The 286,354-nt window shown below is 43.0% G+C and overlaps 2 protein-coding genes and 1 long non-coding RNA gene across 11 annotated transcripts in view; all 3 read right to left on the reverse strand.

The window, feature by feature from the left end:
• The window catches only part of pcbp3 (poly(rC) binding protein 3), a 177,645-nt gene extending 177,523 nt beyond the window's left edge, over positions 1-122 (reverse strand). For 3 of the 7 annotated variants that reach the window (XM_055871012.1, XM_055871011.1, XM_055871010.1), the window contains exon 1: positions 1-118. This exon is cut by the window's left edge and continues 200 nt beyond it. The gene's annotated coding sequence lies outside the window, so the exon portion shown is untranslated. The other 4 variants (XM_055871008.1, XM_055871007.1, XM_055871009.1 and 1 more) reach the window with 3 other exon arrangements.
• A 14,249-nt stretch (positions 123-14,371) lies between these two features.
• On the reverse strand, positions 14,372-216,652 carry LOC129816476 (collagen alpha-1(XVIII) chain-like). Of its 3 annotated transcripts, XM_055871017.1 has the most exons (43): positions 216,481-216,652; positions 216,322-216,389; positions 113,011-113,552; positions 109,845-109,928; positions 109,521-109,583; positions 107,955-108,023; positions 102,140-102,221; positions 86,821-86,942; positions 85,571-85,597; positions 84,478-84,684; positions 83,786-83,812; positions 80,327-80,389; positions 79,678-79,761; positions 79,380-79,430; positions 78,611-78,739; positions 78,253-78,315; positions 76,075-76,119; positions 72,863-72,994; positions 59,094-59,165; positions 58,951-58,977; positions 58,687-58,785; positions 58,248-58,274; positions 57,867-57,956; positions 57,208-57,240; positions 46,102-46,137; positions 45,844-45,903; positions 45,626-45,703; positions 45,507-45,542; positions 34,109-34,162; positions 31,052-31,123; positions 30,900-30,965; positions 29,856-29,883; positions 29,278-29,331; positions 29,129-29,163; positions 28,501-28,632; positions 28,176-28,335; positions 27,441-27,505; positions 17,922-18,050; positions 17,726-17,758; positions 17,237-17,620; positions 16,916-17,113; positions 16,579-16,694; positions 14,372-15,897 (listed from the first exon to the last, which is right to left on the reverse strand). In XM_055871017.1, exons 1-43 carry the CDS (start codon positions 216,489-216,491, stop codon positions 15,684-15,686), a joined length of 4,167 nt encoding a protein of 1,388 aa, XP_055726992.1. In that variant the 5' UTR covers positions 216,492-216,652; the 3' UTR covers positions 14,372-15,683. The 3 variants fall into 3 exon arrangements, with proteins under 3 accessions (XP_055726992.1, XP_055726989.1, XP_055726990.1); XM_055871014.1 differs by lacking the exons at positions 216,322-216,389; positions 216,481-216,652 and adding an exon at positions 132,478-133,985; XM_055871015.1 differs by lacking the exons at positions 216,322-216,389; positions 216,481-216,652 and adding an exon at positions 133,498-133,983.
• Positions 195,458-208,439, reverse strand: LOC129816477 (uncharacterized). Its single transcript, XR_008753559.1, has 4 exons — positions 202,217-208,439; positions 199,276-199,501; positions 198,257-198,303; positions 195,458-198,151 (listed from the first exon to the last, which is right to left on the reverse strand). It is a non-coding gene; the product is annotated as an uncharacterized LOC129816477 (long non-coding RNA).
• Positions 216,653-286,354: the final 69,702 nt, after the last annotated feature.

Genomic DNA, 286,354 nt, shown 5'->3' on the forward strand with positions numbered 1-286,354 from the left:
TCTTTCCCTCTCCAACACACACACTCCCAGACACACACACACGCGCGCGCACGTTCAGAGGCAGACACCAATACCTGCAGTCACTCAAACAATGAGAGAAAGGAGTACTCGCATTCACACGCTCTACCACAGAAGAAGGAAAGGGAGAGCTACCCTCCCACTCTCTCCTAGGAGCCAATAGCGAGCCGCCAATAGACACCCCTGGCAGCAAATCAGAAACCAGGCAGCCAGTGCCGTGCCCCAGCCAATAAGTGCAATTGCTCATATCCAATTGGAATTATTACTAAGGGAGCAGTGTGAAGGAAGCTTCCCTCTGAAGGACAGACAAACCAGTGCACTTAGCCATTAAGTGTGATTTAAGACGGCAACAGACATTAGAGTAATTAGATTTTGAGGCACTTAACCCAGCACAATAACACTGCATGCTCCACTGCAGACCTGGCAAAGGCTGCCTCCAGAAGAAAGAGCACGTTTGTCGAAGTGGAGTGGAGTTAGGGAATGGATATCTCTGCACACTGACACACATGCATGGAAGTGCATGCATGCAGACATGTGCAGATGTCCCGGCATGCATGCACATGCACATAAATGAATAAACACACCCACTTGACCCATGCACTCTCTGTATGTCGGGGCTTATTTTATTTCTCCAGATCGATACCCGCACCGAGTTCTCAGCTTGATAAATGATCAACGGCACTGTCAAGCTTAATTTTCCATTAAACGCATGCAAAGTGGACTTTGATAGCGTTTTCGTATATGCGCACCGATGTGTTGAAAGGTAGATTTTCTAACTGTGGGAGAGAATTCTCGTGAGACTTCCCAGCTGTGAATGGTTGTGTCCCAAATGGTACCCTATTCCATACATAGTGCATTACTTTTGACTAGAGCCATATGGACAGCCCATGCACTATTAGGGAATAGGTGTCATTTGGAACATTACCTATGTCTCAGGATTTAGGAACGTTTCAGTGCATGGACTACCGCTGGACTCCCCTGTGTTGTCGGAGAGCTTCTCTAAAGAGAACTATCTCCTAAATACTACACAGGGGCCCAGAATTGATGGCTGTGCCAATAGGGAGTGCACTATAACACGGTCTGATATGCATAGCCAAAGTACCACGTCCAGAGGTCAGTGCCAGACTTAAGTCCCCAGAGTTAGTCTTCATCTGGAAACGATATTCACAGATATATCGGAAAATAACACCTTTGTCTTCATGAAACTAGTTCAACCGTGTCTTGTTTAATTGCCACTGACTCAAAAGATTTAAGATTATAGCACTATCAGGGGCGGTTTCCCAGACACAGATTAAGCCTAGTCCTAAAAAGCAAGCTCAATGGAGAATCAAATTTATTTTTAGTCTGGGATTGGCTTAAATTGAACATAAAGGGTTGAAAACATTGTTCAGACATTTCTGTTTTCTACCTGGTATTACTCAATCTGCGCAAATATTTGAATTGCATTCCATCGCAGATAACAAAATGTATATGGGCCGGACCTGGCACAGATCAGTCAATTTCTTCTGGCCCACATTTGGTTTGGAATTACGCTCCTGAAGTGGCCCAGAGGCAGCTGCCGTAAATCAGCCAGAAATGACCCACTGTCTAACTGCATGTCAGCCAGCAATTCAGGAAAGGTTCCCTAAATCAAGCCAGAACTAGATTAAATTAGTTTAATAGTCACATGTACAGGGTTACAGATATAATTATAGGGTACAGTGAACTCAATTCTTGAGTTCCAAGCTCCAACATTGTAGGATAAAGTGAAAGATAACAATACAAATAACATTTAAATAATTATGTATGCATATTAACAACTGTGGGAATGATAAATATCCATTGAAGTGGGGGCAGAGTAAGCAGACTGGGGTAGGAAGCCCGGGGGTCAGGAGGTAGCTTCCCTTCCCCCTCATTCAGCAGCCTGATGGTCTGCGGTTAAAATTATTGGCCAGTCTTACAGTTTTTGCCTTGATGCTCCTATACTGCCTGCGTCTGAGTGATGGAAAAGGAGAGAACAGGCTATGGCTTGGGTGTGTTGTTTTCCTTGAAGCGAGCATAAAAGACATTTAGCTTGTTTGGGAGTTATTTGTCACTGGGCATCTCACGGCTGGGTTTCCCTTTATAATCCGTTATCATCTGTAAGCCCTGCCACATCCGACGAGCGTCGGAGATGGTGTAACAGGATTCCACCTTCCTCTAATATTGTCCTTTTGCATATCTGATGTCTCGTCAGAGGTCGTAGCGGGCTTTCTTGTATGCGTCCATGTCCGTGTCCCATTCTTTGTTAGCGGTAGCTTTAGCCTTTAGCCCAGCACGCATAGAGCCTGTAATCCATGTTTTTTGGTTTGGATAAGTATAGTAACTGTGGGGACAACATCATCAATGGACTTATTGATGAAGCCTCTGACTGATGGGGTAAACTGCTCAATGCTATCGGATGAATCCCTTAACATATCCCAGTCTGTACTAGCAAAACAGTCTTGTAGCCTCGCGTCCATTTCATCGGACCACATCTGTATTGAGCGCGTCGCTGATACTTGAGCGCATCACTGGTACTTGAGCGCATCACTGGTACTGAGGTTTTGGTTGTAAACAGGAAGCAGGAAGATTCATGGTCTGACTTGCCAAAAGGAGGGTGAGGGAGGGCCTTGTATGCATTTTATGCGTCTGTGGGTAGAATAAAAGTGGTTGAGTTTTAGCACCCCCTAGTGGCGCAGAATAATTGTTGGTAGAAGTGAGGTAGAACAATTTCATGTCTCCCTGCAGTAAAGTCTCTGCCCACCAGAAACGATGCATTTGGTTGTGCAGTTTCTTGTTTGTTTATGGCCTCATACAGTTTGTTGAGTGCCAAAGTGGTGCTGGCTTGTGGAGGGATGTAGACAGCCATGATCATTACAAATGAGAACTCTATTGGAAGATAAGAGGGTCTGCAGCTTACCATGAGGTATTCTATATCAGGTGAGCAAATGCTCGAGATTTCCTTTACACTGGAAGCAGCGCACCAGTTGTTGCTTCTGAAGAGAAACACACATCCCCCTTTGGATTTACCCGAGGCTGACGTCATCCGATCGTACCGCTGCAAGGCTTATAATTTTGCAGTTTTTCAAGTCTATCTGAAAGGAGACTCTCGAACGAAGCTCATCCATCTTATTCTCGAGTGACTGGACATTTTTCAATAAAATGGAGGGAGTGCCAGTCGATTTTCTCGACGTCTCAGTCTCACAAGGCTGCCAGTCCGTCTACCAAGTCTATGCCTGCGGCGTTTTGGTAGCCCATGAAACAAAGGAATAGTTTCCAGTGTGATCAAGAGAACAGCTGAGTCAGTGGTTGAAGTCAGATTTGATGTCGAAATCAATGTTAGTAATTGGCAATCTTATGTCCAAAAGTGCTTGGCGGTCATATGTGATAATAGTATGTGCTAACTTTTTTTTGTTACAGTCTTGTCCCATCGCTGCAAGTCCCCTACGGACTCGGGAGAGGTGAAGATCAAGAGCCACGCGTCCTCCAAAACACGACCCTGCCAAGCCGCACTGCTTCTTGACACACTGTTCACTTAACCCAGAAGCCAGCCGCACCAATGTGTCGGAGGAAATACAGTCTAGCTGGGGACCGAAGTCAGCTTGCAGGCACCCGGGCCCGCCACAAAGAGACGCTAGAGCACGATGAGACAAGGAAATCCCAGCCGGTCAAACCCTTCCCTAACCCGGACGACGCTGGGCCAATTGTGCGCCTCCCCATGGATCTCCCAGTCACAGCCGGCTGTGACACAGCCTGGGATCGAACCTGGGTCTGTAGTGACACCTCAAGCACTGTGATGCAGTGCCTTAGACCGCTGCGTCACTCGGGAGGCCATGTGATAACTTTCTGTACAAAAAAGTAAAGATAAACACAAAAAAATGTATTAAATGGCAAAGTCGGGTTTGAACTTGTCAGATGTTGGCCTTGTCCATCAGCAGCATCTTTATCAAAGTTAGCTAGCTACTTAGCTTGACTACACACATGAATGGGGAAAAAACTCATTTTTTCACTCGGTCAAAACACTTAAATTATACATCAAAATGACTAGAAAACTCGGAGTCTAGGTCTCTAGATTTTGAAAATGAAACGGTGTGTACAAACCTGAAAACAGGATAAATAAGGAGACACAGAGAGCTAGTTAGCTTCTCTCAGTATTTCTGGCTTTTCTTCCAACGGTTACAGACCAACATGAAGAAGAGAAAGCAACACTCTGAATGTCTCCCCCTAGTTGTAGCCTCAACACCATAATAATGCAGGGGATGGATTAGAAATCAGAAATAAATTAATAGGTACATTTTACATACAAAAACAAGACTTGGTCTAATAAACAGACCGAGTTCCAGGGATAGGCTTCTTTACAGAAGGGCATTACAGAATTGGCAAGTCCACATTTGGAAACATTGCTTCTGCAATATGTTAAACACCACCATTTCATATGTGAGGAGAATACAATTATTTAACCCCCACATGTGAAACTGAAAATTCATTTCAATCTGCAATTCAAATGAAAACATGTTGTTCTCCTCACATGTGAAAAGGTGGTGTGCAAAAAACATAATTCCTCTTTGACATTATGGGTTATTGTGTGTAGGAAAGTGACCAAAAATCTAAATTTTATCAATTTTAAATTCAGGCTGTAACACAACAAAATGTGAAAAAACTCAAGGGGTGTAAATACTTTTGGAAGGCAGTATACAGTGGCTTGCAAAAGTATTCACCTCCTTGGCATTTTTCCTATTTTGTTGCCTTACAACCTGGAATTAAAATAGATTTTTTTGGGGGGTTTGTATCATTTGATTTACACAACACTTTGAAGTTGCAAAATATTTTTTTTTGTGAAAAAAAAACAAGAAATAAGACAAAAAAACAGAAGACTTGAGCATGCATAACTATTCACCCCCCCAAAGTCAATACTTTGTAGAGCCACCTTTTGCAGCAAATTCAGCTGTAAGTATTTTTCTATATAAATAGAATAAGTCTCTATAAGCTTGGCACATCAAGTCACTTGGATTTTTGCCTATTTTTCAAGGAAAAATTGCACCAGCCCCTTCAAGTTGGATGGGTTCCGCTGGTGTACAGCAATATTTAAGTCATACCACAGATTCTCAATTTGGATTGAGGTCTGGGCTTTGACTAGACCATTCCAAGACATTTAAATGTTTCCCCTTAAACCACTTGAGTGTTGCTTAAGCAGAATGCTTTGTGTCATTGTCCTGCTGGAAGGTGACCCTCCGTGCCAGTCTTAAATTTCTGGAAGATAGAAACAGGTTTCCCTCAAAAATTTCCCTGTATTTAGCTCCATCCATCATTCCTTCAATTCTGACCAGTTTCCGATGAAAAACAGGATGATGCTGGGATGGTGTTCTCGGGGTGATGAGAGGTGTTGGGTTTGCACCAGACACAGCAGTTGGCCAAAAAGCTCAATTTTAGTCTCAACTAATCAGAGTACCTTATTCCATATGTTTGGGGAATCTCCCACATGCCTTTTGTCAAACCCCAAATGTGTTTGCTTATTTTTTTCTTTAAGCAATGGCTTTTTTCTGGCCACTCTTCCGTAAAGCCCAGCTCTGAGTGTACGGCTTAAAGTTGTCCTATGGACAGATACTCCACTCTCCGCTGTGGAGCTTTGCAGCTCCTTCAGGGTTAACTTTGGTCTCTTTGTTGATCTCTGATTAATGCCCTTCTTGCCTGGTCTGTGAGTTTTGGTGGGCAGCCCTCTCTTGGCAGGTTTGTTTTGGTGCCACATTCTTTCCATTTTGTAATAATGGATTTAATGGTGCTCCTTGGAATGTTTAAAGTTTCTTATATTTTTTTTATAACCCAACCCTGATCTGTACTTCTCCACAACTTTGTCCCTAACCTGTTTGAAGAGCTCCTTGGTCTTCATGGTGCCGCTTGCTTAGTGGTGCCCCTTGCTTAGTGGTGTTGCAGACTCTGGGGCCATTTCGAACATGAGTATATATATTGAGATCATGTGACATATCATGTGACACTTAGATTGCACACAGGTGGGCTTAATTAGTTAAATCATTTGACTTCTGAAGGTAATTGGTTGCACCAGATCTTATTTAGGGGCTTCATAGCAAAGGGGGTGAATACATATGAACACATCAATTTTCCGTTTTTTATTTCGTATCATTTTTTGAAACAAGTAATTTCACTTCCGCAATTTTGACTATTTTCTGTATGTCCATTACATGAAATACAAATAAAAATCCATTTAAATTACAGGTTGTAATGCAACAACATAGGAAAAACGCCATGGGGGATGAATACTTTTGCAAGGCACTGTACTTGTTCAGTGGTTGACTGACTAGCATAAACTGTAGTACTATGGATCCACCATGAGGTGTTGTCGTAAACAATTATTAATTATTAATGTCGTGCCTAGAACATTACAACAATACGGTTGTACTTCTAGTACTGTCAAACATTTCTGTGTATTTAAACAAAAATCTTAACTTGACTTTTACTCATCATGTAACAACCATACATGAACAATTTATTCAAATGCAAATTTAAAGCATTGTTTTGTTTTTAACTGACCCTACAGTTATTTTAAGACACAACTGTGTCTCTTACTACTGAACAGCCTTTTGTTTTTTAACAGTCTCTTGTATTGGAACAGTCTTAGTTTCTTTGTCCGTGAGACTACTCATAGTCATGGAGGTATGAGGCTGTCTCAAATCAAATCACATTTTCTTGGTCACATACACATGGTTAGCAGATGTTATTGCGAGTGTAGCGACATGCTTATGCTTCTAGATCCGATATCCAATAGGTAAGAACTAACAATTCCACAACAAAACCTAATATCCAACAAATTCCACAGCAAAACCTAATAAACACAATCTAGTAAAGGAATGGGATAAGAATATATAAATATATGGATGAGCAGCGACCGAGCGGCTAAGATGCAATAGATAGTGTAGTATACAATATACACATATGAGATAAGTAACGCGCGATATGTAAACATTCTTAAAGTGGCATTATTAAAGTGAGTAGTGTTCCATTTATTAAAGTGGCCAATGATATCAAGTCTGTAGGTAGGCCGCCACCTCTCTGTGCTTGTGATAGCTGTTTAACAATCTGATGGCCTTGAGATAAAAGCTTTTTTTTCTCAATCTCTGTCCCAGCTTTGATGCACCTGTACTGACCTCACCTTCTGGATGTAAGTGGGGTGAACAGGCAGTGGCTCTGGTAGTTATTGTCCATGATCATCTTTTTTGCCTTCCTGTGACATCGTGTTGTTGGTCTGGAGGGCAGGTAGTTTGCCCCCTGTGATGCGTTGTGCAGACCGCACCACCCATTGGAGAGCCTTGCGGTTGTGGGCGGTGCAATTGCCGTACCAGGCGGGGATACAGCCCGACAGGATGCTATCAATCGAACACCTGTAAAAGTTAGTTCGGGTTTTTGGTGACAAGCCACATTTTTTCAGCCTCTTGAGGTTGAAGAGGCGCTGTTGCGCCTTCTTCACCACACTGTCTGTATGTGTGGACCATATCAGTTTGTCTGTGATATGTACACTGAGGAACTTAAAACTTTCCACCTTCTACACTGCTGTTGAGTCGATGTGGATAGGGGGGTGCTCCCATTGCTGTTTCCTGAGTCCACAATCATCTCTTTTGTTTTGCTGACATTGAGTGAGAGGTTATTTTCCTGACACCACACTCCAAGGGCCCTCAGGCTGTCTCCTTGTTGTTGATAATCAAGCCTACCACTGTAGTGTCGTCTGCAAACTTGATGATTGAGTTGGAGGCGTGCATGGCCACGCAGTCGTGGGTGAACAGGGAGTACAGAAGGGGCTGAGAACGCACGCTTGTGGGGCCCCAGTGTTGAGGAACAGCGGAGTGAAGCTGTCCTACCTTCACCACCAGGGGGCGGCCCGTTGCACAGGGTGGGGTTGAGACCCAGGGCCTCGAGCTTAATGATGAGTTTGGAGGGTACTATGGTGTTGAATGCTGAGCTGAAGTCAATGAACAGCATTCTTACATAGTTATTCCTCTTGTCCAGATGGGATATGGAAGTGTGCAGTGTGATGCCGATTGCATCGTCTGTGGACCTATTGGGGCGGTAAGCAAATTGAAGTGGGTCTAGGGTGACAGGTAGGGTGGAGGTGATATGATCCTTAACTAGTCTCTCAAACCACTTCATGATGACAGGAGTGCTGCGGGGCGATAGTCATTTAGTTCAGTTACCTTGGCTTTCTTGAGAACAGGAACAACGGTGGCCCTCTTGAAGCATGTGGGGACAGCAATAGGGATTGATTGAATATGTCTGTAAACACACCAGACAGCTGGTCTCTGCATGCTCTGAGGATGCGGCTAGGGATGTCGTCTGGGCCGGCAGCCTTGCGAGGGTTAACACGTTTAAATGTTTTACTCACATCTCCTATACACTTTCTTATAAACTCGCTCACCGAGTCAGCATATACGTCAATGTTGTTATCAGAGGCTACGCGGAACATATCGCAGTCCACATGATCAACGCAATCTGGAAGCACGGATTCCGATTGGTCGGACCAGCGTTAGACAGACCTAAGCACGGGCGCTTTCTGTTTTAGTTTCTGCCTTTAGGAGAGGAGCAACAAGGTGGAGTCATGGTCAGATTTGCCAAAAGGAGGGTGGGGGAGGGCCTTGTATGCATCGCGGAAGTTAGATTAGCAATGGTCGAGCGTGTTACTTACTTGTGTACTGCTGATTAGAATTTAGGTAGCCTTGTTCTCAAATTAGCTTTATAAATTCCCCAGCTACAATAAATGCTACAATAAATGCAGCCTCAAGATATATGGTTTCCAGTTTGCATAAAGTCAAGTGAAGTTCCTTGATGGCCGTCTTGGTATCCGCTTGCGGGTGTATATACACGGCTGTGACAATAACGGAGGAGAGTTCTCTTGGGAGATAATACGGTTGGCGTTTGATTGTGAGGCATTCTAGGTCAGGTGAATAAAAGGACTGTATGTTGTTATAATTACACAATGAGTCGTTAATCATGAAACACCCCCGCCCTTCTTACCAGAGAGATGTTTATTCCTGTCGGCGCGATGCACTGAAAATCCTGTTGGCTGTACTGATTCCGACAGCATGTTCCAAGCTAGCCATGTTTCCGTGAAACAGTATATAACAATCCCGGATATCTCTTTTTGAAAGCAACTCTTAACCTAATTTTGTTGACTTTGTTAACTAGGGACTAGACCATTAGCGAGTAATATACTTGAAAGCGGTGTGTGGTGTGCGCGCATCCGAAGCCTGTGTACTACTCCCTTCACAGAACAGCGCAAACTTGCTCTAACCAGAATAGAAAGAGGAGTGGGAGGCCCCGGTGCACAACTGAGCAAGAGGACAAGTACATTAGAGTGTCTAGTTTGAGAAACAGATGCCTCACAAGTCGTCAACTGGCAGCTTCATTAAATTGTACCTGCAAAACACCAGTCTCAGCGTCAACAGTGAAGAGGCGACTCCGGGATGCTGGCCTTCTAGGCAGAGTTCCTCTGAATTAAATTTGACGTCAGACACTTGCAAAGATAGGTAAAAAAATAAAATAAAAAATCACTTCCGGGTTAGATTTTCTCAGGTTTTCGCCTGCAGAATCAGTTTTGTTATACTCACAGACAATATTTGGACAGTTTTGGAAACTTCGGAGTGTTTTCTATCCTAATCTGTAAATTCTATGCATATTCTACGATCTGGACCTGAGAAATAGTCCGTTTACCTTGGGAACGTTATTTAAAAATAAAAAAATCTGACCCCTAGCGTCAAGAGGTTTTAACACACATGAGTTGAGGTACAGTTTTGGAAACATAAGGAACTTATCTTTCATATCAGCAAGAAATAATAATAATTTTAAAAAGGGTTAAATTACTACACACCTTTATAGGATTAGTGTTCCCACATGGCCATATCTCCATGCTTACACCTGTGTGTTTGCGTAACAGGAGCTTAACTGGGGAGGAAGTGTAGCGGAAGAGTAGTTTTTCGGCTGGAGATGCACAGCATGTGGATTACATTTTTGTAATTTAACAGCGCTCTTATCCAGAGTGACTTACGGTAATGAGCGCATACATTTTTGGAGCTGTTCAAATCTGCTACAGTAAGTAAGTATATTTTTTATTTGAAAGATATTTTTCATATCAGCAAAAATGTAAGGGCCATGTTTCAAAAACCGTTTGGCAACCACAAAGATTAGGGAGGTTCTCCAATGCCTCACAGAGAAGGGGACTTATTGGTAGATGAGTAAAAAAAAGAAGCTGAATATCCCTTTGAGCATGTTGAAGTTATTAATTGCACTTTGGATGGAGTATCAATACACCCAGTCACTAGAAAGACACAGGTATCCTTCCTAACTTAGTTGCCGGAGAGAAAGGAAACCGTTCAGGGATTTCACCTTGAGTCCAATGGTGACTTTAAAACAGTTACAGAGTTTAATAGCTGCGATAAAAAACTGAGGATGGATCAACAACATTGTAGTTACTCCACAATACTAACCTAAATGACAGTGAAAAGAAGGAAGCCTGTACAGAATAACAATATTCCAAAACATACATCCTGTTTGCAATGAGGCACTAAAGTAAAACTGAAAAAAATGTGGAAAAGAAATCAACTTTATGTCCTGAATACAAAGCGTTATGTTTGCTTACCAAGATGACATTGAATGTTCCTGAGTGGCGTAGTTACAGTTTTGACTTAAATCGGCTTGAAGATCTATGGCAAGACTTGAAAATGGCTGTCTAGCAATGATCAACAACCAACTTGACAGATCTTTAAGAATTTTGAGAAGAGTATTGGGCAAATATTGTACAATCCAGGTGTGCAAAGCTCTCAGACACTGACCCAGGAAGAGTCACAGCTGTAATCGCTGCCACAGGTGATTCTAACATGTCTTGACCACAAGGGGGTTGAATACTTATCTTACCAAGATATATTAGTGTTTTATTTTTCGATTTTGTTTTATTTCTTGAAATGTTAAAAATGTTCTTCCATTTTGACATGACACAGCATTTTGTGTAGATCGTTGACAAACAAATGACAATTCATTCAATTTTAATCCCGCCTTGTAACAAAATGTGGAAAAAGTCAAGGGGTTTGAATACTTTCTGAAGGCACTGTAGTTCATTGACTTCCACTGAAACAGAAAAGAATTAGAGTGGGATGTCTCGCTTTCTCTTCCGTCTCTGATGATACCATAGGGATAAGAGGAGGAGTCACCCATTCCAAAGCAAAACTGGCAGTTTCAACAGCATGCTTTTATAGAGTGGGTCTGATATGCTGTACATGACCCTCTCCATGTGAGAGGGGTGGGGTGAGAGGCCCATAAAAAATTCATGGGAGATGGAAGGAGATGTCACATTGGATATCCAGCCAGCTGGCTCTGCAGAGACAGGAGAGGGTAGTGAGCTGTGAGCTATGTATGCAAGGTAACCGTGAATCGAGCCTGGGTAAATTATGGATTGACAGTACTTTAAGGGGTAGCTCACCCACGATGTGAAGTTTTTAAAGGGATAGTTCACTCAAAATAAAAATGGTTTCTTTACCTTGGAATCAGTCTACGGACAATGACAGAGTGCAATCCATGCTTAGGTTGTTTTTACCTAGTCACTTTCACCAACTGCTGACCTTAGCATCTAGCACCTTTTTTAACTTGCCAATTCACGACTTTTTAACCACAACTATGGTAAGTTTTGGATGGTCTGTCCTATACGTTTAAACTCTTATTGCATTCCGAGAGTGCCACTTTTGCCTTTGTCCCATTTTATACTTGGTTTTGGCAGTTGTCCATCGGAAATCAGTGGAGCATCCGTTCTAAGTCAGAGTGAGAGAGAGAGAGTTGGAGTGATCAAGCAATAGCTGTGTGATGCCAGGAGGAGCCACTCAAGATAACCTCATCCTCATCAAATATTTAAAGAATAAAGGAGTACTTAAATGTCAGATGGATTACTGTGGGATTTACTGTAAGGAGTAGGACATTGTTGCTCATTATCTAACTAAATGAAAGGAAAAGTGAATAGTCAAACGTATATTTATTGTTTAAAGGGATGCCCCTCTTCAGATTTCTTAAAAATATCAAATACATTTAATTAAGAGTATCAAAAATAATGTCCTCAACCATCCAGTAGATCCACGAACTCCTCTCGGATTATGGAAAATAAACTGTGCCTCAGACCCGGCCAGAACGTGCTTTGCAATGATGCTATCCCACTTTTGATACCAATGGGGTCTTGACAAGGTCGCTGTTTTGAAATTGGGTTGATTTAGTATTTTTACACATTTTTAAATGTATTTTATTAATTTGCTTTTCAAATAATTAAATCCATTAAACATTTAATACAGTTTGTATGGCATAAATTTCAGACTTTTACCTTTGGACACTCCAATTTCATTGACACTGCCACTGCTACATTATGCATCAAAGCAGCATGGATTACACAATATGTCAATAACATATATGATTACAAAACCTGAATATATAGTTTAATGCCTCTCCTTATGAACAGCTTTGGTCAAGCTGAAAGAAAACCCTGCTTGTTAGCCGAGATAGTTGAATTCGGTCGCGGGTGAGTCAATCGGTTTGAATAAACAGAGGCAGATCTTCTGACAGACATGGCTTTCGCTTCCGCCCCAAATGTAATTAAGCCCAATATCTAGTGATCTCGCTCTTGTATTATTACCGTCCGTGTGGATCATTTGGATGTGCTTAGTTATTACTTACCAGCTCCTAAATGTAGCTCTCCCATGGCAGCTAGGCTGTTAAGATGGTCAACATGCACTTCACAGCAGCCAGCTGTACGTTGTTCTAACACACCACTCTGTCAGGGATACTACATCACTCAGCAAATTATGTTCTTTTCCCTGAAAGATTTACTCAATCGAAGACCTTGAAGAATAGCGAACAGCGTGTAATGCTGGTTATTTTTCTTTCAACCGAAGACAGCCTCGACCACATTGAGCCCCCCAGTCAATTAATATTAGCCCCATACCAGTCACACTACTGAAGCGAGATGGGTTGAGACGCTTAAGAGAAAGCTGTGGATGAGATCAAATTTAGTAGGGTGCTATGTTTTTTATTCTCCCGCTACCGTATTTACATGTTGGTTTTTATATATGAGCTGCATACTTTTGTTTTGAGCATACAGGACACTTAGCCGCTAGTAAATTGGCTTTCATAGTCATTATCAAAAAATGATGTCATCGTGGTGACTCAATGTTACAAATTAAGCCTTTTCCTATATTTTAGCAGAATCACCTGACAACCAGGCGCACCACTTTCAGCATCAGGAGCCCTCCTCTTTTCCAATCCCATCCTTCTCCATTGCCTCCGAATGGTCCTTTTGTTGTAATTTTTAACAAATCCAGTCTTGTCTGGGAAGGATCAAGAGCCCTGCAAGAGTCCCACCTTGTATGAATGTCAATCAAAGGTCACTGGAGCAACACATACCACACCATATCACTACAATGAAGTTAATGAACAAAATCATACAGATAGACAGGACAGACACTCGTCCATCTTTCACAACGATGTGTCGTTCTATATACAAACGTATCTAATTGAACAGAATGCACACATCACAATGACCAACGACAATGTGGAGGACCTGGACCACCAATCTGTATTGTATGATCGTTCACTTTACAATCATCTGGACCTATGTGCCAATAGCTTTGGCATGGACCATCATCCTGTATATGCACCGAGGGCACAAATGCAGTATGTTTGAGCCCTACTCCAACAGCCTTATTTAAGGGATCACCTACAAGGAACCTTGAGCACCCTTCTCTGTCACCAAGGACATTGATTTGTGTGAAGAGGGTAGTTGCAAGGCCACACAGCTAAATCCCATTGAGTAGGCCATAAAACAGTGCTGTTGGAGTAAAAGGTGCTGAGGTGGGATTGCAATCACATCAAAAGGTGGTTGTCTGTGACAACCATGAATCTGGATAGGGAACTAGTTTCCTGGGGCACGGGTTAAAAATCTACTTTGGAGAAAACAGAGAAGAGAAATTCCAAACAGATGAATAGTCCAGTCATTACATTGAACAAATCCAATCTCAGTTCATGGGATTATTAGTTCTATTCCTTGTTTACCTTTAAGATTTTGCCTGGTAGACCAAACATTTGTTAATTTGTCTGGTAAGCAGACAAATTATGATAACCACGCAATTGGGTAAGAATAGAAACTTCTGTATTTCTATCCACATGATAGTAGCAGAATATATGTAATGTGGAAATGGGTTTACATATTTTAAACCTACTTGCTCAGCGCATACATTTTCCACAACAAAACCAGTCATTATGTAACACTACCGTGAAATATTGGCCACACTAAACATTATTGCAAAAAACGTTGTATCCAGTGTCATGAATTAAAAAACAACATTTATTTAGTGCCTTTGAGAAATGATACAGCACATAGTGGTTACAAAAATAATGATTATCCACAGGTTCAGTCAAGACACAACAGTAGCACTATAGCCAAGAAGGTCTCAGAAATGTATCAACACAAGGCAACTTATTAGACACTACAAAGTGTCTTATTAAAATACATCTGGGTTTCCTCAACCATCACAGTCAGCAGTCACTCCAATAGAGATTAGCACCAAATTGAACTCAAAACATTTTCAAACCCCAATGGTGGGTTATTATCAATAAGATTATATTTTTGGATTAAAAGCAAAATTGACCCTTACATCAAATTTGTCTCAGCATCTGCTTTACGGTTACGAAAGATCTTGTATCTTGCGTCTTGGATATGAGTATGGTGAATTTAGTGTAGGCTATGCCCAATGAGGACATATCAAACATAATGTTCACCAAATGTAAAATGGCAAGTCGACATGTACAGTAAACTTCGACAGATGTAGGAATTAGTCATATTTATTATAAGAGTCATCATATCTTACCTTAGTTTTATTTACTTATTTTTTTTAAGTATCTTGACATTAAAGCATAATCTCTTTTGACATGCATTTCTAAAACCCCACACTCCTTTTCGCAATGTACATTTTTCCATATTAGGTTAGAAACACCCTCACCTGTGTAAATGTATGAAATAGTCTGTGAAAAAGTGCTGACTACAATATGGATTAAGGCATTTTTCATGTGTTACTACTCCAAATCAAATTGTGTTTTTTAACATAACTTCATTTAAAAATAAATATCTATTATCTTCTTTAATTCTTAAAATATCATTTCAAAGGTTGCTGTACCCTTTAGTAAACTACAAGCCTTAAATGGAATAAAAATAAAACGAACATTTGGAAAATGGTACATTAAAATGGTTGAATATACCAAATTTAAAGACAGCTTCAAAAGTAACATAAAATCAGGAATAAAATAAAACTCAAACAGACATATCATATACAAACTTATTTTTTTTACGCAAACAATAAAAAAAAATGCTGCCACAGTTAGCTTCTCTTCTCTTGTTCAACCCCTTGGAAAATATGTGCCAATGCCTCGAGAAAAAGGCAAACACCTCTGTTCAACCCGTCTCTTTGGCATTATGGAAGGGATGGAGAAGACAATGGGAAACTTCTCTGCCAGGCAAGAGCTTCAGACCCAGTTCGAAAGATGCCATATTTTTACGGGCGGAGGGAGGAAGAATGGGCCTGTTGGTACACTTGTAATGCGTTTACTTGGACCAAAGTGACAGGGATGTTTTTTTTTAATTATTTTTTGGAGTGAGAGAGAGAGCTGTTCTCGATACACAACACTATGTAGGAGCTAGAGCAACTGCTGGGCAACTGTTGTAGGAGCTGGCCGGACTGCAGTGAGGATGCTAGGCCTGTCACTGCGCGGTCTCCTGCCCTCCATGTCTCGCAGTAGTTGTCAGTCTGGCGGTGACCCTCGTTGCTAGAGCCGTGCCAGACCATTTTTTCAGGCCTGAAGGGAAACAAATCGAAGGAAATTATGTTAATCACCTTATTAGACACATTTAATTAAAAAAAATGATCCAGTTAACAGTGATAATACAGTGCCTTCATGACACTGTTATAAGCAGTATGGCATAAGCCCTGGCATATCATAGACTACCACTTGAGCTACCACACTTTATAAAAAAAATATTTTTGCTTATGGCGACATGTTATGACTAATGAGAAAGTAACTATTTGCCATAATAAGAACGATACTGCGCGGTTAGATTTAAGAAATTGCAAATTCTCTATAACAGCCAGCTTGACATGTGTAGACCACGCAGTGTTAAAAGGTATTCAACTCTATTAGAGTCAAACATTTCACAGAGAGAGTTGATATTGTAAAACAAAAGGTAACACTCTACAGTGTTAAAAAAGGTGGTCAACTATTAGAATAAAATGAAATGACTCTGGTGGAATAGATTTTTAACACTTTACACCATTGCGAATGAATGCAACAATAACAAGCGTTGGAAAACACTTTAGAAAGTGTAACATTGACTCTGTGTAGTATAATAATATAGATGTTCTTTTGTTGCTAGCTAGCTTCAGGGACTTTATTAATGGACTTTGTAGATTTAACACTATCGGAGTTGATTCAACACTGGAGATGTTACTGTGTAGCTGTGTCTGAGAGGCAACCACTCACCATGCACTGTCCCTAAGGATATCTCGGCCATCAAAGGAGTAGATTGGTGCATTTTCCTTCATCCTGCCCCCAGTCTTACTGAACATAGACTCCCAGCTATTAAACAGCACTTGGTCCTAAAGGGAGAGAGCATATATGTTCGTCAGCCAGAGTAACAAGGTTAAAATGAAAACCCACGGCAGCATTTCATTACTTAATTGATGCTGAACCGTATTGGATTGAAACAATCTCTAGAAATGCTATTGAATAGGTTACTTCACTAAACACAACGTCAATTTGGTGTCAGGAGTGGGACCCCACAGTCTAGACTTGTGCTTTCAGGAGTATGTTTACACACCTTCAGGTTTATGATGGGGAGGCCGTCTCTGTCGGACTTGCGAACAATGCTGTAGAGGTCCTGGAGCTTGGAGGACAAGAAAGCCCTGAATGTTCCCTTCAGGCCCACAGCACGGGCCTGCTGGAAACACAGGAAGTCTGACCCACGAATGCCCCGCATGTTGCCCACTTGGGGCATGTTCAGGGCGATCAGGTGGAGCTGATCAGAAAAGAGAGATGAGTTATAAAAACGGCTCAGGTCTACACACACTATTTAGATGAGACCATTTGAACAATACATACTTTCTGGGAAGGCACATTAAATAATGATCAAGGTACTCACTCCTGGCCCTGATGTGTGCAAGTGACCGGCAGGCTGGGGAACAGGTCTTCGCTGGGGGGTGACTGGGAATCGGCTTTCGGGCCGGGTGGGATACCTGTTCTCAGGCTGCACATGGCTGTAGCGGCCATCTGTCTGAGGGGGGTACCTAGCGTCAGTCTGAGGGGGATATCTGGGGTCATACTGAGGGGGATATCTGGGGTCGGGGTTGCGGTTGTCGGGTTTGGCAGGCCTGGGGATCTCCGCAGGCTTCCGAGGAGGGGGCTTGATGGGGTGGGTGGCGGTACCGCCTTGGGAGAAGTGTTCAGCTCCATTGTTGGCCGAGTGATCCTGGGACTGGGGGTAGTTGACGACAGAGGGAGGCTGGACTGCCGCTACTTCGTTGTCCTGAAGATTAAGAGCTTTATTTATTTGACATGAAAAGTCGTACTTGATAAGTTGATACATTTTCTCTTTTATTTACACATTTTTTATATTGATAGAACAATTTACCAGATCTCTGTAGAAGGGACTGTAGTCACCGAGCTGAAAAACAATAAGCATATGAAAAAAGTACATACATTTTTTGCTGAGTTGTGTTTTTCTAAGTTTCTTTTAGTCTGCACTTCAACTTTTTGAATGTGCATCTCCAGCTCCTTCCTACCTTACCAACCCATTTCTCATATGAAAGAAAAATGTATGACTGTACCAGGACTTGTTTGAATCCATCGCGGACTCGGATGTAGAGATCTGTTTTGTCGACAATGTAGATGAGGGTGCCCTCCGACTGGCGTCTTGCAGTAGCAATCATGGTGTCGTATGACCTCAAAACTGTCACCTGGGGAGACCAGTACATATTATAGTACATGTACAAGACTACATACATAAATCAGACAAACAACCAGTGAATCCTATTAGTTATGATGAATACATTCCCTTTTGACCAATGCAAAATACAGTACACCTTTACAATCTTTGAATCTGCTTTTTCTCTGAGGTTCCTCCACTGAATCCACTTAACTGAATACATCAATCTCTGGTTTATGGCACATATACAGCGCCTTCAGAAAGTATTCCTACCCCTGGATTTATTCCTACCCCTGGATTTATTCCACATGTTGTTGTGTTACAGCCTGAAGTGAAAATGGGTTATATATTTTTCCCCCCCTCACCCATTTACACACAATAGCCCATAATGACAAACTGAAAACATGTATAAAAAAATATATATATTTTGAAAATGAAATACAGAAATATCTAATTTACCTAAGTATTCACACCCCTGAGTCAATAGTTTGTAGAAGCACCTTTGGCAGCGATTACACCTGTGAGTCTTTCTGGGTAAGTCTCTAAGAGCTTTTCACACCTGGATTGTGCAACATAGGGCCCATTATTATAAAAAAAAAAATTCAAGCCCTGTCAAATTGGTTGTTGATCATTGCTAACCATTTTTTACGTCAAAACTGTAACTCGTCAAAACTGTTCCTTGGTAAGCAAGTCCAGTGTAGGTTTGGCCTTGTGTTTTAGGTTATTGTTCTGCTAAAAGGTGAATTCATCTCCCATTGTCTGGTGTAACGCAGACTGAACCAGGTTTTCTTCTACGATTTTGACTGTGCTTAGCTCCATTCCGTTTATTTTTTATCATGAAAAACTCGCCAGACCTACAAGCATACCCATATCATGTTGCAGTCACCACTATGCTCAGTAATGGGTTGTATTGGATTTGCCCCAAACATAACACTTTGTGACATAACACTATGAAAAAGTTAATTGCTTTGCCACATTTTTTTGTAAACAGAATGCATGTTTTGGAATATTTGTATTCTGTACAGGCATCCTTCTTTTCACTCTGTCAACTAGGTTAGTATTGTTGAGTAGCTACAATGTTGTTCATCCATCCTCAGTTTTTGTCACGACTTCCACCGAAGTCGGTTCCTCTCCTTGTTCGGGCGGTGTTCGGCGTCACCGGTCTTCTAGCCATCGTCGATTCACTTTTAATTTTCCATTTGTTTTGTCTTGTTTACCTACACACCTGGTTGTGTATTTAACCCTCTGTTCCCCCCCATGTCTTTGTGTGGAATTGTTTGTTTTAAGTGCTTGTGCACATGTTTCCTGATGCGCGTCGGGTTTTGTACCCCTGTTTGTTATTTCTTTATGCCGTTGGTTTTGCAATTAAACTGCTCCGGCTATTACCTAGTTCTGCTCTCCTGCTTCTGACTTCCCTGCCACCAATTACGCACCCCTTACAGAATTTCAAACCTAACATATGGAGTCAGCAGGCGCAGGTGCCCCTGGTATAGGGGTTGGGGAGCGCGTCCAGGAGCAAGCGGCAATGATCCACCATCTCGGCGCCGCCATGGACCGCGTCGTCCAAACCATGGACCGCTGGGAGAGACAGGAAGTTCCTCCAGCGCCTACCCCAGCACAACCAGGGCCTCCACTACTCGCCTCCCATTCACCCGGTCCCAGTGGGATTCGTCTCGCCCTTCCCCGGGAGTACGACGGGACGGCTGCACGCTGCCAGGGTTTCCTATTGCAGCTAGATCTCTACCTGGCAACCGTCCACCCGGCTCCTTCGGGCCGTGAGAGGGTGTCCGCCCTCATCTCGTGCCTCTCAGGGAAAGCTCTGGAGTGAGCCAATGCCGTGTGGGGAGAAGGAGACGCGGGGATGGACCATTTCGAGGATGGTGAACGTCTCTACCATCTGAGGCAGGGGACATGAACCGCCCAGGAGTTCGCCATGGACTTTTGGACTCTGGCCGCCGGCACGGGATGGAGCAACAGGGCCCTGACAAAGCTCCGCCCCTGTGCCTTCTTCTCGAGGAAGCTCAGCCCGGCGGAGCAAAACAATGACGTGGGGGACCGGGACCTGTTGTCTGTCGTCAAGGCTTTGAAGGCGTGGAGACATTGGCTTGAGGGGGCTAAACACCCTTTTCTCATCTGGACTGACCACCGCAATCTGGAGTACATCCTGGGCGGCGAGGAGACTGAACCCTCGCCAGGCAAGGTGGGCCATGTTTTTCACCCGTTTTGTTTTCACCCTCTTCTACAGACCAGGTTCCCAGAACGCTAAGGCAGACGCACTGTCCCGACTGTATGACACAGAGGAGTGGCCCATGGATCCCACCCCCATACTCCCGGCCTCCTGCCTGGTGGCGCCGGTAGTGTGGGAGCTGGACACGGACATTGAGCAGGCGCTACGTGCAGAGCCCACTCCCCTCCAGTGTTCCGCTGGGCGTCTGTACATTCCGTCTGCTGTCCGTGACCGGCTGATCTAATGGGCCCACACATCACCCTCCTCTGGTCATCCAGGCATCGGTCGGACGGTGCGCTGTCTGAGTGGGAAGTACTGGTGGCCCACTTCGGCTAAGGACGTGAGGGTTTATGTTTCCTCCTGCTCGGTGTGCGCCCAGTGTAAGGCTCCTAGGCACCTGCCCAGAGGTAAGCTACACCCCTTACCCGTTCCACAACGGCCTTGGTCACACCTGTCGGTGAATTTCCTTACCGGTCTTCCTCCCTCACAGGGTAACATCACGATCCTGGTCGTTGTGGACCGTATTTTCTAAGTCCCGCTGTCTCCTCCCTCTGCCCGGTCTCCCTACGTCCCTACAGACTGTGGAGGCCTTGCTTACACAGTCTTCCGGCACTACGGGGTGCCTGAGGACATAGTGTCTGATAGGGGTCCCCAGTTCACTTCGAGGGTCTGGAGGGCGTTCAAGGAACGTCTGGGGGTCTTGATCAGCCTTACCTCGGGTTTTCACCCCAAAGGTGGAGAGAGTTAACCAGGATGTGGGTAGGTTTCTGAGGTCTTATTGCAAGGACCGGCTGGGTGAGTGGGCGGTGTTCGTGCCCTGGGCAGAGATGGCCCAGAACTCGCTCCGCCACTCCTCCACTAACCTCTCCCCCTTCCAGTTCCAGTGGGGTATCAGCCGGTTCTGGCTCCTTGGCATCAGAGTCCGAGGCTCCTGCGGTGGATGACTGGTTACGTCGCGCGGAGGAGACATGGGACGCCGCTCATGTTCCCCTTCAGCGTGCCGTGCTGCGCCAGAAAGCCAGCGCAGACCGTCACTGCAGTGAGGCAAACACCGGGGGACCAGGTCTGGCTCTTGACCCGAAACCTGCTCCTCCGCCTGCCCTACCGGAAGCTGGGTCCGCGGTTTGTGGGGCCATTTAAAGTCCTGAGGAGACTGAACGAGGTGAGTTACAGGTTACAGCTTCCCCCCGATTACCATCTTAACCCCTCGTTCTATGTGTCTCTCCTCAGGCCGGTGGTGGCTGGCCCGTTCCAGGAGTCTGAAGTGCGGGAGGTTCCTCCACCCCCTCTGGACATCGAGGGGGCCCTGACGTACTCCGTTCGATCCATACTGGATTCGAGGCATCGGGCGAGGGGCCTTCAGTACCTCGTGGACTGCGAGGGGTACGGTCCGGAGGAGAGATGCTGGGTTCCGATGGAGGACGTGTTGGACCCTTCAATGCTGCGGGAGTCCCACCGTCTCCGTCCGGATTGCCCTGCACCTCGTCCTCCAGGTCGTCCTCGAGGCCGCTGTTGGCACGCAGCTGGAGCCTCGCGTCACGGGGGGGTACTGTCACAACTTCCACCGAAGTCGGTTCCTCTCCTTGTTCGGGCGGCGTTCGGCGTCACTGGTCTTCTAGCCATCGTCAGTCCACTTTTCATTTTCCATTTGTTTTGTCTTGTTTTCCTACACAACTGGGTTTCATTTCCCTCATTAATTGTTGTGTATTTAACCCTCTGTTCCCCCCTTACAGTTTTCTCCTATTACAAACATTAAAGTCTAACTGTTTTAAAGTAACTCATGGTGAAATCCCTGAGCGGTTTCCTACCTTTCTGGCAACTTTGTTAGGAAGGACGCCTGTATCTTTGTAGTGACTGGGTGTATTGATACACTATCCAAAGTGTAATTAATAACTTCACCATGCTGAAAGGGCTATTCAATGTTTCCTTTTTATTTTTTTACCTATCGACCAATATGTGCCCTTCTTTACGAGGCAATGGAAAACCTCCCTGATCTTTATGATTGAATCTTTGTTTGAAAATCACTGTTCGACTGAAGGATCTTACAGATACAGTGCATTCAGAAAGTACTCGGACCCCTTGACTTTTTCCATATTTTGTAACGTTACAGCCTTATTCTAAAATTGATAAAATGATTTGTTTTCCTCAATCTACACACAATACCCCATAATGACAAAGTGAAAACAGGTTTTTAGAAATACCATATTTATATAAGTATTCAGACCCTTTGCTACGAGATTCGAAATTGAGCTCAGGTTTCTATTGATCATCCTTGAGATGTTTCTACAACTTGATTGGAGTCCACCTGTGGTAAAGTCAATTGATTGGACATGATTTGGAAAGGGACACGCGTGTATATATAAGGTCCCACAGTTGACAGTGCATGTCAGAGCAAAAACCAAGCCATTAGGTCAAAGGAATTGTCCTTAGAGCTCCGAGACAGGATTGTGTCGAGGCACAGATCTGGGGAACGGTACCAGAAAATGCCTGCAGCATTGAAGGTCCCCAGGAACACAGTGGACTCCATCGTTCTTAAATGGAAGAGGTGTGTAACCACCAAGACTCTTCCTTGAGTTGGCCGCCTGGCCAAACTGAGCAATTGGGTGAGAAGGGCCTTGGTCAGTGAGGTGACCAAGAACCCGAATTTCACTCTGACAGAGCTTCAGAGTTCCTCTGGGGAGATGGGAGAACCTTCCAGAAGGACAACCATCTCTGCAGCACTCCACTAATAAGGCCTTTATGGTAGAGTGGCTAGACAGAAGCCCCTCAGTAAAATGCAAATGACAGCCCTCTTGGAGTTTGCCAAAAGGCACCTAAAGGACTCTCAGACCACAAGAAACAAGATTCTCTCGTCTGATGAAACCAATATTGAACTCTTTGGCCTCAATTCCAAACGTCACATCTGGAAGAAATCTGGCTCCATCCCTAAGGTGAAGCATGATGGTGGCAGAATCATTCTGTGGGGATGTTTTTCAGTGGCAGGGACTGGGAGACTAGTGAGGATTAGAGGTCGACCGATTAATCGGAATGGCCGATTTCAAGTTTTCATAACAATCGGAAATCGGTGTTTTTGTACACGTTTTTTTTTTTTACACCTTTATTTAACTCGGCAAGTCAGTTAAGAACACATTATTATTTTCAATGACGGCCTAGGAACGGTGGGTTAACTGCCTTGTTCAGGGGCAGAATGACAGATTTTTACCTTGTCAGCTCGGGGATTCAATCTTGCAGCCTTACAGTTAACTAGTCCAACGCTCTAACCACCTGATTACATTGCACTCCACGAGGAGACTGCCTGTTACGCGTAAGAAGCCAAGGTAAATTGCTAGCTAGCATTATACTTCTTATAAAAAACAATCAATCAATCATAATCACTAGTTAACTACACATGGTTGATGATATTACTAGTTTATCTAGCGTGTCCTGCGTTGCATATAATCGATGCGGTGCGTATTCGCGAAAAATGAGTACCTAGCCATAAACATCAATGCCTTTCTTAAAATCAATACACAAGTATATATTTTTAAACCTGCATATTTAGTTAATATTCCCTGCTAACATGACTCGTTGCGAACTGTGAAGACTATTTCCTCCTAACAAAGACAGCCAACTTCGCCAAACGGGAGATGATTTAACAAAAGCGCATCTGCGAAAAAAGCACAATCGTTGCACAACTGTAACTAACCATAAACAGCAATGCATTTCTTGAAATCAATACACAGAAGTATATATTTTTAAACCTGCATATTTAGCTAAAATAAATCCAGGTTAGCAGGCAATATTAACCAGGTGAAATTGTGTCACTTCTCTTGCGTTCATTGCACGCAGAGTCAGTGTATATGCAACAGTTTGGGCCGCCTAATTTGCCAGAATTTTACGTAATTATGACATAACATTGAAGGTTGTGCAATGTAACAGGAATATTTAGACTTAGGGATGCCACCCGTTAGATAAAATAGGGAACGGTTCCGTATTTTACTGAAAGAATAAACGTCTTGTTTTCGAGATGATAGTTTCCGGATTCAACCATATTAATGACCTAAAGCTCGAATTTCTGTGTGTTATTATGTTATAATTAAGTCTATGATTTGATAGAGCAGTCTGACTGAGTGGTGGTAGGCACCAGCAAGCTCGTAAGCATTCATTCAAATAGCACTTTTGTGCGTTTTGCCAGCAGCTCTTCGCTGTGCTTCAAGCATTGAGCTGTTTATGACTTCAAGCCTATCAACTCCCGAGATTAGGCTGGTGTAACCGATGTGAAATGGCTAGCTAGTTAGCGGGGTGCGCGCTAATAGCGTTTCAAACATCACTCGCTCTGAGACTTGGAGTAGTTGTTCCCCTTGCTCTGCATGGGTAACGCTGCTTCGAGGGTGGATGTTGTCAATCAAATCAAATTTATTTATATAGCCCTTCTTACATCAGCTGATATCTCAAAGTGCTGTTAAGAAACCCAGCCTAAAACCCCAAACAGCAAGCAATGCAGGTGTAGAAGCACGGTGGCTAGGAAAAACTCCCTAGAAAGGCCAAAACCTAGGAAGAAACCTAGAGAGGAACCAGGCTATGAGGGGTGGCCAGTCCTCTTCTGGCTGTGCCGGGTGGAGATTATAACAGAACATGGTCAAGATGTTCAAATGTTCATAAATTACCTGCATGGTCAAATAATAATAATCACAGTAGTCAGCACCTCAGGAGTAAATGTCAGTTGGCTTTTCATAGCCGATCATTAAGAGTTTCTCTACCGCTCCTGCTGTCTCTAGAGAGTTGAAAACAGCAGGTCTGGGACAGGTAGCATGTCCGATGAACAGGTCAGGGTTCCATAGCCGCAGGCAGAACAGTTGAAACTGGATGTGTTCCTGGTTCGAGTCCAGGTAGGGGCGAGGAGAGGGACGGAAGCTATACTGTTACACTGGCAATACTAAAGTGCCTATAAGAACATCCAATAGTCAAAGGTATATGAAATACAAATGGTAAAGAGAGAAATAGTCCTATAATTCAACTACAACCGAAAACTTTTACCTGGGAATATTGAAGACTCATGTTAAAAGGAACCACCAGCTTCCATATGTTCTCATGTTCTGAGCAAGGAACTTAAACGTTAGCTTTTTTACATGGCACATATTGCACTTTTACTTTCTTCTCCAATGCTTTGTTTTTGCATTACTTAAACCAAATTGAACATGTTTCATTATTTATTTGAGGCTAAATTGATTTTATTGATATATTATTTTAAGTTAAAATAAGTGTTCATTCAGTATTGTTGTAATTGTCAATTTTACAAATACAAAAAAAAATAAAAAAAATAAAAACGCCCGATTAATGGGTATCGGCTTTTTTTGGTCCTCCAATAATCTGTATCGGCGTTGAAAAATCATAATCGGTCGACCTCTAGTCAGGATCGAGGCAAAGATGAACGGAGCAAAGTACAGAGAGATCCTTGATGAAAATCTGCTCCAGAGTTCTCAGGACCTCAGACTGGGGCGAAGGTTCACCTTCCAATAGGACAATGACCTTAAGCACACAGCCAAGACAACGCAGGAGTGGCTTGGGGACAAGTCTCTGATTGTCCTTGAATGGCCCAGCCAGAGCCTAGATTTAAACCTGATCGATCATCTCTGGAGAGACCTGAAAATAGCTGTGCAGCAACGCTCCCCATCCAACCTGACAGAGTTTGAGAGGATCTGCAGAGAAGAATGGGCGAAACTCCCCAAATACAGGTGTGCCAAGCTTGCAGCGTCATACCCAAGAAGAATCAAGGCTGTAATCGCTGCCAAAGGTGCTTCAACAAAGTATGGAGTAAAGGGTCTCAATACTTATGTAAATAAAATATAGATATTTTATATAAATTAGCAAATATTATAAAAACCTGCTTTTGCTTTGTCATTATGGGGTATTGTGTGTAGATTGAATAGGGAAAACTATGATTTAATCAATTATAGAATGTGGACTATAACCCAACAAAATTTTGAAAAAGTGAAGGGGTCTGAATACTTTCCGAAGGCACTGTAGATTGCTAAATAGTTGGGAAGAGATTCCCATACCGATTCAATGGCACATGGTTTATGAGCTGATACACAAAACTACGCCGGATTCAAATGTGTAATTATAAAAATTCTTGCAACCAATAGAACCTACTGTCAAGTTACCATGCTAGCTAGCTATGTAACATGACTGAAAAATAAACCAATATTTAGCGACTCTGGATTAGTTTTAAAAGTTTTGTGAAATTAAATCAAATTCGTGTGAATCCCAATAGAAAGATTAAAAGGCATCTCTGTAAATATGGGTCATAATGTTTTTGAACCATTTAGGCTAGAGATGAGTCATTCAATAGGGATTCTCAAGCATTTTATATAATTTGACAAACCATGTGGCAGGAAGTGTCACGTGCCGTTTTAAACTAATCCCGGGTTGCTACTTATTGGTTTCATAAACAACTTTGTTCAGTCATGTTACCTAGCTAGCTAACCTGGTAACTTGACAGTAGGTCTAGGCAAATTTGTTTGCCACCGGAATATAGGAAAAGGGTCTTGCAGCATGCCTGTCACGAAACATTGCTCCATTTTCACTATCTGTCACTCTGAGGCTGCATGACAATGAACTTGCAGTCTACTCAGATTGGCCTGTACTCTTGGTTATAAAAGGTGATGAAATTATACAATGTACCAACATTACTCGCTGTGCGCGGTAATCCAATGTAACAAATGTACAAATCTAACCACAGAAGATGCATCAGGGTCTACATTTCCCGCTGGCTGATTACAGCTGCCACACATGATACGCGCATGAAAATGACGTGGATATTATTCGACCTGCACATACAAGAGACTAGTGGCTGTTGCTTAAATTCAACTGAATTTATGTACAATTTTTTTACATTTTTTTTTTTTTTTTTTACATTTTTATAACAGACGCCAGCGGGTTCTTTAGATCGCTAGGGCTGAAAAATGTGGTAGTATCATAATGGAACAGTACTACGGTATTGGTATCGTAAGTATCATGACGTTTTGGTACCGTGATATTACCATGGTACTGGTATACAGTGCAACACGAATAGAAATGTGTTATTTGTTCACTCCTGTTCGCTTCATCTAATATTAGGCTTTTGGTTGACGATCTGATAACGTTCAGGGTAAAAGATAAACAAATAGAAAGAAAATCAAATACTGTATGACAGACCGTGGGATGACCACTTACCCCTGAAGTGTGACCAGGAGTCCCAGGTGGTCCCGCAGGTCCGGGGGGCCCAGGAATATTGATGGCTGTGATGAAGAAGGAAAAAAAATGATGACGATATGATATACACTGTGTACAAAACATTAGGAACAACTTCCTAATATTGAGTTGCCCCCCCCCCCCCCCTTTTGCTCTCAGAACAGCCTCTACAAGGGGTCGAAAGCGTTTCACAGGGACGCCGGCCCGTGTTGATTCCAATGCTTCCCACAGTTGTGTCAAGTTGGCCGGATGTCCTTTGGGTGGTGGACCATTCTTGATACACGCGGGAAACTGTTGAGTGTGAAAAACCCAGCAGCGTCGCAGTTCTTGATGTAAACCGGTGCACCTGGCACCTACTACCATACACTGTTCAAAGGCACTTAAATATTTTGTCTTGTCCATTCACCCTCTGAATGGCAAACATACACAATCCATGTCTCAATTGCATCAAGGCTTAAAAATCCTTCTTTAACCTGTCTCATCCCCTCTTCATTTACACTGACTGAAGTGGATTTAACAGGTGACATACATAAGGGATCATAGCTTTCACCTGGTCAGTCTATGTCATGGAAAGAGCACATGATCCTAATGTTTTGTACACTCTGTGTAGTTGCTTGTATCTCACTCCAAACCACCACCAATGTAAAATGTAACTTGGGAGTATACCCTATTGAAGACTATTGTGACATTGTGTTTGTCACTGGTTAGGAAACTCACAGTGGTTAGGTCTATAGGCCCCTGGTAGTGAGGAGGACCCTGGGGGCCCGGGAGGACCTGATGGGCCTGGGATTCCTGGACGACCATCGTAGCCGATCCCTGGGGAGCCTGGTGGGCCCTGGGGACCAGGGAGGCCCATGATTGAATCTCCCTTTGGACCCTGTGATAAAAAAAATGGAAAATAACATTTAACTTTACTTGTGCCACATTCACTATAAGGCTCTCTTTCCATTTTTGTTAGCAAGACATGACAGATATTGTAAGGCGTCTTAATGACTGATATCAGGTTGTGACAAGTTCCTTTTATGTCCTCTCAATTTCGTACCATAAGTCCTGGGTTTCCAGGGGGTCCTGGTGGGCCTTGTTGTCCTCTAAAACGGGGGTCATAATAGCCACCACTTGGCTCTCCCTTCTCCCCCTTCATGCCAGAATCCCCACGCTCTCCTTTCAGGTCATTCTGCAAAGACAAACATCTATTAATGCTCTGTCCTGTCAAACTTACCCATCTTCTTAAGGATGATAGGAGTATGTAGGTATAGGATAATAGCATTTCACTTCTTGTTAGGTTTTTAGGTTAATTGAAGATGAGAGTGCGGAATCTGGACTGGCAGTAGAGGGCTCTTTCCACCAAATCTGAGTGGTGAGAGTAATAGAAAGGCAAAATACAAAGAGATGACTGAAATCCAGATACATTTGTATTGGAGAAGAACTCTCTAAGGCTAGATTAAAAATGCAACAACGATGTAGAGGAGGTTAAATGTTTGTAAACGCTGTTTCTGCACCTCTTTATTCTGTGAATATCTTTTAACCACCTGTTCCGGCAAATTAGTGCTTTTTGCATGAACGATTACGCCATCTCAACCAGTGTATCCAAAATGTGCAAACCTACTATTTTAGCTACTAAATCCCTGGATGTAATGCATACTGTAGTACTATTAATGGTAATACTGTACCTTGAATGTGAATATGTCTAAGTTAGAGGCCACACCTGGAAATAAAAAATAAAAAAATCACGAAAAGCAAACTCGTTGAATTGTAGCCTTAAGATAAAACCAAGTGGTTGTTGTTATCCTTGTGCTGTATTGAGACATAAAAGTCTTACCTGGCGTTCCTGGGAGACCTTGAGCTCCGTGATCACCTTTCTCCCCCTTTGTCGCTACAAAAAAACAGAACATGTGAAGAATATACACAGTTAAGAAAGTAAATATGGAAACATTTCTATTAGAAATAAATATAATTTGTATCACTGTATTGTAATGGTTGTATGCACTGCCCATGCCCAATGGCAGTCAAATGTAACTTTTTTTATGGGCTAATGGAATGGTTAGCCTTACACTAAAACAGAATGGATTTCGAAGTCTAACTCAAACTTTGACAGCGCTATTTGATGTTCCAGTTTTTTTTATAAGTAAATTCCCCAAATCTAGGTGCTTTTTATGAAAGCATTGGCCTAATCTCTTGACAGTAGATTGATCATGAATCCCTCTTTCTTCACTAGCTGAAAACAATTGACGGTTGATGGGGAACTGTTTATGTCTCTTTAAAGAATAAAAACTGCCTCTTCATTTTCAACTCTTCAATTTGTTGACTGCTGGGTATGCTCTCATGTGCCAAATGTAATCCTCTGTCTTCAAGATGTTTTAAGTTTGACGTAAAAACAACAAATTATTGTCAGCATACCTGGATAATTCCTTGAGGCGTCATATCCCTGCAATAAAATGGGAAATTACACATTAAAGTGTTCTCCAGTATTTTGCACACAAACATGATATCTTGTTTCTTATTCCTAGATGAAGATGGCATTATAGACTTTTTTTTGTGGCCAATGGCATCGATGGTACTGTACATCGATGGTACAGTTGAAGTTGGAAGTTGAAGTTGAAGTTGGAAGAAACATACACCTTAGCAAAATACATTTAAACTCAGTTTTTCAAAATTCCTAACATTTAATCCCGGTAAAAATTCCCTGTTTTAGGTCAGTTAGGATCACCACTTTTTTTTAAGAATGTGAAATGTCAGAATAATAGGAGAGCGAATGATTTATTTCAGCTTTTATTTCTTTCATCACATTCCCAGTGGGCCATAAGTTTACATACACTCAATTAGTATTTGGTAGCATTGCCTTAAAATTGTTTAACTTGGTTCAAACGTTTCAGGTAGCCTTCCACAAGCTTCCCACAATAAGTTGGGTGAATTTTGGCCCATTCATCCTGACAGAGCTGGTGTAACTGAGTTAGGTTTGTAGGCCTCCTTGCTCGCACACGCTTTTTCAGTTCTGCCCACAAATTTTCTATGGGATTGAGGTCAGGGCTTTGTGATGGCCACTCCAATACCTTGACTTTGTTGTCCTTAAGCCATTTTGACACAACTTTGGAAATATGCTTGAGGTCATTGTCCATTGGAAGACCCATTTGCGACCAAGCTTTTACTTCCTGACTGATGTCTTGAGATGTTGTTTCAATATATCCACATCATTTTCCTTCCTCATAGTTCGTTAACAAGAAATTTGCGGAGTGGTTGAAAAACGAGTCTTAATGACTAACCTTAGTGTATGTAAACTTCCGACTTCAACTGTATATGATCTTCAGGGTTGTGTTCATTAGGGCATGCACTCGAAAATTTAAATGATTGTTGGTTATTAGACAAGTCAAAGTTGTCAGTCTTCCATTTGGTGCTGAATGAACAAAACCCTGGTTTTGGGAATACGGATTCTGATAAACTCACGTTGAAGCGGTCCACAGGCACGGCTGGTCCGGGTGAACCTGGGGGCCCGGGTGGGCCTGGGACACCCTGAAAAGAGACGACATTGAGTCAGTGCACTTCCATTGGATTGTAAACCGGCCCAGTGAAATGTAATATGCACATGTCACACTTACTGGGTAGCCAAATCCGGCACCTGTGGATGGCTCTCCTTTTTCCCCCTTGTATCCGTTTACACCAGGACGACCCTGTAGGAAACAGACATGGACAGTTAGACACTACACAGGCCTTACACAAGGAGCATTCACTAGAGATAATAATAGCAGTAATAATAATTACAAGAGATAATACTAGTAGTAGTAGTATTAGTTGCATGTATTAGTAGTAGTATTAGTTGCATTGCAAGAGACAGAAATCAATCCTATCTCGTGCAACTGGCTGTACTCAATATCCAATCAGTGAGCAGAAAAAAGTTTACATGATCCGTTGATATCGTTCCAATCGGAAATCCGTCCCAGTTGCCATGTCAACACAGCTGTCAGTGCTGCGGCCAATAGCGACAAAAAATACATGCCAAATGGGAAATGTATGAACCATGGGTGTCAAACATAGGACCCGCGGGTGGTTTGAATAAAAAAAATATACAGTACCAGTCAAGAGTTTGGACACACCTACTCATTCAAGGATTTTTATTGAATTGTACTATTTTCTACATTGTAGAATAATAGCGAAGACATCAAAACTATGAAATAACACATACGGAATCATGTACAGTGGGGAGAACAAGTATTTGATACACTGCCGATTTTGCAGGTTTTCCTACTTACAAAGCATGTAGAGGTCTGTCATTTTTATCATAGGTACACTTCAACTGTGAGAGACGGAATCTAAAACAAAAATCCAGAAAATCGCATTGTATGATTTTTAAGTAATTAATTTGCATTTTATTGCATGACATAAGTATTTGATACATCAGAAAAGCAGAACTTAATATTTGGTACAGAAACCTTTGTTTGCAATTACAGAGATCATACGTTTCCTGTAGTTCTTGACCAGGTTTGCACACACTGCAGCAGGGATTTTGGCCCACTCCTCCATACAGACCTTCACCAGATCCTTCAGGTTTCGGGGCTGTCGCTGGGCAATACGGACTTTCAGCTCCCTCCAAAGATTTTCTATTGGGTTCAGGTCTGGAGACTGGCTAGGCCACTCCAGGACCTTGACATGCTTCTTACAGGGCCACTCCTTAGTTGCCCTGGCTGTGTCTTTTGGGTCGTTGTCATGCTGGAAGACCCAGCCACGACCCATCTTCAATGCTCTTACTGAGGGAAGGAGGTTATTGGCCAAGATCTCGCGATACATGGCCCCATCCTCCTCTCCTCAATACGGTGCAGTCGTCCTGTCCCCTTTGCAGAAAAGCATCCCCAAAGAATGTTTCCACCTCCATGCTTCACAGTTGGGATGGTGTTCTTGGGGTTGTACTCATCCTTCTTCTTCCTCCAAACACTGCGAGTGGAGTTTAGACCAAAAAGCTCTATTTTTGTCTCATCAGACCACATGACCTTCTCCCATCCCTCCTCTGGATCATCCAGATGGTCAATGGCAAACTTCAGACGGGCCTGGACATGCGCTGGCTTGAGCAGGGGGACCTTGCGTGCGCTGCAGGATTTTAATCCATGGTGGCGTAGTGTGTTACTAATGGTTTTCTTTGAGACTGTGGTCCCAGCTCTCTTCAGGTCATTGACCAGGTCCTGCCGTGTAGTTCTGGGCTGATCCCTCACCTTACTCATGTTCATTGATGCCCCACGAGGTGAGATCTTGCATGGAGCCCCAGCCTAGAGGGTGATTGACCGTCATCTTGAACTTCTTCCATTTTCTAATAATTGCACCAACAGTTGTTGCCTTCTCACCAAGCTGCTTGCCTATTGTCCTGTAGCCCATCCCAGCCTTGTGCAGGTCTACAATTGTATCCCTGATGTCCTTACACAGCTCTCGTCTTGGCCATTGTGGAGAGGTTGGAGTCTGTTTGATTGAGTGTGTGGACAGGTGTCTTTTATACAGGTAACGAGTTCAAACAGGTGCAGTTAATACAGGTAATTGGAGAACAGGAGGGCTTCTTAAAGAAAAACTAACAGGTCTGTGATAGCCAGAATTCTTACTGGTTGGTAGGTGATCAAATACTTATGTCATGCAATAAAATGCAAATTAATTACTTAAAAATCATACAATGTGATTTTCTGGATTTTTGTTTTAGATTCCGTCTCTCACAGTTGAAGTGTACCTATGATAAAAATGACAGACCTCCACATGCTTTGTAAGTAGGAAAACCTGCAAAATCTGCAGTGTATCAAATACTTGTTCTCCCCACTGTAGTTACCAAAAAAGTGTTAAACAAATCATAATATATTTTAGATTTTACATTCTTCAAAGTAGCCACCCTTTGTCTTGATGACAGCTTTGCACACCCTTGGCATTCTTTCAACCAGCTTCATGATGTAGTCACCTGGAATGCATTTCAATTAACAGGTGTGCCTTGTTAAAAGTTAATTTGTGGAATTTATTTCCTTCCTAATACGTTTGAGCCAATCAGTTGTGACAAGGTAGGGGTTTTATACAGAAGATAGCCCTTATTGACTGGTACTGTATATATATATTTGTGTTTTTTAAATAAAAAAATTGTGGGGGGGACTTAATATACTTCTAAATGACTAAAAGCAAATCGAAACTGTGTTGAAATGATAATTAACCAACATTAATACCGTTTTTTGACTGTGTCCAGCTCCATTAATAATCACCGAAATGAAAGCTAGACAGTCAGGGAGCATAGAAAATTGGATAAAGGTTTTTTATCCATCGTTTTGGGCGGCGAGGAAATCCGAGAGACCAAATGCGTCCGCGGGGGCAAAATGAGTTTGACACCCCTGATATAAACAACTCTAGACACCTTGGCTAGTCATGGTTTATGTACAGTATATGGTCTGGCAGTCAATAATTGTAATTTTATAAGTGAAACCAGACGTTTCTCTGTCCAGTTTTAACTGAAAATGTCTAACATGAACTGCATTAGCTAGCTCGTCACTGGCGTGGTTAGCTTGCTAGCGTGAGATGATGTCACAAGCAATTTGCATCTGCAACCGAAATTACATCCATATTGCTTTGTGTGACACTACTACTGTCACGCTACTGAGACCCTACTGTAATTGTAAAGTTAGAAATTTAGCTCCAGTACTTACAGGTCTTCCGGGCATTCCAAATTCACCCTTTATCCCAGAAGGTCCATACTGCCCCTGCACAAACAACACATCAGTCATATGTGACAAAAACACATTCACTAGAAACATTTTTTATCCGTTCGACAGGGGTGGATTTTTGTTTTGTTTTGTGTTTTTTTGTGTTTTTTTAAATGATGATTGCCAAATAATTTTCTAGGTACTTGATGTTACTGAGTAATAATTAAGCTCCACATATTATTCTAAATTCCTGATGTGCATGCAAAATATGTTTTTTTCAACTATAAAAATAATGCTTCCTTGCAGGACAAGGATTGTCCTGACTTTCAATGCCTGAATTGCTTCACCAAGTTTCACCATCCAATTATTTCAGATCTACAGGAGTGCAGGAGTTTCACCATGGCACGGACCATTGGAAATACGTTGGTGCATGGCAATTATTAGAATATGGCAAATATGTAAGGGACACTCAACGAGGGGTTATGTGTTCTATGGAAAAAAATAAATGACGTGGAAGGTGTGTGGAACTTTCCACAGAACTGCATTCTTTTCCAGAGAATGAATAGAGCCCCTTTTCTACCATGGCTATAATTTAACACATTTGTTCAACATCCACTGAAGTAGCTAGCAAGTTTACTAGATAGCTACAGTAGTTTCCTTGGTAACCAAACAGACAGACTTGCTAATTTAACTAACCAAACCATCAGTCCTAGCTTCCTATTATGGAAATCGAATTCAACAATGCCAATAATGTTTTTATATTTTGCTTTCAAAAGCAGCTCAAACATGAACAGATGAATGTGCAAGTAGAGATACTGGGGTGCAAAGGAACAAAAAAAAAATATATAACAATATGGAGATGAGGTAGTTGGGTGGGCTATTTACAGATGGGCTATGTACATGTGCAATGATCTGTAAGCTGCTTTGACTGCTGATGCTTAAAGTTAGTGTGGGAGATATGACTCTCCACCTTCAGTGATTTTTGCAGTTCGTTCCAGTAATTGGCAGCAAAGAAATGGAAGGAAAGGCGGCCAAACGAGGAATTGGCATTGGGGGTGACCAGTGAAATATACCTGCTGGAGTGCGTGCTATGGGTGGTGCTGCTATGGTGACCAGTGAGCTGAGATAAGGCAGGGCTTTACCTAGCAAAGACTTATACATGACCTGGAGCCAGTGGTTTTGGCGACGAATATGAAGCGAGGGCGAGCCAACGAAAGCATACAGGTCGCAGTGGTGGGTAGTTGTCACGACTTCTGCCGAAGTCGTTGCCTCTCCTTGTCCGGGCGGTGTTCGGCGGTCGACTTCACCGGTCTTCTAGCCATCATCGATCCATTTTTCATTTTCCATTGGTTTTGTCTTGTCTTCCCACACACCTGTTGTCAATCCCATTCATTACCTGTTGTGTATTTAACCCTCTGTTTCCCTTCATGTGTTTGTCAGAGATTGTTCGTTGTCAAGTGTTGTGTTGATTGTGTATAGGTGTGCGACGGGTCTTCGTACCCAGATTTGTTTTATATTTTTTCCGTGAGTGTTATGGAGCAGATTACTGGGACTTTAATTAAAGTACTCCATTCTACACTCTATTTGACTCTCCTGCGCCTGACTTCCTCTGCCACTTATACACGCCATTGTGACAGAATCTCTGACCATAAAAAATGAAGTCAGCAGGAGGAGGCACTTCGCTAATGGAGGTTGAGGAACGCGTCCTGGAACACGCGGCGGAGATTGACAGTCTGTGCGCTGCCATGGATCGCATTGTCCAGAGTATGGACCGCTGGGAGAGACAGGGAGCTTGTCCAGTACCTCCACCACCACCTGGAATTCCTTTGAACGTTTTTTATCCTCCGGAACAGAACAGGATCCAGTTATCCCTACCCACGGGATACAATGGAGATACTGCCAGCTGCCAGGGTTTTCTCCTAAAACTGAACTTGTATCTGGCCACGGTCTCTCCAGTACCATCAGACCGTGAGAAAAGCTTCGCCCTCGTCTCATGCCTTACCGGGAAAGCCCTGGAGTGGGCCAACGCTGTGTGTGGAGAGGATAAGGCGTTGGACCATTTTGAGGAGCTCATCTGCCATTTCCGGAAGGTATTCGACCACCCATCCGAAGGCAGAGCAGCAGGTGAGCTCCTCTATCATCTGAGGCAGGGGAAGAGGAGTGCTCAGGAGTTCGCGTTGGAGTTTAGGACTTTGGCTGCCGGCGCTGGATGGAGCGACAGGGCCCTGATCGACCACTACCGTTGTAGTCTACGCGAGGACGTCCGTCGGGAGCTGGCCTGTAGAGACACCACCCTCAACTTCGACCAACTGGTGGATATGTCCATCAGGCTGGACAACATGCTGGCTACTCGGGGACGTCTAGATCGGGGTCTGGTTGTTCCATCCTCCCGCACTCTCTCTCCCGAACCTATGGAATTGGGAGGGATGGTGCGCAGGGAGACCGGAGGGGGTACCCGCTCGAGCACCATCTATGATCGCAGAGATCACACTGCTGATCGGTGCCGGGTTGGTTCCTCTGGGAATAGAGAAGGCAGGCAGGGCACTCTGGCATCACCCCAGGTGAGTAGGCACCATACTCATCCAGAGCCCTCTGCTGCACTTATGTTTGTCTCTGTCACCTTTCCGGATTTTTCCCTGCATTCCCAGTATAAGGCGCTAGTAGATTCAGGCGCGGCTGGGAATTTCATTAATACAAATTTTGCTCATAGTTTAGGGATTCCTGTTGTTTCTGTGGATATGCCTTTCCCTATTCATGCCTTAGATAGTCGACCAATAGGGTCAGGGTTTATCAGGGAGGTCACCGCACCTTTGTCTATGATAACGCAGGAGGGTCACAAGGAGAAGATTAGTCTTTTCCTTATTGATTCCCCTGCGTATTCTGTGGTGTTAGGCCTACCCTGGTTAACTACTCATAACCCCACTGTTTCTTGGCCACAGAGGGCTCTCACGGGGTGGTCGCGAGAGTGCTCAGGTAGGTGTGTAGGGGTTTCCGTTGGTGCTACTACGGTGGAAAGTCCAGACCAGGTTTCCACCGTGCGCATTCCCTCAGAATATGCCGATTTGGCACTCGCCTTCTGTAAAAAGAAGGCGACTCAATTACCACCCCATCGACAGGGGGATTGTGCGATAGATCTCCTGGTAGACGCTGCATATCCCAGGAGTCATGTGTATCCTCTGTCGCAAGCGGAGACAGTGGCTATGGATAATTATATCTCTGAATCCCTGCGTCAGGGGTTCATTAAGCCATCCATTTCACCCGCCTCTTCGAGTTTCTTTTTTGTGAAGAAGAAGGATGGCGGTTTACGCCCGTGCATTGATTATCGAGACCTTAATAAAATCACGGTAAAATATAGTTACCCGCTACCTTTGATCAATACAGTAATGGAGTCAATGCGCGGGGCCCGCTTCTTCACAAAATTGGATCTCAGGAGTGCGTACAATCTGGTGCGTATTAGGAGGGGTGATGAGTGGAAGACGGCATTTAGTACCACCTCAGGTCATTATGAGTGCCTGGTCATGCCATATGGGTTGATGAATGCTCCATCAGTCTTCCAATCGTTTGTAGATGAGATCTTCAGGGACCTGAACGGGCAGGGTGTAGTGGTGTATATCGATGATATTTTGATATACTCTGCTACACGCGCTGAGCATGTGTCCTTGGTGCGCAGGGTGCTTGGTCGCCTGTTGGAGCATGATTTATATGTCAAGGCTGAGAAATGCTTGTTCTTCCAACAATCCATCTCCTTCCTAGGGCATCAGATTTCCACTTCAGGAGTGGAAATGGAGAGCGACCGCATTACAGCCGTGCGTAATTGGCCGACTCCAACCACGGTAAAGGAGGTGCAGCGTTTTTTAGGGTTTGCCAATTACTACCGGAGATTTATCCGGGGTTTTGGTCAGGTTGCAGCTCCCATTACCTCACTGCTAAAGGGGGGACCGGTGCGCTTGCAGTGGTCGGCCGAGGCGAATAGGGCTTTTGGTAAACTGAAGGCTCTGTTTACCTCGGCGCCTGTGTTGGCTCATCCGGATCCCTCTTTGCCATTCATAGTAGAGGTGGACGCATCCGAAGCTGGGATAGGAGCAGTGCTCTCTCAGCGTTCGGGTGTGCCACCGAAGCTTCGCCCCTGTGCTTTCTTTTCGAAGAAGCTCAGCCCGGCGGAGCGTAACTATGATGTGGGGGACCGAGAGCTGTTAGCTGTCGTAAAAGCCTTGAAGGTGTGGAGGCATTGGCTTGAGGGGGCTAATCACCCTTTTCTCATCTGGACTGACCACCGCAATCTGGAGAACATCCGGCAGGCGAAGAGACTAAATCCTCGCCAGGCAAGGTGGGCCATGTTTTTCACTCGTTTTGTGTTTACGCTTACTTACAGACCAGGCTCCCAGAACGTCAAGGCAGACGCATTGTCTCGGCTGTATGACACAGAGGAGCGACCCATGGATCCCACTCCCATACTCCCAGAGTCGTGTTTGGTGGCGCCAGTAGTGTGGGAGCTGGACGCGGACATTGAGCGGGCGTCACGTGCAGAGCCCTCTCCTCCTGAGTGTCCAGCTGGTCGTCTGTACGTTCCGTCTGCTGTCCGCGACCGATTGATCTATTGGGCTCACACATCACCCTCCTCTGGTCATCCTGGGATAGGTCGGACGATGCGCTGTCTTGATGGGAGGTACTGGTGGCCCACTTTAGCTAAGGACGTGAGGATTTATGTTTCCTCCTGTTCGGTGTGCGCCCAGTGCAAGGCTCCTAGACACCTGCCTAGAGGTAAGCTTTTACCTTTACCCGTTCCTCAACGGCCGTGGTCGCACCTGTCAGTGGATTTTGTGACTGATCTTCCACCTTCACAGGGTTACACCACGATCCTGGTCGTTGTGGATCGGTTCTCTAAGTCCTGTCGTCTTCTCCCTTTGCCCGGTCTCCCTACGGCCTTACAAACTGCGGAGGCTCTGTTTACACATGTTTTCCGGCATTATGGGGTGCCTGAGGATATAGTGTCTGATCGGGGTCCCCAGTTCACGTCAAGGGTCTGGAAGGCGTTCATGGAACGTCTGGGGATCTCGGTTAGTCTTACCTCAGGTTTTCACCCCGAGAGTAATGGGCAGGTGGAGAGAGTTAACCAGGATGTGGGCAGGTTTCTGCGGTCCTATTGCCAGGACCGGCCAGGGGAGTGGGCGAAGTTCGTGCCCTGGGCAGAGATAGCCCAGAACTCGCTACGTCACTCCTCCACTAACCTTACCCCTTTTCAATGTGTATTAGGGTATCAGCCGGTTCTGGCTCCTTGGCATCAGAGTCAGACCGAAGCTCCTGCGGTGGACAATTGGTTTCGGCACGCTGAGGAAACTTGGGAGGCAGCCCACGTCCACCTTCAGCGTGCCATAAGGCGCCAGAAAATTGGCGCAGACCGTCGCCGCAGTGAGGCCCCGGTGTTCGTACCAGGGGACAGGGTCTGGCTCTCGACCCGAAACCTGCCCCTCCGCCTGCTCTGCCGGAAGCTGTGTCCGCGGTTTGTGGGGCCGTTTAAAGTCCTGAGGAGAGTGAACGAGGTATGTTATAGATTACAACTGCCCACTAATTACCGTATTAACCCCTCGTTCCATGTGTCTCTCCTCAGGCCGGTGGTGGCTGGCCCGCTCCAGGAGGCTGAAGTGCGTGAAGTTCCTCCGCCTCCTCTAGACATCGAGGGGGTCCCGGCGTACGCTATTCGATCCATTTTGGATTCGAGACGTCGGGCGAGGGGCCTTCAGTACCTCGTGGACTAGGAGGAGTACGGGCCGGAGGAGAGATGCTGGGTTCCGGTGGAGGACGTTTTAGATCCTTCCATGTTAAAAGAATTCCACCGCCTCCATCCGGATCGCCCTGCACCTCGCCCTCCGGGTCGTCCCCGAGGCCGGTGTCGACGCGCTGCTGGAGCCGCGCGTCAGGGGGGGGTAATGTCACGACTTCTGCCGAAGTCGTTGCCTCTCCTTGTCCGGGCGGTGTTCGGCGGTCGACTTCACCGGTCTTCTAGCCATCATCGATCCATTTTTCATTTTCCATTGGTTTTGTCTTGTCTTCCCACACACCTGTTGTCAATCCCATTCATTACCTGTTGTGTATTTAACCCTCTGTTTCCCTTCATGTGTTTGTCAGAGATTGTTCGTTGTCAAGTGTTGTGTTGATTGTGTATAGGTGTGCGACGGGTCTTCGTACCCAGATTTGTTTTATATTTTTTCCGTGAGTGTTATGGAGCAGATTACTGGGACTTTAATTAAAGTACTCCATTCTACACTCTATTTGACTCTCCTGCGCCTGACTTCCTCTGCCACTTATACACGCCATTGTGACAGTAGTATATGGGGCTTTGGTGACAAAACGGATGGGACTGTGATAGACTGCATCCAATTTGCTGAGTAGAGTGTTGGATGCTATTTTGTAAATTACATCGCCGAAGTCAAGGATCGGTAGGATAGTCAGTTTTACGAGGGTATGTTTGGCAGCATGAATAAATTATGCTTTGTTGCAAATAGGAAGCCGATTCTATATTTAATTTTGGATTGGAGATGCTTAATGTGAGTCTGGAAGGAGAGTTTACAGTCTAACCAGACACCTAGGTATTTGTAGTTTTCTACATATTCTAAGTCAGAACCGTTCAGAGTAGTGATGCTAGACGGGTGTGCAGGTGCGGGCAGCAATCGGTTGAAGAGCATGCATTTAGTTTTACTTGCATTTAAGAGCAGTTGGAGGCCACGGAAGGAGTGTTGGATGGCATTGAAGCTCATCTGGAGGTTAGTTAACACAGTGTCCAAAGGGCCAAAAGTATACAAAATGTGTCGTCTGCGTAGAGGTGGATCAGAGAATCACCAGCAGCAAGAGTGACATTGATGTATACAGAGAAAAGAGTCGGCCTGAGAATTGAACCCTGTGGCACCCCCATAGAAACTGCCAGAGGTCCGGACAACAGGCACCCCCGATTTGACACACTGAACTCTGTCTGAGAAGTAGTTGGTGAACCAGGCAAGGAAGTCATTTGTGAAACCAAGGCTGTTGAGTCTGCCGATAAGAATGCGGTGATTGACAGAGTCGAAAGCCTTGGGAAGGTCGATGAATACAGCTGCATAGTATTGTCTTTTATCGATGGCGGTTATGATATCGTTTAGGACCTTGAGTGTGGCTGAGGTGCACCCATGATCAGCTCGGAAACCAGATTGCAGAGCGGAGAAGGTACGGTGGGATTCGAAATGGTCGGTGATCTGTTTGTTATCTTGGCTTTCGAAGACCTTAGAAAGGCAGGGTAGGATAGATATAGGTCTGTAACAGTTTGGGTCTATGGTATCTCCCCCTTTGGGGGGATGATCGTGGCAGCTTTCCAATCTTTGGGGATCTCAGACGATACGAGAGAGAGGTTGAACAGGCTAGTAATAGGGGTTGCAACAATTGCTGCGGCTAATTTTAGAAAGAGCGGGTCCAGATTGTCTAGTCCAGCTGATTTGTAGGGGTCCAGATTTTGCAGCTCTTTCAGAAAATCAGCTATCTGGATTTGGGTGAAGGAGAATGGGGGAGGCTTGGGCAAGTTGCTGTGGGGATCACCGACCATTATAACAGTGCAGAGCTGTTTACCAGGGTAGGGGTAGCCAGGTGGAAAGCATGGCCAGCCGTAGAAAAATGCTTATTGAAATTCTCAATTATCGTGGATTTATCGGTGGTGACAGTGTTTCCTAGCCTCAGTGCAGTGGGCAGCTGGGAGGAGGTGCTCTTATTCTCCATGGACTACAGTGTCCCAGAACATTTTGGAGTTGGTGCTACAGGATGCAAATTTCTGTTTGAAAACTAGCCTAACTGCCTGTGTATATTGGTTCCTAACTTCCCTGAAAAGTTGCATATCGCGGGGACTATTCAATGCTAATGCAGAACACCACAGGATGTTTTTGTGCTGGTCAAGGGCAGTCAGGTCTGGAGTCAACAAAAGGTCTATATCTGTTCCTGGTTCAACATTTTTTGAATGGGGCATGCTTATTTAATATGGTGAGGAAAGCACTTTTAAAGAATAACCAGGCATACTCTACTGACGAAATGAAGTGAACATCCTTTCAGGATGCCAGTTCAATTAGAAAGTTTGCCTCTGGACCCAGGCAAGGCAGTGACCGCTGAGATCCTGGTTGAAGACAACAGAGGTGTTTTCAGAGGGCAGGTTGGTCAGGGTGATATCGATGAGGGTGCCCGTGTTTACAGATTTGGGGTTGTACTTGAAAGGTTCCATGATCATTAGAGTAGATTGAGGGCATCTATCTTAGATTATAGGACGGCCGGGGTGTTAAGCATATCCCAGTTTAAGTCACGTAACAGTACAAACTCTGAAGATAAATGGGGGGCAATTAATTTGCATACTGTATGGTGTCCAGGGCAGAGCTGGGGCCTGAGGGAGGTCTGTAATAAGTGGCAACAGTGAGAGACTTATTTCTGGAAAGGTGGATTTTTAAAAGTAGAAGCTCGAACTGTTAGGGCACAGTCCTGGATAGCATGACAGAACTCTGCAGGCTGTCTCTGCAGTATATTGTAACTCCACCCCTTTTGGCAGTTCTATCTTGGTGGAAAATGTTGTAGTTGGGGATGGAAATTTCAGAATCTTTGGTGGCCTTCCTAAGGCAGGATTCAGACACGACTAGGACATCAGGGTTGGCGGAGTGTGCTAAAGCAGTGAAAAAAAACTTAGGGAGGAGGCTTCTGATGTTAACATGCATGAAACCAAGGCTTTTACAGTTATAGAAGTCAACAAATGACAGCGCCTGGGGAGTAGGAGTGGAACTGGGGACTACAGGGCCTGAGTTAACCTCTACATCACCAGAGGAATAGAGGAGGAGGAGGAGGATGAGGCTACGGCTAAAGGCTATAAGAACTGGTCGTCTAGTGCGTTGGGGACAGAGAATAAAAGGAGCATACCCTTGTATATTCTATTCTGGGCGTGATAGAATAGACAAGGGTATGGTAGGATGTGAGTACAGTGAAGGTAAACCTATGCGTTGCGTGATAATGAGAGAGGTTTCATCTCTGGAGGCATCAATTAACCTAGGTGAAGACTCTGCATGTGTGTGGGGTGGGACGAAAGAGCTATCTAAGGCATTTTGAGTTGGACCTTTGGCTCTACAGTGAAATAAAACTAAAACTAGCCAAGACAGCAGTAGACAAGGCATATTGACAATAGAGAGAGAAATAAAGCAATCACAGGTGTTGATCAGGAGACCTAAGATAACAACAGGTAAATGGCGATGAATGGGCAGAGCGGGTCAGTTAGGTACATACAGGACCTGAGTTCAAGGCTGGGGCTGACAGGTAAACCAAATGAGGTACCGTGTTATTGAAACGGTCCAGGGGGCATCAGCTGTGTAGCCGAGTGATCACAGGGTCAAAAGAGCAGCAATAGGTGAGTCAGGGTGCTGTTCGGTAGTCGCTACTACGATGGGCGAGCAGGACACACAGCGTTCAGAAAAGCTAGCGGGCCGGGGCTAGTAGATGGTTCTGTGGCGATATCGTAACAGAATAGCCTGTTGAGACCACATTGGGCGATCACGTCGGCAGTCCAGTCGTGATGGATTAGCGGGACTCCATGTCGACAATAAAGGGTCCAGGCCAATTGGCAAAGGAGGTATTGTAGCCCTAGAATTAGCTTGTATATGGGCCTAGCTCAAGGCTAACTGGTGCTAGCTTCGGGACAGAGGCGTTAGCTACCAGTAGCAGCTCGTTTGCAGCTAGCTAGTAATGATCCGGTGTAATGATCCAGAGTGGCAGAAATCCGGTGATATGGTAGAGAGAAGCAGTCCGATATGTTCTGGGTTGATATCGCGCTGTGCAGACTGGCAGGTGATTGTCCGAGCTAAGGCTGTCTGATTCCGGAGGGAAAAAAGGCGAAGACCGCTAGCCATGGCTAACAAAGACTAGCTCCTGATGGAAGTTCCAGTTATAAGGAATAAAAATATGGCTATAAGAATCAACTATAGCCACTGAATTCTACCATGCTGATACTGTGCATTATAGGGAAATAATGCACGCTCTAGAATGCACTTCAAGCCAATCAGAAATTACTATTTAACAATGCCATGGTATAATTAAGCAATAAGGCACCACCAATATACTACGGCTAAGGGCTGTTTTTTAAGAACGGCACAACACGGAGTGCCTGGATACAGCCCTTAGCTGTGGTATACTGGCCATATCCCACAAACCCGAGGTGCCTTATTGCTATTATAAACTGGTTACCAACGTAATTAGATCAGTAAAAATAAATGTTTGGTCATTCCCATGGTATACGGTCTGATATAATATGGCTGTCAGCCAATCAGCATTCAGGGCTCGAACCACCATGTTTATAATGTCTGATATACCACAGACTTCAACCAATCAGCATCCAGGAGCCAAACTACCCGGTTTATAAAATTAAATTATAGCATTTTATACATGCTGGATTTCGCAGGCTATACCTGAGAATAATGTGGGAGGGCATACAGCCTGTCGGCAATTTATTAATGTGCAATTTGCCGCTATTTGCCGTTTTAGGAGTGACATCATTACGTCCAGCTGTTTTTATCGACACACGATAGTTCAATTGAAATGCACCCTAGCAGGAAATTGCTGGATCCATTTTCTATGCAAACTTTTTAAATGTTGACAATAAAATCACTAGACAAGTTAATGGAAACATAGCTATTGATATACATGGCAGCTCAATATACTTAAGGTAGACTCAGCAATATGTGTTTACCACGGGGAACAGGGCTACTTCCGACACAAACTAAGACCGCATGAAGCGAGTGGTTGCACACGTCAGCATTTGCTGTCATGCAGCTATCCCCTTGCAGAAGAAAGACGTGAACTGTCGTGCACAAGCGAAGATGCTTAACAGTATCTGTGCTGGTGCTGACAAGTGCAGACTCTTGCCTCACACTCTCTCTTGACAATATCCCTGGCCCTACTGTCGCTCAATGCGGCCGTGCTCCCATCCGTTCAGGACACCTACACAAAACGGTGCCTGCATCATCAAGGACCCCACACATCCCAGTCACTAACTGTTCACTCCCTTACAGTCTGGCAGACAGTATAGGAGCATCTGGTCTCAGACCAACAGGCTCAGAGACAGTTTCCATCCACAAGCCATCAGACTGCTGAACACTTGAACTGGACTGACCACCCGCACTGACTCTCTGCACCTTAGCACACATGAACACACCCACCCAAACACACACATCCACACTCATACTACACACAAATCACAACTGATGCTCCTAGACCTTTCTATTCTACCAAGCCATTTACTTTTTTATTCTTGTGTATCCTGGTCATATGACTAATAAAACGTGAAACTCGACCACGTCATATCGCTGAGTCAGTTTAATTTAAGAACATAATGTAAAGTAATAAGCCTAAAAGTACTTACAGGAGGCCCAACGGGTCCAGCAGGTCCTCTGTCTCCCTACAGAAGATGGAGTTGGTGTTTAATGAGGCCAACAGACAGATGAGACAGAGGCAAACAGAAGTCAATAGTGAGACACTCACCTTCTCACCCGACAATCCTCCCAGGTATAAAGGACTCCCATCAGGCCCGATGATTAATCCAGGCTCGCCCTTCTCGCCCTGAGACGAGACACATATAAAGAAAATCTGTTAATTTGCTAACCCCAACAGAATAAACACTTGTTGGGAATAGGCCTTACATAGTGGTACACTGTAGCACTAATGATAGGGCTATGTTGCTGTGCGGTCACATCACTGACCTTGACTCCATAACCGGGCTGGCCTGGGTCTCCCATGTCACCCTTTGATCCAATAGGACCCTTTTAAATCCAACAAAGTTGAAAAAATTGCTATTTATCACACATCAAACTAGCACAACTTTTTGATTTCTTTAGTCCTTCAGGGCAAATATACACCACACTATGACATCTACATGTGTTAGAACACAACGTTAGAAGAACTGTAGCAAGACAACGTTAAGTGACCTGTAGGATAACATTAGGAAAATCAATGCTTACAGGGAATCCAGCTTGGCCAGGTAAACCAGTTCCACCCTACAGAAAAGAAAAGGAGACAACATAAAAATCGGTTAAAATGATTTATCCCTTTTTCATGACTGGTTAAGTAAGGCCACACATCGTTCCAAATATTTGGTAGGGACGTATACCCATTAAGTCAAATCAATATTTTGTGGTATTGTAAAGGATTTCCACTATCTCCCCCTACAGACTATTTTTCCAATCAACTCAAATATCTGAGGACATGAATCATTACCATGCTTTCATTGCATTATATGCTCTCAATAGGTTTTGCAACAAAATAACATTTGTTTCCTATGGGAACATGAATAAAATATCTCGATGAATGAATAATGTTAGTTATGAAAGTGACACAGGCCATTGGGAAAACTACTGCAAACGGCATCTCTTAAAAGTGGGTTGTGTAAATGTAGCTTTCGCCTAATAAACAGTACCAGTCAAAAGTTGACACACCTACTCATTCCAGGGGTTTTATTTAGTTTTAAGTTTTTCTACATTGTAGAATAATAGTGAAGACATCAAAACTATGAAATAACACATATGGAATCATGTAGTAAGCAAAAAAAAGTGTTAAACAAATCAACATATATTTTAAATTCTTCAAAGTAGCCATCTTTTTGCCTTGATGACAGCTTTGCACACTCTTGGTATTCTCTCATCCAGCTTCATGAGGTAGTCACTTGGAATGCATTTCAAAGTTAATTTGTGGAATTTCTTTCCTTATTAATGGATTTGAGCCAAGCAGTTGTGCTGTGACAAGGTAGGGGTGGTATACAGAAGATAGCCCTATTTGGCAAAAGACCAAGTCAATATTATGGAAAGAAAAGCTCAAATAAGGCAAGAGAAACGACAGAGCATCATTACTTTAAGACATGAAGGTCAGTAAATGCGGAAAAGTGCAGTCGCAAAAACCATCAAGCGCTATGATGAAACTGGCTCTCATGAGGACCACCACAGGAAAGGAAGACCCAGAGTTACCTCTGCTGTAGAGGATAAGTTCAATGTAGATACCAGCCTCAGAAATTGCAGCCCCAAATAAATGCTTCACAGATTTCAAGTAACAGACACATCTCAAAATCAACTGTTCAGAGGCAACTGCGTGAATCAGGCCTTCGCGGTGGAATTGCTGCAAAGAAACAACAAGTAAAGGCCACCAATAAGAAGAAGAGACTTGTTTGGGCCAAGAAACACGAGCAATGGACATTAGACCTGTGGAAATCTGTCCTTTGGTCTGATGAGTCCAAATTTGAGATTTTTGGTTCCAACCGCCATGTCTTTGTGAGACGCAGAGTAGGTGAACGGATTATCTCCGCATGTGTGGTTCCCACCGTAAAGCATGGAGGAGGAGGTGTGATGGTGCTTTGCTGGTGACACTGTCAGTGATTTATTTTGAATTCAAGGCACACTTAACCAGCATGGCTACAAAGACGCTTTATCTGATCAAGCTTGTGCAAAATGACAGAAGATAATCACATCAGCAAAGCTACCACCTCGACTGACGAAACACCATGGCAGGTGGAAGCTAGTAGGCCTACTTATGCAGCAGCTAGCACTAGCAGCCTCCTAGTCCTGACAGAGACTGTCATTGCCTGGGCCAGACAATGACAGTGGCCTTGCTCCTCCTCTTCTTGATCCCATCGAGAAGAGTGACAGTTCCTCTAGTGCAGGGCTCTTCAACCCTGTTCCTGGAGAGCTAACATCCTGTAGGATAAGCTGAATCAGGTTAGTTCCAACTAGGGCTGGCGCAAAAACCTACAGGAGGGTAGCTCTCCTGTAACAGGGTTGGAGATCCCTGCTCTATTGAAAGGGCCGACCCTCCTTCTCCTCTACCAGAAAACCAAGCTGATGACTGCCAGAGACCGAACGGCGCTCATAAGAGAGGCCCCACTTCTGTGTACTGTACACTGGTAAGCCTACGAGTGATGAGATGGACAGATTAAATCTACACACAATACCCCATAATGACAGATTTTTTTTGCAAATGTATTGAAAATAAAAACTGAACTTCCACATTTACACAAGTATTCAGACCCTTTACTCAGTACTTTTTTTGGTATTTGGTATTGTCACGTTCCTGACCTATTTATGTTAGTTGTTATGTGTGTTAGTTGGTCAGGACGTGAGGTTGGGTGGGCATTCTATGTTTTCTGTTTCTGTGTTGGTTTTGGGTTACCTGGTATGGCTCTTAATTAGAGGCAGGTGTTTGGCGTTCCTCTAATTAAGAGTCATATTTAGGTAGGCGTTGTCACAGTGTTCGTTGTGGGTGATTGTCTCCTGTGTCAGTATGTATGTTCGTGCCACACGGGACTGTAGCGTTTGTTTGTTTCGTTTCGTTTCGATGTCGTCTGTTTCCTGTACGTGAGTTTATGTTTAGTTATGTAAGTTTATGTTCAGGTTTCGTCAACGTCGTTTTCTTGTTTTGTAGTTTTGAAAGTGTTTTGTTTCGTTTCGTGTTGCCATCGTATTTATAATAAAGATGGCTTATTTCCCAAATGCTGCGTTTTGGTCTGAAGATCCTTCTCTCCTCACCTCATCCGAGGATGAGGAGAGCGACAGCCGTTACAGAATCACCCACCACGCTAAGACCAAGCGGCAAGGGAAAACTAAACGGAGTAAGGGACAGGAGAAGAAGGAGCAATGGACATGGGACGATGTTTTGGACGGAAAGGGTTGCTACACTTGGGAGGAGATCCTGGCTGGGAGGGATCGCCTCCCATGGGAACAGGTGGAGGCACTGAGGAGAGCAGAGGCTACCGGGGAGAGGAACCGGAGCTATGAGGGAACGCGTCTGGCACGGAAGCCCGAAAAGCCCGTAAGTAATTCCCAAAAATTTCTTGGGGGGGGGGGCTAAGAGGTAGTGGGCCAAGGGCAGGTAGGAGACCTGCGCCCACTTCCCAGGCTTACCGTGGAGAGCGGGAGTACGGGCAGGCGCCGTGTTACGCAGTAGAGCGCACGGTGTCTCCTGTACGAGTGCATAGCCCAGTGCGGGTTATTCCACCTCCCCGCACTGGTAGGGCTAGATTGGGTATTGAGCCAGGTGTCATGAGGCCGGCTCAACGCGTCTGGTCTCCAGTGCGTCTCCTCGGGCCGGCATACATGGCACCTGCCTTACGCATGGTTTCCCCGGTTCGCCTACATAGGCCGGTGCGGGTTATTCCACCTCCCCGCACTGGTTGGGCAACCGGGAGCATTCAACCAGGTAAGGTTGGGCAAGCTCAATGCTCAAGAGTGCCAGTACGTCTCCACGGTCCGGTATTTCTGGCACCACCTCCCCGCCCCAGCCTAGTACCTACAGTGTCTACACTACGCACTAGGCTACCAGTGCGTATCCTGAGCCCTGTTCCTCCTCCACGCACTCTCCCTGTAGTGCGTGTATCTAGCCCGGTGCCTCCAGTTCCGGCCCCACGCACTAAGCTACCAGTGCGTCTCCAGAGCCCTGTACAAACTGTATCTTCTCCCCCTACTAATCCTGATGTGCTTGTCCTCAGCCCGGCGTCACCAGTGCCAGTACCACGCATCAGTTATAGAGTGGGCTTTGAGAATACAGTGTGCCCTGTCCCTGCTCCCCGCACTAGTAGGAAGGTGCTTATCCTTAGCCCGGTGCCTCCAGTTCCGGCACCACGCACCAGGTCTACAGTGCACCGTATCCGGCCAGAGCCATCCGTCTCCCCAGCGCCATCTGAGCCATCCGTCTCCCCAGCGCCATCTGAGCCATCCGTCTCCCCAGCGCCATCTGAGCCATCCGTCTCCCGAGCGCCGTCTGAGCCATCCGTCTGCCAGGAGCCTGCAAAGCCGCCCGTCTGCCATGAGCCTGCAAAGCCGCCCGTCTGCCATGAGCCTACAGAGCCATCCGCCAGACAGGAGCCGCTAGAGCCGTCAGCCAGACAGGAGCCGCTAGAGCCGTCAGCCAGACAGGATCTGCCAGAGCCGCCAACCAGACAGGATCTGCCAGAGCCGCCAACCAGACAGGATCTGCCAGAGCCGCCAACCAGACAGGATCTGCCAGAGCCGCCAACCAGACAGGATCTGCCAGAGCCGCAAACCAGACAGGATCTGCCAGAGCCGCCAACCAGACAGGATCTGCCAGAGCCGCCAGCAAGCCATGAGCAGCGAGAGCCGTCAGAGAGCCATGAGCAGCCAGAGCCGTCAGAGAGCCATGAGCAGCCAGAGCCGTCAGAGAGCCATGAGCAGCCAGAGCCGTCAGAGCGCCATGAGCGTCAAGAGCCGTCAGCCTGCCATGAGCGTCGAGAGCCGTCAGCCTGCCATGAGCGTCGAGAGCCGTCAGCCTGCCATGAGCGTCGAGAGCCGTCAGCCTGCCATGAGCGTCGAGAGCCGTCAGCCTGCCATGAGCGTCGAGAGCCGTCAGCCTGCCATGAGCGTCGAGAGCCGTCAGCCAGCCATGAGCGTCGAGATTCGTCAGTCAGCCATGAGCTGCCCTTCAGCCTGAAACGGCTAGATACCCAGAACTGCCCATCAGTCCAGAGCTGTCTCTCTGTCCGGAGCTGCCTTTCAGTCCGGAGTTGCCCCTCTATCCTGATCTCCCTCTCTATCTTGATCTACCTCTATATTCTTATCTATCCCTCTGTCTTGATTTATCTCTCTGTCCCGGTGCTGTCCTTATTAGTGATGTTATTAAGAGGATTTTGTGGGAGTAAAAAGAGGGTGGACATTCTTGGAGGGAGGAAGCTAGGATGGATTATGGTGGGGTGGGGACCTCGCCCGGAGCCTGAGCCACCACCGTGGTTAGATGCCCACCCAGACCCTCCCCTAGACTTTGTGCTGGTGCGTCCGGAGTTCGCACCTTGTGGGGGGGGTAATGTCACGTTCCTGACCTATTTATGTTAGTTGTTATGTGCGTTAGTTGGTCAGGACGTGAGGTTGGGTGGGCATTCTATGTTTTCTGTTTCTGTGTTGGTTTTGGGTTACCTGGTATGGCTCTTAATTAGAGGCAGGTGTTTGGCGTTCCTCTAATTAAGAGTCATATTTAGGTAGGCGTTGTCACAGTGTTCGTTGTGGGTGATTGTCTCCTGTGTCAGTATGTATGTTCGTGCCACACGGGACTGTAGCGTTTGTTTGTTTCGTTTCGTTTCGATGTCGTCTGTTTCCTGTACGTGAGTTTATGTTTAGTTATGTAAGTTTATGTTCAGGTTTCGTCAACGTCGTTTTCTTGTTTTGTAGTTTTGAAAGTGTTTTGTTTCGTTTCGTGTTGCCATCGTATTTTATAATAAAGATGGCTTATTTCCCAAATGCTGCGTTTTGGTCTGAAGATCCTTCTCTCCTCACCTCATCCGAGGATGAGGAGAGCGACAGCCGTTACAGGTATTTTATTAGGATCCCCATTAGCTGTTGCAAAAGCAGCAGCTACTCTTCCTGGGGTCCACACAAAACATGAAACATAATACAGAATGGCATAATACCGAACATCATTAGACATGAACAGCTCAAGGAAAGAACATACATTTTTAAAAAGACACATGTAGTGTCACGACTTCCGCCGAAGTTGGTCCAACTCCTTGTTCAGGCGGTTTTCGGCAGTCGAAGTCACCGATCTTCTAGCCATCGCTGATCCTCTTTTCATTTTCCTTTGGTTTTGTCTTGTCTTCCATCACACCTGGTTCCAATCCCATCAATTACATGTTGTGTATTTAACCCTCTGTTCCCCCTCATGTCCTTGTCGGTGATTGTTTGTTTGTAAGCTATGTGCAAGTTATGTTCTGGTGTGCGAAGGGTTTTGTATCCACTTGTATTATTTTGTATATTTTGGTTTTCTGAGTTTTTGAGCACTTATTAAACTACTCCATTTATACCAAGTTCAATCTCCTGCGCCTGACTTCCCTGCCACCAGCATGCACCCCCTTACACGTAGCCTACATACACACATAAATTATCTAGGTCAAAGTAAGGGAGATGCGTTTAGCCGTGAGGTGTTGCTTTATCTGTTTTTTGAAACCAGGTTTGCTGTTTATTTGAGCAATATGAGATGGAAGGAAGTTATGCGTTGTCTTGGCTGTGTGCTTAGGGTCGTTGTCCTGTTGGAAGGTGAACCTTCGCCCCAGTCTGAGGTCCTGAGTGCTCTGGAGCAGGTTTTCATCAAGGATCTCTCTGTACTTTGCTCCGTTCATCTTTCCCTCGACCCTGACAAGTCTCCCAGTCCCTGCCACTGAAAAACATGCCTCACCGTAGGGATGGTGGCAGATTTCCTCTAGATGTGGTGCTTGGCATTCAGGCCAAAGAGTTCAATATTGGTTTTATCAGACCAGATAATATTGTATCTCATGGTCAGAGTCCTTCAGGTGCCTTTTTGCAAACTCCCAGTGGGCTGACTTGTGCCTTTTACTGAGGAGTGGCTTCCATCTGGATACTGTACCATAAAGGCCTGGTTGGTGGAGTGCTGCAGAGATGGGTGTCGTTCTGGAAGGTTCTCCCATCTCCACAGAATAATTCTCAATCAGAGTAACCATCGGGTTCTTGGTCACCTCTCTGACCAAGGCCGTTGTCCCCAATTTCTCAGTTTGGCCAGGCGGCCAGCTCTAGGAAGTCTTTTGGTGGTTCAAAACTTATTCCATTTAAGAATTGAGGCCACTGTGTTCTTGGGGAACCTTCAATGCTGCTGACATTTTTAAATGCCCTTCCCCAGATCTGTGCCTCAACACAATCCTGTCTCGGTGCTCCACGGTCAATTCCTTCGACCTCATGGCTTGGTTTTTGCTCTGACATGCACTATCAACTGTGGGACCTTATATAGACAAGTGTGCCTTTCCAAATCATGTGCAATCAATTGAATTTACCACAGGTGGACTCCAATCAAGTTCTAGAAACATCTCAAGGATGATCATTGGAAACAGGATGCACCTGAGCTCAATTTCAAGTCTCTTATCGAAGGGTCTGAATACTTACATAAATAAGGTATTTCTGTTTTTTTATTTTTTATAAATTTGCAAACATTTCTAAAAACCTGTTTTCCATTTGTCATTATGGGGTATTATGTGTAGATTTATGAGGAAAAACATGCATTTAATCAATTTTAGAATAAGGCTGTAACAAAATGTGGAAAAAGGAAAGTTGTCTGAATACTTTCCGAATGCACTGTATAGTCAAAGAGGCTAGACTGCATTGTCTGCATAATTAAAGAATCCCTAGTAAGATATTATTTTGACGGTTGACTGATTGTACTATTTGACATTAATAAACTGGTTTTATACAGCACAATCTTTCTATCCAAGCTCGGAGAGAACATGAGGAAGGCTAAAGTAGGCTATAGGCCTACAGGACAGTTGTACATAAAATACAACAAATCTATTGGTTACTGATTAGTATACTGTTGCATCGAAAATTCAATTTACAATCGCCAATGTTTGAACATGCCACTTTAATTACTGAACAAGTAAATAAATCATTGCCACCAGCCAGCATTCTCAATAGCAGAGGCCTATAGCTTCGTGAAACATAAACGTTAGGCTTAACATGAGAAAATGATGACCAAATAAAAATAAACATGTATCCATTAAAGCAAAGCTATATGCTAATACAAGCACTAGCTTTGTACCACATACTTTTTAAAATGTTTGTATTTCACCTTTATTTAACCAGGTAGGACAGTTGAGAACAAGTTCTAATTTACAACTGCGACCTGGCCAAGATAAAGCAAAGCAGTGCGACAAAAACAACACAGAGTTACACATGGGATAAACAAACGTACAGTCAATAACACAATAGAAAAAACTGTATCCAGTAAGTGTGAAAATGAAGTAAGGAGGTAAGGCAATAAATAGGCCAATAGTGGCGAAGTGATTACAATTTAGCAATTAACAATGTGTGATAGTGTGATAGATGTGCAGATGAGGATGTACAAGTAGAAATACTGGTGTGCAAAAGAGCAGAAACACAAAAACAAATATGGGGATGAGGTAGGTAGTTGGTTGGATGGGCTATTTACAGCTGCAGCAATTGGTAAGCTGCACTGACAGCTGACGCTTAAAGTTAGTGAGGGAGATATGAGTCTCCAACTTCAGTGATTTTTGCAATTTGTTCCATTCTTTGGCAGCAGAGAACTGGAAGAAAAGGTGGCCAAAGGAAGTGTTGGCATTGGGGATGACCAGTGAAATAAACCTGCTGGAGCGCGTGCTACAGGTGGGAATTGCTATGGTGACCAGTGAGCTGAGATAAGGCGGAACTTTACCTAGCAAAGAGTTATAGATGACCTGGAGCCAGTGGGTTTGGCGACAAATATGTAGCGAGGACCAGCCAACGAGAGCATTCAGGTCGCAGTGGTGGGTAGTATATGGAGCTTTGGTGACAAAATGGATGGGACTGTGATAGACTGCATCCAATTTGCTGAGTAGAGTGTTGGATGCTATTTTATAAATGACATCGCCGAAGTCAAGGATCGGTACGATAGTCAGTTTTACGAGGGTAAGTTTGGCAGCATGAGTGAAGGATGCTTTGTTGCGAAATAGGAAGTCGATTCTAGATTTAACTTTGGATTGGAGATGCTTAATGTGAGTCTGGAAGGAGGGTTTACAGTCTAGCCAGACACCTAGGTATTTATAATTGTCCATATATTCTAAGTCAGAACCGTCCAGAGTAGTGATGCTAATCGGGCAGGCGGGTGCGGGCAGCAATCGGTTAAAGAGCATGCATTTCGTTTTACTTGTATTTAAGAGCAGTTGGAGGCCACGGAAGGAGTGTGATCTGATACCCTAACAGTAGGAAGCGTGGGAGGGGGGAAAACTCAGACTCTGCGGGGTGTTCAGAGAAACTGCACTATGCCAGCGATAGCATTATATATTAATTATATACAACAAATAGAAACAGAAGGTTACTGCCGTCTCCGTAGATGTGTAGCCTAACCTTTGTTATACAAGCTACACTTCCAAAGTGTAATGAGGACCATACACAGTGGTTGTATTCATTAAGGTCCATTTTGCAACGGAAAACAAAATGACTATCTTATTGGACAAATTCAGGTCTTCGTATTTCGGGCCGGTTTTCTTCCATTTGGTGTGAATGACTCTGACCCAAGGTTTTAAGTAGTGATGTGCACCGATATGGAAGATCTATATCAATATCAGCTGCTTTTTTCAGAAACCGATATATTGGCTTGAATAAATAACATTGGAACGGTGTACACTTCACTTAAACAGCTTTAGTATCCAGACAACTTCCAGCTGATTGCCCATTAGGGAAAGTGTGAATGATCTGGGAACCTACCCAACCAGTTGGAATACAATGTAACGCCCGTTGATGGCCCATCGCCAGGCAGTTAAGTATGCTAAGTTGAGAGCCTGCGAGAGGATTTTGTGTCTGGCACATGTATACTCTTTTACATAATACTTTTACATAATAGTGTAGGCTACCAGCAAGGATAAATCGATATCAAGATATGCCTCGCTCATATCGATATCAAATCGAATGATCAATATTGGTGCCCACCACTAGTTTCAAGTTTATAGTCATTGGCTTCTTTTCTTTGTGGCTTTTGATTGAGTCGCTGGTTGGATTTCAAACATTGCCGAAATTACATCAAGCATAATGGCTAGGGCTGTCAAAGTTAACGTGTTAATAACATTACCAAGGACAATGTTCTTTACACGTTAATAATGCATATAAAATGTTCTGCTGTAAAAAACAACAACATTGATGCTGATAATCACATGTCAATTTCTTCACAGCACAGACCCTATTCTGCATGGACACTGCGGTCAGTGGCAGCTGCTGTCATGTGGTGCTTACTGTCTCTTAAACATAGAATATGCGCGCAGCTTTGAGCAACAATTTTCAAGGAAAACGTACAGAAAGTTAAACCATGAACACATTCCCAGGCGTTTGTTTAGACAACAGCAAAAACATATTTGTACAGGAGTAGCTAGATATTTATGCTAACGCTATCTAACCAAACTAATGTTTATAATGCCATGGCTGAATGCCTATTGATAAAAATCTAACTTCCCACAATGATTGTAAATCAGAACAGGAAATCCATTACATCTAGCTATTGTTTTTGTTGTACTTCTCATGTCAAAGGTTTTAAGCAAATGATTCCAATTCTAGTAGTAGCAGCTTGTGGCTAGTTCCTGTTGAAGTAGCCTCGGCTAGATCTAATAGCTGTATTACAGGAACTCAGACCTGGCGGACGTGTTGTTATTGTTTTCGGTGGAATTCATAACATTGTTGGACAGGTTCGAATGTTCTTTGTATCCTTAGAGCAAATAATTGTTTTCCCGTAGTCAACCCTTCAATCAGAAATTGGGAGAACGCTCATTTAGAATGCCTGAAGCTTTGACAGTATGTGTTTGTGAACATTGTGTCACGACTCCTACCGAAGGTGGCTCCTCTTCCTGTTCGGGTGGCGCTCGGCGGTCGTCGTCACCGGTCTACTAGCTGCCACCGATCCCTTTTCCCTTTTCTGTTGGTTTTGTCTTATTAGTTACACCTGTTCCTTGTTTACGTTTAGTGGGGCAATTTAAGCTGGTCGGCCCGCCTGCTCTTTGTGCGGGCTTATTCTTTTCACTGTGTTTGTGTGTGGTCGTGTATTTGGTAGTGTGTTTTGTTGGGTATCGTGTTTGTTGCGCCCGTGTGTGTTGGCGCGCACGATTTGTTCCCTGTGCCTATTAAAGCACTACTCAGTTCCTTCTGCTTCCTGTGCCTGACTCCGCACCCACTACGCTTAAGTGCGTCACACATTGATGGGCCTACTTAAACATTGGGTGTATTTTGTTTCTGATACAGATTATTTCGTGTTTCTGTCTCTTACAAGTAAAGGATAGTATGCCTGTAACTCAATGCACTGCTTTTTCCAGTGGAAAAATCTTTCTTTAGCGCCAAATTGGAGCAAATTCTCAAATGTACCACAGAAAATCATGCGATGAATCGATTTGCATATTTAAATAGTTTGACAGCCCTAATAATTACTGCAACTGAGCAATCAAGTTTGGAAAAATAAATGACCTAGTTCATCAATTAAACACTTAGTCGTATCAAAAGGCAGTGTCCTGTAGGTCTTAGAAAATAAGCTTTGAAGACTATTGGAGTAACGTGGCACCACATAAATGGTAACAGAGTTTTCAAACAGGACAAATCCCCTACCTGGGGCCCAGCTCCTCCAACGACACCATCATACTGCAACGAGAGAAACTAAACAGCTCAATGTCAATACAGTAGAGCTAAAAGAAGATCATGCAGAAGGATGGGTATGTTTATTTCCAGACCCCTAACCCACACCCCTAGGCACTTCATGTAGATACAAAATAGTCAGATAGGTATAAGCAATATGCTAGAAGCTAAACCTTGCCAATTGATGTGCCAGGGATTTTGCTGTTGTAACATATTGCCAATACTTTTTTTATTTTAACATTTTTTATTTAACCTTTATTTAACTAGGCAAGTCAGTGAAAAAAAAAATCTTATTTACAATGACGGCTTACTCTGGCCAAACCCCGACAACGCTGGGCCAATAGTGCGCCGTCCTATGAGACTCCCAATCACGGCCGGATTTGATACAGCCTGGATTCGAACCAGGTACTATAGTGATGCCTCTTGCACTGAGATGCAGTGCCTTAGACTGCTCGGGAGCCCAAGCCTTTCAGATAATATCCAAGCCTTTCATAACAAGTTTCTAAAGGGATTGGGGCAAGAGGGGTAGGGTCTAGAGGGGCAGGGGGGTAGGGTCTAGAGGTGTAGGGACTAGAGGGCCTAGTGTCTAGGTGGGTAGGGGCTATAGGGGTTGTTTCGGGAGGCGGCCTTACGCTGCTGGAGGTCTGGTAGATTATTTGTCCAGGTGGGCCGGGTGGACCTGGTGGTCCAGGCTGTCCGTTTCCATCACGACCAGTTTCGCCCTAAAAAAACAGACCGAAGAGAACATCAGCCTTTAGTGACAAAGAAATGCTGGCACAGAATCCATACGCTTCATGGGACTGGGTGGAAGTTGCCCCTAATAACTGACACAGGGTCAGAGATTGTCTCATCCGCCTGATGTTTAATTGCTAAACACATTGATTTCCTGGTAGCTTGTTCCATTTTTGGTACACAATATCTGTGTTAAATTGTCTTGCTTTACGCATGTAATTGAACTGTTATAATGTCCCTTGAATGACATTTTAATTCTAGGAAAACGTGAAAAAACTCACTCTTTCTCCTCTGTCCCCCTTTTGTCCCTGGAAAATGAAAGGGGAACCAAACAGAAAAACATACAATTGTGAGAAAAAAGTCCATTATTAAGAAAAAGGATGTCCATAAATTCAATTTCAGTTCCTTCTCTGAGCTGACTTGCTGAAGATTGAACCCCAATCTTGTCCCCCACTTTGATTTTGAACCGTTGTCTTTGTGTGCAAGAACAGATCAAATCTAGACAGGCGTTCATTTTCAGCCCAGCTGCACTACAAACCAGTCACATGTAATCAGCTAATCATGACCTTCAGTCTGGAGCCGAAAACCCTGCACAACCAGCAGGTCTCCAGGACCGACCTGAATTGGTGTTCCCAGATAGCTAGCTAACGCTAACTACATGTCTCAGAACCCTTATGTAGATATTGTGAGGTGGGTGGAGGGAAGCAGGTTCTGACATACATTAGGTCCAGGGAAACCGTCCAACCCTGGTCGGCCATCTCTTCCTTGTAGTCCTTCACTTCCCTTCTCGCCAGCAGCACCAGGGAAACCAGGCTTTCCCTAATGAGTGAAATACAAACCACAAGTTAAATTGAAACTGATCACACAAGAGGAGGAATTAATGTTAGAATATTGAGATGGATTGCATTGTATTGGTGTCTAAACTTTTTATTCAATGATTTGTATTTTTTCCTTTATTAAATTAAACCAAAGTAAAGCTCATACCGGTAGGCCAGGGATGCCAGTAGTACCCTGAAAGTGAACAGAATAAAAGTGGAATCAGTGAGAGAATCTATTAAAATGGCAGAATCAAAACATACAGTATTTATTGTATCTAAAATTAAATGACAGCTGCAGAGGACACCCACCTGTCGCCCGTCTGGCCCTCGGGCTCCAGGAACCCCATTGGCCACTCCCACACCAGAGCCTTCCATGTCATCCTTCACACATAAGGATAGGAAGGAGAGAGAGAGACCGAGACAGAGAGACAGAGGTCATGAGATCATTAACTTTTCCCCCAAATTTGTGTGATAAACCTGGATTTTTTCACATGGACTTACTCAGGAAACTGCCCTTTACAACAGAACCTTCAATCCAAAAAGAACATTCAAGCGAACAACCTTGAATTTGGACAAAATTGTTATTACCAAAAACTGCCAAGGACTACCGAGCAAAACAACCAGCAGAAAAATCACAGGAAAAAACTAAACATACCACCAAACCTACAACTGAGAGCTACTTTCAAGGCCAAGAAGTAAGAGAAAGATCTTAAAATAATCTCTAGATATATTACTATAATATACCTTACTATATGAAGACTCAAATGCTTCGTTAGGACAGGACGGACATCCTGGCAGCAACTTCCATTTTCAGTGAGGTGCGAAGTGAGAGGTGTGAATGCCCTTGAATACAACAATGCCAGCAGAACACAATCCCAACCCAAATGAATAGGCCTCACACCCCTATGCAGAGGCCATCAAAGTGCAGTTCCCCACATAAAAAAAAAGATCATGTACGTAAAAAGTACAAAGGTAAGCCTCTCCAGAGACACTATTTGCTGACTGTTACAAGAATGGGAACGTAAGCAATCTCATCTTCCACACAGACGAGCCCCTGGCATGGCACAGGACAATAAGAGCACACTACCCCTCTGTCGAGAGAAAAGGGTATTAACCCAGGGTGGAAACTCAGAATACTTCACATTGAGGACATCGAGACAGCCTGTGTGAACCTGTACAAGTCTGAAATGGTAATGGTGAATGGGAACCTCAAACCTTTTTAGCAGGACTTTTACAGGATCAAAGAGAGAGCACAGTATGAGAAGCTCACCCCTGGTGACGACCCCCCATCACGAACAAGACAGATAACACCCCCTCCGCAAACAGTCCTAAAGACAAGAAACCCCAATAGGAGAGTCAGCGCCCACAGCACTGCTCCTGCATTAATATAAGGGATACATTCACACAGCTGGAGATCGAGCTGGTAGCACTCAAACAGCAATTCAACACATTACAGACCCCAACAGACCAGCACAACAACCCCCCCTTAACCAGACCCATTCTGGACGGTGGTGACAAAATTCCAACAGGAGGGAGAGGGAAAAACAGCCCAGCTGAAGGAGGAGGGGAGAGTGCTGAAGAAAGTGAGAAAGCTGAAGTGCGACAATGTCACGCCCTGGCCTTAGTATTCTTTGTTTTCTTTATTATTTTAGTTAGGTCAGGGTGTGACATGGGGAATGTTTATGTTTTGTTGGTTTTGGGTGTTGTTTATGGTAAAGGGGTTGTGTATAGTATATGGGTTTGTGTGGAGTACATGTTTCTAGTGTTGTCTATGTATGTTTAGTTGTCTAGGAGAGTCTATGGTTACCTGAATGAGTTCCCAATTAGAGACAGCTGATTTCGGTTGTCTCTGATTGGGAGCCTTATTTAGGGTAGCCATAGGCTCTCATTGGTTGTGGGTAATTGTCTATGTAGAACGTTTGTAGCCTGTATGTATGTGCACAACGTTTGTAGCTTCACGGTCGTTTTGTTGTTTTGTTAGTTTGTATAGAGTTTTGTGTCGTGTTCATCTTCGTGTTGTTAAATAAAAGAAGATGGCTTATTTTCCAACTGCTGCATTTTGGTCCGTCAATCCGCCACACGATCGTGACAGAATTACCCACCATAGGACCAAGCGGCATGGAAGGCGGCAACAGGACCTACCTACACAGGATTTCTGGAGATGGGAGGACGAATTGGAAGGAAAGGGACCTTGGGCTCAACCTGGAGAATATCGCCTCCCTCGTGAAGAGCTGGAGGCAGCGAAAGCCGAGAGGAGGCGATATGAGGAGGCAGCACGGAAGCAAGGCTGGAGACCCGTGAGTAATACCCAAAAATTTCTTGGGGAGGGGCTCATGGGGAATGTGGCGAGTCCAGATGGGAGAACTGCGTCAACTTCCCGTGCTTCCCGTGCTTCCTCTAAGAGGGAACCTGAGCCAGTCGGGCTGAGATTGGAGGGGAGCAATGGGAATGATGCAGAGACTGTTAAGGATTTATTGGGGAGGTTGGAAGAGAGTGAAATGAGGGAGCTGCTGTGTTGGTGCGTGAGGCACAAGATCCACCCGACAGAGCGTGTGCGGGATGTGAGGTTACCTGAGTCAGCTCTCCATGCTCGTCCTGATGTGCGAGCTAACCGTCTGGAAAGGACAGTCCCACGAACCAGGCCTCCTGGACGCCTCCCTAGTCCTGCACCTCCTATATTAGCCCTATGTACTAACTCTCCTGTGACGGTTCCCAGCCCAGTACAACCAGTGCCTCCTCCACGCACTAGCCTTATGGTGCGTGTCTCCAGCCCTTTACCACCAGTGCCTAAATTACGCACCAAGCCTCCTGTGTGTACCCAGAGTCCTGTGCGTCCTGTTGCTGCTCCCCGCATTAGCCCTGAGATGCGTGTCCCCAGTCCGGTACCACCAGTTCCGGCCCCACGCACTAGGCCTAATGTGCGTCCCCAGGGTCCAGTATGCCCTGTTCCTGCTCCCCGCACTAGCCCTGAGATGCGTGTCCCCAGCCCGGTACCACCAGTTCCGGCACCACGCACTAGGCCTAATGTGCGCTCCCAGGGTCCAGTATGCCCTGTTCCTTCTCCCCGCACTAGCCCTGAGATGCGTGTCCCCAGCCCGGTGCCACCAGTCCCGGCACCACGCACCAGGCCTACAGTGCGCCTCAGCCGGCAGGAGTCTGCCGTCTGCACAGCGATGACTGAACTGCCCGTCTCCCCAGCGCCATCTGAGCCATCCGTCTCCCCAGCGCCATCTGAGCCATCCGTCTCCCCAGCGCCATCTGAGCCATCCGTCTGCCATGAGCCTGCAAAGCCGCCCGTCTGCCATGAGCCTGCAAAGCCGCCCGTCTGCCATGAGCCTACTGAGCCGTCCGCCAGACAGGAGCCGCTAGAGCCGCCAGCCAGACAGGAGCCGCTAGAGCCGTCCGTCAGACAGGATCTGCCAGAGCCGCCAACCAGACAGGATCTGCCAGAGCCGCCAACCAGACAGGATCTGCCAGAGCCGCCAACCAGACAGGATCTGCCAGAGCCGCCAACCAGACAGGAGCAGCCAGATCAGTCAGCCAGCCATGAGCAGCCAGATCCGTCAGCCAGCCATGAGCAGCCAGATCCGTCAGCTAGCCATGAGCAGCCAGATCCGTCAGCTAGCCATGAGCAGCCAGATCCGTCAGCTAGCCATGAGCAGCCAGATCCGTCAGCTAGCCATGAGCAGCCAGATCCGTCAGCTAGCCATGAGCAGCCAGATCCGTCAGCCAGCCATGAGCAGCCAGATCCGTCAGCCAGCCATGAGCAGCCAGATCCGTCAGCCAGCCATGAGCAGCCAGATCCGTCAGCTAGCCATGAGCAGCCAGATCCGTCAGCTAGCCATGAGCAGCCAGATCCGTCAGCTAGCCATGAGCAGCCAGATCCGTCAGCCAGCCATGAGCAGCCAGATCCGTCAGCCAGCCATGAGCAGCCAGATCCGTCAGCTAGCCATGAGCAGCCAGATCCGTCAGCTAGCCATGAGCAGCCAGATCCGTCAGCTAGCCATGAGCAGCCAGATCCGTCAGCCAGCCATGAGCAGCCAGATCCGTCAGCCAGCCATGAGCAGCCAGATCCGTCAGCCAGCCATGAGCAGCCAGATCCGTCAGCTAGCCATGAGCAGCCAGATCCGTCAGCTAGCCATGAGCAGCCAGATCCGTCAGCTAGCCATGAGCAGCCAGATCCGTCAGCTAGCCATGAGCAGCCAGATCCGTCAGCCAGCCATGGGCCATCCCTCAGTCCGGAGCTGCAGTCCCTCAGTCCGGAGCTGCAGTCCCTCAGTCCGGAGCTGCCATTCTTCAGTCCGGAGCTGCCCCTTATCCTGGTGCTGCCCCTTATCCTGGTGCTGCCCCTTACCCTGGTGCTGCCCCTTACCCTGGTGCTGCCCCTTACCCTGGTGCTGCCCCTTACCCTGGTGCTGCCCCTTACCCTGGTACTGCCCCTGACCCTGGTACTGCCCCTTACCCTGGTACTGCCCCTTACCCTGGTACTGCCCCTTACCCTGGTACTGCCCCTTACCCTGGTACTGCCCCTTAGTCCGGAGCTGCCCCTTAGTCCAGAACTGCCCCTTAATGCAATGGGGTTAATGTGGAGAGGGGTCATTTTGAAGAAGCTAAGGAGGTGGTTAGGGACTGTGGTGAAGTGGGGACCACGACCAGAGCCGGAGCCGCCACCGTGGAGGGAAGCCCACCCAGACCCTCCCCTAGACTGTGTATGGTGCGCCCGGAGTTCGCGCCTCAAGGGGGGGGTTATGTCACGCCCTGGCCTTAGTATTCTTTGTTTTCTTTATTATTTTAGTTAGGTCAGGGTGTGACATGGGGAATGTTTATGTTTTGTTGGTTTTGGGTGTTGTTTATGGTAAAGGGGTTGTGTATAGTATATGGGTTTGTGTGGAGTACATGTTTCTAGTGTTGTCTATGTATGTTTAGTTGTCTAGGAGAGTCTATGGTTACCTGAATGAGTTCCCAATTAGAGACAGCTGATTTCGGTTGTCTCTGATTGGGAGCCTTATTTAGGGTAGCCATAGGCTCTCATTGGTTGTGGGTAATTGTCTATGTAGAACGTTTGTAGCCTGTATGTATGTGCACAACGTTTGTAGCTTCACGGTCGTTTTGTTGTTTTGTTAGTTTGTATAGAGTTTTGTGTCGTGTTCATCTTCGTGTTGTTAAATAAAAGAAGATGGCTTATTTTCCAACTGCTGCATTTTGGTCCGTCAATCCGCCACACGATCGTGACAGACAATGAACAACTCATGAGAGAGTAGGGCTGTCCCCGGCAACAAAAATAAATCTTGGTCGACCAAAAGTTGTCTGTTCTTTTGACAAAATTTTTAAACATGTATTTTTCCATATATAGATTATGCATTAAGCTTACGGTTTGATGTGTCGTGACTCTCATTAATCTGATGACTGTTATTTATTTTATCAACTAACTATGTTTAATTGTTACTCGATTAAATGAATCATGTAACAATTAACTCATTAGCAATTTGGGGCACCACGGGAAAAGTTGTTTAACAAGTTACTATCTCCCAACTTAAACTCTAAAGATATATAGATATCTCTTACATAAATAACAATTATTATCAATTATTAATTATTATTACCTCATATCAGTCTCTTTCTAAACGTCGCATACTCCTTGATATCTGCAAGAACCCTAACCTCATTGATGAATCAGCAATACACAAATAGGCTTAATTATTTATTTACTAACTAACTAAATAATAACACAGAATACCCATTCACACTTACATTAGATAAAAGACACGTAGTGGACTGACATGATATGACGGCTTGTTATACAATGGAAAGGGTGTGGGGAACGATAAATAGAGAGAGAGACCAAGAGAGTCAACTTATCGTACATACATTTGGAAGTAGAGCGGCCTATTGGTCAGACTTAGAAGGCGAGCACACCATCCACTGCTTCCCGAACATATTACTCGCCAATGTCCAATCTCTAGACAACAAGGTGGACGAAATTAGGGCACAAGTTGCCTTCCAGAGACATCAGAGATTGAAACATTCTCTGTTTCACGGAAACATGGCTCACTCGGGATATGTTGTCAGAGTCGGTACAGCCACCCGGTTCCTTCACGCATCGCGCCGACAGAATAAAAAAAATCTCTCTGGTAAGAAGAAGGGCGGGGATGTATGCCTTATGATTAACGACTCATGGTGTAATAATAACAACATAGATGAACTCAAGTCCTTTTGTTCACCTGACCTAAAATTCCTTACAATCAAATGCCGACCGCATTATCTACCAAGACAATTCTCTTCTATTATAGTCACAGCCGTGTATATCACCCCCAAAGCAGATACCTTGACGGACCTGAAAGAACTTCACTGGACTCTATGTAAACTGGAAACCATAAATCCTGCGGCTGCATTTATTGTAGCTGGGAATTTTAACAAAGCTAATCTGAGAATAAGGCTTCCTAAATTCTATCAGCATATCGAATGAGCGACACGAGCTGGTAGCCTTCTGGACCATTGCTACTCTAACTTCTGCGATGCATACAAAGCCCTCCCCTGCATTCCCTTCAGAAAATCTGACCATGACTCAATTTTGTTGCTCCTAACCTATAGACAGAAACTAAAACAGGAAACGCCAGTGCTAAGATCTATCTAATGCTGGTCTGACCAATCGGATTCCACGCTTCAAGATTGCTTCGATCACGTAGAATGGGATATGTTCCAGGTAGCCTCAGACAACAACATTGATGTATACGGTGAATAGGTGAGCGAGTTAATTAGCAAGAGCATCGGTGATGTTGTACCCACTGTGACTATTAAAACCTTCCGTAACCAGAAACCGTGGATTGATGGCAGCATTTGCGCAAAACTGAAAGTGCGAACCACCACTATTAATTTTGGCAAGGCGACTGGAAACATGACCGAATACAACCAGTGTAGCTATTCCCTCCGCAAAGCAATCAAACAAGCAAAGCTTCAGTATAGAGACAAAGTAGAGTCGCAATTCAACGGCTCAAACACAAGATGTACGTGGCAGGGTCTACAGTCAAAAACGGATTACAAAAAGAAAACCAGCCCCGTCGAGGATATCAACGTCTTGCTTCCAGACAAATTAAACAACTTCTCTGCTAACTTTGAGAACAATACAGTGCCACTGACAAGGCCCATTACCAAAGCCTGTGGGCTCTCCTTCACCGTGACCAATGTGAGTAAAACATTGAAATGTATTAACCCTTGCAAGGCTACCGTCCCAGACTGCATCCCTAGCCGTGTCCTCAGAGCATGTGCAGACCAGCGGGCTGGTGTGTTTACGGACATAATCAATCAATCCCTTTCCCAGTCGGTTGTGCCCACATGCTCCACCATTGTTCCTGTTCCCAAGAAAGCTAAGGCAACTGAACTAAATGACTATCGCCGCATTGCACTCACTTCTGTCATCATGAAGTGCTTCGAAAGACTAGTCAAGGATCATATCACCTCCACCCTACCTGATACCCTAGACCCACTCCAATTTGCCTACCGCCCCAATAGGTCCACAGATAATGCAATCCCCATCACACTGCCCTATCCTATCTGGACAAGAGGAATACCTTTGTAAGAACGCTGTTCATTGACAACAGCTCAGCATTCAATACCATACTACCCTCCAAACTCATAATTAAGCTTGAGACCCTGGGTCTTGACCCCGCCCTGTGCAACTGGGTCCTCAACACTGGGGCCACACAAGGGTTCTTAGCCCTCTCCTGTACTCCCTGCTCACCCACGACTGAATGGTCTTGGTTGAGCAGGGAGTACAGGAGAGGGCTGCACGCATCCAACACAATCATCAAGTTCGGAGACGACACTACAGTGGTAGGCTTGATTACCAACAACGACGAGATGGCCTGTCTTGTCACCTAAAACACTCAAACTTTTGCAGATGCACAATCGAGAGCTTCCTGTCGGGCTGTATCACCGCCTGGTACGGCAACTGCTCTGCCCACAACCGCAGTGCTCTCCAGTGGGTAGTGCGGTCTGCACAACGCATCACCAGGGGCAAACTACCTGCCCTCCAGGACACCTACAGCACACGATGTCACAGGAAGGCCAAAAAGATCATCAAGGACAACAACCACCCGAGTCACTGCCTTTTCACCCCGCTATCATCCAGAAGACGAGGTCAGTACAGGTGCATCAAAGCTGGGACCGAGAGACTGATAAACAGCTTCTATCTCAAGGCCATCAGACTGTTAAACAGCCATCACTAACATAGAGTGGCTGCTGCCAACATACCATCTCAAATCTCTGGCCACTTTAACAAATGTAATAAAGGGATTAAAAAAGGTATCACTAGTCACTTTAAATAACGCCACTTTAATAATGTCTACATATCCTATATTACTCTTCTCATATGTAGAGTTGAAGTCGGAAGTTTACATTCACCTTAGCCAAATTCCTGACATTTAATCCAGTTAAAAATGCCCTGTCTTAGGTCAGTTAGGATCAACACTTTATTTTGAGAATGTGAAATGTCAGAATTATAGTAGAGAGAATGATTCATTTCAGATTATATTTCTTTCATCACATTCCCAATGGGTCAGAAGTTTACATACACTCAATTAGTATTTGGTAGAATTGCGTTTAACTTGGGTCAAATGTTTTGGGTAGCCTTCCACAAGCTTCCCACAATAAATTGGCTGAATTCTGGCCCATTCCTCCTGACAGAGCTGGTGTAACTGAGTCAGGTTTGTAGGCCTCCTTGCTCGCACACGCTTTTTCAGTTATGCCCACACATTTTCTATGGGATTGAGGTCAGGGCTTTGTGATGGCCACTCCAAAACCTTGGCTTTGTTGTCCTTAAGCCATTTTGCCACAACTTTGGAAGTATGCTTGGGGTCATTATCCATTTGGAAGACCCATTTGTGATCAAGCTTTAGCTTCCTGACTGATGTTTTGAGATGTGGCTTCAACATATCCACATAATTTCCCTGCCACATGATACCATCTATTTTGTGAAGTGCACCAGTCCCTCCTGCAGCAAAGCACCCCCACACCATGATGCTGTCACCCCCGTGTTTCACGGATGGGATGGTGTTCTTCGACTTGCAAGCATCCCCCTTTTTCCTCCAAACATAACAATGGTCATTATGGCCAAACAGTTCTATTTTTGTTTCATCAGACCAGAGGACATTTCTTCAAAAAGTACGATCTTTGTTCCCATGTGCAGTTGCAAACCGTAGTCTGGCTTTTTTATGGTGGTTTTGGAGCAGTGGCTTCTTCCTTGCTGAGCGGCCTTTCAAGTTATGTCGATATAGGTCTCGTTTTACTGTGGATATAGATACTTTTATGCCTGTTTCCTCCAGCATCTTCACAAGGTCCTTTGCAGTTGTTCTGGGATTGATTTGCACTTTTCGCACCAAAGTACGTTCATCTTTAGGAGACGGAAAGCGTCTCCTTCCTGAGCGGTATGGTGGCTGCGTGGTCCCATTTTGTCTGTCATAGTTGAAGTGTACCTATGATGAAAATTACAGGCCTCTCTCATCTTTTTAAGTGGGAGAACTTGCACAATTGGTGGCTGACTAAATACTTTTTTGCCCCAATGTATATCAATGAATTGGCGAGGGCACTAGATTAGTCTGCAGCACCCAGCCTCACCCTACTGGACTCGGAAATCAAATATCTACTGTTTGTTTATGATCTGGTGCTTCTGTCCCAACCATGGTGGGTCTACAGCAGCACCTAGGTCTTCTGCACAGATTCTGTCAGACTTGGGCTCTGATAGTGAATCTCAGTAAGCCAAAAAAAATATGTTCCAAAACAAGTCAATTTGCCAGGACAACAAATACAAATTCTATCTAGACACTGTTGCCCTAGAGCACACAAATAATTATATCTAAACATCAACACCACAGGTAACTTCCACAAGGCTGTGAAAGATCTAAGAGACAAGGCAAGTAGAGCCTTCTATGCCGTCCAAAAAAAAAAAAACTCAACATTCCAATTACGATCTGGCTAAAAATACTTCAACCAGTTAAAGAACCCATTTCTCTATGGTTGTGAGGTCTGGGGTCTACTCACCAACCAATAATTCACTAAATGGGACAAACACCGAATTGGAATTCTGCAAAAATATACAACACAAAACCCCAAACAATGCATGTAGAGCAGAATTAGGACTATACCCGCTAGTTATCAAAATCCAGAAAAGAGCTGTCAAAATCTATAACCACCTAAAAGGTTGTGATGCCCACACATTCCACCACAAAGCCCTCCCTTACAAAGAGATTAACCTAGAGAAAAGTCCCCTCAGTCAGCTGGTTCTGGGGCTCTGTTCAAACACAAACAGACCCCCATGCCAGCAACTCAATTAGACCCAACCAAATTATGAGAAAGCAACAAGAGAACTATTTGACACACTGGAAAGAATCAACCAAAACACTGAGCAAATTGGAATGCTATCTGGCCCTGAACAGAAAGTACACAGTGGCATAATGCCTGACCACTGTGACTGACCCAAAATTAGAAAATACTTGACTATGTACAGACTCATTGATCATAGCCTTGCTACTGAGTGAGGTCGCCACAGGCAGACCTGGCTCTGAAGAGAAGACAGGATATGTGCCTACTGTCCACAAAATTAGGTGGAAAGTGAGCTGCACTTCTTAACCTCCTGCCAAATGTATAACCACATTAGAGCCACATATTTCCCACAGATCACACAGACCTACAAAGAATTTGAAAACAAATCCAACATTGATAAACTTCCATATCTGTTAGGCGAAATACCACAATGTGCAATCACAGTTGCAAGATTTGTTGCCCGTTGCCATGAGAAAAGGGCAACGAGTGGAGCACAAACAACATTGTAAATACCACCAATACCTATGTTTATTTATCTTCCCCCACTATTTGTACTACAACTACTTGCATATTGCTAAAACACTGTACATAGCTGAAAATATAACACTTGAAACGTCTTAATCTTTTTGAAACCTTTTTGAGTTTACTGTTACTTTCTAATAGTTTTTGTTGATGTTGTTAAATTAGTTTCTTCTCACTTCTGTTTATTTCACTTGCTTGGCAATGTAAACATATGTTTCCCATGCCAATTAAGCCTGTTTGAATATAATAAAAAAATGTAGAGAGCTCGCAAGAGAGCGAGAGAGCAAGAGAAAGAGAGCGAGGCTAAGGACCGAATCCTGACATTAGAACCACACGCCTCATATTGACGCTGGCCTTCTAGGCAGAATTTCTCTGTCCAGTGTCTGTGTTTTTTTGCCCATTTTAATCTTTCTTTTTTATTGGCCAGTCTGAGATAAGTATTTTTCTTTGTAACTCTGCCTAGAAGGCTAGCATCCCGGGGTCGTATCATCACTGTTGACGTTGAAACGGGTGTTTTGCGGGTACTATTTAATGAAGCTACCAGTTGAGGACTTGTGAGGCATCTGTTTCTCAAACTAGACACTGTAATGTACTTGTCCTCCTGCTCAGTTGTGCATCGGGGTCTCCCACTCCTCTTTCTATTCTGGTTAGAGCCAGTTTGCGCTGTTCTGTGAAGGGAGTAGTACACAGCGTTGTGCCAGATCTTCCGTTTCTTGGCAATTTCACACATGGAAAAGCCTTCATTTCTCAGAACAAGAATAGACTGACGAGTTTCAGAATAAAGTTCTTTGTTTCTGGCCATTTTGAGCCTGTAATCGAACCCACAATTGCAGATGCTCCTGATACTCAACTTGTCGAAAGAAGGCCAGTTTTACTGCTTCTTTAATTAGCACAACAGTTTTCAGATGTGCTAACATAATTGCAGAAGTGTTTTCTTATGATCAATTAGCCTTTAAAAATTATAAACTTGGATTAGCTAACACAAGGTGTCATTGGAACACAGGACTGACGGTTGCTGATAATGGGCCTTTGTACGCCTACGTAGATATTCTATAAAAAAAGCTGCCGTTTCCTGCTACAATAGTCATTTACAACATTCACAATGTCGACATTGTATTTCTGATCAATTTGATGTTATTTTAAATGGACAAAAAAATTAGAATTTCTTTCAAAAACAAGGACATTTCTAAGTGACCCCAAACGTTTGAACGGTATTTTAGGTATATGATGTAATGACGCCAAATAAAAATTTGCGCTACACGTGCAACATAGCATGTGGATCGAGCAGTCAACAAGTCGAGCAGTCATTTGAAAGAGTAAGAAAATTTCAGTGAGACAACTCAAAGGCCTAATCCATTAAAGCCAAGATTGCCCTTGACAATCAACCGTTCTCTATCTTAGGTGATGTTGGCTTTCGCCGACTGGTCGAGCACTGGTACACACTACCAAGTGCGCTATTTTTCAGATGTTGCCCTACCGGAGTTACACAGTAATAGCGTCACAGCTATTAGCTTCACCACATACATACTATGGAACTCCAGTTGGGTCTTTGTGTGTCAAAAAACATACAGTAGTGCTGTCAAAGCTGAAAAAAAGAAGCAAACACCAGCCACGAACGATGTGCTTACAATACCGCATTGGTAATGAAGCATAATTTCTTTGACAGCAACCTCTGGGGTAGCTAGCTTTAGCTTGGTACCTAGCTAGCACAATACAACCAGCCTGAAAACGATGACCAATAGAAACTGCAGTCATTTTCATTATTCTTAGCAATGATTTAGGAATCCATGTGAGTAAGTATTAGCTAGGTTGCCACCTGTTGTTCGCCTATTGAAATTGAACTTCAGTTCATGAAAATAAACAGCTAGCCAGCTACTTAACCAAGTTGCCCAAAGCTAACATTATAAGCAGCCAGCTAGCTTCATTTGGCTAGTGAGGCTCGACCGGACCGGGTTATGTGTTGTGAAGCTAGCCGCAATAAGGATTTGGCACAATAGTAGAATTTGCGGTTTGCCTTCCAAATAAAAGTATGTAATTGACAGTGATGCAAATATATGCAAATAGTAGAAATATATGACATATTTTTATTTTGAAGGTTAACCGCAAAGTCCATTATTGTGGCTAATCCTTATTGTGGCTAGCTTCACATTGATGGGTCCGACCACCAATAATCAAATAAGAACTGTCTTATAAATGTGGGTTATTTTAGAAGATGACACCTTGCTATATAATTAGCTAGCTAACTATAGCTACTGAAACAGATTGTCGTTTCGCTATGTTTTTGGGAAAGAACATTGTTTGCATCCATGAGCTAGCTAGCTTTGTTTTCATGACCAGCACTGTAGGTGTGCGAAACAACTTTACCAGTATCATAGCACACGTATTGATGAATTGTTGTGACATATGAAATAGGAGTGACAGTGTAATAACTACGTACAATTTTTATGAATGCGTTAAATGATTTTGTGACGTGCAGTCATATTCAGGTCCTGATTGGTCAACAAGCTTATTTGACACGTCAAATCGTGTTATCTTTTTTGACACGCAAAGACCCAAACGGTGTTCCATAGAGATCCTGGTTGAGAATGAAACGACGGAACAAATGAACAACGAAACAACACAGCAAGTAAGTGAAAGAAATAGGTTTTGATTATGTTTTACTGGTAATGGGGATTTACATGAATGCCAACAAAATAACTTTTTGGTTAGTGTTTGTTTGTGTGTGTGTGTGTGTGTGTAACCTTTATTTAACTAGGCAAGTCAGTTAAGAACACATTCTGATTTACAATGGCGGCCTACCCCGGTCAAACCCGGACGACGCCGTGCCAATTGTGCGCCGCCCTATGAGACTACCAATCACCACCGGCTGTGATACAGCCTGGATTCGAACCAGGGACTGTAGTGATGCCTCTTACACTGAGATACAGTGCCTTAGACCGCTGCGTCCATGTGTATGTGTTAACTATTTAACTGTACTAGAATTCTTAAAAGGCAGCAAAAATTTTAAATATCGGTTATCGGCATTGTTCTTTTGGGCAAGGAAAATATTGTATATCGGTATCGGCCAAAAATGTCATATCGGTGCATTCGTTTAACACTGGGTAATGTTTACAGATCGTTTGACAAGCTAGTGAGATTCTTGTGATACTAAGAAACACTCAGTATTAACATTGGGCATTAGTAATCATGCATCGTAAAGACCACTGAGATAGGGAAACCCATCTCTCATGGGGACTCACAAAGCCAGCGTGATAGCTTGGTCCGGGGGGTCCTGGTGGCCCGGGTTGTCCCACTGGTCCCATTGGTCCAGGAAGGCCAGCCAATCCGCCCTGTCCTGGCTGACCAGGGATGCCAGTCAATCCCTGTGCACCCTGTGGAATGGGATGAAGGTCAAGATTAAAAAACAGTCAATATCATATTGATGAGCCATCCAAACCACACACTTTGGAAAATAAGGGTTCAAAAAGGGTTATTCGGCTGTCCCCCATAGATAACTATTTTTGGGTCCAGGTAGAACCCTTTTTGGTTTCATGTAGAACCCTCTGTGGAAATAAATCAATCTTTATTCAAATGGTTCTCTTATGGGGACAGCCAAACAACCCTTTTAGGTTCTAGATAGCACTTTCTTTTCTAAGAGTTTACTAGTAGGACACACTTCACACAGGTATTAATCACAGTGTAGAGCAATCTAAGCAACATTAGGAGAAACTGACCAACTGCAGATACGGTCATTGGACAGTTGAAATAATTCCCTAGCCTGAAACATGACTAAGAGTTCATTAGGACTGTCCCAGACAAGAAAACCTTGGTCGGCGAAAGTCGTCTGTTCTTTCAACCAATCGATTGGTCAAAAATGTAAAACGTGTATTTTTCCATATATAGACAATATATATCGACGACTATATGCACTGAGTTTGTCTGACGCTTTAAGATAACTGTTTGATTAAATAATTAAGACACACAAATGACTACAGCGAGTCCGACCACAATTGATTTGTGCCGGGCTGGGCTCAGACTTGCTGTGCTGTGTATTTTTAACAGCGAGTGACTGTGTGACTAGCACCTGTTGTCTCTCCTCCCTGCTGAGGCGACTTCAGCAGAACATCGACAGAGTTTATTGCGCTGTCCGTGTTGCTGTAGCTGCAACATAATTACAGCTATTTCTGACTGAAAGTTCTGTTACTGAAATCACACGAAATGTCTCTCTTTACGTGACAAATGTATTCATCGCATGCAAGTGACCAATAGGCCCTGACCTATAGCATATCATAATCACATCAATAAATTGGTTATAACAAAATTAGATTACAATATAATTCTTCTGACCATTTGGAACGATGTAAACAACGCAAAATAAATTCTAAGCGTAGCAGAGAGCCTGTTGTAATGCTTTTTTTTTTGTGGAAAGCCTTTACTTCAGCAGACTTAAAACAGTTGCATGTATTTGTGAATGCAATGGCTGTCATGTAACGGTTTATTTATTGTTCACGCTAATTAGCCTTTTCAAGGTCGCTTTGTTGTTTGATTTTAAAACTAAAATGCTCGATTGCATTTCAAATCATGAATGACTCGTATGCTGTGTGACGACATGAACAAATGAATGATTGATTGATACAGTAGCCTGTATAAATACTGAAATATAGGCCTAAATAAGTTGCGTGATTAAGAAATAAAACAGGATACGGTCCTAGGCCTACAGCACGATGGTGGTTAAATAATAATAATTATAATAATAAGAACAAGAAGGATAAAGGAGTGTTAATATTATTATAAATATATATTTTTTGGGACAACTTGAACAGTGTAAATAACACAAAATAAAGTGTAAGTAATACCAGAGAAGCTGTTAAAAAAAGTCAATCCTTTATCACAGCATAGCAACGATTAAAAACAGACAAATTTGTGAAATTGTTTATCCAACATTTTGTGGATGCGTGCGGCTCGGTGCTCACGGAATCAGTAGGCTACACAAACAGGAATTGTCTTATTTCTGTAGATACAATGCAGTCGGGAAGTTCTCAGACCCCTTCAATGTATGTACATTTTGTTACATTACAGCCTTATTCTACAATGGATAAAATATATATTTTTCTCATCAATCTAAACACAATACCCATAATAACAGTGAAAACAGGTTTTTAGAAATTTGTGCAAATGTATTAAATATAAAAACAGAAACGCCTTACTTAAGTATTCAGACCCTTTGCTATGAAACTCAAAATTTGCTTTGTCATTATGAGGTATTGTGGGGTAGATTGATGAGGGGAAATAATGTTTTTATTCATTTTAGAAAAAGGCTGTAACGTAACAAAATGTGGAAAAAGGCAAGTGGTCTGAATACTTTCCGAATGCACTGTATGGATGATTTATAAAGCCAGGCACATTTAACAGTTAGGCTGTTGATTATAGACTTAAATATATTGGGGTTTCCTCTCTCCTTTAATTTTCTTAGACAATTAAGGCAAGGGCTGTTTTCTCGTCTCCTAACGCCACTGCATTGTTCTCAACACCAATATACTGGGTAACTTTGATATGATGCACATAGCAACATGGTCTAGGAAAAGGTACCTATTCAACAGAGCACTGATGTTTCAGAACCACAGACAGCGACCGCTATCCAACGTGGGAGAAAGCCCATTTGTTATAAAGCGTTTCATTAGTGTTGCACCATTGTTCTTATGTGATATAGCCATATTCAATTTCAGTAGCGTGTGTCAGAGTGATGGACAGGCCCGAATCAGACAGGTGTCTTGTACACAATGAAAACGATACATTTTTTTGCTACTGCTCGACTAAAGAAATCTCAATCAACCAACACCCCTTCGACCAAACAATCGACCAGTCAACTAAATTGGGTCAGCACTACAGTTCATACACACATGCTAAATTGATTCATTTTAGGCATTCCACATTCTTAACATGGTTTTAAAACTACATTTAGTACAGCACAAAATCAAGGGTCACCAATTCTGGTCTTGGAGAGCTACTGGGTGTGCAAGCATTTGGAACGAAAGCCTGTGCACCCAGTAGCTCTTCAGGGAAGTGTGAGTAAGATATACCTGGGTTGTGTTCATTAGGGCATCCAACGTCATTTTTTTTCAAACCTTCTACAAGGAAAGTTCAGGAAGCCCCTCCCTGTTTTAGTCTGTTTGGAGCCTAATGAACACAACCATGCCTTAGAGACACAGAAAGTCCACACTCCCATGCTGGGGACCTGGTACCTGGTACCTGCTGCATATTGGCAGGTCTAGGGGAGGAAGATGACGTACAGTAAGAAGATAACAGGTTGGAGAGATAGCTAGGAAAGTAGGAGGAGGAGCTTTGCTGGATGGAGGAAGAGAAGAATAGAGCAAAAGCTTGAGCCCTTGCAGAATACTGTATGTTTTCAAATCTGACTTCTGTGTTTTCAATGGAGTCTTTGACAAAGTAAAGTAAAAGGCTCGGTACACACCTTTGCGCCGACTGCTCCCGGAAGACCGAGTTCACCTGGGTCACCCTGTAGAGGTGGAATTTTTACATTTTTAAATGTAACATTTATTTAACCAGGTAGGCCAGTTGAGAACAAGTTCTCAATTACAACTGCGACCTGGACAAGATGAAGCAAAAGCAGTGCGACAAAAACAACAACACAAATGTACAGTCAATAGCACAATAGAAAAATCTGTATCCAGTGTGTGCAAATGAAGTAAGGAGGTAAGGCAATAAATAGGCCATAGTGGCGAAGTAATTACAATTTAGCAATTCACACTGGAGTGATAGATGTGCAGATGAGGATGTGCAAGTTGAAATACTGGTGTGCAAAAGAGCAGAAAAACAATATGGGATGAGGTAGGTAGTTGGTTGGATGGGCTATTTACAGATGGGCTGTGTACAGCTGCAGCAATTGGTAAGCTGCCCTGACAGCTGACGCTTAAAGTTAGTGAGGGAGATATGAGTCTCCAACTTCAGTGATTTCTGCAATTCGCTCCAGTCATTGGCAGCAGAGAACTGGAAGGAAAGGCGGCCAACGAAGGTGTTTGCTTTGGGGATGACCAGTGAAATATACCTGCTGGAGTGTGTGCTACGGGTGGGTGTTACTATGGTGAAGGTGAGCTGAGATAAGGCGGAGTTTTACCTAGAAAATACTTATAGATGACCTGGAGCCAGTGGGTTTGGCGATGAATATGTAGCGAGGACCAGCCAACGAAAGCATACAGGTCGCTGTGGTGGGTAGTATATGGGGCTTTGGTGACAAAACAGATGGCACTGTGATAGACTGCATCCAATTTGTTGAGTAGAGTGTTGGAGGCTATTTTATAGATGACATCGCCGAAGTCAAGGATCGGTAGGATAGTCCATTTTACGAGGGTGTTTGGCAGCATGAGTGAAGGAGGCTTTGTTGCAAAATAGGAAGCCGATTCTAGATTTACTTTTGGATTGGAGATGCTTAATATGAGTCTGGAAGGGGAGTTTACAGTCTAGCCAGACACCTAGGTATTTATAGTTGTCCACATATTCTAAGTCAGAACCGTCCAGAGTAGTGATGTTAATCGGGCAGGCGGGTGCGGGCAGCGATCGGTTAAAGAGCATGCATTTCGTTTTACTTGTATTTAAGAGCAGTTAGAGGCCACGGAAGGAGTGCTGTATGGCATTGAAGCTCCTTTGGAGGTTAGTTAACACAGTGTCCAAAGAAGGGCCAGATGTATTCAGAATGGTGTCGTCTGCGTAGAGGTGGATCAAGGAATCACCCGCAGCATTCGATGCTAGCGCAGTACGCCGCTGGATGTTTTGTGCTGGTCAAGGGGAGTCAAGTCTGGAGTGAAAGAAGGGCTATATCTGTTCTTAGTTCTATATTTTTTGAATGGGGCATGCTTATTTAAGATGGTGAGGAAAGGACTTTTAAAGAACAACCAGGCATCCTCTACTGACGGGATGAGGTCAATATCCATCCAGGATACCCGGGCCAGGTCGATTAGAAAGGCCTGCGTGCAGAAGTGTTTTAGGGAGCATTTGACAGTGATGAGGGGTGGTCGTTTGACCGTGGACCCATAACGGACGCAGGCAATGAGGCAGTGATCGCTGAGATCCTGGTTGAAAACAGCAGAGGTGTATTTCGAGGGCAAGTTGGTCAGGATGATATCTATGAGGGTGCCCATGTTTACGGATTTGGGGTTGTACCTGGTAGGTTGACTGATCATTTGTGTGAGATTGAGGGCATCTAGTTCAGATTGTAGGATGGCCGGGGTGTTAAGCATATCCCAGTTTAGGTCACCTAACAGTACGAACTCTGACGATAGATGGGGGGCAATCAATTCACATATGGTGTCCAGGGCACAGCTGGGAGCTGAGGTGGGTCTATAACAAGCATTAACAGTGAGGGATGTTTTCTGGAGTGATGGATTTTTAAAAGTAGAAGCTCGAACTGTTTGGGCATAGACCTGGATAGTATTACAGAACTCTGCAGGCTATCTCCACAGTAGATTGGAACTCCGAATGTAGAGGTGATCAACTTGAATTGATCCCATTCAAGTCCCATAGTTACCTATCTTCAGAAAACAATCCATGATGCCATTTGGTAATGACACAAGAAGCCATGATGAAGAGATGGAAAGAACTTGATCATTAGAATAATTTGTGTTTTTTCAGTCACCTTCTCTCCCCTGGCCCCTGCAACTGCTGGGCGACCATCAGTACCAGGTGGGCCGGGTAACCCCTACAAAGCACAAGTTTACGACTTAATATTATGTTTATTAACTTAATCATCATCATAATCATTACACTTTGCACACTTTATCAGCAGTGTGGTGGGTCAATTGATTACTCATACAGTCCTTTTACTGCAGATAGGTCACCTTCCCTCTTACATTATGATAAAGCACAGCACATCCATTCCAAATAATCATGGATTAAAAACACAATCAAACGCTTATGACTGTTATGGTTCCACTGTGGTATGTAACATGAAAGGCAAACAAACGGAGAGAAGGGTCCATCTCCGGAGGACCTACCGGTTGACCAGGGGCACCATCTTGTCCTGGGGGACCTCGGGGGCCAAACGAGCTAGAGAGCCCTGTGCCAACAACGGCAGGACCCGGGGCCCCGGGGAGTCCAGGCGGGCCGGGCAAACCAGGCAGTCCCTACCACCCCAGAAAATACACAGAGAATACATCATGAATCACGACTGTTGCATACTTCATTTTAGCCCATACAACTCCTCTCCTCCCTCTGCAACTGTTCTCCCAGTTTGTTGCTGCAAAAAAATAATGTACAATTCTCAGTCAATTCAGTCCAATTAAAAATAAATAAATGAATACATTTTTGTAAGAGGAAACTGCTGACGGACATCCACGAACCCCAGTTTGTAATAGTTTCAGCTTGACATCGGGCTAAGTAAACCAAGGCCTTTCCAAATTCCTTCAAATGCATTTCACAGCTCAAGTCGGGTTCCAATTTGAGGTAGGACGCTGTGCGTTTTGTCAGGCGAATACATAAAACAATCTGTACTGAGTTTGGGTTGTTTATACAGGTGTAGTGGAGCCCTAACAACGCTCCGGGATGAAGTTTCCCCTAGGTGCAGCTGTAGGATCAGCTTCCCTTCCCCCAATCCTAATCTTAACCATTAGTTGGGAAAATGCTCAAAAATGACCCAAGACCAGCATCTAGGGGCAAATTGACCCTACAACCCTAACAACTGCACCTGAACCAGTGTAGGATGACAAGGTAATCTATGGCCCTTTTGCTTATCGATTGGAGCCAATATAAGAAAAGTGGACCTACCCGAAGAGTCTCCAAGTCAGGGAACCCAGAGCCTTCCATGTCCACAAAGGTCTGAAACAAAGAAGGTGAAAAAGCTCACACACGTCATAGAAGTCATGTGCTCCACAACTACAGTACCTCTCTTGGCCCCTTCTTTCCATCTGAAATAATTGAGCTAAAATATGATTTGTTGATCTCAACTGACAATTTTTTGGTATCAACAACCCTGTTGTGTTGGTTTCAGTGTCCTTTGCTAGCGGTTGTGGAAAATACATAACTAGAACTTTGGCTCAAATGACTGAGGTCAATGTGGACTCACCGGCCGGTCATGACTGGATGGCGCTGGGAGTCCTGGGGGTCCGGGAGGTCCACTGGGGCCCGGCTGGCCCTCACCACGGTCACCCTGTGGAGCAGACACACATGAACGATTGACTGCATTAGTAATTAGCTAGTAATTGCCCTAAGGGGACAAATAAACTTGTATTGAATAACCTAGCCATGGGTTGCGCACCGAATGGCAGCCTATTCCCTTCATAGTGCACTACTTTTGACTAGAGCCCAAGTAGCGTACTATAAAGGGAAAAGGGTGCAATTTGGGACACATACAAGGGGTACATCTCAATATGGTCATGTGTTTATTTACACAAGATCTGAAGCGGCGTTCGAAACATTTCAATCAATAAGTCTTTGACTTTTTCTGAACTGGAGGATTGATCCCCCGCTCATGCTGACACTGGTCTTTAACTCATTGGGGAGGGCAATCCACAGATAACAGACTGCAACTGAAGACTGCTGGATAATCCCTAGCCAGGTCCCAGATCTGCTTGTGTTTTCTTGCTAACTCCTATGTTCAGCGTCGTGCCAAACGACCATAAGAGTTGGTTATACAGAACAAAAAGATCTGGGACCAGGCTACATTATGCCAGCTTCTCAATACAACAATGTCATGACATGACCGCATTTAGTACCTTCTCTCCTTTGAGCCCAGAGTCTCCTGGGGTTCCAGGGAAGCCTGGCGGTCCAACGAGGCCCTGGGTAAGAGACAGAGCAGAGAGCTGACTAGTATCTTGAGAAATACAAGTACGGGCACTTAAAGATGCTACACCTAAGCTGTGTTTGAATATCCATAATAGCATACTGTATACTACATACTTAATGAGTATATACTACATTCTATTAGCTAATTTTAGTATACTGTAAACGAGCGGTATCCCTTCAGTTGAGCGTACTAGCGCTTCGCCTGTCTACCGGAAGTTGATGCTGTTGATATGCAACCTCTTGCTAGCTTGTTAGCATAAGAAATAACTAGCTAGACATCTTAGGATTTCGGGTGTGTTCCTAAATTCAAATCTGGAGTGCCAGAGTGCGCTCGTAAATTCAAAGCATTGTCAGATTGTCAGTTCGTAAATTCAGAGCGTTTCGCTTTCGGAGCATTCAGAGCGCACACTGGACGCTCTGGCCGAGGAGTAGGGTTGAACAGAGCGTTCTGACATCACAACAGCAGTCAAGCACCCAAGCTAACTGGCTAAATTGCTAGCTACTGTACTTCCAGATACATATGAGAGAATACCTCACTCAGACCATTTTACTCACCCTAGCAGAGCTGGTTAGGCTGTTTTCATGTTATCCAGAGCATTAGTGACTAACTGTGCTACTGGCAAAAATGTAATTCCGCTTTTTTTGCAGATGTTTATTGATACCGGCCATATTCAATGGGTGTTGAGCGTTCGTAAATTCATCAGTTATTCTGCACTCTGGCACACTCAGACGAGAGTGCTCTGATAGCCAGAATTAACAATGTCCATTGAGAACGCAGAACTATACCACTTAGCTAGTTAGTTAGCATATAGTTAATATACTGGCAAGTTCGACAATGTATTTGTATTAGTAGCCAACTGTAATGATATGCTATGTGGTTCGTAAGGATAGCATAGCTAACAAATTGTCAAGTAACTTATTTTAAAAGTCGTTACTTTATTACATTATTTAACATTTTCTTAACATTTGTCATAATTAGTTAAAGCAATGAATTTGTATACGCTCTCGTCGGACATCGGATGCATATTTTCCGCCATTTTCTTCAAATCTGAAAACCTTGTGAAGCCATGCCCATTTTCTGAAGAATTGCATTGCGGGCCCTAAGAGCACAGATATCGTATCCACAGCTTGTATACTTCGTATTTTGGCGAATTTAGTACGATGTCCGGGAACTTTTGGCTTACTAACTAAACTCAGCAAAAAACAAAAAGTCCTCTCACTGTCAACTGCGTTTATTTTCAGCAAACTTAACATGTGTAAATATTTGTATGAACATAACAAGATTCAATAACTGAGACATAAACTGAACAAGTTCACACAGACATGTGACTAACAGAAATGTAATAACGTGTCCCTGAACAAAGGGGGGGTCAAAATCAAAAGTAACAGTCAGCATCTGGTGTGGCCACCAGCTGCATTAAGTACTGCAGCGTATCTCCTCCTCATGGACTGCACCAGATTTGCCAGTTCTTGCTGTGAGATGTTACCCCAGTCTTCTACCACGGCACCTGCAAGTTCCCGTACATTTCTGGGGGAATGGCCCTAGCCCGCACCCTCCGATCCAACAGGTCCCAGACGTGCTCAATGGGAGAGATCCGGGCTCTTCGCTGGCCATGGCAGAACACTGACATTCCTGTCTTGCAGGGATTCACACCGAACAAGCAGTATGGCTGGGGCCATTTTCATGCTGGAGTTTCATGTCAGTAAGCCTGCAGGAAGGGTATCACATGAGGGAGGAGGATGTTTTTCCTGTAACGCACAGTGTTGAGATTGCCTGCAATGACAACAAGCTCAGTCCGATGATGCTGTGACACACCGGCCCAGACCATGACGGACCATCCACCTCCAAAGCAATCCCGCTCCAGAGTACAGGCCTCGGTGTAACGCTCGTTCCTTTGACGATAAATCCGAATCCGACCATCACCCCTGGTGAGACAAAACTGCGACTCGTCAGTGAAGAGCACTTTTTGCCAGTCCTGTCTGGTCCAGCGACGGTGGGTTTGTGCCCATAGGCGACGTTGTTATCGGTGATGTCTGGTGAGGACCTGCCTTACAACAGGCCTACAAGCCCTTAGTCCAGCCTCTCTCAGCCTATTGCGGACAGTCTGAGAACTGTTGGAGGGATTGTGCGTTCCTGGTGTATCTCGGGCAGTTGTTGTTGCCATCCTGTACCTGTCCCACAGGTGTGATGTTTTAATGTACCGATCCTGTGCAGGTGTTGTTACACGTGGTCTGCCACTGCGAGGACAATCAGCTGTCCGTCCTGTCTCCCTGTAGCGCTGTCTTAGGCGTCTCACAGTACGGACATTGCAATGTATTGCCCTGGCCACATCTGCAGTCCTCATGCATCCTTGCAGTATGCATAAGGGACATTCACGCAGATGAGCAGGGACCCTGGGCATCGTTCTTTTGGTGTTTTTCAGAGTCAGTAAAAAGGCCTCTTTAGTGTCCAAAGTTTTCATAACTGTGACCATAATTGCCTACCGTCTGTAAACTGTTAGTGTCTTAACGACCGTTCCACAGGTGCCTGTTCATTAATTGTTTATGGTTCAATGAACAAGCATGGGAAAACAGTGTTTAAACCCTTTACAATGAAGATCTGTGAAATTCTTTGGATTTTTACGAATTATCTTTGAAAGACAGGGTCCTGAAAAAGGGCTGTTTCTTTTTTTGATGAGTTTATATCCATACTATGACCAAAAAGCATACTACATACTCAATTTACATCACAATAGTACAGTTAATGTGGTTAGTATGAGTATTCAAACACAGCTCTAGAATTTCTCCCCTATGTGTAAGCTAGGTGAATTGTAATAGCACTAGGCTTCATTCAAAACCAATCTCTCCCTCCACCGCATCCAATTTTCTCGTGCTTGAGCCTTTTACTTTCGGTTTTGATAGCTTCAACCAGCAGTAAAACCAGTATTTTTCGTTGTTGACAATATATTTCATAGCGATTTAGATGGGACAATGATTCCTTACACTATTTAGTGCTTGTTTACTAACAAAACTGAAATTGAGCGAACAGTGTACGATTTTAGCGACCAGGAACTGACAGAGCGATTTCTACATTGGTCACTTATCCACTAGATAACACAAGCCACAAAGTCAAAACAGGTTTCCCATTTTGACAACAGATGCCGCTCTGGTGGTAGAAATCAATAAGTGAATATCATAGCTAATCACAACACTGGCAGGTAAGTAACACTGTGAAACACTATCATTCCACTATTACTGCAGATATATTATTGACATTTTCTCAAATTGCAATGCAAAAATTCAAAATAAATCCAATGCGTAGCACCTTTAAGGCAAACCATTATCACTGCACAACTAGTTATCCATTACATGGTAATGTTCAAATTACATTGATTCATTTGTCAACTCACTTGAGATCCATCTTCACCAGGATCACCCTGTGAAGAGGAGGAAAATAAAACATAATTAAAAGTATGGTCTACGACACTGATCAAAACAGAAAGGATTTAAAACTTGATGACACAACAGGTTCATTGCAACAACTGTTTGACCACCGTTTTATCTCCAGGTGATCTCTCGTTAAACCATCAATACGCACTAAGATCACCCGGACAGGTCGTACAGGTTATATGAATGGAAAACTCATGGTAGTACACGCGCATTAGTTTATATTTTCAAATGTATGCAATCCATTAATTACAACTTGTCTAATAAAGCATGGCTATTTATTATCAAGAAGGGAAAATAAAATATCCTGGTCTAAAATGTGTCACCATAATCGCTAAGCACTGTTCCGGGTAGAAGTTGTCTATAGGCACAGATATAGGATTACCAATGAGGCTTAAATCATCCTGTGGCTACGTTCCGATTCTCAATACTTCTCCCGAAGTGTCCACTTGCCCACTCCCTCTAATGGATTTAACAATGGTTGAAACTCCATCGGACCAATGTTTACCCCAATCCAATGCTTTTAAAACCATGACGGGGAGTGTGCAAGTGCAATGGGATAAATATGGAGAATCAGATCACAGCTGACTGAATAACTTTGTTATTGATTGCCCTCTGCTGGTATGGAGGTGGAAGGGCAGGGCAGGCAACTCACAGGCTCTCCGGCGGCTCCTGCGGGTCCCTCAGGGCCTGCAGGTCCCGGAGTTCCAGCTGGTCCTCTGGGACCCGCAACCGTCGGAATCCCGGAGCTGTCACCACGTGATACCACCTCAGCCGCGGACCCCGGGGAGCCTGGTGGTCCAGGGGGACCAGCGGGGCCAGGGTCGCCCTTCGACCCAGGGTATCCGAAGCCTGCTTTTCCCTACGGAGACAATAGGACATTCAAAAAGTTATACATCTTTATTGTTTCCAAAGAATACCGTCTTGGTATGGAGACGGGAAAGCATTATGTTAGCTTCAGGAACAACCTTTATAAAATAAAACTGGTTGTGTTGTCCATAACAATATGGGTACAGTAATTAGTACATCATGCGACACGTACCAGATGTAAATGTGACTTTAAATAAAGATAATAAAGAAGATGACAATGGTGAGAGTTGTCATAATTTGCCGCAGTTCAGGAGGTGAACTAATTTTAACATTCAGTCACTCCATCTTGATCAAAATGCATTGACTGATCATAATAAGGCTATATCAAAAGGTATGGAGGAGACCGATAATAAAATACAAAAGACCAGCACATGAACAAGACAATTGGAGTGCCATTCATTATTATGTGGTTATTTGGACCACAGGTTAAGAAGTAGTGTACACACACATCCAGTAACTTGCAGGTGCACGGTACAAAAAGTAAAGTCAGAAATACTTTCATTTTATTTAACCTTTATTTAACTAGGCAAGTCAGTTAAGAACAAATTCTTATTTACAATGACGGTCTACACCGTCCAAACCAATTGTGCGCCGCCCTATGGAACTCCCAATCACGGCCGGTTGTGATACAGCCTGGATTAGAACCAGGGTGTCTGTAGTGACACCTCTAGCACTGAGATGCAGTGCCTTAGACCGCTGCGCCACTCGGGAGCCCAAAGATAGATACATTTAAAAAGCCAGTAGTTTTAGTTCTAGTTTTATTGTGCAACATTTCGAGCTTAAGGTCTTCGACCAGACAATAAATAAAAAACCAGAGGGAGCATTCAACAGTATTTGGGACCACAACAAGGTGACAATAATAGATAATTTGAACATACCTTCAGTCCCTTTTCTCCAGGCACTCCCTGCAGGAAAAAACACAAAAGAACATTTTAGTATCTACATGACCAAACAATTTTGGTGTGTTTGAAAGCAATAAGACCTATGGGTGCAGGTCTTCACCTGGTCCCTATACGAGTTCTTTCAAAAACCTCCTTCCACACTAGCAAGTGTTGTGACATTGAGCATTGAGAATAAGTGGTTAACCTCTACAGGATCGGTGTCCCCCCCACGGTATGGTTGAGCTGACATAGGCTAATGTGATTAACATGAGGTTGTAAGTAACAAAACATTTTCCCAGGACATAAACATATATGATATGGGCAGAAAGCTTCAATTCTTCTTAAACTAACTGCACTGTCCAATTTACAGTAGCTATTACAGTTAAATAATACCATGCTATTGTTTGAGGAGAGCGCACAATTATGAACTTGAAAATGTATCAATAAACCAATTAGGCACATTTGGACAGTCTTGATACAACATTTCGGACATATATGCAATGGTTCATTGGATCAGTCTAAAGCTTTTAACATACACTGCTGCCATCTAGTGGGCAAAATAGAAATTGCGCCTGTGCTGGAATAATACATTATGGCCTTTCTCTTGCATTTCAAGATGGTACAAAAAACACACAAAAAAACACATTTTTTTTCTTTGAATGATCTTTTACCAGAACTAATGTGTTATATTCTCCTACATGAATTTAACATTTCCACAAACGTAAGTGTTTCCTTTCAAATGGTATCAAGAATATGCATATCCTTGCTTCAGTTCCTGAGCTACAGGCAGTTAGATATGTCATTTTGGGCGAAATCTGAAAAAAAGGATCAGATCCCTAACTGGTCTCCTCCTATTCCTCTACACTGATTGAAGTGGATTTAACAAGTGACATCAATAAGAGATCAGAGCTTTCACCTGGATTCACCTGGTCAGCCTATGTCATGGAAATATGTTTTGTTACACTCAGCGTTTATCCTGTATTCACTTCACTATTTGGATATAGTGCACGTGGAGCACATGAAGCTTCTTGAGCTGCTTTTGGTGCTCTAAAGGTGCTGTAAAAATAGACTTCAATAGAAAATAAATAGAAAATGAATAGACATTTTGGTCTGTCATCTTGAACACACCATGATGTTTTTTCATTGAAGTTTAAGACCAACAATGTTGTTTCATGGAATTTTAATTAGTACACTGTATGAATGCGTCATCTATTTTGTTTGTTTAAAATTATTCAATAAGTCTGCACCTTCTCTCCACGTGCCCCTCCTCGTGTGCCCGACTCAGACCCAGAATCTCCCTTTGGACCCAAAGGACCCCTGTCTCCTTTCTCTCCTCTGTCACCCTTCTCTCCTCTAGATCCACCTGGGCCTTGAAAACAAAAGAAAGATAGAGGAAAAAGAAAGGCAAAAGTTATTACCTCCTGAAAAGAAACGTTTCAAAAAATGATGAACGGTTGCATCCTTATCCTAAACCAACATTTCCTTCCCCACTTTACCGGCAGTAAATGGCTTTCTCGTTTGTTGGCCAGAGCATCCTTGTGTCCTGACTACCGACTGTAATTTATAGGTTGTCGAGAAGCCTTGGAGGATATGGTCATAACCTTCTGGAAGGAGTTAAAATTCCACAACTGCATGCACATCGTTTCGCCATCATCTTTCCTGGTAAATCCATGTTTGGCCTAGTCCTCATCCCATCATTCCAACAACCAAGCAGGCACTTTAATTTGGATAAGCCCCCCCCCCCCCCTCCTTCCAGAAGCAACTATAGATATCCCAAAACCTAAAAATGAAGTGTATCAAGTATCAACTATGACTTTTTCAACACAAAGCAAAGAGACATCAATTGATTTGCAACGTAGTAAAACAGTTGAAGATGACACCTTATAGCTTGGGGACAGGTAATGAAGCATCTCTTAAAAATAAGTTCTACCCTCAGTGCCGATCACATACAAGTCCAAATACATATGCAATCCATTGCATGCCAATGCAACATGCGGAGTCTTGCATATCCTCAAATCAAATCACATTTTATTTGTCCCATACACATGGTTAGCAGATGTTAATGCGAGTGTAGCAAAATGTTTGTGCTTCTAGTTCCGACAATGCAGTAATAACCAACGAGTAATCTAACCTAAGAATCTCACAGCAACTACTACCTTATACACACAAGTGTAAAGGAATGAAGAATATGTACATAAAAATATATGAATGAGTGATGGTACAGAACGGCATAGGCAAGATGCAGTAGATGGTATCGAGTACAGCATATACATATGAGATGAGTAATGTAGGGTATGTAAACATTATATAAAGTGACATTGTTTAAAGTGGCTAGTGATACATGTATTACATCAACTTTTACATTGTTAAAGTGGCTGGATTTGAGTCAGTATGTTGGCAGCAGCCACTCAATGTTAGTGGTGGCTGTTTAACAGTCTGATGGCCTTGAGATAGAAGCTGTTTTTCAGTCTCTCGGTCCCTGCTTTGATGCACCTGTACTGACCTCGCCTTCTGGATGATAGCGGGGTGAACAGGCAGTGGCTCGGGGTGGTTGTTGTCCTTGATGATCTTTATGGCCTTCCTGTTACATCGGGTGGTGTAGGTGTCCTGGAGGGCAGGTAGTTTGCCCCCGGTGATGTGTTGTGCAGACCTCACTACCCTCTGGAGAGCCTTACGGTTGTGGGCGGAGCAGTTGCCGTACCAGGCGGTGATACAGCCCGACAGGATGCTCTCGATTGTGCATCTGTAAAAGTTTGTGAGTGCTTTTGGTGATAAGCCGAATTTCTTCAGCCTCCTGATGTTGAAGAGGCGATGCTGCGCCTTCTTCACCATGCTGTCTGTGTGGGTGGACCAATTCAGTTTGTCCGTGATGTGTACGCCGAGGAACTTAAAACTTACTACCCTCTCCACTACTGTCCCGTTGATATGGATAGGGGGGTGCTCCCTCTGCTGTTTCCTGAAGTCCACGATCATCTCCTTTGTTTTGTTGACGTTGAGTGTGAGGTTATTTTCCTGACACCACACTCCGAGGGCCCTCACCTCCTCCCTGTAGGCCGTCTCGTCGTTGTTGGTAATCAAGCCTACCACTGTAGTGTCGTCTGCGAACTTGATAATTGAGTTGGAGGCGTGCATGGCTACGCAGTTGTGGGTGAACAGGGAGTACAGGAGAGGGCTCAGAATGCACCCTTGTGGGGCCCCAGTGTTAAGGATCAGCGGAGTGGAAATGTTGTTACCTACCCTCACCACCTGGGGGCGGCCCGTCAGGAAGTCCAGTACCCAGTTGCACAGGGCGGGGTCGAGACCCAGGGTCTCGAGCTTGGTGATGAGTTTGGAGGGTACTATGGTGTTAAATGCTGAGCTGTAGTTGATGAACAGCCTTCTCACATAGGTATTCCTCTTGTCCAGATGGGTTAGGGCAGTGTGCAGCGTGGTTGCGATTGCGTTGTCTGTGGACCTATTGGGGCGGTAAACAAATTGGAGTGGGTCTAGGGTGTCAGGTAGGGTGGAGGTGATATGGTCCTTGACTAGTCTCTCAAAGCACTTCATGATGACGGAAGTGAGTGCTACGGGGCGGTAGTCGTTTAGCTCAGTTACCTTAGCTTTCTTGGGAACAAGAACAATGGTGGCCCTCTTGAAGCATGTGGGGACAGCAGACTGGGATAAGGATTGATTGAATATGTCCGTAAACACACCAGCCAGCTGGTCTGCGTATGCTCTGAGGACGCGGCTGGGGATGCCGTCTGGGCCTGCTGCCTTGCGAGGGTTAACACGTTTAAATGTTTTACTCACGTCGGCTGCAGTGAAGGAGAGACCGCAGGTTTTGGTCGCTGGCCGTGTCAGTGGCACTGTATTGTCCTCAAAGCGGGCAAAGAAGTTGTTTAGTCTGTCTGGGAGCAAGACATCCTGGTCCGCAACGGGGCTGGTTTTCTTTTTTTAATCTGTGATTGACTGTAGACCCTGCCACATACCTGCAGTCCAGAGTGAGAGCATCCAACTCCAACACTTTGTGGGTGCATCTCAAGTTACTTCCTCTCTGTGTCCCCTTTCTTCCATCTCCACTGATGTAGAGATAAAAGCAAATTCCTAGTAAATGTTGTGATCGAGATCACCTAAAGCGAGACTGATCAAGACCAAGACCGGAGCAAATCGAGTCCGAGTCAAGACCAAGACCGGAGGGGGGACAAGGGGTCCGAGACCAAGTCAAGATCAAGAACGGGAGGGGGACAAGGGGTTCGAGACCGAGTCAAGACCGAGATCAGAGAAATGCGAGTCCAATTCAAGACCATGATTGTAATTTTACCAAATCAGCACCATAATAAGAGATTAAAATGTCCAGTATTTCTGTGTTCATATTTCAGAACAACATGTGGATTCTTTAGACATTCAGATAGAATAAATGCATGCTGAGGGAAAATAGAGACACGCAAAAAATTATTACTAATCCAAACACAGTGGGGAACAATGGGCCTTCGTAGCCTTCAGAGAAGGGCTAAGGATTTATAAAATAATTATAATAATAATATTATTTTCAAATATGTTCTGATTTAATCTCTATAGTTTCTGTAGGAAAGGGTTAACACTGAAGACCAGCAAAAATACTTCAAAGTACTACTTAAGTAGTTTGTTATAGTATCTGTACAATTTTTTATTTTTGACAACTTTTACTCCACTACATTCCTAAACAAAATAATGTACTTTTTACTCCTTACATTTTCCCTGACACCCAAAAGTACTAGTTACATTTTGAATGCTTAGCAGGACAGGAAAATTGTCTAATTCACGAACTTATCAAGAGAACATGCCCAGTCGTTCCCTATTGCCTCTGGCAGACTCACTAAACACAAATGTTTCATTTTGTAAATGATGTCTGAGTGTTGAAGTGTGCCCCTGCCTATCCGCAATTTTTCTTAAAATCGAGAAATGTTTGCCGTCTGGTTTGCTTAAAATAAGGAATTTGAAATGATTTATACTTTAACTTTTGATACTTAAGTACATTTTAGCGATTACATTTATTTTGATACTTAAGTACATTTAAAACCAAATACTTTTAGACTTACTCAAGAAGTATTTTACTGGGTGACTTTCACTTTTACTCGAGTCATTTTCTTTTAAGGTATCTTTACTTTTACTCAAGTATGACAATTGGGTACTTTTTCCACCACTGGATATATCTAGCTAGCTGAGGCAGCCATTGGATAGGCCATCAAAAGCTAGATAAAGGTATCTGCCATTCAACAGTATTAGGGCAAAATTTAGTAGTGACATTGGAATCAACCAATCACATTTTGACTTAATGAGTGGGACCTTTATTACAAAAAATGTTTTTTAAACTTTTGCCTTCTTGAAGACCAACAGGTCACTGTGCAATAGCGAGCAGTATTTTTCCCACAGTCTAGCTAGATAGCCTTTCTTGTCAGTAGCAGGGGCTGCAGCAGCTGTTATCACAAAGTTCATTTCCAGAAATGCTGCACATTTTGCCATGTGGTGCAGAGAAAACGTAGCCGTTTTAAAGCAAGTTTGCAGCAATTCTACCCATTTTGCCATGGGGCGGAGGATAAAAAAATAAATAAAAATTGCAATAATTTCATGCAATTCTGATGTTATTGCTAATTTGTTAGCTTCTTCCTTTTCAAGAATAACCTAAGTTTTAAGTGATCTTCATCTGGTGAGTGGAACTGTGTTTTTTATTGCAGCATTCTTGTTGTTAGCCATCTCTTTAAAAATAACTTACGTGTGAAACATTGTTGCATTTAAAGTGGAACTGACAGCATTTTAGCAACATGAAATCTCATTAAAATCTGTTCATATACACCCCCGAGAAGAAAATCACACTTAAAAAGAAAATCTGCCAAGCGACCACTTAGATATGGTCATTTTCATAAATTATTACGTTTGGGAATTACGTATACTAAGGCATTTGTGAAAGCGGCAGTGTGTTTGGACAATTAATAGACGCTGCAGTAAATAAAACCAAATAAAAACATCCGTCTTGTCCAGGACCAGAGTCAACACAGACTGGTGAGATATAGCCAATCAGAGCTACAGAAGACCTTTATAAAAACAAGCCATTTGCCACACGGGGCTGCCATCATTCACTTTGAACTGGACTGTGTGTTTACAGGCAGTTGCAACAGTGAGACTTTAGATCATTAATAGGCATTCGCTAAAAGCTACAATCAATTTTTGCAAATAAAATCAATTTCTGCAAATATGTAAACACCACGGGAGTTCTCTTACATTTGAGAACTTTACAGTCATATTGATCAATCAACCATGAAAAGGAAGGCACTCCCTCAGTTATACACATAAGCAACAACAAGATCAACAACTGTCACGCCCTGACCTTAGTTCCTTTGTTATGTCTCTATTTTGGTTTGGTCAGGGCGTGAGTTGGGGTAGGCATTCTATGTTTTTGTTCTATGTGTTTGGCTGAGTGTGGTTCTACATCAGAGGCAGCTGTCTATCGTTGTCTCTGATTGAGAACCATATTTAGGTAGCCTCATCCCACCTGTGTTTTGTGGGTAGTTGTTTCCTGTTTTGTGTTGTTTCACCTTTCAGGACTGTTTCGATTTTCGTTTCTTTCATTCACTTTGTTATTTTGTATTTTCAGTGTTCATTTCATAAATATGGACACGTACCACGTTGCACCTTGGTCCTCTCCTTCCAACAGCCGTTACAACAACTAATGCTAGCCAGAGCAAGATGAGCTCAAATCTAGCTAAGAAACATTCGATAAACACCACATTTTTTCATCTAGTTGGCCGTCAAAATTGCACTGATAAACGATGGGGAATTGAAGCATCCTCGTCCTTTTGCAGCTTGCCTGCCAACGCATGCTTGTCCCAACCAAGCACTCAAGCTAACTGGCTAAAGTTGGCTAGCTAGCTACTTCCAGACACAAATGAGAGAACATCTCACTGTAAATCTATGGCAGAACCCAAGGGGCTTGATTTTTCAAGCTCTCCCTGTAAATTTTGCGGTGAAGTATTGTCCCACCCATTTTACTTGCCGTAGCAGAGCTGGTTAGGCTATTTACATGTTATCTAGAGAAGAGAGTGCTTGGAAATTGGAGTAGATAGCCAGAGTGAATTTGTGAATGCAAGAGATATGCTAAGTGTATAACATTCATTCAAGTTGTTGCTAGCTAACCAAATGACACCTGCATCTCTAGCTGTGTATAGTCACTGAAAATCAATATGAGGGAAAATAGTCAGTCACTCACCCAATCACTTTTTAAAAAATTAAGGAAACAAGGAGAGGAAGCTATTTCCGGTGGCGACCTGTAATTCCGGGCAGAAACCCACCTGTTTTGAGCCTTACCTGTTTAGTTAAAAATAAATACAGTGGGGAGAACAAGTATTTGATACACTGCCGATTGTGCAGGTTTTCCTACTTACAAAGCATGTAGAGGTCTGTAATTTGTATCATAGGTACACTTCAACTGTGAGAGACGGAAGCTAAAACAAAAATCCAGAAAATCACATTGTATGATTTTTAAGTAACTCATTTGCATTGTATTGCATGACATAAGTATTTGATACATCAGAAAAGCAGAACTTAATATTTGGTACAGAAACCTTTGTTTGCAATTACAGAGATCATACGTTTCCTGTAGTTCTTGACCAGGTTTGCACACACTGCAGCAGGGATTTTGGCCCACTCCTCCATACAGACCTTCTCCAGATCCTTCAGGTTTCGGGGCTGTCGCTTTCAGCTCCCTCCAAAGATTTTCTATTGGGTTCAGGTCTGGAGACCGGCTAGCCTTTTATGCCTCTTATGGAGCAACTCCTTAGTTGCCCTGGCTGTGTGTTTTGGGTCGTTGTCATGCTGGAAGACCCAGCCACGACCCATCTTCAATGCTCTTATTGAGGGAAGGAGGTTGTTGGCCAAGATCTTGCGATACATGGCCCCATCCATCCTCCCCTCAATACGGTGCAGTCGTCCTGTCCCCTTTACAGACAAGCATCCCCAAAGAATGATGTTTCCACCTCCATGCTTCACGGTTGGGATGGTGTTCTTGGGGTTGTACTCATCCTTCTTCCTCCAAACACGGCTAGTGGAGTTTAGAACAAAAAGCTCTATTTTTGTCTCATCAGACCACATGACCTTCTCCCATTCCTCCTCTGGATCATCCAAATGGTCATTGGCAAACTTCAGACGGGCCTGGACATGCGTTGACTTGAGCAGGGGGACCTTGCGTGCGCTGCAGGATTTTAATCCATGACGGCGTAGTGTGTTACTAATGGTTTTCTTTGAGACTGTGGTCCCAGCTCTCTTCAGGTCATTGACCAGGTCCTGCCGTGTAGTTCTGGGCTGATCCCTCACCTTCCTCATGATCATTGATGCCCCACGAGGCGAGATCTTGCATGGAGCCCCAGACCGAGGGTGATTGACCGTCATCTTGAACTTCTTCCATTTTCTAATAATTGCGCCAACAGTTGTTGCCTTCTCACCAAGCTGCTTGCCTATTGTCCTGTAGCCCATCCCAGCCTTGTGCAGGTCTACAATTTTAGCCCTGATGTCCTTACACAGCTCTCTGGTCTTGGCCATTGTGGAGAGGTTGGAGTCTGTTTGATTGAGTGTGTGGACAGGTGTCTTTTATACAGGTAACGAGTTCAAACAGGTGCAGTTAATACAGGTAATGAGTGGAGAACAGGAGGGCTTCTTAAAGAAAAACTAACAGGTGAGAGCCGAAATTCTTACTGGTTGGTAGGTGATCAAATACTTATGTCATGCAATAAAATGCAAATTAATTACTTAAAAATCATACAATGTGACTTTCTGGATTTTTGTTTTAGATTCCGTCTCTCACAGTTGAAGTGTACCTATGATACAAATTACAGACCTCTACATGCTTTGTAAGTAGGAAAACCTGCAAAATCGGCAGTGTTTCAAATACTTGTTCTCCCCACTTTATATACAGTTGAAGTCAGAAGTTTAAATACACTTAGGTTGAGGTCATTAAAACTTGTTTTTCAACCACTCCAAAAATATCTTGTTTTGGCAAATCGGTCAGGACATCTACTTTGGGACAGTAATTTTTTCAACAATTGTTTGCAAACAGCTTATTTTACTTAAAATTCACTATCACAATTCCAGTGGGTCAGAAGTTTGCATACACTAAGTTGGTTGTGCCTTTAAACAGCTTGGAAAAATCCAGAAAATTATGTCATGGCTTTAGAAGCTTCTGATAGGCTAATTGACATCATTTGAGTCAATTGGAGGTGTACCTGTGGATGTATTTCAAGGCCTACTTTCAAACTCAGTGCCTCCTTGCTTGACATCATGGGAAAAACAAAATAAATCAGCCAAGACCTCAGAAAAAGAATTGTAGACCTCCACAAGCCTGGTTCATCCTTGGAAGCAATTTCCAAACGCCTGAAGGTAACACGTTCATCTGTACAAACAATAGTATGTAAGTTTAAACACCATGGGACTACGCAGCCGTCTTACCGCTCAGGAAGGAGACGCATTCTGTCTCCTAGAGATTAACGTACTTTGGTGCGAAAAGTGCAAATCAATCCCAGAACAACAGCAAAGGATCTTGTGAAGATGCTGGGGAAACAGGTATAAAAGTATCTATATCCACAGTAAAACAAGTCTTAAATCAACATAACCTGAAAGGCCGCTCAGCAAGGATGAAGCCACTGCTCCAAAACCACTATAAAAAAGCCAGACTACGGTTTGCAACTGCACATGGGGACAAAGATCGTACTTTTTGGAGAAATGTCCTCTGGTCTGATGAAACAAAAATATAACTGTTTGGCCATAATAACCATTGTTATGTTTGGAGGAAAAAGGGGGATGCTTGCAAGCCGAAGAACACCATCCCAACCGTGAAGCACAGGGGTGGCAGCATCATGTTGTGGGGGTGCTTTGCTGTAGGAGGGACTGGTGCACTTCACAGAATAGATGGCATCATGAGGTAGGAAAATCATGTGGATATATTGAAGCAACATCTCAAGACATCAGTCAGGAAGTTAAAGCTTAGTCGCAAATGGGTCTTCCAAATGGACAATGACCTCAAGCATACTTCCAAAGTTTTGGCAAAATGGCTTAAGGACAACAAAGTCAAGGTATTGGAGTGGCCATCACAAATCCCTGTCCTCAATCCTATAGAACATTTGTGGGAAGAACTGAAAAAGCGTGTGCGAGCAAGGAGGCCTACAAAACCTAACTCAGTTACACCAGCTCTGTCAGGAGGAATGTGCCAAAATTCACCCAACTTATTGTGGGAAGCTTGTGGAAGGCTACCTGAAACGTTTGACCCAAGTTAAAAAATGTAAAGGTAATGCTACCAAACACTAATTGAGTCTATGTAAACTTCTGACCCACTGGGAATGTGATGAAAGAAGTAAAAGCTGAAATAAATTATTCTCTCTACTATTATTCTGACATTTCACATTCTTAAAATAAAGTGGTGATCCTAACTGACTAAGACAGGGAATTTTTACTAGGATTAAATGTCAGGAATTGTGAAAGACTGAGTTTAAATGTATTTGGCTAAGGTGTATGTTAACTTCCAACTTCAACTGTATACACACTACCGTTCAAAAGTTTGGGGTCCCTTAGAAATGTCCTTGTTTTTGAAAGAAAATAAAAACATTTTGTCCATTAAAATAACATCAAATTGGTCAGAAATACAGTGTAGACATTGTTAATGTTGTAAATGAAGTGAAGAGGCGACTCAGGGACGCTGGTCTTCTAGGCAGACATCCTCTGTCCAGTGTCTGTTCTTTTACCCATCTTAATCTTTCCTTTTTATTGGCCAGTCTGAGATATGTATTTTTCTTTGCAACTCCTCCTAGAAGGCCAGCATCCCGGAGTCGCCTCTTCACTTTTGACGTTTAAGACTGGTGTTTTGCGGGTACTATTTAATGAAGCTGCCAGTTGAGGACTTGTGAGGCATCTGTTTCTCAAACTAGACACTCTAATGTACTTGTCCTCTTGCTCAGTTATGCACCAGGGCCTCCCACTAATCTTTAAATTCTGTTTAGAGCCAGTTTGTGCTGTTCTGTGAAGGGAGTAGTACACAGCGATGTACGAGATATTCAGTTTCTTGGCAATTTCTTGCATGGAATAGCCTTCATTTCTCCGAACAATAATAGACTGACGAGTTTCAGAAAAAAAGTGCTTTGTTTCTGGCCATTTTGATCCTGTAATCGAACCCACAAATGCTGATGCTCCAGATACTCAACTAGTCTAAAGAAGGCCAGTTTAATGCTTCTTTAATCAGAACAACAGTTTTCAGCTGTGCTAACATAATTACAAAAGGGTTTTCTAATGATCAATTAGACTTTTAAAAGTATAAACTTGGATTAGCTAACACAACGTGCCATTGGAACACAGGAGTGATGGTTGCTGATAATGGGCCTCTGTACGCCTATGTAGATATTCTATTAAAAATATGCCGTTTCCAGCTACAATAGTCATTTACAACGTCTAAACTGTATTTCTGATCGATCAGATTTTTAAGAAACGGTGCTTTTCTTTCAAAATCAAGGACATTTCTAATTGACCCCAAACTTTTGAACGGTAGTGTCTATATATTTGCCTGTTTGGCATGTTATTTTGGCATTAATACGTCACATATCAGTTTGCAAAACAATATTTAAAAAAAATGAATTGTGTTAATAAAGCCGCATACAACATGGTCTCTTTTTTGCTTTCTGGAGTAAGGCAGCACCAAAACGCAGGTGTTTCAGCTAGGGATGCATGATATATCCGGTGAACATAACGGAATCAGACAATATTAGCTAAAAATGCCAACATCGGTATCGGCCTGATTAACGCCGATAATAAAAGCCGATGTCAAAGCTACCGTGCATACCTTTATAACGTAGGTACATGACGTAATGACGCCACATTAAATGTTGCGCTACAGGTGCAACACAGCATTCCTAACGTAGCCCACAAGGTCTGCTGTGTGGATGGAGCAGTCAACAAGTCGAGCCGTCATTTGAAAGATTAAGAACATTTCAGTGAGACAACTCAAAGGTGAAATCCATTCATTGCCCTTGACAGTCAACCGTTCTCTGTCGTGGGTGATGTTGGCTGTCGCCGACTGGTCGAGCACCGGTACACACTACCAAGTGTGCTATTTTCAGATGTTGCCCTACCGGAGTTACACAGTAATTCCGTCACTGCTATTAGCTTCATGACATACATACTATGGAACGCCATTTGGGTCGTTGCGTGTCAAAAAAGATACAGTAGCACTGTCAAAGCTGTACGGAAAAGTATGAAAACAAGCAAACACCGTTCACGAAAGATGTGTTTACAATACCGCGTTGGTAATAAAGCATAATTTGTTCGACTGCAACTTCTGGGGTAGCTAGCTTTAGCTTGGAACCTAGCTAGCACCATTACAACCAGTATGAAAACAATGACCAGTAGAAACTGCAGTCATTTTCATTATTTTTAGCAATGACATAGGAATCCTTGTGAGTAAGTATTAGCTAGGTTGCCACTTGTTGTTCGCCTATTGAAATTGAACTTCAGTTCATGAAAATGATGAATAAATAATAGTTAGCCAGCTACTTAACCCTTTTGGACAAACGTAAGGTTATAAGCAGCCAGCTAGCTTCAACTGGCTAGTGACGCTCGACTGGACCGGGTTATGTATTGTGAAGCTAGCCACAATAAGGATAAGGCACAATAGTGGAATTTGCGGTTTGCCTTCAAAATAAAAGTACGTAATTGACAGTGATGCAAATATATACAAATAGTAGAATTATGTCATACTTTTACTTTGAAGGCTAACCGTAAAGTCCACTATTGTGGCTAATCCTTTTTATGGCTAGCTTTACATAGATTAGTCCAACCACCGTTAATCAAATAAGAACTGTTTTATAAATTAGGATTATTTTAGATGATGAAACCTAGCTATATAGGTAGCTAGCTATAACTACAGAAACAGATTGCCATTTTGCCATGTTTTGGGGGAAGAACATTGTTTGCATCCATGAACTAGCTAGCTTTTTTATGACCATCACAGTAGGTGCGCGAGACTACTTTACCATCATCACAGCATACGTATCGATGAATCGTCGTGACACATGAAATACAAGTGATAGTGTAATCAATGTGTAATAACTACGACAAAAGTTAATGAACGCTTTAAATTATTATGTGACGTGCAGTCAAGTTCAGGCCTGATTGGTCAACAAGCTTATTTGACACGTCAAAAAGTGTTATTTGACACATCAAAGAGTGTTATCTTTTTTGACATGCAAATCCCCAAACGGCGTTCTATAGAAATCCTGGTTGAGCATGAAATGACTGAACAAATGAACAACCAAACAGCACAGCAAGTAGGTGAAAGAAATAGGTTTTGATTATGTTTTACTGGTAATGGGGATTTACATTAATGCCAACAAAATAACGTTTTGGTCAGTGTGGTGTGTGTGTGTAACCTTTATTTAACTAGGCAAGTCAGTTAAGAACAAATTCCAATTGACAATGATGGCCCGGACGACGCTGGGTCAATTGTGCGCCACCCTATGGGACTCCCAATCACGGCCGGATGTGATACAGCCTGGATTCGAACCAGGGACTGTAGTGACACCTCTTGCACTGAGATGCAGTGCCTTAGACTGCTGCGTCCATGTGTGTGTGTTAAGTATTTAACTGTACTAGAATGCTTAAAAGGCCGTAAAAGGCCGTTTTTAAATATCGGTATTGTTTTTTGGGGCAAGGAAAATATTGGATATCGGTATTGGGAGTAATAATGGTCTGGGGCTGTGTTTCATGGTTCGGGCGAGGCCCCTTAGTTTCAGTGAAGGAAAATCTTAACGCTACAGCATACAATGCCGTTCTAGACGATTCTGTGCTTCCAACTTTGTCGCAAATGTTTGGGGAAGGCCCTTTGCTTTTTCAGCAAGACAATGCCACCGTGCACAAAAGTGAGGTCCATACAGAAGCCTTGACCTCAACCCCATCGAACACCTTTGGGATGAATTGGAACGCCGACTGCGATCCAGGCCTAATCGCCCAACATCAGTGCTCGACTTCACTAATGCTCTTGTGGCTGAATGGAAGCAAGTCCCCGCAGCAATGTTCCAACATCTAGTGGAAAGCCTTTCCAGAAGAGTGGTGGTTGTTATGGCATCAAAACTCCATATTAATACCCATGATTTTGGAAAGAGATGTTGGACGAGCAGGTGTCCACATAATTGTACACTACATGACTAAAGGTATGTAAGGTCCCTCAGTCAATCAGTGAATGTCAAACACAGATTCAACCACAAAGACCAGGGAGGTTTTCCAATGTCTTACAAAGAAGGGCACCTATTGGTAGATGGGTAAAAAAAAAGTACACATTGAATATTTCTTTGAGCATGGTGAAGCTATTAATTACACTTTGGAGGGTGTATCAATACACCTAGTCAATACAAAGGTACAGGTGTCCTCCCTAACTCCGTTGCCGGAGAGGAAGGAAACCACTATGGATTTCCCCATGAGACCAATAGTGACTTTAAAATAGTTACAGAGTTGAATGGCTATGATAGGAGAAAACTAAGGATGGATCAACAACATTGTAGTTACTACACAATACTAACCTATTTGACATAGTGAAAAGGACAGAATAAAAATATAATTATATTTGCAGCAAGGCACTAAAGTAATACTGCAAAAAATGTGGCAAAGCATTTTACATTTTTTATTCAGGACAAAAAGTTATGTTTGGGGCAATTCCAATAGAACACATTACTGAGTACCACTCTCCATATTATCAAGCATAGTGGTGGTTGCATCATGTTATGGGTATGCTTTTAATCGTTAAGGACTGGGGAGTTTGTCAGGATAAAAAATAAATGGATTGGAGATAATCACAGGCAAAATCCTAGAGTCAAACCAGATTCAGTCTGCTTTTTACCAGACACTGGGAGATGAATCTACACTGGAGGCTAAATCTACACGAGTTGCTTACCATGAAAACGGTGAATGTTCCTGAGTGGCCAAGTTACAGTTTTGTCTTGAAGATCTATGGCAAGACCTGAAGATGTTTGTTTTTCAATGATCAACAACCAATTTGACAGAGCTTGAGGATTTTTTAAAATAATAATGGCCAAATGTTGTCCATTAACATCTTAGACTTAACCAGAAAGACTCGCAGTTGAAATCGCTGCCAAAGGTGCTCCTACAATGTCTTGACTCAGGGGTGTGAATACTTATGTAAATTAGATATTTCTGTAATTCATTTTCAATAAATGTTCTAACATTTCTACAAATATTACACTTTGTCATTATGGGGTATTGTGTGTAGATGGGTGAGAAAAAACATTATTTAATAAATGTTTACTTCAGTCTGTAACAATAAAATGTGAAATAAGTCAAGTTGTATGAATGCTTTCTGAAGGTACTGTATGTCTCATATCAGAATTTTTCAAAAACGAATCTGTCCAGTTCACAGTTTGGGCAAGTTTGTAATATTTGTGATGGATATATATTTGCACTGAATTTAAATGGGTAATGCAATTTCTTGTATTTTTTTATTTACTGAGAGCCAGGGCCACACTCAGACCTAATTTACATATGAAGCATATGTGTTTAGTGAGTCCACCAGATCAGAGGTAGTAAGGATGACCAGGGTTGTTCTCTTGATACATGTGTGAATTGGACCATTGTCTGTCCTGCTAAGCATTCAAAATGTACTTTTGGTGTCAGGGAAAATGTATGGAGTAAAAAGTACATTATTTTCTTTAGAAATGTAGTGAATTGTCACACCCTGATCTGTTTCACCTGTCCTTGTGATTGTCTCCACCCCCTCCAGGTGTCGCTTATTTTCCCCAGTGTATTTATCCCTGTTTCCTGTCTCTCTGTGCCAGTTCGTCTTGTATGTTTGTCAACTCAACCAGTGTGTTTTTTCCCGTACTCCTTTTTCTCTACTCTTCACTAGTCCTCCAGGTTTTGACCCTTGCCTGTTTTCTGGACTCCATTCCCGCCTGCCTGCCCATTCTGCCTGCCCTGACCTCGAGCCTGCCTGCCCCTTGGTACCTACTGTACTCTGAACTGGTTTTGACCTTTTACCTGTACACAACCATTCTCTTGCCTACCCCTTTTTTGATTAATAAACATCTAAGACTCCAACCATCTGCCTCCTGTGTATCGCCGTGTGCCCTTATAGTGAGGTAAAAGTAGTAGTAGTAAGTAGTACTTTAAAGTATTTTTACTTAATTACTTTCACCACTGAAAATAACCAATAGTCTACCTAAATCATGAAAATAATGTGTCATCACATCATACATCTTACACGAATATTATTATAAAGTGCTACAAACACATCTACAATAGTCAACCAATGTGACTAGTGGTCTTGCAAACCCATACAACATTCTGTCTAGTCTAGACCAGGGTTCTCCAACTATGTTCCTGGAAAGCTACCGTCCTGTAAGTTTTCGCTCCAACCATAATCTAGTGCACCTGATTCCAACAATTAGCTTGTTGATAAGCTGTGTCAAGTTATTTACAACTGGGTTTGGTGCAAAAACCTACTGTAGCGTAGCTTTCCAGAGACACAGGGCTGGGGAGTCCTGATCTAGACTATGACCTTATTGAACTCACCAGTCTCTTTCTTGGGAGACACCTCTGGTTGTTGCCGGGTCACCGGGGGCTGCTGAATCGGGCGTGACGATGGAGGGGTAGTCTGGAGAAAGACGTTAAAACAGCATTGAAAAACCGAACATAAAAATATATCCAGCTGAGCTCCAAAGAGAAAAAAAACGTGCATATTGATCCCACATGAGTATTTGTAGATCTTTAACAAAGAAATCCATGTTATGTTTTTGTTAAGGGGTAATAATATGACCATAAAAATACATCCAGCACCAAGAACAACTCAAAGTTGGCTTCCCAACTGGCATATCGCTAAATGGGTATTTGTACAGTACTTCCCTAACAAAAAACAATGACTTGTAAAGAGATTAAGTTGATGTTTTAGGACATGTTTGTGGTAATCATACATTCTAAGTTTCAGAAGTTGTGGTACAAAGTTGTCACTCAAATACTCAAAGTTGGCTTGCTAACTTCCATAATATTGCCAAATAGCTAGCTTATTTGTAGTTCTCAAACATAGAAAACAACGACATTTAAGGAGTTTTGAGTTGCGGGGTCCGAAATGATTGACACCCTTGGTAAAGATGGGCAATAATGATTGTATAAAATAAACAATTCAAATTCTGAGCATATTGTATGCTTAAAAAATGGGAAACATATATTATTTTATAGTAATACAATTGCACAGAGAAAGATTTTGTAATGTTTTATTTTATTATTATTTTTTTTTTTTAAAGGTAGTGGTCAGAATTATTGACACCTTGAAAGATTCTTATAAATAAAGTAGTCAAAAGTTTAGTATTTCATCATATATTCCTAGCACACGATTAACTACATCAAGCGTGTGACTCTACAAACTTGCTGGATGCATTTGCAGTTTGTTTCGGTTGTGTTTCAGATTATTTTGTTCCCAATAGAAATTAATGGTAAATAATGTATTGTGTCATTTCGGAGTCACTTTTATTGTAAATAAGAATATCATATGTTTTAAACACTTCTGCATTAATGTGGATGCTACCAAGATTACGGATAATCCTGAACAAATCGTAAATAACGAGTGAGAAAGTTACAGAGGGTCAAAGATCATAACACCAAGACATGCTAACATCTCACCATTACCAATAACAGGAGAGATTAGCCTTGGGGGTATGATGTCAATCGTTTCAGACTCCACTGTATGAACTATATGTTTTGTGTTTTATTTTTGTTATGGCGTAATCATACGTGCTAATTGTTGGCAGACTAGCACAGTGCTAATGGTTGGCAGACTAGCACAGACTAGACGGTGTCCATTTTGTAATTTCCTCTCGGGTTAGTTTACCCTAAACAAATTAATACCGATGACCAAGCAAACACACTCTCTCTTCCCATCTGTGAGGTAGCCTCTACAGTGGTGTTGCAAAGAGCTGTGATGGTGGCGCCAAGTTTATGTGCGCCCATTATGAATATACAACAGTGAGTTGGTCCAGTGAGCGAGATGGTGGGTGTACGTTCTCCCACTGGGAGCGGATGGGATGGCGACAAGCAGCAGATATTTTGGTTGGGAGGAACATGTCTGGCAACAGGAATGTGACCCGTTTTGGGCTCCAGCTCTTAAGATAGTGGTCAGAGAATAAAGTGGAGGAGCTGGTGTGTGTGTGAGCGTGTGTCTGGGTGTAAGTGTCAGGGTGTGTGTGTCAGGGTGTGCGCCTGCGCGTCTGTGTGTGTGTGTGTTGGGGAGTAGAGACAAGGAAGGACTGCCAAAGATCTGTCATCACTGCTAGCGCTCTACAGATGGGACAATCTGCAGGGGGGAAGAGGGGAGGCCATTTCCAGACTCACCCTCCTCAGTGAGAGGACGATAACACCTAACACCCCCGTTTTCTAAGCTCATTCTTCACCAGGTGACACGCCTCATATTGTCACCTGTGGAATCTGAGAGGGGAGTACTGGGTGGGACAGATGAATGGATAGATGGATGGATAGATGCAATTTGAAATAAAAAGTATGGACATCTTCATAAAATGAAGCGGTTTCCTCTGTGGGCAAACATTCTTCCTTTTGTAGGGCCTGAAGTTGACTGTGTGAAGAATTTGACTCGTGACTGTTATATAACAGATCCAAGGGGATATATATAATAAAACAGACCTGCACGTATACTCCCATGCATTCATCCTTTCTGAGAGGTGGAAGTGAAGAGCGTGAGGACAGACGAGGCACTGGGTGGTGATGGATTTGAAAAACACAACTTAATTTAACCATAGACGGCACATGCCCAATTTTGCCTGATGCAGATTGAAACTTGTCTGCTATATGTTCTCTGAACAAAACTATTTAGGCCACAAAGCTGATGCAACAAGGTAAAGCTGGCACAAGGACCAGATTCACACACGCCTAATCCCGGACTCCACATGAGATTCGAGAGACAATTGTGTGAGAAATGTAATGAAATAAGAAGTCTGTTTACTTCACTGTCACGAGCTGAGTCTTAAAACAAATCTCACACAATATTAAATTATACGCACTTTCACCCAGACAATTGCGTAATGGGAGTTTGCAAGTTTTCTTAACTTTTTGTTAATATGGGGGCGCTGTTTTCACTTTGTAAAAATTCGTTCCCAAATTACACTGCCTCGTACTCAATTCTTGCTCGTACAATATGCATATTATTATTACTATTGGATAGAAAACACTCTCTAGTTTCTAAAACCGTTTGAATTATATCTGTGAGTAAAACAGAACTCAAGTTGCAGCTAACTTCCTGTCAGGAAGTGAGAAATCTGAAATCGGGCACTCAGTTTATTAATTTGCATGTATTCTATGAGTCGACATGCACTGCATACGATTTCCCCTAGATGTCAGTAAGTAGTGAGAATTGGAATGGGGTTGCTAGGCAGATCTGAGGCCAAATAAAGGGTCTTGGAACGTGGGGTGCACTCTTTTCAACATTCGTCATGGCGCAAGACAGACCTCAGGATGGCATTCTGAAAAGCTCTCGTTATAGGCCTTAGATATATCCGGCTCTGATTTTATTCGATATAGGTGTTAAAGACATCCTAATGTAGTTATTTTAAACCGTGTTATATCAGTTTATATCAGTATATTGCGCTTTTCGGAATTTTCTTTGTCCTGCGTAATGAAGAGTTGGACACGTCTGGGCCACATAGCTAATGTTTGCTGCTAATTCCTAAGCTGAAGACAACAATCTACAACCGAGCAACGATGATTCTGGACAAAGGACCACTTGCACAAGATTCTGATGGAAGCTCATCAAAAAGTAAGAACTATTTATGATGTTAATTCGTTGTTCTGTTAAAATGTTACACTACTATTCCGCCATTCATTTTGGTGCGGTCTCGCTTTAACGCACGCTGTATGTCGTAGTAACGTTAATTTAAAAAATCTAACACAGCGGTTGCATTAAGAACTAATGTATCTTTCATTTGCTGTCCAACCTGTATTTTTTAGTCAAGTTTATGATTAGTTATTGATTAGATTAGGTGCCTCTCCCAAGATTTCTCCCGACATTTTCTTTGCAGCTTGGCTACTATTCTCATTGTATAACCACGATTTGTGCCGCTAAATATGCAAATTTTCGAACAAACAATATATGTATTGTGTAATATGATGTTATAGGACTGTCATCTGAAGAAGTTTGAGAAGGTTAGTGAAAAATGTAATATCTTTTTCTGGTTTATTTGCTATCGCTAACGTGCATGAATCAATGCTACTGTATGGTTGGCTATTGTAGTAAGCTAATATAATGCTAAATTGTGTTTTCGCTGTAAAACACTTAAAAAATCTGAAATATTGGCTGGATTCACAAGATCTTTGTCTTTCATTTGCAGTACGCTGTGTATTTTTCATAAATGTTTTATGATGAGTATTTAGGTAATTCACGTTTCTCTCTGTAGTTATTCTAGTTGCTTTGGTGAGAGTTGTGATGGTGGCTGCAATGTAAAACTATGATTTATACCTGAAATATGCACATTTTTCAAACAAAACATATACTATACAATAAATATGTTATCAGACTGTCATCTGATGAAGTTGTTTCTTGGTTAGTGACTATTTATATCTTTATTTGGTAGAATTTGTGATAGCTACCTATGCAGGAAAAAAATGGTGGGAAAAAAAAGTTGTGTCTTTTGCTATGGTGGTTAGCTAATAGAAATACATATTGTGTCTTCCCTGTAAAACATTTAAAAAATCAGAAATGATGGCTGGATTCACAAGATGTGTATCTTTCATCTGGTGTCTTGGACTTGTGATTTCATGAACATTTTATTATATGATATCCCTGTGGCTTTAGGCTAGGCTATGCTAGTCAGCTTTTTTGATGGGGGGGATCCCGGATCTGGGTTTGTGACTCGTTGCTTGACGGTAGGTAACTCATCCTACCAAAAATGATTTAACTCTCAACACTTCTAAGTGTTTGAGTGGCAGCTTTAATAACATCTGCACTGTAGTAAACCTGCATGTCAACATCACATCCAGCACAGTTACAAGCCGTTTAATGGAGCAGAAACGATGTTGTCTTTTTTTTCTGCAGTGCGGATTTGAGTGAAATCCTGCCCTTAGTGCACTGTGTAACGATGACAACTCACAAGTCCTTCAATCACACACAAATCCACCGTCAGTCGCACAACAGAAAGTTTCCTCAGATATATCTGTCTGCATTTCCTTCTTTGCTTTCCCAAGCTTGAGCGGGAGTCAGACATGCTAAAACTCAGACAATCTGGTCAGACAGGCATTATAGGTTGCAATGAAACTACTTGATGGAAAGTCAAAGTCAACGGTATGTTAGGTAACAGCTGTTCCATACGATGCTAATAAACACGTCGGGTGGATGGAAAGCCGCCTGTGCACCTGGAGCCCTGTGGAACCTACAAGGTCTGGCAGGCCAAAGACAGGCCAACTTTCCCCGTCATCTCTTTCCGTTACCTCCCTATTCCTGTTCTCTCAACTTTTAAGTCTGATTGAGAAACCAGTCAAAAGAACAAAACAGGAACCTTGGCGATATCATCGCCCTGAGCTGGATCAGACACATCTGGCTGTCTACCTAGTCTTCCACTGTAATTGGACCCGACGTGCCCCGACAGTGCCATTGTATGGAGGCTCGAGGTTGTGCTGCAACATTTGCTTGTTGTAAAGGGTATTGTAATATCATAGCATGCATGGTCCACGTCTGTGTGTTTGTGTGGGGGGGGGGTGATGCTCGTGTTACTTTAGGACATTGTCCAGGTGATAATCCACAGCCAAACCGGCCATATACATTCACCACTACCCACCCCCTCCCCATACAGCTCCCTACAGTTTGAAATAGCCAGATAAGTTTCCATGTTGATCATATGTTAAAAGTACATGACTGTGGATGGTTGCATCTCAAAGGCCACCCTATTCCCAACATAAGGTAGTGCACTAAAGTAGTGAATAGGGTGCCATTTGAAAAGCGTGCCATACATAGTTTTACAGAGTTCCATACCTCCCTACTAAATAATGCATAGTCACTTTAATAACTCTACCTACATGTACATATTACCTCAATCACCTCGACTAACCAGTGCCTCCGCAATTGTGATTTTACTGCTGCTCATTAATTATTTGGTACTTTTAATTCTGACTTTTTTTTAAGGTATTTTCTTAAAACTGCATTATTGGTTAAGGGCTTGTAAGTGAGCATTTCACTGTTGTTTCGGTGCATGTAAAAAAAACTATTTGATTTGATTTGAGTCCGCCGCTCACGAGAATGGAGTGAAGTCCTGACACATCAAAAGGTGAATAATTCACATGCTTGTGGGTGAACGCCAACATATACAGATACAATGGATTTCAGGGCACGTACCGTAACTGTCGGTCTGTCGTCCTCAACCCACACATGTTTTTGTACCTCCGCGTCCCATTTTAAAGTACCCTATGGGGAGAGTAAGACAAAAGAAGGCACTACAACAACTGTGCTCAAAAATAGAAATGCAACATACAACAATTTCAAAGATTTTACTGCGTTATCAGGAAATCAGTCAATTGTAATTCATTAGGCCGTAATGTATGGATTTCACATGACTGGGAATACAGATACGCATCTGTTTGTCACAGATACCTTAAAAAAAAAGGAGGGACATGGATCAGAAAACCAGTCCGTATCTGGTGTTACCACCATTTGCCTCATGCAGCAGGACACATCTCCTTCGTATAGAGTTGATCAGGCTGTTGATTGTGGCCTGTGGAATGTTGTCCCACTCCTCTTCAATGGCTGTGCGATATTGCTGGATATTGGCGGGAACTGGAGCATCTAAAACATGCTCAATGGGTGACATGTCTGGTGAGTAAGCAGGCCATGGCAGAACTGGGCCATTTTCAGCTTGCAGGAATTGTGTACAGATCCTTGAGGAATGGGGCCGGGCATTATCTTTCTGAAACATTAGGTGATGGAAGCGGATTTTTTTATATATTTCATTTCACCTTTATTTAACCATGTAGGCAAGTTGAGAACAAGTTCTCATTTACAACTGCGACCTGGCCAAGATGAAGCAAAGCAGTACGACAAAAACAACAACACAGAGTAAACGTACAGTCAACAACACAAAATAAAATAAAGAATTATGAATGGCACGATGAATGGATGAATGGCACGACAATGGGCCTCAGGATCTCGTCATGGTATCTCTGTACATTCAAATTGCCATCGATAAAATGCAATTGTGTTTGTTGTCCCTTGCAAATGCCTGCCCATACCATAACCCCACCGCCACCATGGGGCACTCTGTTTACAACGTTGACATCAGCAAACCGCTTGCCCACATGGCGCCATACACGTAGTCTGCGGTTGTGAGGCCGGTTGAAGGTACTGCCAAATTCTCTAAAAGGACGTTGGAGGCGGCTTACGGTAGAGAAATTAACATTACATTTTCTGGCAGCAGCTCTGGTGGACATTCCTGTAGTCAGCATGCCAATTGCACACTCCCTCAAAACTTGACACATCTGTGGCATTGTGTTGTGTGACAAAACTGCACATTTTAGAGTGGCCTTTTATTGTCCACAGCAAAAGGTGCACCTGTGTAATCAGCGTCTTGATATGCCACACCTGTCAGGTGGATGGATTACATAGGCAAAGGAGAAATGCTCACTAACAGGGATGTAAAGAAATGTGTGCACACAATTTGAGAGAAATATGCTTTTTGGGCATGTGGAACATTTCTGGGATCTTTTATTTCAGATCATGAAACCAACACTTTACAAGTTGCGTTTATATTTTTGTTCAGTGTAGTAAAAACCCATCATGTGGCGACATTACCAAACCTACAACCAGTACATAGGCACGCCTTGCTGCTCACACTCTCTGACCTTTGAAACGTCACGGATAACCTGGTTTTAACCTTAATTTTAACACAAAAATGTCAAACAATCATACCGGGCCTTTCTTCTTCACGTCCAGTTTCCCTTCCACATCGCCACTTCCGCCATCTCCTGAAGCCTGGGCGGGGAGAGACCAGGGGTGTATTCATTAGTGCAAACCCGTAGCAAAATGTTTTGCATTGAAAAACTAGTATTTCTTCAGGTAGGTCCCTTCCGATTTCAGCCCATTTGCTTCTGTTTGGTTCCTATTGTTCCCTCTAAGTTCCCAAGTTCCCTCTAAGTTTAAGCCTCCCCATATCCTGCTAAGGCAACAACTGTGTAAGCGCTACGCTGCCCCACCTATGTTAATGTATGGGTGGGCGGGTCAAGGGTCACTTACCACATCCGAGTCGTCCCCTTCCTCCTCACACTGTCTTTCAGCAGCCCGGGGGTTTCCAACAACCCTCAGCTCCCCAATCACCCCCTATGAAGGAAAACACACACAGGCAAGCGCATATACGCATGCAGACACACACACACACAGTTGTCAATACATGGCCTTTGATGTCTGGTGTCTGTATGTGTGTGGGGTGACGTAAAACAAGGCATGGTGCGGTGCTGCTGCACAGCTGGTCCTCTGCCTGTACACGTCTGCATTCTTCTCCCACCATTACGCCCACAAGCTACGGCCCTGCTCTAAACATAAACCAACGTAAATCAAAAATGTATCTTCCCTCTGAAGTCCTGTGTCTTCAAACACGTGTACATGATCCGTGTGGTGGATTTGTTGTGGAATTCCCCCCCCCCTCGTCGAAGAAGCTGAGGGGTTTCATTACAGTTGTCCCCAGTGTTGAGCAACGAAATGGACGCATGTGATATGACACTCTCCTCTTCCACGGTCCCAGTCCCATCAAACTCTCCACCACAGGAGCTTCTTTCAAAGTCTCGCATTAATCGCATCTTATCAAGTCAATCAAAAAGCCAAATCATGTGATTCGGGGGAATTTTCTTTTGACATGTTTTAAACGGGTAAAAGCTCTAGTTGTGAAGAGCTTCTCTTTGGACGAAGGCCCACGAATGTGTTTCACAAGCCTTCAATGTCCCTAAATAGCTAGCAAACGTATTTATTTCGTTGATTTTACGAGGACTTTTTTTCAGTAAGCTGAGTCTGTACACCCTATTTCGTTTTCCACTGTTACTTCCAGGCCTGGGAGCAGGCGCTATCTTACCCTATCCTAACCAAAGATAACAGGTTATATTACTCGGTTATTTATGTTTCTGTCGTCATTTGAGTATGTGTAAATGAACAATGTATAGGTATTTTTTTTTCTATATATTTTTTTAATATGTTAAAACTATCATGTCAATCTCACGGACTATCTATACATTTGACTTGAGCGGTTACATGTCTCTGGCCTATACCTCCTCAGTGCAGGCATAAGGGTTCAACACCCCTGCGTTGAGTCAACAGATAATGCAATGATAAGTGTCTGAACTCGGGCAATGCCTGGGGCCTATGTAAACAGCCATTGTTTGCCTCAGCTGTCTCTAAGAACTGTCTTTAAAAAGATGAAAACCTCCCTTCCACACAGCTTGGAGAGAAAAAAGAGACAATGCCCTGACATTTGGCCAAACCCTTTTGTCTAAATCCCCTCATTTGGTCTTGTCAAGATAGGACAGACCGACTGAGCTGTCTTGAACCCAAATTAGAGCTATTTGGGATCCTGCTTTGAGCATTCCGAGGCCCCTGAGGTGTCCTTTGCTTGAAGACATGCCCAGCAAAATGCCCAGCAAAATGAGTCAACAGTGGGTAGAACTACACACAATCACATATTTTAAAGGCCATGCCATGGACATAAAATGAACCCACGTCCGTCAATCTTTTTCTATGTCTATCTCAGGGTTAATATGCACAAAAAGACAACTCCCTCGAGTTTCCCGTTAATGCTTTATTGGAATAAAGATATCATTGCTTCCTCTGACCATGTTTTAAATCATCCAATTATCTTGGTTTAGTCAGACAGGGTTTACCATCTGTAAATGTATAGACAGCAAGTAAAGCAATGATTACAAACGCTGTCTGGGAACTAATGAATCATTGCAGAAATATGTAAGTTAGTCAAGCAATAAAAAATATTCAATATTGCGTTATTTGTCAAAAGGCTGGTCAAATGTCTTTCTCTTTCAGTATGTGTTCATACCTTTTCTCATTCTCACATCATATGATTGCATGGCTTACCATGTTGAGGACTCGCAACAGCATATATTTTTGAGAATAAGGTGTGCTTGTCCAGGGCTACAATAAAAATGAGTAATGTTGGGGTTACTCAAGGACTGGAGTTGGGAAACACTGGCTTAAGATACTGACTTGAATCGGGATCAATTTAAGTTCAATCTCAACTTTTGCTTTATCCTAGCAACATTGTCCCAGCGCAAGCCAAATATTCTGAAATAAACTGTACTCAATATCATTCATTAATTTCAAACAGGGTTCATTCTCAGAATGTTAGGTCTTAGTCTTTACAGATTTGAATATACAACTGGTAACACTTCAGTATAGGGATGACATTAAGCCACTGATTTGCAATATAAGTAGCATATTCATTGTTTCCTTATTCACACAGGTAGAATATAAAACACTGAATAAAGGTTTGATGAATAGCTTATAGCACACAAAGACCTAACTAGCTACTTATTTATACACTTTTAAACTGCATATTAGTGACCACTACGCCATTCATATGCTTAAAATATTACCCTACAATCTACGGAATGAGGAGATACAACAAATTCAGATGATGTCAGCAAAAACTAAACAAAGGGCACCGTCAATAGGCACCATCTTGGTTGTGCTCGGAACATAAGGCCAATTGTCCTGGTCACAGAAGCACCTGTCTACTTGTGCCCTCTGCTTACAGGGAGACCTGTCTCTGTGTGCTGGGTGCTGCAGAGTGACAGTATAAGGGTCAGCTGGAGCTAATTGATCCCCCACCATGAAGTCCACCAATTATACTTCTGTGTTTCCCAGGAGGAAACAGGGGATGGTCGGGTTCAGACCACTTTTATGTTTTGATTTAAAGCAGGCCAATTAAAGGCGATCAAATCATAAAGGGGTTGCCAAACACGACTGTTGCTGTTTCACGTGTCTGAATCAGCCTGACTAGGAGGGCAACACTGACTGGTCTGATATCCGATTCCACTTGCCCCTGACACCGATATATTTCTCAAGTCGGACATGTTATAAGGATAGTAGGGCTTGAGATAAGTGCACATACGTCAAAACTATGAATTCGTCTTGGACTGCATCGGACGTTCTGATTTATGATTTCTGCTCAAGTTTGAGCCAGAATTGCGGACGACAGATCCTACTCTCATGCTACTATTACGCCATAGGCTATTCAGGATAGGGCCCAAAGTACAATATAAGACCGGGTTTGGGGTAGAATTGCCTTTCAAGTCCTTCAATCCAGGAAATTACGAATGACACATTTTCACATTGACCAAGTTGAAACACAACAGACCCCCGACTCTGATATTAAAAAGTCCAGTCATAGCATGATACATACCAGGAACTTATCAGGATCGGCCCCTCCGGCTTGGCCCACGAACACCCCGGCTCCGGCCTCCAGCTCCATCTCATCCGGGGACCTCTCGAAGCGTACCACCTGGGGTTGGTCGTCGCAGTTGATGTAGAAGGTGACCTTGTCATCCAGCACGGAGATGGAGAAGCGGTTCCACTGGTCGGCCAGGCTGTGGACGGGGAAGGTGGCCGCCACGTACGACACCTGTGAGTCGGGCTCCGTGTAGTAGAAGATGACATTCTGCTTGCTCGCCTTGACCGGCGACAGCTTGACGCCCACATACATAATCTTCTGCGAGGCGTCTGTGACAGAAAAGATGACTCCGCCCTTGGTGGACTGGGGCTTCAGGTTGAAGAGGAGGGAGAAGTCCCGGTAGAAGGGGCTGGGAAGATGGGCACGTGCCAACTGGCCCGTGTTGGCGTCGGGGCCGAAGACGTAGCCGGGGCTGTTGTCGGGACCATAGATCTTGGTGATCTCGTCTGGGGGAGGGTCTCCAATCAGGTGCAGGAGGGAAACACCGTTCTCATCTACAGTAGAGAAACAGGAAGTTAGTACACAGCACACAGGAAACGCCGATGACGGGGTGGGCTGCATGGCGAGATTGGTTTAGCATGCTCTATTAGTGTGTTGGGGTTTGACACCGTGAGTTTTGGTCTGTGAGGTCAAAGCAGACCGCCAACACTTTCCTAGTACTGTTTTGTGAGTTTTTTGGGGAGGGAAACTGGCAGCAATGTTAATGAACCCAGTGTCCAGAGTCACTTGAAGATCTGCATTAACGTAATGATATTTCAATGATTCCTGGTCTAATATTTAAGAGAAATATGACCTGACATGGGAAACTTCCTTGGACTTGTAAATCATCTATCACAACTTCAAGATAAATTGTGCATTGCATATCAACGTGTCAATCAACTCCACACGATAATGGTAATTAGATATCAGGGAATTTACAAACAAACACATTATACGGCTGAAGTTAATTGCAACTGACACACAGCCAAACAAACCACTGTGCTGGAATACTTTGCGAAGCTACAGTAAACAATTACCTTTTTGCGCTTGACTTTTGAAAGCCAACCCTATATGTGAGCATTTCTCAAAGGACCTAATTCAAACAAGCCAACTCCTATTGCCTGCCTTCAAATAATGGAGTGGGTTATAAAAATTAATAGCGACTATGACATCCCCCAAAAAGCATGGGGAGAACACTTCTCCTGGGACCTACAAGAATCTAGATCGCTTCAACAGACGGAGTTATTTTAGCCCAAAGCCCCTTGTGAATGCATGCCGACATGGCGTTCTTCCCTCACTGACATTGGATAAGGGGAACTCCATGCTAGCCAGTCTCAGATTGTTTTAACATGGGGTCAGTTAAGGACAGGCAACACACGCAAAAATGTCATTTTTGCCGCTACTTATCAATTTTGACATTTTGGGGGTATTTTGTTACATTTAAAATAAAAATGTCAAAAAGTAGATGAAAATGTATATTTTTGTTAGTTTATCATACTAGCATTATCAACATGTCATGAATTGTAACCACTTTTAAATAGACATCCATCCGTAATTTCAAAGCTTCACTTCATTGAATCACATAATATAAAAATCCATAATGTTACAAACCGGAATATATGTAGAAACTGACTTTGAAGAGATGGTGATTGGGTCTAAATAGGTGTTTGGCATTTGGTAGTCTAATTTCAGTGTACTTTTACCAAAATTCAGACTCTTCCTGCATGCCAACACATTTTTCTCAGCCTCTCATAAGCATCTGCATTCATCACAATTTGTGTGGTTATCTTTTAACATATTCTTCAGACTTATACATAGAAAATTGTTGATATGTTGTCGGAAAAAAATCTAGATGACATTTTCTTCAAAAAGTATTTACAGATAAGATTAAATAAATATTTATCCACAATCTGCTGTGTGTAAGTCAAGAGTGTCTTAACAAAATGAAACCAAAAAATGTAGGCTGTTACATGCAAACACAGTATGTGCATATTTACTGAATTCATATATTTAAAAAAATATGCTATTAGGGTGTGGTGCTGCTTATTCCTATAACTTCCAGTGTTACATAACACTAATATGTGAGAAAAATATTTTTGTGAGCAAATGTTTAATTTTGTCCTTATAGGTTGTCCTTATAGGTTGGTAGCAACATGTGAAAATCGTTGCGGTAATCTGTTGCACCTCAAGACGACTACAAAGCCCACAATGCAATGCTCTCTCTACGGGCTGGCTGGACGTAGCTACAATAATAGTAAAGTCAATATCAGTAATATCTATTTAGCTGTAAAATCACCTAAACAAACTGCACTATCAATACAGGAGTCTACAATCTCACCATGTTCAACCAGCATATCGATGTGATTCGAGTCTGATATTCGAACGGCACTATGCAATGCACTGAAGAGGCAGACAAATAGGAGAAATGTGTTAGTCCCTCTGTTAAATTACAAATTCCTTGAGGTTGGAATATCGCAAAAGCATGATCAATGGCTCATTCGAGAGAAGACAACCTCCCATGTTATGACATCAGCCAGTATTGAAATTTGACATGTATGATAGACGTTTTCGCGATCTTAAAATCATATTCCTGTTAACTTCCAGTGCAGTGAGAGAGGCTTTATATTATTTAACTAGGCAAGTCAGTTAAGAACAAATTATTATTTTACAAAGACGGCCTACCCCGGCCAAACCCTCCCCTAATAATCCGGAAGACGCTGGGCCAATTGTGCGCCGCCCTATGGGACACCCGATCACGGCCGGTTGTGATACAGCCCGGGATCGAACCAGGGTCTGTAGTGATGCCTCTAGCACCAAGAAGCAGTTCCTTAGACCGCTGCACCACTCGGGAGTCTTAAATGCTATGTCATACCGGCCAAATGTATGTATGCTTGAACGGGAATAGCTCAGATACAGATGAAAACATGAAATGACACAGGTAATCGACAGAACATCGCTGAGAGATGCGCAAAAAAAACATAGCATTCAAAATGGGTGAATCATTACTTTAAGTGACCCCGTACTTCTTTTGATTTCAAACGACAGCATTTCAAATAGATCCATGGGGGATATGACTGACTGTATGCAATATTGCAAGGCACAAAGTGTACGACCAGTGTCCGTGGACCTTTTTTTCCGTTGTCTGTATACATTTGAAGTGACTGGGATCTTCTTCGATCGTTAACAAAGTTTGACACAGGTAAACAGAAAACGGGAATTCTGATTGAATAGACTTTGTAAGCTTTTTCTTACAAGTGCCTCCGACTTCTTTTTCCAAATGTGTTTCGAAATTTAAATCACTTCTCACGCAATCATGTTTTGGAAAATAAGTTCATCTAAAAAAGGGAGGATTGTCATCCTTGATTGTACCACAATTGAAATCAGAGTTAATTAACACTGTATGCTTCAGTTAGATCAGATGCACTATGTACTGAAAACACTTCCTAAGACCATTGAGATATCATCACCCAGATTCTTGTTCCAGGGGAATACTGTAGATGTACATGTAAACCAAATGCTTATGACACTCATCACAACACATAATTAGGATCACAAGATTATCACAAAGAAACACACAGTACCAGTCAAAAGTTTGGACACACCTACTCATTCAAGGGTTTTTCGTTATTTTTACTATTTTCTAAATTGTAGAATAATAGTGAAGACATCAAAAGGTACATGTCTTAAAGTAATGATGGACTGTTATTTTTCTTTGCTTATTTGAGCTGTTCTTGCCATAATATGGACTTGGTCTTTTACCAAATAGGGGTATCTTCTGTATACCACCCCTACCTTGTCACAACACAACTGATTGGCTCAAACGCACTAAGGAGGAAATAAATTCCCCAAATTGACTTTTAACAAGGCACACCTGATAATTGAAATGCATTCCAGGTAAATACCTCGTGAAGCTGGTTGAGATAATGCCAAAAGTGTGCAAAGCTGTCATCAAGGCAAACGGTGGCTACTTTGAAGAATCTCAAATATAAAATATATTTTGATTTGTTTAACACTTTTTGGGTTACTACATGATTCCATATGTGTAATTTCATAGTTGTGATGTCTTCACTATTATTATACAATGTAGAAAATAGTAAAATAAAGAAAAACCCTTGAATGAGTAGGTGCGTCCCAACTTTTGTCTGGTACTGTAAGTCTAAGGTTTTTCAGGCTGTAGTTTTGTAAGTAGAAGAAGATAATTATGCACTGCATACTCTGCATGAGAATAAATTCTGCATAAGAAATTAATTCCATTAAAAAAAGACAAAATATTGATACATTTCTCAAATTCCATCAATTCCTGAATTGAACCAAACTGAATCAGTGAATTAATTCATTTTATGGAATTTATTTAATGGAATTCCTGACTTCTACTCCAACACCTTTCAGCACACACACACCAGTTCCCCTTTAATTCGGTGACATCTGTTAAATGCCATCATGTCAGTGCAACAGGAAACCTACAGCTGTGTTCCCCAAATATCTATGCTCCCTCTTCCGTCACCCCGGGTGAATGTTATGGGATCAGTGCATAATAATGGGGGAAGTTTTGGAAATAAACAGAGAACACAAAGACGTGCGTGTCCTCTCGACCTCAAATCCGCATCTCGTGATTTGTAGGGAGAAAATGCACCTCTATCGCACGGCGATAAGCAAATAACCTTGCACAAATTGTCCTATTTCATCAAAATTCTAATTCAAAATATCAATCAATACATCTTTATAAATATTGAACATTATGGGAGAGAAAAATCTTATCGGTCAAGGATAAAGAAGACACTTCCAATGGGAAGTAATGCAAAACAAATGTTTTTTTTTCTACAAAATGTTTTTGGGATCATCTTTGAGCATCAGCTGATATGTTTTTTTTCCCTCCTTTACAAAACATTCTGAGAACCTTCAGATGACAGATAAACACGTTCTATGAGTCATTACACAAGGTTCAAAGTCCTCCTGGGGACCTATGAGAAGCGGAGACCATTAGGGCCTGCAGGTGGTTAGGTTGAAAGGTCAAATACATGAGGTAATCCACTTAACCCAATGCCAAAGCTACGGAAGAGCGCTCCAATGAACATAAATAAATAAGGTGTGGAGTACATGGTCTGAAATGACGGGGGCCCCTTCCTGTGTCTCGCTTATTGCCTTGGCAATGTATCAGTGCGAGAGAGATTAGAACGTCATGTGACAGAACTGAAGAAAAAGCCAAACAACTCTCAAGTGGGTCGTGTTCTGTTCTCCAACACAGCTAGACACTCATGTGCACATATCAACACTATAATGTTGGATTTAAAAGTTCAACATGCATAATACTGTATATGTGACTCGTTTCAGGAAACTAGGCGTATGTCACTACTTTACAGGAGAGCCATTTGAACATGAACTTTTTTGGGCAGAAATGCCTTCTCGAACATGCGAACTGTCATTTGCGTTAATACAAAACGTGTATGCCATCTGTAAATAGGAATACAGTTGTTAAATCATGAACCTAGTTGGTTTAGCAACTGAAAAAGAGCAGCCTTCCCGCTAGCCATGATTGGCTGAGATAAGGAGTGGGCTGGACATGCCGACAGATGAGTTCAGAACGGTCTGCCATGTAGCACACTTCTGTCTATTTGAGTTGGTCAGTATGTGTAGGTAATACTGTCTAACGCATTTAAAAATATATATATATATATATATATTGCGTGGTAGAACTGCATAAGTGTTGCTCTCCACTTTCTGTTGGATCGAATTTTGTAATCAGTGGAATTTGAGTATGATAGCTAAGGAGACGGAGAAAACACCTGTCTCCGGATTACATCTTCAAACTAAGGGCAACCGTGGCATCTATGACAGAGGGAGAAGCAGCCATCCATGTATAACGGGTAAGATAGTCTCGCTAGCAACATTTTCAGACATTACACGTTTCTAATTTTGTTAGAAAGTCGTTTTCATTTCAAATGAAAGTGTACTGTTAGCTAGCTATCTAACATTAGCTGGCTGGCTGGCTCGCTAGGTGTATATTATTCGTATCTCAGAGCCATTTGCTTTGCTAGTTATAGCCTAATGTTAGCTAGCTAACATTGAACCTGGTTGATTAGCTACCTGCAGATTCATGCAGGGTAGTAACGTCATGAGTTGGGATTATGGTTCATTGTTTAGCTACCTAAATGTCTTCACAAAATACTCCACTATGCAAGTAACCATTTCAATAGAATGTTCATGATGTCACTGTGACAACTGTTGATAGATGTAGCTGGTAAATTCATTATTCTGCGCTCTGGCACACTCAAACGAGAGAGCTCTGAAATCAGATTAGATAGCCAGAGCGCAGAATAACGGACAAGTCTACGAACGCTCAACACCCATTGAATATGGCCGGTGCCAGTAAATGGCAAAAAACGTAAATTGTTGCGAGCAGCACAGTTGCAGTCACCAATGTTCTGAATAACATAAAAACAACCCAACCAGCTCTGCTAGGGCAGAGGAAAATAGTCAGAGTGAGCTATTCTCTCATTTGTGTCTGGAAGTAGCTAGCAAGCTAGCCAACGTTAGCCAGTTAGATTGGGTGCTTGACTGCTGTTGTTAGGACAGAACGCTCGGATCAACCCTTAAAGAGATGGTTGGGGCTAAAGCTTAAGAGGGTGTAAACAATGCTGAATGGGTGTAGGCAAAGAGGAGCTCTCAGTAGGTGTACCAAAACATTCAAAGGCCATTTTCTCAAAAGTGAGGTTACACGTTTATCAACTTTCAAAGCGGAATTACTTTCCCATTGTTCCTCAACTGAAGTGTAGGACGTACCATTTTCTAGCTCTGAGTCACTACTTTTATCCAATGTAAAATACACCATTTCAAATGTTGCTACATAAGACCAAATCGAGCCGGTCTGTCACATATGACCTAACTAAGCAGACATATGACCCTAAACAGGACTAGGCATTTGTTGCTGCAAGTGAGGGCCCTACTCAAATCACCAGAGGGAGTTGTGGGTTCATGACTGTTGAACAGAAAACAATAAATCGTAATTCGCACTGCCCTACAAGATGTTAGTCAGGATAAAGTGAGAATGACAGCTCGAGGGGCCACAGATGGACGGGCAGGTCAACACAGGAACCCCCCTGTTGCCGGGGAGTGGGCCGGCAACTGGAGGGCTGTTGGCATCAAGGTCCTAGTCATAATTTCCTGCGCTTGTGCAAGGCACCACTTAACCCCTAAAAGTCTGCAGGGGTGTTGCACTTTGGCTGACACGTGGTGGTGTCCCAGGGTTATTGAGATAAAACAAATGACAAAGATCTGTGTCTTGTGACAATAGACAAACAGAGCCTTGTCCCTCAGTCTGAGATCATAACGTTCCATCTGGAGGGGAAAGTTTGCCTACTCTCCACCTTGTTAATGCCCTTACCTCATTCTCCTATGATACGGTCATCTGATCTTTCGATGTGCCTTGCCAATCCTACGGCACGAGTCCTCCTTTTCCTGGAACTGTGTGCTCCTACAGCATTCTGAGTTTTCCGAACACAAGCCCCCTCATTATGGAACAGTTCACCTATTATGCCGACCAGATCTAGTTTCACCCACAGGCATGGCCATAAACAATATCAAGGGAGACTCAGTTGATATCTTAGGCAGATATCTGGCAGTTCATGGCAATGTGTGCTGCTGAGTGACAAGCATCCACAGTGTGGTTCTTTCCATAGTCCCTAAAATGACCTATGTTGCTCAGCGTACTGACATAAGCTGGGAGATGTTGACGTGCCTATTAAACAACGTAGAATCAATCACTCGTCAACAACAACGGCAAAGCGTCTTGCAACACAACGAGAAACGGAAGCCAATTGAATTACCGGCTTTATAATGAATGATTGTAAGGGTTTCCCCCTCCAACGTAAAGTTAACTTCTAGTTCCTCCCAAACCCGGATCCGGGAGCACCCCCACCAGTAAAAAAGCTGACTAGCATAGCCTAGCATAGCGTCACAAGTAAATACTAGCATCTAAATATCCTTAAATCACAAGTCCAAGACACCAGATGAAAGATACACTTCTTGTGAATCTAGCCACCATTTCTGATTTTTAAAATGTTTTACAGGGAAGACACAATATCTATTAGCTAACCACGTTAGCAAAAGACACCATTTTTCTTACTCCACTATTTTTTCACTCCACCAGTAGCTATCACCAATTATACCAAATAAAGATATAAATAGCCACTAACCGAGAAAAAACTTCATCAGATGACAGTCTGATAACATATTTATTGTATAGCATATGTTTTGTTAGAAAAATGTGCATATTTCAGGTATAAATCATAGTTTACAATTGCAGCCCCCATCACAACTCTCACTAAAATGACCAGAATAACTACAGAGACCATCGTGTATTAGCTAATTACTCATCATAAAACATTTCTTAAAAATACACAGCATACAGCAATTGAAAGACACAGATCTTGTGAATCAAGACAATATTTCAGATTTTCTAAGTGTTTTACAGCGAAAACACAATATATCGTTATATTAGCTTACCACAATAGCAAACCAGACAACAGCATTGATTCCAGCCAAACACAGCGATAACGTATTCACCACCAAAATAAATTAATTTTTCACTAACCTTCTCAGAATTCTTCAGATGACAGTCCTGTAACATCATATTACACAATCCATATAGGTTTTGTTCGAAAATGTGAATATTTAGCAGCACAAATCGTGGTTATACAATGTGATCAGTGGCAACAGGTCATGCATTCTGGCCGGCGCCATCTTGGAAAGGCACCTAATCTAATCAATAAATAATCGTAAACTTGACTAAAAAATACAGGTTGGACATCAAATGAAAGATGCATTAGTTATTAATGCAACCGCTGAGTTAGATTTTTAAAATTAACGTTACTAGACATACAGTGTGCGTTACAGCCAGACTAGTGCCGCAATAATGGCGGACAAATCCGTTTACATTTTTCCACATAAATACGGAATAACATCATAAATAGCTCTTACTTTTGGACGAGCTTCCATCAGAATCTTGGGCAAGTGGTCCGTTGTCCAAAAGAATCGTTGCTTGGTTGTAAAACGTAGTCTTCAACTTCGGAATTAGCGGCTAACAATAGCTATGTGGCCACAGCATGCCCAAATCCTCAAAACGCAATACTAAGGAAATTCCGAAAATAGCAATATACTCGCATAAACTGATATAACTCGGTTTAAAATAACTTCGTTATGATGTTTCTAACACCTATATCGAATTAAATTACAGACGGATATATCTAAGGTCGATAACTGAGCGTTTCAAAATGCCATCCTGAGGTCCTGCTTTGCGCCATGACGAACGTAGAAAAGAGAGGTCCCCTCGTTCCTTGGCCTTTTATAAACTCTGAGAGCTACGTAGGAACTCCATTCCACTTCTCATTGGTTACTGACATCCAGGGGAAGGCGGGTGCAGTTCATGTCGACCCATAGGATACATACAGAGCTTTAAACTGATCTGAGAACAGAGCCTAATTTTCAGACCTTCGCAGTTCCTGTCATGGATTTCGCTGCAGAAAGAGTTCTGGTTCACCCACAGACATAATTCAAACGGTTTTAGAAACTAGAGATTGTTTTCTATCCAATAGTAATAATAATATGCATATTGTACGAGCAAGAATTGAGTACGAGGCAGTTTAATTTGGAGACCAATTTTTCCAAGATCGAAATAGCACCCCCCATAGGCTCAAGAGGCTAAAGGAATGCCTTTGCTGATGTCGGTGAATGCACCCGTATTGTGTCGTCTAAACGGCAGTGAGTCATTTGAAATGATGAAAACAAATTGGTCTGTGTGCAGGGGTTGGGCAATACGGCCCAAATATCATATCACGATATGTTTCACATTTTTGGCAGTCTTTGGTGGTCTTTTATGTTTTTTAATAATAAAAGTTGTACATTTGCTCTATGAGTTGTGCATGACCATAGAGTGGCAACACATATTCTAAGTGATTTTAAATGGGGATTTCTCAATTCAGGTTCTTTTATTCTGTTCAAAGAATCTTCAAAACAAAAGTTGATATAATTTGAGCTCATTTACACACTGCCACATAGGGCTGCACGATATGGGTAAAAAAATCGAGGCCTTATTTTTAACAAAATATTGCCATTTCGATCAAAACTAGCCGAGGCAGCCGCTAGTGGCCTCTAGATCTGCACTATCGTCTAAGGTTGATGTGCATTCTCGGTAATACAGTTGTGTCCCTTGTGGACTGGCTCGTATATTAAGTATCCTCCATTCAGGCTTAAAGGGCATAATTTTCCTCTTTAACTAGCTTTAACACAATTTTCCACGTCCATTTTGGGATTTTCACACCACTTAGGATGTTGCACAGCCTTGCTTGAATGCGGTGTGTAACATCCTAAATTGTCTGAAAATCCCAAAATGGTGGTGGAAAATCTGCTGTCTCGCCAATAAAGATAGTTAATGAGGAAAATTATCCCCTGAATGGAGGATGCTTTATGTATGAGCCGGTCCACGTGCGACACGAGTGTATTACCGGGAATGTACAATCCTAGATGATAGTGCAGATCTAGCGGCCACTATCGGCTGCCTAGGCTAGGTCAAAACACTTAGGTGAACTGTTGGAATCATGGAAATATAATGATTATTCAGAATGGAATAGTGGGCACTTTGAATTACAGTGTTGTTTGACATGACACCAAATGAAAAAGCCAGGGAGGCATTCATATTCTAATAGGATCTCTATGGAGGCGTTATTGTCACAAGGTAGGAACCAAAGTGTTGGTCAGTGTTTCCCAGGGGAGTCGGATCCTATCATCTTTGGCTACATTAAATGTTGTGTCTTACTTCATGTCGCTAAGCAGCGTCTATTCCTCTCTGATTTGGAAGATGCTGTTGCACAAACAACATGCTGATTTAAGCTTACACCAGCACAGGTATTAGGTTGTATTAGCTAGCTACGTTTGCTCTGACTCAGTACATTTATTAGCTAGCTAGTTAGCTAGCCAGGGAGCTAACTAGCGATTAGTGACTAATGATTTATTTTAGCCACAACTTGCTATGAAAAGACAATTAGCTGTTTGCAGACGGTAACACGGTACACAAACTAACAGTGTAATTATATAACACTTGCAAGTTTATATTCAGAAGCAAAGTGGAAAGCAGCATTGTTGTCATCAACATATTGTTGCATCTGCTGCAATGACCATGCAAAATGAAGAGTGAACGATCGGCAAACGATCTTGTGGCCGAGCAACAACAACTGCACTCCTTGAGTGACAGGGGGCGGAGTTTGGCGAGAGAGAAGACTCCACTAGTTGTGTAAAGTATAAAAATGGAGTGCCGTATCACATTTAACAAACCAAAACATTGAAATAGGAGGTAAAGGAAAAAACGAAACCGGTCCATGCATCAATACCGGTATACTGCCCAGCCCTACAATATTAGCATTTTTAACTAGGATCTCCATTCAACCCCCAGAAAAGCTTTTGTCATCCACTGACAGTTTAACAAGACTTGATCTATGCCAATCAGGCAGAAAAAAAGTGCAGCTTCTGAAAGGGACCAGTTGGGGTTGGTTCCCAAATGATCCCATGTTGGGGAATAAGAGATTTGAAAATCTAGGGTTGAAATAAAATACGCAAAGAATTACCATTCCAAAGGGATTTGTTTTTTGTACAAATATTTTTTTCTCATATTTTTAATCAAATTGTGGCACAAGTGACAATTGAAAAAAATTATAATAATGTAACCTTTTATTTAACCAGGGGAAACCCATCGAGACCAGGGTCTCATTTACAAGGGTGCTCTGGGAAAAAAAATGAATCAACATTTAAAATTAAAACAAATCGCATTCAAAAGCGACGGATAAAATTACAAATCAATCAAAACAAGTGCAGTTCTCCTTCACCACATTCCTAATTAAAGTCCCGAACTGACCCTTCGAGACCAGAGAGTCAAGCCTCAAAGTGGCATGCAGGTCATTCAATGCTCTAGGGGCACACTAACTAAAAGCAATCTTTCCGGACTCTATGGAGACATGTGGAACCTCTAGAACCAGCCAGTCTTGAGAGCAAGTCTGATGGTGGCTGGATTTCCAATTAAGAAGTGGTGAGGTCGTATGGGAGTGTCTGGAGAGCGGCTTTATATACAAATATCAGCCAATGTTGGGCCCTTCTGGTAGTCAGAGCCAGCCAACAGAACTACTGTATATGAATAAAAATTGTCTCCTGTGATAAAAAAGGCAGGGCTGAGTGATAGACTGAGTCTAAAGGTTTTAAAACAGAGGCTGCTGTGTGTATGTAGTCAAGTACTGGGAGGAGCGATGCTTTAACAATCGTCCTCCTGTTTTCAAAAGTAAGGCAGGATTTATTTGTATAAAGGAAACTGATCTTAATTACCAATCTTTCTCAGTTATTCAATGTGTGTTTTAAAAGACAGTTTTCATCAATCCAAATACCTAAATACTAATGAGGGATTGGCTTAATTTAGGCTCCGCAGCTCTTTAGGTTCAATTTGACAAGACCTGGTGAACAACAAACTTGGTTTAATCAACATTTAACACTAATTTAAGATCTGTAAAAAATTATTGTATTGAATCAAAGCTGAAGGTCGTTAATGGCCTGCTGCACTGAGGGGGCATCCGGATAGAGATGTAGGCCCCAGTTATTATTCAGGGACAAGCCTAAATTAATGTAATCAACAGTAAAGGGCTTACTTCTGAGCCTTGTGGCACTCCTTTGGCTATGTTAAGAAAATTAGACTGAACTCCATCAGCAGATACACAGGACTTCTATCGTGGAGGTAATTTTTTAACCAGCTGTAGGCCGCTCGGTCGAGACCAATTTCGGGTAGCCTCTGTAGCAGGACGACATGATCAACCGTATTGAATGCTTTCGACAGATCAATATAAAAAGGCATCGCAGTGCAGTTTCCTGTGTAGTTAGTAAACTATGTAATTTATGACTTGAGAAGCAGCCGAGATGGTGCTGTGTCCCAGTGAGCATTCTCAATACAATTTCTATCTAAAAAGGACCACACCTGAGTGTTTGATCGCAGGGATCGCTACCTTTGTGGAGTGAGAGAACAAACGGAATAATACCCAAGAGAATGGATAGATAAAAAGTATATGTCAAGGGGCTCCACAATCTGAGGTGCGGCAAGCCGTAGAAGACACGGGGTCGAGCTGGTTTGGCTAGTACCTCGCTGTGCGGAAATGTCTAGAAGGATTTTGAAGTCTGATATCTTAAAATGACACTAGCGTTTGGGACTTCTGCGTTATCGAGTTGTTTATTCAAATCACACACAGACAGGCAAGGAAACTTCCAACTTATTTCCCCATTCATTTCCCCCATTGGAAACAAGTGAGAGAGTTCAATGGTGCACATGGAGGATGCATTCAAGGTAAAGTCATATTCAAATGTGGATGGAAAAGAAATGCATTGCACTCTGATAACCACCAGGTTGTACCCTTTCCATGCATCCAACATTTTTGCTTTTGGTGACGAGGCCTAAATTGTATTCTCTTTGAATATGACCATAGAGCATAACAAATGTGGGGGTGGAGGCATTCTAACGACATCGCCAGCAGTAAGATTTGAGCTCGATTTCCAAAAAGACAAGTGCTGACGGAGTGTGTACCACTTAAGCTCTGCAGACTCGGTACCGGGCCCTAATCATATCACCTCAGAAAATGACGAGGTGGGAATGCTATGCCTTGAGAAATTTGGCAGGGTGTTCCTTCAATGCTTCAATGAATAGCTCTGGAAAAAAAACAAAATGGCAACCAAAATTACCAAAAGTCATTGAAAACTGTTTAATCAAGAGTTACTCTGCATGGTCATACTCCAGCTTAAAATTACTTCTGTATCTCTACTATACTAAAGGACCATTTAATTGGCCTTCCCATTGTAACAGAAACCAGGGAGCTAGGAGCTTCTGTCAGGGAACTATTGAGAACATTGTGCCCATAATTGGAACCCTCAGAGTGCAGATTAGAAATGTTTTTCCATGGCTAACACCTGCGTGAGATCTGTGCCAGCTTTAAGCCTTCCTGTCATGGGATACAATATTAGACTCCCTGCATGGAACCACTGCATTGTGGATAATCAGTGTCAGACCCAGTGTAGTATGAACCCCTGGGAATAGAAACCGCAAAGCCACAAAAACATACCCTAATATATACATGATCCAGAGTTTTGTCTGGCAGTGTGGAAGAAATACGGACCACCGTAGCAGTTAGCGACGTTGGGATTAATTATTTCAATTCAGTCGATTCCCGGAAATGTTTAATTAAAGTTAAACTACATGGGCAATTGTGATTTTTGGGACTGTTACACCAATTGATTCTTTAAGAATATAACTATATAAATGCCTCATGAGCCTAGTTCCACTGTCGTACCCCACTATAGCGCCCAACATATACGCTTGTTTTACTCTATTGTTTGCTAATCAATGCAATTGTAAACAAACACTGTAGAGCCTCAAAACAGTGTTCAAACTATAATGTTGACATCATAGCTGGTTAGTCCTTGCATCCATAGTCAATGAATTTAAGAGTGATTACATTTCTCCATCCTGCAGAGGCGGGGTGGCTACTTTTGTTATTGTTTGAACAGCAGACTGCCCTTTTATGAAGCAATGTCTCCTTTTTTATATCGTTTATTTATTCAGACGAGACCAAAATAAACAAACGAGATACATACACATGCACAAACATATACAGCCTAACATCAACATGACTTTCCCAGCTCTATTCCCACCCACCCTATCCCATCAAGAGGTAGGCAGGCCTGTAGCCTATGAAATGGCCAATAGGCCTACTGAATGATGTAAGTGCACGCAAAGCAGCACAAAACAAAAAGAAAACAACGCATTGGAGATGTGCCAACAAATATTACAGGTCATTCTTATTTTCCATTTTTACATGGCAATAAGATTAATACGGTACATCATCCTGTATATTGGCCAACGTATACACAATTCAGGGAGACAATTTCACTCATCATCAGGTCATAATCTGGTATGGTACACATTGAAGGGAGAATATCATTATATGATATAGAAATGTGGGGGGTATATAAGAGCATGGATAACTAGTTACTAGCTCCACCTGCTGACCACTGCAGGAATGGACCCCATACTAGGTCAGTCAATGCGCTTACCCAATGTCTCCTTCTTTACAAAGAGGACTTTCTTGGACATTTCTCCAATTTGCCCACGTTAAAACAAATCAAATGTAAACGCAATTGACCCCAACAACCCTGAAATCTGTAACCGCTTATCTTTCAAAGGAAAGCAAGTGACCATGACAAAACCCTAGACATGACTAAAATGGCTAATGAGTTAAACCATTTGATTTCATGCATACTGGGGTGCTCCCAGTTGTTAAAGTGGTAGAACGACCCACTCTCTGATCCACTCATGCACAAGGGCAACAGCAGTGCAATGTTCCCATGGGCAGTGACCCTCCCACACATCTCTCCATATAGAAAGTGTGTAAACTGCCTCATTGCACTCTGCTGTGCAGGGCCCTGATGAAGTCAACATGACAACCCCCTGTGAACCCACCGAGCACCCGTCCAAAAATTCCGGCTCAGAATTATGAAGGGAAGCGATGGGAGACTCTTCCATAAGCGGCCCATCGCCATTCAAATGACAAGTGGGGGCATGAGGGGGTAGAGATAGAGATAAAGAAAGTGCACTCTCCCACACACGATGTCCGCAGGAACTGTAGATAGCGGGAAGTGTCTGAAATAGTAGCCATGACGAAGCACACACACAACACTATGAAAGTATTTACCAGCGAGGGAATGGATGTGGTGGAAGAATGTTGGGGGTTGGAAAAATACCCATATTAAGTTACCCTGGGCTAATAAACAACGAAACAGACCCATTTTGGCTTTAGGGTTGGTCTTCACAGGTTGTGACACATTAGCTCGGCTATTCAACTGTGACCTGCAGTCTTATGAAAGCTGAAGCCGTCAACCTGTTAACGTTTCAACACGGAGCTGCACCACTGCAGTTCACTTCAGAAAAATCAAGCAATTTTGCCATCGTAACAAAATGAGTAGTGTAATATACAGTATGACCCAAAAATGTTTGACAAAAGTACAAAAATCGCACATTTGTCCATGTTTTAGGGCAATTATGTTTATGTGGCATACTCAGCATCTCAGCGCTCACCCAAAAACAAAGCAATATGAGACCCATTTGTTTCACCCAAAACCCATTTGTTTGGCACCAGCTGATGGACTTCAACCAAGGGACCATTATGTGGGTGAGTGCTACCAGATGGTCTTTCAGCAGGATTTTTTGTTGTTGGTCTTGACTACGATGATAGGCTGTAATGGATAAATAGAGCTGTACCTCAAAAGGCAGCTCTAATAGGCAATACCAAGCACAGATGCCTCAGCCTCAATGCTGAACTACTGCTCTTATATAAATCGACAATAAAATTCCTGCCCTCAAGGACTCATTTTATAACATGAGTGCAGAGCATGACTTGCCCCGAGGTCATTTACAATGTGACTTATTTAATTTAGCTGGCACATACTCTGAATGTTTCAGAAAATCACGTTGGTGGTTCCTACATTTCTGAGACTTTTCAGACTCACTCTACATATTCACTTAGCGTCGGACCAGAGACATCTTGTCCACTAAAGCCTGTCAGTGGAGCAAGCTGTCGAGAGATAGCAGTGCCGTAAAAAGAGATTGTGTAAAGCCGGATGATATGAATGTGAGCACTGAAACTCCAAATACACCACCCTGATCAGGGTGAAATGGCATCATTCTCCACCGCTATATTTATTTGACAACTTCGTCATCTGGAGCCATTTTCAGTACCTTTAAACAACTACTTATTGTAAACATTTGTGGGCTCTTAATAGGGCAAACAATGTGTCTCTTCTTTTTGAATGACTTATTCATTGAAATTTACACTATATATACACACAAAAGTATGTGGACACCCCTTCAAATTAGTGGTTTCGGCAATTTCTGCCACACCCGTTGCTGACAAGTGTATAAAATCGAGCAAACAGCCATGCAATCTCCATAGACAAACATTGGCAGTAGAATGGCTGCTTAATGACTGGCACTGTCATAGGCTGCCACCTTTCCAACAAGTCAGTTCGTCAAATTTCTGACATGCTAGAGCTTCCCCGGTCAACTGAAAGTGCTGTTATGGGAGTGGTATAAAGCTCGACGCCATTGACTCTGGAGCAGCGGAAACGAGATCTCTGGAGTGATGAATCACGCTTCACCATCTGGCAGTCCGATGAACAAATCTCGGTTTGGTGGACGCTACCTTCCCGAATGCATAGTGTCAACTGTAAAGTCTGGCGGAAGAGGAATAATGGTATGGTGCTGTTTTTCATGGTTCAGACTAGGCCCCTTAGTTCCAGTGAAGGGAAATCTTAATGCTACAGCATACAATGACATTCTAGACTATGGTGTGCTTCCAACTTTGTGGCAACAGTTTGGGGAAGGCCCGTACCTTTTTCAGCATGACAATGCCCCTGTGCACAAAGCGATGTCCATACAGAAACGGTTTGTTGAGATCGGAGAGGAAGAACTTGACTGCCCTGACCTCAACCCCATCAAACATCTTTGGGATGAATTGGAACGCCGACTGTGAGCCAGGCCTAATCGCCCAACATCAGTGCCCGACCTCAGCTTGTGGCTGAATGGAAGCAAGTCCCCGTAGCAATGTTCCAACATCTAGTGGAAAGCCTTCCCAGAAGAGTGGAGGCTGTTATAGCTGCAAAGGGGGGACCAACTCCATATTAATGCACATGATTTTGAAATTAGATTTTTCGACAAGAATGTGTTCACATACTTTTGATCATGTCGTGTACCTACACCACCTCCTCTCCAACATTGTAAGAAGATTTTAATGTTTCATGTTTTTCCATTTTAGGAAATGTGCCTGCTGAAGTATTTGAAAAGTTATGTGCAGATTCAGAAAAACGCCTACAAAAGAAAATGCACTCATTTGACATAGAAACCATAAGCATATGTGTTTCCACATTACTACCTGGCAAAGAGAAGAAAGTACATTGGAGCTCAATATGTGGTTGAGAGATTTTGCCACGGCATGCTGAGGCCAAAAGTGAATCCTGAGAGCCCCCTCTCACTGTACCATAACAGCAGGGTGGGATCTAATCATGAGATCGGAGGCTAGAAAGGTCAGTGACGGCTGAGAACTGACTTAACTGAATATAATGAGCTACCATCCTGGTACACTGATGGCATAGGCAAATTATTGCTCAACCTAACTTCTACCCAACTAGCAGAGGAAATATGTTGCATGTGCACCCAGTGGCATCCAAAACAAGTTTGTTGCTGAAAGCAATGTTCCCACTTTTATATGCAGACTGAACAGGGTTTATGTTGGACAGGGAAAGGGGGGAAAAAAAGTTTCTACCAGTACCATTTATCTGTCCCCCGTCATGCTCAAGGTCATTGAAATACCCGCAACTGGTGTCTATATGTCTCCAAGTTGAAACAGTCACCAAGCTAAAATAAGATCAACTGTCATGCAAGTATATTCACGCACAAAGGTGGGCTTGTTGAATGTATCACACCAAACCACAAGAAATAAAAGAATCACCTCCCTTGTGCTCAATGTAACACGACAGCTCATTTGACCGTGCAGAGAGCAGAATGCACAAACTTTGACAAGCAATTCATACAACCAAAATGTAATCATTTTCATTTCAAAGTTACCGTGTATATGTACTTGTAATGTGTATTGCAATGGTTTATTCTATGAATACATGTGACAGCTTGTTGATATAAGTGCCGTGGTGTCCTTCACTCCTTTAAGTGCACATGAAAGAAATAAAATGGCTCTATAAATACTCAATTTAAGTCTGGGAGGGACAAATCATATAACATGGAATCCAACTGTGACCTTTAGCTCCTTACTCTGGTTTTATTACATCATCTCAAACTATATATGCATAAACGTCCAACTTCAGCAAGTCCCTCTCCCTCAAAAGTAGACTCTTTATCCTGCACCTAACTTACATTATGCTAAAGTCTCTTTATAGCCCATCTATAGCTCTCCAGAAGAAGAAAACAAATGTTTTGCATCTGGGGAATGTGTGGGCGTACATGTGTGTGTGTGACACATTCTTATACATTTTAGTTAGTCACTTGCCAACCGGAAGACATGGACATACATTGACATGCCACCGGTTTGGGTTGGGAGGAAAACACTAGTGCCATGCTTGTTTAGTCTTTGCTCACACCATTGTTGTTGCCGAAGGGTTGAGTTGCAAACGGAAATACACGGGTTAGTCCCCTGAACCTTCACACAATGCACTTAAAACACACTGTGTCAGGATGAGCCCCCGAAAACACGAGACAAATGTCCAAGGACTACTGGGTGACAAAAAAAGACAAACGGGGCGGGATCGGGAATGGTTGAAAATGGATTCCCAAAAAGGGGATACATTTTAACCAGGGATTACCTTTCTGGTTACCAACTGACAAGCACTGATACCCATCGTCCTCATCAGGCAAAGCGTGGCACCCCATATTGAGGCTGCCCTCGTCGAGGACTGTCCAGCAGCTGTCCTGCAGGACCTCGCAGAAGCTACGGCAAGGCCAAAGCAGTGGCAGTCCCCGGGGGCACCTGGGCACCAGCAGCAGGCAGAAAAACCACTCCAGGCTATGGTGGCAGCGGGACCTCAAGAGCCACGCCCAAGAGCCCAAAACAGCCCGGACCTCCTTCACGCTGCTGTGATTGAAATAGTTGGGCAACACAAAGCTGTCGCCACCCATGGATTTGCAGAAAGGCAAATGGAAATCTATTGGAAAGCAACGTGGGGATTCCGGGGCCGGCGTCTCACTCGTAGCTAAGAGAGAACGGTTGCTGTCAAAAGGGGTTAGAAAATCACCTGAGACAGTGTATTCATCAGAATACTCTGTCGAGTTAAAATTATTGGCGTTCCAACTAGAGCTACTGTTAATTACTCTATTGCTACTGCTGCTACTGGGAGTTGTCTCAAGAGAGATATTAACACTTGGGACAGGCTGACTGTCTATGGGGAAAACCGTAGCATTCCACTCAGCTGTTCTGTTGTGCTCATCCAAAACACTTTCTGCTAGGTCCACCTGGGTAATACCCAGCATCTCATTCTCTTTCCCTGCAAGCACATTGACATTCTCTGCTAAACCGATGAGGTCTGTGGGTAAAACTGTTCCCTCCTGGCTATCCCACATAGAGGCTCCTGGTTCAGATCCAGATTCAATGCTAGATCCAGATTGAGAGCCAAAACCAATTCCAGACACAGGTCTCATTTGAGACCCATGTCTGATTTCAGACTCTGAGTCAAATTCAGAACTAGATTCAGATTCAATTTTAGACCAAGCACCAAATCCAGACCGAGATCCGAATTCAGAACCAGACCCAAATCCAGACCCACTCCCAACCCCTGACCACTCCCAGAGACCAGATCCCATACCCTGTACTGCGGACATGTCATTACCAGGTTTGCTTCCCTTTGACGTGTGCCGACCGGCACCCTTTTCCATTGGGCGCTCATTCCTGGCTTTTGACCTCACAGTGGTCAGCTTGGGGGCCTCCTTGGCCTTTGCATTCTGGTTCCAGGTTTGCACAAAGTTCTCTATCCCGCTTGCTATGTCAATGATATCTGCCCCAACTTCTTCAATGTTCTCCGGCGTTGGTGATTCATTGCTAGTCACTGGGTTCCCAGATCCCTCATTGTCCAGCGATGGGTCCTCAGTGGGGCCATCTGTACTGCCCCAGGAAAACCAGAACGCCTCACAACGGCCCACCAAGACTACCACTAAAAGGGAGATACTCAGCTGGAATCCAATCTTGCAATCCATCCCGCTGCTGCCCAAACGTACTCCACCAGCAGTGTTGATCAGGTTCCCAGAGTGAACTGTGACATGCCCACTGCCACTGATTCACTCCACATGCTCCATTCTCCTCCAGCACACTGCAGACCACCAGCCAGAGGGGGAAAAGTGGAGAGGAGTGCCTTAATTCGAAGGCGGGGACAAGGAGGTCTCATCCTTATTGGTTGCCCTTGTAACTTTTCCCTCTCACAGCTCCTCCTCCTCCTACCCTCCTTTTGTCCCAGCAGTGAAAAGGGTCTCTTTAGACAGGATACCTTTAGAGAAAACAGCTGGTTGACTTTCAATGTTAATGTTGGTGCTTTTCATTGATTTACAGAAAAGGGCCATTTGTTCCCCCTGAGTTAATCTCTTTGTACAAACATGATAAGTAGAAAGTCCACCAGCCTATCTTAAAAAACTAAACTAAAGTATGTGAAAATTGTAGGCGCATGATGGAAGGGCATAGAGAGTGTGCAGGGTTTTATGGTCTTGCTTGTTTACCTATGTAATTTCATCTGAAGTCTAGAGGGTTATAAACGTAAACTTGAAATGCATTACATACTCCACCCATTTCTGTGAAAGAAACATATGTGGTGAACATTCACTTATTCATTTCACCAGACAAATGATAAAATAGCCTATTAGCTATCTGTCATCTGACAGCGGTAAGGCAAAGATCAATTTTGGCTAGGAAGAAACACTGTCAAAATTGTATATTATGATCCAGAGAATAGTCTAATAATACAATTTCTTAAAGAGCAACTCACCCTAAAAAAAACAAATCCATTTGAAAAAAGGCTATGTGCCATTGTTAATGTTGTAAATGACTATTGTAGCTGGAAACGGCAGATTTTTTAATGGCATATCTACATGGGCGTACAGCGACCCATTATCAGCAACCATCACTCCTGTGTTCTAAGCGCACATTGTGTTAGCTAATCCAAGTTTATCATTTTAAAAAGGCTAATTGATCATTAGAAAATCCTTTTGCAATTATGTTAGCTCAGCTGAAAACCAATTTGGTGGCATTCTCTCTGACCCTATTACAGGAGCTGAGTCACTGGCTTACTGGTGCTCTTCCATGCCGTCCCTAGGAGGGGTGCGTCACTTTAGTAAGTTGAGTCACTGACGTGATCTTCCTGTCCGGGTTGGCGCCCCCCTCGGGTTCGTGCCGTGGGGGAGGTCTTCGTGGGCTATTGTCTCAGGATGGTAAGTTGGTGGTTGAAGTTATCCCAGTGACCTAGCCACCGTGCTTCTACATCTGCATTGCTTGCTGTTTGGGGTTTTAGGCTGGATTTCTGTACAGCACTGTGACATCAGTTGATGTTAAAAGGGCTTTATAAATACATTTGATTGATTGATTGATTGATTGATTGATTGATTGACAGTGCACACTGAGGAAGAGAGGCCATGGACAGACAGAGCTGAAACTTCACTGCTTGACATGTATGATGAAATCCTGGTTGAGACTGAACAAATGAACAAGGAAACAGCATAACAAGTAAGTGAAAGAAATAGGTTTTGATTACGATCTAATCGTAATGGGGACATACGTAAATGCCAACAAAATAACTTTTTTGGTCAGTGTGGTGTGGTGTATGTGTGTGTAACCTTTAACTAGGCAAGTCAATGAAGAACACATTCTTATTTACAATGACGGCCTACCTCGGCCAAACTCGGACAACGCTGGGCCAATTGTGCGATGCCCTATGGGACTCTCAATCACGGCCGGATGTGATACAGCCTGGATTCGAACCAGGGACTGTAGTGACGCCTCTTGCACTGAGTTGCAGTGCCTTAGACCGCTGCGTTCGTTCGTGTGTGTGTGTGTGTGTGTGTTTGTGTGTGTGTGTGTGTGTGTGTAATTATTCAACTGTACTATAAAGCTTAAAAGGCCACTAAAATGTTTAATATTGGTATCGTTTTTTTTGGCAAGGAAAATATCGGATATCGGTATTGGCCAAAAATGGCATATCGGTGCATCCCTAGCCTGCAGTGCTTAAGGTAATGCACAGGACCGACTACACTTATCCTTAAGTTTAAAAAATGTAAGTGTACAGTAAGGCACGGAAAATGTTCTGACACACGATTTAACTAATCTGGTATATTTTTCTCATGCGTTTCTCCCCAGTGGCCACATGAGGTTCGCAATTAGGAGCAGGAAGGATGATTTGGGTATAATGATCACTTGTAAGTGGAAACAAAGGCTAATGGACTCATAGTATCATTTTCCCTCAATGGAGAGGATATTGGCACAACACTGTCAAAATGAATGTCCATTGTTGCTGATTGTTTGCCAGGTTCTAAGGAAATGAACAAGTCACCCCCAAACTAAGTTGACCACAACCACAAGAGATAGAGGAGGTGCTGACAACTTTAGAATGAAGCAGTTTACTGATTTTTTTCTATTTGCAGTCCAAGTGATAACTCTTTCATTGTGGCCAAAACTTCATAAAAATCCATGACACCAATCTCCCTTAGAGCTCTCTTTGATTATCATAGTTTAGGACAGGGTACCCCAACTGGCGGCCCACGGGTGGTTTTATTTGGCCCCCCCGAGTCTTCTATAAATAAATAAAAAATAAATGTTTTATTGTTGGACATAAAAGACTGTAAAAATACCAGGAAATCAGATCCAAGTGATTTTAATTTGAGAAATCTGTCACTAGTATTCACACGCACAATAGAGAGACACGTGATCGTATACAAATGTAAGCAAAGTTTGAAATGATTATGTCTTAGTCAAACATTACATCTGTGTGGGCTTCTTGAGGTCAATTTACAGTCTAAAAATGATTTGTAATTATGTTTACATTTTAGTCATTTAGCAGACGCTTTTTACCAGAGCGACTTACACGGGAAATGAGGGTCATGTGGCTTGCGCAAGAGCACATCTCTTGATTTTTCATCTAGTCAGCTCTGAGATTCAAACCAGTGACCTTTCGTACTCTTAACTGCTAGGCTACCTGCCGACCCTGCATTTTCCGGCCCCTAGACCATCTGCTAAAAATATATATATATATAAAAAACAAAAATCGGCCTGTGGCTGAATCTAGTTGATGATCCCTGGTTTAGGATGAAGGACTTGATGTGTTGTCCTACGCAGTCACACAAGCAACGTGCATTCCCACCAGCGTGATCAGAGAGCTAGCTTCCTATGCTAAATGAATGAGCAAACCCCTCAAAATAGAACATGGGCTGTATTAGATTGACAAACTATATATAGGCTCCATGTACAGAGTACATTAGGTTATTTAGTGTTCCTTGATCAAAAACAAAAGGAGTTCTGTTCTAAGGCCTACTTCTCTCTGAACATGCGGTTCAGTTTCAGCAGGCCCTGATTGTCAAAGTGAATCAAGTCTATCCTGGCTCGCTTTGCAGTGAAGAGCAGTCCGACACAGCTAAGAATTCCACAGAGGCAAGCAGGCCCTTGTTCAGTTTGAGGGACAGCTTCTTTATGTATGGAAAGGAATGAAGCAAGTCCATATTGTCTGACACACAGGCATGGCACCCATCCAGCTCCCCTGTACCGTGTGACCTTTTTGGCATCAGTGATGAGAAGAAATCATCTTCATATGATGAATGCTTCTCTGTCTCGTCCTCTGTCATTGTGCCAAGATGATGTTTCGTGTAGACCAAACCTGTATAGTTGTAAATACACAACAAATTCTGCTTTATGTGGCAACTTAGTTCATCATATCACGGACATTACAATAGCCCAGACAGACTTTCCATACTTATTATTCTCAGATACCGGGACTGTAGTGAGTTCATCACGTTCTCAGACCTAACAAGTTGTCTAATGTTGCGATGAGTCCATGTCTAGCTGTACCTATTCTGTAGACACGCAATTATATATTTGCACAGTTAGACTAACTGAGTCTCAGGCCTTTAGATTAACGTTATCCTAATTTACAAAGACAATTTACAGTACATAGCAAAAAATCCTAGGTCTCTCTAAGTACTGTGTCATGACCAAGCAAGGTAACATTCGCTGTTAGCTTGCTTGAATATTAGATAGCTATTAGATAGCTATCTATACTAGCTGCTAAAGTCATCCTTAGCAACATTTTGGATCATTCATAGCTAGTTATCTTACCTCTACAATATTTCCTGAAGTTCGAGGCAGAGTTTGTGTAGGCTGCCTCCTATGCCATCCTGGGTAAGCAAAGCTTGCATTGCATCACCTCTCTTGTGCTTGGATGAGAACTGGTCACAGTCTCCTCCGTCTCCATTGTTTTCACACACACCGCTTTGATATAAAAATGTTCCTCTCTTTCATGACACGTCTCGAACTAAACTAAGTTATTTTTGCATTTTATAAAATCTCTATTCACTTTGTGCGCACAGCTTGATATGATTGGCCTTTATTGGTGTGATGCGTGACAGTTTATTTGATTGGTCACTGACTAAACAACGATTACCTTTCTTTGGAGGGCCTCAGTCGCAAACTTTCCTTGCCCTCATGATCTACTATTATGGATAGCCTACAAAACATTGTACTCTGTAACGGATGGTTTTAATAAGGTAGAGAAGTACAATACATACTTAACTAAAAGTTAAATGATTGTCTTTGAAAAATGCTCAAATTACATGGAAAAGTTACTCAATTACAGTAACAAGAGTATTTATAATCAGTTACTTCCATCCCTGACAACCTGACCCTCTTCTGCTCCATCTCCTGTGGGTGTGTCCCTCACTCCCTTTCGTCACTGCATCAGATGCAAAAGCCATCTGTCTCCCAAAGTCCCCAAAGAGAGAATCATACTGTAGAGAAGAACAAAGACTTTGCATGGATGCAATCTGGAGAAATCAAACTAGAGTGTTGTTACTGCAGCTACGAAATGAATAGGCAGGGCCTAAAGGTGTCTTAATGTGAAATGTAATGTGTGATAAAGAGAGTTCACAGGGTTTGCAATGTTTCATAGGCCTGGGAGGGGCAGAGGTTGCCAAAAGAGTGGGTGCCCAAGAATATCCTTCGCTTGGCGTGTTCTCTGCTGGAGTCTGCTCCGCATCAGGAAATTCGCTTATTTCTGGACGTCCCCGACAATGTAGAGACAAAATTCCATTGAACTGATGCCGTGTAAGTCGCCTTTTGAGTGACAGCGCCAGAGTTTTCAACACGGGAAATCTACACGAAACAAAAGTACCGTGAGTGCAGTAGAAAATCAAAAAGGCAAATGCGCCAGCTTTTCACCATCTATTTCACGTCCGCTGTAAAGATAACGCAGATCGAAAAACGTCCTGTCGTCTTCTTATGTGAGGCATGTTCATTTGCAACTGGTAATTATTTGTGAGGATGTGTGAGGTATGCACTGTTATGTCTAACAAAGACAACAAAGTTCAGTTATAAGAAACTTGGACACCATTCTTTTCTTTTTTTTCTTTTTTTACTGAGGGCCCTTGGGATGTTGGGAAAAGGTTAGTAGTACCGTAAAAAAGGTTGTAAACTGCATTTTGTAACTTGTATTTATGCACAATGGAATAATAAAACTAAGACAAATTCTAATTTGTGGATCATTTTCCTTTCAACGACTTTAGTAGGGTTGTTTTAGACATCCCTGCACACAAATTATCATTAAATTGGATGGAACCATACTTGAAACTTTACTCCCTGAACTAATGATATCTGGGTGACATAGACCATAAATTAATGTTCCAGTATAAAATAAAATAATCACACTGTAGGTAAAGGCAAATCAAATGAAGATATTTTGAATAGCTCTTGATGAAGTGTAATACACAAATTACAGCATTTCAGAAGAACCGTCTCCCACCACAGTGGAGAGAAAAGAGTAGAAAGTAATGCTGCATAGACGGTATATAGATCGAAACAACACTAAAACAGTACTATTCCAACAGCAGAGGAAATTAAATGACTGTCCTGCAAAAATAAAGTCTACATTCATTTCAATTCCCTTTGGGTCATAATTCAGAGTTCAGATATTAGCTGGGGATATTGCAGGAGAACGTCCCAATCCCACAGCAGACAGAGACACCTGGATCATGTTCATTACGACATGCAACGGGGAAAACTGAAAACTTTTTGCAACAAAAAACTAAAATCTGCGTTCCTCCCTGTTTAGGGGTGTTATCACATATAGTCCTCTTTAAAAGAACCGATCTCAGCCGACTTTAAAGTGAACTACGGGCTAAAATAAAGCAAAAGAACACAGTTCTTTTTGTATTCACACGGCACTTGCCTTTGAATGAGGATTCAACTGTTTGCCGGTTCACTTCATCTATTTTGTGGTCCTCGTCGTCTTTGCGTTCACATTGTTATGTTCAGAAAGGAACCAACAAGTTTTTCCAACATTCACTCAATGCACTCTGGGTTTTTACCATGTGGAGCACAATCCATTCTATCAGAATGTGTTATCAGACAGCTAGATACACCTACTTACATTTTGGAAGCTAATAGATTGCATTCAGTTAAAAGACGAGTGATTGTAATCAATTACTATTAACAAGACACTATGAACATGTCACTATTATTGGTAACATAATACATAGCAGAAAAATAACTGCAGATTAAATAATGCTATAATTGAACATTGTACACCCAATGTAAGCCATTGCTCCTTTAAGAGCTAGAATTGATTTTGTACCCTATATTGTGATCATCCCCAAATATGTTGCCTTCTCACACTATTCAAACCCCCAATCAAATAAATAATTTATGAAGCACTCTTATCCTAAAGAGAAACATATTACGAACAAATAATCTGAACAAAAAATTCCACACATTTTGGAATTTATGTGCACCCTTGACAGCCGCTATTCAATATCCATAAACGGCACGTGTTTTTTCCCCGCGAACCTGCACATCATCATCTTCCCTCTTTTGTGTCACCAACGTGAGAACTTATGGCACTGGCAGGGGAAACGGAGTTGTAGTAGTCTAGTGTGTGGTGCAGGAATAATAACAAGGGAACCTGGGGAACTTTATGTTCAATTTTCTCTAAAAAAGGGAACCGGACCACAGAATTCAAGCGAACCGAACTCAGACCACGTCTCGAGATGGTCTCAGTTCGGTTTGCTCCAGGGGCACTTTTGAGGAGTCTGAGTTCCTTTGGAGTGTTCACACTCCACATAAAATGAAGCGAAATGCACTGAGTTCACCAAAATTGGCTGAAAGGAACCAAGTGTGAAATTCTATGTCTGTTTACTTCAGTTTGGAGCATACTGAAATAGGCTCAGGGGTTACTGGCGGAAGGAATCACAGTTGAGCTGAGTCACAAGGGATCACCCCTTAACACCATCAAGGAACAGACATTTGCACAGATGCCAAATTAACTACAAAGAAACCCTATGTGAAAAGCACCCAACAAGGACCTGGCCTGAGAATGCTTGTTACACCATGCAGTAACTATTATTGGATGTAATATCTTCTTTGGCCAGAGTCCAGAAACATTTTGGGAAGTCGTGATTGTATACCAAGTCTGAGGGTTTCGTGGAGGCATGGTGTGGCAGATATGAACTTGGCATTGAACCTATTCTGTGCAATCAGGAGGTGGCTGTTGAATGACTGGCACTGGAAATGTGTATAGTGGACAAGGGCAGTTGGATGCCCATCGACGTGATAACTCGAATGGAAAAACTGGGACAAGAAGCAGAAAATGGTTGAATTGCATGCTTATCGTCTTTCTGGCATCACTCGTAAAAGCCCTGTGCGCTGAAATCACAGGCTCTCTCTGCGTGGGTTTGAAACATCCGCTTCCTCTTGTCCAGTTCACATCCAACCCACCTCTCCTCCACAGCTGCTACCTATTGTGAGCAGAACACTCTTCCATCAAAACAGGAAGGTGGGAGGACATCTTTCCACTAACTCTTATGTGGAGAGAAAAGTACTAGGCGATCACACATGGGACCTACAAATGTAAGTCAAAAGAAACCTGAGACATTTTTAAAGGCACTCGTTTATAGGAATTACGTAGAGTTCATTGAAGATGTATTTGACCCATAAAAAAAATGACATAGCACGTGCAAAGAAAGAGACATCAATAGGCTACGAAGCAGTAGTCATCAATAAAACTCTCCTGGAGTTTGTCACTCAAACTTGTGACTAGAAATTATGACAAAATGGTATGACTGTTCATATGAAGTAGGAGTGATGCCAAAGCACTGTCTCCTAACCTGCTTCCCCTTCTTCAGACAATACCTATGTAACATAACCCGAGGAATGACTCGTAAGGCTGCCGTTGTCAATGGGTCAATGAATGGACTTGCCTAATTGAAAAACGGCAACAAAAACAGGGTAATCCGATAGGCCGAACGCCGTCCAATCGTCTGCCGCTACGCACTACTTTTCACAGTACACAACCTCTGAGATTAGGTGTCTTCTTAATCGTACAGCAAATATACAACGGCTAGGCCTAAATATAGCTTGTGTGAATCATTTATGGGTATTTGCAACTCTATTTACAACCTCAGACCTAGCTACCATTCATATATTTGATAAAGCAGAGTGGTGAAAAATTGACATTGAAGTAGACTGCGGGCCATAAGACCGCAGCTAGTTCGAAGTGTGCAACATATCTGGATCCATTTCAAGAGGGTGACCGTTAGCGTTGGTGCCTTTTTGACTGCGGGCCAAACAGAACAGAACATGGAAATAACTCAGGCAGGATAGACGGCGACAATAAACCAGAATGCAATGAGGGGATCTTTAGTAACACTCCACACACCCAGGGGCCTTTTGACAGCCCCCCTGGCCCTTGTTGTTACAGCTAGCGTGGGTCATTGGCCTCTTACTGGAAGTTTGACAGAGGTTTTCAAACTTAAAAAAGTAGTTGGCCAGTCAGACCACGAGTGAGGAACAGTTTACATCTCAATGCCCCCATGCAGACATGAGTCCATTTTCCACAACATTGGTGTGTATATATATGGAATATCTGCAGGCTTCAATCCCAAATGAATGGAAATGATTTGCAACATCTAATTCCATCTGGGGTCCCATTGTTTCCATTCATTTGGGATCGAGGCTTATGGATTTCTCCTGATGCATATAGTCGAACAACAGATAGCTTGGAGGACTCCGGTCGAATTAAAGTATGAGCCAAGGGTAGATCCGACGAATAGGGAGAGTGGTCCAGGTGATTCATAACTAGACTAGACTACTAGACTACGTTGGCCTTCAAATAAACAGCCTCTGCCCTCCGTTCTGTTGGCAAATGTACAGTCACTAGAGAACAAACTGGACGAGCTGTCTCCTCCTAATCTTGACGTGACTGTTTGCTGATGAGATATCTTACGTCCTTCTGAGAAAGAGACTTCATTGTGGGCAAACATAGCCATTAGAAAAGTTTGTTCAAACATACATCCTTATGTGGTATGTTTTTGTGGTGATACACTAATCAGGTGAACTGATTAATATGATTGCGCTGCAGTAGATAGCAGCCATTTTGTTTTCTTTGTACATAATGTCTCCGCCATCATTTCCTATGTGTGTGGTTCCCACCGTGAAGCATGGAGGAGGAGGTGTGGGGGGTGCTTTGCTGTGATTTATTTAGAATTCAAGGCACGCTTAACCAGCATGGCTACCACAGCATTCGGCAGCGATACGACATCCCAGCTGGTTTGCACTTAGTGGGACTATCATTTGTTTTTCAACAGGACAATGACCCAACACACCTTCAGGCTGTGTAAGGGCCATTTGACCAAGAAGGAGAGTGATGGAGTGCTGCATCAGATGACCTGGTCTCCACAATCACCCCACCTCAACCCAATTGAGATGGTTTGGGATTAGTTGGACCGCAGAGTGAAGAAAAAGCAGTTATCAACTGCCCAGCATATGCAGGAACTCTTTCGAGACTGTTGGAAAAGTATTCCAGGTGAAGCTGGTTGAGAGAATGCAAAGCTGTCATCAAGGCAAAGGGTGGGTAGTTTGAAGAATCTCAAATATAAAATATATTTTGATTTGTTTAACACTTTTTTGATTACTACATGATTCCATATGTACTATTACATAGTTTGATGTCTTCACTATTATTCTACAATGTAGAAATTGTAAAAATAAAGAAAATCCCTTGAATGAGTAGGTGTGTCCAAACTTTTGACTGGTACTGTTTGTTCTGGGATTCATCCAATAACATTGAGGAGTTCACCATACAAGAGACCGGTTTCATTAATAAGTGCATCGATGATGTACATATCCCAAGCAGAAGCCATGGATTACAGGCAACATCCGACTGAGGTAAAAGCTGGAGCTGCCGCTTTCAAGGAGCGGGACACTAATCCGGACGCTTATATGAAATCCCGGTACAACCTCCAACGAGCTATCAAAAAGTCAAAGCAGCAATACAGGGCTAAGATTGAATCCTACTACGCCGGATCTGACACTCGTCGGATGTGGCAGGGCTTGCAAAGTATCACGAATTACAAAGGGAAACACAGCCACGAGCTGCCCAGTGACGCAAACCTACCAGACGAGCTAAGGCAAGCAAAGGTGAACCATGCATGAGAGCACCAGCTGGTACAGACGACTGCGTTATCCCGATCTCTGTAGCCAATGTGAGTAAGACCTTTACACAGGTATACATTCACAAGACTACGGGGCCAGACAGATAACCAGGACGCATACTCAGAGCATGTGCTGACCAGCTGGCAAGTGTCTTCACTGACATTTTCAACCTCTCCCAGACCCAGTCTGTAATACGTACATGTTTCAAGCAGACAACCATAGTCCTGTGTTACTGTGACCAACAACGCAAAAGTAACCTGTTTAAACGACGAACTCCCATAGCACTCACTTCTGCAGCCATGAAATGCTTTGAAAGTCATCATCTACACACAATTAATGACGAAGTGATAAAAAAATGTGGAAATGAAATTGGAAATGTATTGGAAATGAAATACAGAAATATCTCATTTAAAAAACAGGGACTGAGAGACTAGTAAGGTTAGAGGGAACAATGAATGGAGCTAAATACAAGAACAGCCTTGATGAGAACCTGCTCCAGAGTGCAAATGACAGAATGGTGCGAAAATGTATGTTCCAAAAGGACAATGACACCAAGCATACAGCCAAATCAATGCAGGAATGGCTTCGGAACAATAATGTGACAGTCCTCAAGTGGCCCAGCCAATGCTTAGACTTGAATCCCATTTGAAATCTGTGGAAAGACTTGAAGATTGCTGTTCACCGCCACTCCCCATCTTGAGAAAATCTGCAAGGAAGACAAGGAGACAATCCCCAAATCCAAATGTGCAAAACTGTATAAAATGTTTCTATACATTTGCAAAAATGTTAAATTTGTCATTGTGGGGTATTGTGGGTAGATGCAGGAGAACAAAATTAATGTAATAAATGTTGAATTTAGGCTGTAACGCAGCTGTATCTACTGTACCTCACTTACCTCGTACCCATGCACATCGATTCAGTACTGGTACCCGTGCGTATATAGCCAAATTATTGTTACTCAGTGTGTGTTTATTACTTTTGTTATTTTTTTAAATAATTGTTATACTTTTCTTTCTGAATTGTTGGGAAGGGCCTGTAAGTAACCCCATTTCATTGTTAGTCTACACGTGTTGTTTACAAAGCAATTTGAGATAATAAAGTACACATAAAAATAATAGAACACACACCACACGTACTCAAGCTCTACACAGTTTCATTCAAATGAAATCGATTTTGCAAGAGACACCTGATTGTCTCAAGAGATAAAGGGGGAGATTATAGGACTTAGATCAATTAATTAAAGGTGGTACGTTTGAGAAAAATGTATAGTGTTATTTTCCTACACCAGGAAACTGTGGAAATGAATTAATATAAGTCCTATAATAATAATTAAAAACCAGTTCAGGACGTCTAAGACAAGCCAAACATCGCCCACTACTGTCCATGCCAAATATCCACAACATAAAATAAGATTGCCGGAGATAGGAGTATCTTGAACCTGTCCAACAAAATACACCCCTTCCGCTGACAAAAATGTCTAGTAGGCGAGTACTCCCATAAAACATAAATTCTGATTGCTACACTGCATAGAGAAAATTATACAATTCAGGTATAGCTTCCCTCTCAACTCTCCTCATGTTCTGCATGAAAGCCAAGGATGTTACCCTAGCTGTGGTGTCATGAAAACACCAGTGGTAACCCATTCCAGCAGAGGGCAGCACTCAAAGGAACAACAGGAACATCTCATAACGCCTTCTAGAAGGTCATCATCCCAGAACTTTTCCAATCCATAACTAGGGGACCCACAGAGGGTGCACTTTTGTCTTCTAGCACAGCACCAACACAAAGAATAAACAAAGTTGAATTGGGTGTGTTCGTGCTGGGCCAGAGCACAAATGTGCACACCGCGAGGAGCATTCCAGCAATGGATTGAGAAATGCTGTAGACTCCAGCTTCAAAATCAAATCAAAGTTTAGTTGTCGCGTACACAGATTAGCAGATGTGAAATGCTTATGTTTCTAGCTCCAACCGTGCAGTAAGTGTCTAACAGTACAGTACAATAATAATAGTACACAAATAATCAATGACAAAAATGAAGAAATATCAAAACTTGCAACGTCAGAACGAGCAATGTCAGAGTCTGGAATATAAATACGCGGTGTGCATACACTGTACGGACAATTATGTGCGTGTGTGCGAGTTCCCCAGGGCACTATCGCAGCACCTGAAGGAGTATTTGAAAAGGCTATAAGAAGGAGATACATCACAAAGCCATTTCTGGCAGATAAGGCAGGAGAGGCCTTTCGCAGATGCTGTTAGAGATGTGTCGCAGCTCAGCTGCCTTTATGGAGATAGAGGAGAGGAGGACAAGGAGGGGTAAAGGGGGCTCCAACCAAGGAGTGAGGGAGGGGAGTTAATTTGACAGACATCTTTCATGTCTGCTCTCGGCGGACTCGTTCTTCGTAGACAAACCCAACCTGTACAGACAAACCCAAGAGCCAGCTCAGCCCTACGTGGTCTCGTGGTCCTGCTCAGGCAAGCAGAAGCAGCATCCCCCGCCTTCATTGCTACATTCCTGAACAACAGGGGAGAATGTAGCCCATAGTGCTCAGCCCGGTCAAATAGATACAGTACAGAGAGACATAGAGAGGGGGGGGGGAGAGAGAGAGAAAGACAGGATGGAGGGGAAGAGAGAGCAAAGAAAAGGATGGGGGAAAAGAGGCAGGGAAAGAGATGGATTGGGGAAAAGAGAGAGAGGGAGGGGAGAGAGAAAGAAAGAGGGAGAAATAAAGAAAGAAAGAGAGGGAGGTTGGCCAACTTTAGAGCTGGGACACTATGTTGCTGCCACCAAGCATTCCGCTCAGTAAATGATGAGCAACAGGATTCTACTTCTAATCCTGGAGGTGTCTCAACCAAATGGTGGGCACAACACAAACACACTATGATTTTGAAACCACAATGGCCAAACTCACTCTCTATGGTTCGAACTAATCCATGTATGGCACGACCATCACTTGTTGATCCAACAAAGTGAAATGCTATACCTACTCAATTTATTGACACTAGTAACTAGTTGAATTGTGTTATAACATGGATACAGTATGATAGCTATAACAATATCGATGAATTCACACCTTTCTCTACAGTTGCCATTGACACGCAACCATGTTCTGACTCGCTCTTGAAACGATGATGGTATTATGAAACCAATAAAGGTGTTAGAAGCTGTCGTGTAATTATAATAATAATACATAATAATAACAAGAACACGCGCAGTACAATGTTATACTATTCCTTTCAATATGCACCCAGGACAGAATCGCTGCTAGAATACTACCCTGATGTATAGATTTAATTCACACAGCAGTGGATGAACAGTCAGCTCCATGCAAGTGGCTCCCTGTGCTGCCTAATGTATGACCAAATAACTGTACTCTACAATACATTTTGAGAAACTTTGCCATACTTAATCAAATGAGACCAATGTTAAAATGTGTTATGGCTGATAGAAAGACATATAGAAAGAGAGAGTAGAGCGAGTAGAGAGAGAGAGAGAGAGAGCGAAAGAGAGAGCGAGAGAGAGAGAGAGAGAGAGAGAGCGAGAGAGAAAGGAGAGAGAGAGAGAGAAAGAGAGAGAGAGAGAGAGAGAGAGACATTCTCCGAACAAAGAGACACCTGTGGAAACATAAACACGCGCTGTATGTGTATTAATAAGGCTTGTCAACAGTGAACCCGCTGGCACCGCCTGTCAGATGAAGCATGCGATTGTGCAGGTAAACGAACAGAGGGATTGGTAGGTGCGTGCACAACGACAATGCAACTGCTGCCCATCCTGAAGCTCAACGCCTCTCATCCAATGTCAATCAACGGAGTGGAGAGGGGGCTTTCTTCAGGGGAGGTTGGTGAACAGAAAAATCCACCAGTAGGCCCATACGCAATGTTGACTGAGATAAAGTCATTATAAAACTGCTTATTTTCGTAATAAACGTCGAACAAGTCAGCAGCCAACCCCAGAGCCAAAACCGTTCAACAATTCTTCAATATTGATCTCATAAGCACCAGTCAGACCACAGGAACGTGTTCTTTGTTTCAACGTATCCTGAACAACTCGACTGAACAATCATAATGCCCCCCCCGCCCCCCCCCTCTTACTGGATCAAAAACTAACACGCTGTGTGCGCCAATATTAGGTATGTGTGAGAGTTCTGCTTCAAAATGCTGCCAAATCTACATAATATTCTGAAATGAGGCCACAAAACATATTTATACAGTGCCAAGATGTTTGATAATACATCCTATTTTTAAACAGAAGCACGTGCCTACTCACCTGAGGTACAAAAACGAATTGTGAACAACAAATTCTATCCAATTCACCAAGGCGATGCAATGCAGCCCTTCTAACACAAGAGGGAGTCCTCAAATCCTGGAGAGCTCTGCGGGGTGCCACAGCCAGCCACAGAGTCTTCAACCTCATTGGAAGTGGAGAGGCTCAATCACAAGACTATTAGCAGGGCTTAAGGGGCAGCCCGCAGGACGGGCCTGTTCACACAGTTCAGAGGGAACATGGGCAGGGGCGAGGAGCAGAGGCCAACCAAGATCAGGGGTCATGGGAGTTCGGGACATGGGCCATGTTCGAATATCTATTTCGTCATGTGGTTGAACTATCCCTTTTAAGAATGCATTCTTCCTTCCTCTGTGAATGGCTGGATCAGTGATCACTTTGAGCAGCGGGTAAATTAAGGGGATATTCAAACACGGCGACGGACAAGACTGAGCTCAAACCACCATTCCATCCACAGAGGGCAACTGAGCATAGGAGCTCTTGATGGATGTGATTTATAGTTAATTTTCCAGGTGCTCAAAGCACTTTACGATTTGAGGGGGGGGTGGTTCACTTCATCCATGGCACCAATGTGCAGCAACACCCACCTTTGTGATGCCACTGTCTCCAATAGCCATTTTGTGCCAGAAAGCCAGTGGAGTGTAGAGGTGGGGAGTGAACCAACTACTGCTAATAATTTACCTGCTTCCCAGACCCAGAATGAACAAACTGGCACTCCCCACCAGGAATCCAGATGTCTGCGTGTCTGTAACTGACTGGAAAGGGCTGGGCAGGTGGGGTCACAGAGGTGAAGAGGACCCTGTGGGTTGAGACTGGCTAAATATTTACTGAGAGTGAAGGGTGAGGGGGTTTAAGAATTGGGCTTATTTGGAGCTAGTGTAAAAATAATGAAGGGCACGGTTAATCGATTCATCTAATATACGAACAAACTTGAACATTTGATAACTTGCGAGCGTATTATAGCCATGTTTTAACAATGAAAAGGCTTTGCCGGAATTAAATAGAATTATTCGTGTGACATCGCTACACACAAGTACTGTTTATACCGCGACTTTAACGTTGTTTTTTATGTTGTTTTTTAAAAGCGGTGCCGAAATAAAGACACCAGTAGCCTGAACATGTTTCATGCCTGTAGCTTGTTGCTATTGTCGGGCAATCAAAGAGGCACTACAGTCAGAGGCTCCATATATAGCCTAGCAGATGAAGTAGGATATTTCTAATCAATGCAAAATGGAATTCAAATTATGGAATTAAGTTACCTCAATGAAAGGAGTAGACTAAAACGAGTAACCAACAGGTAGGCTGTTTTAAAAAAAATCCGAATGGAGTTGTTGTACAAAAGGATATGAAGAGCAGCAAAATTGCCTCCAATTAGCTTTGCTAGCTAGCTAGTTGGCTAACTTATCTGGCTAGCGTAGATATCAAATCTAATTTTATTAGTCACATGCGCCGAATACAACAGGTGTAGATCTTACAGTGAAATACTTACTTACGAGCCCCTAACCACCAGTGCAGTTTAAAAAAATACAGATAAGAATAAGAGATGAATGTAACAAGTAAATAAACAGCAGCAGTAAAAAATAACAATATATACAGGGTACAAGGTACTGCCGGTACAGAGTCAATGTGCGGGGGCACCGGTTAGTTGAGGTAGTATGTACATGTAGGTCGAGTTAATTAAAGTGACCATACAAAGATGACAACAGAGATTGTCAGTGGTGTGGAGGGGGGGGGGGGGGGGGGGGGGGGCAATGCAAATAGTCTGGGTTGCCATTTGACTAGGTGTTCAGGAGTCTTATGGCTTGGGGGGAGAAGCTGTTTAGAAGCCTCTTAAACTTGGTACTGCTTGCCGTGTGGTAGAGAGAACAGTCTATGACTGGCTGGAGTCTTTGACAATTTTTAGGGCCTTCCTCTGACACGCCTGGTGTAGAGGTCATGGATGGCAGGAAGCTTGGCCCCAGTGATGTACTGGGCCATTCGCACTACCCTCTGTAGTGCCTTGCGGTTGGAGGCCGAGCAGTTGCCATACCAGGCAGTGAAGCAACCAGCCAGGATGCTCTCGATGGTGCAGCTGTAGAACCTTTTGAGGATCTGAGGACCCATGCCAAATCTTTTCAGTCTCCTGAGGGGGAATAGGTTTTGTCGTGCCCACTTCATGACTGTCATGGTGTGCTTGGACCATGTCAGTTTGTTGGTGATGTGGACACCAAGGAACTTGAAGCTCTCAACCTGCTCCACTGCAGCCCCGTCGATGAGAATGGGGGCGTGCTCTGTCCTCTTATTCCTGGAGTCCACAATCATCTCCTTTGTCTTGATCACGTTGAGGGAGAGGTTGTTGTCCTGACACCACATGGCCAGGTCTCTGTTGTGTCATCGCCAAATGTAATGATGGTGTTGGAGTCGTGGCTGGCCGTGTAGTCATGAGGGAACAGGGAGTACAGGAGGGGGCTGAGCATGCACCCCTGAGGGGCCCCTGTGTTGAGGATCAGCGTGGCGGATGTGTTGTTACTAGGGGTCGACCGATTAATCGGAATGGCCGATTAATTAGGGCCGATTTCAAGTTTTCATAACAATCAGTAATCGGCATTTTTGGACACCGATTGTGGCCGATTACATTGCACTCCACCAGGAGACTGCGTGGCAGGCTGACTACCTGTTACGCGAGTGCAGCCTGAAGCCAAGGTAAGTTGCTAGCTATCATTAAACTTATCTTACAAAAAACAATCAATCTTAACATAATCACTAGTTAACTACACATGGTTGATGATATTACTAGTTTATCTAGCTTCTCCTGCGTTGCATAGAATCGATGCGGTGCCTGTTAATTTCTCATCGAATCACAGCCTACGTCGCCAAACGGGTGACGATTTAACAAGCGCATTCGCGTAAAAAGCACTGTCGTTGCACCAACGTCTACCTAACTATAAACATCAATGCCTTTCTTTAAAATCAATACACAAGTATATATTTTTAAACCTGCATATTTAGTTAATGTTCCCTGCTAACATGAATTTCTTTTAACTAGGGAAATTGTCTCTTGCTTTCCGTGCAGGCAGAGTCAGGGTATATGCAGCAGTTTGGGCCGCCTGGCTCGTTGCGAACTGTGTGAAGACCATTTATACCTAACAAAGACCGTAATTAATTTGCCAGAGTTGTACATAATTATGAAATAACATTGAAGGTTGTGCAATGTAACAGCAATATTTAGAGTTAGGAATGCCACCCGTTAGGTAAAATACGGAAAGGTTCCGTATTTCACTGAAAGAATAACCATTTTGTTTTCGAAATTATAGTTTCCGGATTTGACCATATTAATGACCTTATTTCTGTGTGTTATTATGTTATAATTAAGTCTATGATTTGATATTTGATATAGCAGTCTGACTGAGTGGTGGTGGGCAGCAGCACGCTCGTACGCATTCATTCAAACAGCACTTTCGTGCATTTGCCAGCAGCTCTTCGCTGTGCTTCAAGCATTGAGCTGTTTATGACTTCAAGCCTATCAACTCCCAAGATTAGGCTGGTGTAACCGATGTGAAAGGGCTAGCTACTTAGCGGGGTGCGTGCTAATAGCGTTTCAATCGGTGACATCACTCGCTCAGAGACTTGGAGTAGTTGTTCCCCTTGCTCTGCAAGGGCCGCGGCTTTTGTGGAGCGATGGGTAACGATGCTTCGAGGGTGGCTGTTGTCGATTGTCCCTGGTTCGAGCGCATGTAGGGGCGAGAGGGACGGAAGCTATACTGTTACACTGGAAATACTAAAGTGCCTATAAGAACATCCAATAGTCAAAGGTTAATGAAATACAAATGGTATAGAGAGAAATAGTCCTATAATTCCTATAATAACTATAACCTAAAACTTCTTACCTGGGAATATTGAAGACTCATGTTAAAAGGAACCACCAGCTTTCATATGTTCTGAGCAAGGAACTTAAAAGTTGCTTTTTTACATGGCACATATTGCACTTTTACTTTCTTCTCCAACACTTTGTTTTTGCATTATTTAAAACAAATTGAACATGTTTCATTATTTATTTGAGACTAAATTGTTTTATTGCTGTATTATATTAAGTTAAAATAAGTGTTCATACAGTATTGTTGTAATATATATATCTATATAAAAATCGGCTGATTAATAGGTATCGGCTTTTTTTGTCCCTCCAATAAATCGGTATCGGTATCGGCGTTGAATAATCATAATTGGTCGACCTCTAGTTGTTACCTACCTTTACCACCTGGGGGCGGCCGTAAGGAAGTCTACAATCCAGCTGCAGAGGGAGGTGTTTAGTCCCAGGGTCCTTAGCATATTGATGAGCATTGAGGGCACTATGGTGTTGAACGCTGAGCTGTAGTCAATGAATAGCATTCTCACATAGGTATTCCTTTTGTCCAGGTGGGAAAGGGTAGTGTGGAGTGCAATAGAGACAGCCTCATCTGTGGATCTATTGGGGCGGTATGCAAATTGGAGTGGGTCTAGGGTTTCTGGGATGATGGTGTTGATGTGAGCCATGACCAGCCTTACAAAGCACTTAATGGCTACAGACGTGAGTGCTACGGGTCGGTAGTCATTTAAGCAGGTTACCTTAGTGTTCTTGGGCACAGGCACTATGGTGGTCTGCTTAAAACATGATGGAATTACAGACTCGGACAGGGAGAGGTTGAAAATGTCAGTGAAGACATTTACTAGTTGGTCAGCGCATGCTCCCAGTACACGTCCTGGTAATCCGTCTGGACCTGCGGCCTTGTGAATGTTGACCTGTTTAAAGGTCTTACTGACATCGGCTGCGTAGAGCGTGATCACACAGTCTTCCGGTACAGCTGGTGCTCTCATGCATGTTTCAGTGTTATTTGCCTCGAAGCGAGCATAGAAGTTGTTTAGTTTGTCTGGTAGGCTCGTGTCACTGGGCAGCTCTCGGCTGTGCTTCCCTTTGTAGTCTGTAATGGTTTTTATTAAAAATATATATTTCACCTTTACTAACCAGGTAGGCCAGTTGAGAACAAGTTCTCATTTACAACTGCGACCTGGCCAAGATAAAGCAAAGCAGTGCGACAAAAACAACACAGAGTTACATATAAACAAATGTACAGTCAATAACACAAAAGAAAAGAAAAATAAACAAATCTATGTACAGTGTGTGCAAATGTAGAAGAGTAGGGAGGTAGGCAATCAATAGGCCCTAGAGGCGAAAATAATTACAATTTAGCATTAATACTGGAGACGTGCAGATGATGTTGTGCACACAGAGATACTGGGGTGCAAAAGAGCAAGAGGGTATTAAGTAATAACATGGGGATGAGGTAGTCGGGTGTGCTATTTACAGATTGGTTGTGTACAGGTACAGTGATCGGTAAGCTGCTCAGACAGCTGATGCTTAGAGAGGGAGATAAGACTCTAGCTTCAGAGATTTTTGCAATTCGCTCCAGTCATTGGCAGCAGAGAACTGGAAGGACAGGAGGCCAAAGGAAGTGTTGGCTTTGGGGATGACCAGTGCAATAAACCTGCTGGAGCGCATGCTACGGGTGGGTGTTGCTATGGAGACCAGAGAGCTGAGATAAGGCAGGGCTTTACCTAGCAAAGACTTATAGATGACCTGGAGTCAGTGGGTTTGGCGACGGATATGTAGTGATGGCCAGCCAACGAGAACATACAGGTCGCAGTGGTGGGTAGTATATGGGGCTTTGGTGACAAAACGGATGGGACTGTGATAGACTGCATCCAATTTGCTGAGTAGGGTATTGGAGGATATGTTGTAAATGACATCGCCGAAGTCAAGGATCGGTAGGATAGTCAGTTTTACGAGGGTATGTTTAGCGGCATGAGTAAAGGAGGCTTTGTTGCAAAATAGGAAGCCAATTCCACATTTAATTTTGGATTGGCGATGCTTAATGTGAGTCTGGAAGGAGAGTTTACAGTCTAACCAGGCACCTCCACATATTCTAGGTCAGAACCGTCCAGAGTAGTGATGCTAGTCGGGCAGGAGGGTGCGGGCAGCAATCGGTTGAAGAGTATTTAGTTTTCCTAGCATTTCAAAGCAGTCGGAGGCAGCGGAAGGAGTGTTGTATGGCTTTGAAGCGTGTTTGTTGGTTTGATAGCACAGTGTCCAAAGAAGGGCCAGAAGTATACAGAATGATGTCGTCTGAGTAGAGGTGGATCAGAGAATCACAAGCAGCAAGAGCGACATCATTGATATACACATAGAAAATAGTCAGTCCGGTCTGCAGGCCCTGCCACATCCAACGAGCGTCAGACCCGGTGTAGTACGACTCGATCTTAGTCCTGTATTGATCCTTTGCCTGCTTGATGGTTCGTTGGAGGGCATAGCGGGATTTCTTATAAGCTTCCGGGTTAGAGTCCCACTCCTTGAAAGCAGCAGCTCTAGTCTTTAGCTCAGTACGGATGCTGCCTGTAATCCATGGCTTCTGGTTGGGGTATTGGGGTAAGTTTCCCTGCATTAAAGTCCCCGGCTGCTAGGAGCGCCGCCTCTGGGTGAGCATTTTCTTGTTTGCTTATGGCGGAATACAGTTCATTCAATGCCATCTTAGTGCCAGCCTCTGACTGTGGTAGTATGTAAAACAGCTACAAAGAATATAGATGAAAACTCTCTCGGTAGGTAGTGTGGTTTATCATGAGAAACTCTACCTCAAGTGAGCAAGAGCTCGAGACTTCCTGCACCAGCTGTTGTTTAGAAAAATACATCGACCGCAGCCCCTTGTCTTACCAGACGCTGCTGTTCTAACCTAGATAACACCTTTACATTTATTTGATACAGTCAAGACAGGCACTGTCAGAAGGTATGACAGATAACCTATGGCAGCAACAAGTTTGTCTAACTAGCGTGAGTATAGGTACTTCCTCTCTCTCTCTCCCCCTTTAGAGGTCTTCACGGATGCACCTGTATCCAAATACCCGAGAAGGCCCGGGTCCAGAACTCTAAATAATGTCACGAGTCTCGGTCGGATCTAATTGTCACGGGTCTCGGGTACGTGTAATTTTAACTGACTTGTCCGGAAGGGCCTGTACAGATCCAAACGCAACTGCTGCAGTAAAAAAGAGAAGTGAGAAATGTTAGAATTTATACTGCAGCTCTTGCTTTTCACGAGAGTGAAGCGTGGTGAGTGTAGCTTGTTGTTGGCCAATCAAAACTCATCAAGGCAATAGGCTACAGTCATATAGGCTTGCTCCGTGAGTGGCAAAAGTTAGAAGATATCTAATCAATGGAAGATGGAATTAAAATGATGGATTTAAAAGTTAAAGGAGAAGGACAGGCAACAATGACCAAGAGCCAACAGGCAGGCTGCTACTTCATAATCTGAATGGAGTTGTTGTTATTTGTAAATGTAGGATGAGAAAGCCTAGCTAGCTAACATTAGCTAGCTTACAGTAACTAGCGTCTTCCAGTTTGATGCAGTCCAAGACAGGTACAACGTAATCATATTTGATGACAAATAACCTAGCTATGGCAGCTATTAGTCTACTGTTGCGCAATTCGGTTTGGTTGGTTGCTCTCTCATCTCTCCCTCCCTATGTCATTCGCTCACAGTACAGCCCCTTCCGCACCTGCTAGAGCAGCACCTCTCTCCTTCCTATTGAGCTTAATAAGCTCCAGTTAATAAAGTAGCTTCATTTTTGAAAAGTATTTTCTTCCCTCACTCTGATTGAACCGGAACTGGATCCGCCCAGGTCTATACAGAACAGGTCTAGTTGTCCTCGGTCCATTCAAAACGTGTCTCTATATTAAAAAAACAACCTTTATGCACATTGGGTCTAGGTGGGAAAGGCCCAGGTCCATTTCGGAACAGGTGCAACTCTTTGGACCCATGAAGACCTCTACCTCCCTCCCCACACACAAAGGCCCCTGCCCTTCCTCCGCCCTGCTGTGCAAGCAAAGTGGTACCGACTCGCGCAGCAAACAAGAAAAAGAGTCTAAATATATTAAAATATTAGTATTAAATATAGTGAAAATATTTCAAATGCCCATCTCTAGTGTAAAAGGGTTGAGCACACATTATACAACTAGCAACTGTCACCAAGAAGTACACCACACAACTACTGCTTTTACAATACAATGAAATGACTGACCAATGGCGCATGGGGGCATCAGCGCACGGCACGCACGGCACGCACCCACGCACCCACACCCACACACACACACACACACACACACACACACGGTGCTGTGCAAAGCTCAGCCACTTGACCCTAACCCAACCCCATTTGGGGTCAGCCTGGTTCGGTTCTGATTAGATGGGAGTAACCACCAATGTCAAGTAGCTGAGGTGAAAGTCGTCCGTTCCAGTGTGACCCAAACGGAGGGCCCGGGCTTTGTGCCCTGCCGTCGACGACCACATCCGCGTTGAACCCTGACCACAAAATACACCTGTCACTTTGTTTGTGACCAGTCTGTCTTTTAAACCACCATCAATCTTGCAAACTGAAAGAGAGGCTTTCCCTGCTCTAAATCTCCATTGAAAAGGAGCAGGGGGAGCGATTGTGGTGGTGGTGGGAGACGGGTGGGGGACATTGCACACAGCAGCTGGTTTGCTGGGAGGGGGGGGGGGGTACTTTGAGGAACAGTGCAAGGGCAGCTACCCAACAGGAGTAGACCTGTGCTACATACAAGCACTCAGAGGAAGTCGAGGATTCTTTTTGATAACATCAGACACAGCATACCACCCTGCATACCACTGCTGGCTTGCTTCTGAAGCTAAGCAGGGTTGGTCCTGGTTAGTCCCTGGATGGGAGACCAGATGCTGCTGGAAGTGGTGTTGGAGGGCCAGTAGGAGGCACTCTTTCCTCTGGTCTAAAAAATATCCCAATGCCCCAGGGCAGTGATTGGGGACACTGCCCTGTGTAGGGTGCCGTCTTTCGGATGGGACGTTAAACGGGTGTCCTGACTCTCTGAGGTCATTAAAGATCCCATGGCACTTATCGTAAGAGTAGGGGTGTTAACCCCGGTGTCCTGGCTAAATTCCCAATCTGGCCCTCAAACCATCATGGTCACCTAATAATCCCCAGTTTGCAATTGGCTCATTCATCCCCCTCCTCTCCCCTATAACTATTCCCCAGGTCGTTGCTGCAAATGAGAACGTGTTCTCAGTCAACTTACCTGGTAAAATAACGGTAAAATAAAATAAAAAAATAAAAAAAAAATGAGGGAGACGGTCCCTATTCAGAGACCACATGTCAATCCCTGTTCTGTCCCCTCAGATAAATGGGTTGGATTCCAGCCAAAGTATTTTCCTTTCGGTGAACTGTAAACTCTAACCTTCTGGCAAAGCTTCGCCTCACAACTATTGTGTTCCAAGAATTGTATCGTTTCAGTGAAGGCTCGCAAGACACAAGCCAGTGGATTCTGCCAATGAGCAAATTGTCAGTAAACTGAAATATGGACTGTACTCACTGTGGTCTGCCTCGCCCTGAGTCGGACAGGAGAATAGGGCTTTGTGGTTTGATAGCTCAATGAGAACGGGTGGTGGTGTGCGGTGGGGAGGGGAGGGGTTGGCTAGGTGATGAGCTGTCATTTGGATGTGAATGAACAGAGCTGGCACGCAGGTCATGTCATCTGCCTCACTCTCACCTCAGTGAAGAGCGGACAGATCAGAGGTGGAAGTCAGGAAGTGGAGGTGTTGACTTCTGGGATTATAACATCTGCTTTGGAAGGGGAAGAACTGGAACAAAGTTAAAGTTCCAAAGACAAAATAAGGGTTAAATACATTTTTTTAAAGAGTACAGAACCCATTTCCAGTATGGAAACACAAGACTGCCATCCTTCAAATTTGGCCTTGGTGTCCTTTTAACAAACGGTCCATTCGCAACAATGACCATTTCCATCACTCATCAAGTGCATCTGACAGACTGTTTGTCCCCTCGGGATTTGCAGTGTACATATTTATCTTGGAAAAATTGCCTGTTGCTATTACAGGGTATTTTCCCAGAAAAATCAAACAGAAAAGGAAAGAGAATGTGGGGTGAGGGAGTGGGGGTTGGACGTGCAATTCTGAGGAGGACATCGGAAACAAAGGGCCCCCATCAAAATGATGAAAAGGTGGGAAAAAATGCAGTCAGTCAGAAACATTGGAGTGGTCATGTCAAAGGAACTTCATGTCAGTTAGTAAGCTAAGCTCCCTCTAGCATTTTAAGCTAGCTCTACTTTGACGACAAACATTAATTTACTCATAGACTTATCTACTGGGTATGGGTAAAACAAAAGAACACAATGCACACCCCAACTGAAGTGCTGACAAATGGAAGAGAATAAAGAATAAAGCAATAAAGCATTGGACGATCATCCGAAAATTATCGATTTTTCTACACAACGTTTCTGTAGATTGTTCTAAAAGCATTATTTGGTCAACAACAGTAATATCATATCCATTATGGTAATTCCAGCTATGAAAGTATCTGCCTGTCCCTTTTTCGCTGTCAGCTGCTGCCTCTCGCTCCCTTTCACCACATGGAGGAGGGAAAGAGGCATTCTGAGAAGCAGCACAAAAGCATATGACCGCTGCTCAAAATGTTATTGCAGGAAAAATACAGTTTTCAAAGCAACTACTGTTGCTCTAGTTACAGAAAGGAGGGTGACAGCTTTCTGTAAGTATATCATGTATTTCTCACCTCTTAATATTAAGTTCATGGCACCACTTTACAACCGCCGTAGGCTGTAGTTTTTTTATTGCGCCCATGGAACGGAGCGTGCAATTGCAGTGACTTGGCCTACATCAAGTAGCCTAGGCCTAGCGCTGGAAAGTTTTTGCGGAACATTAGCCTACATTTACTGATAGATGAATCAATTAGCCTATATGGCTATCTAGCAACAATATCATATTTCGAGTTAGCAATCTAGATAAGGGTTTTGAGTTCCCACTTCCTCAGGTGGTGTATAATACAGCCTGTAGGCCAATATGCACAAAGATGTCGGGAAATGTTCTGAATAGCCAAAAAGAAATCGGATAATTCTGAATTCTAATTTGACAGGTTGCACATCAAAAGATCAGTCATGAATTTCTTGGATAGGTTAAATGAAATAGCCTATGTTTAAAAAAGTTAACTATTGTCTCAGTTGTCTTACTTGGCACTGGCAAACAAAAATCTAGAGCCCTGTCGCTAATGTAAAGTAACTGGCCATAAATTAGTTTTTCTTATTGCATTCGTTATCGAGCAAAATCATTTTTGGGAGATGTATGGTTATCGCAAAAATGGGTCAATTTATCACGATATGGATTTAAGTCCACATCGCCCAGCTCTATTCTACGATACATTTTGGAGATAAACACAATTCAACAACAGTGGGGAAGAGGCGTCATTTTCACCCTGTTCACCCTCAAGTCTGTGGACGGCCTTCTGTCAACATTTCAGTGGAAGATAGAAAATTAGAAGGCTTCTAAATACAGGTGCAATGAGCCATTCCCACTGTAAGGTCCTCATGAAGGAGCCAATGTTTGGTTCGTTATTTATACTGGCCCTGCATGTCATAGGAAAATGCCTTCATGAAGTGAACAGATATATATATATATATATATATATATATATATATATATATATATATAGTGTTTGTACATGTATCCACTTTGTTAACCCTCTGCAAACACTGATATCAAGCAGATAAGACATTTTTTTTTTTTATCCAGATTTGGTGCCAAGTGTCCTTTTATGCCGCTTTAACGTTGGTTTTTATAATATTATTACGACTTGGCTTGACCTAAACTGTTGCATTGTGTGTCTTGCCCTCATAGCAAGTGGCATTTCTTTCCGCTTGCACATTTGTGTGCCTTTCCTTGACTGTTACTATTTTTAATGGTCCCTGGCTACCATCATAAAATGACCGTTTCACCCCAAGGAATATATTCAGAAAATAGCTGATGCACTATATATACACAAAAGTATGTGGACAACCCTTCAAATTAGTGGATTCGGTTATTCAGCACACCCATTACTGACAGGTGTATACAATCGAGCGCACAGCCATGCAATCTCCATAGACAAACATTGGCAGGAGAATGGCCTTACTGAAGAGCTCATGGACTTTCAACGTGGCACCATCATTGGATGCCAACTTTTCAACAAGTCAGTTCGTCAATTTTCTGCCCTGCTAGAGCTGCATCGGTCAACTGTAAGTGCTGTTATTGTGAAGTGGAAACATCTAGGATCAACAGCGGCTCAGCCGTGAAGTGGTAGGCCACATAAGCTCACAGAACGGGACCGCTGAAGTGCGTAGCACCTAAAAATAGTCTGTCCTCCGTAGCAACACTCACTACCGAGTTCCAAACTGCCTCTGGAAGCAACGTTAGCACAATAACTGTTTGTCGGGAGCTTCATGAAATGGGTTTCCATGGCCGAGCAGCCACACACAAGCCTAAGATCACCATGCGCAATGCCAAGTGTCGAATGGTGTAAAGCTCACGGCCATTGAACTCTGGAGTAGTGGAAATTAGTTCTCTGGAGTGATGAATCACTCTTCACCATCTGGCAGTCCGATGGATGAGTCTGGGTTTGGCGGATGCCAGGAAAACGCTTCCTGCCCCAATCCATAGTGCCAACTGTAAAGTCTGGTGGAGGAGAAATAATGGCCTGGGGCTGTTTTTCATGATTCGGGCGAGGCCACTTAGTTCCAGTGAAGTGAAATTGTAACGCTACAGCATACAATTACATTCTAGACGATTCTGTGCCATCAACTTTGTGGCAACAGTTTGGGGAAGGCCCTTTCCTGTTTCAGCAAGACAATGCCCCGTGCACAAAGCGAGGTCCATACAGAAATGGTTTGTCGAGATCAGTGTGGAAAAGCTTGACTATCCTACACAGAGCCCTGACCTTAACCCCATCGATCACCTTTGGGATGAATTCGAACACCATCTGCGAACCAGGCCCAATCGCCCAACCTCGCTATTGCTTGTGGCTGAATGGAAGCAAGTCCCCACAGCAATGTTCCGACATCTTGTGGAAAGCCTTCCCAGAAGAGTGGAGACTGTTATAGCAGCAAAGGGGGAACCAACTCCATATTAATGCCCATGAGTTTGGAATTATAAATTCAACGATCAGGTGTCCACATACTTTTGTCAAAACAGGACTTCGCAAAAGCGTTGCTTTTTCATGACCCACAGGATGAGGCGTCATTAGGTTTGGACATTATATTCGTCTCATTGCTTGTATAGGCCTACCTTTCCATTGCTCAAACACATTTTGTCTGGCTTACTGAGCTCTCTTACCCTCTCAGCCAATGTGTTACTTGACTTTACAGTCAAGTAACAAAGCGCAGTATTTGACAAAGGAGTATAGATATGAGAGAATGACATGAAATAGAATGACCGGTGTTTCGATATAGGTATAAGTCGCTTTAACGACAATTATGGTTCATATGGCATGTGCTGATATCCCACCAAAAATGTTCACAGACTCACAAAAGTAATTCCGACGAGTGACTCATGCCAAAACAAATAAAGTTCCTCTGCAAGCAAAGCAGTGAGTCAGGACAAGCAGACAGCTGAATCGGAACTCTTCTACCCCCGCTAAGTAAGAGGGGGGAAATCCAGGCGCCTGGGTGGTGCATACATTTCAGAGGACCTTGTTCTCATTTTCCAATGCAAAACGTTTTTGCCATCGTGTGCTTAATGAATGCAAATCTGTTGTATCGCCAGGGGTTTCTGGCGTGCGAGAGCCAGCTCTACAAACATTTATACCTTATAGTCCGGACAGTTTACATTGGGACCTCTGTTTTCTCTTTGATTTCTTCAGCTTGAGGGAGGAAATCAGAGACACAAACAAGCTTGGAGTGGGACTATCCTGAAAGCGAGTATTACGTGGGACAACAAGCCATCGTCCAATGTGAGCCCACACCAAGCTCTAACTTTTGAAGTCTCAGATACAGAAGGTGAAAACCTCCCGGGGTATGTAGGATACCTCGGGTGGCTGTAAGTATCCCCCGCATGCATTAAGGATATAGCTGCGACACAGCAGTTGATAGTATATTTTCTTTATAACATAGGTAAAACATGGCAACTGTCTACTAACTAGATAGTTTCCTTGAGTGGTAGGATTTTTCAAGAAGGCTTGCCAAACACTTGTTACTCAGCCTGTTTTGAGAACACAAGGCAGTGAAGGCATTACTAGGTTCCATCCATCAACGCCTATCTCTGACCTCTTAATCCTGAAATGAGACTCAACAAATCATTTTCAGGAGCTTTATTGCACGTCCAAATGATAAACAACCGATGAATTTGTCCGTCAGACAGGCTTCGACACGCCATTTTCCAATAACAGCTTACAAAGTGAGAGAGAGTCAGGCCCCATATTTAATCAAAACCTAAAGCTTTATTTGGAAGTGTGCTGCAGGACAGTGAAAAATACTTTAATTCACAGTTTCATGTCTGGAACAAGACAAAACCAGACTGGTGCAGGGAAACGGTGGAACAAAGACTTGATTTAACTTGATTTACTTTTGATTGAATATATGGCCCTTATTCTGCTGACTGTGCACACATCATTCCTTCTATTCTTAACTAAATGTCCTTACATGGTCCACATCTAAGTCAAACATGCATAGAATGTGCCAAATGGATTGTGACGAATATGCAACTAAACTGACATGTCAGCAGAAAGGTCCACGACTGCGGTACGTGCATCAGAGTTAAGTTGGACTCCAGTGGCCAGAGAAGGATAAGTCAAGATGGCTGACCCTTCACAGTGTCAGCTGACCCTGCGGATCAAGCAGTCCGCGACCTCGCAGCATGACTCACTTTCTTAGTTAATTCTAAGGCATTTTCCCTTTGTTTAAGGTTATGGAATGTGTTCCGAAAAGGCTAATAGAGGGAAAAAAAGAGGACATGCTGTAGCTTTTCATGTTCATTGAACTCATTTACATAATCCTCTGTAAACAAAGGAAAGTCATTGTGTTTGTAGAAGAACAGCCTATACACACGACCGGACAATAAGCACGCAAAGTATGCGGTTTAGGAAATGCTAGTGTCTTGGCCACGTCCACAAAAATTCTGGGGGCAAAAAAATTGTAAAGTGGAAGACAATGGCTGTAACCGCCGCGACAGTGTTGGAATAAGTGTTGGACAGATAAAGACATTCTCTCTCCCAGGCCTGTCTGTCTCCCCCTCTCTCTCTCTTTCCTCTCATCCCCAAACTCAAGCCCCCCTGATGGGAATACATTCCAACATAATTATCCTGTTGGAACAAAAGAGCCTTTATACAAAAAAAATATGTACAAAATTAATTGAAAAAAGCATTCCAATCATGTTCAGGCTGGGCATTACCAAAGTGCTGCATGTGAAAGAGGCTCCCAGGCAGACCGACATAAAAAGCCTGTGTGTAACGGTGTAGGGGACACAAAATGCACCTTAACTGGCTAAAGCTATGCTTATGGAAGATAAGGGAGGGGAGGGGTCTTTTCATCCCAAACATCAAAGATGTGACATTGCAACAAAGGCCCAGAAATACACTTAAAAACGAGAGCACACAGACACTCAATCCCTGAGCTGAGCCCTGGATTTAGCCCCTTTTCCAGTCTCTTCCTCCCTTCTCTGACTGGGCCCAGCTTGGTGGTGAGAGAGGTGAGCCCAGGCTCTATTGTCTACCGGGACATTCCTCGCAGGCCGGGGAATTCCTCACAGACCAGACCGTTCACTAAGGATACCCCGCTAACTGGCCATTGGAATTCAGTGGAGGGGAGCAGAGATGAATCAAAAGCGGAGATAAAGGGGCTGTTACTAAATAGTAGACCGTTTTAGTATGCAAAAATGTTTTGTTTAATAGTATGTGACATTTTGAATATCAAGTATACTTTAAATGGCTGGATGTCATACTCATTTCTGCTTTGACAACAACTGCTAATCATTTGTCAATTAGATATTGGAACACGCTACTGAAATCAACCAATTGCGGGAAACAATATAATCACGCATGACGCATTCCCAGTATTCAAAAAAATAATGTTTTTAAATTATGTGAGTTTTCAAAAATTTAGTATGTTTTTAGTGTCAGAATGTTCTACTCATTTCGGCTTTTCATCGAGCAGAATTCACTAAACACTGCATTGGATGCAGCCACAACGCATTGGAAGAGGGGGGCTGCGAGTTTTGATAGCTAGATCTATTGATAGCTAGAACACCAACGAGCCAGCCCGAGTCGTGTAGACACTGGACTTATCCTTCACAATGTATGGAACACACCTGGGTGATGCCTCAGCAGCTCTGGGCACCAGAAAGCCCAACACACACATTTCATAGAACCGCCAGTCATCCTCATTGCAAGGCCTCTGCCTCAGCACTGTATTGCTCTACTGCATCTCCCATTCCTCTCAAGCTTCAGGTGACTCTTCAGTTGATACATGCGTAAGCCTGGGGTACACTCAAGTTTACTCGAAATACATCATTCCAAATGCTAGCTACTTAGCTAACATTAGCCCAAAACAACAACACTCAGGCACTCAGTTGTAGTGAAAGGTGGGGCTAAACTCAGTAGGGCTATTGACAATCCTTTCCGGTTCATATGTGTAGCCGTAACTGATGGTACATTCAAGGCATCTGGGAACTCTGGCATCTGGGGGGAAAAAATGTACTCTGACTGGGAAAAATAGTTTTGAACGGTCATCCAACTTGGATTTACAAGTCAAAAACTCTGGCATCATCCTAGAGGTCCAACTTCTCTGACCTGAAGATCACCAATGTCAAACTATTTCTTGTTTTGTTTCCGAGATCCCCAGTTGTCATGAAAGGAACCACAAGTAATACGTTTCAACCTTGACATACTGCATACTTTTTATTAAACAGTATGTGCTAAATAGATTGTAGGACGATTACTACACAATATTCAGTTTAAGGAAGTAATATACAAGCCAGATTTCAGACACGGACATGGATTGCTCAACATCAGGCTCTCCCCCCACCCCCCAAGGCATTCATATTTGAGTTAACAATTACACGTAAGGGGGGGGGGGGGGGGATCACAAATTTAGTTGTGGGCCACATGCTGACTAATCCAACAACTGTCAATTGTGCTTTCAGCAGAGATCATTTGTCTGAAAGATGGATAATAAGGGAAAATTAATCTAGTCATACGGAATTATATAGTTTATTGATTTTAATTCTGATTCCAATCCAATCCAAATCAAATCAAATGTATTAGTCACATACACGTATTTAGCAGATGATATTGCGGGTGTAGCGAAATGCTTGTGCTTCTAGCTCCGACAGTGCAGTATAATCTAACAGGTAATATCTAACATTTTCACAACATATACCCAAAATATACAAACAGTTAAAGTCAGAAGTTTACATACACTTAGGTTGGAGTCATTAAAACTTGTTTTCAACCACTCCACAAATGTTTTGTTAACAAACTATTGTTTTGGCAAGTCGGTTAGGACATCTACTTTGTGCATGACACAAGTCATTTTTCCAACAATTGTTTACAGACAGATTATTTCACTTATAATTCACTGTATCACAATTCCAGTGGGTCAGAAGTTACATACACTAACTTGGCTGTGCCTTTAAACAGCTTGGAAAAATACAGAAAATGATGTCATGGCTTTAGAAGCTTCTGATGGGCTAATTGACATCATTTGAGTCAATTGGAGGTGTATCTGTGGATGTATTTTAAGGCCTACCTTCAAACTCAGTGCCTCCTTGCTTGACATCATGGGAAAATCAAAATACATTAGCCAAGACCTCAGAAAAAAAAATGTAGACCCCACAAGTCTGGTTCATCTTTAGGAGCAATTTCCAAACGCCTGAAGGTACCACATTCATCTGTACAAACAATAGTACGGATGTATAAACACCATGGGACCACGTAACTGTCATACTGCTCAGGAAGGAGACGCGTTCTGTCTACTAGAGATAAACGTACTTTGGTGCGAAAAGTGCAAATCAATCCCAGAACAACAGCAAAGGACCTAGTCCTTGCTGATGCCAAGCATACCCATAACATGATGCAACGACCCTCATGGAGTCTGTTTCTGACCGTTTAAGAAGACACATGCACATTTGTGGCCTGCTGGAGGTCATTTTGCAGGGCGCTGGCAGTGCTACTCCTAGCACAAAGGCGGAGGTAGCGGTCCTGCTGCTGGGTTGTTGCCCTCCTACGGCCTCCTCCACGTCTCCTGATGTACTGGCCTGTCTCCTGGTAGCGCCTCCATGCTCTGGACCCTACGCTGACAGACACAGCAAACCTTCTTGCCACAGCTCGCATTGATGTGCCATCCTGGATGAGCTGCACTACCTGAGCCACTTGTGTGGGTTGTAGTCTCCGTCTCATGCTACCACTAGAGTGAAAGCACCGCCAGCATTCAAAAGTGACCAAAAAACACCAGCCAGGAAGCATAGGAACTGAGAAATGGTCTGTGGTCACCACCTGCAGAATCACTCCTTTATTGGGGGTGTCTTGCTAATTGCCTATAATTTCCACCTTTTGTCTATTCCATTTGCACAACAGCATGTGAAATGTATTGTCAATCAGTGTTGCTTCCTAAGTGGACAGTTTGATTTCACAGAAGTGTGATTGACTTGGAGTTACATTGTGTTGTTTAAGTGTTCCCTTTATTTTTTTGAGCAGTGTATATATATTTTTTAAATGAAGTAGGTTAAATCGTTATTATAATTGAAACTTGTAAATAAAATTGCCTTAAAAACATGTAACACGTAGCCTACCGATTGCAAGGAGCCGCCTGTGTCCAAACATTGGAGTCTGGTCCAGTCATTCAACATGACGTTTCAACTTCTCCCTTCATTTTGTTATACAGTGTTGGGATGGCAACTTGGGAGAAATATGTGCGAGATGAAATCTTGTATCTCCTGTCCAGCTCCTTTATCACCTTGAAGCCGTCTTTGCTGACTGTGTAAATAGGAAACATGTTTCTGGCTATGAGATGTGATTTCTATGTGTCTACGGGATGTTTTTTCATAGGGCATTACACTTGAAAATGCATTGGCAATCAATGCCTGTTTAACGTAGGTTGCTGTAAGGGGTGCGTAACTGGTGGCAGTGAAGTCAGAAGCAGGAGAGCAGAACTGGGTAATAACCGGAGCAGTTAAATATAAATATATAAAACCACCGGCATCCAGAATAATAAAGAATGGGTACAAGACCCGTAGCGCACCAGACAACAATGTGCACTTACAACAAACAATACCATACAAAGACATGGGGGGAACAGAGGGTTAAATACACAACATGTAATGAGGGAATGGAAACCAGGTGTGTGGGAAAACAAGACAAAACAAATAGAAAATGAAAAATGGTTCGGCGATAGCGAGAAGAAGGGTGACGTCGACCGCAGAACACCGCCAAACAAGGAGAGGAACCGACTTCGGAAGAAGTCGTGACAGTTGCTGGTTGTGCCTGAGGGGCTTTGCTGCTGTCTGGCTTTTAATTTACCATTCAATCCTAATACGTAGGTGATGGTTCTTCTTCAAATTATTGAATACATCTTTCGTGTTGATTGTGGTCTCCACAAGTCTGAGGAACATTTTGCACAACACTTGCATGTGGTTGACATCGGTTCGCCAGCAGCCGAAATACTGCCAAACCACTGCAGATGCGCCCTTCTTTGGCATTAAATTGACCTTCTTGTTAGCACTAGCAGCACTCATGTTTCCGACACAGAGCTAAAGCCACAGAGTTTCTAAACCACATACTGCACTGTCTTTGGAAAAGCCCTTTCTCTCCTCACAGCATCTTTTTTTTTTAACTAGGCAAGTCAGTTAAGAACAAATTCTTATTTTCAATGACGGCCATGGAACAGTGGGTTAACTGCCTTGTTCAGGGGGAGAATGACAGATTTTTACCTTGTCAGCTCGGGGATTCGATCTTGCAACCTTTCGGTTACAAGTCCAACACTCTAACCACTAGGCTACCTGCCGACTAACTGCGTGCTCTAAGCAAGGACGCTTGTGATTGGCCTGCATGCGACAAAGTGAGAGAGCATGCTTCTGATTTGTCAGCATCCTCTGTGCATGTAGAGAGTGAATGAACAGAGCCTAACGCATCGCATTGGAGGAGGTACCATAGTTTATTTTATTTCATATTAATGGAGTGTCAAAGAAAAGGAGGAAATCGCAGCCTCTTGCGATATTGATATTGCACACAACAATATCGCAATTTAGATCTGAATTTGATTAATTGTGCAGCCCTAAGAGAAGTGTCACAATCTGGATTAAATCCGTACATAATGGGCTATAAATACACTGTCTAGGGGATTTCCCACCTATAAAGACTGTGACCATAAACTCACAGGGGGGGTATTTCCTCCGTATGATTCATAAGAAAATGAACCCTGAAGTGGATTACATAACACAATTATCTTTTTCAATTCCTCCATCTCCACATTGTCCCTCTTGTTGGGGCCTGTAAGGCTTTTCAAGAGGTCAGACTTTAAAGCAATGAAACGTTGGATTCTGCTAACACAACCTACTGTAGCGCACTCCAAAAGAAAATTGGTCTGATGAATCACCGCTTTTCTGCCAGTCTGCAAAAACATCAAAAAGACAGTTGCTTTGTTAGCCAGTGACCTATTGAGACAAGTCCCAAGCCCATTCATCTGGAGATAAGGAGACCTTGAGAGAAGTAATGAAGACAGGCCATCTTAAATATTTTAAGGGGTTGTCGTAGAACCAATTCCTCAACACATATTGTCTCACAGCAAAATAATCTATGGAGAGGAACATCCCTTTTTGGTTGATGAAATGAAAACAAAATACGATTTATCTTACTGCATAATATGTCTGCAAGCATTAGTCACCAGACATCAGAGTAAATATGCAATGGTCTGCCAGAGTTGTGTCACCTAAAACAACCTTCATAACAAGAACGGAACGAGCCCAACAAAATGTTGACTTGTTACATTTGTAGCTTTGAATGGTTGTCCATGGCCTACTTAAGCCCTATTCACACGGGACTAAGAAGCTTACATACACTTAGGTTTTTCAACACCTCCACAAATTTACTGTTAACAAACTATAGTTTTGGCAAGTCGGTTAGGACATCTACTTTGTGCATGACACAAGATATTTTTCAAACAATTGTTTACAGACAGATTATTTCACTTATAACTCACTGTATCACAATTCCAGTGGGTCAGAAGTTTACATACGATAAATTGACTGTGCCTTTAAACAGCTTGGAAAATTCCTGAAAATGATGTCATGGCTTTAGAAGCTTCTGAAAGGCTAATTGACATCATTTGAGTCAATTGGAGGTGTACCTGTGGATGTATTTCAAGGCCTACCTTCAAACTCAGTGGCTCCTTGCTTGACACCATGGGAAAATCAAAAGAAATCAGCCAAGACCTTTTTTTTTTTTGACTTCCACAAGTCTGGTTCATTCTTGGGAGCAATTTCCAAACGCCTGAAGGTACCACGCTCATCTGTACAAACAATAGTACGCAAGTATAAACACCATGGGACCACGTAGCCGTCATCCCGCTCCGGAAGGAGACGCTTCTGTCTCCTAGAGATTAACGTACTTTGGTGTGAAAGTGCAAATCAATCCCGGAACAACAGCAAAGGACCTTGTGAAGATGCTGGAGGAAACAGTAACAAAAGTATCTATATCCACAGTAAAACGAGTTCTATGTCGACATAACCTGAAAGGCCGCTCAGCAAGGAAGAAGCCACTGCTCCAAAACCACCATAAAAAAGCCAGACTACGGTTTGCAACTGCACATGGAGACAAAGATTGTACTTTTTGGAGAAATATCCTTTGGTTTGATGAAACAAAAATGGAACTGTTTGGCCATAATGACCATCGTTATGTTTGGAGGAAAAAGAGGGAAGCTTGCAAGCTGAAGAACACCATCCCAAATGTGAAGCACAGGGGTAGCAGCATCATGTTGTGGAGGTGCTTTGCTGCAGGAGGGACTGGTGCACTTCACAAAATAGATTGCATCATTAGGTAGGAAAATGATGTGGATATGTTGAAGCAACATCTCAAAACATCAGTCAGGAAGTTAAAGCTTGGTAGCAAATGGGTCTTCCAATTGGACAATGACCCCAATCTTACTTCCAAAGTTGTGGAAAAATAGCTTAAGGACAACAAAGTCAAGGTATTGGAATAGTCATCACAAAGCCCTGACCTCAATCCCATAGAAAATGTGTGGGCAGAACTGAAAAAGCTTGTGCGAGCAAGGAGGCCTAAAAACCTGACTCAGTTACACCAGCTCTGTCAGGAGGAATGGGACAAAATTCACCCAACCTATTGTGGGAAGCTTGTGGAAAGCTACACAAAACATTTGACCCAAGTTAAACAATTTAAAGGCAATGCTAATAAAAACTGAGTTTAAATGTATGTGGCTAAGGTGCATGTAAACTTCCAACTTCAACTGTACATACGTACACACACATATGTATGTGTGTGTATGTATGTACAGTTGAAGTCGGAAGTTTACATACACCTTAGCCAAATACATTTAAACTCAGTTTTTCACAAATCCTGACATTTAATCCTAGTAAAAATGCCCTGTCTTTGGTCAGTTAGGATCACCATTTTATTTTAAGTATATATATTTATATTATGTGTACGTACGTGTATGTATATATATATATACACATATATACACGTACAAACACATAATATATAGCTAGATATATACACATACAGTGGGGAGAACAAGTTTTTGATACACTGCTGATTTTGCAGGTTTTCCTACTTACAAAGCATGTAGAGGTCTGTAATTTTTATCATAGGTACACTTCAACTGTGAGAGACGGAATCTAAAACAAAAACCCAGAAAATCACATTGTATGATTTTTAAGTACTTCATTTGCATTTTATTGCATTTTATTGCATGACATAAGTATTTGATCAGGAAAGTTGATATGACAAAACAGATAACTAATTTCTAGGCTAAGGGCATAGCACTTTGTTTTAAGCATCAATTTGTTCCCATGTTCTTATCCAAACTGGGTGCTGCACATGTTAAACTCTGTAATATCCCTCAAAACACAGGAATGGCGGTTTGCACAGGATAAGTATTATCAGAGGACATCGGAGTTTGCCGAAAAACAGTAGGTTTTTAGGGCTGGGATAATAACCTTCCTACCAAGTAAAAATGACTGACATGGCAGATTCGGACGGGACTAAAATGATGGTGATTTGTGCTTGTGCACATAATTACATTACCTGAGCTCCCCCAGTAAAACTTATCCCACCCGAATAGGGCTTTAGAGGACAGAAAATCCCAACGTAGGATGATACTGTGACAAATAAACCATCAAATGGACCATCAATTGGAAAAGGGGAACACTGAACAGGAGAAGGACCATCAACAAGTTTCGCACACTTGAGCCCTCTCCATACACCACTTGACCCACTTTTGCACACGTCCTTTACGTAGCATCTGTTCAAATACAAACTCAGCAGGGCCTTGGCAACAAGGTTGATTCAAGTTTGATGCTATTCAAACAGAGACTCAGGGGCCTTACAGAGAGGTAAGCTTACAAGTTTATCCTTTCAGATAAGTAAGAGAGCGAGGCTCTACGCTCGTCACAAATTGCTGAATCATTAGTAAATAAAAATAAATAAAACTGGGGACAAGAACCTATTATTATTATTTCCATGAACTGATTCAACTCCAGGACATCGAGGCAAAACTCCTCTTCATAATCACAGTTCATTTCCGTTGACCGTGAGTCCTTGCTGCATGGTGGTTTGTGGGATAGAAGAAAAATGGGGGGCAATTTTAGATGGGGGCAGTTCAGCTGATCCCCTAAGCAGATAGCGGTGGGAACAGACCCAGCCATTGTCACTTTCAGAGGTGTACTAATTACACTGCTAATCCCTGCCACCTGACAAGGTAAGGCGGCGCTGCGCAACCAGGCCACAGAATTCCAAAGGCAGTGAGCAGAAAACGAGGGTTAGGCTTTTATTTCACTGATGTGATGAACGCCAATGAAGTGAAGGGGAGAGACTGAGCTCAGAGAGCGAGAAAAAGAGCACGAACGAGCCATTGACATCCTCAATATGTCTTTCCAAATGATCTTAGCCGTCAAAGTCAAAACACTGTAGTGTATAAGAAAGGGACCATCCCAAATTGAGGCTTCATTGACAGAGGGCATTTCAAGTCCATGTCATGTACGAGTTGTGCCCCGATGTCCTGCACAAAACAGCTCATGAAGCTTTGCTCCATATGTAAGGATATTTAAAGACAAAATGAACAGTATGATGTTCCCCCTGGTATGACTATACACAGAGTAGTGTTGTCACGATACCAGAATTTTGACTTAGATACTGATACCAGGTTTAGTATGACGATACTCAATACCAAAACCACAAAATAAAAAATAAAACAAAGGCGTCTTTAGCCAGTCACAGAATGGCACTTGATCCAGACAGATACACCTCAGCTATTGCTCTGTTCAATCATTGGGCATCTTGAGTTCAGTATCATTACATTTGAACATTTGTATGTCCATTATGTTAGAGACAGCCATGTACTAATGAATCAATTATACAAATCATACAATCATTTTTACTTTGTTAAAATATGTCTTATTAGCAACGGCTAGTAGAACATATTTTACATATTGTACTGATCAACATCATTTGCATAGAAGAAACCTCCAATGAAAGCGTGCGCTTTCTCTTTATGACAATAATGACGTCATTTGTGAAGTAGAACGTGGCTGTGGAATCCGACTGTGGCTATGGAAACCAGACGGGAAGTGAGGGAGACGACGAAGTGAATGAGTTTTTGGTGGCGAGGAAGACTGTGAATGAATAGTGTTTTTTGGTGACAATCAGCTTGGAAACCGGCATATTTTGCATTATTGTAAGCATATTATCACAAACTAAGTAGTCGAGTAGTGAATTGATGTTTGCTTCAGCTGTTTAGCTAGCAAGGAAAGTTAGCCCACAATTCAAGCTGGAAGCTACCGGTATCTTCTTGCATGGTGAAAGTGTTCTAGCCTGTATGGACATTGTTTTGTGTACAGTAATGGACAGGTTCATCATTTCTACATGTCGTGTTGCGTTATTCAAGTATGTTAACTTCTGTGCAGCACGAGTGGGGGACGAAAACAATCCAGCCCAAACAGCTCTAGCAATGAATGAATAAGTGGAGCAGGAAGTTTGCGCTATGACGGTGCTGCGCTGATAGACAGACTTGATCTTGTCAATCACGTGAGACACATTTGACAGAAGTACCAAAACGCACCAAAAAAGTATAGTACCGAACAGTGTTTTTTTTTATAGAAAAAGTAACAGTTTCGGTAACACTAGAAGAAAACTCAAACTTCCGATTCATGTTCTAATATGAATTTTAACCCATTTGCCCTCAACTGCAATCAATTCACAGGTATTTTCATGTATGACAGTTGATAGACATTAGATAGTTGAGAGACTCAACTCAGCTCAAGTATTACATACACATTGAGTGGCTCCCAAGAACTAGAAGACTCATATCAAAGTGACTTGAAACGTTGAGATTGAGTTACACAAACTCTTTCAGAAACTTTCGAGCTGTTCTTCAAGCCACAGATTCAAATGGATGACCTTTTTACGTCTCTAAGTGCAGTATGAAGGAAGTCAGAGGTGTTTTCACAAGCCAATGCTGACTAGCGTTACCACAATGACTGGAAGTCTACAGGTATGTTAGCGGTATGCTAGCATGTTTTCGCTCTAGATTGAATTAGATGCTGCAATCTGCACGTCACACTCCCAAAAATTTTTTTAGGAGTTTAGCTGAGAAACAGAAGAGGGACATTTCTTCAGCTTAACATTGGACCTCTTAACATTATGTATAGGCTATGAATGTCCCGCCTACTTCCTGGATCATGTCCCATAATATTTCTCCAATGGGCTTCAAAATTATATAATCAAATTCCTGAAAACATGGTCATCTAAAATATGCTAAATTATATACGTATTAATGGTTTAATTTACTTCTACCTGATGCCTTTCATTAAAGGTTTTCGATTTGGTAAATCCATTTGAATTCAATAACTTTTTTGACAGCATCCCTTTTGATTTCAACAAACTTTCCATACATGTTTGCCCACGGAAGAAGTGGTCAGAAGTGACTTTTTGGAATTAAATGCCAAAACATTCAGGAGATAGAGGTGATCAAAGTTAAGCCATTTTTGCATACCCCACTATACCATGAGACATCCATGTATTCATCACTGGATACGATCAACAGTTGAGTTTGATACCATTAAAAAGCTTACAAACAGTAGTGTCAAACTATTTGACAATTTATTGAAGCATTTTTAAATTCATTTTTAAACCTTTCAGGTCAATCATCTAAAAACACGTAAACTCACAGATTTGTTTTATGTTCACATATTTTTGTTGTTTATACCCTTTTTCACACCATCTGAGGTTAAGGTTGTGCCCACCATGGGTTGAAACGCAACATGCTCTTGAACAGGGTGGTCGTCATTCCAATCATCGAAATAGAATTCATAGATCCCTTCAGACCACTGAAATTTAGCTGGTACACCATTTAAATGGTTTTTATTTGTAATTACTACCACAAAGATGACCGCTGGTCCACCCCTCGTCGAATGTCAACTTAAAAATGGTAATGTCTATTCTATTATCGATATTATATATTTTTCATGTACATTTCTATGATTTCTAATCAGTTTCCTATGGAGGACTGACAGCCTACTTTAACACAACAGATATTTCCATTCAACTCAATATTCTCTGATGTCAAGCCCTCCAACCATCTGTGTGGTACCATTTAAAAAGGTGAACTTTGAATTTTATTCCAATTTTAGTACATTCATCAGCCAAAACCTGACACTCACCCTGTATTCAAGAGTATGTTGTGTCTCAACCGATGGCCGGCGCAACACAAAATCCTTGATGTACCCGACAGCATTTTCTTTGTTGTGATCGAAAACCTTCATAAAAGGGATCAGGTAGAAGTCAATCCACAAATACGAATATAATTTTACATACAGTGGGATCCGAAATTACTGACACCCTTGTTAAAGATGAGAAAAAAATACTATTATACTTTTATACTAATACAATTGCTAATTTTCTAAAATTTCTTAAACGTTTAAGCTGTTTTGGGGGGGGGGTAATTGTTAAGGGGGTAATTGGGGTAATTGAAGGTTATACCATGGATCATTTACTTATTTTATTTTGAATTTTAGGATCCCTTTAGGTATATATTAAAATAGCCCATAGAAATGCATTGAATAACACATTCATAAATGGTCAAAAATACAGAAAATTGAAGAATAGGGTTTTGAAGTGTCTGTCCTATAGCTAGGAGATTTACACATTGTTTTTGTTTCCACACAACTACTTCCATACTTCCATTAATTTGTATGGGTTACCTTAAGACGAGTTTGGGATGTATCCTGGTCTGACAAACAGAGCTGTAGCTCTGCCACTTTCCACTGCAGATGCGGAAGGGCGACATAGGCAGATGTGGTGGATTGAGCCGACGCCCATGCAAAAAAACCACAATATCGCTATCTTAAATTAACGGATTTTGATGGGGATTATATTATTATGTTACTTAAATTGATGCAATGGTGCATCTTTTTTTGGTTTTTGCTTTTTGCTTTTTTTTTTTTTTAAGTAATATTTTTTTTCTCTCAAAAAGCTACGGGACAAAATTATTGACACCCGTTTTCAATACCTCACCTTGCGAGGATAACGACACTAAAATGATTTATGAGTTGGAGAACACATTGGCAGGAATCTTACACCATTTCTCCATACAGAATCCCTTCAGATCCTTGATATCCTTTATCTGCGCTTTTGGCCTTCTTCAATTCAAACCACAGGTTTTCAAATGGGGTTCAAGTCAGGAGACTAAGATGGCCATATCAAAATGTTGTTTTTGTGGCCAATTAACCATTTCTTTGTGTATTTTAATGTGTGCTTGGGGTTATTATTCCATTTAGTACTAGGATGTTTATGCTGAATGCACTTATTTATAGAATACTGTACTAAGAGCAGACAGAATCCATGGGATACCGTCACTGCAAATTAACAACATCCCTTGCTCAGTCAAAAGTAAAACTGTACACAAATGAAACATCCACTCTTCCACAATAACCTTTTGAAGTTATAATTGGGAGATTATACAAAAGGCTGAACTGGTATGTTTAGATGAAATGCTGTTACTATAGGTAAGAAGAACACACACACAGACTAAAGGGTCTGTCTGTCATTTCCAACACCTCTAATTATGACACTCAGATTAGAGCCCTGTTTACTTCACTTTGAGTATGCGAAGAAAAAATAAATAATAGTATGCGACATATTAAAAAAGACTAGTATACTTTAAATGCCCAGATGTCATACTCATTTCGCTTTTGACAACGGCTGATCAATTAGATATGGGGATGCACTCCCGAGATCAACGAATAGTGGGGAAACAACGCAATCGTTCATGACACATTCTCAGTGTGTGAAAAAACACAGTAAACCAAACATTAGGAACAGCTTCCTAATATCGAGTTGCATCCCCCTTTTGCCCTCAGAACAGCCTCAATTCGTCGGGGCATGGACTCTACAAGGTGTCGAAAGCGTTCCACAGGGATGCCGGCCCATGTTGACTCCAATGCTTCCCGCAGTTGTGTCAAGTTGGCTGGATGTCCTTTGGGTGGTTGAGCATTCTTGATACACACGGGAAAAAAATGTTGAGCATGAAAAACCCCGCAGCGTTGCAGTTCTTGACACATTCAAACTGGTGCACCTGGCACCTACTATCATACCCCGTTCAAAGGCACTTAACTCTTTTGTCTTGACCATTCACCCTCTGAATGGCACACACAATCCATGTCTAGATTGTCTCAAGGCTTAAAAATCCTTCTTTAACCTGCACTGATTGAAGTGGATTTAACAAGGGGCATCAATAAGGGATTATAGCCTTTCACCTGGATTCACCTAGTCAGTCTGTCGTGGAAAGAGCAGGTGTTCTTGATACTTTGTATACACAAAAAGTAATAAAATGTGTAGAAAGATGTGAACAAAAGCTTTAAAACCTCTTACCTACTTTCCAAAAGTCACGTTGTGCTTTCATTATGCCATAAGACAAATTATCAGAAGTATGCACATATTCTACCTGCCTGTGCAAGTCCAACATTTACAAACTGGCTTACAAAAGCTAGCAAAATCACACATACATATGCACATCCTCTAACTTTATATATGGGTTCGGGGATCCATTTATCATGCTTGTTGATGCATTTTAATGCATAAATAAATAACATTCTTCATTGAAGGGGGGAAGGATTCATCAGAAAAGAATGTGTATGGATATCTCATTTTGAGTGCTGCTCAGGTCTGAGGGAAACAGAGTCTGTTAGATCACTCCATGGTCAGCTCAGCTCTTTGTCCTTTTGCAGTGCTTAGAAACAGCAAGGCCCACGCTTGAGTATTGCATTTCAGCTTCGCTTTGCACTTTGACAGTAGATTTGACCGTGAAAAAATGAGTACTTTTTTTGTATTTAATAAGGATCCCCCATTTCATAGAGCTTCACTTTGTGTGTGAGCAAACCCTAGTTTATGTGGCCCTTGACACGAGAGGGCTCAGGCCCAACACAGATCCCAAAGTGAGAAACAAACTAAAGAAATGTCAGCTCGCCCACTGGAAATGTATTTGAGGGGGCAAAGAGTCCGTGAACCTGTGACTGCCTCAAAGTAGCACCACATTCTAGGGCACAGTGAGTTCCATTTCCCATTCCTCTGTGTTAATCCTCGTTGCCTAGGTACTGACTGTCAAGGACATCTTATACTTGTGGATTAATGAGCAGACTGAACTTTTTCTGATATTCAAGCAACACACAAAAAAAGCAGACGCTGTCAGTCGCCCTTGAATGCTGATGGACGACAGTCCCCATAGCATCGGACGCCCCTTTATAAACACCACAAGAGCCAAAATGAAGATTACCCCTACCTTCAAACTACATTTTAATTCGCAGTAATAAAGAGAGGAAAATAGCTTGGAGGGGATGACATTCAGCCTGTAGCTACATCAGCGGGCCAGGTACACAGGAGGAAAAGCGAGCGGGACAAAGGGAGCTTTCATCGGGATGACAATATCAGGCCCTCAATTAGTCTGGGCGAGACTGAAGAAGGGTGCCAGCTTTCATTGTCCCCCAGTGGGCAGTTTAGCGCAAAAAGAGTAAAGGCAGGCCACGGCTCTCTTCCTCTGCTTTCCCAAAAACCAAGGTAGGGCATGTTAATCCATGAGAGGGACTTTTGAAAATGGTGGCCACTCTTGATCTCAGGGGAGAGAACTCAAAGTCTGGCAGTCACTGGCTACATGGAAGTGTTTTGGCAACCCTTAGAAGGGAGTTGCAGTGCATTCAGAAAGTATTCAGACCCCTTCACTTTTTCCACATTTTGTTAAATTACAGCCTTATTCAAAAAAAAATATTCAATTGTTTTTCCCCCCCTTATCAATCTACACACAATACCTCATAATGACAAAGCAAAAACAGTTTTTTAGAAATTTTTGCAAATTACAGCCTTGAGTCTTCTTGGGTATTATGCTGCAAGCTTGGCCCACCTGTATTTGGAGAGTTTCTCGCATTCTTCTCTGCAGATCCTCTCAAGCACTGTCAGGTTGGATGGGGAGCGTCGCTGCACAGCTATTTTTAGGTCTCACCAGAGATGTTCGATTGGGTTCAAGTCCGGGCTCTGTTTGGGCCACTCAAGGACTTGTCCCGAAGCCACTTCGTTGTCTTGGCTGTGTGCTTAGGGTCATTGTCCTGTTGGAAGTTGAACCTTCGTTCCAGTCTGAGGTCCTGCGTGCTCTGGAGCAGGTTTTCGTCAAGGATATCTCTGTACTTCACACCGTTCATCTTTGCATCATTCCTGACTGGTGGAGTGCAGCAGAGCTAGTTGTCCTTCTGGAAGGTTCTCCCATCTTGACAGAGGAACTCTGGAGCTCTGTCAGAGTGACTATTGGGTTCTTGGTCACCTCCCTGACCAAGGCCCTTCACCCCCGATTGCCTAGTTTGGCCGGGCGGCTCGCTCTAGGAAGAGGCTTGGTGGTTCCAAACTTCTTTCATTTAAGAATGTGGTCTTGGGGACCTTCAATGTTGCAGAATTGTTTTGGTACCCTTCCCCAGATCTGAGCCTCAACATAATCCTGTCTCGGAGCTCTACGGACAATTCCTTCGACCTCATTGCTTGGTTTAGGCTCTGACGTGCACTTTCAACTGTGGGAATTTCAATATAGACAGCTGTGTGCCTTTTCCAATCATGTCCAACCAATTGAATTTACCACAGTTGGACTCCAATCAAATTGTAGAAACATCTGAAGAATGATTAATCGAAACAGGATGCACCGGAGCTCAATTGAGTCTCATAGCAGAAAGTTTGAATACCTATGTAAATCTGATATTTCAGTTTCTTTGTTTTAATAAATGTGCAAATATTTCTAAAAAACTGTTTTTGCCTTGTCATTATGGGGTATTATTTGTAGATTGATGAGGGAAAAATATATTTAATCAATTTTAGAATAAGGCTGTAACATAACAAAATGTGGAAAAAGTCAAGGGGTCTACTTTCAGAATGCACTGTAATTAAAGGGTGTACAGGCGGGGACGTAGAACTGACATCTGCAGCTGGTTTATGACGGCTACACTATTTACACACTTGCTTTGATATGTTTGTACAAAGAACGGAAACGTGACTTGAATCACTGAATTATCTTAGCAGCCATAGGTGAAGACATTATCCAGCTATAAACGATAAGGAGTATAACATAGCATAACTAAGTTGGACTAAAACATTTTGACAGCTCCTTGGTGTGTGTGATAAGAGGGAAGCATTCAATTCGAAGGTGGAAGGCAGGCAGACATTCTGGGGCAGGCAAAGATTATATCTGGATTGATCGGGAGATATTTGCTGTCTGCCACGATAAAACATTACGACTTCATTCATATAAGCACATGATAACATCGACATTTATTCTCTGTCAGAGGCGTGGTATAACGTTACCGGGTACTTCATTCACTCAGTGAGGCAGAAAAAGGAAGACATTGGGAGAAAAGAGACTACAGTAGAGTGGGAGGGAAGTATTACATGAAATAAAGAAATGTATCCTCTCACACCTTCGAGAGTAATACAAAGACTGTAATATTAGATGTAGAGTGTGGGCGAACAAACTGATTCTAACCAACCTCCCAGCCCAGTTAACGCCATACTGAGAGGCACAGAATCCACTTGACAAGGTCGTCTCTTTACTTTCACCTTGCTGTGGGCTACTAAGTTGAAACCGACAGCTTCAAGACAGGAAACTCAAGGTCATGAAAATCTGTATGTACCTGACAGCGTGTCGGTTCTATATGAGACAGAAAAAACATATCTCCAGAAGAAGAGTCCATTTTCCAAACAAGATACTATGGCTGTAAACTGGCGACGTGAAACCACAGGGCCCGCCTCAGTTTGTTTCCGACGGGCGCAAAATGGAGCCTCATTGGATATTTCTGCCAACGGGCCAATAATGACAGAGGGTAACTGCAGACATGTCAAGACTGCTGGACCTCCCACTCAGCAACATTGATAATGTCACTGGCTTGGGCCAAAACAATCACCTGCAAATATTTCACTGGCTCTCTAAATGCTTTAACGACCCTACGGTTGGCTTAAGTCACCTTCTCCTCTTATCCTCTCTGTGTATCTCAATGCATGGCACTGTGCCATCTGGCCACACTGAATATAGGGCTTCCTTCATTGTCCACCCCACTCTCGATTCACGAATGAGACCTTAGCAGCATCTGAGCTGGGGAATTCAGTTTGGCTCTTTGGCATCAAGTGCTGAAACAGGCTTTTTGTGAAAGGAGACCCTCTAGTCCCTTCTCTGTCGGAGACAATATTGTCCATTGATAATATATTCTAAAGGGAGGTGAATCCTCAACACCTTTTGGTTTTAGTGAACATTTAAGAGAATTTGTGAAAAAAAATTATCCTCTTATATACCATAAGTCATGGCAAGATGAGTTTCTCAACAATGATCAAAAAAACTCAACCCAACACAAAAGCAAACAATTCAGTCTTCGGCCTAGAACCAGATTCAAGCAGAGGAGTTGATAGCTGTTGGGTGACACGGAGATATTTGTTGAGATATTCGAGGATGCAACACGGACTTTCAACTCCCTCCAAAGATTTTCTATGGGGTTGAGATCTGGAGACTGGCTAGGCCACTCCAGGACCTTGAAACACTTCTTACGAAGCCACGTCTTCGTTGCCCGGGCGGTGTGTTTGGGATCATTGTCATGCTGAAAGACCCAGCCACGTTTCATCTTCAATGCCCTTACTGATGGAAGGAGGTTTTCACTCAAAATCTCACGACACATGGCCCCATTCATTCTGTCCTTTACACGGATCAGTCATCCTGGTCCCTTTGCAGAAAAACAGCCCCAAAGCATGATGTTTCCACCCCCATTCTTCACAGTAGGTATGGTGTTCTTTGGATGCAACTCAGCATTCTTTGTCCTCCAAACACGACGAGTTGAGTTTTTACCAAAAAGTAAACTTTGGTTTCATCTGACCATATGACATTCTCCCAATCTTCTTCTGGATCATCCAAATGCCCTCTAGCAAACTTCAGAAGGGCCTGGACATGTACTGGCTTAAGCAGGGGGACACGTCTGGCACTGCAGGATTTGAGTCCCTGGCGGCGTAGTGTGTTACTGATGGTAGGCTTTGTTACTTTGGTCCCAGCTCTCTGCAGGTCATTCACTAGGTCCCCCCGTGTGGTTCTGGGATTTTTGCTCACCGTTCTTGTGATCATTTTGACCCCACGGGGTGAGATCTTGCGTGGAGCACTAGATCGAGGGAGATTATCAGTGGTCTTGTATGTCTTCCATTTCCTAATAATTGCTCCCACAGTTGATTTCTTCAAACCAAGCTGCTTACCTATTGCAGATTCAGTCTTCCCAGACTGGTGCAGGTCTACAATTTTGTTTCTGGTGTCCTTTGACAACTCTTTGGTCTTGGCCATAGTGGAGTTTGGAGTGTGACTGTTTGAGGACAGGTGTCTTTTATACTGATAACAAGTTCAAACAGGTGCCATTAATACAGGTAACGAGTGGAGGACAGAGGAGCCTCTTAAAGAAGAAGTTACAGGTCTGTGAGAGCCAGAAATCTTGCTTGTTTGTAGGTGACCAAATACTTATTTTCCACCATAATTTGCAAATAAATTCATTAAAAATCTTACAATGTGATTTTCTGGATTTTTTTTTCACATTTTGTCTGTCATAGTTGAAGTGTACCTATGATGAAAATGACAGGCCTCTCTCATCTTTTTAAGTGGGAGAACCTGCACAATTGGTGGCTGACTAAATACTTTTTTGCCCCACTGTATATAAATGTGGCTTTTTCCAAATACCCCAGTATACTGCCCAAACCTACTTAATTCCCCCCTCCTGAATTTAGTATTTCTATGCATGTGTACATGTCAAATCAAAATGTCTGTATTGCATTAAAAAAAGACAAATCTACAGACGAGCAAAAAAATTTGCGTTTCAACTTTTGACATATTCAACCCACAAGAGACCAGAGGACGATGTAACGGACTCTGCAAATTCCCCTTTTGTCCCTGTTCACTCGATGTTAATCTCCCCTACCCAGGCACAATTTCTTTCACACCCCCCATGGTGTGAGATTTGTGAGCAAGCAAGACGAGAACTGTCTATGGAGACTGCCACTCCCGAAGGACAGATGAATAGGAGGAATTTTCAGATGTCTTGAAAAGGCTGTCCGTCTTGATGGTCAGTCAGGAGATAAGAGGAGGAAGAGGGGTATGGCCATGAGTGAGGTCCAATTAGGTGTAATGGAAATACATATAGGGCTTTGAGAAACCTTCTCCCCACTGCATAGGCTGTTAATTAAAGAATAACACACTGGGGAGTCTGAAGGGATATTCAAAATCGGATAAATTAATAATTTTGAACATAAAAAAAGAAAAGAAATAAACCTTTAAACTTTCTTTTTTTTGTTACCTTTAATTAACTAGGCAAGTCAGTTAAGAAATTCTTATTTACAATAACGGCTTACACCGGCCAAACCCGGACGACGCTGAGCCAATTGTGCACCGCCCTATGGTACTCCCAATCACAGTCAGTTGTGATACAGCCTGGATTCAAAAACAACGCCCAAGGATCAGCCTACACACAGCCTACTACCGTTTGCCCTTGCTGCTTAAAAACCTTACAATGGTAGTTATTCCAATTCAGTTTACATTTAATGGTATGGTTTTCCATTGGGGGATGGGGGGGGGCTCTCAGGTTTTGTTCTTCCCTGTAAACATGTAAACACTCCTTAAAGCTGAAGAAGGGGACAAAGTACCAAGTCCGGGGATCTAGTTTCTCCCTCTGGCTGGGGCCAAACACTGCTTTGTGTCTAACAAATCTGTACCTAGTAGCCATGGCAACCATCATGCAGACAGAGGGCTGACGGACTGACTGATGTGAATGGAACTAGACCATCATAAAGCAAACGATTTAGCACTAAGAGAATTACGCCTTAAAATGTTTTCCGAAAAACTCTGGCATTTATAAACGATTACCACTATTATATTTCTGAACTTTTCATTTGGTTAATAAAGAGTCGCAAAACTAACTAATTGCACAATACAAGTTTCATGAAAGCTGTGGAGACATAGCCTAAATGTTGCTATTATCTCCTGAATCGTCATTAAACTGGGACATGAAACAGCCACCTAACACCAAAACTCTTCCCAGATTTGCATTTGGATGCCGTGGAAAGGGTTGGGTTCCCATAAAAGCCTCCCCCACCTCTCAACGTGTTCCTGCTAATAGAGTACCACATATTATAATGCCGGCGTAAGGGATGGCTGCCGTTTTAAGGGCTTCTAACCAAATGTGCTATTTTGTGTTTTTTCCCATTGTTTGTACTGTTTGTAATGTTGTACTTAATGTTGCTTCTATCGTCTCGTATGACCAAAAAGAGCTTCTGGCTATCAGAACAGTGATTACACACCTCAACCTGGACGAAGAGCTTTTCTTTCACTTCTTAGGGATAGGGGGCAGTATTCGGAAGTTTGGATCAATGAGGTGCCCAAAGTAAACTGCCTGTTACGCAGGCCTGGAAGCTAGGATATGCATATAATTGGTAGTATTGGATAGAAAACACTAAATTTTCCAAAACTGTTAAAATAATGTCTGAGTATAACAGAACTGACATAGCAGGCGAAAACCCAAGGATAAAACTTTTTTTTGGAGGCGACACCATTTAAAATGCCTGTCTACAGAGAAATCAATGGAAATCCTCCCAGATTGCAGTTCATAGAGCTTCCAGCAGATGTCAACAATCTTTAGAAAGAGTTTCAGGTTAGTTTTTTTGAAAAATGAGCTAGAATGTATTTTTTCTAAGTGGCTCCCATTTTGGCTGTAGTGTTTTGAGCGCGCACTTCGTTATTTATCTCCGGTAATGAACATACTGTTCTCCGTCTTAAATTTGATCTTTTATTTACATATTAGGGTACCTGAGGATTGATTAGAAGCGTTGTTTGACTTGTTTGGACGAAGTTTATTGTTAACTTTCGGGATTCATTTGTATGCATTTTTAACGAGGGAAACCGGTGGATTACTGAGTCAAGCACGCCAACTAAACTGACTTATTTGGGATATAAAGAAGGACTTTATCGAACAAAAGGACCATTTGTGATGTAGCTGGAACCCTTTGGATTGCAAAGAGAGGAAGATCTTCAAAGGTAAGTGATTTATTTTATCGCTATTTCTGACTTTAGTGATGCCTCTTCTTGGTTGGAAAATGTTTGCAATGCTTTTGTACGTGGGGCGTTGTCCTCAGATGATCGCATGGTGTGTTTTCGCCGTAAAGACTTTTTAAAATCTGACAAAGCGGCTGGATTAACAAGAAGTTGAGCTTTTAAACGATGTAAGACACTTGTATTTTCATGAATGTTTAATATTACGAATTTTGCGCTCTGCAATTTCACCGGATGTTGGCGTCACACCTAGTCCAAAGAGGTTAATGAGTCCGACGTGAAGGATATACTCCTTCTCCGAGACCAGGCCCAAATGCCCGTCATTCACATGAAGAAAAGACGGAAATACAGGGGGCGGAGATCGCGGTGCCTTGTGAGTATTCGTTGGCGAGTGGGTAACCCGCCTCTACAATCCGTTCTATTGGCCAACGTGCAATCATTGGAGAATAAATTGGATGATCTCTGTTCGAGACTATCCTACCAACGGGACATTAAACTGTAATATCTTGTATTTCACGAGTCGTGGCTGAATAATGACACAGATAATGTACAGTTGGCTGGGTTTCCCATGCATCAGCAGGACAGAACAGCTACGTCCGGTAAGACGAGAGGTGTGCGGGGGGGGGGGGGGTCTATTTGTCAATAACAGTTGGTGTGCAATGTCTAATGTTAAGGAAGTCTCGAGGTATTACTCACCTGAGGTAGAGTACCTCATGATAAGCTGTAGACAACACTATCTACCAAGAGATTTTTCGTCTATATTTTTCGTAGCCGTCTATGTACTACCACAAACCGATGCTGGCACTAAGACAGCACTCAACGAGTTGTATAAGGCCATAAGAAAATAAGAAAATGCTGATCCATAAGCAGCACTTTAATGCTGGCAAACTTAAATCTGTTTTATCTCATTTTTACGAGCATGTCATGTGCAACCAGAGAAAGAAAAAAGAAAAGAAAAAAAATCTAGACCACTTTTACTCCACACACAGAGACGCATACTCTCCCTCGCCCTCCATTTGGCAAACCTGACCATAATTATATCCTCCTGATTCCCACTTACAAGCAAAAACTAAAGCAGGAAGTACCAGGGACTTGCTCAATCCAGAAGTGTTCAGATGTGCGGTTGCTAGGATACAGGACTGTTTTTGCTAGCACAGACTGGAATATGTTCCGGAAGCGTTGGATTACAGGCAACATCCGCACCAAGCTAAAGGTTAGAGCTGCCGCTTTCAAGGAGCAGAATACTAATCCGGACATTTATAAGAAATCCCACTATGCCCTCAGATGAACCATCAAACAGGCAACGCATCAATACAGGACTAAGATTAAATCCTACTACACCAGATCTGATGCTCGTGGGGTGTAGCAGGGCTTAAACTATTACAGACTACAAAGGTAAACCCAGCAACGAGCTGACCGGTGATGCGAGCCTACCTGATGAGCTAAATGCCTTTTATGCTCGCTTTGAGGCAAGCTACAGTCAAGCATGCATGAGAGCACCAGCTGTTCCGGACGACTGTGTGATCACGCTCTCCGTAGCCGGTGTGAGCAAGACTACAGCTCAGCGTTCAACACCATAGTGCCCTCAAAGCTCATCACTAAGCTAAGGACCCTGGGACTAAACACATCCCTCTGCAACTGGATAACTGGACTTCCTGACGGGCCACGGCCACCCATAGGTGGTAAGAGTAGGCAACAACACATCTGCTACGCTGATCCTCAACACTGGTGCCCCTCAGTGGTGCGTGCTTAGTCCCCTCCTGTACTCCCTGTTCACCCACGACTGCGTGGCCAAGCACGACTTCAACATCATCATTAAGTTTGCTGATGACACAATAGTGGTAGCCCTGATCACAGACAACAATGAGACAACCTATAGGGAGGTGGTCAGAGATCTGGCAGTGTGGTGCCAGGACAACAAACTCTCCCTCAACATAAGCAAGACAAAGGAGCTGATCGTGGACTACAGACAAAAAGGAGGGCAGAACACGCCCACATTCACATCGACAGGGCTGTAGCGGAGAGGCTCAAGTGTTTCAGCTGCACCAGAGAGCATCCTGACTGGTTGCATCACCGCCTCGTATAGCAACTCCTCAGCATCCAACCAGAAGGCTCTACAGAGGGTCGTGCGTGCAGCCCAGTACATCACTGGGGCAAAGCTTCCTGCCATCCAAGACCTACATACTAGGCATAGGAAGGCTACATGTTTTTCCCAAAGACTTCAGATACCAAGTCATAGACTTGTCATAGACCCAAGTCATAGACTGTTCTCTCTGTTACCGCATGACAAGCGAGACCGGAGGGCCAAGTCTAGGTCCAAAAGGCTCCTTAACAGCTTCTACCCCCAAGCCGTAACTGCTGAACAATACATCAAATGGCCACCCAGACTACTTACACAGTCCCTTCACCCCTAACAACAGGTACAAATTACCACGACTAACCTGTAGCCCCGCACATTGACTCAGTACCGGTACCACTGTATATAGTCTCATTATTGTTATTTTGTTATATTGTTATATTGTTATTTTACTGTGTTAAGAAATAAACTAAAATAATCAAAGTGAATCTTAACTATTTCTTGAACTGCATTGTTGGTTAATGGGCTTGTAAGTAAGCATTTCACAGTAAGAAATATTATTCAGAGCATCTGATAAATAAATCACATTTTTATGTATGAGTCATAATACTGAGCCGTGTGGCTCAGTTGGTAGAGCATGGCGCTTGCAACGCCAGGGTTGTGGGTTCAATTCCCACGGGGGGACCTGGGTTCAATTCCCACGGGGGGACCAGGATGAATATGTATGAACTTTTCAATTTGTAAGTCGCTCTGGATAAGAGCGTCTGCTAAATGACTTAAATGTTAAATGGTAATAATACCCATAAAACCTGGTGGTCAAACAGGGAAATGGTTAGAATAATTTTCCCACCATAATTTTTTCCTATAGGGGATTTTAGAAAGACTTAAAATAAGTGCTGTGTTTCGTGTAGGCTTATCCTGGCGTTACGTTATTGATAACTGTGTAAATCTCTCTAGGACGAGAGGACTTTTATGATTGGAACCATTTCTTTGTTTGACCACTAGGTTTGATGGTTCCCAATCCCCCTCGACAGAATTATAATTAGCAGAATGGTCTTTAAAACATGCGGGTAACCGGAAGTTGCCTGTCCACAGCCATTAGTGGCCATAGCTGGCACCGCACCAGCTCTCACCTCTCAATGTAGAGAGGGGCACTCCACGTAGGAAGAGGGTCATCAATGTTTCATGCCGAGCCAGAGTTTACCAGTTGAGGGGGTTGGAGGAAATCGGATAATGAAAGAAAGTGAGCAAGAGGGAAATCACACTTTTATCCTGAACATTATGCGCATACATTTTTCATCAACCTTTAGGCTGAAGATTTCTTTGATCACTGGCATTTTAATTATGGAGGTTCGCAGGGTTTCTCTGACCGTTGAGAGGGCCTATTGGAGCGAACAGGAACACTTTCGTTTGAAGCCAAAGGTGGAATACAGATATCTCAAAAGTTGATTTCCAAACTACCAAAAATAAAGACTGAGCATCGGAGCAGAGCACTGATTGTTGGCAGTCTCTGTTCTAGCGGAAACACACATACACCCACACACAGGTCCCTCTGTCGAATGTCTGATGAAAAATATTGATTCAATGATTAACTCTCGTGTTCTTCCACTGTGGAAGTGGGGAAAAAACAACTAGCAAAAGGCGAGTGTGTGAAGCGCATAAGCACATCTGAATGCCAATATCTTTTCCATCCACTGCAAATTCATCTCCCAACCGGACAGAGCCACAGTCATTGCTCAGCAGACGGTTCATTGAACACTTGAATCCCCCCACATGTGCAAGTCAGTGGTTTGACGTACAGTGGTTCCTCCTATAAAAGTTTTGAGCTTACACCGTGTGACCCAGCGTCATGGCTTATGCGTATTGCAAACGATTGTGCACATTTTTTTGTTATAAATTTAATTTAGGAAAATCGCTATTTAGCAGTTTTTTTTTTCAGTCATAGCCAATACCAGGTGTATCAAACTCCATTGTTTGAATGATGGTGTGTCTGCATGTATGTATTACAATTATACACTTCAACAGTGTTAACCACTCCTGCTCCTGGGACATCAATGATTACGCATTGTAACTATGCAATATCTTAGAAACTTGATTTAAGTAAAGGCTGATTTGTAATTCATATATACAGAATAAAAAAACAGTACATCCTGCCAGCACGCCCACAAGCGTGCTGAATGACGCGTGGAAGAGAGCGAGGGACGAGATGGGAGTAACGATCCAGGCTATTTGCTCTGAGATCGGCATAATAATGTAATGAAACAAGCAGGGAGCAGGTTTTGAACCCTCAACATTCTAGCCCAAAGTCCACGCTATCAACTGTGCCCAAATGTATTAATTGGGGTTGGGGCCGATTGTGGCTAAAAACACTTTATCAATTGTAATCTTTAACATGTGGAAAGGGGAAAAAGTATTATTATTATTTTTCCACAAGCGTAGCAGGATAGGCTATTAAATGAACAATAGGTTATTCAACCTTTACTAAAGAATTGTCTTATAGCCAAGATAGGTGTGAACCCAACCCCCCAACCCAACTTGCAACAAATCGTTTGTATCCATCTTTCCACATCTACCTACACACGGTGCAAGAGGCTTTACTACGGTCCTTGGTTCAAATTCAGCCTGTATCACAACCGACCGTGAATGGGAGTCCCATAGGGCGGCGCACAACTGGCCCAGTGGCATCTGGGTTTTGCCGGGGTAGGCCTTCATAGTAAATAAGAATTTGTTCTTACCTGACTTGCCTAGTTAAATAAAGATTCAATTTAAAAAACAACTGGTGGCAACCACAGCGCAATCAATAGGAGGTGAACAGTGGCTGGTGCTGAAAATATAGCTAACTTGTTATGCAAGTGTTGCACACCAACAGATGGCGAAAACCTACACCAGTCGAGCAATTCATTTCAACAATCTTCATTTTAATTTGACTTCACAAACAACAAGAAGGCTTAATTGGAGTCTTTCTTCAGAGCCTAGACCTATATAAAATAACAACTGGCTGAGGTAGGCTATGAGGCTTAACAGCCTAATAGAGGTAGGATTTTTTAATAGGCATACTTACAATTGCAACTGGTCAAAAATGTAGCATCCTACATAAAACAATAATTTAAAGCAAAAAGTCTGCACGTTCAAACTAAAAAAATGTAACTAATAATTAGAAGCGCACATTTGTAAATCCCAAACAAGAAAATAAATTTGGAAAGGTAGATAAATGTGTGACATTGGGGATACAAACAAGACGGTAGACCATCACGCAAATGTTTCCTATTAGCATGACAATTTACTTTTTATAGCCCGGCAACTGTTATGAAAATCCCTCAACCTGCAATGTATTCGATGCCTAAGTACTATAAAATGTGTTACATTTCTACCTCAAAACAACATTTCTTCATCAACATCTTCATGCTTTCGTTAAGCTTCTTGATCTTCCTTTTTTTCTGTAGCAATTTTGAGCAAATTGCTCAAGGGCCACGGTTGATTTGTCTGTGAAGATGACGTTATTGAATGTCTCGCCAGCTTTGATCCATGCCTGGGCCTGCAGGGCGCAAAGTTCGTTTGTCAGACGAATCATTGGAATCATTGCCTTACTCACACGTTGAAAAGGGCGAGGAACGAGATGAAGTCACAATCCATGCCAGGCACACCTGTGAGCTCTGGAATTCCACCTCCGACAGGCAGAGTCAACATACGTGGCGGGTTTGTCTTCTGACAACAGAACTTGACACACTGCTCACCAGGCACAGCAAGGACCGCTCGGACCGTAGTGCTGTTCTGCTATTCCAAGGATGTGTAACCGAAGAGAGATACACACAGAATACCGTCCCGCTGCGGATGTCTATTTCAGCATCGGTTCGCTCTGCTCTGAGACGAAAACGTTCAAATATTCCATGATATTCTTAACACAGTTAAAGTCGGAAGTTTACATACACTTAGGTTGGAGTCATTAAAACTCATTTTTCAACCACACCATGAATGTCTTGTTAACAAACTACAGTTTTGTCAAGTCAGTTAGGACATCTACTTTGTGTAAGACACAACTAATTTTTCCAACAATTGTTTACAGACAGATTATTTCACTTATAATTCACTGTATCACAATTCCAGTGGGTCAGAAGTTTACAAGGATGTCATGGCCTTAGACGCTTCTGATAGGATAATTTACATAACTTGAGTCAATTGGAGGTGTACCTGTGGATGTATTTCAAGGCCTACCATCAAACTCAGTGCCTCCTTGCTTGGCATCATGGGAAAAACTAAATAAATCAGCCAAGACCTCAGGAAAAAACAAAATAAATCAGCCTAGACCTCAGGAAAACAATTGAAGAGCTCCACAAGTCTGGTTCATCCTTGGGAGCAATTTCCAAACGCCTGAAGGTACCACGTTCATCTGTACAAACAATAGTATGCAAGTATAAACACCATGGGACATCGCAGCCGTCATACCGCTCAGGAAAGAGACGTTTCTGTCTCCTAGAGATTAATGTACTTTGGTGTGAAAAGTGCAAATCAATCACATAACAACAGCAAAGGACCTTGTGAAGATGCTGGAGGAAACAGGTACAAAAGTATCTATATAAAACGAGTCCTTATTTCGACATAGCCTGAAAGTGGCTTCTTCCCTGCTCCAAAACCTCCATAAAAAAAGCCAGACTACGGTTTGCAACTGCACATGGGGACAAATATCGTACTTTTTGAATTAATGTCCTCTGGTCTGATGAAACAAAAATAGAACCTTTTGGTAATAATGACCATCATTATGTTTGGAGGAAAGAGGGGGAGGCTTGCAAGCCGAGGATCACCATCCCAACCGTGAAGCACGGAGGTGGCAGCATCATGTTGTGGGGGTGCTTTGCTGCAGGACGGACTGGTACGCTTCACAAAATAGATGGCATCATGAGGCATGAAAATTATGTGGATATATTGAAGAAACATCTCAAGACATCAGTCAGGAAGTTAAAGCTTGGTCGCAAATGGGTCTTCCAAATGGACAATGACCACAAGCATACTTCCAATGTTGTGGCAAAATGGCTTAAGGACAACAAAATCAAGGTATTGGAGTGGCCATCACAAAGCCCCGACCCCAATCCCATAGAAAATGTGTGGGCAGAACTGAAAACAGTGTGTGAGCAAGGAGGCCTACACACCTGACTCAGTTACATCAGCTCTGTCAGGAGGAATAGGCCAAAATTCACCCATCTTATTGTGGGAAGCTTGTGGAAGGCTACACAAAACGTTTGACCCAAGTTAAACAATTTAAAGGCAATGCTACCAAATACACTCAATTTGTATGTAAACTTCTGACCCACTGGGAATGTGATGAAAGAAATAAAAGCTGAAATAAATAATTCTCTACTTTTATTCTGACATTTCACATTCTTAAAATAAGGTGGTGATCCTAACTGACCTAAAACAGGGAATTCTTACTGGGATTTAATGTCAGGAATTGTGAAAAACTGAGTTTAAATGTATTTGGCTAAGGTGTATTTAAACTTCCAATTTCAACTGTCTGTGTTGACTGAATATAAGAAAGTGATGCCTGCTAAATATTCAAATTAGAATTATTTATATTTGGAGAAACTTAAATAACAAACTGGCTTTATTTACGAATGTCTCACGCCATGTTCAAGATTTGGCTTTTTCCTCACTCACTCTTGGTTAAATGAAAACGAAATCTCCAAAATATCGCAACTATTTAAACAAAGTGATTATTATTATTCATTAAATTTAGAATTTGATAAAAGCCCCTTAGATATTCTCAAATATTCTCACAGATCCTAATGGAAAATGCCCCTTAGATATTAATATAGTCCTAAATCCTCTAAATATAATTATTTGAAATTATCATTGAAAAACATATTTGTAGATATACTGTTAAAAATGGTGTAGGTCTTATACATTTAAAGAGCACATTGAAGTTAGAAGTAAAAGCCTACAACTATTTTAGCACCAGTTCATGCTGCTCTGACACAAGCCTACTCCTTCCTCCCCGTCGGGGATTTGAACCCCAGTCTCTCGTCCACACGACAGAGGGATTCTTTAGCTAAATAGCCCAGTACTGTACCTTACATTGTACAGCACCATATTTTCCGTTACATCCAAACAGGAACCCAGAGGGTTTTAAATTGAATACCAACACCATAATATTAACAAATCAATTAAGCAAGTACCAGTCAAAGTTTGACGCACCTACTCATTCCAGGATTTTTCTATATTCTTACAATTTTCTACATTGTAGAATAATAGCGAAGACATCTCAACTATGAAATAACACATATGGAATCAGTTAAGAACAAATTCTTATTTACATGGACAGCCTAATCCTTCCTCCCCAACAGGGATTTGAACCCCGGTCTCCCGCGTGCCCAGTAATTAGGCACTGTCTTATGTTTACAACAATATGGCTGTAATCCCGTGGGATGCACACGGAATTTGCAGGTCAAGACAGAGAATAACTGTGTCTCGCTCTGCATTTTTCATGCTGAAGGCGGGAGCAGGCGGTCAGACGGACAACTTTGGGATGAAAATATTTTTGGGGTCCCGCAGAATGTTTGGAAAGCTGCCTTTCTGCTTTGTATGCGTTCGAACTAGGTAGACATAGGCTTCGTGCGAGATCAAGTAGAGTAGGCTGGTTGGTGTGTTTACAGACATATTCAATCAATCATTATCCCAGTCTGCTGTCCCCACATGCTTCAAGAGGGCCACCATTGTTCCTGTTCCCAAGAAAGCTAAGGTAACTGAGCTAAATGACTACCGCCCTGACTACCGCCCACTACTTCCGTAATCATGAAGTCCTTTGAGAGACTAGTCAAGGACCAGATCACCTCTACCCTACCTGACACCCTAGACCCACTCCAATTTGTTTACCGCCCCAATAGGTTCACCGACGACACAATCGGCATCACAATGCACACTGCCCCTAACCCATCTGGACAAGAGGAATACCTATGTAAGAATGCTGTTCATCAACTACAGCTCAGCATTTAACACCATAGTACCCTCCAAACTCGCCATTAAGCTCGAGACCCTGGGTCTCGACCCCGCCCTGTGCCACTGGGTCCTGGACTTCCTTACGGGCCACCCCCAGGTGGTGAGGGTAGGTAACAACATCTTCACCCCTCTGATCCTCAACACTGGGGCCCCACAAGGGTGCGTTTTCAGCCCTCTCCTGTACTCCCTGTTCACCCACGACTGCGTGGCCATGCACGCCTCCAACTCAATCATCAAGTTCGCAGACGACACTACAGTGGTAGGCCTGATTACCAACAACGACGAGACAGCCTACAGGGAGGAGGTGAGGGCCCTCGGAGTGTGGTGTCAGGAAAATAACCTCACACTCAATGTCAACAAAACTAAGGAGATGATCGTGGACTTCAGGAAACAGCAGAGGGAGCAGCCCCCTATCTACATTGACGGGACAGTAGTGGAGAGGGTGGAGAGTTAAGTTCCTCGGCGTACACATCATGGACAAACTGAAATGGTCCACCCACACAGACAGCGTGGTGAAGAAGGCGCAGCAGCACCTCCAACCTCAGGAGGCTGAAATAATTCGGCTTGTCACCAAAAACACTCAAACTTTTACAGATGCACAATCGAGAGCATCCTGTCGGGCTGTATCACCGCCTGGTATGGCAGCTGCTCCGCCCATAACCGGAAGGCTCTCCAGAGGGTAGACACATCACCGGGTGCAAACTACCTGCTCTCCAGGACACTACCCGATGTCACAGAAAGGCCAAAAAGATCATGGACAACAACCACCCGAGCCACTGCCTGTTCACCCCGCTATCATCCAGAAGGCGAGGTCAGTACAGGTGCATCAAAGCGGGGACTGAGAGACTGAAAAACAGCTTCTATCTCAAGGCCATCAGACTGTTAAACAGCCATCACTAACATTGAGTGGCTGCTGCCAACATACTGACTCAACTCCAGCCACTTTAATAATGGAAAAATGTATGTAATCAATTTATCACTAGCCACTTTATATTATATAGTGTTCTCATACCCTACATTACTCATCATCTCATATGTATATACTGTACGCTATACCATCTACTGCATCTTGATGTAATGTATCACTAACCACTTTAAACAATGCCGCTTTATATGTTTTCATACCCTACATTACTCATCTCAAATGTATATACTGTACTCGAAACCATCTACTGCATCTTGCCTATGCCTTTCGGACATCACTCATTTATATATTTTTATGTACCTAGTCGTATTCATTCCTTTATATTTGTGTGTATAAGGTAGTTGTGAAATTGTTAGGTTATATTACTTGTTAGATATTACTGCAAGGTCGGAACTAGACCCACAAGCATTTCGCTACACTTGCATTAACACCTGCTAACCACGTGTATGTGACAAATACATTTGATTTTGATTTGAAATTGCCGGGACCATGGCTGGCAAGCGAGTTGCATCACATACACCTAAAAAAAACATTGCGGGACTGCGGTTGGGTTCGGGACCAGTTCTTGTGAGAGCGAGTCGGACAGAAAGCCAGTGGTATGTAAAGCTGCAGGTGCAGCCAGGAGTGGGATGAAAAAATAATAATAATCAGTCCCACTCAGACCTCTACTTGACACCCCGGTCTGAAGTGAATTGCAATTTCAGGGAAACATGGTATCGGGAGACCTGTCATTTGCTGGGCGAAGCATCATGTTCTGTTAGCTTTCAATTACATTACGGCTGTGAAAGAGCAAACAAGTGAGGGTTTCACATTGAACAGGAAAGACTTATGGTGAGCTAAGAAGGTGGCTCAGTGTGCTATTAGCACTGGAGATGGCTAGGTACACAAGAAGTGGAGGTACAAATCCACCGTCCTTAAAACATAAGCAGTAATTATTGTTTCCCTCTGTGTTTTGGAACAGTCAAACCAGTTTTTTGACACTGGGCTGGTATGAGTCTCGGCGAGAGCACCTGAAACAGTAAGCGGAGACAGCTCATTAAAATACTAATAACAGCTGTCAGTGTGATTCTAAAGGATGTTTTGTAGAATACTTCTCCTGAAAGGGAAGAAGATAGATGATAGCAAATAGCACCGCTTTTGTTGACATTAACCCCCTATTCTGCACGCACATCAAAAACCAATGTCTGATGGTTCAAAGCAGATAGAGTAAAGACTCTGTATCACGTTTTTGGCTTCCTCAAGAAATGCTGGCGGCCATGACAGAAGCCAAACGCGAGTTGGCTTGGGGGTGTGGTTTGATGTGGGTGTTTCTTGGGTATTTCCTTGCCAACACCAAGACACACCCATCTGTCAGAACCTTGACCACAGCTGTTTCGCCCCACTCAATCACAACAAACATCCTGCAGGTTGAGTTCAATAACTACAGACAGATGTATGGTGAGATGCCAGAGGAAGCGTTGAATACATCAGTAGCCTACAGAGTAATATGAGAAAGCAATTGCTAAATTTATGTATAATGACAATAATGACAATTACAACAATACTGAATGAACACTTATTTTAGCTTAATATAATACATCAATAAAATAAATTTAGCCTCAAATAAATAATGAAACATGTTCAATTTGGTTTAAATAATGCAAAAATAAAGTGTTGGAGAAGAAAGTAAAAGTGCAATATGTGCCATGTAAAAAAGCTAACGTTTAAATTCCTTGCTCAGAACATGAGAATATTTGAAAGCTGGTGGTTCCTTTTAACATGAGTCTTCAATATTCCCAGGTAAGAGTTTTAGGTTGTAGTTATTATAGGAATATTTTTCGCTATACCATTTGTATTTCATATACCTTTGACTATTGGATGTTCTTATAGGCACTTTAGTATTGCCAGTGTAACAGTATAGCTTCCTTCCCTCTCCTTGCCCCTACCTGGGCTCGAACCAGGAACATATCGACAACAGCCACCCTCGAAGCATCGTTACCCATTGCTCCACAAAAGCCGCGGCCCTTGCAGAGCAAGGGGAACAACTACTCCAAGTCTCAGAGAGAGTGACATCACCGATTGAAACGCTATTAGCGCGCAACCCGCTAACTAGCTAGCCATTTCACATCGGTTACACCAGCCTAATCTCTGGAGTTGATAGGCTTGAAGTCATAAACAGCTCAATGCTTGAAGCACAGGGAAGAGCTGCTGGCAAAACGCATGAAAGTGCTGTTTGAATGAATGCGTACAAGCCTGCTGCTGCATACCATCGCTCAGTCAGACTGCTCTATCAAATCATAGACTTAATTATAACATACAGAAATACGAGCCTTTGGTCATTAATATGGTCGAATCCAGACACTATCATTTCGAAAACAAAACATTTATTCTTTCAGTGAAATACGGAACCGTTATGTATTTTATCTAAAGGGTGGCATCCTTAAGTCTAAATATTGCACAACCTTCAATGTTATGTCATAATGGGGCTACCTTGGCAAACATGTCAGAGTGGACATACCTTCCTGTGTGGTGTCCCGTATAGAACAGGAGTTCCCTGATCCTGGTGCACAATACAATTTGACTGATACCATTCAATTCACTAATAAAAAAAAGACAGTACAAATCAAAATTGTGCAGTAAAATTTGAACGCCAGGTCTTTCCATTCAGAGACATCAGTATCAAGGCTGTCTGTCAGTCTGGACTTGCAAGTCTCCATGTGCTGGTTCCATACATGTTTCTGTGAACACGTGCACACAGTCACTGTTTCATTACCAATGGCAGTTAGGATCGGTACTATGTTGAAGCTTGAACAGGTCAGATTGAACCTTGCCAATTATGGTCTCCCCATCAATTGACTGAGGCTGCAGTCTGGCAATAGCATCTCCAGTCCATCTGTAGAAATAGGCAGAGTTGAGGCAGAGTTCATCACTGACACATGGAATGAAAAGGGTGTTGTATTACTGGACATTTGTGATGTACTGTATTATTAGTCATCACCTCATTGTGAATGTGTTGAGTGTCAGGTCTCTATGTACCTCATGTATCTGTGAACACATACATACAGTCACTGTTCTATTACCAATGGCAGTCAGGGATACATTTACATTACATTTAAGTCATTTAGCAGACGCTCTTATCCAGAGCGACTTACAAATTGGTGCATTCACCTTATGATATCCAGTGGAACAACCACTTTACAATAGTGCATCTAACTCTTTTAAGGGGGGGGGGGGGGGTTAGAAGGATTACTTTATCCTATCCTAGGTATTCCTTAAAGAGGTGGGGTTTCAGGTGTCTCCGGAAGGTGGTGATTGACTCCGCTGACCTGGCGTCGTAAGGGAGTTTGTTCCACCATTGGGGTGCCAGAGCAGCGAACAGTTTTGACTGGGCTGAGCGGGAACTGTACTTCCTCAGAGGTAGGGAGGCGAGCAGGCCAGAGGTGGATGAACGCAGTGCCCTTGTTTGGGTGTAGGGCCTGATCAGAGCCTGAAGGTACGGAGGTGCCGTTCCCCTCACAGCTCCGTAGGCAAGCACCATGGTCTTGTAGCGGATGCGAGATATCTGACACAAAAACATATACTATGTTCAAGTTTGAACAGGTCTGACTAAACCTACATAATTCTGTTCTCCCCATTGACGAATGTTGGTGAGCAGGTAAGAGGTGAGGCCTTTGACAGAGCCCCATTGATGGGCTTTGTAGCAAAGAACAGCTCCTGGCCTCTCACCAAAAATACTGGTCGGTCACACACAGACCATTGATTACATTTTTAAGGATGGTTATGATTAGCCTGGTGGAACCAACCTGTTTGCTGCGTTCACCTTTCTATTTCACTTCAGTTATTATAAAATGTAAAGTGAAAAAGACAGCGATCAGGCTGGTTCCACCAGATGAGGGTTATGCCCTGGACATTATATGCATCCAAGTAGAAAACAAGCAACAACTAAAATGTCAGTTTACATAAATTATGTTTCACAAATTGGGTTTCCAAATGTATTAAAGTAATGAAGTGGGTTACCTTGTGTATTTGTACAAATAAGGAGCCTGTAAAATCTGTTCCTGTTGAAGGTTGCTTGCCGGATTCTTGCCCACATGTTGCTGACCGTTCCATTCACAGGAATGCTTCCAGCGAGGGCATGTCTGCATGATGCTGATGAGGGCCCCATTGCTGGTCTTCCCTATGCTGCATGTTTGGCTGCAAACTGCAGCAGGCAATCTTATGTGGTGGTGATGACTGGGAGGGCCTGTGACAGGGTGATATAATAGACAGCCAAGTGGTGAATTGCGTTTTGTTGTAAAGAAAGGACAAAGCTTTTTGTTAATGCACTTCACAACCAAAATGACTACTAGTTGTAGCTGCTTGACTGGGGGAATGAGCCTACTAGTTTATCAAGCAGAGTATTTTTTAATACAACTTTTCACATAACACATTGCCTGTCATTGATGAAGCCGCCTGTGTCATCAGGGCAGTAACTCGGGTCACTATCAGAGAGCTCATAATGGTGTGTCCTTTTCATAAGAATCAAGGAAGACTCTGGCAACAACGGAGGTGGTGTCACACGGGTACTTGTGTCGCATGACACTTTTATTCTGAGGTCTTGCCTGACAAGCTGTGAAAATAGCAAGTGAACAATTATTTAAATTATTTTTGGCGGTCCCTAAACCACTGCAATCCCATTGCTGGACGACATGTTATGATACCCACCTTTGCTCCTTCTCGTAGGTCCCGGCATCCGTTCATGACCAGGCGATCAGTCTGGTACCCAAATGTGCACTTTGAAAAACAGGGTCAACAATTGGCATCATCTCTCGATTATAAACATAGCTCGGGAAATAGCGTCATTTGGTTTGGAAGCTCATTCTATGCTTTACAGATGCAGACTGAATGGCTCCAGATTGGATTCGATTCTGGCCGGTGTGCACGATGCAACCAACTTTGACATGTTTTGCTATGGTCCTGGGTTGGTTTGAGTTTGTTGCTGCTAGTTAGTACACTGTTGTTGTCAGACATGGGTTAGCTAGTACCACCATAGCTGCATCAAATACTTAGTGCCTTCGGAAAGTACTCAGACCCCTCGACTTTTTCCAAATTTTGTTACGTAAACAGCCTTATTCTAAAATGGATTAAATAAAACCTCAGCAATCTACACACAATACCCTATAATGACAATGCGAAAACAAGTTTAGAAAAGTATTATTAAAAACAGAATCCCCTTATTTAGGCACACATCTGTCTATATAAGGTCTCACAGTTGACAGCGCTTGGCAGAGCAAAAACCAAGCAATGAGGTCGAATAAATTGTCTGTAGCGCTCCGAGACAGGAATGTGTCGAGGCACAGTTCTGGGGAAGGGTACTAGAAAATGTCTGCAGCATTGAAGGTCCAAGAACACAGTGGCTTCCATCATTCTTAAATGGAAGATGTTTGGAACCACCAAGACTCTTCCTAGAGCTGTCCGCCCGCCCAAACTGAGCAATCGGGGGAGAAAGGCCTTGGTCAGGGAGGTGAACAAGAACCCGATGGTCACTCTGACAGAGCTCCAGAGTTCCCCTGTGGAGATTGGAGAACTTTCCAGAAGGACAACCATCTCTGCAGCACTCCACCAATCAGCCTTTATGGTAGAGTGGCCAGACAGAAACCACTCGGTAAAAAGGCTCATGAGAGCGCTTAGAGTTTTCCAAAAAGGCATTGACCATGAGAAAATATTTTCTGGCCTGATGAAACCAAGATTGAACTCTTTGGCCTGAATGCCAAGCGTGACGTCTGGAGGAAACCTGGCACCATCGCTACGGTGAAGCATGGTGGTGGCAGCATCATGCTGTGGGGATGTTTTTCAGTGGCAGGGACTGGGACACTAGTCAGAAATGAGGGAAAGATGAACGGAGAAAAGTAAAGAGAGATCCTTGATGAAAAAAACCTGCTCCGGAGCACTCAGGACCTTGGAAGGTGAACCTTTGCGCCAGTCTAACAGAATAACGACCCTAAGCACACAGCCAAGACAATGCAGTGGTGGCTTAAGCACAAGTCTCTGAATGTCCTTGAGTGGGCCCAGCCAGAGCTCAGACTTGAACCCAATCAAACGTCTCTGGAGAGACTTGAAAATAGCTGTGCAGCAACGCTCCCCATCCAACCCGACAGAGCTTGAGGGGATCTGCAGAGAAGAATGGGGGAAACTCCCCAAATACAGGTGTGCCAAGCTTGTAGCGTCATACCCAATACGACTCCAGGCTTTAATCACTGCTAAAGGAGCTTCAACAAAAGTACTGAGTAAGTAAAGGGGCTGAAAACTTATGTAAATGGGATATTTCAGTTGTACATTTTTTTATAAATTAGCAAACATTTCTAAAAACCTGTTTATGCTTTGTCATTAGGGGAAAGTGTGTAGACTGATGAGGGAAAAAACAACAAATGTAATCCATTTTAGAATAGGGTTGTAATGTAACAAAATATGGAAAAAGTCTTGGGGCCATTTTGACTGTCTAAATTACACTAAGAGTGGCTTGGAAATACGATGACATTGCTAAAGTAGGCAAATAATTAGTAGGAAATATATATTATGATGTTGTCAAATTTACTTTAGAGAGAGATGCCAATGTTGCCATTACTGTTACTAGCAAAGTTCTTCAAAAATAGCTACCAATGCTAATGTTTGCTATCTAAAATACGGTGATCCCTCAATCTTAGTTAGCTGGCTAAAGTTATATTGCAACTAAAGTCAATCTGGCATCACAATCATGATAAAAGGTTTTCCTAATAATTATTTGCCTTCTTTTGAAATCAGTGTTTCCAAGCCAAATCCGGGTTGTATTGAGGTAGGCTAACGTTAGCCAGCTTGCTAGTTAGGGTAGCTAGCTTGCTAAATGTCAGCTATGCTAGCGATGAGAGTGAAAATGATTATCAAAATACACATACGCAGATACATAACCAGCAGTCTATGGTCTAGCTACAGGTGTACTCACCACCACTGGGGACCAGGGAACTCCAACCACCTGTTCTGCATGATAGGGTCCTTCAGCAGGGCATGCAAACCAGCTGGCTGTGCATCCTGCTTCAAGCAGTCATTGCATGGTCAATCCGTATTGGGCTTTTCAGTCTTAAATGTTTGATCCTTTGAACGCATTGGAGGTGATGAAATAACAGCGCCCCATTCAATGAAGGGAAGCGAAGTGGACGGAGGGGTGATTTGAACGTGGAGCTTGGCAAAAGGAGGCATGATTTGTTGACATAATTGTAACCAAACCGAACCTTCATTTACTCGTTGTGACCCACCCGTTGTGAACCCCAGCAATTGATCTCTCATGCGGTTTAAAAAAGGTACAAAAATTTACTTACATTTCACCAGTTCAAAAGAAAATGGGAAGCCAACTAGAAAACACATTCAGTCAAACAAAAAACGAATAGTTAAATTTGCCACGGCCTCCACTACCTCAGTTTACAGCAAGTGTAGGGGCCAAACTTTTGACAGGAGATGAAAGCTACAGATTGCACATTTGAATAAAAAACTCAAAGCCCTGGTCACCATGCTATGACACTTCATTCGGGAGGAGGGGTTTCTGCTTTCCAGAGAGACTTACAGTAGTGAGTGCAAACATTTCACTTTCACTGCTCCACCTCACCTTCTTAGGGTCAAACATGACATTTCTGGATGGGATACTTTGTGTAATGCATATCGTCACGATTCACATCAGTCTTTGAACTTCAATGTGCTGCTAACCTGATAGACGCTAATGGAAAGCATAGGGACGTAGGGTTTTGATCAAAAACTAATTTCATTTGCCAAAATATTAAATTTTCACTGGAGTACCCATGTCTATTAACATTACAGTGCATTCAGAAAGTATTCAGACCCCTACCCTTTTTCCACATATTGTTACATTACAGCCTTATTCTAAAATGGATTAAATAATTGTATGATTTGGAAAGACACACACACACAGCTCTCTATATAAAAGATCCCACAGTTGACAGCGCATGTCAGAACAAAAACCAAGCCATGAGGTCGAAGGAATTGTCCGTAGAGCTCCGAGACAGGACTGTGTCGAAGCACAAATCTGGGGAAGGGTATCAAAAAAATTGGTTTGGAACCACCAAGACTCTTCCTAGAGCTGTGCGCCCACCCAAACTGAGCAATCGGGGGAGAAGGGCCTTGGTCAGGGAGGTGACCAAGAAATCGATCACCCTGTCAGAGCTCCAGAGTTAATCTGTGGAGATGAGAGAACCTTCCAGAAGGACAACCATCTCTGCAGCACTCTACCAACCAGGCCTTTATGGTAGAGTGTCCAGAAGGAAGCCACTCCTCAGTAAAAAGGCACGATACAGTCCACTTGGAGTTTGCCAAAACCACCTAAAGGACTCTCAGACCATGAGAAACAAGATTCTTTGGTCTGATGAAACCAAGATTGAACTCTTTGGCCTGAATGCCAAGAGTCACATGTGAAGGAAACCTGGCACCGCTCAACACCCAGCCAATACCATCCCTAAAGTGAAGCATGGTGGTGGCAGCATCATCATGCTGTGGGGATGTTTTTCAGCAGCAGGGACTGGGAGACTAGTCAGGATCAAGGGAAAGATGAATGGAGCAAAGTACAGAAAGATCCTTGATGAAGTCCTGAGCGCTCTGGAGCAGGTTCTCAGACTAGGGCAAAGGATCACCTTCCAACAGGACAACGACCCTAAGCACACAGAAAAGACAACACAGGAGTAGCTTCAGGACAAGTCTCAATGTCCTGGAGTCGCCCAGCCAGAGCCCTGAGTTTAATATCTCTGGAGAGACTTGAGAATAGATGTACAGCGACTCTCCCCATTCAACCTGACAGAGCTTGAGAGGATCTGCAGAGAAGAATGAGAGAAACTCTCCAAATACAGGTGTGCCAAGCTTGTAACGTCATACCCAAGAAAATCTAAGCCAGTAATCGCTGCCAAAGGTGCTTCAAAAAGTACTTTGTAAAGGGTCTGAATACTTATTTTTTATTAACAGTTGCAAACATTTCTAAAAACCTGTTTTTGCTTTATCATTATGGGGTATTGTGAGTAGATTGATGGGGATTTTTTATTTAATTCAATTTTAGAATAAGGCTGTAAAGTAAAAAAAAGAAAATTGGAAGGGGCCTGACTACTTTCCGAATGCACTGTATGTTGCAGCTTCTCCAACATGGACAGTGCGATAAACCCTGTTGATGTTCTGCGGTGGTCGCTGCAGCAGGGAGGAGAGACAGACAACGGATGCTAGTCACAGTCACTCGCTGTACTTATTATTATTATCTTTTTTTTTTTTTTCCACAGTGCAGCAAGTCTGAGCCCAGCACAATCAAATCAATTGCAGTCGGACTCCCTCTAGTAATGTGTGTGTCTTATTTCACTAAACAGAGCGCTTAAAGCATCAGACAAGCTCAGTGCATATAGTTTATTTGATTAAAACGCATAGGATGTGTCAATATACAGTATGGAACAATACGTTTCAAAATGTTGACCAATTGATTGGTCAAAAGAACAGATGACTCTCGGTCGACCAAGAGGTTTTTTTTGTCGAGGACAGCCCTAATACATATAAACTACACGGTCTACATTCCCTTATCACTCTCCGGGGGTAATTATTCACAGCAGCAGAAAAACTATTTTTGATTCAATCATTCAGTAACAGGTATGTTGCATTACATTATGTGTGCTCTCCTCTCTCTATGTGAGATATTTGAAAAGAACTGCCATTTTTTCAGCAGTATATACTGTAAGGATTGCTAAGGGATTATTTTACAATGGCACGTCTGGTGTTTTTACAACAGAACACCATATGTGATTAGTCCATTACTACTTCTATAGCGACTGCGTGGAGACAACCATTGTCTTGAATGATCCTATCCCACCCACAATCTTTGAGTGACTGACAAATAAGAGGGTTACACTAATGTGAGTAGAAAGAGTAGGGGCACTAGGGTAGAGTCAATCTCTGTAACCAAGTCTTTGAAAACTAGTGGAGAGAACAGAAAGAGACAAAGACCACATCAATGACGATATTGCACATTCTGAGCAGTGATGCACCGATATGACATTTTTGGCCGATACCGATATCAGATATTTTCTTTGCCAAAAAAAGACGATAACGATAATTAATTTTAGCGGCCTTTCAAGCATTCTAGTACAGTCGAATAGTTATCACACACACACACACAGACACAGGGTCTAAGGCACTGCATCTCAGTGCAAGAGGCTTCACTAGAGTTCCTGGTTCAAATCCAGGCTGTATCACATCCGGCCATGATTGAGAGTCCCATAGGACAGCGCACAATTGGCCCAGGATCGTCCGGGTTTGGCCGTCATTGTAAATAAGATGTTGTTCTTAACTGACTTGCCTAGTTAAATAAAAGGTTACACACACAGACCAAAAAGTTATTTTGTTGGCATTTATGCATGTCCCCATTACCAGTAAAACATAATCAAAACCTATTTCTTTAATTGACTTGCTGTGTTGTTTTGTTGTTCATTTGTTCAGACCGTTTCATTCTCAACCAGGATCTCTATGGAACGCCATTTGGGTCTTTGCGTGTCAAAATGATAGGTCAAATAACACTATTTGAAGTGTCAAATAACGACATAATGTGTTTCAGTAGCTATAGTTAGCTAGTTAACTATATAGCTAGGTTTCATCATCTAAAATAACCCTAATTTATAAAACAGTTCTTATTTGATTAATGGTGGTCGGACACATATGTGAAGCTAGCCACAATAAGGATAAGCCACAATAGTGGACTTTGCAGTTAGCCTTCAAAATAAAAGTTTGGCATAATTCTAAAAAAAGTTTGGCATAATTCTACTATTTGTATTCATTTGCATCACTGTCAGTGACATACCCCATTTCATGGTTTCACATTCCAACCTTGTTTAACATTATCTAGTCTAAATATGGCATGATTCCACCAATTGTAACCTTTTGCATCACTTTCAAAGAGGTACTTTTATTTGAGGCAAACCGCAAATGCCACTATTGTGCCTAATCCTTTGTGGCTAGCTTCACAACACATAACCCGATCCAGACGAGCATCTCTAGCCAGATGAAGCTAGCTGGCTGCTTATAACGTTAGGTTTGGGCAACAGGGTTAAGTAGCTGGCTAGCTAATAATTTTCATGAACTGAAGTTCAATTTCAATAGGCAAACAACAAGTGGCAACCTAGCTTATACTTACAAGGATTCCTAAATCATTGCTAAGAATAATGAAAATGACTGCAGTTTCTACTGGTCATTCTATTCAGGCTGGTTGTATTGGTGCTAGCTAGGTACTAAGCTAAAGCTAGCTACCCCAGAAGTTGCGGTTGAACAAATTATGCTTTATTACCAACGCGGTATTGTAAACAAATCTTTCGTTGACGGTATTTTCTTGTTTGCAGACTTTTTTTGTATAGCTTTGACAGTGCTACTGTATCTTTTTTGACACGCAAAGATGAGTATTCACTTCCTACGGCTTCCACTAGATGTCAACAGTCTGTGGAACTTTGTCTGATGACTCTAATGTGAAGGGGGGCCGAATGAGAGTAGAATTAGTCACCACTGCCATGAGGTGACCATTCTTTGACCACGCGCGTCACATGAGAGGGAGCTCCGTTCCCATCGCTCATCTGAAGTCAATGTAATTCTCCGGTTGGAACGTTATTCAAGATTTATGTTAACAACATTCTAAAGATTGATTCAATACATCGTTTGACATGTTTCTACTGACTGTTACGGAACTTTTGGACATTTCCTCAGGTTTTAGTGAAAGCGCTTCGTGACTTTGGAATTGTTTACCAAACGCGCTAACCAAAGTAGCTAATTGGACAAATAACAGACATTATCGAACAAATCAAGCATTTATTGTGGACATGGGATTCATGGGAGTGCATTCTGATGAAGATCATCAAAGGGAATATTTATCATGTCATTTCTGGTTTCTGTTGACTCCAACATGGCGGCTAATTTGACTATTGTCCTGAGCTCCGTCTCAGACTATTGCATGGTTTGCTTTTTCTGTAAAGTTTTTTTGAAATCTGACACAGCGGTTGTATTAAGAAGATCTATAATTCCATGTGTATAACTTGTATTATCATCTACATTTATGATGAGTATTTCTGTTGAAACGATGTGGCTATGCAAAATCACTGGATGTTTTTGGAACTAGTGAATGTAACACGCCAATGTAAACTCAGATTTTTTTTATATAAATATGAACTTTATCAAAGAAAACACACATGTATTGTGTAACATGAAGTCCTATGAGTGTCATCTGATGAAGATCATCAAAGGTTAGTGATTCATTTTCTCTCTATTTGTGCTTTTTGTGACTTTCTTTCCCTGTAAAAATGGCTGTGCTTATTGCGGTTTGGTGTGACCTAAACTTATCGTTTGTAGTGCTTTCGCTGAAAAGCATATTTGAAAAATTAGCAACAAGATTACCTTTTGTTGGCACTCCAATATGTCCCATAAACATCACAAATGGTCCTTTTGTTGATAATTTCCGTCGATATATATCCAAAATGTCAATTTATTTGGCGCGTTTCATCCAGAAAAACACAGCTTCCAACTTGCGCGACGTCACTACAAAATATCTCAAAAGTTACATGTAAACTTTACCAAAACATTTCAAACTACTTTTGTAATACAACGTTAGGTATTTTTAAACATTAATAATCGATCAAATTGAAGACGGGATGATCTGTGTTCAATACAAAAAGAAAACAATCTGACGCAACTTTTCTGGTAATGTGCCTCTCTCAAACAATTTACTTCAAGTGACTCATTTAAGATGGCCATACTTCTTCATTACACAAAGGAAAAACCTCAACCAATTTCCAAAGACTGGTGACATCCAGTGGAAGCGGTATGAACTGCAAACAAGTCCCTTAGAAATCTGGTTTCCCAATGAAACCTCATTGAAAAGACAGTGACCTCAACAAAAAAATGTTGAATGGTTTGTCCTCTGAGTTTTGCCTGGTACATAAGTTCTGTTATTCTCACAAACATGATTCAAACAGTTTTAGAAACTTCAGAGTGTTTTCCATCCAAATCTTCTAATAATATGCATATCTTATATTCTGGGGATGAGTAGCAGGCAGTTGAATTTGGGCATGCTATTTATCCAAAAGTGAAAATGCTGCCCCCTACCCCGAAGAAGTTAATGCAGCTGGTGGCCACAGCAGATACTGACTTACTTTTGATTTTGAGCCCCCCCCCCCCCCCCCCCCCCCTTTGGTCAGGAACACATTATTCCATTTCTGTTAGTAACATGTCTGTGGTTCGTTTTCAGTTTATGTCTCAGTTGTTGAATCTTGTTATGTTCATACAAATATTTACACACAAATATTTACACATGTTAAGTTTGCTGAAAATAAACGCAGTTGCCAGTGAGAGGACGTTTCTTTTTTTTGCTGAGTTTAGATATGCATGGTAGCTTTGACATCAGTTCTTAACATCAGCGTTAAACTAGAAGGACATCGGGCCGATACCAATGTTGGCATTTTTAGCTAATATCGGGCGATTCCGATATGTTCACCGATATTTCGTGCATCCCTAATTCTGAGTAATGGAATATGTGAGTACTAGCAAGTATTTACAATTAATAATATGATTTAGAACCCAAACACAGCAAGACTTATGCTTGCAGAGCCCTGCCTGCAACACACACACACGCAAGTCAAGTGGGTTGAACTATTGGCCACACGCACACAACCCCCAGCTATTCCCAGTTCCCACAACAGTCAAGTGGGTTAAATTATTGGCCAGGCTTCAGTGATAACTGTGGCACTTTGCATAGAGTGGGCAAGAAACTCTATTAGACCATGACTCATGTCCTAGCAACAACATTCCCAGCCATGACAATGGGCACGCTTAGAGACTTCAACCATTGGTAAGTCAGTTTATTGACCGGAAAATCTATGGATTAGACACCATAGCCTTGGGCTGAGAGACAAGGCCTAAAAATCATATATATCTCAGTTTTTTTTTTAACTATGGCTGATCTATAGCTAAATGTTTTCTCTGCAAAAAAGCTTTGTATAATAAAAGGTCAGATACACTGCATTTCAAAACACTCAGTAATAATATAATAGAATTCAAGGCTTGTGAATTTATACCTAGAATAAATATAAACCTTCCACAATCATAAGACACACTAATCACTTATTCAAATTAATTGAACCTGTTTTTTTCCAATAATCACTGATCTGGCTTTCAAGTCAGTCTATGAAAATCTTTTTGTCACAAATTTAACCAGAATCATACATTCACTAACAATTATTAACTTTGTAGCAGGCATTATAGAAAAAGAACACAGCTCTCAAACAATCTCTCAACCACAAGCCCACGTGTTAGTGAGTAGCCAGCTAATCTCTATATTTCAAATTCAGCCAACTTGGATCTGTTTGCTAGCCAACAAGAAAACAGTTTAATTGTTATGAACACACTCTTCTGTTTGTGTCCAGCTATTTGAACAGCATGCTAGCCTGTCCACTTTTTGAAATCAAGTGGCCAACCTTCTCAGAAAGAGAATGAGGTGCCAAATCCGTATATCAAGGATGGGCAACTGGCGGCCCGACTAAAGGCCCACGGATTAAATTCCCAACAAAAAATGTATCCGATTAATTTAGGGACTCAGACGACATGGCGAGATTGAGTAGTAGAATACACAAGGTGCAATTTCGAAAGTGTGTTGTGCATCAGCAGTTTCTCTTATATGTCAATGTATTATTATTTTATTATTTTAATCCCAGCCCCTGTCCCCGCAGGAGGCCTTTTGCTTTCTGGTAGGCCATCATTGTAAATAAGATGTTTTCTTAACTGACTTGACTAGTTATTAAATAAAAAGTAAAAAATAAATTACAAAAATATCAGCTACCAAGCTTCTACCCCCAAGCCATAAGACATTTCGCTCCGCCACCGGGAATATTTGTAGAATTGCAGCAGACTTGCATTAAAACTGCAACATTTGCTCTACACCCCATGGCAAAATGTGTGGAATTGATCAAAATTAACTCTAAAAACTAAAATTATGTTGGATGTGAGCAACTGCAGCCCCTCATGAGTTCAGATGTTTTGTGGCCCCCACCTTCATCAAAGTTGCCCATCCCTACCTTCTATAATTGTGTTTTATGCTTATTGCACATTTATAAACTGAAGACTAGACATTTTGTATAATAGTCTTTGGCTAAAATGCTGCTAGCGGTAGGTGGTACTGGAATGCCGTGCACGACAAACTAAGCATTAATTTTCCACAATAAATGTTCATTAATTCTCCCATTTTAGTAGTGTCTGCTCTAAGCAATTTGAGTAGTTGAGACATAAAAAGGGTTAAAGGTTGGATCAAATCTCAAATGCATAGCTAGTTGAGGGTAAGATACGTGTGTGTGTGTGTGTGTGTTTGCGTGTGTGTGTGCTTGTGCTTGTGCGTGTGTGTAAACAGAGAGGAAGAGGTGAAGCGAGAGGTATCACTCTCGACAAAATCTGTCCAATATAAGCCCAATGCGTTTCTCTGGGCTTATTTTGGACCTAAGGTTGGTCGCCGTCCTTCCCACCTCTGGAATATCACGCAAAAACATACATTCGCCCAGCTCTAACTGCGCCCACTGAACAGTATGAGCATGGTACCTATTCACTGGTTTTCATACCTGTGGAAGCTGCCATTGACCTTGATTGACAAACCATCAAACAGGCAAAGCGTAAATATAGGACTAAGATTACACCGGCTCTGAAGCTCGTCGGATGTGGCAGGGTTTGCAAAATATTATGGACTACAAAGGGAAGCCCAGCCGCAAGCTGTCCAGTGACACAAGCCTACCCGATGAGCTGAATTACTTCTATGCTTACTTCGAGGCAAGCAACACTGAAACATGTATGAGAGCAGCAGCTGTTCCAGACGACTGTGTGATCACACTCGCCATAGCCGATGTGAGTAAGATCGTCAAACAGTTCAACATTCACAAGGTCGCAGGGCCAGACGGATTCCCAGGACGTGTACTCTGACTGATTCACTCCGTAATAAATACATGTTTTAAGCAGACCACCATAGTCTCTGTGCCCGAGAACACCAAGGTAACCTGCCTAAATGACTGCCGACACGTAGCACTCACATCTGTAGCCATGAAATGTTTTGAAAGGCTTGTCATGACTCACATCAACACCATCATCCCAGAAACCCTAGACCCACTCCATTTTGCATACTGCCCCAACAGACCCACAGATGATGCAGTCTCTATTGCACTCCACACTGCCCTTTCCTACCTGGACAAAAGGAACACCTATCTGAGAATGCTGTTCATTGACTACAGGTCAGCGTTTAACACCATAGTGCCCTCAAAGCTCATCACTAAGCTAAGGACCCTGGGACTAAACACATCCCTCTGCAACTGGATCCTGGACTTCCTGACGGGCCACCCCAAGTTGGTAAGGGTAAGCAACAACACATCTGCCATGCTGATCCTCAACACGGGGGCCATTCAGGGGTGCATGCACAGCCCCCTCCTGTACTCCATGTTCACCCACAACTGTGTGGCCAAGCATGACTCCAACACCATCATTAAGTTTGCTGACGACACAACGGTGGTAGGCCACATCACCGACAACGATGACACAGCCTATAGGGAGGTCGTCAGAGACCTGGCAGTGTGGTGCCAGGACAACAAACTCGACGTGATCAAGAAAAAGGAGATGATCGTGGACTACAGGAAAAGGAGGGCAGAGCACGCCCCAATTCTCCTCGACAGGGTGGTAATGGAGCAGGTCGAGAGCTTCAAGTTCCTTGGTGTCCACATCAACATACTATCATGGTCCAAGACAGTCGTGAAGAGGGCACAACACCTATTCCCCCTGAGGAGACTGAAAAGATTTGGCATGGGTCCTCGGATCCTGAAAAAGTTACTTGTCATGCACGAAGTAGATGTCCTGACTGACTTGCCAAAATTATAGTTTGTTAAAAAGATAATTGTGAAGTGGTTGAGAAACGAGTTTTAATGACTCCAACCTAAGTGTATGTAAACTTACGAATTCAACTGTATATCGAGAATACAGTATATAAATACACAGTACAAAACCCCATAGCAAATTGGATAGAATTGCAGGAAATTATCTTCAGGTGTCCAGAATATGAATAATATATTTCCATATGTATGTGAATGGTGTGTATAGATCGTATAGATAGTATTTGAATAGAATAGGGGTGTATAGCAGTAGTTATATAGGACGAGCCATGACTAGAATATAGTATATACATATAAAGTGGATAAAACAGTACGCAAACATTATTAAAGTGACCAGTGTTCAATGAATATGTACATAGGGCAACGGTCTCTAAGGTGAATGGTAGAGTACCGGGTGGTAGCCGGCTAGCAACAGTGTCTGAGGTTCAGAGCAGTGTACTGGGCAGATGCCGGGTAGTGCTGACTGTTTAACAGTCTGATGGCCTGGAGATAGATGGTTACCGGTCTCAGCTTTGATGCACCTGTACTGTCTCCGTCTTCTAGATGGTAGCTGGGTGAACAGGCCGTGGATCAGGTGGCCACGGTACTTGATGATCTTCTTGCCCTTCCTGTGACACCGGGTGCTGTAGATATCATGGAGGGCAGGTGGTGTGCCCCGATGATGCGTTGGGCTGACCGCACCACCCTCTGGAGAGCCATGCGGTTGCGGACGGCGCAATTGTCATACCAGGCAGTGATAGAGCCCGACAGGATGCTCTCAATGGTGCATCTGTAAAAGTTTGTGAGGGTCTTAGGGGCCAAGCCAAATTTCTTAAGCCTCCTGAGGTTGAAGAGGCACTGTTGTGCCTTCTTCACCAAACTGTCTGAGCTGAGTGAGGAGCTTGGAGGGCACTGTGGTGTTGAAGGCTGAGCTGTAGTCGATGAACAGCATTCTTACATAGGTATTCCTCTTGTCCAGGTGGGATAGGGCAGTGTACAGTGCGAAGGCGATTGCATCGTCCATGGATCTGTTGGGGTGGTTGCAACCTGTAGTGGGTCTAAGGAGTCAGGTAAGATGGAGGTGATATGGTCCTTAACATCTTGAAGCAAGTGGTGACAACAGACTGTGATAGTGATGGATTGAATATATCCGTAAACACTCCAGCCAGCTGGTCTGTGCATGCTCTGAGGCTGCAGCTTGGGATGTTGTCTGGGCCGGCAGCCTTGAGAGGGTTAACAGACTTAAATGTCTTACTCACGTCGGCCACGAAGATCGGGAGCACACAGTCCTCGTGAGCGGCGGGGGCCCACATCAGCGGCTCGGTGCTGTTTTCCTTGAAGTGGGCGAAGAAGTTGTTTAGCATGTCCAGGAGCAAGTGTGCCCACGATGTGGCTGTCTTTTATAATCCTTGATCGTCTCGAGATTCCCCATTCCTGTCCCAGCCTACAAGACATGCCCATTTAACTCTAATTTCCAACCAGAGCGAAAGACGTGCAGGATTCACCAAACTAATGGCACCATAAGATCCACGGCATTGTCGCTAACATTGTATTTTTAAACGGAATTAGAGTGTTGCTGAAGTATTTGCTGCCAACGTGGCACTTTGTAAAAGTCTGACGGCTATATCAGAGGCACTGGTCTCAACAATACACTTAAAAATGGAGAAATGCATCCCAATGTGCTAGATAAAGTGAACATGATTCAATTCTAGTTTGACTTGGTTCTTATGCAGCAATAGTGTCTTAAATCATGTGGAAGACATTTGGACCAAATTATACAGGTGTAAAATATCCCAGCTCGTTGGACATAACACCTACTCACAGTATTACACCACTAAGCTTTCCCTTGTGAGTTCTTACTGCTATTAACACAAAAACAAGCGTCATTAATGTTTGCAAAACATTTATTACATTTATGTAGATATTGCTCCCCAATCTATCATTTTCGACTACAGCTTCTATGAGGTAAGTGAGTAAAGTGTCGATCTCCTCCCTGTATTCAATCTGACAGCTGCACAATCCAATGGACAGAACTTTGACATAAATTAAATAATGGGCTGCAGTGAGATTCAGAGATAAATAATTTAGTATGGAATAGTTCCATTCTGAAACTCCACTTTCTCAAGACTAGTGTGCACTGCAGAGCTTAGTACACTCCAGAGAAGACCTGGGCGATATGAACAAAAATACATACTGATAAATCAAACAATTTTTTACCATATCTACGCTCTCTTGATGTAGGCATATTCACTGCTAATGGCGCGCACTGCGGGCGCATCAAAACCATACCAACTAGATCCTAATCCGGTTGTGAAGTGGTGCCATGAACTCAATATTAAGAGGTGAGAAATACATTATATATTTATAGAAAGCTGTGACACTCCTCTCTGGAACTACAATAGTAGCTGCTTTGAAAAATGTATTTTTCCCCGCAATAGCATTTTGAGCAACGGTCATGCTTGTGCTTCTCAGTTCCTATGTGCGCACAGTTGGGAGAGGGAGTGAGAGTCTGCAGCCCACAGTGAAACAGGGACAGGCACATATAAACATTCATAGCAAGAATTAAGATAATGCATAGGCTATTACTGTTGACCAAATAATGGTTTTAAGAACAATCTACAGGAACAGTTGTGTAGAAAATGACCAACGTAAGCAAAATGCTTCGGTAAGAGGAAGGCAATGTCGGTGATGTTCATTTTCATTTTATCATCCCAGTTCTACTCAAGGGTCCCCATCCCAACCTCTGGTTAGATATGAAGCAAGACACTGGACAAACAGTGAAGGAATGTGAGTTCTGAGGGCAGACTTTGGACTTGAGCAAGCCCCTGTCAACAGACCAAAGCCATTCTGTGCACGTCAAAGTGGAATTAGAAGTTCAGAAGAAAGATGTCGTTCTCTTTGCGTCCTGACCTGATTATCGACATTCTATAGACTAGGTCTCAATCACAACTCAATTTTTATTGGGTATACAATGTCAATCCAGCACATAGTGTTTGCTTGTGGAACTATGCTATCCATGGGACTATGCTATGGAACACACTTTCACTGAGCAACTATCACTGAATCGACAAAATCTTAAAAACACAGTTCAACATAATTCACAAAATACCAATGAAAACTAAATGTATCATTACTTTCACCAATATTTTTGCCCTAGAACAGGGGTTCTCAAACTTATTTGGGCTGGGGACCCCTCTGGTGATAGCAAATTCATCAGGGACCCCAACCTAATCAGAAAACAACTAGAGTGGGGTAAAAATAGCATACCATGAGTTGTACTAGGATTTCTGCAGTGCATAGCCGGACTAACCAAATCTCCAGCAATGGCTAGGAACATTTTAAAGATCTGTCTCTTGGCATCAGAGAGAACATTTTGCAGTTTAAGCAACTTTCCTACAAATCTACACATTTTGTCATTGGACAGAGAGATTTTTTGTGGATGCAGCTTTAAAGAGGTCCAATGCAGGAAAACTGAAACTGTGCTCTTATTGGCCAAGAGGTTTGGAACTCTGTTATTGGTCTATAAGATCATATGGAATTAAATATATCAATCAGTCAGTCCATTTACACTTATTTTCAGAAAAAAAAACTTGCAGGGATGATCAAATTGAATAATTCAGAAAGCCTTGCAAGTTGAAATACAGCCTAGGGTTGTTTATTAACCAGTACACCTGCAACTCTTTTCTCCCCTAATCCCAATATAAAATAACTCATACAATAAATATTGAGTCGAAGAAAGTAATCTACCATCCAAAATAAGAAACGTCACAGACGCGGGCAATGTTTCTAATAGCTGACGCTGGTTACATTATAGCACAGTTACGCAAACATCATTTCCAAAATAACTGTAGGTTATTTTCAGGACAAAAGGTAATTTAGCATAGACAGGGCTACTGACAGCCCCCACTTTACATTAGCCTACAGGTGTCAACCTTCCAATAGTTTTGGTCAATGAAAGTTGGAAAACCATCGTCTAAGTGTATTTCAATATTTTACTGTTTTATTAAAACTGTGTCCCTACATTACCAACAAGGTTCACAAACGTTTCTGTCAACGGTAACATCACAACGGTTCGAGAGACAAAGACCCAACAAGTTGTAGACATCTGAGCAGCTACATTTCCTAATAGTTTATAGTTCTTAGGGCTTACCTGGCCATTGCGATGCTACGGGTGTCAGAAGAACCAGGCAAAAGCAAAGTAGTGGCCACGAGCAACACCTGCAACGAGGTAACACATCGTGTATTAAATTGATAATCATATCTTTCGATTTCTTTACATCCCCCAAGAGCGTATATTCATGAAAAATACCTCATTTCCATCTCTGTTTTGGTAGTGACCAAGTTCAAAGGCTACCTGTGATTTCTGGGCAAATAAATGTAAAACTTTTCGCAATTTCCCTGGTCCCCCAAGATTGATTCGAAGCCGGTTGAACAGCTGATACTCGGCTGTCGGCTCTACTGGTTACAGAGAAAATCGTGGGAGAGAAAAGTGACCCACATAATCTGACAAAGGAGAATCCTTCTGGGTCCTAAAGAGTGCCCAATTTCTGACTGTAGGTGCCTTTTGCGTCTTCTTCTTCAATGAGGTTTAGTTGGCATCCAATAAATGTTGCATTACCGCCCCCTATTACACTGTAGTATAACTCCCTTACACCACTTAACACACCCTGTAACTCTTCTGAGGAAAAGTCTCGCACACCCAAATACCTCTCTGCAGCTGCAACAAATGCCTCAATTTTCTGCAATTTACATTCCATCCTTGCAGTACAATTGTTAACCATTGCTATAAATGCTACAAATCCAATCTTACTGAAACAATAATCACTTGTTGGTTTATCCCTCTGTACTGGTACAGATCTACTACTCACACCACTCCTCTCAGGATCACTCCCCCTTAACCAGCAGCGATTTTAGTATGTAAATCTTGGTGGGTCAAAAGAATTGTGGAATGCATGCCAGCAAAGCCACTACACAACACTAAACAATACATTAATTGCACTATAACGGTGACAAACGGTGCCCACAAACTGTTAGGGCCTACATAAAGCTGTCCCAACAGCAGAGTCCCACCACCTTACCACTGCTACACCTGGCTTTCAGCGGAGCCTTGTCTGGCATCGAAACAGATCATTCAGCCTCATTTACTGCCTTTTAAAAAAACATAGCTGATATGGCTGACTTGCTTAAACAAATGTGGTTTCTACTGACAGTTGAGATGTACAAACTATGTTATAAGGACGACCAGCGATAAGAGGAAATCCATCATTTCGATTAAGACATTAATGAGCGAGCAACAACAGATGTAGTCAATATAACAATTTGTTCAACACTTTTGAAAACTACAGAAACAAAATTCATAACATGGGTCATTCTTACAGTGTACACCCTGAACAACAAGTCAGAACTGTAGGATAAATAAAGGGGGCATATAATAAGACAATGAAAACTCTTACAGTATTCGATGATTACATCTCTCTAAAACAGGTTATAGACTACATGTGCACCACCAAGTCAGAACAGTAGGCAAAATTAAGAGGTGAAAATAGACCAAATTATTAGGGTGAGGCACATTGAACACCGTTGGGTCTTTGTGTGTAAAAACAGATACACGTCATACAGTATAACACTATATGACGTGTTAAATAATCTTTTAATTTGACACGTCAAATAACACAATTCTATTATATAATGTTGTGTGTGCTATCAGTAGCACTGTCAAAGCTGTACAAAAAAGTTGGCAAACAAGCACACACCGGGCCACGAACGATGTGTTTACAATACAGCGTTGGGGAAAATAGACCAAATTATTAGGGTGAGGCACATACTATCAGCTTACTACACATCATGCACTTTTTATGACTTTCTTAGCTACAGTATGCATATCTTCCTTGCATATTACATAATTTATGCAGCAGCATACAATATATTTTTGAACTCACCTTGCAAAGGTGACACAGAGGTCCTTTGTGGGCAAATTGTGTCATGAAGTCTGACATTCTCTGGATTTATGGTGGGAACTCGGGGGGAAAAAAACACACAGCCACTCCATTGAATAGCAGCTTAACATTAGTGGTTGCTTTGCAATGCTTGCAGTTAGCCACTGATTACTTCCAAACGACTCACTGTTGAATTTGCGATTTCCAACATGTTCTTTATATCCAATGGTCGATGAGCACCGATACATTTGATCTATAATTTCTCTTTATTATTTCTCTTCATATGACAAGGATTAAAAAGGATTTGCCAGTAGATTGTCGACTTGATTCATGATGATGACTGCTAGCTAAGACTTTGAAAGTAAGATATTGACATGATCAGTCCAATCAAAGCTACCGTGCATATAAAGTGATTTGACATCATTTTATCTGTGGCCAATGACCTTGAGCCTTCTTGGAAGAGTATTTGCAATATAACTCTATGGCAGGACCCAAAGGGCTGAAATTGTGGATGTCCACCCTTACTAAGGACTTAAACTTGACGATGGCGTACTGCCCCTATGAGTGACAGAACACTGAGCCAATCATGGCGCAATGCTCCTGTTTTCTGCTGGCCCGCCCCACCAACACAGAAAGCACTGAGTTAGGCTTGAACACCTGCATTTCGGAGCTGCCTTACTCAAGAAAACAAAAAAGAGAACATTTTGTACATTGTTTGCAAACTGATATGTGACACGTATTAATGCCAAAATAACATGCAAAACAGACAAGCCCCCCCATTTTAAATATATATATACATGTATGTATTTATTTATTAACACATTTTTTGCTAAAAATGAGGGGTTCAAAACAGGTGGGGCTCTGCCCTGAATGACGGGTCGCCACTGCCCATGACCCATCTTACTCTATTTTCTTCACTGCCTCAGCATTGGCACAAAAATATCTCCCAAGTTTTTAATCAATATTGCCCACTAGCTACAACGAGCAATTTGAGGACTTTACAATGTGTTTGACATGGAATGTTATTGGATGGAACTTTAGTAAAGTTCTCCTTCATTGAAAGTTTGCACGACGGACACTTCGTTTTTTTTATAACAACTTCTGCACTACTCTAACCCTGGAAACCGCAAACCTGCCTCTCTCGCCCTGTAGGGGCCTGACTGCATGAGGTGTTCTTCTTTCTTTCCTCTTCTTCTTTGAGGTTTATTGACAGACTACACTCATAAGGTGCAGTGCCGCCACCTACTGTACGGGGTAGTACAAAATACCCCAAAAATAAAATATGTTTTAGATGAACCAATTCATACAAATAACTAAATAATTCATGAAAAACACTAACCAAATTCACGCTACTACCCTGAATTTCAAACAAAAACAAAAACTGTACTCCTTCAGCCGGATTTAAATGTAAGATCCCTACACAGGCTCAGGAACCTGGGAGGGGGAACCTCGTCATTCAGTACTCACTGTAATATTTCAGCCGTAAAGTCCTGGAGAGACAGAAATCTATTTGCCGCCTTGACGATGATGTATAGCTTTGATTTTTTATTAGTTTGAGTAGCGCAATTTATCACTTGCGCTATAAACACAACAAAATCTACCTTCTTCACTATTAGTGTGTCGGGATCCTATTCCTGCATGGCATTCACTGCAGATTGTGGGACATTCACTAACATCTCTTCTCTACTCACTCCTTCAGCTATTTTCACTGCTCCTCCACATAGGAGACCTGTTGGATGGCCCTGATCCTAGCTACTGCGACCTCCTTCATCCTTACAGGGCACTCCGGGAACTCGGGAACTTAATTACCATCACAATTACAACAAGTTGCTTAATCTGACTCTTCAACTACTACACATTTATGCCTTCAACAAACACTTGCCACGTGTCCAAACGTTTTTACAACTGTAACACTGCAATGGCTTCGGCACATACGGTCTCACCGCAAATCTAACATACCCAAGTTTTATATACATTGGGAGAACCACTTCATCAAACAACAGTAAAACCGATAGGCTTTGCTCCTTCTTTCCGTCTATCATTCGATTCAAGCAACGTGCGTCTACCACTCCTGGAATGTCATCCTTAAATCACACAGATTCTTTGTCCAACGAGACACCAGAGATGACACCTTTCACCGGTGCCCTACTCTGACATTCATAGCTTTCCACATCATACGTTGACATCTTGTAGAGCAACAGAGCTTTCTCCTTTTGCGCTTTTGACACACACAAAATCAACATCATACCGTTCCCGGTCACTCTGACCAATTCCACTTTATCCAATTCGTCCTTTGTCATCTTCAAGACCGCAAACGGGTCACCCCAAAAAATCCTACTCGCTCGTGAATCGCACTTCACCCGTGAACTGCTGTTCATTTCCAACTTTAGTCCTTCTTTCTCCACTCTTCTTCACCATCATCTACTCATTATCATCAACTGTACTTGTGCCAAGAGAATAGCACTAATACCTCCGCTTCCGCCATAGCTTCCGGCTCCTCTGCTTCGTCCAGCTTAACCTCGTCTTCGATCTGCAAGAGGTGTGTTTGGAATATATATAATTCTATTTTTTAGCACCATTTTCTTTTGCTTCTTAAGGATGCTTTGATCTGGATCATGGAGCGTGTGTTATCCTGATCTGCACTATAAAGCATATGTGAAACATAAACGAATACTGGCCCAAACATACAATGCCGTCAGAAAGTATTCACAACCTTTTGTTTCAGCCTGAATTTAAAATGGATTAAATTGAGACTGTGTCACGAGCCTACACACAATACCCCATAATGTCAAAGTGGAATTCTGTTTTTAGACATTTTTACCAATTCAATAAAAATAAAGAGCTGAAATGTCTATGGTCAATAACTATTCAACCACTGTGTTATGGCAAGCCTAAATAAGTTCAGGAGTAAACGTGTGCTTAAAAAGTCACATAATAAGTTGCATGGACTCGCTATGTGCTCAATAATAGTGTGTAACATGAGTTTCGAATGTACCCAACACAAACAATGATCTGTAAGGTCCCCTTCAGTCGAGCAGTGAAGTGCAACCACAGATTCATCCACAAAGACCAGGGAGGTCCCTCACAAAGAAGGGCACCTTATTGGTAGATGGGTAAAAATAAAAAAGCAGACATTGAATATCCCTTTAAGCATGTTGATGTTATTATTTACACTTTGAATGGTGTATCAATACACCCAGTCACTACAAAGATACAGGTGTCCTTCCTAACTCAGTTGCCAGAGAGCAAGGAAACCACTCAAGGATTTCACCATGAGGCCAATGTTGACTTTAAACAGATACAGAGTTTTATGTCTGTTATAGGAGAAAACTGAGGATGGATCAACAATATTGTAGTTACTCCACAATTCTAACCTTATTCACTGAAAGTAGCCTGTACAGAATACGAATATTCCAAAACATGCATCCTGTTTGGACAAGGCACTTAAGTAACACTGCAAAAAAAAATGTGTCAAGGAAATTAACTTTTTGTCCTGAATACAAAGTGTTATTTTTGGGGCAAATCCAATACAACACATTACTGAGAACCAAATTCCATTTTCAAGCATAGTGCTGGCTGCATAATGTTATAGGTATGATTGCAATCTTTAAAGACCGGAGAGGTTTTCCGGATAAAAAAGAAATGGAATGGGGCTAAGCAAAGGCACAATTCTAGAGGAAAACCTGGTTCAGTGTCACTCCGTGACCGTAAAGAACTTTTATGTCTCTATTTTGGTTTGGTCAGGGTGTGATATGGGTGGGAATTTTATGTTCATTTTCTATGTTTTGTATTTCTTTGTGTTTGGCCGGGTGTGGTTCTCAATCAGAGGCCGCTGTCTATCGTTTTCTCTGATTGAGAATCGTACTTTTCCCACCTGTGTTTTGTGGGTAGTTGTTTTCTGTTTTGTGTTTCTGCACCTGACAGGACTGTTTCAGTTTTCGTTCATTCTCTTTGTTATTTTTGTTATTAGTGTTCAGTTGTAGAAAAAAGCATGAACACTTACCACGCTGCGCTTTGGACGAACGTTACAGAACTACCCTCCACAAGCGGACCAAGCAGCGTGGTATGGAGGAGCAGAGGGTTCAGAACTCCTGGACATGGGAGGAGATATTGGACGGACAGGGACCCTGGAGACAGGCTGGGGAATATCGCAGCCCGAAAGAAGAACTGGAGGCAGCTAAAGCTGAGAGGCGGCGATATGAGGCAAGGCAGCGCAGCAGGCACGAGAGGGATTGGTGGAGTCAGGCGATAGACCTGAGCCAACTCCCCGTGCTTACCGGAAGCAGCGTGGTACTGTTCAGGCACCGTGTTATGCGGTAAAGCGCACAGTGTCTCCAGTGTGCGCTCATAGCCCGGAGTGCTATTTGCCAGCCCCCCGCAAGTGCCATGCGAGAGTGGGCATCCAGCCAGGGCGGATTGTGCCAGCTCAACACGCTTAGTCTCCGGTGCGCCGTTTCGGCCCAGGGTATCCGGCGCCGGCTCTGCGTACTGTGTCTCCGGGGTGCTGGGACGGTTCAGTTTGTCCTATGCCTGCGCTCCGCCCGTGCCGGGCTAAAGTGGGCATTGAGCCAAATGGAGAGGTGAGAGTGGTAAGCAACAGATCTCCAGTGCTCCCCCACAGCCCGGTTCGACCTGGGCCTGCACTCTGAAGGGGCCGGGCTAAAGTGGGCATTCAGCCTGGAGGAGTGGTGCCAAGGCTACGCACCAGGGCTCCAGTGCTCCCCCACAGCCCGGTTCATCCGGTGCCTCCTCTACGCACCAGGCCCCACGCACCAGGCTGTCTCTGCGTCTCCTCCCTCCAGAGTCTTCCTCCAGTCCGAACCCTCCAGTAACGCCCTCCAGTCTGAACCCTCCAGTAACGCCCTCCAGTCCGGAGCTTCCAGCGACGCTCTCCAGTCAGGAGCATCCAGCGACGCTCTCCAGTCCGGAGCCTCCAGCGTCGCCCTCCAGTCCGGAGCCTCCAGCGTCGCCCTCCAGTCCGGAGCCTCCAGAGTCGCCCTCCAGTCCGAACCCTCCAGTAACGCCCTCCAGTCCGAACCCTCCAGCAACGCCCTCCAGTCCGGAGCTTCCAGCGACGCTCTCCAGTCCGGAGCATCCAGCGACGCTCTCCAGTCCGGAGCATCCAGCGAAGCTCTCCAGTCCGGAGCCTCCAGGGTCGCCCTCCAGTCCGGAGCCTCCAGAGTCGCCCTCCAGTCCGAACCCTCCAGTAACGCCCTCCAGTACGGAGCCTCCAGAGGCGCCCTTCAGTCCGGAGCTTCCAGCGACGCTCTCTAGTCTGGAGCATCCAGCGACGCTCTCCAGTCCGGAGCATCCAGCGACGCTCTCCAGTCCGCAGCCTCCAGCGTCGCCCTCCAGTCCGAACCATCCAGCGACGCCCTCCAGTCCGAACCCTCCAGTGACGCCCTCCAGTCCAGAGCCTCCAGAGGCGCCCTTCAGTCCGGAGCTTCCAGCGACGCTCTCCAGTCCGGAGCATCCAGCGACGCTCTCCAGTCCGGGGCCACCAGCGTCGCCCTCCAGTCCGGAACCTCCAGCGACGCCCTCCAGTCCGGAGCTCCCAATGAGGGTCCCCAGTCCAGGGCCCGCTACGAGGGTGCCCAGTCCGAGGCCCACTACGAGGGTGCCCAGTCCGGGGTCAGCGGCGAGGGTCCCCGCTCTAGAGGCGCCACCCAAATGGGCCAAGCCAGAGGTGGAGCGGGGTCTACGTCCCGCACCAGAGCCGCCACCGTGGAGAAATGCCCACCCAGACCCTCCTCTATAGGTTCCTTTGGGGGGGGGGGGGGGGGGGGGGGGGTACTGTCACGCCCTGTGATTTGGGTGGGCATTCTATGTTCATTTTCTATGTTTTCTATGTTTTGTATTTCTTTGTGTTTGGCAAGGTGTGGTCCTCAATCAGAGGCAGCTGTCTATCGTTGTCTCTGATTGAGAATCATACTTAGGCAGCTTTTTCCCACCTGTGTTTTGTGTTTTGTGGGTAGTTGTTTTGTGTTTCTGCACCTGACAGGACTGTTTCGGTTTTCGCTCATTCTCTTTGTTATTTTTGTTATTAGTGTTCAGTTGTTATTAGTGTCAGTCAAAAGCATGAACATTTACCACGCTGCGCTTTGGTTCGATCCTTCTCATTCTGACGTTGAACGTTACATTCAGTCTGCTTTCCAACAGACACTGAGAGATTAATTCACCTTTTAGCAGGACAATAACCTCAAACACTGGGGTTGCTTACCAAGATAACATTGAATGTTCCTGAGTGGCCTAGTTATCATTTTTCAAATCTATGGCAAGACTTAAAAATGGCTGTCTAGCAATGATCAACAACCAAGTTGACAGAGCCTAAAGATTAAAAATAAATAATAAATAGAATGTAATAAATATTGTACAATACAGGTGTGCAAAGATTTCAGAGACTTACCCAGAAAGACAGCTGTAATTGCTGCCAAACGTGTTTCAAACATGTATTGACTGTTTGAATAATTATGTAAATTAGATATTTATGTTCTTAGTTTTGAATTTCCTCAGTGAGATTAAGAGCGTTCATACTGTGCTTCAGCAGCTGACAAACACATTTGAATGTGTGGCAGGGCGCTTGTCCCACGTCACCAAAGGTGTCCCTCAACAACACCAAGCAGGCCCGAAAACACAGCATGATATATCCCCCCACAACACCAATTCAGTGTACACAGCTTGTGTGACTCACCTATACGCCATTAAAATGAGCCATCAACATCCACCATGGCCACATATCATCTGTAGCTTCCATTGAATAGCTTTTGTCCTGTCTGATTTTACCAGTAGATAAGTAGATAAGGCCACTATAGCCTACTTTAGGAACATGGATTACTTAAATATGTTGTTTTCTAATACAAACATTCAATTGATTGTTTGCACAGCCTTCACATATTTTGTGTTTAATTGTTAAAATACTTCTTCATCGTAATGTACAATGTGACATTCTATTTGGGGAGTTTCTCCCATTCTTCTCTGCAGATCACCTCAAGCTCTGCCAAGTTGGATGGGGAGCGTCTCTGCACAGCTATTTTCAGGTCTCTCCAAAAGATGTTAGATCGGGTTAAAGTCCGGTTTCTGGCTGGGCCACTCAAGGACAATCAGAGACTTGTCCCGAAGTGTCACGTTCGTCATAACGATGAGACCAAGGCGCAGCGTGATTGGAATACATTCTTCTTTTAATTAAATGAAGAACACTTAAACAAACTAACAAAACGAACGTGACGCTATAAACAACTAGTGCTGACATGCAACTACACATAGACAATAACCCACAAAACCTAAATGGATAATGGCAACCTAAATAGGATCCCCAATCAGAGACAACGATAAACAGCTGCCTCTGATTGGGAACCAATTCAGGCCACCATAGACCTACAATAACCTAGACTTACGAAAACCCCATAAATCTACAAAAACCCTAGACAACCCAAAACACGCATACCCACCCATGTCACACCCTGACCTGACCAAAATAATACAGAAAACATATATAACTAAGGTCAGGGCGTGACACGAAGCCACCACTGCATTGTCTTGGCTGTGTGCTTTTGGTCGTTGTCCTGTTGGAAGATGAACCTTCGCCACATTTTGAGGTCGTGAGCTCTCTGGAGCATCTTTTCATCAAGGATCTCTCTGCACTTTGCACTGTTCACCTTTCCCTCGATCCTGACTAGTCTCCCAGTCCCTGACACTGAAAAACATCCCCACAGCATGGTGCTGCCACCAACATAATTCACTGTAGGGATGGTGCAGGTTTCCTCCAGACGTGACTCTTGGCATTCAGGCCAAAGAGTTCAATCTTGGTTTCATCAGACCAAAGAATCTTGTTTCTCATGGTGTGAGAGTCTTTAGGTGCCTTTTGGCAAATTCCATGAGCCTTTTACTGAGGAGTGACTTCCGTCTGGCCACTCTACCATAAAGGCCTGATTGGTGGAGTGCTGCAGAGATTGGTTGTCTTTCTGGAAGGTTCTCCCATCTCCACAGAGGAACTATGGAGCTCTTTCAGAGTGACCATCGGGTTCTTGGTCACCTCCCTGACAAAGGCCCTTCTCCCCCGATTGCTCTGTTTAGCCGATCAGCCAGCTCTAGGGAGAGTCTTGGTGGTTCCAAACTACAACAATTTAAGAATGATGGAGGCCATTGGGTTCTTGAGGACTTTCAATACTGACAATTTTTTGGGGCACCCTGCCCCAGATCTGTGCCCTCATCACAACTCTGTCTCGGGGCTCTACGGACATTTCCTTCGACCTAATGGCTTGGTTTTTGGTCTGACATGCGCTGTCAACTGTGGGACCTTGTATAGACAGGTATGTGCCTTTCAAATCATGTCCAATTAATTGAATGTACCACAGGTGGACTCCAATAAAGTTGTAGAAACATCTCAAGGATGATCAATGGAAACAGGATGCACTTGAGCTCAATTTTGAGTCTCACAGCAAAGGGTCTGAATACTTTTATAAATACTTTTTTTATACATTTGCAAACATTTATAAATGTTCGATTTGTCATTATGGGATATTGTGTGTAGATTGATGAGGACTTAAAAAAAAATCTATTTCATAATAAGGCTGTAACGTAACAAAATGTGGAAAAAGTCAAGGGGTCTGAATACTTTCCTAATGCACTGTATATGCCTGCCATCATATCATTTTGGCTAGTGTTCTTCATAGATATTAGATGGCTGGTGCCACCTAACGGACAACATTGTAACTGCACTTGTGGGTACATTTCCTTGACTGTTATTATATGCTATAAGCAACAAGTTGCGCAGAAATAGCCAGGCATCTTTTTACTCACCTTCTATGCTGAGAAACATATTACATTTCACTAACATTTGATTAATCTTTAAACAGTTGGCCTCGGCAATATTGTGTGATGCTACTGTGTCTGTTAAGGTGGAGAGTTTGCTGCTCTTACATCGTTCAGTATAGAGTACCACAGTATGATTCATAATACCTATAAAACCAAAACAAGGAAATGGTTCCAATAATTTCTCCACCATACATTTTTCCGATAGGTGATTTTAGAAACATAAGTGCTTTGTTTCATGTAGGTTTCCCGTGGCATGACGTTTTGATAGCTGTGAATATCTCTCGAGAACACGGTGGCTTTTTTAACAATATATTCGCCTATATTTACCCCCAAAACTGAAATACTAATTACCTGCTGGTGTGGCTATCATGATGAGTTGGACGAGACTGCCGAATCAAGGCAAAGGTAAGAATCTCTGGAATGATGAATGGATTTGCAACATTTCTTTAAATTGACAATTGTGAATGGTCTTGTGCAAGTTTTAAATTGACACAATACCTGTTAGCAAAGGTGTCAGCTGGAGATGATGTGTAGGAGCTTGCATGGATTTGTAGTCTTGCATGATGTCTACTTTGATCATAATTAGCATTTTTGAATCTGAAAGTAAACAGAGTTTTACATGGTTATCAAAATCACACAAGGGTAAGCCTACATGAAACACAGACCTTATTTTAAGTGTTTCTACAATTTGCTGTGGGAAAAATGAATGGTGGAAAAAACAATTGGAACCATTTCCCTGTTTGATTGCTAGGTTTTATGGGTATTATGACACCTCCATTGTGGGGCACCATCGAGAACATCCTGACTGGTTGAATCACCGCCTGGTATGCCAACTGTTCGGCCTCCGACCGCAAGGCGCTACAGAGGGTAGTGCGTACGGCCCAGTACATTACTGGGGCCAAGCTTCCTGTCATCCAGGAAGCTTCTTAAAACCTTTTCTCAATAGGGGGTGCTGTTTTCACTTTGTAAAAATTTCGTTCCCAAATTAAACTGCCTCGTACTCAATTCTTGCTCGTACAATATGCATATTATTATTACTATTGGATAGAAATTACTCTCTAGTTTCTAAAACCGTTTGAATTATATCTGTGAGTAAAACAGAACTCAAGTTGGAGCAAACTTCCTGTGAGGAAGTGAGAAATCGGAAATCAGGCAGGCTGTTCTGGGGTCAGTTTATTAATTTGCATGTCTTCTATTGGTCGACATGCACTGCATACGCCTTCCCCTAGATGTCAGCAAATAGTGAGAATTGGAATGGAGTTGCTAGGCAGATCTGAGGCCATATAAAGGGTCTGGGAACGTGGGGTCCACTCTTTTCAACATTCGCCATGACGCAAGACAGACCTCAGGATGGCGTTCTGGAAAGCTCCCGTTATAGGCCTTAGATATATCCGGCTCTGATTTTATTCAATATGGGTGTTAAAGACATCATAATGTTGTTATTTTAAACCGAGTTATATCAGTTTATATCAGTATATTGCGATTTTCAGAATTTTCTTAGTGCTGCGTTATAGTGAGTTGGACACGTCTTCGTCACATGGCTAATGTTTACTGCTAATTCCAAAGTTGAAGGCGACAATCTACAACCGAGCAACGATTCTTTTGCCCAAGATTCTGATGAAAGCTCATCAAAAAGTAAGAAATATTTATGATGTTAATTCGTTGTTCTGTTGAAAAATGTAAAACTCCTATTCCGCCATTAATTTCGGTGTGGTCTCGCTTTACCGCACGCTGTATGTCGTAGTAACGTTAATTTTAAAAATCTAACACAGCGGTTGCATTAACCTGTTTGGGCTGCAGGGGCAGTATTGAGTAGCCAGATAAAAGGTGCCCATTTCAAACGGCCTCGTACTCAATTCTTGCTCGTACAATATGCACATTATTATTACTATTGGATAGAAAACACTCTCTAGTTTCTAAAACCGTTTGAATTATATCTGTGAGTGAAACAGAACTCATTCTGCAGCAAACTTCCTGCCCGGAAGTGGAAAGTCTGAAATCTAGGCTCTGTTTCAGGGGCTGCCTATTAAAGCCCTTGTTATTTATTAGTTTAGATGCACTTCATACGTCTTCCACTAGATGTCGACAAGGAGTGAGAGAAGAAATGGACTGTGTAACTTGATCTGGACTCGAATTACAGCTCATGGAATGACGTGTCCTCCATTTCCTGTTTTCAGGAAGGCGCGAAGAGAGACATGGATTTGCCTTCTGTTTAGCTGCTGTTATAGGCGACTAATATCTCCGGCTTTGATTTTATTTGATACATGTGACCATATCATCGTAAAGTATGTTTTTTCAATATAGTTTAATCAGATTATTGAAAATTTTTCGGGAGTTTTGCCGTGTTCCGTTCTCTGACTTTGTTGACGATGGAGCGATTCGTGCCACTTGGTTAGTGCGCTTGCTAAATCGAGAGGGAAAGTGGCCGTTCTAAATCCAAACAACGACTGTTCTGGACAAAGGACCCCTTGTCCAACATTCTGATGAAAGATCAGCAAAAGTAAGAAACATTTTATGATGCTATTTCATTTATCTGTTGTGCATGTGAACTAGTCGTCGGCGCCCAACGTTTGGGTACTCAGCTATACCGAAGCTGGATGTCGTAATGAAGTTATTTTTTAGGATTCTAACACTGCGATTTCATTAAGAACTAATGGATCTATCATTTCCTATACAACATGTATTTTTTAGTTATGTTTATGAATAGCTATTTGGTCAGAATATGTGTGTCATAAAAAGTGTCAGAAAATATCGTTGCTTTTTAGACGTTGTGGAAAAAGTAGCTAAGATAGCAACATGTATAACCACTGATTTCAGCTCTAAATATGCACATTTTCGAACAAAACATAAGTGTATGTATAACCTGATGTTATAGGACTGTCATCTGATGAAGAATATCAAGGTTAGTCAAAAATTATATATATTTTACTGGTTTGTTACGATCGCTAACCTTTTGCTACTGGGAAATGGCTTGTCTTTCTGGCTATTGTGGTAAGCTAATATAACGCTATATTGTGTTTTCGCTGTAAAACACTTAATAAATCGGAAATATTGTCTGGAATCACAAGATGCCTGTCACGACCGTCAAAGGGAGAGAGAGAGGACCAAGGCGCAGCGTGTTGAAAATACATCTTCTCTTTTATTTTAAGAAGAAAAATGAAACAAAACAACAAACAGACGACCGTGAAGCTATAAATCTAGATAGTGCTGACACAACCACTACACATAGACACAGACAATTACCCACAAAAAACTAAAGCCTATGGTTGCCTTAAATATGGCTCCCAATCAGAGACAACAATAACCAGCTGTCTCTAATTGAGACCCAATTCAGGCAACCATAGACTTTCCTAGACACCTACACTGAACACTATACCATCTCCTCTACTAAACCCACTAAAACATACAACACCCTAGACAATACAAAAAACACACAAACTTCCCCATGTCACACCCTGACCTAACTAAAATAATAATGAAAACAAAGATAACTAAGGCCAGGGTGTGACATAACCCCCCCCCTTAAAAATTTTCAGAAATGTTTTATGATGAGTAATTAGGTATTTGACGTTGGTGTCTGTAACTATTCTGTCTGCTTTCGGTGCAATTTCTGATTGTAGCTGCAATGTAAACTATGATTTATACCTGAAATATGCACATTTTTCGAACAAAACATAGATTTATTGAATAACATGTTATAAGACTGTCATCTGATGAAGTTGTTTGTTGGTTAGTTTGGTTGGTTCTTGGTTAGTTAGGTTGGCTTTGTGCATGCTACCTGTGCTGTGAAAAATGTTTTTTGTATTTGGTGGTGAGCTAACATAAATATACGTGCTGTTTTCGCTGTAAAACATTTTAAAAATCGGTCATGTTGGCTGGATTCACAAGATGTGTACCTTTCATTTGCTGTATTGGACTTGTTAATGTGTGAAAGTTAAATATTTAAAAAATATATATTATGAATTTCGCGCCCTGCACTTGAAGTGGCTGTTGTCATAAGTGTACCGGCGTCGGGCTGCAGCCATAAGAAGTTAAGAACTAATGTATCTTTCATTTGCTGTCCAACCTGTATTTTTTAGTCAAGTTTATGATTAGTTAATGATTAGATTAGGTGCCTCTCCCAAGATTTCTCCCGACATTTTGTTGGCAGCTTGGCTACTATTCTCATTGTATAACCACGATTTGTGCCGCTAAATATGCACATTTTCGAACAAACTCTATATGTATTGTGTAATATGATGTTATAGGACTGTCATCTGAAGAAGTTTGAGAAGGTTAGTGAAAAAATGTATATCTTTTGCTGGTTTATTCGTTATCGCTATTGTTGGCTTGAATCAATGCTGTTGTGTGGTTGGCTATTGTAGTAAGCTAATATAATGCTATATTGTGTTTTCGCTGTAAAACACTTAACAAATCTGAAATATTGGCTGGATTCACAAAATCTTTGTCTTTCATTTGCTGTACACTGTGTATTTTTCATAAATGTTTTATGATGAGTATTTAGGTAATTCACGTTGGTCTCTGTAATTATTCTAGTTGCTTTGGTGAGAGTTGTGATGGTGGCTGCAATGTAAAACTATGATTTATACCTAAGATATACACATTTTTCTAACAAAACATATGCTATAAAATAAATATGTTATCAGACTATCATCTGATGAAGTTGTTTCTTGGTTAGTGGCTATTTATATCTTTATTTGGTCGAAATTGTGATAGCTACCTATGCTGGAAAAAAATGGTGGGAAAAAAAGTTGTGTATTTTGCTAACGTGGTTAGCTAATAGAAATACATATTGTGTCTTCCCTGTAAAACATTTCAAAAATCAGAAGTGATGGCTGGATTCACAAGATGTGTATCTTTCATTTGGTGTCTTGGACTTGTGATTTAATGATATTTAGATGCTAGTATTTACTTGTGACGCTATGCTAGGCTATGCTAGTCAGCTTTTTTACTGATGGGGGTGCTCCCGGTTCCGGGATTGTGATGAAGTAGAGGTTAATAAATGTATTTTTATTTGGATTTCATGTAATGGACATACACAAAATAGTGTATGGACATACACAAAATGAAATTTAAAAAAAAACTTGTTTAAAAAAAAATTAAAAAATAAAAACGGAAAAGTGCTGCGTGCATATGTATTCAACCTTTTTGCTATGAAGCCCCTAAAAAAGATCTGGTGCAACCAATTACCTTCAGAAGTCACATAATTTGTTAAATAAAGTCCACCTGTGTGCAATCTAAGTATCACATGATCTGTCACATGATCTCAGTATATATACACCTGTTCTGAAAGGTCACAGATTCTGCAACACCACTAAGCAAGGGGCACCACCAAGCAAGTGGCACCATGAAGACCAAGGAGCTCCTCAAACAGGTCAGGGACAAAGTTGTGGAGAAGTACAGATCAGAGTTGGGTTATAAAAAAATATCAGAACCTTTGAACATCCCACAGAGCACACTCAAATCCATTATTAAACAACAAACCTGCCGAGAGAGGGCCACCCACCAAAACTCACGGAACAGGCAAGGAGGGCATTAATCAGAGATGCAACAAAGAGACCAAAGTTAACCCTGACGGAGCTGCAATGCTCCACAGCGGAGATTGGAGTATCTGTCCATAGTACACTCCACAGAGCTGGGCTTTACGGAAGAGAGGCCAGGTTAAAGGAAAAAAAATAAGCAAACACGTTTGGTGTTCGCCAAAAGGCATGTGGGAGACTCCCCAAACATATGGAAGAAGGTACTCTGGTCAGATGAGACTAAAATGGAGCTTTGTGGCCATCAAAGAAAACGCTCTGTCTGGCGCAAACCCAACACCTTTCATCACCCCGGGAACACCATCCCCACAGAGAAGCATGGTGGTGGCAGCATCATGCTGTGTGTTTTCATCGGCAGGGACTCGGGAAACTGGTCAGAATTCAAGGAATGATGGATGGCGCTAAATACAGGGAAATTCTTGAGGGAAACCTGTTTCAGTCTTCCAGAGATTTGAGACTGGGATGGTGGTTCACCTTCCAGCAGGACAATGACCCTACTGCTAAGCAACACTCAAATGGTTTAAGGGGAAACATCCAACTTGAAGGAGCTGAAGCGGTTTTGCCTTGAAGAATGGGCAAAAAGCCCAGTGGCTAGACTTGCAGCTGTAATTTCTGCAAAAGGTGGATCTACAAAGTATTGAGTTTGAGGGTGTGAATAGTTATGCACACTCAAGTTTTCATTTTTTTGTCTTATTTTTTGTTTGTTTTACAATAAAAAAATATTTTGCATCTTCAAAATGGTAGGCATGTTGTGTAAATCAAATGATACAAACCCCTCCCAAAATAAAATGTCATTCCAGGCTGTATGGCAACAAAATAGGAAAAATGTGCTTTGAATGGTGATAGACATTTGGGTGACATCTAAACCAAAAATAAGATTGTTTTTTCATTGGAATTTGGTTCTATTTCTAAATGGTTGAAAGCATATTGATGACACATTGGAAATTCAACTAACTTTTGGCTGTGATTTTGAATGGGTGAATATATGTTGTAATTGATCAATGTCTCACACAAATATTTCCCAATTATTAATGCTGAAATTACGTGTTGTGCCCAGTGGGCTTTGTCTAGCAAGCTTGAGCTAAATTCAATATCGTTTGGTTAAGTTTAATTCAATGAAAGAGTCATCAGTTTGACTTTAATTAGATAAAAATATTTTGCATTCACATTGACAGGGTACGACTAAAGGGTCATGACTGGCATGGCGAACCATAACTCTAACCCTAACCTTAACCAGAAGCCAACCCCTAACCTTAACCAATTAGGTAATTCATCGGTTAGTGCTATGGGTTGGCATGGTTTTGCTGGTCAGTTCATGTCCCTTTAGTTTTCCCCACATTAACATAAAAGTGTGACCTCAAGAGGCCCAGATGGCCTTTATAACTTGAGAAATGTGCCTGGAGGTAGTGCAATGTATTCAACTCTTGACGTATGACGTAAGTAAGTTGACACCACTCACTAGTATAGGTTAGAGGTAAAACTAGCTCGTAGAAATACGGTTTTCATTTAGACCATTCTCTGAACAAAGCTTAGGATATCCTGTTGAGTTTACCAATCAGGCCATTAAATAAAGCTTTTGACCAGGGTTGTGGTCAATTCCATTGAACTCAGTTAAGTCAGCTAATAAAGTGCATTAGCATGGCGAGATGTGCTCTATGACATACTACAGAGGATGCAGTCATACCTATAAATACTCTCCTGACATCAGTAGGATTTGATAGGTCATTTGACCGGGAAGGAATTGCCCTTATAAATTCTTGTCTGGGGTCAAATATATAGGAGATGCTAGCTGGATGTGAGCAGTGTATACTGTAACTGCTCAAGTTACTAACACAGAGTAACCCTAATAACATAACTAGTTGTCCTGCTATTTTGCAAATTTTTCCACAATGCTGAAATAAAATGTTGCTGTTTTAAAGCAAATTTCTTGCAATTCTACAAATTTTTCCATGAGGTTGAGAGTAAATTATGCAGTTTTACAGCTAATTTCCTATAATTCTTAAAATTTTTGTCATGGCTTATGGCGTGTTCATATGCTATCCGGGGAGGGGGTTGCGGGGGTGTGTGGTATGCCAATGCATTTATTTATATCCTCTATAATATCTGGAAAGTACCCACATACAGTAGGTGACAGTAGCATTAATCTCTTCTGTTTATTTTGTGGTCGATACGGAGATGTCACAAGGACAGGAAAACATTTAGGGGTGTTGGAATACAAGTTGCCCCAAACCCTGCTATCCTTCACAGTACATCCCTCACTCTGCTGGCAGGAAACCCAAAACGTCTCTGTCTATCATTAAAGGAGATAACAATACTGTGGCTGATATCACTATCAACTTATCACCAAAAATAGGCGGATGATGTCACAGTCGGTTTAGATTAGTAATATGGGACATTTTGTAACATTCAATTGTCCAGAAGAAAAAAGCTTGATCCCTTGTTAACATCCCCTGTTGATTCCTTGTTATTTGACCAGTAGTTTCCTTGATATTGCTAAATGTGCTTAACCTGTCCAACGCCTCTAAGACACTTTTGAACAAATCGGACTGCCCACACAGAGCGACGGGCTCCCTGGCTAGTCCAGGCATGTCCCAACCATCAGCGCACATCCACATGCCTCTCAAAAGCCAAATGTTTACACAAGATAGCTACCATTATCGCCGCTCTTCCAAGAGTAACAACTTTTGTCTCTATATTCTGCAGAATAGATAGGAGAATATAGATTTCAAACTTGAATGATCCTATCTCCAAGTCAATTTATCAGTTAATGTCTAATGGATCCAGCCAGACAAATAACTTTGTTTTGCGTGTGTGTGTGTTTCTATGCTAGAATTTCAAAATGAGGCAGTAAATTGTTCTTCTCAAATAAATTAGATATGTATCAGTTTAAAGACATTCCTGGCATATACTTTTATGATCTTTAAAGGTTGACTTTGGCAGTGGCGATTTTAGCATGTAAATCTTGATGGGGCAAACTCCCCAACATTTTTTTAGATGCATGCCAGATAAGCCACCACACAACACAACACAACACTAAACAATACGTTAATTGCACACACACATCAATTGATTAAAAGTTGCGTCATACTGCGACACACCTTGCGTGCTGCCGCAGCATTCTGTAGCGCGTCATTTAATTGTCAGTCATTTTTTCTGTTGCTGCAAGTTAGTGCTAGTTTGACAACCAGAGGGCATCTTTGAGAAGCATTTGATAGTCTTCCATATTGGCATTACCTGAGATGGGGAGGGCACACGGGAGAACGGGGTCAATTCCCCAACGGGGGGGAATGATTAGGCTGTCATTGTAAATAAGAATTTGTTCTATACTGATTCCATATGTTTTATTTCATAGTTGTGATGTCTTCACTATTATTCTACAATGAAGAAAGTAGTAAAAATAAAGAAAAATCCTGGAATGGGTAGGTGTGTCTAAACTTTTGACTGGTACTTACTTACTTATTTTGATTAATATCATGGTGTTTCTATTCCATGAAGAATGAAAAACTCTGGGTTTCTGTTAGGATGGAATGGAAAGTATGACGCTGTACAACGTGACGCTCATAAATTCAGAGCAATGTCAGTTTGTAAATTCAGACCATTTTGCTCTCACGTTGTAGGGTTGATTTGAGCGTTCTGGCCTTACCACGGCAGTTAAGCACCCAAGCTAACATTGGCTAGCTTGCTAGCTACTTCCAGACACAAATGAGACCACTCTGACCATTTTACTTGCCCTAGCAGAGCTGGTTAGACAGTTTTCGTGTTATCCAGAGCATTGGTGACTGTAACTGTGCTGCTGGAAACAATTTAATTATGCTTTTTTTGCCGGATTTTACTGACACCGGCCATATTCAATGGGTGTTGAGCGCTCATAAATTCATTATTCTGCACTCTGATACTCAGACGAGTGTGCTCTGAAATCTGTGGAGATAGCAAGAGCATATTTACGAAAGCACCCGAATGTCCATTGAGAACACACAATGACAATACCATTTAGCTAAGCTAAGAATGACAGAAGTAATCAAGTCAATAAACGTTGGGTAGTTAGATAGCCTATAGTTAATATACTGTCAAGATTGATGTATAACTACTAACGTTAGGCAGATAGCTAACATACCGGTACATACTGCTGTAATGATATGCTACTTGGTTCGTAAGGACAGCATGGCTAACAAATTGTCAGCCATAACATGCAAGGTAACTTATTTGAAAAATCATTACTTTATTACAATGAGTAGCAAGCTACCGCAACATAACATGCAAGGTAACTTATTTGAAAAATCATTACTTTATTACATTGAGTAGCAAGCTACCGCTTACCGACTATGTGGCTTGAGCATGCTTTTGGTGCACAGTCAATAGCGCGCTGGACTTCGGGCAAGAAGGTTGAGGGTTCAAAACCTGCTCCCTGCTTGTTTCATTTGAAGTCGTGCAGAATTATCAGTTTATTATTTGGTTTATATTGCCCATTCATTGTCAGAGACACCTTAGTGCATTGGGACCCAAAAGCATAATCAGTGCTCTAACTCCCCCTTGGTCATTAGGGCAAATCTGGTCTGTGATAGAACAGGGCTTTTTTTACAAGCTTTAACTTCCTGACTGATGCCATCTATTTTGTGAAGTGCACCAGTCCCTCCTGCAGCAAAGCACCCCCATAACATGATACTGCCAACCCCATGCTTCACGGTTGGGATGGTGTTTTTCGGCTTGCAAACCTCCACCTCTTTCCTCCAAACATAACAATGGTTATTATGACCAAAAAGTTATATTTTTAATTCATCAGACCAGAGGATATTTCTTCAAAAAGTATGATCTTTGTCCCCATGTGCATTTGCAAACCGTAGTGTGGCTTTTTTATGGTGGTTTGGAGCAGTGGCATCTTCCTTGCTGAGCGGCCATTCAGGTTATGTCGATATAGGACTCGTTTTACTGCGGATATAGATACTTTTGTATCTTTTTCCTCCAGCATCTTCACAAGGTCCTTTGCTATTGTTCTGGGATTGATTTACACTTTTTGCACCAAAGTACGTTCATCTCTAGGAGACAGAGCGCGTCTCCTTCCTGAGCGTTATGACGGCTGCGTGGTCCCATGGTGTTGATACTTGTGTACTATTGTTTGTACAGATGAACGTGGTACCTTCAGGCATTTGGAAATTGCTCCCATTGATGAACCAGACTTGTGGAGTTCAATTTTACTTCTGAGTTCTTTGCTGATTTCTTTTGATTTTCCCATGATGTCAAGCAAAGAGGCACTGAGTTTGAAGGTAGGCCTTGAAATACTTACACAGGTACACCTCTAATTGACTCAAATGATGTCAATTAGCCTATCTGAAGCTTCTAAAGGCATGACATGCTTTTCTGGAATTTTCCAAGCTGTTTAAAGGCACAGTCAACTTAGTGTATGTAAACTTCTGACCCACTGGAATTGTGATATACTGAATTATAAGTGAAATAATCTGTCTTTAAACAATTGTTGGAAAAATGACTTGTGTCATGCACAAAGTAGATGTCCTAACCGATTTGCCAAAACTATAGTTTTTTAACAAATTTGTGGAGTGGTTGAAAAACAAGTTTTAATGACTCCAACCTAAGTGTATGTAGACTTCTGACTTCAACTGTATGTCCATTAATGCCATTATCTTCTATTGTTTGTCCTCATGTGTCTGTCTTTCAGCATAAAGTAGCCACTTAGTGTGGACACCAGGTGAGACCATACACACACAATCAAGTTTTAATGACTCCAACCTAAGTGTTTGTAAACTTCTGACTTCAACTGTATGTCCATTAATGACATTATCTTCTATTGTTTGTCCTCATGTGTCTGTTTTTCAGCATAAAGTAGCCACTTAGTGTGGACACCAGGTGAGACCATACACACACAATAACTTCATCCCTCTCCCCCTTCTCCCTAAATCCTCTAGGCTATATCAGCTGTGTTGGTGAACCCCTTGCGCATCTGAACTGGCTGACACAGAGGGCACAACATGATCATAGGTCAGAGGTCACTTGGTCGGGTCAACAGGAAGTATCATTAAAGAGATGCTTTATATTGAACTACAGATAGAGATGTAGTAGTACCAGAATTAATGATCCAAGTTCAGTTTTGCATTTCACCTCCTGATGATTATGATGACTGACCGTGTTAGAATAAATAAAAACAAAGCTTAATCATGCTCTCTATCGATCTGTCTCTCGTCTGCAGGTATGTTTTGATGCGAGAGAGGAAGCCAGTCCCATCGCCACCTCACCCGCTCTTAAAACTTCTTCTGGCTGCAAGGGAAAGTGTTGAGTAGCCAGTGAAATCGTGCCCATTTCAAACGGCCTCCTACTCAATTCTTGCTCGTACAATATGGATATTATTATTAATATTGGATAGAAAACACTCTCTAGTTTCTAAAACCGTTGGAATTATTTCTCTGAGTGAAACAGAATTCATTTGGCAGCACTTTCCCTGACCAGGAAGTGAAATGTCAGAAATATGTGTTCTGTTCAACTTGATGCCTATACATGGTCATGACACTTAGGAGTCTACTTACACTCCATACGCCTTCCTCTTGGTGTCAAGAGGATGTGAAAGAATACATTTTGTGTTCATCTTGGTCTGGGTTGGAATAAAAGCTATTTCTTTGATGTGACCGTCCACTTCTGGTACTCTGAAACGTGCGACAAGGAAGTGCCATTGCCTTCTGTTTTGCTGCCGTAATAGACGACAACTATCCCCAGCTCTGAATTTTTTTGATACATGTGAACATATCATCGTAATGTATGTTTTTTCAATATAGTTTAATCAGATTATTTAAATTTTTTCGGGAGTTTTGCCATGTTCCGTCCTCTGACTGTGTTTACGTCGGAGAGATTTGTGCCACTCGGCTAGTGCCAATGCTAAGTGAAGAGGGAAATTTGCCATTCTGAATCCAAACAACGACTCATCTGGACAGAGGACACCTTGTTCAACATTCTGATGAAAGATCAGCAAAAGTATGACCCAATTTATGATGTTATTTCATATATCTGTTGTGCATGTTGACTCGTCGTGGGTTCCCAAGTGTTTCTTGCTATTGTGGCTATGCTAATATCACGCTACATTTTGTTTGCGCTGTAAAACATTTAATAAATCGGAAATATTGTCTAGAATCACAAGATGCCTTTCTTTCAATTGCTGTACACTATGTATTTTTCAGAAATGTTTTATGATGAGTAATTAGGTATTTGACGTTGGTGTCTGTAAATATTATGGCTGCTTTCGGTGCAATTTCTGATTGTAGCTGAAATGTAAACTATGAATTATACCTGAAATATGCACATTTTTCAAAAAAAACATATGTTATACAATAAATATGTTATCAGACTGTCATCTGATGAGGTTGTTTCTTGGTTAGTGGCTATTTTTATCTTTATTTGGCCGAATTTGTGATAGCTACTGATGGAGTCATAAACTGATGGAGTAAGAATATTGGTGTCTTTTGCTAACGTGATTAGCTAATAGATTTACATATTGTGTCTTCCCTGTAAAACATTTTAAAAATTGGACATGTTGGCTGGATTCACAAGATGTGCACCTTTCATCTGGTGTCTTGGACTTGTTAATGTGTGAAAGTTAAATATTTAAAAAAAATATCTTTTGAATTTCGCGCCCTGCACTTGAGCTGGATGTTGTCATAAGTGTACCGGTGTCGGGCTGCACCCCTAACAGGTTAACAACAAGCTAATAAGCTGTGTTTTGGTATATTTCACTTGTGATTGCATGATTATAAATATTTTTTGTAATATTTTTGCATTTGGCGCCCTGCAATTCTAGCGGTTGTTTAGGAAAGTGATCCCGCTAATGGGATTCGTAGCGCAGAGAAGTTAATCATATGCTCTCTGCCTCTGTTCTTACCTCTTTTCCTTTCTGTCTTCTACACCTCTCTCCCCACCTCCTTTTATAATGCACACCACTTGTACTTATAATATATTATTACAATTATCATAATTTTAATGCATATATTATGTATTTGTAACACCTGGATAATGAACTTCTTTCAATAAAGCGTTTCACATTCTCCACTGGTTGAAATTAAGTATCTCATTGAAATACTATCCTGTGTCCTCAGATTAGTGCAGATGAAGGGAGCATAGTTTCTTTCTGTATATATGAATTACAAATCAGCCTTTACTTAAATCATGTTTCTAGTCTATTGCATAGTTACAATGTGTAATCATTTATGTCCCAGGAGCAGGAGTGGTAAACACTGTTGAAGTGTATAATTGTAATACATGCAGACACAGCATCATTCAAAGAATGGAGTTTGATGCACCTGGTATTGGATATGACTGAAAAAGAATGTCTCACAGAGATTCCTACCTGAACTGTACCTTTATTTGCCAAGGAAGAGTACATGATCAGCAATTACAGGCTACAATGTAGGAATCTCATGCGTGGTAATAACTACAGTACATGTACTTCATATAGGACTTGTATCCTTGGCACAATAAAGTTATTATATTCTACTCTATCCATAGGCTTCATTAATGCCATTCAGACTTGACGTTGACTTGAAGTTGATACAACAATGATAGCTAATTGAGGTTCATAGATTGGTATGAATATTATTTCAGAACCTAACATTTTAGGGTCCACCCACAGATTGGCTACATACTGTAGCTAGCCACACATCCATAGGCATACAGTTATTTTTATCCTCCACTACACAATAAGCAAGTAAATAGTTAGCTAGCTATGTTACTTCAGCTGTGTTGCACGGCAAGGCAAACTTACACAATTGTACATTTAATTTGCATGAAATGCTTTAACTTGCTAGATTCTTTAAAATTAGTGTTTCCCAAGACGACAGCCTGGTTTGCTGGTTTTCTCAGGAGTCCCTAAAACATTAAACAACCCAAATTACATTGTCGAACTCATGTCATTACATCCGCTAGCTAGCTGTCTAATGTTAGCTAGTCAGCTAACTTGCTAAATAGCGATTTTCATAAATTTACTTCATGACAAAAAAAGATGCACAATCGTTTGTCTCTACATTAACTAACATATTCCTCTCAATTGTACATTTTTAGCTTGACTCATTATGATGTTATAACTACTTACATTTGCTTCCCCCGTAATGTTTTGTCAGCCATCTTTGCTGAAGAAAGTCCACAAGGACGCATGGCTTGCATCAAATTTGTCATTGGAACCGCTCTATATGATTGGTCATATAAAAACCTTGGGACCCAAATGCATAATGAGTGCTCTAACTCCCTCTTGCGGTGGTCTGGAGCAATGAAGCCATGATGCTGGGTACCTCTAAGTCCCACTGTGTAAGCTTGCAACTTTTAAAGGAGTAGATAATTCATGTGATGATACAGCACTAACAATACAAGGATATAACATCTATAGAAGAGACAGACATGCTTATTGGGGAGGTGTTGCTGTATATATTCAAATCCACATCCCTGTAATGCTTAGAGAATATCTTGTGTCAAGTGTTACTGAAGTATTGTGGTTGCAGATTCACTTGGCACATCTAACATTTACATTCTTTTGAGGTGTTGCAATAGACCAGCAAGTGCTAACAGTCAGTATCTAAATAATATGTGTGAAATGCTTGATAGTGTATGTGATGTAAACAGAGAGGTCTACTTTCTTGGGGACCTGAATATTGTCTGGTTTTAATCATGCTGTCCGCTTCAGAGGAAGCTTCTTACTCTAACCAGTGCCTGTAATCTGGTTCAGGTTATTAATCAACCTACCAGGGTGTTTCTTTTTTATTTATTTTTATTTATTTTTTATTTTTTGGGGGGGGGGGGGTGGATCAGCTTAATATTGCGGGAAAGAATGTTGCTTCCAATGTAATTGTCTGCATCATTTCCAATCCCCCATATTTTTGGGGGTAAATATATATATCCTTTCACGTATGCATACATATACACATATATACATACACATACCTACATAGACATACATACTTTTTTTAAAGAGTATACCTTTATTATTATTCCCAGCAAACCCTACCACCGATCCCCCAATTGGAGTAAACTGATAAACATTTCTGTTTTTACCTTCAATTTATACATCTTATACACATTTTACAGACACACTCTACTTTATAATAGTTCTCTCTTGTTTGTTCTTAGTCCTTCCTCTATTTCTGTTGTCCATCCAGTTTGATTTCCACTTGTAACTGTGCTATTTCACAATAGCTCCGCACCTATACACATTTCACAGATCCCGTATGCCCTACATTGTTTATCTTGTTATTAGTCCCACCCTTCAGCTCCACTCAACCTTTCCCATCTATCTTCCAACATCATCCATTTCGGATTTTTATTTGCCATATATTTTTCAACTGTGCTGTGATGCTTCACAAAAGATTTGAATCTTCCTATTCTCATAGCTTCCACGGATTGTAAATTAAAAATAAACATTTTTGCTAAAATAATTATTATATTATTGATTGATTGACTATGGCTTTTCAAATCCCCCAGTATTGCTATCTGTAGCGTTAGTTCTACGCAAATGTTGCAATTCTTCAACCATTCCTGGACCTGTGACCAAAAACGAGCTACATGCGGACAATACCAAAATAAATGGTCTAATGACTCTGCCTCCTCACAGCAGAATCTACAGAGCTGAGAAGATTGTATCCCCCATATATATAACATTCTATTAGTTGCAAGAATTTTGTACAATAATTTAAATTGAAAAATTCGAAGTTTTGAATCCGGCGTTGTTTTGCGTATCAATTCATAGACCATGTGCCATGGAATGGGTACATCGAAAATCTCTTCCCAACTATTTTGCAATTTATATGGCACAGCTGTAAGTTTTTTGGTCCTTAAAATGAAATTGGTATATGTTTTTATTTATCACACTTTTCTTTAACCATTTATGTTCTTTAATATAAGGCCGACATACAAGTTCCTTACTTTTATCCCCTTCCACCTGCCTCTTCCATTTTTGTGGTAATGCTGCAATTAATTGGTTGTAATTTTGGGTAGAGCAGACATTTCCATATGTCTGTGTTAGCTGCATGTGTGACATTACTCCACCAGTCCTATTTATGATATCATTCACAAAAATTATACCTTTTTTAAACATTTCTTCGATAAATACAGTTTTTTTTATCAATTACTATATTTGAATTTAACCACAAGATTTGTTGTACTATTTGTTCCGTCCTTTCAGGTGGATTAAACTGAAATTGCAACCAACTTTCTAAGGCTTGTTTAAAAAATAAAGATATTTAGAAAATTATTTCCTTTTCAAGCAACCGAAAGTGAGCAGGTGTAATCTGAATAAAGGGAAAAAGGCCCTTCTTGAACATAGGATGAGACATTCGTACCAATCTACTAGAGAACCAGTTTGGATTTAAGTATAACTTTTGTATGACTGATGCCTTTAGTGAGAGGTCTAATGCTTTAATATTTAATAATTTCTGCCCTCCGAATTCATATTCGTTATATAAATAGGCCCTTTTAATTTTATCTGGCTTGCCGTTCCAAATAAAATTGAATATTTTTTGTTCATATAATTTAAAAAGCAGGTCACTAGGTGTAGGCAAAACCATAAGCAAATAGGTAAACTGTGATATGATAAAAGAGTTAATCAGGGTGATTTTCCACAAATAGACAGGTATTTTCCTTTCCATGGTAGCAAGATCTTATCTATTTTTGCTAACTTTCTATAAAAATTTATTGGAGTGAGATCATTTCTTTCTTTTGGGATTTGTATACCGAGTATGTCCACATCACCGTCAGACCATTTAATTGGTAAACTACATGGCAATGTAAAATGTGTATTTTTTAGTGATCCAATACGTAATATGGTACATTTATCATAATTTGGTTTTAATCCAGAGAGGATAGCAAATGTATCTAGATCCTCTAAGAGGCCGTGGAGAGATTCTAGTTGTGGTTTTAAAAGAAAACATGAATCATCAGCGTACAATGAAACCTTAGTTTTTAGGCCCTGGATTTCTAATCCCTTAATATTAATGTTTGATCTAATTTTAACAGCTAACATTTCGATGGCAATAATATATGCCGATAGTGGACAACCTTGTTTTACTCCTCTAGATAGTTTAAAACTTTCTGAGATGTAGCCATTATTTACTATTTTACACCTAGGGTTACTATACATAATTTTTACCCATTTTATAAGAGATTCCCCAAAATTGAAATATTCTAGGCATTTATATATAAACTCCAGTCGTACTTTATCAAAAGCCTTTTCAAAATCAGCTATGAAAACCAGGCCTGGTGTCCCCGATATTTCATAGTGTTCTATTGTTTCCAGTACTTGCCTTATATTATCTCCAATGTATCGTCCATGTAAAAAACCTGTCTGATTAGGATAAATAATATCTGACAAAACTTTTTTTATTCTATGCGCCAAGCATTTTGCTAGGATTTTTGCATCACAACACTGAAGTGTAAGAGGTCTCCAATTTTTTAAATGGACTGGATCTTTATATATACCACTTGGGTCCTGTTTCAGTAATAATGATATCACACCTTCTTGTTGCGTGTCTGATAATCTATCATTTATATAGGAGTGGTTAAAACAAGCTAATAATGGTCCTTTGAGTATATCAAAAAAATGTTTGTATACTTCCACTGGTATGCCATCCAGTCCTGGAGGTTTCCCATCCTTAAAGGCCCCAATTGCATCATGTAGTTCCTCCTCTGTAATTAGGCCTTCACATGAGTCTTTCTGTACAGATGTTAATTTTACATTATTATTAGGGAAAAAATCCATACAATTAGTTTCAGTTAGTGGAGATTGAGGAGACTGAAACGAAAACATATTCTTAAAGTACTTTACTTCCTCTTTCAAAATATCATTTGGTGAATCATGCATGACTCCATCATTTGTAACAAGTTTTAATACGTTTTTTTTTGGTAGCATTTCTATATTGAAGATTGAAAAAGAATTTGGTGCATTTTTCCCCATATTCCATCCAGTTCGCTTTATTTTTATAATATATTACACTGGATCTTTCTTGAATAAGTTCCTCCATTTCTTTTTGTTCTTCCTCTAAATTATTCTGCGCCTCTATGGTACCGTTTTTATTGTTATCTAACTGTACTGTTAGTCCTTCAATTTCCTTTGTTAATATGGACTCGTTTGATCGAAATTGCTTTTGTTTTATAGATGAGTACTGAATTGCATGGCCTCTAAAGGCACACTTAAAAGTGTCCCATACAATATGGGGATCTGCTGTACCTATGTTATGTCTAAAAAAGTCAGTTATAAATTCTTATGTCCTAGTTCTAAACAATTTATCATCTAGTAGGCTTTGATTAAATTTCCAATATCCTCGCCCACGTGGAAATTCTGTAAGAGTAATATATATGCCAATTATGTGATGGTCCGACCGCATTCTGTCCCCTATCAAACACTTTTTAACTTTTGGTGCCAGAGAGAATGATATAAGAAAGTAGTCAAGGCGACTAGCTTGATTAAGCCTCCGCCATGTATATCTCACTAGGTCAGGGTATTTAAGTCTCCATATATCCACTAATTCCAATATATCCATGACATTCCTGATTTCCTTAAGTGCCTGAGGGTGATAGTTTGTAGTGTGATTTCCTTTCCGGTCCATAGAGGTATTTAAGACCGTATTAAAATCTCCCACTATAATAATAGAGTCTAGTGTTGCTTGTAGAGTTGATACATTCTTATATATATTGTCAAAGAAGCTTGGATCATCATTATTCGGACCGTATAGGTTAATAAGCCATATATGTTTATTGTCCAATAACATATTTAAAATAATCCATCTACCTTGAGGATCTGTTTGGACAAGTTGCACATTTGGATCAAAGTTATTATTAATTAAAATCATCACCCCTTTTGAATTTCTTTGCCCATGGGAGAAATATATTTCGCCCCCCCAGTTCTTTTTCCACAAAACTTCATCTAGAACTGTTGAATGGGTTTCCTGTAAACAGTAGATATTATAATCCTTATCTTTTAGCCAGGTAAATACTGATCGTCTTTTCTTATTATCTGCTAAGCCATTACAATTGTAACTGGCTATACTTATTTCACCACTTACCATAATGAGACACACCTTTCAATTATTTTTATCAAAATATATGTTTGTAAACGTCCTATTAAAAAGTAACATAATGATTGAGTGTCTATATAGTTGTACCATGACATTTGCATCTTCACTAAGCAAACCTCCAATTGGTCCCCACTAAGCCCCCATCTCGAGTTGGGTTGTCACCCCAATGCCCGGCAGACCACCCCCGACCCCCCGCATCGCACAGCCCCGGACCGACTGGGATCCATCCTTCGAAAAGTGCACACAGCACCATCCACCGAACCGAAGCAGATCCATTGCCAAATGCATTTCCATCGCCCTCACCTCGTTTTTTATTACATATTGCTGTGAATCATCCTCTAAAGTCCCTAACATCTTTTACTTCTTCCTTCGCAACAGTTGCGGGATACACACATACACCCACACACATTCAGCCCTTACCCCCACACAACCATAAGCCCACCCTCTCAACAATTGCACTATCCCAGAGCCCAACTCAAGATGGTTCATGATTTACAAATGTACTTGCAGTTGCAGCTGCATGAGAAGGCCTGCAAGACCGTGCAAAAAATGAGCATAAATGTAGAGATTTATTTACCATTGTCACATCCTAGATGATGGAGGTCAAATGTATACCTTCTTCCTGAAACACCCACAATACGGTCATCCATTTTGACCATGTTCCCAAGCATCTCCATGCAGTCCGATTGGTTTCGTGCCACCAGGGCCACAATAATATACCCCCTCTCTGAATGTCCGAGTGTGACCCCCTCCCCATGGGTTACTGCAGCTAGTGTTGCCAGCACTGCCACTGCCTGGGTGGGGGCACCCCACCGGAATCCCCACCGGCTAGGTACAAGGTCATCAAGGTTCTCATTAGCAGCTTTGAGAATTTCCTTGTTTATTATGCTCTCCCTTTAAGGGGCTTTGGCTTTGCAGGACCAACCCTGCCAAGCAGGCTCAGAATCTTGAGGGGGCAGTGCTGCTCTTGGTCCCTGACCTCATTTTGTCTGCATACATACCGCATACAGCATGCACATAAAACAGTTAGGGACTTCTCCTTAGTATCTGGGCCATTCATGTGGGTGTCTAGGGTATAGGGCCATGGACCGTACCATTAAAATAGGATAATAAATAATTAGATATAATTTATTTTAAAAATATAGTTCCCCATGATAGGACAATAAATAAGACGTGTAATTCATTATAAAAGTATATCCATCATCTGAACAACATTGAAAGCCCTCTCATACCCGGCCCACAGCAATACACTGGCTCTGGGATATGCAACTATTTCATTACTCACTCACTCAACTTTCCAAACATAACAAATAAAAATAAACACACACCACATCCTCCACACATACTGTGCCTTCTGTTTACTTAGTTTTTATCTTCACTATATAGAAATAGTGCTTGTGTTCAATTAATTATATGTGAAGATTTATAGAAAAGCTATATTTTGTATTGTATTGTTACAATCAGTAACCGGGCTTGAATTGTGTTTATTTTCCTCATCTATGAGAACTTTGTAATTTTTAAAATAACCATGGAGTAATCTTTGTGTCTCTGAACAACTGGTTATCAATATATAGTTTATCAACGACGAGAGCTACTCGTTTCGCTTTTAATCTATTTTCTTTGAAAATTGGATACAGAACTTTGCGCCGTTCTGCAATTTCTTTCGGAAACTGATCATTCATGCCAATTTTGGTCCCAGCAAGTCTTTTACCTAGGCTTTTAACCATTATTTTATCTTTAAATGAAGCAAATTTGGCAAAGATTGGGCGTTCGTACCTCTGCCCTCTCTGTCCGAGGTGGTGTACACGTTCAAGTTGGATCTTATCGATAACTTCGCGCGGTATCTGAAGTGCTGCAAAAAGGAACTCTCTAACTACAGATACACCATTTTAAAGATAACCTTGTTGTAAATCCAGCCACAATGTCCGATTTCAAAAGGCTTTACGACGAAAGCACAACAAACGATTATGTTAGGTCAGTACCTAGTCACAGAAAAACACAGCCATTTTTCCAGCCAAAGAGAGGAGTCACAAAAAGCAGAAATAGAGATAAAATGAATCACTAACCTTTGATGATCTTCATCAGATGACACTCAAAGGACTTCATATTACACAATACATGTATGTTTTGTTCGATAAAGGTCATATTTATATCCAAAAATCTTAGTTTACATTGGCGCGTTATGTTCAGTAATGTTTTGCCTCCAAAACATCCGGTGATTTTGCAGAGAGCCACATCAATTTACACAAATACTCATAATAAACATTGATAAAAGATACAAGTATTATACATGGAACTTTAGATTAACCTGTTGGGGATGGGGGCGCTGTTTAGACAACTTATGCTAATTTGGCTAATTTTTTAAACGGCTTCCCACAAAATCCTTGATCGTACAATATGCATATTATTATTATTATTGGATAGAAAACAGTCTATAGTTTCTATAGGAGTTGAAATTTTGTCTCTAAGTGGAACAGAGCCCATTCTACAGCAATTTCCCTGACATGGAGTCAGATTTGAGAAATGTTGGCCACTGTTCTGAAGTCATTTAAAAGGGCACTGTCGTTGCTATGACTATACGGACACTTCTTACGTCTTCCCCTGGATGCCTTTACGTGATGACGATTCCAACGGGGTCGATTGCGCGTTCACAGGCCCTACAAATGAAAAAACCCTGAAGCTAGTCATTCTTTGGGAGCTGCGTCATGAGCCAAGAGGACACCGGCGCGCACTTGTTCCAAGCGTTAGTTTAGCCTGTTATATTTCTCCGGTCATCTTTTCACTCGTTATAGGAGTTAAAAACATCATAAGGTAGTTAATTTAAAGCGTTTTATAGCAATTTATATCCGTTTAGTGCGATTTTGGGACATTTATTTTTGCAACGATGTGAAAAGTTGGGCACGCTTTTCAGTTCATCCCGAACGCAGTTGACATTTCCACATGGCAAGAGGACAGCTTTCCACCAAAAGACGATTTCTCCCAAGAAAGGATCCTTTGCCCAAGATACTGATGGAAGAACAGCTCAAGGTAGGACATTTTTATTATGATAAATCGTGTTTCTGTCGAAACATTTTAGTGGCTTAGGACGCCATGTTTTTTGACGTAGCTTCGCTTGGCGCAAACTGTATTGAAAAGTAAGGATAAATTAAAAAATGTAATAACGCAATTGTATTAAGAATTAAATTGTCTATCAATCCCTGTCCACCCTGTATTTTTTAGTCACGTTTATGAGTATTTATGTATAAGAGTAGATCACTGTCTAAGTGGCGCAAGGACATTTTCTGACCAACTGAGCTACATTTCACATTGTCTAACCATGATTTTGGGGGCTAAATATAAACATTTTCGATCAAACTGTATATGCATGTTGTAATGTGATGTTACAGGAGTGTCATCGGAAGAATTCTGAGAAGGTTAGTGAAAAAATTAATATCTTTTGGCGATGTTGACTTTTATCGCTCACTTTGGCTAGAATCAATGCTGGGCTGCTAATTGCTATGTGCTAAGCTAATATAACGATTTATTGTGTTTTCGCTGTAAGACACTTAGAAAATCTGAAATATTGTCTGTATTCACAGGATCTGTGTCTTTCGATTCGTGTATGCTGTGTATTTTTACGAAATGTTTGATGATTAGTAGTTAGGTAAACACGTTGCTCATTGTAATTATTCTAGTCCATTTGTGATGGTGGGTGCAATTGTAAACTATGCCATCTACCTGAAATATGCACTTTTTTCTAACAAAACCTATCCCATACCATAAATATGTTATCAGACTGTCATCTAATGAGTTTTTTTGTTGGTTAGGGGCTATAAATATCTTAGTTTAGCCGAATTGGTGATGGCTACTGGTGTTGGTGGACAAATAAAAGATGGTGGATTATGCTAATGTGTTTTTAGGTAATAGATGTACATCTTTACATATTGTGTCTTCCCTGTAAAACATTTTAAAAATCGGAAATGTTGACTGGATTCACAAGATCTGTGTCTTTCATTAGCTGTATTGGACTTTAATGTGTGAAAGTTAAATATTTTAAAAAAATATTTTTTTTGAATTTCGCGGCACTGGTTTTTCAGTGGGGGGGGGGGGGGTGTGCCGCTAGCGCCACGCTGATCCTAGACAGGTTAACTTCTCCTTAATGCAACCGCTGTGTCAGATTTAAAAAAACCTTTAAGGAAAAAGCACACCATGCTATAATCTGAGTACAGCGCTCAGAGCCCAAACAAGCCATACAGATATCCGCCATGTTGTGGAGTCAACAGAAGTCAGAAATAGTATTATAAATATTCCCTTACCTTTGATGATCTTCATCAGAATGCACTCCCAGGAATCCTAGTTCCACAATAAATATTTGTTTTGTTCGATAACGTCCATAATTTATGTCCAAATACCTCCTTTTTGTTCGCGCGTTTAGTTCCAAATTCCAAATTGATGACGCGCAGGTCAGACGAAAAGTCAAAAAATTCCATTACAGTTCATAGAAACATGTCAAACGATGTATAGATTCAATCTTTAGGATGTTTTTAACATAAATCTTCAATAATGTTTCAACTGGAGAATTCCTTTGTCTTCAGAAACGCGATGGAACGCAGGTCACTCTCACGTGAGCAAGTGTGGTCAGCTCATGCCAGACACCTGACTCAAAGAGCTCTCCTTCCCTCATTCTTCACGGTAGAAGAATCAAACAAGGTTCTAAAGACTGTTGACATCTAGTGGAAGCCATAGGACGTGCAATATGACCCCAAAGACACTGTATATTGGATAGGCAAACCTACAAAACTCAGATTTCCCACTTCCTGGTTAGATTTTTTCTCAGGTTTTGGCCTGCCATATGAGCTCTGTTATACTCACAGACATCATTCAAACAGTTTTAGAAACTTCAGAGTGTTTTCTATCCTAATATACTAATACTATGCATATATTAGCTTCTAGGACTGAGTAGCAGGCAGTTTACTCTGGGCACCTTATTCATCCAAGCTACTCAATACTGCCCCCAGCCATAAGAAGTTAACTATACATTCATGTACTTACTACCTCAATTGGCCTGACCAACCAGTGCTCCCGCACATTGGATAACTGCATTTAACTGTTATTCTGGCACCACTTGGCCAGGTCTTTGACTTCCTCCCTATAGGCTGTCTCGTTGTTGTCGGTGATCAGGCCTACCACTGTTGTGTCTTCTGCAAACTTAACGATGGTGTTGGAGTCAAGCCTGGCCATGCAGTCGTGGGTGAACAGTGGGTGCAGGAGGGGACTGAGCACGTACCACTGGGGAGCTCCAGTGTTGAGGATTAGCGTGGCAGATGTGTTGCTACCTACCCTCACGACCTGGGGGCGGCCTGTCAGGAAGTCCAGGATCTAGTTGCAGAGGGGGGTGTTTCGTCTCAGGATCCTTAGCTTAGTGACGAGCTTTGAGAGTGCTATGGTGTTGAACGCTGAGCTGTAGTCAATGAATAGTATTCTCACATAAGTGTTCCTTTTTTTCTTATTTTTTTCCCGTTTGGGCGGTATGCAAATTGGAGTGGGTCTAGTGTTTCTTGGATAATTGTGTTGATGTGAGCCATTACCAACCTTTCAAAGCACTTCGTGGCTACAGACGTGAGTGCTACGGGTCTGTAGTCATTTAGGCAGGTTGCCTTTGTGTTCTTGGGCACAGGGACTATGGTGGTCTGCTTGAAACATGTTGGTATTACAGACTTAATCAGGGACATGTTGAAAATGTCAGTGAAGACACCTGCCAGTTAGTCAGCACATGCCCGGAGCACATGTGCTGGTAATCCATCTGGCCCCGCAGCCTTGTGTATGTTGACCTGTTTAAACAAGGGTTAGCTAAGGCACACTACTCCACCAAGAAATCTTGGGTGGATTGTTTACCACTGGTGTTAATGAAAATGTACAGAAGTGCTAATAAAGGCCTGGGGTGTACACCACATGAACTGTTGACAGGAAGACCCATGACTGGTCCCACACACAGACCCATGACTGACAGACAAATAGACCTCACTCTGGCTGAAGTAGAACACTTGGAGTACATGAAAGAGCTAACGCCTATTGTCCGATCTCTCTACTCTCACACCAGGAAAGCTCAGGAGGAGGTACAAGGTGAAGACCCCGACTACCTGCCTGTGGAGGTTGGAGACTGTGTCAAACTCCGGGTCCACAAGAGAAACTGAAACCAGCCAAGATGGATGGGGCCATTCAAGGTAATCATGGCAACACCAACAGCGGTCAGAGTTCAGGAAAGGTCCGGCTGGCACCACCTGTCCCACTGCCAGAAGGTGTTCATCCCACAGGAAATGATGGAGCCAGACACAGCCTGAAACAAGAGGCAGAAGCAGATGTGAGTCGAGACCAAAGACTTGAAAAAGATGAAGGGCAAGACCAAAGCCCTGAAGAAGCAACTGTTTCACATGATCAGCAAGGTTGTAAATAAACAAACCCCTTAGGGGGTATAAGAGAGGGAAGACGACAGCATGTGGTCGGTTGTCACGTTCTGACCATAGTTCTTGTGTGTTTTACTTGTTTTAGTGATGGTCAGGACGTGAGCTGGGTGGGCATTCTATGTTGTGTGTCTAGTTTGTCTGTTTCTATGTTTGGCCTAATATGGTTCTCAATCAGAGGCAGGTGTTTTGTGTTGTCTCTGAATGGGAATCATATTTAGGTGGCTTGTTTTGTGTTGGGGTTTGTGGGTGGTTGTCTTCTGTCTTTGTGTTCTGCACCAGATAGGACTGTCTCGGTTTTCACATTTGTTATTTTGTATTTTGTATAGTGTTCACGTTATCGTCTTTTTGTTTATTAAACATGTTGAACACTAGCCGCGCTGCATTTTGGTCCTCTCCTTCACCAACGGAAGAAAACCGTTACATCGGTGGTTGACTGTGTTGGCTCTATCTATGCTACTTGTTCGTGTGGGTGAAGCTGGCCCTGTCAACACGTGGGTAAAGTTTGTTCGAGACTTAGGTAGAAAAGTGTCCCCAAACGGGAATGCGGTGTTAATTTAGTCTAAACCCAAATCCATGAGAGAGTTGTTTGGTTCAATGAGTAGACCAATGGCAGGGAAGAACATGCTTGGTTTAATGGTATTGGCTTTACCTGCCTCTCATGATGAATACTATGATTCCACTGGTGTTGACCCCAACTATGACCCTCTTGCTTGGCCAACTGATCCAGAGGATAATTACTATACTACCTATATGTGAATGGTTAAAAGTTCCAGATGTCTAACGTCGATTTCTGTACATGGTTATATGAGGCTAGGTAGTCTCAACGGGGAGAATTTTGGGGGTTACCCTGGGGGTCAGGTGTGGGGCTACACCAGTGCCATGATTACTGTATATATGTGATAACCTTTGTATGCTTGCAATGTGCAATGATGGGAGAGTACTGGGTAAGTGGAGATGTACTGCTTTAGTTCTCAGGCTGAGAATTGTCTGCACCTGCTGATAGTCACGCAGGCTCAAGGCCAAGATAGTAGAGTGAGAAACCACAGTCTAGACATGTTCTTCTCAATTTAGATACTTTGTATCTAATCCAATGCAACAATGTTAAGATATGATTGACGTTAGGTTGTATAAAGAGTGTTGTCTCCTGTTTCGCCACACAGATCTTTACTATAGACTACTGAGTTATTCTGTATGTGAAACTCTGTCTGCAATTGCATTTTATTACTAAAGAGTTTTACATCAAGGTTCCTTTGTCTGTGTCATCTATCTGGAAGACTGATTGTTAAAGGAAACTAACATCACCCCATGCAAACCCTAACAGCCCCTTAGTTCCAGTGAAGGGAAATCTACAGCATAAAATGTTTCATAATTTTAATGACATTCTAGATGATTCTGTGCTTCCAACCTTGTGGCAACAGTTGGAGAAAGCCTTTTCCTGTTTCAGCATGACAATGCCCTCATGCACAAAGTGAGGTCCATACAGAAATTGTTTGTCGAGATCGGTGTGGAAGAACTTAACAGGCCTGCACAGAGCCCTGACCTCAACCCGATCAAACACCTTTGGAATGCATTGGAATGTTGACTGAGAGCCAGGCCTAATAACCCAACATCAGTGCCTGACCTCACTAATTGTAATGGCTCTCGTCGAAAGGAGTGGACCAAAGCGCAGCGTGGAAAGTGTTCATGATATTTATTTTCAAAAAACAGTCAAACAAAATAACCAAAGTGAAAACGAAAGCGCACAGTTTTGTAAGGCAAAATAAACTATACAGAAAACAAGATCCCACAAAACTCAAACGGAAAATGACAACTTATATATGATCCCCAATCAGAGACAACGATAGACAGCTGCCCCTGATTGGGAACCACACTCTGCCAAAACAAAGAAATAAAAAACATCGAGTTTGACACCCTGACCTAACCAAAAATAGAGAATAATAGGGATCTCTAAGGTCAGGGTGTGACACTAATGCTCTTTTAGCTGATTGGAAGCAAGTCCCCGCAGCAATGTTCCAACATCTAGTGGAAAGCCTTCCTAGAAGAGCAGAGGCTTTTATACCAGCAAAGGTGGGACCGACTCCATATTGATGCTCATGATTTTGGAATGAGATGTTCGACATGCGGGTGTCTACATACCTTTGGTCATGTATTTTACAACCTTAATTTTCCTTTGCGATACTCAGTGATGAAATCAAACCTCTGGAGTCGGATAGACCGCGAATGTGTAACGCTCTGAGTGTCGGGAGGTGCGAAGTCAGACGCAGGAACAGCAGAGCTTCAATATGTTGAGTCTTTTAATACTCAACTTCCAAACACAATGTCCAACACGGACGTACTGGGTGTCACACACAACGGTCCAACGACACGATAAACAACCCCAGTCCACAATAATAACATCCACTCCCGAAATCAAAAAGCCACAATGAGACAATCCCGCACAAAGAAGCGTACGGGCTGGCTGACTAATAAAGCCACACTAATTAACAATTAACTGAACACAGGTGATACAAATAAACACATAAGGAGGGGGAGGAAAAAGAGTCAGTGGCAGCTAGTAGGCCGGTGACGACGACCGCCGAGCGCCACCCGAATGGGAAGGAGAGCCTGCCTCGGTTGAAGTCGTGACAGTACCCCCCCCCCTCTGACGCGCGGCTCCCGCAGCGCTCCGACACCGGCCTCGAGGTCGACCCGGAGGACGAGGCGCGGGGCGATCCGGATGGAGGCGATGGAAATCCCTCAACATAGATGGATCCAAAATGTCCTCCACCGGTGCCCAGCACCTCTCCTCCGGACCGTACCCCTCCCAGTCCACGAGGTACTGCAGGCCCCTCACCCGGCGTCTCGAGTCCAGAATGGCCCGTATCGTGTACGCCGGGGACCCCTCGATGTCCAGAGGGGGGGGGAGGGACCTCCGGCACCTCACCGTCCTGCAGGGGACCAGCTACCACCGGCCTGAGGAGAGACACATGAAACGAGGGGTTAATACGATAATAGGAAGGGAGTTTTAATCGATAACACACCTCGTTTATTCTCCTCAGGACTTTGAAGGGCCCTACACACTGCGGCCTCAGCTTCCGGCAGGGCAAGCGGAGGGGTAGGTTTCGGGTCGAGAGCCAGACCCTCTCCCCCGGTACAAACACGGGAGCCTCACTGCGGTGGCGGTCAGCGCTCCTCTTCTGCCTCCTAGTGGCTTGTTGAAGGGACTCCTGGACGACCCTCCAGGTCTCTTTGGAGCGCTGTACCCACTCCTCCACCGCAGGAGCCTCGGTCTGGCTCGGATGCCATGGTGCCAGGACCGGCTGGTACCCCAACACACACTGAAAGGGGGACACATTAGTAGAGGAGTGGCGTAGTGAGTTCTGGGCCATCTCGGCCCAGGGAATGTATCTCGCCCACTCCCCTGGCCGGTCCTGGCAATAGGACCGCAGAAACCTACCCACCTCCTGGTTCACTCTCTCCACCTGCCCATTACTCTCGGGGTGAAAACCGGAAGTCAAGCTGACCGTGACCCCCAGACGCTCCATGAACGCCCTCCATACTCGGGACGTGAACTGGGGGCCCCGATCAGAAACGATGTCCTCCAGCACCCCGTAGTGCCGGAAGACGTGAGTGAATAAGGCCTCCGCAGTCTGTAGGGCAGTAGGGATACCGGGCAACGGGAGGAGACGGCAGGACTTAGAAAACCGATCCACAATTACCAGAACCGTAGTGTTTCCCTGAGAGGGGGGAAGATCGGTCAGGAAGTCCACGGACAGATGAGACCATGGCCGTTGTGGAACGGGGAGGGGTTGCAACTTCCCTCTAGGAAGGTGCCTAGGAGCCATACTCTGAGCGCATGCCGAACAGGAGGAGACATAAACCCTAACGTCCCGAGCTAAGGTAGGCCACCAATACCTTCCCCGAAGGCTCCCCACGGTCCTCGTCACCCCAGGGTGACCCGAGGAGGGTAGGACATGAGCCCACCGAATCAGTCGGTCCCGAACACCAAGCGGTACGTACTTGCGGCCCGCCGGGCACTGAGGAGGCGCGGGTTCCGCCCGTAACGCCCGCTCGATGTCCGAGTCCACCTCCCATACCACTGGCGCTATCAGCCTCGAAGCGGGGATGATGGGAGTGGGCTCGGTGGTCCTATCCTCCGTGTCGTAAAGGGGAGACAGTGCGTCAGCCTTTACGTTTTGGGAACCAGGTCTGTAGGACAACGTGAACCTAAACCGGGTGAAAAACATGGCCCACCTTGCCTGACGCGGGTTCAGTCTCCGAGCTGCCCAAAAATACTCCAGATTCTGGTGGTCGGTCCAGATGAGAAAAGGGTGCTTAGCCCCCTCAAGCCAGTGTCTCCACACCTTCAGAGCCCTGACCACCGCTAACAACTCCCGATCCCCCACATCATAGTTACGCTCCGCTGCACTGAGCTTACTAGAGAAGAAAGCGCAGGGGCGGAGTATTGGTGGCGTACCCGAGCGCTGTGATAGCACGGCACCCACCTCAGCCTCGGACGCGTCCACCTCCACTATGAATGCTAAAGAGGGATCCGGATGCGCCAACACGGGAGCATCCGTGAACAGAGCCTTCAACCTGTTGAAAGCTCTGTCCGCCGCCGCTGACCACCGCAACCGCACCGGGCCCCCCTTTAGCAGTGAGGTAATGGGAGCCGCTACCTGACCAAAACCCCGGATAAATCTCCGGTAGTAGTTGGCAAAACCCAAAAACCGCTGCCCCTCTTTCACCGTGGTTGGAGTCGGCCAATTATGCACGGCCTTTATGCGGTCACTCTCCACCACCACCCCCGAGGTGGAAATGCGATAACCCAGGAAGGAGACGGCTTGTTTGGAGAACACACACTTCTCAGCCTTGACGTATAGGTCATGCTCCAGCAGTCTGCCGAGCACTTTGCGCACCAGAGATACATGCGCGGCTTGAGTAGTTGAGTAGATCAGAATGTCATCGATATACACAACTACCCCCTGCACGTGCAGGTCCCTTAGAATGTCGTCTACAAAGGATTGGAAAACAGCTGGAGCATTCTTTAACCCATACGGCATGACGCAGTACTCATAGTGGCCCGATGTGGTACTAAATGCGGTTTTCCGCTCGTCTCCTTTCCGAATACGCACCAGACTGTACGCGCTCCTGAGGTCCAGTTTCGTAAAGAACTGCGCTCCGTGAAATGATTCCACCGCCGAAGCGATGAGAGGTAGTGGGTAACTAAACCCCACTGTGATGGCATTTAGACCTCTATAATCAATACACGGACGCAAACCTCCCTCCTTCTTCTCCACAAAAAATAAACTCGAGGAGACGGGTGAGATGGAGGGCCGAATGTACCCCTGTCCCAGAGACTCCGCGACATATGTCTCCATAGCCAACGTCTCCTCTTGGGACAAAGGGTACACGTGACTCTTGGGAAGCGCAGCGTTAACCTGGAGATCTATCGCACAATCCCTACCCGGTCGATGTGGTGGTAATTTCGTCGCTTTCTTTTTGCAGAAAGCGATTGCCAAATCGGCATACTCGGGGGGAATGCGCACCGTGGAACCCTGGTCTGGACTCTCCACCGACGTGGCACCAATGGAAACTCCCAGACACCTTCTAGAACACTCCTCTGACCACCCCTGGAGAACCCCCCGTCTCCATGAAATACTGGGATTGTGCCGGGCCAACCAGGGAATACCCTCGGTTGAAGTCGTGACAGAATGAGACATTTGTTGGTCTTGCGTGATGCCAGAACCCACTGCTGAGCAGCATGGTCTGTGACAACGGTAAAGACATTCACCTCCAAATAGTAGCTCTATTTCTCCAGAGCTCAGACCACAGCAAAGCACTCCCGTTCAGTCGTTGAATAATTCCTATCTGCGGAATTAAGGGTGTGGCTTGCATAGGCAAGAACCTCTTCTGTCCTGTTTGTTGAGCCAAGACTGCTCCAAATCCTGTTTGACTTGCATCTGCGTACACTAGGGAATGATTATTCAGATTCGGATGTCTAAGCACTGGAGAAGTGGTGATACTTTAAAAAAAAACGTTTTTCAAATGTGTTATGCATGCATGAGTCCATTGGAACATCACACCATTCTTCAGGTGGTTGAGTGGTTCGGCGACCTTTGAAAAGTCAGGCACAAACCTGTGGTACCGTCCAGCCATACCCAGGAAGTGCTGAACAGCCTTCAGGGATGTGGGAATAGGGAACTCCTGCACTGCTGCAACTTTGGCTGGATCTGCATGGAAACCTTCTGCATTAAACACATGACAAAGGGACTTGTGTTCAGGAAGGCAGAAATTATACTTCTTCAAGATCAGGGTCAAACCTTCAGCCTTTAGTCTGTCGAAGACGGAATGTATGTCTTGCAGATGATCAGATACAGAGTAGAAGTAAATTATGTAATCCAGATACACCAGAAATTGTTTTGTTGCTGGAGCATTCTTCAAACCAATAGGCATGACTTTGAAGGAGTACAAACCAGCAGGGGTGACGAAGGTAGTCTTGTCCTGACTGGCAGGATCGATTGCCACCTGTCAATATCAACTGTTCAGATCTAGATTACTGAAGATGGTTGCCCCATCAGATGTTCGGTGGAGTTTAGGCATCGGTTTCTGTTATGGCATTCGGCTTCCTGTAGTCTAAACATAATCAATATCCACCATCTTTCATTGGAATCAGGACAACCTGAGAAGCCCTTCCGGAAAAGGAAGGTTTCACAACTCCATTAGCCAACATGCTCTCGAGCTGTTCATTTGTTCACTGCGAGGTATAGATGTTGTGTTTGAAGACCGTTGTTCAGCTGGGTGTAAGAGTACAGACCTCATCATTCATCTCCAACATCTGTATCTTGCTTCAGAGAATCTTGAACAGTTTGTTCAGAGACAAACCTCAGTTGCACATCTTTCTGATGGGTCTCCAAACATTCACTAAGTTTGCGAATGGCATGGACCTGCATTGTCAAACTATTAATGGTGTGTGTTCATTGTTGTTCCTTTTTTCCAGTCAGCTGAGTCACCTCTCCCAGTATGTCTGGGCAGTGTACCAGGAAGATATTAAGGGGAGGGTAATGATGAGGATAAGGGCAGGTGCTGTCCTGAAGCCTGGGGATAAGGGTCAGTGCTATCCAACTCCATTACACAATCGAGTCCTTCCACAATGACAGAATCCAGGTCATAATTTCCATTAGGCATGTCCACATTGACACAGTGTTACGAATCCCTTTGGCCCGACAGTCTAGGGGGGATGGTAATGGGACCCGTAACATAACTCATGCAAATTATAGTAGTGACAAAGTAAGAGTGAAAACGAAATAACCACGACAACTAAGATCTACCGGCAAACACTCAAGGTTTATTTATAAACACACGGTAATGGGGGGAGCAGGAAAAGGGGCTGAGCTGGACCCAAGGAATGAAACAATAATAATCCAAAAACACCCCTAAACTAGACTAGCCTATTTCACCAACAACTAACTAACTAACTAATAAATACAGGGGGTGGTCCGCCCAGTTCTAACTAGTGTTTAGTCTGTTTCTGACCGTTTGAGCAGACACATGCACATTTGTGGCCTGCTGGAGGTCATTTTGCAGGGCTCTGGTAGTGCTCCTCCTTGCACAAAGGCGGAGGTAGCGGTCCTGCTGCTGGGTTGTTGCCCTCCTATGGCCTCCTCCACGTCTCCTGATGTACTGGCCTGTCTCCTGGTAGCGCCTCCATGCTCTCGACACTACGCTGACAGACACAGCAAACCTTCTTGCCACAGCTCGCATTGATGTGCCATCCTGGATGAGCTGCACTACCTGAGCCACTTGTGTGGGTTGTAGACTCCGTCTCATGCTACCACTAGAGTAAGAGCACCGCCAGCATTCAAAAGTGACCAAAACATCAGCCAGGAAGCATAGGAACTGAGAAGTGGTCTGTGTTCACCACCTGCAGAATCACTCCTTTATTGGGGGTGTCTTGCTAATTGCCTATAATTTCCACCTTTTGTCTATTCCATTTGCACAACAGCATGTGAAATGTATTGTCAATCAGTGTTGCTTCCTAAGTGGACAGTTTGATTTCACAGAAGTGTGATTGACTTGGAGTTACATTGTGTTGTTTAAGTGTTCCCTTTATTATTTTGAGCAGTGTATATAAAATCAAATCAAATGTTATTTGTCACATTCACCATGAATACAACAATACCGTGAAATTATTACTTACAAGCCCTTATAACCAACAATGTAGTTTTATGAAAAAAGAGTTAAGAAAATATTTACTAAATAAACCTATGTAAATTAAAAAATAAATAAATAACACAATACAATAACAATAATGAGGCTATATACAAGGGGTACCGGTATTGAGTCAATGTGCGGGGGTACAGGTTAGTCGAGGTAATTTGTACATGTAGGTAGGGGTAAAGTGACTACGCATAGATAATAAACAGTGAGTAGCAGCAATGCAAATAGTCTGGCTGGAAACTCTTGAAACTTGAAACTCTCGACCTGCTCCACGTCAGCCCTGTTGGCCCTATTTTATTAATTGTTCAGCAGTCTTATGGCTTGGGGGTAGAGTAGAAGCTGTTAAGGAGCCCTTTGGACCTAGACTTGACACTCCGGTACCGCTTTCCGTGAGGTAGCAGAGAGAACAGTCTATGACTTGGGTGACTGGAGTCTTTGACAATATTTTGAGCCTACCTCTGGCTGGCAGGAAGCTTGGCCCCAGTGATGTACTGCGCTGTACGCACTACCCTCTGTAGCGCCTTACGGTCGGATGCTGAGCAGTTGCCATACCAGGCGGTAATGCAACTGGTCAGGATGCTCTCGGTGGTGCAGCTGTAGAACTTTTTGACGATCTGAGGACCTATACCAAATCTTTTCAGTCTTCTGAGGGGGGAAAAGGGATTACTGTGCTCTCTTCACAACTTTTTTGGTGTGTTTGGACCATGATAGTTTGTTGATGATGTGGACACCAAAGAACTTGAAACTCTCGACCTCCTCCACGACAGCCCTGTTGGCCCTACTTTTCCTGTAGTCCCTGACCATCGCCTTTGTCTTGCTCACGTTGAGCGAGAGGTTGTTGTCCTGGCACCACACTGCCAAGTATCTGACCTCCTCCCTATTGGCTGTCTCATCATTGTCGATGATCAGGCCTACCACCGATGTGTAGTCAGCTAACATAATGAGGGTGTTGGAGTTGTGCTTGGCCACACAAATTGTGGGTGAACAATGAGTAAAGGAGGGTACTAAGCACGCACTCCTGAGGGACCCCATGTTGAGAATCAGTGTGGGAGATGTGTTGTTGCCTACCCTTACCACCAGCCCGTCTGGAAGTCCAGGATCCAGTTATTTTAAGGGTCCAGATTACTGTCCCACTCCTTGAAAGTGGCAGCTCAAGCCTTTAGCTCAGTGTAGATGTTGCCTGTAATCCATAGCCTCCAGTGCATTCGGAAAGTATTCAGACCCCTTAACTTTTTACACATTTTGTTACGTTACAGCATTCTTATCAGTCTACACACAATACCCTATAATGACTAATTGAAAACAGGTTCTTCAAAAATTCAGACCCTTTGCTATGAGACTCGGAATTGAGCTCAGGTGCGTCCTGTTTCCATTGATCATCCTTGAGATTTTTCTACAATTTGATTGGAGTCCACCTTTGGTATATTCAATTGTGTCACGACTTCCGCCGAAGTTGGCTCCCCTGCCTGCTCGGGCGGTGCTCGGCGGTCGTCGTCACCGTCCTACTAGCCGCCACCGATCCCTTTTTCGTTTGTCTGTTTGTTGTGTCTTATTAGTTTCACCTGTTTCTGTTTTTGGTTAATGAGCTTCCCTATATGTAGTAGGTAGACCCGCCCTTGTATTGTGCGGGATTGTCTTTATGTTACGTGTGTGTGTTTTAGGTAGAGGTGTATTTATTTTCTGATTTACTTGGCACCCTGTGTTTTTGGGTTATTCAAGTTGTTCGCTGCGCCCTGTATGTTTGGGCTTATTCATTTTTTGTGTGTTTTAGTAAAGGAACACTTTTCGCAATTGGAACTCTCTGCGTCTGATTCCTTCACCCACCTAGTCCCGCGTGACTAAATCCCGCACCACTTATGGAATCAGCAGGAGCAGCCTCATCTCCTCTCCCAACGATGGAGGAAAGGGTCCTCCATCATACCAGTGTTCTCCACAGGATTGGTTCAGCTATGGACCAAATGATGGAGAGGATGGATCGATGGGAGAGGAGTGGCCTTCCTACCTCATCTCCAGCACCCCCTACTCCAGCACCTCCTGTTCCTGCTACCGCATCCAGCTCCGGGGCTCTTCGGCTGATGCTCCACGGGAGTATGATGGAACGGCGGCTGGGTGTCAGGGTTTCCTTCTCCAACTGGAACTTTACCTTGCAACCGTTCGTCCTACCCCCTCCGAAGAGGAGAGCGTGAGCGCCCTCGTCTCCTGTTTGACTGGACAAGCTCTCGAGTGGGCCAACGCAGTGTGGAATGGCCCAGACTCGCCGAGGGATCATTACCATGAGTTCACCCGCAGATTCCGAGCTGTGTTTGACCACCCACCAGAGGGTCGTGCGGTGGTTCAACGGCTGTTCTACCTGCGTCAGGAGACGAGGAGCGCACAGGACTTTGCCCTGGAGTTCAGGACCTTGGCCGCAGGAGCAGGGTGGAACGACAGGGCCTTAATAGACCATTTCCGATGTAGCCTTAGGGAGGACGTCCGCAGGGAGCTAGCGTGTCGGGACACCACCCTTACGCTGGATGAACTTATTGACATGGCCATCCGTCCCGACAACCTGCTGGCTGCCCGCGGACGTTTGGAACAGGTCCTGTCGTTTCCACCTCCCAGCCCCCCTGCTCCTATCCCTATGGAGTTAGGGGGGGCAGCGTCGAGGGGGACCGGAGGAGGAGTGTCCTCCTGCACCAGTTGTGGTCGGCGAGGGCACACGGCCGACCGGTGCTGGAGGAACTCGTCTGGGAGTCGGGAGGTTAGGCGGAGCACTACTCGATCACTCCAGGTGAGTCAGCACCAGACTTACCCAGAGCTTCCTGTTGGTCATATGTATGTGTTAACCTCTTTCCCCGGGTTTTCTTCCTCTCTACAGCATAAGGCGCTAGTCGAGGGGCTCGCGTTAAAGCTAGGGATTCCCCTTGTGTCGTTAGACCTACCTTTCCCCGTGCACTCCTTAGATAGCCGACCATTAGGGTCAGGAATGGTCAGGGAGGTCACGGTACCACTGGACATGGTAACGCAGGGTAGTCATAATGAGCAGATTAGTCTGTTTCTTATCGACTCACCTGCGTTTCCAGTGGTGTTGGGAATTTCCTGGCTAGCTCAGCACAACCCGGTGATTTCCTGGCGACAGGGGGCTCTTAAGGGGTGGTCAGAGGAGTGTTCAGGCAGGTGTATAGGTTTTGCCGTTGGTGCGACTACGGTGGAGAGTCCAGACCAGGTTTACACCGTGCGCATTCCCTCTGAATATGCCGATTTGGCTATCGCCTTCAGTAAAAAGAAGGCGACCCAATTACCACCCCATCGTCGAGGGGACTGCGCGATAAACCTCCTGGAGAACGCTGCACTTCCTAGGAGTCACGTGTATCCTTTGTCCCAAGAGGAGACAGCGGCTATGGACGCATATGTTACTGAATCACTGGGACAGGGGTACATTCGGCCCTCCGCATCACCTGTCTCCTCGAGCTTCTTTTTTGTGAAGAAGAAAGATGGTGGTTTACGCCCGTGCATTGATTATCGAGGTCTAAATTCTATCACAGTAGGGTTTAGTTACCCACTACCTCTCATCGCTACGGCTGTGGAATCATTTCACGGGGCACGATTCTTCACAAAACTGGACCTGAGGAGTGCGTATAATCTGGTGCGTATCCGGGGAGGAGATGAGTGGAAAACCGCATTTAGTACTACATCTGGCCATTATGAGTACCGCGTCATGCCATATGGGTAGAAAAATGCTTCAGCTGTCTTTCAATCCTTCGTAGATGAGATTCTCCGAGACCTGCTCGGGCAGGGAGTGGTAGTGTACATCGATGACATCTTGATCTACTCTGCCACACGCGCGGCGCATATGTCTCTGGTGCGTAAGGTACTTGGGCGACTGCTGGAGCATGACCTGTATTGCAAGGCGGAGAAATGTGAGTTCTTCAAACAGGCTGTTTCCTTTCTGGGTTATCATATTTCCACCTCCGGGGTGGTGATGGAAGATGACCGCGTTACAGCCGTGCGTAATTGGCCTACTCCGACCATGGTGGAAGAGGTGCAGCGGTTTTTAGGGTTTGCCAATTACTACCGGAGGTTTATCTGGGGTTTTGGTCAGGTGGCTGCTCCCATTACCTCACTGCTGAAGGGAAGACCGGTGCGCTTGCGTTGGTCAGCAGAGGTGGACAGAGCTTTCAGTCGTCTGAAGGAGCTGTTCACCAATGCGCCCGTGTTGGCGCATCCGGACCCCTCTTTAGCGTTCATAGTGGAGGTGGACGCGTCCGAGGCGGGGGTCGGGGCCGTGCTGTCCCAGCGCTCGGGCGTACCACCCAAGCTCCACCCTTGTCCCTTCTTTTCGAGGAAGCTTGGTCCGGCGGAGCGAAACTATGACGTGGGGGACCGGGAGTTGTTAGCTGTTGTCAAGGCTCTGAAGGTGTGGAGATATTGGCTTGAGGGGGCGAAACACCCTTTTCTCATCTGGACTGACCATCGTAATCTCGAGTACATCCGGGCAGCGAGGAGACTAAATCTGCGTCAGGCTAGATGGGCCATGTTTTTCACCCGGTTTCAGTTCACCATCTCATACTGACCAGGCTCCCAAAACACCAAAGCCGACGCACTGTCCCGCCTCTATGATACCGAGGAGCGGTCCGTTGAGCCAACTCCCATCATTCCACCTTCATGTCTCGTGGCACCGGTGGTATGGGAGGTGGACGCGGAGATAGAGAGAGCCTCACGGTTAGAGCCGGCCCCCCCTGACTGTCCAGCGGGGGCTCAGTACGTGCCGGGGGGGGGGGTCCGGGATAAGCTAATCCGTTGGGCTCATACTCTCCCCTCCCCGGGTCATCCTGGCATCGAGAGGACAGTGCGAAGTCTTAGAGGGAGATACTGGTGGCCCACGTTGGCTAAGGACGTGAGATTTTATGTCTCCTCCTGCTCGGTGTGCGCTCAGAGCAAGGCTCCTCGGCACTTGCCTAGAGGGAAGTTACAGCCCCTCCCCGTTCCACAACGGCCGTGGACACACTTATCGGTAGATTTTCTAACCGATCTCCCCCCGTCCCAGGGAAGTACTACGATCCTGGTCGTTGTGAATCAGTTTTCTAAGTCCTGCCGTCTCATCCCGTTGCCCGGTCTCCCTACGGCCCTGCAGACTGTGGAGGCCTTGTTTACCCATGTCTTCCGGCATTATGGGGTGCATGAGGACATCGTTTCTGATCGGGGCCCCAAATTCACGTCCAGAGTTTGGAGGGCGTTTATGGAGAGACTGGGGGTCTCGGTCAGCTTGACCTCGGGTTTTCACCCCGAGAGTAATGGGCAGGTGGAGGGCGTAAACCAGGATGTGGGCAGGTTTCTGCGGTCATATTGCCAGGACCGGCCTGGTGAGTGGGCGAGGTATGTTCCTTGGGCTGAGCTCGCTCAGAACTCCCTCCGCCACTCCTCAATGAACATGTCCCCTTTTGAGTGTGTGTTAGGTTACCAGCCGGTCCTGGCCCCATGTTATCAGAGCCAGACCGAGGCTCCTGCGGTAGAGGAATGGGTACAGCGCTCCATGGACACCTGGAAAGCCGTCCAGGAATCGCTAAGGTTAGCAGGACAACGGCAGAAGAGGAGCGCTGATCAGCACCGCAGTGAGGCCCCCGTGTTCACACCGGGGGACAGGGTCTGGCTCTCGACCCGAAACCTGCCCCTCCGCCTGCCCTGTCGGAAGCTGGGGCCGCAGTGTGTGGGGCCGTTTAAAGTCCTGAGGAGAATAAACGAGGTATGTTATAGGTTACAACTTCCTAGGTATTACCGTATTAACCCCTCGTTTCATGTGTCTCTCCTCAGGCCGGTGGTGGCTGGTCCCCTGCAAGAAGGTGAGGTGCCTGAGGTCCCTCCGCCCCCTCTGGATATTGAGGGGTCCCCGGCGTACACAGTACGTGGCATTCTGGACTCGAGACGCCGGGTGAGGGGCCTACAGTACCTCGTGGACTGGGAGGGGTACGGTCCGGAGGAGAGATGCTGGGTTCCGGTGGGGGACATTTTGGATCCTTCTCTACTGAGAGACTTCCACCGCCTCTACCCGGATCACCCGGCGCCTCGCCCTCCGGGTCGTCCTCGAGGCCGGTGGCAGCGCGGTGCGGGAGCCGCGCGTCAGGAGGGGGGTACTGTCACGACTTCCACCGAAGTTGGCGCCCCTGCCTGTTCGGGCGGTGCTCGGCGGTCGTCGTCACCGTCCTACTAGCCGCCACCGATCCCTTTTTCGTTTGTCTGTTTGTTGTGTCTTATTAGTTTCACCTGTTTCTGTTTTCGGTTAATGAGCTTCCCTATATGTAGTAGGTAGACCCGCCCTTGTGTTGTGCGGGATTGTCTTTATGTTAAGTGTGTGTGTTTTAGGTAGAGGTGTATTTATTTTCTGATTTACTTGGCACCCTGTGTTTTTGGGTTATTCAAGTTGTTCGCTGCGCCCTATATGTTTGGGCTTATTCATTTTTTGTGTGCTTTAGTAAAGGAGCACTTTTCGCAATTGGAACTCTCTGCGTCTGATTCCTTCACCCACCTAGTCCCGCGTGACAAATTGACTGGACATAATTTGGAAATGCACACACCTGTCTATATAAGGTCCCTCAGTTACCAATGGATGTCAGAGCAAAAACAAAGCCATGAGGTCGAAGGAATTGTCCGTAGATCGCCGAGACAGGATTGTGTCGAGGCACAGATCTGGGGAAGGGTTGCCAGACGGAAGACACTCGTCAGTAAAATTCACATGACAGCCCACTTGGTGTTTGCCATAAGGCACCTAAAGGACTCTCAGAACATGATAAACATAATTCTCTGGTCTGATGAAACAAAGATTGAACTCTTTGGCCTGAATGCCAAGTGTCATGTCTGGAGGAAACCTGGCACCATCCCTAAAGTGAAGCATGGTGGTGGCAGCATCAGGCTGTGGGGATGTTTTTCAGTGGCAGAGATTGGGAGACTAGTCAGGATCGAGGGAACAATGAATTGAGCAAAGTACATAGAGATCCTTGATGAAAACCTGCTCCAGAACGCTCAGGACCTCACACTTTCCAACAATGACCCTAAGCACACAGCCAAGACAACGCAGGAGTGGCTTCAGGACAAGTCTATGAATGTAGTTGAGTGGCCCAGCCAGAGCCTGGACTTGATCCCGATAGAACATCTCTGGATATACCTGAAAATAGCTGTGCTGCAACACTCCCCATCCACCTGACAGAGCTTGAGAGGATATGCAGAGAAGAATGGGAGAAACTCGCCAAATACAGGTGTGCCAAGCTTGAAGCGTCATACCAAGAACACTTGAGGCTGTAATTGCAGCCAAAGGTGCTTTAACAAATTACTGAGTAAAGGTTCTGAATGTCAGTTAAATTGCAAAACATTCTAAAAACCTGTTTTTGTTTGTCATAATGGGGTATTGTGTGTAGATTGATACGGGCGGAAAAAAACAATTTAATCCATTTTAGAATAAGGTTGGTACCTAACAAAATGTGGAAAAAGTCACAATCAGTAAGACAAAACATCTTTGATTCTGACCGGGAATGTCAATCTGCAAGTTGATCTGAGGCTGTGTCAGTGTGTGGTGAAGAGAAATTATAATATCAACTCTGATATTTCATCTTCAAACTTTCTATATCAAAGACAGATTCCAAACAATCCCAAAATCAAACAACAAGTCAGTGTGTCCACTCACTAACCTCAAAGTCTCCACTAGAAGTCTGTCAACTTTCTAAGAAGAGTGGAGACATGGGGGTTCACAGAGACAGGTTTCTTATGGATCAGTCTCCCAGTCTTCTTGAATGTATCCTTCCCTTTGCTGGCCTTTGTACCACTCTCTGGATGTATGCCGATGAAGCTCGTGAGACATTAAAACAAATACAACACAATATTTAGAGGACTGTGAACCATAACAATACAATTCCAACATTTGAGTGCGTGAGTGAGGAGAGTGTGAGTGTGTCAATGAAGAGAGTCTGAATGAGTGTGATAGTTTGAGAACAAGAGATAGAGACACACACACTTACCTTTGAATAAACACCAGCATGTAAACAGCCTCTTCTTGGTATGAAAGGTTGTAAATGTAGTTAACATGCGGACAATGCTGCCAGGCCAGACAGGAAAGTAGGCTGTGTCGCCTCACATATGACTTGGCCTTCCACGCTGACCAGCCAGGATGCACTGGTCAGTGTTTCATCTCAAACCAAAGATTAATAACAGTCAAACATTTACAATAAACATCTCTGCAGAAATAAGTGGTTCTCTACCTCAACCAACAACAGTTAGTTTGTGCTGAGGTACAATAAAGATGACTTTCAAAGTGATTGTCACTGTGAGTGAGTGAGTGACTGAGTGCCTTAACCTGTCTGGCCCAGGCGTTCCGCTAGCGGAACTCCTCCCACATTCCACTGAAAAGGCAGAGCGCGAAATTAAATAAATATTTTTTAGAAATATTTAACTTTCACACATTAACAAGTCCAATACAGCAAATGAAAGATACACATCTTGTGAATCCAGTAAACATGTCCGATTTTTTAAATGTTTTACAGCGAAAACAGCACGTATATTTATGTTAGCTCACCACCAAATACAAAGAAGGACAGACATTTTTCACAGCACAGGTAGCATGCACAAAGCCAACCTATCTAACCAAGAACCAACCAAACTAACCAAGAAACAACTTCATCAGATGACAGTCTTATAACATGTTACACAATAAATCTATGTTTTGTTCGAAAAATGTGCATATTTGAGGTAAAATCAGTTTTACATTGCAGCTACCATCACAGCTACCGTCAAAAATAGCACCAAAGCAGCCAGAGTAATTATAGAGACCAACGTGGAATAACTAAATACTCATCATAAAACATTTCTGAAAAATGCATCGTGTACAGCAAATGAAAGACAAGCATCTTGTGAATCCAGCCAATATTTCAGATTTTTTAAGTGTTTTACAGCTAAAACACAATATAGCATTATATTAGCTTACTACAATAGCCTACCACACTTCCGCATTCATTCATCAAGGCACGTTAGCGATAGCAATAGGCACGTTAGCGTTAGCGAATAAACCAGCAAAAGATATTAATTTTCACTAACCTTCAAAAACCTTCCTCAGATGACAGTCCTATAACATCAGGTTATACATACACTTATGTTTTGTTCGAAAATGTGCATATGTAGAGCTGAAATCAGTGGTTATCCATTATGCTAACGTAGCCTCTTTTTCCCAGAATGTGCGGATATTTCTATTAGACTCTTACCTATTCTGACCAAATAGCTATTCATAAACATTACAAAAAAATACATGTTGTATAGGAAATGATAGATACACTAGTTCTTAACGTGTCTAGGATGAGGGTGCCGCTAGCGGCACTCCCCCCCCACCCCCACTGAAAAGGCAGAGCCGTGAAATTCAAAAAAATCTTTTTTTTTTTAATATTTAACTTTCACACATTAAAGTCCAATACAGCTAATGAAAGACACAGATCTTGTGAATCCAGCCAACATGTCCGATTTTTAAAATGTTTTACAGGGAAGACACAATATGTAAAGATGTACATCTATTACCTAAAAACACATTAGCATAATCCACCATCTTTTATTTGTCCACCAACACCAGTAGCTATCACCAATTCGGCTAAACTAAGATATTTATAGCCCCTAACCAAGAAAAAAACTCACCAGATGACAGTCTGATAACATATTTATGGTATGGGATAGGTTTTGTTAGAACAATGTGCATATTTCAGGTAGATGGCATAGGTTACAATTGCACCCACCGTCACAAATGGACTAGAATAACTACATGGAGCAACGTGTTTACCTACTTACTAATCATCAAATATTTCGTAAAAATACACAGCATACACTAATCGAAAGACACAGACCCTGTGAATACAGACAATATTTCAGATTTTCTAAGTGTCTTACAGCGAAAACACAATAAATCGTTATATTAGCATAGCACATAGCACATAGCAGCCCAGCATTGATTCTAGCCAAAGTGAGCGATAACGTCAACATCGCCAAAATATATAATTTTTTTCACTAACCTTCTCAGAATTCTTCAGATGACACCCCTGTAACATCACATTACAACATGCATATACAGTTTGTTCGAAAAGGTGCATATTTAGCCACCAAAATCATGGTTAGACAATGTGAAATGTAGCCCAGCTGGTGAGAAAATGTCCGTGCGCCATATTAGACAGTGATCTACTCTTATACATAAATACTCATAAACGTGACAAAAAAATATAGGGTGGACAGGGATTGATAGACAATTTAATTCTTAATACAATCGCGGAATTACATTTTTTAAATTATCCTTACTTTTCAATACAGTTTGCGCCAAGCGAAGCTACGTCAAAAAACATGGCGTCCTAAGCCACTAACATTTTTCGACAGAAACACGATTTATCATAATAAATTGTTCCTACTTTGAGCTGTTCTTCCATCAGTATCTTGGGCAAAGGATCCTTTCTTGGGAGTAATCGTCTTTTGGTGGAAAGCTGTCCTCTTGCCATGTGGAAATGCCAACTGCGTTCGGGATGAACTGAAAGCGTGCCCAGCTATTCACAGCGTTAAAGAAATAAATGTCCCAAAATCGCACTAAACGGATATAAATTGCTATAAAACGCTTTAAATTAACTACCTTATGATGTTTTTAACTCCTATAACGAGTCTTAACATGACCGGAGAAAGATTACTCCCAACACTAATGCTTGGAACAGGTGCGGGTCGGTGTCCTCCAGGCGCAAGACGCAGCTCCAAAAGAGTGACTAGCTACAGGGTTTTTTAATTTATAGTGCCTGTGAACGCGCCATCGACCCCATTCAAATCGTCATCACGTAAAGGCATCCAGGGGAAGACGTAAGCAGTGTCCGTATACTCATAGGAATAACATTGGCTTTAAAACTGACTCCAGAACAGTGGCCAAAATTTCTGAAATCTGACTCCATGTCAGGGAAATTGCTGTAGAATGGGTTCTGTTCCACTTAGAGACAAAATTTCAACTCCTATAGAAACTATAGACTGTTTTCTATCCAATAATATTAATAATATGCATATTGTACGATCAAGAATTTTGTAGGAAGCCGTTTCAAAAATTACACGATTACCATAAATAGTGACAACAGCGCCCCCAGCCTCAACAGGTTAACTTGCTTGCAAGCTAGCCAGCTGACGTTAACTAAGTAGCTAAGACAGATAGATGTTAGTTATAAAGAAAAATCATACAAATGTGTAGAGGACATTGCTGCTTTCTTGGCAATGTGTTGTTGTGAATTTACTTTTATTAATTTGATGACTGTTATTTATTTAATTAACTCATTAGGATTTGGGGCACCACAGAAGAAGTTGTTTAGAGAGTTACCATCTCCTGGATTAAACTTTATAAGGTCTTTACCTATAACATTGATAAACAGTCATCTTATTAATCATACCACACAAATTGGTTTAATAATTTGTTTTCAAACTAAATAATAACACAGAATACACACACACTTACATGAGACAAAGGTCCCATGTGGACTGATAAGATATGACAACTTGTTACAACATAGATGGAGAGGGGGGAAGAGAGAGAGAAAAAGGACACTTATTGTGGATACATTCTAGGACTGTCCTCACATTAATCATATATCTTGCACACGAACCACCGCCCGTTTGGAATAAGAAATCATGAATGTATTTGTGTGTGAAATGACTTCGTTCGTTGTTTATCTCGTCAGAACCAAGCCTTCTTGGAAAGTTGTTGGTCTTCCAGCTGTATGGCTCTGATTGTTCAAAAGGGGTCTATCCCCCACTCTGGAAGATAACCAGCCATGTTGATGGTACTCATTGGTGATGAGCGTAGTAGGATAGTCTCACTTAGATTCACTTTTCTCGATATCTGACTTAAAACATCTTAAGTATCGAACCCTTTCTTTCAATTTTTGCCTAAAATGACATGCCCAAATCTAACTGCCTATAGCTCAGGACCTGAAGCAAGGATATGTATATGCTTGATACCATTTGAAGGGAAACACTTTGAAGTTTGTGGATATGTAAAATGAATGTATAAGAATATAACACATTAGAGCTGGTAAAAGATATACAAAGAAAAAAACATGCGTTTTTTTGTACCTTCTTTGAAATGCAAGAGATCGGCCATAATGTATTATTTCAGCCCAGGCACTTTAGATTTTGGCCACTAGATGGCAGTAGTGTATGTGCAAAGTTTTAGACTGATCCAATGACCCATTACATTTCTGTCCAAATGTTGTATCAAGACTGCCCAAATGTGCTTAATTGGTTTATTAATAACTTCTCAAGGTCATAACTGTGCACTATCCTCAAACAATAACGTGGTATATTTCCATGTAATATATACTGTAAATTGGACAGTGCATTTAGAAAAAAAAATATTTAAGGTTTCTGCGAATAGTCCGAAGCCTCCAGCGACGCCCTCTAGTCCGGAGCCTCCAGCGACGCCCTCTAGTCCGGAGCCTCCAGCGACGCCCTCTAGTCCGGAGCCTCCAGCGACGCCCTCTAGTCCGGAGCCTCCAGCGACGCCCTCTAGTCCGGAGCCTCCACCGACGGGCTTCAGTCAGGAGCAGCCAGAGTCTCCCTCCTGTCCGGGGCCTGCTGCGAGGGTCCCCGGTCCGGGGTCGGCGGTAAGGGTCCCGCACCAGAGTCTCCACCGCGGTGAAATGCCCACCAGAACCTCCTCTATTGGTTCAGGTTTTGCGGCCAGAGTCCGCACCTTGGGGGGGGGGGGGGGGGGTACTGTCACGCCCTGACCGTGGATTGCTTTGTATGTTTCTATTTTTAGTTTGGCCAGGGTGTGATGTGGGTGGGTATTCTATGTCTGGGTATTCTATGTTGTAGGTCTAGCTTTTCTGTTTTTGTGTGTTTGGCCTGGTGTGGTTCCCAATCAGAGGCAGCTGTCTATCGTTGTCTCTGATTGGGAGCCATATTTAGGTAGCCTGTTCTCCCACTTTTGTTTGTGGGTGGTTGTTTCCTGTTTAGTGTTTTGTTTCACCTTTCAGGACTGTTCGTTTGTTGTTTTTGTTGTTTGTCAAGTGTTTTCGTATTTTATTAAAAAAAATATGACCACTTACCACGCTGCACCTTGGTCCTCCTCTCCTTCTCCAGACGACAATCGTTACACTATATCCACAGTAAAACGAGTCATATATCGACATAGCCTGAAAGGCCACTCAGCAAGGAAGAAGCCACTGCTCCAACACCGCCATAAAAAAAGTCAGAATACGGTTTGCAACTGTACATGGGTACAAACACATGGGGACAGAACTTTTTGGAGATATGTCCTCTGGTCTAATGAAACAAACTAGAACTGCTTGGCCATAATGACCATCGTTATGTTTGGAGGAAAAAGGGGAGGCTTGCAAGCCAAGGAACAACATCCCAACCGTGAAGCACGGGGGTGGCAGTATCATGTTGTGGGGGTGCTTTGCTGCAGGAGGGACTGGTGCCCTTTCCAAAATAGATGGCATCATGAGGGAGGAAAATTAATTGGATATATTGAAGCAACATCTCAAAACATCAGTCAGGAAGTTAAAGCTTGATTGCTAATGGGTCTTACTAATGGATAATGACCCCAAGCATACTTCCAAAGTTGTGGCAAAATGGCTTAAAGAAGGAAAGGTATCACAAAGCCCTGACCTCAATCCTATAGAACATTTGTGGGCAGAACTGAAAAAGAGTGTGCGTGCAAGGAGGCCTACAAACCTGACTCAGTTACACCATCTCTGTCAGGAGGAATGGGCCAAAATGCACCCAACTTATTGTGGGAAGCTTGTGGAAGGCTACTCAAAACGTTTTACCCAAGTTAAACAATTTAAAGGCAATGCTACCAAATACTAATTGAGTGTATGTAAACTTCTGACCCACTGGGAATGTGATGAAATAAATAAAAGCTGAAGCTCTACTATTATTCTGACATTTCACATTCTTAAAATAAAGTGGTGATCCTAACTGACCTAAGACTGGGACTTTTTACTAGGATTCAAGGTCAGGAATTGTGAAAAACTGAGTTTAAATGTATTTGGCTAAGGGGTATGTAAACTTCCGACTTCAACTGTAAATTCCCCCTCAAACCGATACCATGACGGCCCTCAAGGAACTACACTGGACTTTGTGCAAACTGGAAACCACATATCCTGAGGGTGCATTTATTGTACTTGGGGATTTTAACAGAGCAAATATGAGGAAAACACTTCCAACGTTCTATCAACACATTGACTGTAGCACTCGGACATCAAAAACTCTCTACCATTGTTACTCTCCCTTCCGGGATGGCTACAAGGTCCTCCCCGACCTCCGTTCAGCAAATCAGATCACGACTCCATCTTGCTCCTCCCTGCTGTACCCTATAGGCAGAAACGCAAACAAGAAGTACACATGCTAAGGTCTATTCAACACTGGTCTGCCCAATTGGAATCCATTCTTAAAGATTATTTTGATAACGTGGACTGGGATATGTTCTGGGTTTCCTCTGAGAATAACATTGAGTTATACACGGACACAGTGACTGAGTTCATCATGTGACTACCCTAACCAGAAACCGTGGATAGATGGCAGTATTTACGCAAAACTGAAAGCGCATACCACTGCAAATGGGAATATGGTAGAATACAAACAAAGTAATCATTCCTTCCACAAAGCAATCAAACAAGATAAATGTCAGTATAGAGACTAAGTGGAGTCGCAATTCAATGGCTCAGACATAAGACATATACACCTTCTTTGCCCACTTCGAGGATAATACAGTGCCATCGGCGCGGCCCTCTACCAAGGAGTGTTGGCTCTCCTTCTCCATGGCCAACGTGAGTAAGACATTTACACGTGTTAACCCTCGCAAGGCTGCCGGCCCAGACGGCATCCCAAGCTGCGTCCTCAGAGCATGCGCAGACCAGCTGGCTGGTGTGTTTACGGACATATTCAATCTCTCCCTATCCCAGTCTGCTGTCCCCACTTGCTTCAATGTGTCCTCCATTGTTCCTGTACCCAAGAAAGCAAAGGTAAATTAACTAAATGACTATCAACCCATAGCACTCACTTCTGTCATCATGAAGTGCTCTGAGAGGCTAGTTATTAAGGATCATATCACCTCCACCTTACCTGACATCCTAGACCCACTTCAATTTGCATACCGCCCCAATAGATCCACAGATGATGCAATCGCCATCACACTATACACTGCCCTATTCCATCTGGACAAGAGGAATACATATGTAAGAATGCTGTTCATTAACTATAGCTCAGCCTTTAAAAACATAATACCCTCCAAGGTCATCATAATGTTTGGGGCCCTGGGTATAAACCCCGCCCTGTGCAACTGGGTCCTGGACTTCCTGACGGGCAGCCCCCAGGTGGTGAACAACACCGCCACTATGCTGATCCTCAACACAGGGGCCCCACAAGGTTGCATGCGCAGCCCCCTCCTGTACTCCCTGTTCACCCATGACTGCGTAGCCATGCACGCCTCCAACTCAATCATCAAGTTAGCAGACGACACAACAGTAGTAGGCCTAATTAGCAACAATGACGAGACAGCAGAGGTGAGGGCCTTGGGGGAGTGGTGCCAGGAAAATAACATCTCCCTCAATGTCACCAAAATGAAGGAGCTGATCGTTGACTTCAGGAGACAGCAGAGGGAGCACGGCCCTATCCACATCGACAGGACCACAGTGGAGAAGGTGAAAAGCTTTAAGTTCCTGAAATGGTCCACCCACACAGACAGTGTGGTGAAGAAGGCGCAACAGCGCCTCTTCAACCTCAGGAGGCTGAAGAAATTTGGCTTGGGCCCTAAGACCCTCACAAACTTTTACATATACTCAATTGAAAGCATCCTGTCGGGCTGTATCACCGCCTGGTATGGCAACTGCACTGCCTGCAACCACAGTGTTCTTCAGAGTGGTGTGGTGTGCCCAACACTACGTGCCCTCCAGGACACCTACAGCACTCAATGTCACAGGAAGGCCAAAAAAATCATCAAGGACATCAACCACCCGAGCCACGGCCTGTTCACCCCGCTATCATCCAGAAGGCGAGGTCAGTACAGGTTCATCAAAGCTGGGACTGAGAGACTGAAAACCGCTTCTATCTCAAGGCCATCAGACTATTAAATAGCCATCACTCGCTGGCTACCACCTGGTTACTCAACCCTGCACCTTAGAGGCTGCTGCCCTATGTACATAGACTTGGAATAACTGGTCACATTAATAATGGAACACTAGTCACTATAATAATGTTTACATACTTCTTTACTCATTTCATATCGACTGTATTCTACTGTATTTTAGTCAATGCCATTCTGACATTACTCATCATAATATTTATATATTTCTTAATTCCATTCTTTTACTTTTAGATTTGTGTGAATTGTTGTGAATTGTTAGATACTACTGCACTCTTGGAGCTAGGAACACAAGCATTTCGCTACACTCGCAATAACGTCTGCAAAATATGTTTATGTGATTAATCAAATTTGATTTCATTTATTATGATAATCTTTATTTTCTAAATCCTTAGCCCTTCTCTGAAGGCGTAGAAGGCCCATTTGTAAGGACCAATGCTGGAGTAGAGAAGCAGGTACGGGGAGTCAAACATTTATTCAGGAACAGACATGAAACAAGACAGGAACATCGTCAACACATGTGTATACAAGGACATATAACAATCAATGCTGAAGTGGGGATTAGTGCAGGGGAACAGACAGATATAGGGGAGGTAATGGCAGAGGTGATTCAGGTGAGTCCAATAATTGCTGATGCACGTGTCGGGGGAAGGCAGGTGCGTGTAATGATGGTGGCAGGAGTACGTCATGCTGGGGAGCATGGCACCCTCGAGTGCCAGGGGGGAAGCGTGGGAGAGCCTGACAATCTGGCTGGCATAAAAGCCTGTTGATCCCGCTGAGGCGTGGGAGCCCGATGATCCTGCGGAGGCGTAGCAGCCTGATGAGCCAGCTGGGTGTAAAAACCTGACAATCCGGCTGAGGCCTGATGTGGGATGGGCGCCTTCCGAGCCAACCGGGGCAAGAAACCTCTCAAGCCAGCTAGTGCGTGACAGCCCAACGAGTTGGCTTAGGCATCCCCAGATCCATCAGTGGAGGCCCCTGGACCCGACGTCACCCCCAGCCGGAATGCCACAACTCCCTGATGCATCATTTGGTGGCTTCAGCATTCTGTAAGGACAGATGCTGGAGTAGAGAAGCAGGTACGGGGAGTCAAACATTTAATCAGGAACAGACATGAAACAAGACCGGAACAGCGTCAGCACACGGGTATATATGGAAATATGACAATCAATGCTGAAGCGGGGAACAGTGCGGGGGTGCAGACAGATATAGGGGAGGTAATGACAGAGGTGATTGAGTCCAGGTGAGTCCAATAATTGCTAATGCGCATGTCGGGGGAAGGCAGGTGTGTGCAATGATGGTGGCAGGAGTGCGTAATGCTGGGAGCGTGGCGCCCTCGAGCGCCAGGGGGGAAGCGCAGGAGCTGGCGTGACACCATTATTCCCCACTCTTTTTGGATTAGTAATAATGTGTAGAGTGGCTCTATTTTCCATTAGCATGCAATCTTTCACCGTTCTGAATGTATAAAGAATCCATATGTTGTAATGAAATATGAACACAAATACTGGACATTTTGAGCTGTTATTATGATGGTGATCTGACAAAATTACAATCATGGTCTTGAATTGGACTAGCATTTTGCTGGTCTCGGTCTTGACTCGGTCTCGGACCCCTTGTCCCCCTCCCGGTCTTGGTCTTGACTCGGTCTTGGCCCCCCACCAGTCTTGGTCTTGACTTGGACTCGAATTTGCTACAGTCTTGGTCTTGAATCGGTCTCGATTTAGGTGATCTCGAACACAATGCTGCCAACAGGTCTCCCTGGTCTTTGTGCTTGAATCTGTGCTTCAGATTCAATTCACTGCTCAACTAAAGGACCTTACAGATAGTTGTATGTGTGGGGTACAGAGATGAGGTAGTCATTTAGAAATCATGATAAACGCTATTATTACACAGTAAGTCCATGTATCTTATTTTGTGACTTATTAACTTAAGAGTCTATTGAGGCACCCGTGCTTCAATCTAAGTAACATAATAAAAACAATCCCCATCAAAACCCCTCAGTTTAAGATAGAGATATACGTTTTTGCATGGGCTGTCTCAATGCACCGCATCCGCCTATGTTGTCCTTCTGCATCAGCGGTGGAAGTTGGTCGACCTACAGCGGTGTTTGTCAGACCATGAGACATCCCAAAAATCGGTATACTCACAAAAATGGTTCTAGTGTCCAAACGGTCTGGCCTACAAACTATTATGACCACTCTATGGAACGATGGAGTTCTCCATTTTGCTCTACGACACCCACAAATGTCACAGGACTCATCTAAAGGTAACCCATACAAACAAATGGAAGAATGGAGGTAGTTTTGTGCCAACAAAAATAAGGGGTTAAATACAGTGCATTCGGAAATTATTCAGACCCCTTATTCCACAATTTGTTACGTTACAGCCTTATTCTAAAATGTATTAAATAGTTTTTTTCACTGATCAATCTTTGCTGAAGCACCTCTGGCAGTGAATACAGCCTTGAGTCTTCTTGGGTATGACGATACAAGTTTGGCACACCTGTACTTGGGGAGTTTATCCCATTCCTCTCCGCAGATCCTTTCAGGTTGGATGGGGAGCGTTGCTGCACAGCTATTTTCAGGTCTCTCCAGAGATGTTCGATTGGGTTCAAGTCCAGACTCTGGCTGGGCCACTCAAGGACATTCAGAGACTTGTCCCAAAGCCACTCCTGCATTGTCTTGGCTGTGTGCTTAGGGTCATTGTCCTGTTCGAAGGTGAACCTTAGCCCCAGTCTGAGGTCCTGAGTGCTCTGGAGCAGGTTTTCAAGGATCTCTCTGTACTTTGCTCCGTTTATCTTTGCCTTGATCCTAGCTATTCTCCCAGTCCCTGCCTCTGAAAAACTTTCCCACAGCATGATGCTGCCAACACCATACTTCACATTAGGGATGGTGCCAGGTTTCTTCCAGATGTGACGCTTGGCATTCAGGCCTAAAAGTTCAATCTTGGTTTCATCAGATGAGAGAATCTTGTTTCTCATGGTCTGAAAGTTTTTAGGTGCCTTTTGACAAACTCCAAGAGGGCTGTCATGTGCCTTTAACTGATGAGTGGCTTCCGTCTGGCCACTCTACCATAAAGACCTGACTGGTGGAGTGCTGCAGAGATGGTTATCCTTCTGGAAGGTTCTCCTATCTCCACAGAGGAACTTCAGAGCTCTGTCAGAGTGACCATCGAGTTCTTCTTCACCTCCCTGAACAAGGCCCTTCTCCCCCGATTGCTCAGTTTGGTCAGGCAACCAGCTCTAGGAAGAGTCTTGGTGGTTCCAAACATCTTCCATTTAAGAATGATGGAGGTCACTGTGTTCTTGGGGAGCTTCAATGTTGCAGACATATTTTGGTACCCTTCTCCAGATCTGTGCCTCGACACCAGCCTGTCTCGGAGTTCTACGGAAAATTCCTTCGAACTCATGGCTTGGTTTTTGCTCTGACATGCACTGTCAAATGTGGGACCTTATATAGACTGGTGTGTGCTATTCCAAATCATGTCCAATGAATTGAATTTACCACAGGTGGACTCCAATCAAGTTGTAGAATATCTTAATGATGATCAATGGAAACAGGATGCACCTGAGCTCAATTTCAAGTCTCAGAGCAAAGGCTCTGAATACTCATGTAAATAACATATTCTTTTTTGAATACATTTTCATACATTTCTAAAAACCTGTTTTCGCTTTGCCATTATTGGGTATTGTGTGTAGATCGCTGAGGATTTTTTAAATCCATTTTAGAATAAGGCTGTATGTAACAAAATGTTGAAAACATCAAGGGGCCTGAATACTTTCCGGGAAAAAAACACGAATATCTCTGGAGCTTTCTTGTATCTCCTAGATATAGGACAGATACTTCAAAACCGTATTCCTTGTAATTTATTGTTTGCCATGCATGAAGGTGTTATTCAATGCATTTCAATGGGTTATGGTAGTAAAGGTCAAATGCAATATTGGATCAAATATATATATATTTATATTTTTTATACCTAAAGGGGTCCTAAAATTCCAAATCAAATAGCTAAATGATCCATGGTATCACCGTCTTAAAACAATTCCATATGTTAGCCTCGACTTTTAGAGGTGTAAGCACATTTTTGCTCCTGAACTTTTTAGGCTTGCCATAACAAAGGGGTTGAATACTTATTGAGTCAAGACATTTCAGCTTTTAATTTCTAATTCATCTAAAAACATAAAAATATATATATATATTTCCACTTTTACATTATGGGGTATTGTGTGCGTATCATTAAAAAAATATATCTATATTTAATCAATTCTAAATTCAGGCTCTAACACAACAAAATGTGTAAAAAGTCAGGGTGTGTGAATACTTTCTGAAGGCACTGTAGTTAGTTAGAGCAGGTTGTGGGAGGACATTATGAAAAGATTATCCAGTTCTAGTCTCTAGAGAGGAAAACTATGAAGACAGACATATATAATAGTCAGTGCTGTCTAATTGTAATATAATATAGCCTGTTCATTTGTGATGTTGTCTGTCCTCAGATATGGAGAGCTGTGAAAGCCTGTCTGCAGATGAAGAGGTCCCAAGAGACTGTTGGCACATCCTTGTATGCCATGGGTTGTATGTGTACTTATGTTAGCAAATTTTGTGTATAACAATACAGTTGAAAGTCAAACAGTGTAGGCTACAAACGTATTACAACTGGAGCAGGTCAATCCTGCTTCTGCAGGCATGCTGGATGTGTAGGCTTCTGTTCCAGCCCAGCACTAACACACCAGCCCAGCACTCAATGTATCAAACCTAATGAGTTGATGATAATAATGTGTATTATTGCTGGACTGGAATAGACCTTTGCTCACCCAGTATGTCAGGGAGTGGAGCAAGGTTGGCCACCTCTGGTATGGACAATTATTTGTTCACCAGAAATTATGCTTTAGAAATAATAGCCTACTTACTAATATGTCTAACATTTTCAAGCAAGTTAGCTTATTTGTACATTTAGAAATTACACTGAGTGTATAAAAACTTCCTAATATTTAGTTGGACCCCCTTTTGCCATGCAGCCTCAATACGTCGGGGCATGGACAGTCAAGTTTGTCAAGTTGGCTGGATGTTATTTGGGTGGTGGATCATTCTTGATACACACAGGAAACTGTTGAGCATGAAAAACCCAACAGCATTGCAGTTCTTGACACATTCAAACCGTTGCACCTGGCACCTAATCCCATTACCCATTCAAAGGCACTTAAATCTTTTGTCTTGGCCATTCACCCTCTGAATAGCACACACACAACCCATGTATTAATTGTCTCAAGGCTTACAAATCCTTCTTTAACCTGTCTCCTCCCCTTCATCATCCCTTCACACTGATTGAAGTGGATTTAACAGGTGACATCAATGCGGGATCATAGCTTTCACCTGGACTCACCTAGTCAGTCTGTCAAGGAAAGAGCAGATGTTCCTAATGTTTTGTACACTCAGTGTATATGTTGATTCGTTCAATAGAGATTTATTGAAGTGAAGTGTTTTAACTTGTTTGAATAGTTAACTTAAAAATAGGATTCAAGATTAACTAGTCTCAATGTTCATTAACCCAGAATCCTTCCGTGTCCTCCAACTGCTCTTAAATACAAGTAAAACTAAATGCATGCTCTTCAACCGATCGCTGCCTGAACCTGCCCGCCCGTCCAGCATCACTACTCTGGACGGTTCTGACTTAGAATATGTGGACAACGACAAATACCTAGGTGTCTGGTTAGACTGCAAACTCTCCTTACAGACTCACATCAAACATCTCCAATCCAAAGTTATATCTAGAATTGGCTTCCTATTTTGCAACAAAGCATCCTTCACTCATGCTGCCAAACATACCCTTGTAAAACTGACCATCCTACCGATCCTCGACTTCGGCGATGTCATTTACAAAATAGCCTCCCTACTCAATAAATTGGATGCAGTCTATCACAGTGCCATCCGTTTTGTCACCAAAGCCCCATATACTACCCACCACTGCGGCCTGTACGCTCTCGTTGGCTGGCCCTCGCTTCATACTCGTCACCAAACCTACTGGCTCCAGGTCATCTACAAGACCCTGCTAGGTAAAGTCCCCTCTTATCTCAGCTTGCTGGTCACCATAGCAGCACCCACCTGTAGCACGCACACCAGCAGGTATATCTCTCTGGTCACCCCCAAAGCCAATTCCTCCGTTGGCTGCCTCTCCTTCCAGTTCTCTGCTGCCAATGACTGGAACGAACTACAAAAATCTCTGAAACTGGAAACACTTATCTCCCTCACTAGCTTTAAGCACCAGCTGTCAGAGCAGCTCAAAGATTACTGCACCTGTACATAGCCATCTATAATTTAGCCCAAACAACTACCTCTTCCCCTACTGTATGTATTTATTTATTTATTTAGCTCCTTTGCACCCCATTATTTCTATTTCTACTTTGCACATTCTTCCACTGCAAATCTACCATTCCAGTGTTTTACTTGCTGTAACGGCTTTCCTCCTCCTCTTCATCAGAAGAGGAGGAGCAGGGATTGAACCAAAATGCAGCGGAGTTTGAAGACATGATTTATTAAAGAAAACACGAAAAAACACGAACTTAACTAAACTAACAAAACAACAAACGGTGTAGACAGATCTGGACGACAGACTCACATAACACGAAGAACGCACGAACAGGGAAAATAGCCTACACATAAAAAGGACGATAAACAAAACAAACCGAACAGTCCCGTATGGTGCGACAAACACTGACACAGGAGACAACCACCCACAACAAACACTGTGAAACAACCTACCTAAATATGACTCTTAATTAGAGGAACGCCAAACACCTGCCTCTAATTAAGAGCCATACCAGGCAACCCATAAACCAACATAGAAACAGAAAACATAGAATGCCCACCCAAACTCACGTCCTGACCAACTAACACATACAACAAACTAACAGAAATAGGTCAGGAACGTGACACTTGCTATATTGTATTTACTTCGCCACCAAGGCCTTTACCTCCCTTATCTCACCTCATTTGCTCACATTGTATATAGACTTATTTTTCTACTGTATTATTGACTGTATGTTTGTTTTACTCCATGTGTAACTCTGTGTTGTTGTATGTGTCGAACTGCTTTGCTTTATCTTGGCCAGGTCGCAATTGTAAATGAGAACTTGTTCTCAACTAGCCTACCTGGTTAAATAAAGGTGAAATAAAAAAATCTAAAATAAGAGTCATAGCCCTGTCTAAACTGGGGGGGTTCTCCTGAATTATATGTACTTTTTTAAAGAAGGTTATACCAAGGATCATTTAGCTATTTGATTTTGAATGTTAAGACCCCCTGATGTATCCAAGAAATGTATTAACAATTATTTGCTGAAAAAATATTTTTGGCCTTATTGCTACCCATACAAACGCATTGAATAACATATTGACTACATGGAACAACAGATAGTCCCCCCAAAAAGTCTAAAGGAAGTTTGTTCTTAAGTGTCTGTCCTATATCGTAGCGTTTTAAGAAAGATCAGGAAACATTTTTTATTTATTTTTACATGTCTTTAACCCCTATTTTTGCCACTAAACTGTGTCCATATATAGTGTATCTTCCCTTCCCTTCCCTTGAGTCCTTCCTTCACCATCTTGGATGAGGTTGTGGCCGTCATGGTACTGTAGGCCTACACTTGTTTTCAGCCAGGATCAAGAGGTTATTCCAGTCTTTACTGTCCACGTCTTGAGTGACAGATGCCAATAGCTTTGGAGTGAACTCTTGCATCAGTGCCCACTGACGAGCATTATCCTCCTCGCCTCCTAACTTGAATTAGCACATTTCTGCACAGTGGTGGTCCTCATGCTGTGATTTGGGAATATAGTCGTTCCTGCTGTCTTGCAAATGCGTGGCAACATTGTGACAACATAGTTCATGACCAGTGGGTCTGCAGTGTACCATTGGGTGAAGGTGAGAGGCAGTGGCATTCTCTGGGCATTTTGTGAGGTACATGTACTTCTTCAGGGATGACACTGGGCAGAGTAGTTACTCTGGTGATTTTCCACTGAACTATCCAATTAAGGTAGCCCAAAAATGCATAATTAGAGATTGTAGTAAAATAATGATTGCCATTTAGCAGATGCTTTTATCCAAAACGAATGACAGTCATGCATACATACATTGTTTGTATGGATGGCCCCAGCGGGAATCAATTCCATGATCCTGGCATTGCAAGCGCCATGCTCTACCAAGTGTAAATGCAGTTGCTTGCAGGAATCAGGAATCAGTTGAGACGGATGGGTCATTGATTAACCTGTTGAGCCCAGCCCAGAGCCCAAGGTAGCTGCTCACACTTTGTTATGCACACTGCCATAAAACTCTCAGAGAACAAGGTTTAACTCATCCTTGGTGATGCTTTCGAAGTCGACTGTTTTGAAGTGCAGTCGACGTCATCATGTAAGTCTTGTTCACCTTATTGTGACTCCTTTCCAAATTGTCCAGTTCAGGTTAGCATTCGAATTTTTCTTCCAAAATCCTTAGAATGTGGGTAATATTGTGGGTAAGACAGACACTTGTAAATGCTCTTGAAGCATTTACAACAGGGCTGCCCAACCCTTTTCCTGGAGAGCTACTGTCCTGTAGGTTTTCAGTCCAACCCTAATTTAGCATATCTGATTCAGCTAGTTGAGGTCTTGTTGAGCAGCTAATTAGTAGAATCAGGTGTGTTAAATTAGGGTTGGACTGAAAACCCACGGGACGGTAGATCTCCAGGAAGAGGATTGGGCAGCCCTGATTTACAAGATTTATTCTTCAAGAATTAATTGGTATGTATGTATAATTTTTAAAATTATCATTGGACATCAGTAATTGTTTAGATTGTTCATTGTTTTGACACCTAAGCTTTTGGAATGAGCCCACACCTATGCATGGTCCTTGTGAGTGTGGCCAACCCCTGCTACACCACACAATAATCTAAATTTAACGTAAAACTCACTCTTCACTTGCTAAGCACATGGTTTCAGCCGGCGGAGAGCATCAATTTACATTGGATGCCATCTTAGATCCGGCAGCCACTTATTCTGGATATCTACAATGATGATTATTATCAGTATCTCTAACCTCCTCTTTTCTAGATTGTGGTGAATTACAAGAAAACATAGAGA

The sequence above is a fragment of the Salvelinus fontinalis genome, chromosome 19 (genome assembly GCF_029448725.1).
Source record: "Salvelinus fontinalis isolate EN_2023a chromosome 19, ASM2944872v1, whole genome shotgun sequence".
NCBI classification, from domain to species: Eukaryota; Metazoa; Chordata; class Actinopteri; order Salmoniformes; family Salmonidae; genus Salvelinus; species Salvelinus fontinalis.

What these genes read in the sequence shown, in the direction of transcription:
- LOC129816476 (XM_055871014.1), bottom strand. Translation starts at nt 133,861, where the DNA reads ATGGATTGCAAGATTGGATTCCAGCTGAGTATCTCCCTTTTAGTGGTA. An exon ending in GAGGATTGTCGGGTGAGAAG is followed by an intron (nt 45,543 to 45,625) that starts GTGAGTGTCTCA and finishes CATCTTCTGTAG; the next exon opens with GGAGACAGAGGACCTGCTGG. An exon ending in AGGTCTCCCAGGAACGCCAG is followed by an intron (nt 29,164 to 29,277) that starts GTAAGACTTTTA and finishes TTTTATTTCCAG; the next exon opens with GTGTGGCCTCTAACTTAGAC.